The sequence below is a fragment of the Sturnus vulgaris genome, chromosome W, assembly GCF_052056855.1.
Source record: "Sturnus vulgaris isolate bStuVul1 chromosome W, bStuVul1.hap1, whole genome shotgun sequence".
NCBI classification, from domain to species: Eukaryota; Metazoa; Chordata; class Aves; order Passeriformes; family Sturnidae; genus Sturnus; species Sturnus vulgaris.
The window spans coordinates 41,526,362-41,814,719 of NC_142282.1; the positions used below are offsets into that span (position 1 = coordinate 41,526,362).

Genomic DNA, 288,358 nt, shown 5'->3' on the forward strand with positions numbered 1-288,358 from the left:
AAGCCCTTCAATCTAGACAAGCTCATCGATGTGTGCATTCATTGCCTTATTTTCTTGCAATTTTGGGGGGAAACAAACAGTTATATGGACTGATATTTCAGTGGGACGTTCTGAAAGGGGACCCTTTGTTGATAATAGAATGGGTCTTTTTATCTTCTAGGTCTCCCAAGACAATTTTTACCACAATGGAAATGTTGGCTCAGATTGTAATTAGAGCCAGGGAAATGTTAATGGCCATTGCAGGTCGGGATTTTACCATAATCTACTTGCCTTTGAGGAGAGAGTATTCTGATTGGGCATTGCAAAAGTCAGAGGATTTGCAGATTGTGTTGTTAAATTTTTCGGGTATTTGTTCTATACATTTCCCAAGTCACAAGTTATTGCAAGCAAAATTAAATTTTAGGGAAAAGCCCATTTTAAGTCAAGTGCCTCTGGAAGATATTAGTGTTTACTGATGGTTCAGGGAGAACCCATAAGTCAGTTATTACGTGGCAAAACGAAAAAACTAAAGAACGGGAGTCAGATATTCAGTCAGTGGAAGGTTCACATCAAGTTGTGGAGTTAGCAGCTGTAGTTAGAACGTTTCACCTTTTTCCAGAGCCTTTTAATTTGATCACAGATTCTGCATATGTAGCAAATATAGTAAACAGAATAGAGGGATCAATTCTAAAAGATGTCAATAATGATGATTTATATCGATACCTTGCATGTCTTTATACTCTCTTGCAAAATAGAACTAATCCATATTTTGTTTCCCATATTAGGGCTCATTCTTCACTTCCAGGATTTCTGGCAGAAGGGAATGCTAGGGCTGATGAGCTGACAGTGGCTGTTGTTAATACTTTGCCCAACATTTTTGAGCAAGCAAAATTGAGTCATGCCTTCTTTCACCAAAATGCTCAAGCACTTGTGCGGACCTTTCACCTTTCTAAAGATCAGGCGAAGGCAATTATAAGTGCCTGTCCTGACTGTCAATTGGTGCAACCTCCTGTCTCCACAGGAGCAGTCAATCCACGAGGGTTACACAGCCTTGAATTGTGGCAAACAGATATTACTAAGTACCCATCATTTGAGAAGTTTAAAAACATCCATGTGTCAGTGGACACTTTTTCAGGTGCAGTTTATGCCTCCCTTCATACAGGGGAGACAGCTAACCAGGTGTGTCAACATTTTTTGCAAGCTTTTGCTTCATTGGGTGTGCCTCAGGAGATAAAAACTGACAATGGCCCAGCATATAAGGCCAAAAGATTGTCTGATTTTTTGATGGATTGGGGTGTTCGACATGTTTTTGGTATCGCTCATTCTTCCACAGGTCAAGCAATTGTTGAAAGAACGCATCGCTCTTTAAAACGTATCTTAGATCAGCAGAAAGGAGGATTGGCACAAGCCACACCACAAATGAGATTGAGTAAAGCTTTGTATGTTTATAATTTTTTGAATAGCTCTCCTACAGAGCCTGACCCACTGATTTTTAGGCATTTCTATAACAATACACTGGCAAAATTGAAAGAAAATACTCCAGTTTTCATCAAAAATTTAGAAACGGAAAATTGAAGGCCCATTTCCTTTAATAACTTGGGGCAAGTGTTTTGCTTGTATTTCCACAGATTCAGGACCCAAGTGGATTCCAGCTAAGAACGTGAAACCTTTCCAAGAGCAAGAAAGCACTACCCACTCCTCCAGTGAAGAAGCGGGCACACAAACGTGAACTGTTAAAGATCTTTACGTACACCTGATATCTCATGCTTCATCTAAAGAAGACGGAGGGCTCTGTTCTTTTTTCTTTTTTTTTTAAAGAGGGGGAATCAGTAGTATTGTAGAATTTTGTTTTGTATTAGTTTAGGGAAATATGGGTTTTCATTTTATGCTGTGCTTTTATTGCTTTGCTTTGTTTACTATTAGTAGTACAGATTTGCCAATTAGCCAGACTAAGACGAATGTTTGGGTGACATTAGCTAATGTGACCGGTCTGGATACTATATGTCTGTCCAACACAACCCCGGAGAAGCCATTTTCAACTTGTTTAGTTGGTGTGATTGTGGATGTTTGGCCAATTCCCATAGAAGTTGATAGAGCTATACGAGGACCTTTGGCAGGAACGCCAAAATGGGACCTTCAAACCCCTGTTAGTACGTGGGAGTGGTGGGTTCCCCATCTTCCTGAAACAATTTCAGAACCACAAGAATTGGACATTTTTGGTTCTGTGAAAATGAACTTTTGTGCTGTGTTTAACTACACAGAAGAAAATCGAGCTTTAGTTAAAGATGTTTCTCCCCATCATGTTATTTATAAAAATCAAACATTTTGGTGTAATCAGACTTTTTTGGTCCAATTGACGTTTAATAATGTTACTTATCAGTTGCCACGAGGGATGTTTTTTATTTGTGGGGACAGAGTTTGGCCTGCCATCCCGGCGCACATCAAAGGTGGACCATGTAGTATTGGAAAACTTACTTTGCTAGCACCCAAAATGAAGAAGTCTATGAAGTATAGAGTGAGGAGATTTACCCATCTTTACAAACCAGACTGCAAGGATGATTTTACACCTTGGGGTCTTGGGAAGAGACTTCCATCGTCTCTTCTTTTGCCACAACTTAGTTCGGCAGTGGCATTGAAGCAATTAGATCAATTGGAGTGCTGGTTGAGTAAAGAGACCAATGCTACTTCCCTTGCAATGAGTGATATGTTAACGGATGTTAGCAGTAATAGACGTGCAACTTTGCAAAATAGAGCTGCAATTGATTTCCTTTTGTTAGCACATGGCCATGGATGTGAAGATTTTGACGGAATGTGTTGCATGAATTTATGTGATCATTTGGAATCCATTCATAAAAGTATACAACGGCTTAGGGAAGGTGTGGCAAAGATCAAAATTGATGATGGAACTTGGTTAGATGATTTGTTTAATGGATTAGACCTGATGTCGTGGGCAAAGAAGCTTTTAAAAATGGGTTTATATGTTTTAGTTATTATAATAGTGGTACTAAACATGGTGCCCCGTTTTTTCTGATGTATTCGATGGATAATTGAAAGATCTGTTGAGGGGATCTTTATGGTCCAAAGAGGAGGGGGAGATGTTGGAGTCAGTAAGTCAGGCGTTTCTCTGAATCCTTCAGGGAGAGATCAGAATGCAGGTATTGAGTTGAAACCTTTGGATGGATTGAAGTATTTTAGGACTCTTACTAATAAGGCAGAGGTGTAGGCTTAAGCTATAACATAAGAGAAAGAAAATAAGTAAGTAAATGGAATAAGTTTTAAGTGCTTTTAGTGAGCAAAAGGTCTTAGATGCCTAAGAAGTAGTACATGTTCTAGTGAAGGTTGAAAAACATGCTAGCGTTTTCTTAGAGGCTCCAAGAACTTAGCTTTAGACATAATAGAGTTAGAGTTAAGAATATTGCTGACATTTTTTAGTTAGAACAAGATAGGCCAGGAACGTAACTTATACGTAGCTTGGCGTGTTAAGAAATTAGAATTCTAATAGGTTAAGAAGTAGTGGTCCGAGTCTGGTCCGATTCTAGGTCTTAGTTTGCTCGTAAGTTTCTATAAAAGTAGAGGCTTGGAAAGAGACATTGCTTTCAGCCATTGCTTTTATGCCACAGCTTTTGCTCTGCTTTTGTTTTCGCCGCTGAAATCAAGACCCGAGAAGAAGATAGCTGCCCGGCTCCTCCGGCCCTGCTGGGACCACGGGGAGCTTCTGCTTCTGTTTGGGACTTTGAGCTAGAACCTGGAATGGACTTTGTTAGCTTTGACTCTGCATTTGAGACTGATGTGCTTCTGCAATAAATAACTTTACAGCTACTATTAGGTGCTTTGCTTTTTACATAAAAGAAGAAGTAGCCTGAGAGTGTGGGTGCACAAGAGGCACCCGGAGGTCCCCAGAAACCTCACACACCATGTTACAGGCTACTAGGAGAGGAAGGTGGCTGCCTCTCGCTTGCCTTCCCAAGTGCCCTTAGCAGTCGGAAGGAGCAAGCTGAAGCACTGCTGCTTGTGCTGCTCCTTGGTTCCCTTGCAGCCCTCTGTGGAAACATTGGCGGTCACTTCTAGGCTCCGAGTTGCAGAGAGCACCACGGTAAATGCCGTGGGTAAGGGAAATACAGAGTGCAGCGAGGAGCTGGACGTGGCTTACATGCAATAAGTAGAAGGTGAACCTAGGCACTGCCTCTTCAATCTGACCCCCTCTGCTCTTGTAGCAACTTTTGAAAGTCGGCAAAGGGAGCTGCAAGTATGCAGAATGGAGGGCAGCAAGACGCCGTGTGTTATGCGCCCTTTCAGGGCTGCTGACAGAGGGCTACTTTAAGAACGCCTTCTTCTTCCTCGCGTCCTTCTCACATCTCTCTAGCTGTGTGGAGAACGCCACAACGAAGATGTGAGGAAGGGCACTGGCCCAGCTTTTGGCCTGGCCTGCCTCTGCTGCGCCTTTAGCTGCACACCAGAACAATGGCATTTCTTACCCAAAAGGTAAAATAAGTGTTAGTAGCCTCAGTATTGGCAAGTGCCTAGGCATTAACTTGAGAGACCACGTATGAGGGAGTCTTTAGAGATTTCCTCCCCCATGGCGCAGGTGTATTCTCATTCTCGTGCTGAACTGAAAAGTTCGGGCATGGCAATTCTGGCCTGCTTTGTGCAGAGACGAATACAAATGTGGGGCTATGATCCTCTGTTCCAGACCTCTGGTTCCGGGTGTGTGGTCCGCCATGAGCCTGCAGCAGCCGCAGAGGACACTGTGGATTTTGGATGAGGCTGAGCTGGCACAGCGCCCCCCGTTGGTCTGACAGCGGCATGAATGGCGTCTGAGCAGCATAGCCTGAGGGCCCCATGGGGGGCGGAGAGAGAGCCGGGAGTGACCCCGAGCGACACCGGAAGCGATATCCGTAGGGCCCGGAAGACCTGCGGTGGCTTCGAGTTTCACGGGTAGGAGGCTGCTAAGCTGCTTTGAAAGCTGGAGCTCCTCTGCTCTAGGACAAACTGGGAGAGCTGAGGGTGTCCAATGTGGAGAACAGAAGGCTCCAGGGAGACATTCGAGCCCCTTGCAGTGCCTGCTGGGGCTCCAAGATAGCTGGGGAGGGACTTTGGAAAAGGGTCTGGACTCGCAGGACAAGGGGGAATAGCTTCAAACTGCCAGAGGGCTGGGGTAGATGGGATATTGGAAAGGAATTCTTCCATGTGTGGGTGCTGAGGCCTGGCACATGTTGCTCAAAGAGGCTGTGTGGGAGCCCCATGGCAGGAAGTGTCCAGGGCCAGGCTGGAGCGGACATGGAGCAACCTGGACTAGTGGAAAAGTGTCCCTGCCCATGTCAGGATGTGGGGAGAAGATAATCTATCATCTCTAAGGTCGCTTCCAGTCCAAACCATTCTGGGATTCTAGGATTCATGGAAGGCCCTTTTCCAAGTGAAGTGTTGTATCTCTTGGCTCCCAGCTTGTAGTTGCCTGTTCTTCTGGAAGCAGGCCTTGCCAAGCAGCTGTGATGAGCCATGGCTTCTCAATAGGACGAGTGTGATATATTTGCAGAGAGGAAGGCTGCAGACAGATCTTCAAGGCCCAGGTAAAACAAGCAAAGGATTGAATAAAAGCCAAAGGTTGGTTGTGTTAGTCAGTTTGCTGGCTGTTGAAATGGCCCCAGGTCATTTTCAGCATTTCTAATTTGGATTTGTTTGAGTAAAAAATGAATGTGTTACCTCCAACGTGGGTTCTCCAATGCATGTCCATGTGCTCCCATCTCTTTGTTGTATATCAGGTTCTATTAACTGAAGACAGAATCATAACACAGTAGTAAAACATTTAGAGGTGTAGTTAGCCAGCTTCAGGAGTTTTCAACTCTGCTGTTGACTTTTCTGATAACTGTAAGCAAGGCAACACAATCCAGTTACTCCACTTTTCCTCTCTGAGGAAAAGATGATATTTTGTTTTTCTCTCATTTTGAAAATAGCCTTGAATGAAGAGAGTCATGCATGTGGCATGTAGGATTCATTATTTTACCTTTCTCTTCTGCTGTCTTTCGCCTACTAGTTTTTTTAATTTTTTTTTGTCGCTGTTCTCCATTAAGTAGGTTTGAAACAATTCTAATTGTTGAGATGATGGTTCTTTGAAGGCTCACTTAGCCCACCTTTTGGGTGAAGGAAAGAAGAAGACAAGGTCCTCTAAGAAGAGTAAAAAGCATACTTTAAAGAGACATTCAGAGATGTCTGCTGATGCCATGCAATTACAGTGTAATCAGCAGAAATGTGTTGGAAAAACACCCATCAGTGACTTCACAAGAAAGCCGCACTCAAGGCAGGTAAAGAACAGAAGCATAAAACCCCAAACGTATGAAATGGACAGATTTTCATTGGGAATGAGCAACTCCTGAATTCTTGGTTCTAGAACTAGGGCCTTGTAATAAATAGACTGTCTCCTCGCCAAACGTAAATTTGGTGCAATGAACTGCTCACTGCCAGTTGAAGTGCAGGGCTAGTAGACTAATATTTGCCATGGCAGGCATATTGTATGGCTTTCCTGTTAAAAAGAAATTGGTTTTGCTCATAGCAATCTAGATATGTACCCAGTCTGACACCTATTTTTTAGGCTATATTTCCAAGCAAATGGCTTCCGTGATGATGCAGAAAGTTTATGTCATGAACAGGAATGAAGTGATTGCATGCATCCTTTTTTACCCTAAGCCAGCTGCTGAATAATGAGACAGAGACACTCACTGACGCCAAGGAGTGCCCAAGCTTTTGGGAAAAGCCCTGGGCAGATAAAGCCTATTTCCACATTTCTTGCTAGCATCTACTTCAAAGTTCATGGGTTTGTTCATCTTTTAGAGCTGTTCTAGATGTCTTTGTAGTTTACATGTACTAAATGTAGCAGGTATTGCTTTCATCCCGTCCTAATACATTTGAAGTTGGGATCTACTCAGGCTTCAATGTCTCAGAAGAAGCAACGTTGATTCTTTGAATTCTATTCTTGAACGTGAGAATGATACTGATGTAGTTAATGAATTAATTAAATCGAATTCACTTGAATGGAAAAATTGTCTTGTTCATGTAGATTCTAACTTGGGAAATTGATATTTGAGTTCTACTTTTCATTGTTGTTGCTTTTCTGTATTCTTTGATTGCACAGATAGCAGATGTACTGACCAAGTATTCTGTGAAACTGGAGGAAATGTCCTTCCTCTTGGCAGCTGACGTTCACAAGCTCATTAACGCTAAGGCCATGGTAAATGTTTTACCTGGGGAAAGATAGCAGTCTGAATATTCCTAGAATGTCTTCCTTTCCCCAAATGAAATTCATTTTTTTATGCCTATCAATCACTGAAATATAGAAGAAATTTCTACTTGGCAGGGTATTGGTTATCATTTGTGTTCTTTTCTCCCCTCATTTTCTGTAGAAGAAACAATTTTTGTTTGCTTTTGCATGTCGTATGCTGCTTCTACTTCTGGTTTTCTTTTTTAATACACAGAATATAAAGAGAGCACTGCTGGATAATGAGAGGGCAACTGCCAAGCTACTCTTGAATCGAATGAAATCAGAGCTTGAGAAAGAAAAATGGCATCAACTGAAATGGCAAGGGAGAGTCAAGGACTGGAAGCTCATGCAAAAGAAGTGTGTAGTTCAGAGTTTCAGGTCAGAAATGTGGCAGTCTTCTTTTGGACAATGAGCAACACAAAGTGGCTAGTGTTCACTTTTGGTTTCTGTCAAAGTAATACTTGATCATTTTTTTCTTTCTACGTGATATCACGTATGATATCACATATATCATGTGATTCCATTCTACATATCTACTTTCCATCCTGCAGAGAATTTATGGCAAGTGAAGAAATACAGAAACCCCCAACTGTGAATATTGAAATGGAAAAGTTGGTAAAGGAGCAGATGGTACTCAGTGAACAGAGACTGAAGGTTTTGCAATATATCGGGTATGGCAAAAGAGGGTATAGCATAAAGGAAAACAATTGTTGCTGGAGTTAATGAAAGACTTGGCTACAAAACGCACTTTGCTTCCTGTCAGTGTGTGATTGCTAAATGCAACAGTAAGGCAGGGTCTACATCTATTTCTGTACAGCTCTTTTGAATGGAGAAAATGTATTCTTGATTTTCAGTGCCCTAGCTACACGTAATAGGTGGCGATCAGGCTCTAAAAATGGAGGAATGCAGAAGTAAATCTTGAAACATAGTAGAAATGGGCAAAGATGGGTGGAGAGCTAAAAGTTGGTGCTTTTGTCAAGGCAAATTTTCTCCATGGGGTGGGATTTTATTTGCGTAATAAATTAAGAGAGGAGTCTGGATAGAAATCGAACGTTGCTACGTTTGAATATCCATCCTAAACACAAGACACATTGGTGTGGGTGCAATGTATTACGATATTTACAGGGAGGTTTTTTATGGTGGATGTAGGAACAAGGTAGATGACAGTTCGTTCCTTATCGAGCAGTAAACAGTTGGCCTTGAACAACAACAATCTCAGGTTTATTTTCATTGCCAAGATGGTTGTAAATAAAAGAAAGCCCAGTAGTATGGATATTCGGATTCATAATTTTATCTTTGAAGGACTGAGTGGTTTGTATTTTAGGATACCTGACTCTCGTTTCTTACTTTGATAGCACCTTGTTGCCCCCAACACATGCCAAATCTGATGGAAACGAATGGTGCAGAACATGGAGAACTGAAACAATAATCTCGGTAGGTCGGGAAATACTAAGAACAGTCTGGAATTCAAGCACTATTTTCTTTTCTCCCGGGCAACCATGAGGCAGACAGTTGTGTTGAGAGTGCATATTTGCTCTATTCTTTGTTCCGTGTGTTCCCACATACCTTCTCAGTTGCTTGGAGGTGGCAGTAAGAGCCAAAGAAGGTGCCTGTGGCATGGCTTTCCTTTGGCCAGTACAAACACCTGTGCATGGTGAGATCTAGCAGGAACTGGCTTGGTTAGAATGAATCTGGGGGAAAGCAAAAGGTAATTTTGACATGAATCCCTTCTCAATCATACAAAAATACTCCTTTGTAACTCTTGCAGAAGAAGAGGAGAAGTATGAGAAGAAGAGGGGAAGTATTGGAGATACTTCCTTTCTCTGTGTCCTTGCAGCATGCCTTCCCTCTCTGTGTCTGCCTTCTCTTGCTCCAGAGCACATCCTGTTGTGATATGTGTAGCCGGTATGGCAGCAAAGAAGTTGGTAGCGATTGTAAGTACCTTGCTACTTTGAAGCATAATGATAAAGAGCTGTGTATGAAAATGTCTTGATTTCTTTGGCTGGTAGTGTCTGGTGTCTGTAGGCAAAGGTCTGTAGGCACTGCTGGCATCTGTTCCGTGTGCTGAGATTCAGCACATGGCCTCTGTCATGTTTCCATGTTGCACAGCACTATGAAAGTTGGGAATTTTGACTGTGGTCTGTTCCACAGCATTCAGACAGCCCTAATGCGGAGTGAGTGGAGAAAATGAGCATCCAGTATGAGCTGGTCGAGGGCAAATGTCAGGAGAAAGGGCAGATGTGCAAGTTGAGTGCCACAGCTTTTGGCTGTGATAGCCATGGTCCAATGTGTCATTAGAGTAAAATGCATCTGAAGATGCACCAAACATTGAGATAACAAGTGGAATTCCTTTTTAACCTCTGCCTTACTCTGTTCAAAAAGCAAGCCATCCGTTTGGTTTCACAGTAGTAGTTGGTATTTGTACTTGAAATGTGGAAAAGCCGTAACAAATTCCGGTAATGAAGGGAGTGCTGTCCAACGTGAATGTGGAAGATGCAAGGAGCCTCAGCCCTTGTGCTACATCTGTCTTATCTTGGGAAAGAAATTCCTCCTCTGCCTCAATTTCTCCCTTTGTGTCCAACCAGATGGTATTGTTTACTGATCTAATATGGCATGTAGGAGGCTGAATCTATCTCTGTCCATCACAAGGAAAGAAACACTACGTTTAGCCAGGCTCTCTGAAAGCCACACAGTATTTCTTCTGTGCATGTCAATAATTTGTTCTTCTTTTCCTTCAGATGACCCTGTTGGATATGAACATTTGCACAGCAGAATATGCTGAAGTTGTGCACTCCAACATGCTTCAGATGACTGAGAAACTATAATGTAGGTTTGAAGAAGAAGTGGAGCACGTGGAAGTACATTTCTTTTATTTGATGACATATATTTTCATCACTCCATGGGATTAGTCTGTCCTTCCTGTGCTCCCACCTGCAATGCCTTCTGCGTGGTAGGATATTGATGTCACCTTAGAAAAAGGTCCATAGTGTGACAAAACACTCCAAAGAAACAGTTTGGTGTGGAAGAGTTTCACGTGGAAGTGTCCATAATTCTTGTGTTTATTATTTGTAATATAAATAGATTGTATTTTTATGATCATTTCTATCTGAAATACATATGATAGCGATGAATGACGTATGGCCCAGACTTATTAAGATCAGACTTTAGGAATAGCTGGAAATGATCTCCCAAATGTCTTCCAATCTTTTCTGTACATAAAAAAAGCCGGGCAGTTGTTTCTAAAGGGATAAATTATAGAATGTGATTTGGTGCTTTATGGTGCCAGAATAAACAGAAGTTTTGATAATCCGCATTCTTAGCACTTTACTTGGAGACTGATTTTTTTTACTCTCCAGATAGAAGATACCAGTCCAGGCAGCCTTTTATCATGTTACATATCCTCTTACTCATTCATTTCACCTTCCAGCAGTTTAGAAAGGACTTGTTCACGTGAATGTTTTTCTTTGGAGTGATTTTAAGGAGACGGCTAAATGGCCATTATACAGGTAGAAACATAAAATCAAGGGTGTCCTATAAAGACAGGACTTCTTAATGCAAAGAGCCCTCTGAAATTCAAAATACCTGCTATGAAATTAAAAATGAAATCTTTGACTTTTAGATGGGAATTTGTACTCTTCAGTTTCATTCTGTCAGGTGCATTTTTGTTAACTGCTTGATTCACGCTGAATGGACAGTCCTGTCTTATTCTTGGTATGGCAACAGTGATAGAGATCACTGCTGCTTTCTGTCAAAAGTGGCTGTAAGTTGCTATTACGAGGTCTTGTGCAGGTCTAGAGTCTGATTGGATGTGAGGTTCTCATTGTTACAACAAGCAACTTGGGGTGGCAGTGTCAGAGGTGTTCATTATCTAGGAAGATTTTCCTAGGCCATGAGTTTTGCTGAGGTAGCTTTCTCTTCTGGGTGTAGAATATATGTGCATAATTAACTTCCTTGAATCCTAAATACTGGGGGAGATTTTAGTATCCATGAAACCATTTTTACTAGCTTTTTTATGTGGCCTTAGATGATGAAAGTGATCTGGATACAATTTTAGAAAAAAGGGAAACGGTGATCTGTGAGGAAGAGCTGAAGGAGTATTTGGAGAAGACCCTTTCTTCTTGAGATCAAATTAGAACAAGGTATGAATTTTGTATCGTCAACTTAAAAGGTAGAGCATCTTTGAACATTGGTTGTACTACTTAGGCCTTGTTTTAATGCTGTTGTGTGAAGGTATGGAAAAAGAGTGCTTTCCACTTCAAGTAACAATATAGAATAATGTCTGTACTGATCAAGGTTAAGGCAAATAATGCCCAAGGTTTAGGAATAGGACAAAGGAACACTGCTATCATTCAAAAACCATAGCACATCAGTATTACTGTGCATACCATCACATCCATGCCTTATTCAGAAGGTAAAAGTAGTAGTGCAGATTCTTGGATCACCGGAATCAGAAGTTGGTCTGCACCATCATCTCTTCACTCATAGATTTGATCTCATTCAAAGTTCTAGGAACTCAGAAGTTTAAGGTAGCCAAGCACTTGCAACTTTAAAAACCATCTAAAAATTGGTGCAATACCTGTTGTTTAGATTTTAGAACTTTCAAGGCACAATCGACTTCATAGTTCAAGATCCAAATAAGACCACGATATTCCAAACAGGTGTTTCTTTTTGGTTGTTTTTCAATCTGTATATCTTTGGATTGTAACCAGTAGAACTGTGCTTGAACTGAAAAGAAGTAGTAGAGGTTTCAGAAGTGGAACATACGGTGGAACAGTAAGCTGAGAGCATTGTGCAAGGAGAGGAAAGAGGGGGAAATGGTAAGAGTTTCCTGAGTCGGAAGGGACCCCTAGGGATGGTCAAAGTCCAACTCCTGGCCCTGCACAGACACTCCAACAGTCCCACCCTCTGCATCCCTGAGAGCATTGGCCAAACACTCCTGGATCTCTGGCAGCCTTGGGGCTGTGCCCATTGCCTGGAGATCCTATTCAGTGCCTGAACAGCCTCTGAGGAAAAAAACCTTTCCCTGATAGACAGCCTAATCACCCCCTGACACATCTCCTGGCATTCCCTTGGCTCCTGTCCCTGGTCGCAGAGGGCAGAGAGCAAAGCTGTCCCTGTGCTGCCCTTGAGATGAGCTGAGAGGTCCCAAGTGAGGTGTGAGCTCAGTGTCCTCTCTGCAGCTGAACCAAATGCCCTCAGCCACTCTTTGTATGGCTTCCCCTCCAGCCTCTTCACTATCTCTGTGTCCCTCCTTTGGACATTTCTCCAATAGCCTGAGGTCTTTCTGACATTGTGGCATCCAAAATTGCCCCCATGGCTTGAAGAGAGCGCAGTCCCAGCCCAGAGCAGAGCAGGACAATCACCTCTCTCGAGCGAGCGGTGCCACAAGATAGGGACAGTTGTCAAAAATCAGCTGGAGAAAGAACTCTAACAGAGAAACAGGTGATCTAGGCACAGGAAATGGAAGAAGCAGGGGAAGAAGAAGATGAGGAGAGGATTCCTTGCAAAAGTGAAGAAAATGAGCATGCAGAACAGCATCTAAGCATTATGCAGGCAAGTGAGCAAGAGAATAAGTTTGAAAGTGAAGGCAGTTTTGTCCAAAAGAAGGAGGAATAGGAAATCTTTTTGCTGAGAATGAATAGAAAGTTTTTTTCTATTTAGTTTGTATATGAAGCACCCAGGGCTCTGAATTATGGTTTTAATAAGTTAAGGTTTTTGCTAAGAATAGAAGTAGTTTCCATGGCCAAGATGGAACTTAAGTTGGTAAAAGGTAGGTTAATAATTACTAGATGCTTAGGCTAGAGCTAATTGGTATCATTATCTGCTATTATATATTTACGTACAGAAGAACGCAAAATAAGTAAACTGCTAAGCATGAAGCACGGAGCCTTGGATAGTGCCAGAGGGTCACTGAGACCTGATGAAGACTCTCCTGACTTCATCCTTCGAGTCCACTGACCCATTTCGAGAACACAGACCCAATTCAAGAGAAGAGCTGGTAACGCGTGAAGGACTAATGGGCTCGTTTTAATATGGGATGGGGATGGGATGTGCTGGGGTTATGCATATGTATTGTATGTAAGATCTTGGGGAATAAATAGATGGCAAAGAACCTTGTCCAGGGCCGTCACGCCTTTCAAAGGTGACTCCTGTGCCGCCCGCCGGTGAATAAACATACCACTTTCTAATTTTAATTAGTTATAGGATCTTTGTCCGTGATTATACCGGGTTTTTTAATGATTCAACTCTAGATCCTTTTGTGGGAAAATGGAGTGTGTGAAGTTGCCAATCATTTTGGAGCGAATTTGTAGGGTTTTGGGGTCCCAGGTGAATTTTGGGTTGAATTCTGGGGATTTGGGGGTTCCCAGGTGAATTGGGGGGCGGGGGGATTTGGGGAGATCCACGTGAGTTTTGAGGGGTCCCAGGTTGATTTTGGGGGAGAATTTGTGGAATTTTGGGGGATCCCGGGTAGCGAGGTTTGGGGTTGTGGTGGTTTGAAAGTAAAACCAGTGCGAGACTCCAAATCAGTCATACAATTTAATAGGAGAAAAGAGAAAAAATAAAATACATGCAATAATATAAAAGAAAAACCACCAACAAAGTCAGAAATACAACCTGACACCCTGTCAGTCAGGGTGTTGGTAGTAGTCCGTATAAATGGTGGCTGCAGTCCTCCTGGATGACAGATGTGGTTCAGTTGAAGCAGTGCTCCTGTAGAAGGTGCAGTTATTCTCTGAAGATCCAGCGATGATGTGGAAAAAGGTCGGACTTTCCTCTGGGATCCAGTGGAAAGGACTGCCTTGGTGTACCAAATCTCAATTTTTATCTAGGTAGGAAATGTTTGGCTCCTCCCCCAGGCTGGAGCATCTCCCAATGGGATGATGTAATCAGTCACACAATAGGACTTAATGGCCCATTAACAGAATATATCTTCTGGAGGAAGGATGGGTTGTGAAAAGATAACGATGACCATCCCCCTGATCTTATCAGATGGCACATCAGCAGAGGATATCTCCCACAGAGATAAGGATCACCACCCCTCTCACATTTTAACAGATGGTGATAGAATACACATTTTTGCATTGTACTCCAGGACATAATCCACCCCTTATTCTTTTACCATCTACATCAGACCCAAACCAATACCCTGTTATAGATATATAATACAAAATGAAACCTTAGATACAGTTCTCACTAAAAATTAGGTCTCCTTGCCGTACACAACGGGTTTCCCCATCTTTCTGCATTACCCACCAAGTGCAACCAGGTCCTTGAGCAAAAACAATCCCACAGATTGGTTTGCCTTTGCCTGTGGTGGGATTAATCCAAACAGTCTTTCCTAAAATACCTTTCATGTGTGCCACAGGGACCTTGTCCCCATCCACTGTGTGCAGGGGTTCAGAGTGGGCAGGACCGGTTCGATTGATGGACCCTCAGGTGTTAACCATCCAGGTGGCTTTGGCCAAGTTCATTTCCCAATTTCTCAAGGTTCCACCACCTAGTGCTTTCAAAGTAGTCTGAAGGAGTCCATTAGACCTTTCAACTTTCCCAGCAGCTGGCGCGTGGTAAGGGATATGATATATCCATTCAATACCATGTTCTTTGGCCCAAGTGTTGACAAGGCCATTCTTGAAATGGGTTCCCTTGTCTGATTCAATTCTCTCAGGGGTACCATACCTCCAAAGGACTTGTTTTTCTAGGCCCAAGATGGTGTTCTGGGCAGTGGCATGAGTCACAGGGTAGGTTTCTAACCATCCTGTAATTGCTTCCACCATGGTCAGTACGTAGCGCTTGCCCTGGTGGGTTTGGGGAAGGGTGATGTAGTCAATTTTCCAGGCTTCCCCATACCTGTACTTTGACCATTGTCCACCGTACCACAGAGGCTTCACCCGCTTGGCCTGTTTAATTGCGGCACAGGTCTCGCAGTCGTGGATGATTTGTGAGATGCTGTCCATGGTAAGGTCCACCCCTCGGTCACGGGCCCATCGATATGTTGCATCTCTCCCCTGATGACCAGAGGCATCATGGGCGCAACGAGCTAGGAATGATTCTCCCTTGTGCTGCCAGTCTAGATCTACCTGTGATACTTTCACTTTGGCAGCTCGGTCCACCTGCTCGTTGTTGTGATGTTCTTCATTAGCCCGGCTTTTGGGTTCATGTGCATTCACGTGTCAAACCTTTATGGTCAATTTCTCTACTCGGGCAGCAATGTCCTGCCAAATCTCAGCTGCCCAGATGGGTTTCCCTCTGCGCTGCCACTTGGCCTTTTTCCAGCAATCCAGCCATCCCCACAGAGCATTAGCTACCATCCATGAGTCAGTGTAGAGATAAAGCCTCGGCCACTTCTCTCATTCAGCAATATCCAAAGCCAACTGGACGGCTTTTAGCTCTGCGACCTGACTCGATCCACCTTGTCCCTCTGTAGCTTGTGCAACTTGTCGTGTGGGGCTCCATACTGCAGCTTTCCATTTCCGGTTAGTGCCTACAATTTGGCAGGAACCATCAGTGAAGAGGGCATATCGTCTTTCAGTCTCCGGTAGCTCATTATATGGTGGGGCTTCCTCAGCACGTGCCACTTGCTCCTCTTCTTCTTCAGAAGACAATCCAAAACTCTCACCTTCAGGCCAGTTTGTAATTATTTCCAGAATCCCAGGGCGATTTGGATTCCCAGTACATCTGCAGAGGATATCTCCCACAGAGATAAGGATCACCACCCCTCCCACATTTTAGCAGATTGTGATAGAATTCACATTTTTGCTTTGTACCCGAAGACTCAGGTGAATTTATAGAATGTGGGGAGTCACAGTTGAATTTTAGGGGGAATTTGTGGAATTCTAGGGATCTCAGGGGAATTTTGGGGGGAATTTGGTGAATTTTAGGGCATACATGTGAATTTGAGGGTTCTCAGGTGAGTTCGGGGATGCAAGGTAGATTTTGGGGTGAATTCTGTCGATTTTGGGGTATCCAAGTGAGCATTTGGGAGTCATGGGAGAATTTTGGGATGAATTTGGGGGTATGCAGGTGGATTTTCCAGGGAATTTTGGTGATTTTTGGGAGTACCAGATGTGTCTTGGAGTGAATTTGATGGATTTGAGGTATCTGGGTGGGTTCTGAGGGGGATTGGAGAGATTTTGGGGTGAATTTGGGAGGTGTTGGGGGGACTGGGTCTTTGGGGTGATTTGAGGGATTTTTGGGGTTGCAGGTGGGATTTTGGGGTGAAGCCCTGGGATTTGGGGGCACCCCGTGAATTTTGGGCTTAATTTGTGGAATTCTGGGAGTTGCCAGGTGAGTGCTGGGCATCCCAGGGAGGACTTCGGGGTGAATTTGGGGGATTTTGGGTTTCCCAGGTGAATTTCTGAGGTGAAAATGTTCAAAAGGTTTTTTTTTGAAAACAAGTTAAAGCCAGAAGGTTATTGAAAATTAATAGATGTGATGCAAGTAGGTAATATGCAGACAATACACAGGGAGACAAATCATGGGGAAAATACAGTGGTAACACATGAGTGTGTGAGGACGGGATCACTATAGTTAAGGCTCAGTTGAAGCTGAAGTTGGAAAAGCATGCCAAATATAAGAATAATAAAGGCACCTACGGGTATTTCAGTGGGAAAAGGAAGATGAAAAGAAACCTATCACAACTCCCCTATTCCCCCCCACCCCCATAAGCCAGACAGGACTAGTGACAACAGACAAGGAGAAGGCTGAGGTACTCAACAAGTGTTGGTCTCAATTTTTACTGCCAGTCACTATTTCCACATCTGTCAGGTTATTGGACTGGTGGACTTGATTCTAAGCCATAGTAGCAGGTCAGCTTTCAGACCACTTGATGAACCGGAGTATGCAAGACCATGGGACCCACCCAGAGGCATGTCAGGGCCCTGAGAGAACTGGCAGCTGTAGTTGCTAAGGTGCTTCCTCCATCATATTTGAGAAATCAAGGCAACCAGCTGAATTCTCCAGACACTGTGTTGTATTGACTCCAATACTCTTGGTCTTTTTTCTAAATCTTAGAGCTCTGAGTCAATTTCTGCAGAGGATTCCCAATGCAGTTTCAAAAATGGAATCTTTGTTATTGGTCCTCATGTTGATCTTGGATATTTCCATTTTCTGCACTCCTATATTATTGAAACATTTGTTATGACTGAAAAGAAAGCTGAGACGAGGCATTATGCTCTTTCCAGTGATATAAATGGACCAGTATTCTTTTCAGACAAATATATTTTTGCTGTATCTAAGCACATGTGCATACCTGTGTTTGATTTATGTGTCCAGGTTTTGGCAATGGGGCAGCCACAAGGCCGTCCTGTGACAATGGCCCAGGTGCTGCCCTGTCCTGCTTTCTTCCAACGGGCTCCACTTCAGGATGTCCTCCCTGCTGAGAGAAGAGGCTGGGAGAGCACCTTTAGAAATGTGACTTTCTGGGTTTGTTTTTTTTGTTTCGTTTTGTTATTTTTAAAGTTACTAAACACCTTCACCTTGATTTTTTCATGTGTTGGGTTTGGGGTTTTTTTCCAGTATGGGTGGTTTTTTGTGGGCTTTTTTGGTGTCCTTTTTTGTCTCTTTGGGGATTATTGGTTGGGGTTTTTTGTGTGTTTGTTTGGTCTGCTTTGTTTGTTTGTTTGTTTGTTTGTTACGGTTTTGTAGATTTTTTTAAGCAAATTGATTGGAAAACTGAATAGTCATCCACTATAGTCTCCTGGATTCACCTGAGACTCTTCCTAGGCATCTCCCTGATCCTTTTTGCAATGAGTCTCTCATCATTCTTCTGAGGAAACTGTCTCCTTATGGTTTTGGATGGGTGGGTGTTGCGTTCCCTAGATACATTGTAAATGGTACATTCCGTGACCCCTGCTGTACCCTGTATCTTGGTCCCTCTCCCCTCCTGGCCACACAGAGCTGGCTGGGATCCAATTTCTCCCCGCCCCCCCTTTCCAGACCCTAGAAAAGGTCAGGACCCGCTGACGTCGCTCTCTTTTCCCGCACTCTTTTTCCCCCCACTCTTTTCCCGCATCTCTTTTCCCCCAGATCTCTTATCCTGCTCTTTCTTTTTTCCCCCCCTTTTTCTCTTCCCCCGTTCTCTTCCCCCCCCCCACGCTTTTACCCTGTTCTTCCCCCTCTTTTCTCTCTCTTCCCCCGCTCTTTTCCCTTCCCTTTTCACTCACTACCCACGAGAAATAAACCTGTAACTTTATCAGGGGAAAGAGCCTCTTGTGATATCTTATCTACGTCTCTGTGGCTAAGGCCCAGAGGAATATCACCCTAACACCTGAGCTAGACCGGAGGAGGGTGAAAGACTCTGTATTTGGCCGAGAAAAAGCTGTTACAGTTGGCGCCCCACGTGCGTGATTTCTATAAAGCACCCACGTTTCGCTGTGATTCCTATTTTCGGGATTCGACCAGCATAGGAGCTGATCAACTAGCTCAAATTTCTTTAAGCTGCATTTTGTGCAGTTCGAAGACTTTTCAGCACGAACCGGCAGCCTGTCAGTCCCAGACAGGTCGGTTCACGACGTGGATCCACTACCGTGTACACAGACGTGTCTGCCTGCAAGAGAAAAGGTGAGTTAAGTGTCCCTTTCCGGCGGGTAGTTCCCGGAGCTCCGCGGGGGGTCTCACCGGTGGCATTTTGCCGGCCCGGCGCTGTTCTCGGGAGCAGAGGCGGCACGGGCGTTTGCAGCGTGCGCGCAGCTTTGAAGCCCTCAGCCACGTGGTGCGGCGTGGGGGCTGGGGGGGGCTGGACGCGGCCACCCCAGGAGCGGCGCGGCAGGCAGGCAGCTTTGATCGGTTTCAAAGCTGCAGCACAGGGGTTTTTTTTTGTGTTTTTACGGTTTTTACGGGTGTTTGCAGCGCGGGGGCGGTCCCTACAGCGGCGCGGGCGCCACACATAGGGTTTGCTGACAAAAAAACGGCGAAATTAACATCGGTTCCGCATCTAGTAAAGCCTGAAAACCGTGGTGTACGTCTTAACAACTAACTCCTTTCCTGTGTTTTAACTGTAGTGGGGTAGACATAGTGCAAATTGCTAACACTATGGGGATACAGCAATCTGCTTTACAAAAGAGTATAACAAAACAACTCAAAGAAATACTAAGTTCAGGAAATGTTTTAATATCTAATAAAAAACTAGCTCGTTTTGCCAGCTGGCTGTCTGTTGAAATATCGGACCTTGAATTGCAAAATGTAAATTCGATTTCATTTAAGGATGAAATAGGGAATTTATTAACTTTAAAAGTAGAAAATGGAGATAAAACTGCCTCTGTATTCCTTCCGATATTCTTACAAATTCGGAAAGTTTTAATTCAGACAGAAAACAACAGACAGCAGCAGCAAAATGATTCAAGCTCACCTTCCCTTTCCAAAAATCCCTATAACCATAACCTGGAAAGCACCCCAGGGTCTCCCTTGGGAATGCAGCATGCTCAGCACGGCTGTAACTGTGCTGAAACCCCAAATCCTCCCCAGTATCCCGGTTCTGACGATTTTTCCAAAATTATCAGCTCTCCTTCCTTGTTCCCTTCCCCTCCGGGCCACGAACACGTGGCCGTATCTGGACAGGTTGGGGTCCCAGATAGCACTGGACATGCGGTTCAGGGAGTGGGGGAGGGCCGATATGGTGACAGCCACGTGTCTCCTCCTTCATTCCGCAACCCCCTTTACCCTCTGGTCCCAGCCCCTAAGCCTGTCCCCTCCCATAACTCCTCCCTGCCCTCGGCTCCACCGCCCCCTCCCCCCTCCAAGACCCTGTCCTGCCTGGTACCTGTCGACCCCGCCCACAGGTGTTGCAATCCTGAATTCCACCACCCCTCCCCCTCTCCGGTTTCACATTCCTTCCCTCCAAGCTGCTGCAGGGTGGGGGAGGTCAATGTAGCCCCTGCTGGGTTCAGTGCCGGAGGGGGTGGGGGTGGGGAGGGATCAGCTCACAGCCCCTGGGGGATGGATGGTGCTCCCGTGGTGGGGGGGGGGTGGGGAGCCTCCCGGGCCCGGTGGGGGGGGGATGCCCAAACCTGAAAGTCAGCACCAGGAGAAAGAGTATGTACCATCAGTTGCTCCTGTAGTTTATCTTGGTAAGAGAAACGGAAAAAGAAGTTATCAACCTTTGTCCTACCAAGATAAAAAAGAAATTTGTAAAGTGCAAAGAGAATTTGGTAGGAATAGTGAAATCTTTAAAGGCATAATGAGAGCCACTTTTAATTCAAACGAAATGGTTCCATATGATATCAAAGAGCTTTTCCGGTGTCTGTTAACTCCTTCCGAATATGATCTATGGGAAAGCCTATGGAAAAGATCTTTAAAAGTGCTTTTACAAGAGCTTTTAAAAAGCTCAGATAATGCAAAGGATGCTGATAATAATGATATCACATATGAACACCTATGTGGGGAGAAAGATTGGCATTGCCCTGAAAACCAAACTAGACTACTATCTAAGTCTGTCTTAGATAAGATATGCAATGTTGCAGAAAAAGCCTTTAATCAATTACCAACAGTAGATACTAAAGGCAGTTATATTAACATTAAACAGTTTACTTCTGAGAGTTTCTTACAGTTTGTGGACCGCCTTCCTATGCAAGTAGAAAGACAAGTGTCTGATCCAGTATTACAAGCTGAATTAATTAAAGAAATGGCTCAGAGGAATGCTAATGAAACCTGCCGTAGGGTTATCCTTGGCCTTCCCCTGGAGCCAGCACCTAGCTTAGCACAGATGATTGAAGCTTGTGCCAGAAAAGCAGAACTGCTCAGTGGACACGAAAGAAATCCAGGACTGGCACACCCAAGGACCATGGCAGCTGTAACACCAGAAGCCAAGAAGCAACCAGCGTCACCAGAGCAACTGCAGCACATCATCTGCTTCCAGTGCAGGCAGCCAGGACACTTCGCCAGGGACTGTCCACACAACCAGAAACAGAAGAAAACCAACAAACAAAAAAACTAACTTTACAGCGCGTACCCGCCATTAACACCATAGTGCGCTCGGCTATAAATACTGCGGGCTCCACACTCGCAAAAGACTCTCTCTTCATAAACAAAAAGGGGGAAGATGGGATAGAGGGTGTGGGGATGTATGTCAATGAAAATATCAAATGTTCAGTTAACAAGGTTTGGAAGCCACTAGGCCGTTTTAGGCTTGTGACTACCAGAGGTTTTCATTTCAGGTCACCTGATTGGACAGTCATAACAGTGGACTTACCTAACAGTACACAGGACGTGACGTTAAACCACATGAAACTGGACAGTGAGTACTTTGTTGTCGGTGACACAGCACACACACCCCTAGAGACTGAGGTGGTTCCCATGACCATCAAGGGAAGCATAACTAGCCTCATTCTCTTGGCACGATGTCCTCTACCACCATATTACCTGGCTGAGGGACAAATCCTTGCCCAGGCCATTCCTGTTCCACAGGAGGTCCCAGTAGATGGAAAATCACCTGAAGTCTACTGGGCAGAAGTGGTGGGTGAGGACAAGCCCTCTCTGGCATGCAACCTAACCCGTGGATCAGATCACCTCCATGTGGAGGGGGTACTGGACACGGGTGCTGATGTGACTATCATACCCGAAAGGATGTGGCCGTCACATTGGGAACTTCAGCCTGTGGCAGGCAGAATCCAGGGTGTAGGAGGAGTAAAATTGGCAAAAATATCAAAAAGCATCGTACAAATTGAGGGGCCGGATGGAAAATTGGCTAGCATCCGTCCATTTGTTACAGATTATAAATGCCCTCTATGGGGGAGAGACACCATGTCACAGTGGGGGGTAAAATTAATTATCCCTAAAACTCCTCGGTATTTTTAGAAGCGGCCACTGTGGGGCGCCCTACCCAAAAGTTAAAATGGCTAGATGATACCCCAAAGTGGGTAGCACAGTGGCCCATGAGTAAGGAAAAGCTCAGGGCGCTTGAGGAGCTTATGGGGGAGCAATTGGCTAAAGGCCACATAGAAGACACCACAAGTGCGTGGAATTTCCCGATTTTTGTGGTAAAGAAACCAGGGAAAGACAAGTGGAGGCTGCTCCACGACCTCCGGGAAATAAACAAAGTAATTGAAGACACGGGGTCTCTCCAACCTGGAACGCCTTCTCCAACAATGCTTCCCAGAGATTGGCAATTGGCTGTTCTAGACATCAAGGATTGTTTCTTCCATATTCCCTTACACCCAGAGGATGCCCCACGGTTTGCCTTCTCGGTTCCTACCATCAATCGAGAGGCCCCAATGAAGCACTACCACTGGAGAGTTCTTCCACAGGGAATGAAATGTAGTCCCTCCATCTGCCAGTGGTATGTGGCTTCATTGCTGTCCCAGGTGCGTGCCCAGAGAGGGGAGGCCATCATCCTTCATTACATGGATGATGTGCTAGTGTGTGCACCCGATAACTCTCTACTCCAGGACACACTTGACCTAGTGGTTAAAGTTTTAACCTCTGCTGGATTTGAATTGCAGGAGGACAAAGTCCAAAGGATGCCACCTTGGAAGTACCTGGGCCTGGAAATCACTGCACAGACCATTGTTCCGCAGAAATTGGAAATTAATTGTAATCCAAAAACCTTAGCAGATCTCCATTCCCTGTGTGGGTCATTGAATTGGGTTAGGCCCTGGCTAGGCCTCACTAATGAGGACCTAGAACCTCTCTTCAATTTATTGAAAGGGGAGAGAGAGTTGCTTTCTCCCAGGGAACTGACCCCAGAGGCAAAGACAGCAATCGAAAAGGTACAAAAGACCTTAGGAGAGAGGCAAGCTCACCGTTACCAACCCGAGCTGCCCTTCAAATTCATTATCCTAGGAAAACTGCCACACTTACACGGGTTAATATTCCAATGGATCAAGGAGCAGAAAGAGTCACTCTTAATCATAGAGTGGGTCTTCCTCTCCCACCAGAGATCCAAAACTATCACTAAGCCACAAGAGTTAATAGCACAACTGATTCGGAAAGCAAGGATCAGACTGCATGAATTAGCTGGCTGTGACTTCACATGTATTCACCTCCCTGTTAAACTGTCTGAGGAGGGAAAGAACTCTCCTGAAAAATTGACTAAAGAGATGTTTGAGCATTTGCTCCAGAGCAATGCCAGTCTCCAATTAGCCCTGGACAGCTACAGAGGACAAATATCAGTCCATGCCCCGTCTCACAAGCTGTTTAATGAGGAATTCCACCTCATTCCTCGTGAGAAGAGGAGTCGGAGACCACTCAAAGCTCTCACAGTGTTCACGGATGCATCTGGGGCATCCCACAAGTCGGTGATGACTTGGAGAGATCCTCAGACTCAGCATTGGGAAGCTGATGTTGAGTTTGTGGAAGAGTCACCCCAGGTAGCTGAACTGGCAGCAGTCGTGAGAGCCTTTGAAAAGTTCTCAGAGCCAATAAACTTGGTGACAGACTCAGCCTATGTAGCGGGGATAGTGTCCAGGGCGGAGCAGGCAGTGCTCAGAGACATAGAAAATGAGCAGCTATTCAGGTTGCTTTCCAAACTAATTTATTTGATTTCTCATAGAGAACATCCGTTCTATGTGATGCATGTGAGATCACACACAGATTTGCCAGGCGAAATTGCAGAAGGGAACCGTCAGGCAGACTCCCTTGCAACCCCAGCAGAACAAGCAACCCCAGCAGAACAAGCACGCCTTCCTGACATCTTCCAACAGGCAAAGCTGAGCCACCAGCAGTATCACCAGAATACACCAGGTCTAATGCGCCAGTTCCAGCTAACACGGAGTCAGGCTCGAGCCATTGTGGCCACCTGTCCCAACTGTCAGCTGCACACCATGCCCTCAATAGGCATGGGGGTTAACCCCCGAGGTCTTGGCAGTTGTGAGGTATGGCAAACAGACATCACACACATTCCTAGTTTCGGTCGCCTCAAATATGTTCATGTAAGCATTGACACATATTCAGGCGCAGTCTATGCCTCTGCCCATGCAGGAGAAAGGGCTATGCATGCTAAACAACACCTAGTGCAAGCCTTTTCAGTGTTGGGGATCCCTAAGGAAATCAAAACTGATCAGGGGCCAGCGTATAAGTCCAAGGAGTTCCTGGAATTCGTCCAGCAGTGGGGAGTGGAACATAAAACTGGCACCTCCCACTCCCCCACAGGCCAAGGTATAGTGGAGCGAGCCAATCAGACACTCAAACAGGTTTTGGCTAAACAGAGCAGTTCAACTGTGTGGATGTCTCCACAGCAGAAGCTCTGCAAAGCCATGTTTACTATCAATTTCCTGAATTGTTCATTTGAAAATATGAGTCCACCTGTGGTACGTCACTTTAACAGTAGCAAACAATTCAAGTTATCCCAACATCCTCCAGTTTTGATTAGGGACCCAGAAACCTGGGAAATCAAATGTCCCTATGAGCTTGTTACCTGGGGGCGTGGCTATGCGTGTGTATCCACTCCCTCAGGCCCTCGGTGGATTCCCCAAAAGTGGGTGAAACCGTTTGTTCCCAAACATCCTGCTCCAACTGAGGAGAACGAGGAGCAGGTAGCAGTGGCTTCAAAAAGAAGACGCTGCAGAAAAAAGGGAAAAGAAATCCTCATAGAAGGTGGCATTCCGGCAAATAGAGACTTTTAATAGGTTTTATAATGTTTGTTTTTCCTTCTAGAGAAAACCTTCTCTTCTCTCAGTCCCGTGATGAACCCCATCCAAGCTGTCTTCCTGCTAACACTGAACAGTCTAGCAGCTGCATGGATCATCCCTCAGCCACGTCAGAACGTCTGGGTGACCCTGGCACAGACGCTCCAACAAGAAAATAGATTTTCTCTTGCTACTACATGGACATGAGTGCCAGGAATTTGAAGGACTTTGCTGTATGGACCTGACCTCGAGAGCTCCTAACATCCATGCTGCCCTCCAAAACATGAACAACTTAATCGGACAAGTAAAGCAAGAATCTGAAGATTGGTTCAATGGACTGTTCAAAGGCTGGGGACTCACAGGGTGGTGGACATCTATAGTCAAAACAATTATGTTAATTTTTGTTATTCTTTTCCTTGTAATAATGGCATTCGGGATCCTACGTCACTTGGTTTTCAAGGCTATTCATAGTCTCATTCCCTCTACCTCAGTAGTCAATCACATAGAAATGAAAGACTTGAAACAATCTAACCCTCCCACCAGCTACAAGTGGTGGGCAAAATCGTAATTTGAATGATACCAATATCCTTCTTTCAACTTTGTTAAACAAAAAACGGGGAGATGTTGCGTTTCCTAGATACATTGTAAATGGTACATTCCGTGACCCCTGCTGTACCCTGTATCTTGGTCCCTCCCCCCTCCTGGCCACACAGAGCTGGCTGGGATCCAATTTCTCCCCGCCCCCCCTTTCCAGACCCTAGAAAAGGTCAGGACCCGCTGACCTCGCTCTCTTTTCCCGCACTCTTTTTCCCCCCACTCTTTTCCCGCATCTCTTTTCCCCCAGATCTCTTATCCTGCTCTTTCTTTTTTCCCCCCCTTTTTCTCTTCCCCCGTTCTCTTTTCCCCCCCCACGCTTTTACCCTGTTCTTCCCCCTCTTTTCTCTCTCTTCCCCCGCTCTTTTCCCTTCCCTTTTCACTCACTACCCACGAGAAATAAACCTGTAACTTTATCAGGGGAAAGAGCCTCTTTTGATATCTTATCTATGTCTCTGTGGCTAAGGCCCAGAGGAATATCACCCTAACACCTGAGCTAGACTGGAGGAGGGTGAAAGACTCTGTATTTGGCCGAGAAAAAGCCGTTACAGGTGGGCTGTTTGCTGGGTGGTAAACTGGGTGATGGCCAGGCCCACAGAGTGGTGGGAAATAGAGTTCATCCAGCTGGTCCCCAAGGCTCAGTCTTGGGCCCAGTCCTGTTTAATATCTTTATCAGTGGTCCGGACAAGGGGATAGAGCACAAGCCCAGGAAGTTCACAGATGATGCAAAGTTGGTTGGTAGTGTTTTTTTCTTCTGGAGGACAGCAGGCTCTGCTTCTTCTTCCTCCTGTTCAGAGGTCGCTGCTCCCTCTTCATCCCTCATTAAGTGTGCTGATTTTGTCGCTTGGATGAGAAAACAAACAATTTTAGCAACAATACTAGTGGCAGGGTACAAGAAAGGATGAGTTCACATGAATCCTCCCCCCCCCAAAAAAATAGACAATACCTGATGGCTCCTCTGCCCAGCTTACTGACTACACTGGAACCCACTGTCCCCCAAAGATACTCCCTTCTCCCTGCCCCCAGCCATGATGTGAGATGGAATAGCATAACTAAGATTAAGATTCTCCCTATGTAACTCCATCATACTTCGATTCTGGGAAAAAAATTTCTTGAAATTCTATCATTTCAGATCATTTGAATTTGAATTTGCATACTAAAAAGTCTAGCCAGAAACTCATGCCAATATTAATAGCCCATTCTAGAATGTCGGAGATGATATACACTTCTTTCAAGAGAATGTGATACCTCATGTGACTTCTCCAGAATTTAAATGAACAGCGGGAGTAGTCTACAAGATTCTTGCTGCCATCTGGGTTTCCTGGTATTTGGCTGGTCTATGTAAGCCAACCAGCTATTCAGCAGAGGGAATATTAGTGTGATACTTGATGGTATGTGAGATGGAACACAGTAATTTATGGCTTTTTGCATAGTGATGAAGCTGTAAAGAAAGCTCCATAATGCTCAGACAAGGAGGCTGCTGGACTTCAGGCAGCAAAGGCCCAAAACGAACCAGTGAAAGGTGTCATTGAAAAAAAAAAGCCAGGTGGGGAGCAAAGTGATACTTAAGGGCAGTTTACGGAAAGTGGAAATCTAGTGAAAAAAAAGTCCAAGAGTGAAGGAATAACAGGGAAAATGAAACTAAGGAAGGAAATCAATCTCAGCTCATCAATTCAGAAGCTAACAAGTTGTCCTTGCAATGATGCATAAAGTGAGAAATAATAAATATGTCTGCACCAAAATCTGAAATATGAACTTTATTGCATTCTGTCTTTCATGGAATCATACAACAGTCTGTGATTAAAGATCATGTAGTCCAACTTCCTTGCCAGGTAGATCTTACATTCGATCAAATTGCTCAAGACTAGCCAAACTGATAAAGAGCACTCTCAATGATGGGGCATCCACAGCTTCTCTGGAACACCCGTTTGAGTGTCTCACCAGCTTCATTGTAGAAAAGTTTTTCTTTTAGCCAATCTAAACCTAGTGTCAGTTTGAAAGCATGGCCCCTTGTCCCGTCTCTGCAAACCTTCCTAAAAAGTCTTTCTCCATTTGTCTTATACCCTCTTTACATATTCAAAGGCCACAATACTGTCTCTCCAGAAACCTCTCTTCTCCAGGCTAAAAGATCCTACTTTTCACAAGAACCAGGTCATAAACTGAGATGGAAGACATCTCAGGAGATCAGATCATCCAACAGCTCAGCGTAAGAATAGCTCTGAAGTCAGATCAACTAGCTTAGGGCTGTGTCTGTTTGAATTTTGAAAATTACCAGGAATTGAAATGCTTCAAGGAAGAGAACTCTGGGTGGCTCCAGAAACAGCCTGAGAAACTCAAGCAAACTCGAAACCTCAGAAACTACCACTGCTTTCTCTCCCTCAGCCCAAGCAGTCACAAAGAAAAAGTGTTCCCAGCAGGCTGGGATAGCACATATATACACTACATATACATGACAGGCATCGCCAGCAGCCACATCCTGCTCCTTTCTGTGGCTGGCAGGAGTGAGACTGTATGTTTACATGTGGGCTAACTGGGTCCCTCCAGCAGCTCAGACACTCAGCCTGCCCAGTGACCCCACTGAATTCCAGTATTCGCAGTGTCCCAAGGCCACAGCACTATTCCGCTTGCTGGTACAGACCATCACACGCCTCCTAAATCAGTCAGGACTCCCCTGGTTCCACAGCCAGCACCCCACTTGCTCTCCCCCAGGCCACTGCCATTGTTCACCAACTTCTCCACTTTGATCTTTGCTGGTGCTCTCAACACTGGCACACCCAGATGTTCTGCAGCTGTTGTCTCCTGGTGGAAAGGACTTGTAAAGCCATGTTTCCTAACAGGACTTCCACAACCTTTCAAAGCAACCTTTTCTGGGGTATGAACAATCTCATTCAAATGTCAACATTTCTTTTCCCATATGTGAAACCAGAATTTCCTTCTTCCAGGCGTGCCCAAAACAAGGCACAATCCAGATTGTGCCTTCTGTTTCACATGTTGACTTGGTGGAAAAAAATGCTAGGAGAATAACTGTTTTGATCCAAGCTAATCTCTGGCCTTTATAGCGCTTTCTGTAGTTAGTTTTGCTTTCCTATTTACTTGATGTCGCATTGAATTGTTGAATCATAAACAGACTATTTGTCTGTATAGCAGCATAGCAGTGATGAATAAATGCAAGTACCATCTGCTCCTTTACCAACTTTTCCATTTCCATATTCACAGTTGGGGGATTCTGTATTTCTTTACTTGCCATAAATTCTCTGCAGGTTGGAAAGTAGATATGCAGAATGGATTCACATGATATATGTGATATCATACGTGATATCACGTAGAAATAAAAAATTATCAAGTATTACTTTGATAGAAACCAAAAGTGAACACTAGCCACTTTGTGTTGCTCATTGTCCAAAAGAAGACTGCCACATTTCTGACCTGAAACTCTGAACTACACACTTCTTTTGCATGAGCTTCCAGTCCTTGACTCTCCCTTGCCATTTCAGTTGATGCCATTTTTCTTTCTCAAGCTCTGATTTCATTCGATTCAAGAGTAGCTTGGCAGTTGCCCTCTCATTATCCTGCAGTGCTCTCTTTACATTCTGTGTAGTAAAAAATAAAACCAGAAGTAGAAGCAGCATACAACATGCAAAAAGAAACAAAAAATTGTCTCTTCTACAAAAAATGAGGGGAGAAAAGAACACAAATGATAACCAATACCCTGCCAAGTAGAAATTTCTTCTATATTTCAGTGATTGATAGGCAGAAAAAATGAATTTCATTTGGGGAAAGAAAGACATTATAGGAATATTCAGACTGCTATCTTGCCCCAGGTAAAACATTTACCATGGTCTTAGCGTTAATGAGCTTGTGAACATCAGCTGCCAAGAGGAAGGACATTTCCTCCAGTTTCACAGAATACTTGGTCAGTACATCTGCTATCTGTGCAATCAAAGAATACAGAAAAGCAACAACAATGAAAAGTAGAACTCAAATATCAATTTCGCAAGTTAAAATCTACATGAACAGAACAATTTTTCCATTCAAGTGAATTCAATTTAATTAATTCAATTACTACATAAGTAACATTCTCACGTTCAATAATAGAATTCAAAGAACCAACGTTGCTTCTTCTGAGACATTGAAGCCTGAGTAGATGCCAACTTCAAATCTATTAGGACGGCATGAAAGCAATACCTGCTACATTTAGTACATGTAAACAACAAAGACATCTAGAACAGCTCTAAAAGATGAACAAACCCATGAACTTTGAAGTAGATGCTAGCAAGAAATGTGGAAATAGGCTTTATCTGCCCAGGGCTTTTCCCAAAAGCTTGGGCACTCCTTGGCATCAGTGAGAGTCTCTGTCTCATTATTCAGCAGCTGGCTTAGGGTAAAAAAGGATGCATGCAATGACTTCATTCCTGTTCATGACATAAACTTACTGCATCATCATGGAAACGATTTACTTGGAAATATAGCCTAAAAAATAGGTGTCAGACTGGGTACATATCTAGATTGCTATGAGCAAAACCAATTTCTTTTTAACAGGAAAGCCATACAATATGCCTGCCATGGCAAATATTAGTCTACTAGCCCTGCACTTCAACGGGCAGTGAGCAATTCATTACACCAAATCTAGGTTTGGCAAGGAGTCAGTCTATTTATTACAAGCCCCTAGTTCTAGAACCAAGAATTCAGGAGTTGCTCATTCCCAATGAAAATCTGTCCATTCCAGACCTTTGGAGTTTTATGCTTCTGTTCTTTACCTGTCTTGAGTGTGGCTTTCTTGTGAAGTCACTGATGGGTGTCTTTAGAACACATTTCTGCTGATTACACTGTAATTGCATGGCATCAGCAGACATCTCTGAATGTCTCTTTAAAGTATGCTTTTTACTCTTCTTAGAGGACCTTGTCTTCTTGTTCCTTCACCCAAAAGGTGGGCTAAGTGAGCCTTCAAATAACCATTATCTCAACAATTAGAATTTTTTCAAACCTACTGAATGGAGAACAGCCACAAAAAAAAAATTTTAAAAAACCCTAGTACGCGAAAGACAGCAGAAGAGAAAGGTGAAATAATGAATCCTCTACATGCCACATGCATAACTCTCTTCATTCGAGGCTATTTTCAAAATGAGAAAAAATAAAAGATCATCTTTTCCTCAGAGAGGAGAAGTGGAGTAACTGGATTGTGTTGCCTTGCTTACAGTTACCAGAAAAGTCAACAGCAGAGTTGAAAACTCCTGAAGCTGGCTAACTACACCTCTAAATGTTTTACAACTGTGTTATGATTCTGTCTTCAGTTAATAGAACCTGATATACAACAAAGAGATGGGAGCACATGGAGATGCATTGGAGAGCCCACGCTGGAGGTAACACATTCATTTTTTACTCAAACAAATCCAAATTAGAAATCTTGAAAATGACCTGGGGCCATTTCAACAGCCAGCAAACTGACTAACACAACCAGTCTTTGGCTTTTATTCAATCCTTTGCTTGTTTTACCTGGGCCTTGAAGATCTGTCTGCAGCCTTCCTCTCTGCAAATATATCACAGTCGTCCTATTGAGAAGCCATGGCTCATCACAGCTGCTTGGCCAGGCCTGCTTCCAGAAGAACTGGCAACTACAAGCTGGGAGCCAAGAGATACAACACTTCACTTGGAAAAGGGCCTTCCATGAATCCTAGAATCCCAGAATGGTTTGGACTGGAAGCGACCTTAGAGATAGATTATCTTCTTCCCACATCCTGACATGGGCAGGGACACTTTTCCACTAGTCCAGGTTGCTCCATGTCCGCTCCAGCCTGGCCCTGGACACTTCCTGCCATGGGGCTCCCACACAGCCTCTTTGAGCAACATGTGCCAGGCCTCAGCACCCACACAAGGAAGAAGTCCTTTCCAATATCCCATCTACCCCAGCCCTCTGGCGGTTTGGAGCTATTCCCCCGTGTCCTCCGAGTCCAGACCCTTTCCAAAGTCCCTCCCCAGCTATCTTGGAGCCCCAGCAGGCACTGCAAGGGGTTCGAAGGTGTCCCTGGAGCCTTCTGTTCTCCAGATTGGACACCCACTGCTCTCCCAGTCTGTCCTAGAGCAGAGGAGCTCCAGCTTTTAAAGCAGCTTAGCAGCCTCCTACCCGTGAAACTCGACGACGCCGCTGCCCTTTTGGGCACTACGGATATTACTTCCAGTGTCGCCCAGGGTCACTCCCGGCTCTCTCCGCCCCCCCCCCCCCCCCCCGCATCGGGCCCTCAGGAAATGCCGCTCGGAGGCCACTTCTGCCGCTGTCATTCCAACGAGGCGCGGGGGGCCAGCCCAGCCTCATCCACAATCCACAGTGTCCTCGGCGGCTGCTGCGGGCTCATGGTGGCCCACACACCCGGAAGCAGATGTGACAATTGATAAAAGATTCATGTTAATCACAAAAGCATTGGGGTTTGCATAAACCAGAATACTAAGCTCTGAAGTGAAGCATGGACACTTGATAAAGGAAATTATATGATTGAATAATTCTGTTTAAAATCACCTTGTTATGTCATATTATGTTGTATTATGTTACATTACATTATGTTATATGATGTTATGTTTATCAAGTAAGTTGTATCGTCTACCAGCTTGCAAAATCGGACCACCCAAAAAGCCCTTCCTGTCTTTGTCTGATCAATACTGCTTATCTCAAGGACCAGACTTCCAGAACTTCTCTGGTGGTTATCTACAAGGACCAGATGGCTATCTGTGACTGATTATCGCCCGGAGGCTTTGTAAATTTGTGTAAGGATGTTTATTCGTCCACCACTGCTTACCTGGCAAAATTATGACAGCAAAAAAACCCCAAAAATTATTGATTACAACGAGGAACCACAGTATAAGAAGAGGCTGCAAACCAAGGTTCGGTGGAGCTTGGAGTGGGTGGTGACCCCTCGTGTTCCCCAGCGCGCTGCTTGCTCTTTCTATATCAAATAAAGCAATCCAAAATTTTGCTGAATATCGAGACTTTTGTCTCTCATTTATAACAGTTTGGTACCGAAACCCGGGACGTCCTTGGAGCCCTGAGAGGCACTGCGATTTCGGGGAGGCGCCCCACTGCTCTGGCCCTGGTTCGTCAGTGATTCTTGGTACCCATCGAGGTACCGCACCATATAGACTGAGCAAGGAAAATCTCCCCGGAAGACCGCGGCAAAATCAACTGTAATGCTTGTGCACGAAGACCCAGACAGGAGCATCAGACTGTGAGTATCTGTCTGGTTTGGTGGGGATGACTGTGTGTTTGTCTGAATGAGACGTGGCCTTTGCTGCGAAGCGAGAGTGGAGTCCTTCTCTCTGCGTTTCCAGCATCCCGCGAGGGACCTGGCCGGTGACCGGACGAAGTGAGTGAGCACAAAGGGAGAGACAGATTTTCTTGTCCTAGCCCAGGTAGAGGCTAAGTCCTTCCCATCCTCGTCCAGGTAGAGGCTAGGTCCTTCCCATCCTAGTCCAGGCTAAGGCAGGACCCGGGAAGGGGGGGGGGGGCGGGGGGGGGAGGGGGAGGAAAAGAAAAGCAGATTGCAACACACCAGTCACGGAGGGAGAAGGGAAAAGCTGCTTTTCCCATCCCATCCCACGTAGAGGTGGGTTCCAGTCCATCCTGACCCAAGGAGAGGCAGGGGTTCGGGCGGAACACATCGGGGAGTACAAACACCTCAAGACAGTCCCTTGAGGTAAAAATGGGAAAAAGAGGGAGTAATATTCTGAGTCCCAGGGACCCACGAAGAGGTTCAAGTTCATTTGGTCCACAAGGAGACTGGGAAAATAAAGACAAGACAAGTAGGTTGCCAGAAATACCACCAGGCAGCCCTTTGGGAGTAATATTAAAATGTTGGGACACAGGGGTGGTATACAGAGGAAAAAGTAAAGAAAAATTGATTCAATATTGCATGGTGGAGTGGACCAGAGAAATGATCCGTAAAGATAACCTATACTGGCCCATGTTCGGATCATTTGAGGGTTGGATTTGTCGGGCATTAAACACATATGTGGCTCATAAAGAACCATTTAACAGAGAGGAATGTGAATATGCTGCCCTGTGGGAAAAACAGTCCAAGCCAGCCTTGATATATACTTTAAAAGAAAAAGAGAATGAAGATAAAAAAAAGGTTACCTGGGAACACCTCGATAATCTCCCACCTCCGTATAATACAGAAAATACATGAGACCCCCCCCCCCCCACTCACCCACTTCTCCTCCTGGTACTCCCATAGCTCTAAGAACTCGCTCCAGTCAAAGGAATACCAGGAGAGATAGTATCACCAGAGAGGAGGGAGATAACAATACAAAGGCTAGCCTTTACCCCCTGAGGGAAGTTCCATTAGCAGGACAACAGGCTGGCTTAATTGGATTTGTAAATGTTCCCTTGAACACAGGGGAAGTGAGCAACTTTAAAAAAGAAATGGGAAAACTATTAAAAGATCCTATAGGGGTATCAGAGAGGCTAGATCAATTCCTCGGACCAAGTATGTATACTTGGATGGAATTACAATCTATATTAAGTATCCTATTCACCACGGAAGAACGGGAAATGATCAGACAGGCTGGAATGAGGGTATGGGACCGGAAGCATCAGATTGGACCTAGGGGAGACCAGAAAGGGCCATTAAATAATCCTAACTGGGATAATCAGAATGATGTCCATTGCCAGAATATGATGGACTTAAGATGGATACTCGTTAAAGGTATCCGAGAATCAGTTCCTAAAGGACAAAATATTAATAAAGCCTTCAGTGAACAACAAAAAAAGGATGAATCCCCGACTGACTGGTTGGAGCGGCTGAGGAAAGATCTCCAAATGTACTCCGGGATAGACCCTGATACACAAGTGGGTCAGGCACTCCTCAAAACCCAATTTGTTGCTCCATCATGGGGAGATATTAGAAAGAAATTAGACAAGTTAGATGATTGGCAAGATCGGGGGTTACAAGAATTGCTAAGAGAAGCACAAAAAGTTTATGTAAGGAGGGATGAAGAGAAGCAGAAAGCAAAAGCAAAAATCTTTATAGCTGCAGTTCGTGAAAGACAGAAAGAAACCCAGCAGAAAGGGGGAGGGAAACCACGAAAACCCCCACCAAAACAAGGAAATGAAGCAGGAAATAATTCACCAAGGCGAACCTGCTTTTACTGTAACAAGAAAGGTCATATAAAGAAAAATTGTAAAGAACGGATACGGGATGAAAAAATGTTCCAGGAAGATGAATAGGGGTGTCAGGGGCTGTATGTATTAGGGACCATACCATCCAAAGAGCCCCTGACAAATTTAAAGATTGGTCCCCAGGGGGAGGAGGTGGAATTTTTAGTAGATACAGGAGCTGAAAAATCCACAATTAAACACCTACCAAAAGGGTGTAAACCTAGTAGAGAAACAGCACTCGTGGTTGGAGCAAAAGGTGTACCTTTTCGGGTCCCTATTATTAAAAATGTGCAAATTGAGACCCAAACCAAAAGTGAATTAAAAGATCTGCTGTTACTGCCAGAGGCAGAAAACAATTTATTGGGGAGGGATTTAATAATAGCATTGGATTTGAAAATTGAAGTATCCTAAGGTCAGCTTAAAATTTTTGCTTTAACTCAAAAGGACGAGGAGCAAATATGTCCTGAGGTGTGGTACACCCCTGGAGAAATAGGGAAGTTAAAAATGAAACCTATCAAAGTGAAAATCACTGATCCCAATTTGCCTATCCGAGTTCGTCAATATCCAATATCTCTGGAAGGGAGATGGGGCCTTAAGCCTCTCATAGAAAACCTTTTGCAACAGGGGGCTTTGGAACCATGTATGTCCCCACATAATACTCCTATTCTGCCTGTCAAAAAGACAGACGGGAATTACAGATTGGTACAGGATTTGAGAGCTATAAATCAGCAAACTGTTACCAAATTTCCCATAGTAGCAAACCCTTACACACTCTTAAGCCAGTTGTCCCCTGACTACACTTGGTATAGTGTAATAGATCTAAAAGATGCCTTCTGGGCATGCCCATTAGAAGAAAGTAGTAGAGATTACTTTGCCTTTGAATGGGAAGATCCTGATAAGGGCAGGAAACAACAACTGCTTTGGACAGTATTGCCTCAGGGCTTTACAGAATCCCCTAATCTCTTTGGACAAGCCCTAGAAGAATTCATGCAGTCTTTTGAGTCACCAGATGGGGTGAAATTGTTACATTATGTAGATCATCTATTAATAGCAGGAAAGGACGAGAAATCTACTAGAAATGGGACTATAAAACTTTTAAACTTTTTGGGACAACAGGGATTGAAGGTATCCAAAGCCAAATTACAGTTCACAGAACCAGAAGTAAAATATTTGGGACATTGGCTAAGTAAAGGGAAAAAGAAATTGGATCCTAATAGATTCTCTGGAATATTAAGTCTGGGACCTCCAAAAACCAAAAAAGAAGTGAGGAAAATTTTGGGATTGCTGGGATCTTGTCGCCAATGGATAGAGGGATTTAGTGAGAAAGTAAAATTTCTATATGAAAAACTTACCACTAATCGCCTAAAATGGACAGAAGAGGATGATAAAAGTTTTGAAAAGGTCAAACATGCTTTAATTCAAGCCCCTGTACTCAGTCTCCCAGACTTGGAGAGGCCATTTCAGTTATTTGTAAATACCTTTGATCAAACAGCATATGGGGTACTCATCCAGGAATGGGCAGGCAGTCGAAAGCCAGTGGGATATTATTCTAAACTGCTCGACCCTGTCAGTCGGGGTTGGCCCACATGCCTCCAGGCCCTAGTGGTCACAGCACTTTTAATTGAAGAAGCCCGAAAAATTACCTTTGGGGCACCCCTAGTGGTCCACACCCCTCATAACGTAAGGGGAATTCTGAATCAAAAAGCTGAGAAATGCTTAACCGATGCCCCAGTATTAAAATATGAAGCTATTCTAATCACTTCCCCAGATTTGGAGCTAAAAACAACTGCTCAAAGTCCTGCACAATTCCTATATGGGGAACCGGGAGAAAATTTAGAACATGATTGTGTGGATGTTATAGAATTACAAACAAAAATTAGACCTGACTTGGGAGAAGTTGAATTTAAGGATGGAGTAAAATTGTTTATAGATGGATCTTCTCGAGTGGTGGAAGGAAAACGAAAATGGGGATATGCCATAGTAGGAGGAGAAGAATTGAAATTAGTAGAATCCGGACCCTTAAACGCAGCATGGTCCGCTCAGGCTTGTGAACTATTTGCTCTTTATAGGGCATTATCTTATTTAGAAGGTAAAAAAGGGATGATATATACGGATTCTAAGTATGCCTATGGCATAGTCCACACATTTGGTAAAATTTGGGAAGAAAGGGGGTTAATTAACACTCAAGGATGGGGGTTGATATATCAAGAATTAATTGTTAGAATACTAGAGGCTCTTAGGGGCCCCACTGAAATTGCTGTGGTCCATATAAGAGGGCACCAAAAAGGAACAAGCTACCATACAAGGGGGAATAATCTGGCTGACAAAGAAGCAAAAAAAGCAGCATTGGAGCAAAAACCGGTTTCTGTATTAAGTACTACAGTTAAAGATCTCAGCCCCAACCAGGAATTACAGAAGCTATTTACTCCTCAGGAAAAAGAAGCGATAAAAAAATTACAGGCAGAACAGCATGAGAACAAATGGGTTTTACCAGATGGCAGGGAAATTTTACCTAAGACCCAGGCCAGACAAATTATTGAACAATTACACCAACAAACACATTGGGGAACCAGAGCGCTAGCAGACCAATTTTTAAAATTTTTTGCATGCATCGGCATTTTTGATATTGCAAAGCAGAGCGTACAGGGTTGTTTAACTTGTCAGAAAATTAATAAAAAAGGTATGCGACAAGGTCCGTCAGGAGGACGGAAAACTGCTTACAGGCCCTTTGAAAGAATACAAGTAGATTTTACAGAATTACCAAAAATAGGAAGGTGGAAATACTTACTAGTGAGAGTAGACCAATTAACCCACTGGGTAGAGGCATACCCTGCAGCTAGGGCCACATCACAAGTGGTAGCCAAAATATTGTTGGAACACATAATCCCAAGGTATGGCCTGGTTCGAGCAATAGACTCAGACCAGGGGACGCACTTTACATCAAAGGTGCTTAAGTTACTGACCTCGGCGCTGGGCATCAGCTGGGAGTATCATACACCTTGGCACCCTCAGAGTTCTGGGAGGGTTGAAAGGATGAATCAAACATTAAAACAACAGCTGTCAAAATTAATGATTGAGACTAAAATGCCATGGACAAAGCACCTCCCACTAGCCCTGTCTACTATACCAACAATGCCAAATTCAAAAACAGGGATTTCACCATATGAAATGCTGTATGGTATGCCTTACCCTAAAGGAGTACACCTTGATCCGACCTTAGTTCAGGACCCTTCTCTTCAGAATTACATAATAACAATCAGCAAAAACTTGGAAGAATTAAGAGAGAAGGGGATTTTAGCTCAAACTGTCCCTCTAGGATTTACCATACATAAAATTAAGCCAGGACAACATGTGTTAATGAAAGTATGGAAAGAAGAAAATCTAGCTCCAAAATGGGAAGGACCGTATTTAGTTCTGTTAACGACTGAAACAGCTGTGAGGACAGCTGAAAAGGGATGGACACATGTGAGTAGAGGCAAGGGTCCTGTAACCCCTCCTACTGCAGGTTGGACAGTGACATCTGAGCCTGGAGATCTCAAAGTGTGAATTCGGAAGACTTGATGTCAATACCGGATCAATTCGTCTCAAAGGTCTCCTAATCAGGACTGAAAGTCACCTGCCCCAAACCCGGGTGTAGCCTGTTCATCAAGAAAAGGTGTCCATATTGTACTGAGTTGTTGTGGTGTTATTCCTATGGTGGGTATCCCCCATTCGCATTATGTGTCCAGTGTAGAAGAAATGAATGTAAGGAAACTATTAAAGTATTAATACCCTATCAGCACAAGGAGAAATCGAAATTGATGATCATAACTGGTGGGAGGAATAAGGAAAAAAAAGAGAGCCAGAGCAGAGGTATTGACAAGAAAGTGTCAGAAGGGTTGTGTATACTGTGCTGTTACTGCTGTACCTTGTACTGGAATGTTAAAGCTAAAAGCTGGGACAAAATTAAGAAACACTACCAAAAGAGAAAGACAATGTGGGAGACCCCAGGACATATTCCCTGCTGCCGAGAAGATTAAACAAACCTCAGCTACTGGCAGCAACCCCGTAGGCCTTGAGGGAGGCAGAGGGATGAAAATGGTCATGGGAGTCATCCTATTGCTAATGAGGATAAAAGGAAATAGTGCTGATGCTTGTTCCAAGTGTTACCAGACAATTAAGTATGGCAGACACACGGTATCCACCCTTGCCTTCCATACACATATCAATTCGGCCTGCTATAATAAACACAACTTAGAAACTTGCACTATTATGGGAAGAAGTTACTGGGTAACCACCAATTTGGGAAAAGGAGGGTGGGCTCCATCAGCATACCAAAGTTGTCCAGTAGGAGAGACACACCTTTGCTTCACAAAAGAAGGTATGTGGGGATATTCAGATCAGGGAGGAGTGCAAGATCACTACAAGGAAGAATTGATAAAAAATATAACTAAGGTGTTCAAAGGAACAAAGACAAACCATGGGGGAAATTTTAACTTGTATGAGAAAACAAAACAACAGCTCAGCGAACGGGACTTACCCACCCTGGGGAAAAATTTATTTGTAGAATTAATGAAAGAAATCACTACTGAACTGAACTGAACTCACTGTTGGATCTGTGGAGGAATGCAAATGACTGAACAATGGCCATGGAGGGGGGAGGGATTGGGCCCAGAGCAGTTGTTAGAGTGGAATCAAACGGAAATATCGAGGGGAGTCAATAGACCTGAAGGGTGGGTTCTAAGTCATGAGGTAATAGGAGAGGTATGTATAACATGTCAGGGAACTAACTTTACCCAATATGTGGGGCACACCCTCTGTAAGACTATCCTGATTACAAATGCAAGCAAACAGTCTTGGTGGCCCAAAGCTCCAGAAGGATATTGGGGAAAGTTAAGTAAAGGTAATTGTATAAAGAACAATTTTACAGGACTATGCTGGTATAATAAAAATAGAGCCAACCCATATGAAGAAGTAAAAAGTGTAAGGACCTATTGGCAACAACCTGAATCAGTTAAACTAAGCTGGAAAGCCCCAGATAGAATATTTTGGATCTGTGGGAAAAAAGCTTATAATACCCTACCAAAAAGATAGAGAGGGACATGTACTCTAGGGATTATCCAGCCTGCGTTTTTTACATTACCAAAGGAAAAGGGTAATAGAGTGTTAAGAGTTCCCTTGTATGAAACTTTGTATCGAAATAAAAGGAGCACAGACATAGGGGGAACACAAATCTGGAAGGATGATGAATGGCCCCCAGAACGAATTATTGAATATTATGGACCAGCTACCTGGGCTCAGGATGGGAGCTGGGGCTATCGCACTCCAATTTATATGCTAAACAGAATTATCAGGCTACAAGCCGTGGTAGAAATTACTTCAAACCGGACAGCCCGAGCAATGGAATTGATAGCTAAACAACTTACCCAAACTAGAGCAGCAGTATATCAAAACCGACTGGCTCTAGACTATCTGTTAGCTGAAGAAGGGGGAGTGTGTGGAAAGTTTAATAATTCTGAATGCTGCTTAGAAATTTATGATAATGGTGAAGTAATTACTAAAACTGCAGAAGAAATAAAACGAATAGCCCATGTACCTGTACAAACCGGGAACTCTATGCTTAATGATAATTGACGGAATAACCTGTTGGGGGAAACTTGGTGGAAGAAGTTAGGATTTATGTTAACATGTGCATTATTAGGACTACTGTTCATCCCTTGTCTTGTTCCATGCTTCATTCGACTAATCCAGTCGGTGGTTCAAGGAATGCAAGTTGCTACAATACCAATAGACCCTGAGAAGGCAACAAAATTAATGTCAGTACAAGAGGTACTGACAAAATTTGAAACCAGAACACGAATCAATGGGATAAAAAAAGAGAAGTGGGGAAATTGTGACAATTGATAAAAGATTCGTGTTATTCACAAAAGCATTGGGGTTTGCATAAACCAGAATACTAAGCTCTGAAGTGAAGCATGGACACTAGATAAAGGAAATTATATGATTAAATAATTCTGTTTAAAATCACCTTGTTATGTTATATTATGTTGTATTATTGTCTTGGTTTGAAAGACAGGTATATGCTAAGGAAAGGCAAGAGCCCCTTTCCTGAGATGCGGAATGCAACCCCCTCCCTTTTAATTATTTTAGGTCCAAATCAGAAGCCTTCAGGCAGGAGATGTGGGGATAAGGGTAACAGTTCTTTACTGATATCTAACAAGGCAGAAAAAACAACAACAGCTATAAAAACTGAAAACATAACAGAACAGTATAGCTCAGCTCCAGTCCCTTTTGGCGGCAGGCCGTCTCCCTGCACTCAGTTACCGGTGCTGTTGTGGCAGGGCAGGTCCCATACAGTTGAAGAGGGCTGGAGTGATGGCGGCGGCATCCCAGGGGTGAGAGAGGCTGGGAAAGTGACTCCCCCTCACGGTGTCGTTCGTTATGCTCAGCAGGGTGTCTGGAAATAGTAGGGGGAGATGGGAGAGCAGCAGAGCGATGTCCAATGGCAAGGAGCGTGGATCTCAGTGCAGGGATGGCAGGGGAGATGCCAGACCGGAGCCCCGGGCTGTACTCCCACTCCACGAGCCAAGCGAGAGAGAGCCGCCTGCTCCAGCCCCCCTTCCACCTTTCCTTTTCCGGTTTCCCCCCTCCCTCCCCCTCCACCCACCCCCCTAAGAGAGAACATTATCTGTCGTTTTAAGGTGTAGCCGCAATTACTTAGCATAACAATGGGAGAAAATTGCACAGAAAGAAAACGGAAGCATTCAACCCCCAACACCATCCTTCCTCCAGAAGATATATTCTGTTAATGGGCCATTAAGTCCTATTGTGTGACTGATAAGATTACATCATCCCATTGGGAGATGCTCCAGCCAGGGGGAGGAGCCAAATATTTCCTACCAAGATAAAAACTGAGATTTGGAACACCAATGCAGTCCTTTCCACTGGATCCCAGAGGAAAGTCGGACTTTTTTCCACATCATCGCTGGATCTTCGGAGGAAAACTACACCTTCTACAGGAGCAATGCTTCAACTCAACCACATCTGTCATCCAGGAGGACTGCAGCCACCATTTATACGGACTGCTACCAACACCCTGACTGACAGGGTGTCAGGTTGTATTTCTGACTTTGTTGGTGGTTTTTTCTTTTATATTATTGCATGTATTTTATTTTTTCTCTTTTCCCCTATGAAATTGTATTACTGACTTGGAGTCTGGCACTGGTTTTTCATTCAGACCAACACAACCCCAAACCTCGCTACCCGAGATCTCCCAAAATTCCACAAATTCTCCCCCAAAATCAACCTGGGACCCCTCAAACTCACCAGGATCTCCCCAAATCACCCCTCCCCCCCCGCCCCCCAATTCACCTGGGAACCCCCAAATCCCCAGAATTCAACCCATTATTCACCTGGGACCCCAAAAACCTCCAAATTCGCTCCAAAATGATTACCAACTTGTCCTGGTTTAGGGCAAATTTGGGAGGAAACCTCTGAATGAGGTCCCTCGGGAAAAAGGAAAAAAAAATTGGAGAGAAGTGGAAAAAAAAGAACTGTTTACTCAACAGGCAACACACCTCCCAGCACAACAATGAACAATATCAAACAGCAAAACCTCTATCTGTTCCGAAGAGACGGCAGATTTAGAAGAGTTCTTTCCGTGGCTGCCCGGCTCACTCAGTCTGCTCTCAGTCCCTCCTGTGCTGGGGATGCCGCGGCCCAGGCCAGGCCCGGTGGGCCACAGGTGTGAGCTCCCGGTGCTCTTCTGGGTTTTCAGTCCAAAGCAGGTTCAAACAGTTCCAGGAAAATAGAAGGAAAAAAAAAAAATGAAAAAAAAACCCAAAAAAACAAAAAAAAATAATCCAGAGGGCTTCTCTGCCTCAGCTAGCCAAAAAACTAACCAAGAGCAAAGGAGAGCTCTCTCTCTCGCTGTCCACCGCAGACAACACAGTCTGAGAGCAGGAATGCGGGGGAGCCAGTGCAGTCTCTGATAACAAACTCTGCAGTTCTTCTTCTTCCCCCCTCTGCCCTTTCACTCCTGGAACCAGTCTTAAAGTTGCAGAATTTAATATTCAACACCAACAGAACAGACGATTTGGGGATATAGGCATCATAGAGTCACCCCAAGACACAACTTTACACACTCCACCTTTCCGCAAAAGGATCTAGAGCCCTGTGCGCTTCGTATACAAACTAAACGGAAAAAAACTTTCTATTCATTCTCAGCAAAAAGACTTCCTATTCCTCCTTCTTTTGGACAAAACTGCCTTCACTTTCAAACTTATTCTCTTGCTCACTTACCTGCATAATGCTTAGTCCCTGTTCTGCATGCTCATTTTCTTCACTTTTACAAGGAATACTCTCCTCATCTTCTTCTTCCCCTGGTTCTTCCATTTCCTGTGCCTAGATCACCTGTTTCTCTGTTAGATTTGTTTCTCCAGCTGATTTTTGACAACTGTCCCTATCTTGTGGCACCGCTCGCTCGAGAGAGATGATTGTCCTGCTCTGCTCTGGGCTGGGACTGCGCTCTCTTCAAGCCCTGGGGGCAATTTTGGATGCCACAACGTCAGAAAGACCTCAGGCTATTGGAGAAATGTCCAAAGGAGGGACATAGTGACCATGAAGGCGCTGGAGGGGAAGCCATACAAAGAGTGGCTGAGGGCATTAGGTTCAGCTGCAGAGAGGACACTGAGCTCACACCTCACTTGGGACCTCTCAGCTCCTCTCAAGGGCAGCACAGGGACAGCTTTGCTCTCTGCTCTCTGCGACCAGGGACAGGAGCCAAGGGAATGCCAGGAGATGTGTCAGGGGACGATTAGGCTGGCTATCAGGGAAAGGTTTTTTTCCTCAGAGGCTGCTCAGGCATTGAATAGGTTCTCCAGGCAATGGGCACAGCCCCAAGGCTGCCAGAGATCCAGGAGCGTTTGGCCAATGCTCTCAGGGATGCAGAGGGTGGGACTGTTGGAGTGTCTGTGCAGGGCCAGGAGTTGGACTTTGACGATCCCTAGGGGTCCCTTCCGACTGAGGAAACTCTTACCATTTTCCCCTCTTTCCTTGCACAATGCTCTCAGCTTACTGTTCCACCGTATGTTCCACTTCTGAAACCTCCGCTACTTCTTTCCAGTTCAAGCACAGTTCTACTGGTTACAATCCAAAGATATACAGATTGAAAAACAACCAAAAAGAAACACCGGCTTGGAATGTCGTGGTCTTATTTGGATCTTCAACATTGAAGTCGATTGTGCCTTGCAAGTTCTAAAAGCAAAACAACAACAACAAACACCCACCACACCGTTTTAACATAGGGATTTGCTTTCTTCTAAGAAATCCATAGCCCTTCTCAAAATGGATCTATTTCAGTGAGAGATCATCTTGAATAGATCACTTACTATCTAAAGAACCTGGAACACTCAAATCCCTAATGATAAGCCTGTTACCTTGTCGTTTTCTGTTCCAAAGGCAAATGAATTTGCTCAAGTGCCGTTTGTAACAAGGACAGAGTTGAAAGTGTGGCTCTGAGAAATATTTTGATTTTCCTCTCCTATCTCTATCAAAAGCCCTTTCTTCAATGGCTGAAACAATACTTGATATAGTCTGAATTTTAAAGGTCATGAAAATTTTCTCAAAAGTGAAAAATTAATGTAGCAGTCAGGTTTTAAACCAACGGGAATTTTTGTTTTACCTGTTTGAAGATTTCCTTCACACTAAAATGCTGACTGATGGATACCTAGAAGAAATCAATTCACACAAAATCCTTCCGGGTACACCATTACGTCATCCATTACAATTTGCTTCAGTGTCCCGTTCCTGTCCAATTGAAGGTCCCTGTTTAAGAGACTCAAGTACGGAGAGAAATAAAATTAAATATGACTACAGTGCCTTTAAATCTAAATCGAACTTCCTGATCAATCTCATAACACCTTTAGGCTAAATGTTGACATTGATCTGTTTCTTTTGAACACAATCACGTCCTGGCTTGTTACAGATTAGTTCATTACAAAGAAAGAAATGCACAGAAGTTAAAATATTTCCAAAGAAGCATTTGACATCCTTCCTTTTGGATGGGGAACCATTCCAACACTGTTGGCGGCCTAGTAGGAGCTCTGGCTCTGCAGTCTGTCTATAGAAAACTACCTTAGTTATGTTAAAGGCCTGTTCAAGTTTACCGTGTCCTTGGCGTGACTATAGGAGAAAAACAAAATCATAAATTTTAACGTTGAGATAAGCAAGAACAAAGGAAAAGACATCTGGGGAAGCAAGATCCTGTTTAGTTGACATACCATGTCCACTTCAAAGACTATCTTACTCAATAACTAGACTGTAGAAAGATAGATCTTAGATGAACCAATAGAATTACTATTAACATATATACGTCTTTTGTGTAACCAGTCGTACTCTTTGTAACAAACTCTAAGTAACCACTGAAAACGTATAAAAATCATCTCTTTGTTAAAAATAAAGACTCTGCTCTTTGCATTCATATTGAGTGCGTGTTATTGATTCCTGTTCTCCAGCATGAAAACCCCAGCATCTTGGTGACCCCGACGTGATGATCCGAAGGGGCCAGATTGCTTAATAGACAGACTTTTATGTGGAGGGTGTCTGTGCGTGCCCCCTAGGAGAACGTTCACTTCCCGCAGCGGTTGCGTCTGGGCGTCCGAGAGAGGCGCGAGTGGCCACTGTTGACCGGTGAGTCGGAGCCTTAGACGGCTGTAAAAAATTTGCGGGATGGGAAACACGGTATCACCTATCGAGAAGGCTACTGTTGATGCCTTAATGAAACTTGCCCAAAAGTAAGGAGAGACTGTTGATCGGTCTTCGCTCGTGAATTTACTGTATTGGGCTAGACGTCGTGTTTTTTTAAAAGACTCTACCGATGTTTTTAAAGAGACTACTTGGCAAGAAGTCGGGGCAGATTTGTGGGAAGCTATACAAACTGGGTATAAGGAGGTAAAATCCTTAGCTCCTACGTACCGGCAGCTGCGCATGTTAATTGAACAACTGGGTGCTGAAATTGAGCTGGAACTCGCAGCACAGACCATGGTCACTTCCATAGCTGGTAAACTCACCCAAGAGTCTGCTACTGTCCCACCCGCGTACGTGTCAGCCCCTGCGGCCCGTGGCCCCTATGATGATTTAATACCACCCTGGGACCCTACTGATGTTCATAATGTGCCTTCCTTTGCACCCCCGGAACCTACGGCACCCTCTGCGCCCTCGGTACTGTCTTGGTTTAATTTTGACTTTCCCGGCCAACACACCAAATTAATGTCTTGAGTTTGAGTTGCCAATTTGAATAAACTTATTTTTCTTGTTGTGAGACAGAACCAGGAGCGAAAGAGCAAGGCAGGCCTAAAACTTGAGAGAGTATAAAAGAAAATTTATTAACTACACAAACAAAAAGAAAGAAAAAAAAATAAATTTCAGAATAAGATTTTTTTAGATCACTCCTTCCCTCCCTCTCCCAATCTTCATAACAACAAAACAAACATATAACAAATACTTCGGTCAGTGCCCAATTTAGTCTTTCTCAGTTCACTCTTGGAGAGAGAAGCTTCTTCTTGTTGAAGTTGTCGGGATTTTTCCCACAAGAAGGAAAAAAACAGTTCTCTTGTGGTTTTATCTTTCACGATTTGCATCCGCCCGGGAACCTGCATCCGTGACGCTCCTCCCAACTCTACAGACGTCCCAAAGCTGTAGATGTGGGCCATGTCTGCTCCACGGGGTATTACTTTTAAGAATGAAATGTTCAACCGCAAAGATTCTTTCTGTCTCCTTTTTTCTGCTCAGGCTTCATCTTCAGAAAACCAAAATCCCCTTTTTTTCTCAGGACAGAAATTTTCAACACAGGTGCTCTTTAGTCAAATCATCTATTAAATGGAACATTTCCATCCCCCCATGTCTCTTTCCATGGTTTATAGGAATATTCAGTACATCAGTTCATTCCTACAATTTCACAAAAAGATTTTCAGCCATTTCAGCATCTTCTCATTCTCCTTCCAGCTTAAAAACTTAGCTCTTACATCACTGACTTCAGAAATCTTCTTATTCCCTTTCATATTCAAAGGAAAGGCTGGAGGCTTTGCAAATCTTATCTGAGCACTAAAGAGTTAAAGTTTAACACAACTACAGGAGTTGGGCCAGGCTCAGGCCGAGCTGGGAGGCAGCCGAGGTGTTAATCAGCCTTTCTGGGGCCGGGCTGCAGCCCCACACTGCTCATGGCCACCCGGGCAGGCCCGGCCCGTCCGGCAGCAGCAAGAATCGGCCTCCCCCCACGCCAGAGCCGCAGGCCCGTGGAGGAAGAAGCCGTGAAGGTCTTATCACACAACTTTTTCTCCCCCCGGCCATCTGGTCCCCCTTGTTGGCAAACGGGGCCCAAGCGGCCTCCCGAGCCTCCCCCCCCACATGAGGGAGGGGGAAGCTCGGGTTGATGTTACCTGCTCAGCCGCCGGAAGACAAAGAGGGTCAGTTCCGGATTACCTTCCTCAAAATGTGTGTTCACGGAGCGAACTAACTTTCTCTAATTGGCTGTTGCAGGTATCCCAACCCCCACAGAGGAAATTCCCTTAGGAAGAATCTCTTCTGAGTTTCTTCTTCCTAAGTCAACCTATCACAGGTACCTACGGCACCCCCAGTAAGAATGAGCGTAGCGCTCGCTAATCCCACTAATACTGACCCCGTGTTACATCTGCCCTCACCTCCCACTTTCGACCCAGCGACTGTGCCTCTTCCCGAAGAAACAGGAATGGACACGGACGATTTACAGTCCACACTGCAAAAGCAGACAGAAACCATGCTTGAACTGTTAGGTGAAATGAAGCGGCTTGATAAGGGTTCCAAAAGTAAAACGATTTGGGAAGCATATAAAAAGGCCCATAACGCCATTCTCTCCAGCCTCAAAACTTTAGAGGAAAATTCTTTTTCTGCACCGAATACTTCTACATCTCAACGCCCACAGAACATTATCAGTTTGGTTAAGGCGGGGGAGTGGGATATGCCTACTGCAAATCAATTTCTAACATCTAAAGGTTTACCCCCAATAATGCTTTCCGAAATTGAAAACACAAATGTTTCTCATTCTACAGAAAAGGAAGGGACGGGATTGTTAACTACCTTTAATGACTCTTTTCAGCGTTGGTGGAACAAAGGAGGCTCGGGAGGCTTGGGAGGCTCGGGAGGCTCAGGAGGCTCAGGGAAAGGTCCTGACAAAACTTCCATCCCCAAAGACCCTTCTTTTGACATGAATAAGAGGTGGAAAGGAGTGGTAACAAATGCTGAGTTGACGGGAGATTTTCAGTTTGTCTCAGCTCCGGTGGTGCGAGGAACTGGTGGTAATAATGCTTGGCAGCCCTTAGACTGGCAAATGATAGCAAGGGTTCAAAAATCTGTAATGGACTACGGTGTTGATAATCACTTGGTAAGGCGGCAAGTAGAAGCATTGCTAAAATATCAAGAACTCGTCCCTGCCGACCTTAAGGCTATGTTTGAGCTTATACTAGGACCTACTAGTTATACGTTATTTTTAGCAAAGTGGCAACAAAGATTGGAGCTTAAACAATTAGATAATGTCAATTTGCCGCAAGGTGATCCTCTACGCTTTGCCACGCTAGATATGCTTATGGGAAATGGTCAATTCATCGATCCACAAAGACAGGCAATGTTAGGGGCTCGCATTTTAGCTCAAAGCAAGTCTGCTGCTTTAGAAGCTTTTAACAACTTGCCCCAAGTAGGTAAGCCTCGACAACCTTATTTACATATTCAGCAAAAGGAAGATGAATCCTTTTTGTCTTTTTGTGGACAGGATTAAAGAAGGAGTAGAGGTAGCACCAGATGTCCCTCCTGATATGAAAGATACTTTAGTAAAAGAAATAGCTATGCAAAATGCAAATGCCACCTGCAAGCGATTATTAGCAGCATTACCAGCTCGTATGACAATAATACAAATGATTGAACAATGTTCACGAGCCCCTTTAGAAATTGAAAAGGACAAAGCTCGAATTCATGCTGCTGCTTTAGCTGCAGCCATTACTCAAGCACACAAGCAAGGGAACGGGGACAAAGGCCCTCCCAATACATGCTATAATTGCAGTCATACCGTACATATTAGAAAGCATTTTCCTTCACGTTTGGCAAAACAACAACAAAATAACAGTACGAACCTCACATCTACATCATTTGTCGGCACTTGCCGCCGATGCAAAAAGTTTGGCCACAAGGCAAATGAATGCCGATCCAAATTTAAAAAGGATGGGACACCGTTGGCGGGAAACGAGATGAGCCGCAAGGGGGGGCGGCGAACAAAAAGAACCCCTCAGTAGCCATGGCTGTCTCTACAACATGCTCCCCGCCACAAAAAGGAGCGCTAGAGTCTATTTGGTAACTAGAGACTCCGTGACTATTTTTGATGATTCTGTTACCGTCATCGATAGTACTACCAAAGGTCCACTAGGTGGCGGTATGGCCGCATTATTGCTAGGGAGATCGTCGGCCACTTTAGACAGCATTTTCGTTTTACCTGGTGTAATTGATGCTGATTATAGTGGTATTATCAGAATAGTAGTGAAAGTCTTTTCCCCACCAATGTTCATTCCACAAGGTAGTGTAATTGCTCAACTTGTTCCTTTTCTTCCCCAGGTTCCAACAGCTACTAATTCACAAAGATCTGGTGGTTTTGGTAGTACCGGACCCTTAATTGCCTTTGCTCAAGTCATGACTAGTGATAGACCGACCCGGCAAGTAACCGTAAAATTGTATTCTGATAATATCGATGATTCCAAAATGCTTGAACATTCAATGATGCTAGACACTGGGTCAGACGTCACCATAATACCACTAATTGCTTGGCCTCAGCAGTGGCCCACTACACTCTTAAATGAGCAAATCTTAAGAGTTGCTGGAACCACCCGTACTTTACAAAGTTAGGAATTCGTAGAAATTACTGATAAAGAGGGAAACAAGGCTGTAGTAAAACCTTATGTACTAGACACTCCTCTTTGGATCCTTGGTAGAGACATGCTTAGTCAATGGAATGTCATTTTAACCAACCAACATTTTCAGGGGCGGCCACTGAGCCGATAGGTGCTCGACCCACTATACAACTAACATGGAAATCTGACCAACCAGTATGAGTGGCTCAGTGGCCCATCACTAAAGATAAATTAGAGCATCTCCATTCATTAGTACAAGAACAATTAGCCTTTGGTCATTTACAACCTTCTATGAGTCCCTGGAATACCCCCGTTTTTGTTATACAAAAAAAGTCGGGAAAATGGAGATTTTTACATGACTTAAGGGCAGTCAATAATCAAATGCACTCTTTAGGAATTCTGCAACCAGGTTTGCCATCGCCAGCTGGTTTACCAAAAAACTATCACCTGTTTATTATTGATATCAAAGATTGCTTTTTTAGCATTCTGTTGCACCCTGAAGATACCAAACGATTTGCATTTAGTGTGCCCTCCATTAATCACAGTGCACCTATGAAAAGATATGAGTGGGTGGTACTCCCTCAAGGTATGAAAAATAGTCCTACAATTTGTCAATGGTTTGTAGACCAAGCCTTACATCAATGGAGACTTAATAATCCAAATTTTCTAACATATCATTATATGGATGACATTTTAGTCGCAAGTGAATTTCCATTACCCCACTTAAAACAAAAGGAATTATTGCTAGAATTAGAAAAGTGGGGATTGAAAGTGGCAGAAAAAAAGGTGCAATTCTCCGACCCTTGGTCTTACTTGGGCTTTAAAATAACACAAGCTCGCTTTGTGCCTCAAAAGGTAACTTTACATGCAAATATTGAAACAGTCAATGATGTGCAAAAGCTTCTAGGAGACATTCAAAGCATACGTGCATGGGCAGGTATTTCAAATCAAGACTTAGATCCTTTAAGAAAATTGTTACAAGGTTCAAAGGACATTAATGATAAAAGGTGACGTTTCTTCCACCCGCTGCCCACCTCACCTGGGCTACCGGCTAGCTCCGGGAAGCCTACATCGGTGAGTGGCCCCTCCCCGGCACCACTCTGGGAGCCGCAGAAGGGGTGTAGCAACAGCTACGCCTGGGCGAGTCGTCAGGGAGGGATAAAGAGTCGCAGGAGAGACTTTTTACGGTTCTGGGGGAAGGGATTTATTGAAGGAAAAGGTAACAATTCCGAAGGTTAGGAGGGGGAACCGCAAAAGGCAGTTAGAATGGGTTCTACACAGGCCTAAGTACAGGGGAGGAGCAAGGGGAAGGCACAAAACTCTGGCCAATAACGGTTAACGGGGGGAGGTACAGAAGGTGGGGAAAGAGGTACATTGAGCCAATAAGGGAAACCGAGGGTGGGGATACATACAATATAACCAATCATGAATACAAGAGGGAATGCTTGACATAGAAACTTCTAGAACAAAGGGAGCGGCTACAAAGGAATGACATCCCGTGGGGCAGGGTTTAGGGTGAGGGACAGGGAAGGTTCCAGATAAAGGGGAGGGGTTTAGGATGACTGACTAGGACAAGGGCGGGAAAGGGAAAAACCATTATGCACTTAACTTAGGGAAAAGAAACTGGGATGAACCATCAACACAGAAGGAAAATTAACATTAAACAACATAACACATCAAAAAGGGAATTAACCCAAGAAGGGAAACAAGCACTGCAAATAATTGCTAAAAAGTTGCATTGTACAACTGCTTTTAGGTTTGATCCTACCATACCAATAAACCTTTATATCATTAACTACCCTGCTGAACAAATTGCTCTAATTGGGCAGGAATCATTCAAGACTTTCTTCTTATTGGAATGGGTGTTTTTAGCATGTAGCCCCACTTCCTCTGTTACAAGACGTATTGATCATTTAGGATCCTTAATTCTGAAAGCACGCCAATGAGTGCGTACTGTTTTTGGAGTTGATGCATCTTCTCTTTATGTGCCCATAAATAATTTGTCTCTTTGCACTGAATGGCAATCACTATCGTATACATTCGCTAAAGCCACTATTGGCTTAGAACTTGACAATCATTATCCGTCACATGCCTTGTTTTCCACTAACCTCCCACTAAAAGGTCAAACATTGCGAAACTCTAAGCCAATTCCCAATGTGATCACTGTTTTTACTGATGCCAGTGGAAGGACCAAAAGGTTCGGATATGCAATATGGAAAAATGGCAACTGGGATGTCGTAGTTTACCAACATCCGGAAGGATCAGTACAATTACTTGAACTCAAGGCTGTAACCTTAGCTTTTCAACACTTTGACTTTCAAGAAATTAATCTCGTTAGCGATTCCTTGTATGTTGCCTCTATCTTGGAAAGAATTGAGGACGCATTAATAGGTCGAATTTCAAACTCTTTAATTTATCATGAACTCGTTCTTCTAGTAAATGTAATTAATATCAGGCACCATGCCTTTTTCTCAACACATATCCGCAGCCATCTCAATCTACCAGGGTTTTTATCAGAAGGAAATGCCAAAATTGACCAAATCGTATCCTCACCAGCCATTGGACTCAGTAATTTTGACCTTGCCGTTGCCTCTCATGCCTTTTTTCACCAGTCAGCATTAAGCCTACAGAAGGAATTCCATCTAACAAAACGAGAGGCACGAGGTATCATAGCATGTTGTCCTCATTGTGCAAAACTACCCCCAATCCAGTTACAAGGAGTGAACCCTCGTGGTCTCCACCCTAGAACATTGTTTCAATCAGATGTCACAATCGTGCCATCATTTGGACGCTTTAAACATGTACATGTCACTGTTGATACCTGTAGCAGACTAGTATGGGCAACGCCTATGATAAATGCCAAAAGTAAGGCAACCTGCAGACACTGGTTAGAAGCTTTTGCAGTGCTTGGTGTCCCACAACAAATAAAAACAGATAACGGTCCTAATTATGTTAGTTCTACTTCACGTGAGTTCCTACGTAGATGGAACATTACCCATGTCACAGGAGTACCTCACAATAGTACTGGGCAAGCTATTGTAGAACGCAAACATCAAGACCTTAAACGCCTTTTCTCTGCTTTACAAAGGGAGGGGAATATCACCCTCTCTCCACAAGAAATCGTAGCAAAAACATTGTATGTCCACAATTGGAAAATGTGGATGGAACGCCCTGAGCTAAAAACCCAAAGGTTGCCCATTACACTGCATTTTTGCAAGGATGAATCTTTGACTGTTCATAAGATACAAGTATCTGTATGGGAACCCCAATCACAACAATGGACTGGTCCCCACCAATTATTGACATGGGGACAGGGTTATGCTTGTGTATTAACAGGTGCTAAACCTAATTGGATCCCAGCCAAGTGGGTCAAGCCTTGGATATCAAAGATTGAGGAAACTGGAGAAGACACGGAGCCAAATTCAACGGTGGACAAATAGAGTGCAAGATCTCATCCTGATCCTAATCATTATTCTCAAGGAACCAATAAGAACACACCCTAATATCCCAGACTTTCCAGATGTGACTGATTTGCGTAGACTAGTACAGAAATATCTTAGGTCTAGAATACAAGAAGTATTATTTCCTCGTTGCGGTTGTGTAGTATGGAAATTAGGAACTTTCTTATGTGGAAATTGTAAAAGGGAGTATAACTCCAGTGATATTTATACTTGCTTTTTGGGATGTAATGAATGTCAGGAACGCCAATCAGTAAGACCTTTAGAATCACTTAGAAAGTGGTTAAAACTGCCTGACTTAACTGTTAGTGAAGCTATAAGCCTATTTGAATCAATAGAAGAAAGGAATTTAGCATTGTATGCGTGGTATATTTTAAATTATACAAAGCTAGTTGAGACTGCTTGGTGTACTATTATTATATCTAGCCAATATACTGTTGCCTGCAAAATCCATAGCAATAATGATGCTAATTAAGCTACTAACACTATGTTTGACTCTTACCCAGTGCTTTTCGCAATCAATCAACCTCCCTCAAGAGAACTTCTGGATCGCTTGGGCCAGCAAAACTGGTAACACAAATTTTTGTTTACATCTTAGTGCAGCCACTGACCCATTTAAAACTTGCCTCATTGGGTCACTGGTACAACCACAAGAAATCACTATAGCCCCCCCTATCAATTGCTCAGAAGTAAAAACAACAGTCACTGCCTGGAAAAAATATTCAAATCTCTAAATACAACCCTGCCATGGGATCCTCAAGAGTTAAATTTACTAGACAGCCAAAAAGCAAATCACTCCGGATGTGTGTATTTTGGGCAGACTAGTTGGAACATTAACGAATCTAAAAAACAAGTCTGGCTAACCCCTCGTAAGTTTTACAATAGTAGTGAACATTGTGGATCATCCCCCTATGGGTGGGGTTCAGGTCATATTCACTTAGACATTTCTAAGCCCCTTTCCCTACCTCAAGGTCTATATTTAATCTGTGGAGATAGAGCCTGGCAAGGAATACCTAGCGTGCTGGACAGCTAAACAGGCCAATGTCACTACACAAGTTCTGTCCCAAATGGCTCAAGATATGAGTAGTCTCTGACAAGCTATTCTTCAAAACAGAGCAGCTATTGATTACCTTTTGTTGGCCCAAAGTAAAGGCTGTGAAGATTTTGAAGGAATGTGTTGTTTTAACTTGTCCGATCATAGTGATTCAATCCATCAGCAGCTAGAATGGCTCCAAGATCACGCTAAGAAGATTACTGTCAATCACAACCCCCTTGATGACGGGTTAATGTCTTGTTTCTGCATGGGTAAGAGATATCCTTAAGATAGGAATTATTATTGTACTAATTGTAGTAATTGTGTTATGTATGGGACCTTGCATCATCCAGTGTTTTTCCTTTCAAATTCGACATATGGCCAATGCTGTTCTTGAAAAGAAAGGGGGAGATGTTGGCGGCCTAGTAGGAGCTCTGGCTCTGCAGCCTGTCTATAGAAAACTACCTTAGTTATGTTAAAGGCCTGTTCAAGGTTACCGTGTCCTTGGCGTGACTATAGGAGAAAAACAAAATCATAAATTTTCTCGTTGAGATAAGCAAGAACAAAGGAAAAGACATCTGGGGAAGTAAGATCCTGTTTAGTTGACATACCATGTCCACTTCAAAGAGTATCTTACGCAATAACTAGACTGTAGAAAGATAGATCTTAGATGAACCAATAGAATTACTATTAACATATATACGTCTTTTGTGTAACCAATCGTACTCTTTGTAACAAACTCTAAGTAACCACTGAAAACGTATAAAAATAATCTCTTTGTTAAAAATAAAGACTCTGCTCTTTGCATTCATATTGAGTGCATGTCATTGATTCCTGTTCTCCAGCATGAAGACCCCAGCAAACACTGCTTACATAAGAGGTCAAATTACTGTCTTCCATGTTAGTTCTGCACTGTGCTCAGCTGAGCCTTTTTGGTTAACTGGCCTTTGACTTGGGTATAAAGCAGAGTCTTGATTCAAGAAAAATCAATATTCACACTTGTTTCATTTACACGGACATTGGCTTGGTCTCCTAAACAAAGAGAATGATGGGGAATTTAGGTAGGTGTTCAGATAGGTAACATTCTCTTTCCACAACCTGGCCTTATATTTTCACTTGGTCTGTTACCTCTGGCTTTGTTTTAACGACTCATATTATCAGGAAGAATATCAAACCTCCAGCTCTAGCCACAGTCCCACTGCAAAGTCTGTGAAGGTATGTGCATCTGCCCCTCAGGTCCATACTGCTCTTCTAATGTGCCTCTGGTGGAGCAGGTAGGAAAGACTGTTGCATTTCCTAGATGCATTGTAAATGGTACATTCCGTGACCCCTGCTATGCCCTGTAGCTTCGTCCCTCTCCCCTCCTGGCCATACAGGGCTGGCTGGGATCCACTTTCTCCCTGCCACCCTTTTCAGACCCTAGAAAAGATCTGTGCCCCCTGACCTCTGTCTCTTTTTCCCTCTTTTTCTCTTGCTCCCTCTTTTCCTAGCTACCCATGAGAAATAAACCCTGTAACTTCATCAGGGAAAAGATCCCCTTTTGTTATCTTATTTACGTCCTTGAGGCCAGGGCCCCGGGAGCCATCACCCTTACAGCTGCGCTCGACCGGAGGAAGGGCGAAGAACCTCATTTTAGGGCTGAGAAAAAGCCTCAGTTGGCGCCCAACTTGAATGGTCTCTACAGAGCACACCACGTCCGGCTGTGACTCCTATTTTCGGGATTCAAGAAGCCTTGGAGCTGATCAACTAGCTTAAATTTATTTAAGCTGCATTTTGTGCAGTTCGATGACCTTTAAGCACGAACTGGGAGCCTGTCAGAAGCCCAGGCAGGTCGGTTCTGGACGTAGACCCACTACAGTTACTCAGATGCCTCTGCCTGCAAGAAAAAAAAAGGTGAGTGGAAGCCTCCTTTCACGGCGGGTGGGTTCCTGGAGTTCCACCGGGGGTTCTCACCAGTGGCATTTGGCCAGCGCAGCACAGATCTCGAGGAGAGAGACGGCGCGGGCGTGTGCGCGGCATGCGCGCGGCTCAGTGTGCCTGCGGCCACGTGGTGTGGCACACGGACTGGGGGGGGGGGCTGGACGCAGTCACCCAGGCGCAGCAGCAGGCAGGCAGCTTTGATCGGTTTCAAAGCGGTGGCACGGAGGTTTTTTTGGGTTTTTTTGCGGTTTTTGCGGTCCCTACAGCGCTGCGGGCGCCACGTGGGTTTTACCGACAGAAACGGCGAAATTAACATCGCCTCCGCATCCAGTAAAGCCTGAAAACCGTAGTGTACCTGGCACGTTTTAACAACTAACTCTCTTCCTGTGTTTTTAACTGTAGTAGGGTAGATATAGTGGAAAATTGTTAAACATCATGGGCTTACAGCAATCTGCCTTACAAAAGAGCATAAGAAACCAACTCAGGGAAATATTAAGTTCAGGAAATGTTTTAATATCTAAGAAAAAATTAGCCCGTTTTACCAGCTGGCTGTCTGTTGAAAAATCTGACCTTGAATTGCAAAATATAAATTCGATTTCATTTTGGGATGAAATAGGGGATTTATTAACTTTAAAAGTGGAAAATGGAGATAAAACAGCTTCTGTATTCCTCCCGATTTTCTTACAAATTCGGAAACTTAATTCAGACAGAAAACAACAGACAGCAGCAGCAAAACGGTTCAGACTCACCTTCCCTTTCCCAAAAACCCTATAACCCGGACCTGGAGGGGACCCACGGGTCTCCCTGGGGGGTGCAGGGCTCCCAGCACTGCTGTGGCTGCTCTGAGTCCCTGGGTCCTCCCCGGTAACCCGGTTCTGACAATTTTTCGAAAATTGTCAGCACTCCTTCCTTGTTCCCTTCCCCTCTGGGCAACGGCCACGTGGCTACACCAGAAGGTGTCGGGGTCCCAGATAGCTCTGGCCATGCGATACAGCCCGTAGGGGGGGTCCCATATGGTGGCAGCCACGTGTCTCCTCCTTCATCCCGCAACCCCCTTCACCCTCCGGTCCCTGCCCCTAAGCCTGTCCCCTCCCATAACCCATCCCCGCCCTCGGCTCCACTGTCCCCTCCCCCCTCCAAGACCCCTCCATGCACGGCACCCAGCGACCCCGCCCACAGGTGTTGCAACCCTGGATCCCAGCACCCCTCCCCCGCTCCGGTTTCACATTCCTTCCCTCCAAGCTGCTGTGGGGTGGGGGAGGGCAGTGGAGCCCCTGCTGAGTTCAGTGCCGGTGGGGGTGGGGGTGGGGAGGGATCAGCTCACAGCCCCTGAGGAACGGATGGTGTCCCCGTGGTGGAAGGGGGTGGGCAGCCCCCCGGTCCGGGTGGGGGGGGATGCCCAGCCCTGATAGTCAACACCAGGAAAAAGAGTATATACCATCAGTTGCTCCTGTAGTTTATCTTGGTAAGAGGAATGGTAGAAGAAGTTATCAACCTTTGTCCTAACCAGATAAAAAAGGGAATTTGTAAAGTACAGAGAGAATTTGGTAGAAATAGTGAAATCTTTAAAGGCATGATGAGAGCCACCTTTAACTCAAACGAACTGGTTCCATATGATATCAAAGAGCTTTTCCGATGTCTGTTAACTCCTTCAGAATATGATCTATGGGAAAGCCTGTGGAAAAGATCTTTGAAAGTGCTTTTACTAGAGCTTTTAAAAAGCTCAGATGATGCAAAAGATGCTGATAATAATGACATAACATATGAACGCCTATGTGGGGAAAAGGATTGGCATTGCCCCGACAGCCAAACCAGAGTACTATCCAAGTCTGTCCTGGATAAAATTTGCAATGTTGCAGAAAAGGCTTTTAATCAATTACCAACAGTAGATACTAAAGGCAGTTATGTTAACATTAAACAGTTTGCTTCTGAGAGTATCTTACAGTTTGTGGACCGCCTTCGTATGCAAGTAGAAAGACAGGTGTCTGATCCAGTGGTACAAGCTGAATTAATTAAAGAGATGGCTCAGAGGAATGCTAATGAAACCTGCTGTAGGGTTATTCTTGGCCTTCCCCTAGAGCCAGCACCTAGCTTAGCACAGATGATAGAAGCCTACACCAGGAAAGCAGAAATGCTCAGTGGACACGAGAGAAATCCAGGACTGGCACGCCCAAAAACCACGGCAGCTGTAACACCAGAAGCCAAGTAGCAACCAATGTCACCAGAGCAGCTGCAGCACATCATCTGCTTCCAGTGCAAGCAGCCAGGACACTTCACCAGAGACTGTCCACACAACCAGAAACACAAGAAGACCAACAAACAAAAAAACTCGCTTTACAGCCCGTACCCACCATTAACACAATAGCGCGCTCGGTTATAAATACTGCGGGCTCCACACTCGCCAAAGACTCTCTCTTAATAAACAAAAAGGGGGAGGATGGGGTAGAGGGTGTGGGGACGCATGGCAATGAAAATATTAAATGTTCAATTAACAAGGTTTGGAAGCCACTAGGCCGTTTTAGGCTTGTGACTACCAAAGGTTTTCATTTCAAATCACCTGTTTGGACAGTCATTACAGTGGACTTACCTAACAGTACACAGGACGTGACGTTAAACCACATGAAACTGGACAGTGAGTACTTTGCTGTTGGGGACACAGCACACACACCCCCAGAGATTGAGGTGGTTCCCATGACCATCAAGGGAAGCAGAACTGGCCTCATTCTCCTGGCACGATGTCCTCTACCACCATATTACCTGGTTGAGGGACAAATCCTTGCCCAGGCCATTCCTGTTCCACAGGAGGTCCCAGTAGATGGAAAATCACCTGAAGTCTACTGGGCAGAAGTGGTGGGTGAGGACAAGCCCTCTCTGGCATGCAACCTAACCCGTGGATCAGATCACCTCCATGTGGAGGGGGTACTGGACACAGGTGCTGATGTGACTATCATACCCGAAAGGATGTGGCCGTCACATTGGGAACTTCAGCCTGTGGCAGGCAGAATCCAAGGTGTAGGAGGAGTAAAATTGGCAAAAATATCAAAAAGCATCGTACAAATTGAGGGGCCGGATGGAAAATTGGCTAGCATCCGTCCATTTGTTACAGACTATAAATGCCCTCTATGGGGAAGAGACACCATGTCCCAGTGGGGGGTAAAATTGATTATTCCTAAGACTCCTCGGGATTTTTAGAGGCAGCCACTGTAGAGCGCCCTACCCAAAAGTTGAAATGGCTAGATGATACCCCAAAGTGGGTAGCACAGTGGCCAATGAATAAGGAGAAGCTCAAGGCGCTTGAAGAGCTTGTGGAGGAGTAATTGGCTGAAGGCCACATGGAGGAGACCACAAGTGCGTGGAATTTCCCGGTTTTTGTGATAAAGAAACCAGGGAAAGACAAGTGGAGGCTGCTCCACGACCTCCGGGAAATAAACAAAGTAATTGAGGACATGGATGGGGTCTCTCCAACCTGGAATGCCTTCTCCAACAATGCTTCCCAGAGATTGGCAATTGGCTGTTCTAGACATCAAGGACTGTTTCTTCCATATTCCCCTAGACCCAGAGGATGCCCCACGTATTGCCTTCTCGGTTCCTACCATCAATCGAGAAGCCCCAATGAAGCGCTACCACTGGAAGGTTTTGCCCCAGGGATTAAAATGTAGTCCCTCCATCTGCCAGTGGCATGTGTCCTCATTGCTGTCCCAGGTGTGTGCCCAGAGAGGGGAGGCCATCATCCTTCATTACATGGATGATGTGCTTGTGTGTGCCCCCGATAACTCTCTACTCCAAGACACACTTGACCTAGTGGTTAAAGTTTTAACCTCTGCTGGATGTGAATTGCAGGAGGACAAAGTCCAAAGGATGCCACCTTGGAAGCACCTGGGCTTGGAAATTACTGCACGGACCATTGTTCCGCAGAAATTGGAAATTAATTGTAATCCAAAAACCTTAGCAGATCTCCATTCCCTGTGTGGGTCATTGAATTGGGTTAGGCCCTGACTAGGCATCACTAATGGGGACCTAGAACCTCTCTTCAATTTATTGAAGGGGGAGAGAGAGCTGCTTTCTCCCAGGGAACTGACCCCAGAGGCAAAGACAGCAATCGAAAAGGTACAAAAGACCTTAGGAGAGAGGCAAGCTCACCGTTACCAGCCCGAGCTGCCCTTCAAATTCATTGTCCTCGGAAAACTGCCACACTTACACGGGTAAATATTACAATGGATCTAGGGGCAGAGAGAGTCACTCGTAATCATAGAGTGGGTCTTCCTCTCCCACCACAGATCCAAAACTATCATTAAGCCACAAGAAATTATAGCTCAGCTGATTCGGAAAGCAAGGATGACACTGTATGAACTAGCTGGTTGTGACTTCACATGTATTCACCTCCCTGTTAAACTGTCTGAGGAGGGAAGGAACTCTCCTGAAAGATTGACTAAAGAGATGTTTGAGCACTTGCTCCAGAGCAATGCCAGTCTCCAATTAGCCCTGGGCACCTACAGAGGACAAATATCAGTCCATGCCCAGTCTAACAAGCTGTTCAATGAGGAATCCCACCTCATTCCTCGTGAGAAGAGGAGTCGGAGACCACTCAAAGCTCTCACAGTGTTCACGGATGCATCTGGGGCGTCCCTCAATTTGGTGATGACTTGGAGAAATCCTCAGACTCAGCATTGGGAAGTTGATGTTGAGTTTGTGGAAGGATCACCCCAGGTAGCTGAACTGGCAGCAGTCGTGAGAGCCTTTGAGAAGTTCTCAGAGCCAATCAACTTGGTAAGAGACTCAGCCTATGTAGTAGGGTTAGTGTCCAGGGCGGAGTAGGCAGTGCTCAGAGACATCGAGAATGAGCAGCTTTTCAGGTTGCTTTCCAAACTAATTTATTTGATTTCTCATAGAGAACACCCATTCTATGTGATGCATGTGAGGTCACACACAGATTTGCCAGGTGAAATTGCAGAAGGGAACCGTCAGGCAGACTCCCTTCGAACCCCAGCAGAACAAGCACGCCTTCCTGACATCTTCCAACAGGCAAAGCTGAGCCACCAGCAGTATCACCAGAATACACCAGGTCTAATGCGCCAGTTCCAGCTAACACGGAGTCAGGCTCGAGCCATTGTGGCCACCTGTCCCAACTGTCAGCTGCACACCATGCCCTCAATAGGCATGGGGGTAAACCCCCGAGGTCTTGGCAGTTGTGAGGTATGGCAGACAGACATCACACACATTCCTAGTTTTGGTCACCTCAAATATGTGCATGTTAGCATTGACACATATTCAGGTGCAATCTATGCCTCTGCTCACGTAGGAGAAAGGGCAATGCACACCAAACAACACCTAGTGCACGCCTTTTCACTATTGGGGATCCCTAGGGAAATGAAAACCGATCCGGGCACAGCGTATAAGTCCAAGGAGTTCCTGGAATTCATCCAGCAGTGGGGAGTGGAACATAAAACTGGCACCTCTCACTCCCCCACAGGCCAAGTTGTAGTTCAGAGAGCCAATCAGACGCTCAAGCAGGTTTTGGCTAAACAGAGCATTACAACTGTGTGGATGTCTCCACAGCAGAAGCTCTGCAAAGCCATGTTTACTCTCAATTACCTGAATTGTTCATTTGAGAACATGAGTCCACCTGTGGTACGTCACTTTAACAGTGGTAAACAGTTCAAGTTATCCCAACATTTTCCAGTTTTGATTAGGGACCCAGAAACCTGGAAAATCAAAGGTCCCTATGAGCTCGTTACCTGGGGGCGTGGCTATGCCCTGTAACTTCATCAGGGAAAAGAGCCTCTTTTGTTATCTTATTTAAGTCCATGAGGCAAGGGCCCTGGGAGCCATCACCCTAACACCTGAGCTAGACCGGAGGAAGGGTGAAGAACCTCATTTTAGGGACGAGAAAAAGCCTCAAAAGACCTCCTGGGTGTGTGAACAGTGCTGCTTCCTCTATGGCTTCAGAGCTGCTGCTAAGATCTTCAGGAAGGACAGCGGTATTGTACCAATTTTTAGATGGTTTTTAAAGTTGCAAGTGCTTGGCTATCTTAAACGTCTGAGTTCCTAGAACTTTGAATGAGATCAAATCTATGAGTGAAGAGATGATGGTGCAGACCAACTTCTGTTTCCAGTGATCCAAGAATCTGCACTACTACTTTGACCTTCTGAATAAGGCATGGATGTGATGGTATGCACCATAATAGTGATGTGCTATGGTTTTTGAATGATAGCAGTCTTCCTTTGTCCTATTCCTAAACCGTGGGCATTATTTGCCTTAACCTTGTTCAGTAGGGACATTATTCTATATTCTTACATGAAGTGAAAAGCTCTCTTTTTCCATACCTTCACACAACAGCATTAAAACAAGGCCTATGTAGTACAACCAATGTTCAAAAATGCTCTACCTTTTAAGTTGACGATACAAAATTCATACCTTGTTCTAATTTGATCTCAAGAAGAAAGGGTCTTCTCCAAATACTCCTTCAGCTCTTCCTCACAGCTCACCGTTTTCCTTTTTTCTAAAATTGTATCCAGATCACTTTCATCATCTAAGGCCACATAAAAAAGCTAGTAAAAATGGTTTCGTAGATTCTAAAATCTCCCCAACTATTTAGGATTCAAGGAAGTTAATTATGCACATATATTCTACACCCAGAAGAGAAAGCTACCTCAGCAAAACTCATGGCTTATGAAAATGTTCCTAGATAAGGAACACCTCTGACACTGCCACCCCAAGTAGGTTGTTGAAACAATGAGACCCTCACATCCAATCAGACTCTAGACCTGCACAAGATCTCGTAATAGCAACTTGCAGCCACTTTCTACAGAAAGCAGCAGTGATCTCTATCACTGTTGCCATACCAAGAATAAGACAGGACTGTCTGTTCAGCGTGAATCAAGCAGTTAGCAAAAATGCACCTGACAGAATGAAACTGAAGAGTAGAAATTCCCATCTAAAAGTCAAAGATTACGTTTTTAATTTTATAGCAGGTATTTTGAATTTCAGAGGGTTGTTTGCATTAAGAAGTCCTGTCTTTATAGCACACCGTTGTTTTTATGTTTCTACCTGTATTATGGCCACAGCATCTTCTGCTGTGCAAATGTTCATATCCAGCACGGTCATCTGAAGGAAAAGAAGAACAAATGATTGACATGCACAGAAGAAATACTGATTTCATGTAGGACAGCACTCCCTTCATTACCGGCATTTGTCACAACTTTTCCACATTTCAAGTACTAATAACAACTACTACTGTGAAACCAAACAGATGGCTTACTTTTTGAACAGAGTAAGGCAGAGGTTAAAAAGGAATTCCACTTGTTATCTCAATGTTTGGTGCATTCTCAGACGCATTTCACTCTAATGACGCATTGGACCACGGCCATCACAGCCAAAAGCTGTGGCACTCAACTTGCACATCTGCCCTTTCCCCTGACATTTGCCCTCGACCAGCTCATACTGGATGCTCATTTTCTCCACGCACACCACATTAGGGCTGTCTGAATGCTATGGAACTGACCACAGTCAAAATTCTCACCTTTCATAATGCAGTGTGACATGGAAACATGACAGAGGCCACGTGCTGAATCCCAGCACACGGAACAGATCCCAGCAGTGCCTACAGACCTTTGCCTACAGACACCAGACACTACCAGCCAAAGAAATCAAGACATTTTCATACACAGCTTGTTATCATTATGCTTCAAAGCAGCAAGGTACTTACAATCGCTACCAACTTCTTTTCTACCATACAGGCTCCAAACATCCCAACAGGATGCGCTCTGGAGCAAGAGAAGGCAAACAGAGAGAGGGAAGGCATGCTGCAAGGACACAGAGAAAGGAAGTATCTCCAATACTTCCCCTCTTCTTCTGCAAGAGTTAAAAAGGAGTATTTTTGTATGATTGAGAAGGGATCCATGTCAAAATTAACTTTTGATTTCCCCCAGATTCATTCTAACCAAGCCAGTTCCTGCTAGATCTCACCATGCACAGGTGTTTGTACTGGCCAAAGGAAAGCCATGCCACAGGCAGCTTCTTTGTCTCTTGCTGCCACCTCCAAGCAACTGAGAAGGTATGTGGGAACACACGGAACAAAGAATAGAGCAAACATGCACTCTCAAAGCAACTGTCTGCCTCATCGTTGCCCGGGAGAAAAGAGCATATTGCTTGAATTCCAGACTGTTCTTAGGATTTCCCGACCTACCTAGACTTTTGTTTCAATTCTCCAGAGTTCTGCACCATTCGCTTCCATCAGATTTGGCACGTGTTGGAGGCAACAAGGTGCTATCAAAGTAGGAAACAAGAGTCAGGTATCCAAAAATACAAACCAGTCAGTACTTCACATATAAAATTATGAATCCGAATATCCATACTACTGGGCTTTCTTTTATTTACAGACATCTTGGCAATGAAAATAAACCTGAGATTGTTGTTGTTCAAGGCCAATTGTTTACTGCCTGATAAGGAACTAACTGTCATCTACGTTGTTCCTACATCCACCGTAAAAAACCTCCCTGTAAAGATCGTAATGCATTGCACCCACACCAATGCATGTTGTGTTCAGGATGGATATTCAAACGTAGCAACGTTAGATTTCTATCCAGACTCCTCTCTTAATTTATTACGCAAATAAAATCCCACGCCATGGAGAAAAAATGCCTTGACAAAAGCACCAGCTTCTAGATCTCCACCCATCTTTGCCCATTTCTACTATGTTTCAAGATTTACTTCTGCATTCCTCCATTTTTAGAGCCTGATCGCCACCTATTAAGTGTAGCTGGGGCACTGAAAATCAAGAATGCATTTTCTCCATTCAAAAGAGCTGTACAGAAATAGATGTAGACCGTACCTTACTGCTGCATTTAGCAATCACACAGTGACAGGAAGCAAAGTGCATTTTGTAGCCAAGTCCTTCATTAACTCCAGCAACAATTGTTTTCCTTTATGCTTTACCCTCTTTTGCCATACCGGATATATTGCAAAACCTTCAGTCTCTTTTCACTGAGTACCAGCTGCTCCTTTATCACCTTTTCCATTTCCATATTCACAGTTGGGGGATTCTGTATTTCTTCACTTGCCATAAATTCTCTGCAGGATGGAAAATAGATATGTAGAATGGAATCACATGATATATGTGATATCATACGTGTTATCACATAGAAAGAAAAAATGATCCAGTATTACTTTGATAGAAACCAAAAGTGAACCCTAGCCACTTTGTGTTGCTCATTGTCCAAAAGAAGACTGCCACATTTCTGACCTGAAACTATGAACTACACACTTCTTTTGCATGAGCTTCCAGTCCTTGACTCTCCCTTGCCATTTCAGTTGATGCCATTTTTCTTTCTCAAGCTCTGATTTCATTCGATTCAAGAGTAGCTTGGCAGTTGCCCTCTCATTATCCAGCAGTGCTCTCTTTACATTCTGTGTATTAAAAAATAAAACCAGAAGTAGAAGCAGCATACAACATGCAAAAAGAAACAAAAAATTGTCTCTTCTACAGAAAATGAGGGGAGAAAAGAACACAAATGATAACCAGTACCCTGCCAAGTAGAAATTTCTTCTATATTTCAGTGATAGATAGGCAGAAATAATGAATTTCATTTGGGGAAAGGAAGACATTCTAGGAATATTCAGACTGCTATCTTGCCCCAGGTAAAACATTTACCATGGCCTTAGAGTTAATGAGTTTGTGAACATCAGCTGCCAAGAGGAAGGAAATTTCCTCCAGTTTCACAGAATTCTTGGTCAGTACATCTGCTATCTGTGCAATCAAAGAATACAGAAAAGCAACAACAATGAAAAGTAGAACTCAAATATCAATTTCCCAAGTTAAAATCTACATGAACAAGACAATTTTTCCATTCAAGTGAATTCGATTTAATTAATTCATTAACTACATAAGTATCATTCTCACATTCAAGAATAGAATTCAAAGAATCGACGTTGCTTCTTCTGAGACATTGAAGCCTGAGTAGATGCCAACTTCAAATCTATTAGGACGGCATGAAAGCAATACCTGCTACATTTAGTACATGTAAACTACAAAGACATGTAGAACAGCTCTAAAAGATGAACAAACCCATGAACTTTGAAGTAGATGCTAGCAAGAAATGTGGAAATAGGCCTTGTCTGCCCAGTGCTTTTCCCAAAAGCTTGGGCACTCCTTGGCGTCAGTGAGAGTCTCTGTCTCATTATTCAGCAGCTGGCTTAGGGTAAAAAAGGATGCATGCAATCACTTCATTCCTGTTCATGACATAAATTTACTGCATCATCATGGAAGCCATTTACTTGGAAATATAGCCTAAAAAATAGGTGTCAGACTGGGTACTTATCTAGATTGCTATGAGCAAAACCAATTTCTTTTTAACCGGAAAGCCATACAATATGCCTGCCATGGCAAATACTAGTCTAAAAGCCCTGCGCTTCAACGGTCAGTGAGCAGTTCATTACACCAAATCTAGGTTTGGCAAGGAGTCAGTCTATTTATTACAAGCCCCTAGTTCTAGAACCAAGAATTCAGGAGTTGCTCATTCCCAATGAAAATCTGTCCATTTAGTACCTTTGGGGTTTTATGCTTCTGTTCTTTACTTGTCTTGAGTGTGGCTTTCTTGTGAAGTCACTGATGGGTATTTTTCCAACACATTTCTGCTGATTACACGGTAATTGCATGGCATCAGCAGACATCTCTGAATGTCTCTTTAAAGTATGCTTTTTACTCTTCTTAGAGGACCTTGTCTTCTTCTTTCCTTCACCCAAAAGGTGGGCTAAGTGAGCCTTCAAAGAACCATCATCTCAACAATTAGAATCCTTTCAAACCTACTGAATGGAGAACAGAGAAAAAAAAATTTAAAAAAACTAGCACGCGAAAGACAGCAGAAGAGAAAGGTAAAATAATGAATCCTACATGCCACATGCATAACTCTCTTCAATCGAGGCTATTTTCAAAATGAGAAAAAAAAAAAAAAAAAGATCATCTTTTCCTCAGAGAGGAAAAGTGGAATAACTGGATTGTGTTGCCTTGCTTACAGTTACCAGAAAAGTCAACAGCAGAGTTGAAAACTCCTGAAGCTGGCTAACTACACCTCTAAATGTTTTACTACTGTGTTATGATTCTGTCTTCAGTTAATAGAACCTGATATACAACAAAGAGATGGGAGCACATGGAGATGCATTGGAGAGCCTACGCTGGAGGTAACACATTCATTTTTACTCAAAGAGATCCTAATTAGAAATGTTGAAAATGACCTGGGGCCATTTCAACAGCCAGCAAACAGACTAACACAACCAACCTTTGGCTTTTATTCAATCCTTTGCTTGTTTTACCTGGGCCTTGAAGATCTGTCTGCAGCCTTCCTCTCTGCATATATATCACACTCGTCCTATTGAGAACCCATGGCTCATCACAGCTGCTTGGCCAGGCCTGCTTCCAGAAGAACTGGCAACTACAAGCTGGGAGCCAAGAAATGCAACACTTCACTTGGAAAAGGGCCTTCCATGAATCCTAGAATCCCAGAATGGTTTGGACTGGAAGCGACCTTAGAGATAGATTATCTTCTTCCCATATCCTGACATGGGCAGGGACACTTTTCCACTAGTCCAGGTTGCTCCATGTCCGCTCCAGCCTGGCCCTGGACACTTCCTGCCATGGGGCTCCCACACAGCCTCTTTGAGCAACATGTGCCAGGCCTCAGCACCCACACAAGGTAGAATTCCTTTGCAATATCCCATCTACCCCAGCTCTCTGGCAGTTTGGAGCTATTCCCCCTTGTCCTGAGAGTCCAGACCCTTCTGCAAAGTCCCTCCCCAGCTATCTTGGAGCCCTAGCAGGTACTGCAAGGGGCTCGAAGGTCTCCCTGGAGCCTTCTGTTCTCCACATTGGACACCCTCAGCTCTCCCAGTCTGTCCTAGAGCAGAGGAGCTCCAGCTTTCAAAGCAGCTTAGCAGCCTCCTACCCGTGAAACTCGACGCCACCGCTGGCCTTTTAGGCCCTACGGATATCACTTCCGGTGTCACTCAGGGGCACTCCCGGCTCTCTCCCCGCACCCCATGGGGCCCTCAGGTGATGCCGCTCGGAGGCCACTCCTGCAGCTGTCATACCAACGCCGAAGGCGTGCACCTTTGTTCTCAGAGCTCCGTGCAACATTCTGCCTTTCTCACAGTTCGAATGGAAAACGAAAGCTATTTGCCTACGCCCTTGACAGAGATCTGTTGCCAGGACGAGGTCTTTTGTTCGGAGCTCGCCCCCACCGCGAGGAAGCTGCTATTAGCACCGCATTGCAGGGGCGCTTCTCGCTCCTTTAATACGTGCTCAGTGCTCTCCAAATTCGCTGCTAGCTCCACGGTCCTTCTCAGCTGCAAGTAGCAGCGTTCACAGTACATAGAGCTTCTCATGAACTGAGGACCTGGAGGGACATATCCCACAGGAAAATGTGTTAGGAGAGTGACGTGTACTACATCATCCCTAATCGTCATCCCGTTTGTGCTTCTGCTGCTTCTGCTCTTAGAAATCGCTCCTTGAAAGACGAGCAAGAGCATCTTTCTGGGTGCATTGCACTGAGTGACAGCTCGCTAGGGACTTTGAACTCGGAGCCAAGGGAACAGGGCGTGCTTGCCCGCAGAACTGAGGACAAGCTGTTGGGCAGAGCTGAAACTGACCGCTGGAGTACAGCTCTGTCCTCACGACAGAAGGCGAGGAACGAAGCCGCTTGCGAGCGCATTGCAGCGAAGAGCACACGAGCAGCCAAAGAGCTCCTTCACAATCGCTTTCCCTTCTCAGTGCTCTTGCTGCTTGGAAAAGTAGCACACAGCCGTTGCACGCCAGGGCAAAAGCTGGGGCAGTGCCCTTCCACACACCTTCGCTGTGGTGTACTCCATGCAGCTAGAGCGAAGCAAGAAGGATGCGAGGAAGAAGAAAGCGTTCTTATAGTAGCCCCCTGTCACCAGCGCTGAAAGGGCGCATAACACACGCCTAAACAATAGATAATGTTCTCTCATACAGGGGTGGGTGGAGGAGGAGGGGGGGAACCGGTAAAGGAAAGGTGGGACGGGGGGTCAGGAGCGGGCAGGCACTCTCGTTGGCTCGTGGAGTCGGAGGACAGCCCGGGCTCTGATCTGGCATCTCCCCTGCCACCCCAATACTAAGACCCACACTCCCTGCCTTTGGACATCCCTCTGCTGCTCTCCCATCTCACCCTACTACCTCCGGACACTCTGCCGAGCACCACGACCGACACCATGAGGGGGGAGTCACTTTCCCCATCCCTCTCCCCCCTGGGCCGCTGTCGTCGTCACTCCAGCCCTCTTCAACTGCGCGGGACCTGCCCTGCCCCCACAGCACCGGTAACTGAGCACAGGAAGACGGCCTGCGGCCAAAAGGGACTGGAACTGAGTCATACTGTTCTGTTCTGTTGTCAATTTTTATAGCTGTTGTTGTTTTCTGCCTTGTTAGATATCAGTCGAGAACTGTTATTCTTATCCCCACACCTCCTGCCTCAAGGCCTCTGATTTGGACCTAAAATAATTAAAAGGGAGGGGGGTTGCACTCTGCATCGCAGGAAAGGGGCTCTTGCCTTTCCTTAGACCATACCTGTCTTTCAAACCAAGACAGATTTTGGCGCCCGGAACGTGAGGCATTGCCTGAGGGCATGGCGAGAGGGGTAGAAAAGGGGATAACAGTTCTTGAATTACCCAAGCTTGTGGTAGGTGACACCATGTTGTCCAGCTTACCCTGGATTGGTGTCCACGTGGTCACTGCTATATCTCTCCCATTTGCAAGGCCTTTTTTAAACATGAGTCTCATAACCAAGGTTACTGTGGCTATTATACGGTTCATTTTGTGGGTTGATCAGTTGAGGAATTTCTGGATTTTTAATTTTCTCTGGAAGATGGCCACATGGATTCAGAACTATCGCACTCTAAGTGTGTGTATCTGGGGCTACTTCAATAATGGTACTTACTGTGAGGAAGTGGCAGCAGGTGAAATCTTGTCCCAACCCATCACAGGGTTTTTGAAGTTCACCCCACCAGTCTTCAAGGGGTTCAGATCCCCATAAATGTTAATGAAGGCAAAGAAGGAAGTCACAGGGCACCGGGCTTGCGAGTGCAGTGCAGCGAAGAGCACACAAGCAGCCAAAGAGCTCCTTCACAATCGCTTTCACTTCTCAGTGCTCTTGCTGCTTGGAAAAATCGCACACAGCCATTGCACGCCAGGGGAAAAGCTGGGGCAGTGCCCTTCCTCACACCTTCACTGTGGTGTACTTCATGCAGCTAGAGGGAAGCAAAAAGGGCGCGAGGAATAAGAAGGCGTTCTTAAAGTAGCCCTCTGTCAAGCAGCCTTGAACGAGCACATAACACACGGCGTCTCGCTGTCCTCCATTCTACATACTCGCAGCTCCCTTTTCCGACTTGCAAAAGTTGCAACCATAACTGAGGGGGCCAGATTGAAGAGGCAGTGCCTAGGTTCACCTTCTACTTATTGCATGTAAGCCACGTCCAGCTCCTTGCTACACTCTGTATTTCCCTTACCCGCGGCATTTACTGTGGTGCTGTGTGCAACTCGGAGCCTAGAAGAGACGGCCAATGTTTACTCAGGGGGCTGCAAGTGGAACCGCGGACCAGCACAAGCAGCAGTGCTTCAGCTTGCTCCTTCTCACTGCTAAGGGCACTTGGGAAGGCAAGCGAAAGGCAGCCACCTTCCTCTCCTAGTAGCCTATAACGTGGTGCGCACAAGCACAGTACTTGTGCGTCTTCGTTCACCGCCGTCGACCACGCCTGGTGCCGCTTTCACTCCCCGGCGGCCAGAAGCCACTGAAGAGGAGCCACACAGCCAGCAGTATGCCCACAGCCAAGTGCCCGAGAACGCTGCTTCTGCCCAAGCCCGCCTAGGGCGTGCACCTTTGTTCTCAGAGCTCCGTGCAACAGTCTGCCTCTCTCGCAGTTCAAATGGAAAACAAAAGCTTTTCGCCTACGCCCTTCACAGAGATCTGTTGCCAGGATGAGAAGGTCGTGTGGCCGAAGCTCACGCCCGACGCGAGGAATCTGCTATTAGCACCGCATTGCAGGGGCACTTCTCGCTCCTTGACTACCTGCTCAGCGCTCTCCGAATTCGCTGCTAGCTCCATGGTCCTTCTCAGCTGCAAGTAGCAGCGCTCACATTACATAGAGATTAACAGGGACCGAAGACCTGGAGCGACATGTCGCGCATGAAAATGTGCCAGGACAGAGACGTTCTACACTTCGTAGAGACAGAGAAAGTCAGAGAGTTCTACACTGCCCCTTCTCGTCGGCCATCTTGTGCTCCTGCTGCCTCTGCTGTGACAAATCGTTCCTTGAATGATGAGCAAGAGGGCCTCTCCAGGCACATTGCACTGAGTGAGAGCTCACTAGGGACTTTTGGATGTAAAACTTTTTCCACCTCCAAAAAAACTTGGCTACGTCCTAAAAGTTTTGGTTTTTTTAAGAATTATTAAGTCCAAATATTGGTGTTCTAAACACACTTGGTTTCAGTCTGAAATTAACTGCTTGTTTCTGTCTTTTTGCCTAGTGGCAATCTAATCCTATGGTAACTAGATATGCTGGAAATCTATAAATTGCATCCCTAGGTTAGGTGGGATAATTGGCTAGGAAAAAATGGAATTCAGAATTTGGAAAGAAACCGAAGTGAGCTGATGTCACAATCCGAGATTCCCTTGGGTTCCAAATCCTTTCATTAGTGTTTTTGTGGGCTATTTTGAAGGCGGTGTACAGTTGAAGCCATGATTTAGCTGCGGTGAGACCTCCTCCGCTGTAAAAGCATTATTTTCTCAGTGAGCATGGACAACAGTTACAGTGTTGTCTTTTAAGATTCCCTGCACTCCACTTATGGTGGCAAAAGCAGTGCCTTGACTGTAATCATAAAAGTCATTACAGTTTGATTGCTTTGACATCATGTAGGATGCTTCCTCCATCTGCTGTGGTCAGCATTAAGTAACAGATTTTTCAGTTTCTAGGAAGAGTCTAGCAAACAATCACCTTGCTCCTTCTCTTGCATTTATTCATCACTGCTATGCTGCTATACAGACAGATAGTCTGTTTATGATTCAACAATTCAATGGGACATCAAGTAAATAGCAAAGCAAAACTAACTAGAGAAAGCACTATAAGGGCCAGAGATTAGCTTGCATCAAAACAGGTATTCTCCTAGCATTGTTTACAAACAAGTCAGCATGTGAAACACAAGGCACAATGTAGTTTGTGCCTTGTTTTGGGCATGCCCGGAAGAAGGAAATTCTGATTTCACATATGGGAAATGAAATGTTGACATTTGAATGAGATTGTTCATACCCCAGAAAAGGTTGCTTTGAAAGGTTGTGGAAGTCCGGTTAGGAAACATGGCTTTACAAGTCCTTTCCACCAGGAGACAACAGCTGCAGAACATCTGGGTGTGCCAGTGTTGAGAGCACCAGAAAAGGTCAAAGTGGAGAAGTTGGTGAACAATGGCAGTGGCCTGGGGGAGAGCAAGTGGGGTGCTGGCTGTGGGACCAGGGGAGTCCTGACTGATTTAGGAGGCGTGTGATGGTCTGTGCCAGCAAGCGGAGTAGTACTGTGGCCTTGGGACACTGCCAATACTGGAATTCAGTGGGGTCACTGGGCAGGCTGAGTGTCTGAGCTGCTGGAGGGACCCAGTTTGCCCACATGTAAACATCCAGTCTCACTCTTGCCAGCCACAGAAAGGAGCAGGATGTGGCTGCTGGCGATGCCTGTCATGTATATGTAGTGTATATGTGTGCTATCCCAGCCTGCTGGGAACACTTCTTCTTTGTGACTGCTTGGGCTGAGGGAGAGAAAGCAGTGGTAGTTTCTGAGGTTTCGAGTTTGCTCGAGTTTCTCAGGCTGTTTCTGGAGCCACCCAGAGTTCTCTTCCTTGAAGCATTTCAATTCCTGGTAATTTTCAAAATTCAAACAGACACAGCCCTAAGCTAGTTGATCTGACTTCAGAGCTATTCTTACGCTGAGCTGTTGGATGATCTGATCTCCTGAGATGTCTTCCATCTCAGTTTATGACCTGGTTCTTGTGAAATGAAGGATCTTTTAGCCTGGAGAAGAGAGGTTGCTGGAGAGACAGTATTGTGGCCTTTGAATATGTAAAGAGGGTATAAGACAAATGGAGAAAGACTTTTTAGGAAGGTTTGCAGAGACAGGGCAAGGGGCCATGCTGTCAAACTGAGACTAGGTTTAGATTGGCTAAAAGGAAAAACTTTTCTACAATGAAGCTGGTGAGACACTCAAACGGGTGTTCCAGAGAAGTTGTGGATGCCCCATCATTGAGAGTGCTCCTTATCAGTTTGGCTAGTCTTGAGCAATTTGATCTCCTGTAAGATCTACCTGGCAAGGAAATTGGACTAGATGATCTTTAATCACAGACGGTTGTATGATTCCGTGAAAGACAGAATGCAATAAAGTTCATATTTCAGGTTTTGGTGCAGACATATTTATTATTTCTCACTTTATGCATCATTGCAATGACAACTTGTTAGCTTCTGAATTGATGAGGTGAGATTGATTTCCTTCCTTAGTTTCATTTTCCCTGTTATTCCTTCACTCTTGGACTTTTCTTCACTAGATTTCCTCTTTCAGTAAACTGCCCTTAAGTATCACTTTGCTCCCCACCTGGCTTTTTTTTTTTTTCAATGACACCTTTTGACTGGTTCGTTTTGCGCCTTTGCTGCTTGAAGTCCAGCAGCCTCCTTGTCTGAGCATTATGGAGCTTTCTTTACAGCTTCATCACTATGCAAAAAGCCATATATTACTGTGTTCCATCTCACATACCATCAAGTATTACACTAATATTCCCTCTGCTGAATAGCTGGTTGGCTTACATAGACCAGCCAAATACCAGGAAATCCAGATGGCAGCAAGAATCTCGTAGACTACGCCCACTGTTTATTGAAATACTGGAGAAGTCACGTGAGGCATCACATTCTCTTGAAAGAAGTGTATATCATCTCAGACATTCTAGAATGGGCTATTAATCTTGTAATGAGTTTCTGGTTAGACTTTTTAGTATGCAAATTCAAATTCAAATGATCTGAAATGACAGAACTTCAAGAATTTTTTTTTCCCAGAATCGAAGTATGATGGAGTTACATAGGGAGAATCCTAATCTTAGTTATTCTATTCCATCTCACATCGTGGCTGGGGGCAGGGAGAAGGGAGTATCTTTGGGGGACAGTGGGTTCCGGTGTAGTGAGTAAGCTGGGCAGAGGAGCCATCAGGTATTGTCTGTTGTTGGCGGGGGATTCATGTGAACTCATCCTTTCTTGTACCCTGCCACTAGTATTGTTGCTAAAATTGTTTGTTTTCTCATCCAAGTGACAAAATCAGCACACTTAATGAGGGATGAAGAGGGAGCAGCGACCTCTGAACAGGAGGAAGAAGAAGCAGAGCCTGCTGTCCTCCAGAAGAAAAAAACACTACCAGCCAACTTTGCATCATCTGTGAACTTCCTGGGCTTGTGCTCTATCCCCTTGTCCGGACCACTGATAAAGATATTAAACAGGACTGGGCCCAAGACTGAGCCTTGGGGACCAGCTGGATGAACTCTATTTCCCACCACTCTGTGGGCCTGGCCATCACCCAGTTTACCACCCAGCAAACAGCCCACCCATCCAAACCATAAGCAGACAGTTTCCTCAGAAGAATGATGTGAGACTTATTGCAAAAAGGATCAGGGAGATGCCTAGGAAGAGTCTCAGGTGAATGCAGGAGACTATAGTTGAGGACTAATCAGTATTCCAATGAATTTGCTTAAAAAACTCTACAAAACCGTAACAAACAAACAAACAAACTAACTAACAAACAAACAAACAAGGAGATCAAACAAACACACAAAAAATCCCAACCAATAATCCCCAAAGAGACAAAAAAGCCCACTAAAAACCACCCAAAACTGGAAAAAACCCCAAACCCAACACATCAAAAAATCAGGGTGAAGTTTTTTAGTAACTTTAGAAATAACAAAACAAAACAAAAAAAACCCAGAAATTCACATTTCTAAAGGTGCTGACCCAGCCTCTTCTCTCAGCAGGGAGGACATCCTGAAGTGGAGCCAGTTGGAAGAAAGCGGGACAGGGCAGCACCCGGGCCATTGTCACAGGAGGACCCTGTGGCTGCCCCATTGCCAAAACCTGGACACATAAATCAAACACAGGTATGCACATGTGCTTAGACACAGCAAAAATATATTTGTCTGAAAAGAATACTGGTCCATTTATATCACTGGAAAGAGCATAATGCCTCGTCTCAACTTTCTTTTCAGTCATTACAAATGTTTCGAAAATATAGGAGTGAAGAAAATGGAAATATCCAAGATCAACATGAGGACCAATAACAAAGATTCCATTTTTGAAACTGCATTGGGAATCCTCTGCAGAAATTGACTCAGAGCTCTAAGATTTACAAAAAAGACCAAGAGTATTGGAGTCAATACAACACAGTGTCTGGAGACTTCAGCTGGTTGCCTTGATTTCTCAAATATGATGGAGGAAGCACCTTAGCAACTACAGCTGCCAGTTCTCTCAGGGCCCTGACATGCCCCTGGGTGGGTCCCATGGTCTTGCATGCTCAGGTTCCTCAAGTGGTCTGAAAGCTGACCTGCTACTATGGCTTAGAATCAAGTCCACCAGTCCAATAACCTGACAGATGTGGAAATGGTGACTGGCAGTAAAAATTGAGACCAACACGTGTTGAGTAACTCAGCCTTCTCCTTGTCTGTTGTCGCTAGTCCTGTCTGGCTTTAAGGGGTGGGGGGGAATAGGGGAGGTGTGATAGGTTTCTTTTCATCTTCCTTTTCCCACTGAAATACCCGTAGGTACCTTTATTATTCTTATTTTTGGCATGCTTTTCCAAATTCAGCACCAACTGAGACTTAGCTATACTGATCCCATCCTCACACACTCATGTGTTACCACTGTATTTTTCCCACGATTTGTCTCGCTGTGTATTGTCTGCATATTAGCTACTTGCATCACATCTATTAATTTTCAATAACCTTCTGCCTTTTACTTGCTTTCAAAAAAAAACTTTTTGAAACTTTTCACCACAGAAAATCACCTGGGAAACACAAAATCCCCAAAATTCACCCCTAAGTCCCCCCTGGGATGCCCAGCACTCACCTGGCAACTCCCAGAATTCCACAAATTCACTCCAAAATTCACGGGGGACCCCCAAATACCAGGGCTTCACCCCAAAATCCAACCTGCAACCCCCAAAATCCCTCAAATCTTCCCCAAGATCCAGTCCCCCAACACCTCCCAAATTCACCCCAAAATCTCTCCAATCCCCCTCAAAACCCACCCAGATACAACCAAAACCACCAAATTCACTCCAAGACCCATCTGGGACTCCCAAAAACCACAAAAATTCGCCGGAATATCCACCTGCATGCCCCCAAATTCATCCCAAAATTCTCCCATGACTCCCAAATGCTCACCTGGATGCCCCAAAATCAACAGAATTCACGCCAAAATAGGCCTGGCATCCCCAAAACTCACCTGAGAACCCAAAACTCACATGCATACCCTAAAATTCACCAAATTCCCCCAAAATTCCCCTGAGATACCTAGAATTCCACAAATTCCCCCTAAATTCAGCTGGGACTCCCCTCATTCTACAAATTCACGCCTGTCCAGGGGTACAATGCAAAAATGTGTATTCTATCACCAGCTGTTAAAATGTGGGAGGGGTGGTGATCCTTATCTCTGTGGGAGATATCCCCTGCTGATGTGCCATCTGATAAGATCAGGGGGATGATCATCGTTATCTTTTCACAACCCATCCATCCTCCAGAAGATATATTCTGTTAATGGGCCATTAAGTCCTATTGTGTGACTGACAAGATTACATCATCCCATTGGGAGATGCTCCAGCCAGGGGGAGGAGCCAAAAATCTCCTACCTAGATCAAAACTGAGATATGGAACACCAAAGCACTCCTTTCCACGGGATCCCAGAGGAAAGTCGGACCTTTTTCCACATCATCGCTGGATCTTCGGAGGAAAACTGCACCTGCTACAGGAGCACTGCTTCTACTGAACCACATCTGTCATCCAGGAGGACTGCAGCCACAATTTATACGGACTGCCACCAACATCCTGACTGACAGGGTGTCAGGTTGTATTTCTGACTTTGTTGGTGGTTTTTTCTTTTATATTATTGCATGTATTTTATTTTTTCTCTTTTCTCCTATTAAATTGTATTACTGACTTGGAGTCTCACATTGCTTTTACTTTCAAACCACCACAACCCCAAACCTCGTTACCCGGGATCCCCCTACAATTCCACAAATTGTCCCCCAAAATTAACCTGGGACCCCTCAAAACTCATCTGGATCTCCCCAAATCCCCCCCCCCTCCAATTCACCTGGGAACCCCAAATCCCCAGAATTCAACCCAAAATTCAACTGTGACCCCAAAAACCTCCAAATTCGCTCCAAAATGATTGGCAACTTTACACACTCCATTTTCCCACAAAAGGATCTACACCCCTTGGCGCTTCGTATACAAACTGAACGGAAAAAAACTTGCTATTCATTCTCAGCAAAAAGACTTCCTATTCCTCCTTCTTTTGGACAAAACTGCCTTCACTTTCAAACTTATTCTCTTGCTCACTTAGCTGCATAATGCTTAGTCCCTGTTCTACATGCTCATTTTCTTCACTTTTACAAGGAATACTCTCCTCATCTTCTTCTTCCTCTGCTTCTTCCATTTCCTGTGTCTAGATCACCTGTTTCTCTGTGAGATTTGTTTCTCCATCTGATTTTTGACAACTGTCCCTATCTTGTGGCACCGCTCGCTCGAGAGAGGTAATTGTCCTGCTCTGCTCTGGGCTGGGACTGCCCTCTCTTCAAGCCCTGGAGGCAATTTTGGATGCCACAACGTCAGAAAGACCTCAGGCTATTGGAGAAATGTCCAAAGGAGGGACATAGTGACCATGAAGGCGCTGGAGGGGAAGCCATACAAAGAGTGGCTGAGGGCATTTGGTTCAGCTGCAGAGAGGACACTGAGCTCACACCTCACTTGGGACCTCTCAGCTCCTCTCAAGGGCAGCACAGGGACAGCTTTGCTCTCTGCTCTCTGCTCTCTGCGACCAGGGACAGGAGCCATGGGAATGCCAGGAGCTGTGTCAGGGGACGATTAGGCTGGCTATCAGGGAAAGGTTTTTTTCCTCAGAGGCTGGTCAGGCACTAAATAGGTTCTCCAGGCAATGGGCACAGCTCCAAGGCTGCCAGAGATCCAGGAGCGTTTGGCCAATGCTCTCAGGGATGCAGAGGGTGGGACTGTTGGAGTGTCTGTGCAGGGCCAGGAGTTGGACTTTGACGATCCCTAGGGGTCCCTTCCGACTCAGGAAACTCTTACCATTTTCCCCTCTTTCCTCTCCTTGCACAATGCTCTCAGCTTACTGTTCCACCGTATGTTCCACTTCTGAAACCTCCGCTACTTCTTTCCAGTTCAAGGACAGTTCTACTGGTTACAATCCAAAGATATACAGATTGAAAAACAACCAAAAAGAAACACCTGTTTGGAATGTTGTGGTCTTATTTGGATCTCGAACTATGAAGTCGATTGTGCCTTGCAAGTTCTAAAAGCAAAACAACAACAAAAAACACCCACCACACCGTTTTAACATAGGGATTTGCTTTCTTCTAAGAAATCCATAGCCCTTCTCAAAATGGATCTATTTCAGTAAGAGATCATCTTGAATAGATCACTTACTATCCAAGGAACCTGGAACACTCAAATCTGTAATGATAAACCTGTTACCTTATCGTTTTCTGTTCTAATGGCAAATGAATTTGCTCAAGTGCCGTTTGTAACAAGGACAGAGTTCAACGTGCGGCTCTGAGAAATGTTTTGGTTTCCCTCTCCTATCTCTATCAAAAGCACTTTCTTCAATGGCTGAAACAATACTTGATATAGTCTGAATTTTAAAGGTCATGAAAATTTTCTCAAAAGTGAAAAATTAATATAGCAGTCAGGTTTTAAACCAACGGGAATTTTTGTTTTACCTGTTTGAAGATTTCCTTCACACTAAAATGCTGGCTGATGGATACCTAGAAGAAATCAATTCCCACAAAATGCTTCCGGGTAAGCCATTACGTCATCCATTACAATTTGCTTCAGTGTCCCGTTCCTGTCCAATTGAAGGTCCCTGTTTAAGAGACTCAAGTATGGAGAGAAATAAAATTAAATATGACTACAGTGCCTTTAAATCTAAATCGAACTTCCTGATCAATCTCATAAAACCTTTAGGCTAAATGTTGCCATTGATCTGTTTCTACTGAACATAATCACTTCCTGGCTTGTTAGAGATTAGTTCATTACAAAGAAAGAAATGCACAGAAGTTAAAATATTTCCAAAGAAGCATTTGACATCCTTCCTTTTGGATGGGGAACCATTCCAACACTGCTTACATAAGAGGTCAAATTACTGTCTTCCATGTTTGTTCTGCGATGTGCTTAGCGGAGTTTATTGGCCTTTGACTTGGACATAAAGCTGAGTCTTGATTCAAGAAAAATCAATATTCACACTTGTTTTCATTTACACGGACATTGGCTTGGTCTCCTAAACAAAGAGAATGATGGGGAATTTATGTCGTTGTTCAGATAGGTAACATTCTCTTTCCTCCTGGGTGTGTGAACAGTGCTGCTTCCTCTATGGCTTCAGAGCTGCTGCTAAGATCTTCAGGAAGGACAGCGGTATTGTACCAATTTTTAGATGGTTTTTAAAGTTGCAAGTGCTTGGCTATCTTAAACATCTGAGTTCCTAGAACTTTGAATGAGATCAAATCTATGAGTGAAGAGATGATGGTGCAGACCAACTTCTGATTCCGGTGATCCAAGAATCTGCGCTGCTAATTTAACCTTCTGAATAAGGCATGGATGTGATGGTATGCACCATAATAGTGATGTGCTATGGTTTTTGAATGATAGCAGTCTTCCTTTGTCCCATTCCTAAACCGTGGGCATTATTTGCCTTAACCTTGTTCAGTAGGGACATTATTCTATATTCTTACATGAAGTGAAAAGCACTCTTTTTCCATACCTTCACACAACAGCATTAAAACAAGGCCTAAGTAGTACAACCAATGTTCAAAGATGCTCTACCTTTTAAGTTGACGATACAAAATTCATACCTTGTTCTAATTTGATCTCAAGAAGAAAGGGTCTTCTCCAAATACTCCTTCAGCTCTTCCTCACAGCTCACCGTTTTCCTTTTTTCTAAAATTGTATCCAGATCACTTTCATCATCTAAGGCCACATAGAAACGCTAGTAAAAATGGTTTCGTAGCTACTAAAATATCCCCCACTATTTAGGATTCAAGGAAGTTAATTATGCACATATATTCTACACCCAGAAGAGAAAGCTACCTCAGCAAAACTCATCGCCTATGAAAATCTTCCTAGATAATGAACACCTCTGACACTGCCACCCCAAGTTGCTTGTTGAAACAACACATCCAATCAGACTCTAGACCTGCACAAGATCTCCTAATAGCAACTTGCAGCCCCTTTCGAAAGAAAGCAGCAGTGATCTCTATCACTGTTGCCATACCAAGAATAAGACAGGACTGTCCGTTCAGCGTGAATCAAGCAGTTAGCAAAAATGCACCTGACAGAATGAAACTGAAGAGTAGAAATTCCCATCTAAAAGTCAAAGATTACATTTTTATTTTTATAGCAGGTATTTTGAATTTCAGAGGGCTCTTTGCATTAAGAAGTCCTGTCTTTATAGCATACCCTTGTTTTTATGTTTCTACCTGTATTATGGCCATTTAGCCGTCTCCTTAAAATCACTCCAAAAATACCATTCAAGTGAACAAGTTCTTTCTAAACTGCTGGAAGGTGAAATGAATGAGTAAGAGGATATGTAACATGGTAAAAGGCTGCCTGGAATTTTATGACTGGTATCCAACATGGCGTCTTCTATCTGGAGAGTAAAAAAAAATCAACTCCAAGTAAACTGCTAAGAATGTGGATTATCAAAACTTCTGTTTATTCTGGCACCATAAAGCACTAAATCACATTCTATAATTTATCCCTTTAGAAACAACTGCCCGACATTTTTTATGTATAGAAAAGATTGGAAGACATTTGGGAGATCATTTCCAGCTATTCCTCAAGTCTGATCTTAAGCAGACTGGGCCATCCGTCATTCATCGCTATCATATGTATTTCAGATAGAAATGATCATAAACATACAATCTATTTATATTACAAATAATAAACACAAGAATTATGAACACTTCCACTTGAAACTCTTCCACACCAAACTGTTTCTTTGGAGTGTTTTGTCACACTATGGACCCCTTTCTAAGGTGACATCAATAGCCTACCACGCAGAAGGCATTGCAGGTGGGAGCACAGGAAGAACAGACTAATCCCAAGGAGTGATGAAAATATATGTCACCAGTTAAAGTAACATACATCTGTTGTGTTGCATTGTTTAATGTTAATATTCCTTCTGTATTGATTGTTGGTCCCAGTTTTGTTCCCCTAAGTTAAGTACATAATGGGTTCTCCCTTTCCCACCTTTTCCCTAGTCAGTCATCCTAAACCCCTCCCCTTTATCTGGAACCTTCCCTGTCCCTCATCCTAAACCCTGCCCCATCGGATGTCAATCCTTTGTAGCCCCTCCCTTTGTTCTAGAAGTTTCTGTGTCAAGCATTCCCTTTTGTATTCATGATTGGTTATATTGTATGTATCTCCACCCTCGGTTTGCCTTATTGGCTCAATGTACCTCTTTCCCCGCCTACTGTACCTCCCCCCGTTAATCGTTATTGGCCCTCCCCTAGCTCCTCCCCCGTTCTTAAGCCTGTGTTGAACCCCTCAAACTGCCTTTTTCGGTTCCCTCTCCCAACCTCCTGACCTGTTACCTCTTCCTTCAATAAATCCCTTCCCCCAGAACCATAAAAGGTCTCTCCTGCACCTCTTTGTCCCTCCCTGACGACTCGCCCATGCGTAGCTGTTGCTACACCCCTTCTGCGGCTCCCAGAGTGGTGCTGGGGAGGGGCCACTCACTGACGCAAGCTTCCCGGAGCTAGACGGTAGCCCAGGTGAGGTGGGCAGTGGGTGGAAGAAACGTCAGTTTGGCGCTCACCGCGGGGCCACTTCGCTGGTGACCCCACGAAGAGCCTCTTAGATCTGAGGATCAGAGGCATTGGGCGTGGACTACTCTGGTCGGAGCAGGCCAGGTCGGCAGCGCTCCCGGGGAGAAGGTGGCAAACCTTTGCGCCCTGAGGACCACTTTCAAGGGAGGGACCTCCTGTTGCAGCTCCTGTTCCAGAGGCCGATGGAGCCGGTAAGTATCCCCCAACGGGGTGCAGGGAGGCTTACCATTAGGCGGGGCGGGGTGTCCAGCCCTAGGTGTGGGGGCCCGTAAAAACACCCCTTTCTTTAGTCCCTGAGGGTGGGGGACTCACTGGCCCTGGGACCCTTATTCTCAGTTGTTTCAGTTTTCCTTTGCTGCAGTGATAGAGTGAGTTCTGCTGTGTGGGTAGGCACACCATAATGGGTGCAAAGCTGTCCACACAGCAGCGGGAGATGTTTTTCTAAGTTGTGGGTACCCTGGAGGGAGGGAAAAAAAAGTTTTCACGGGGTTCGTTAAAGAAGTTCATAAAATGGCTTGCTTCCCAATTCCCCGGGGTGTCACCCCAGCAAATGGAGTCGGTCCAATTTTGGGAACTAGTAGGACAAAGGCTCATGGCGTTGAGCAATCAGGACGACACCTCCGTGGATCGGCTTTTCAGTTTATACATTCAAATTCCTACAGCTGTAAAAGAAAAGGCGGGGAGCGCGCGCCCGGCCCCACCCCGCCAGGAGAGGGCGGGGGAGGGAAGCAAGCCATCCCAGGTTCCTCCAGTTGTTCCCCCCTCTCCTAACCCTCATTCCAATCCCTCTTCCCCTGCATCGGGGGATCCGAGACGGGCAGCTCGGAAACGATTGCACACCTGCCGGGCCAGGGAGACCAGCCGCTGCTCTCCTGGCCCCTCTCAGTCCTCCCAATACCGTAGCCGGGGCGGCAAGGCGCCAGCCGTCAGGGAGCCTTCCCCTAATCCCTCTTCCAGCAGTTCCGTCTCTCCCAGTTGCACCCCGTGTTCTACCCTGAAAACTGTTTTAAAGAGTTGTAAAGTTTGTAAATGTACCACGAAAACCCTCCCCCGCTCCTCCCCCAGGCTCTACCCCAAAAACCCCAAAGTCAGTCAGGTTCCAGTCATCCCCCCCGGAGCCACAAAATAGCCTCCTGGACTCCGGCACACAAGATTGCCCCGGCCACGTGGTGTGGTTGGTCCCTTGTGCTCTGGCTCCTTTTACTTCCCAGAATCCCTTCCTCATTTTCCGTACCCTCCTCCGACTGTTGCTCTGCCCCCTACACCGTGTCCCAACCCCTTTCTGTTCCCGCCTCCTTCCCCAAGTCCTGCCCCTGTCTCCTCCCACGGGAGAGGTGTTCCTCCTCCCCAGGCTCCTCCTCCTCCTCCTCCTACTAAAACTCCTCCTCTTACTCCACCCGCAGAGAGGCGGTCCCCGAGCTCAACAGGTCCCACCCATCACCATGAATGTTGCCAGTGTTCTGGCTCCTCCTCGGTAAGCGGTCCTGCCCCTCCGCTTCCGACTTCCGATTCCCACGCCCCTCCTTCCGGTTCCCACGCTCCGGAAACCGGAAGTGACAGGCCAGGGGATGGGAACCCGGAACCGGAGACCACACTCATTGCCTCTCCGGTTTTTTATTCTTGGCAAAGGGGTATTCCAAATTGGCGGCCATTTGAATACTCCCATAAAAAGGAGCTCTGTAGGACACAGAAGGAGTTCGGGAGAAAGAGCGAATATTTTAAAGGCTTATTGGAAGCTACTTTCTCCTCCAATATCGTGGTCCCTAGCGACTTGAAAGGATTGTTTAAATGTCTCCTCCTATCAATTGAGTACAGATTGTGGGAGGACACATGGAAAAGGATGCTAGGGGAACTCCTGCCTGAGCTCTTATAGACCCCCGAGTGTGCCATTGACGCAGACAAAAAACCGATCACGATGGATCATTTGTGAGGCGAAGGGCAGTGGTCCCAGGCAGAAGCACAGGCAGAAAAAAATCCCAAAGCCTGTGATCTTAAAAATTCAAGCTGCTGCCGAGAAGGCATTCATGGTGATGCCGACCACCGAGCCCCGTGTCCACTTATGCCTCCATCAAACAGGGGCCGGCGGAACCTATCATTGAGTTCGTGGAGAGGCTAAAGATAGAAATTAAAAAGCAAGTGAAAAACCAGGACACCCTAGAAGAACTAATAATGGAAATGATAAAGTTAAACGCTAACGATGCATGTAAACAGGTTATAACATCTCTACCTCTCTACCCTGAGCCGTCTCTCCAGCTTATAGTGGAGGCCTGTGTCAAGCGCGCAGTTGTGCTAGCGCCACCTATTCCCACCAGAGGAGGAGTGAAGATGGCGGCAATGACTGCAGCTGCAAAGACTTTCCCTGTGCACTGCTTCCTCTGCAACCAGCTTGGTCACATCGCACTCGTGTGCCCTCTTAAAAATAAAATCGATAACGGGCAGGGGCAGGGGGAGGTGGGAGGAAACACACAAGCAAAAAAAAACTAACTGGGGAGTGCGACCCTGCCGCGCGTGAAAACAAAAATGAGGCGGGCCGCGAGGGGGACCTTGGTGGGGGGGGCCATACTAATACCGGATGTGACATTCCCACTGGATCCGACATTTACCGAACACGACGAATAGCGCCAGGGTGGACTCCTCGTCCTCCCCTGAGCTTGGTCCTGACAGATAACACTTACTTTGAAACACAGGACTGGCGGTTGGTGTCGGTGAAGCCCACATCACCGGGTTTGTTCGCCGGACTCGACTGCACGTATGTCGTGCTTGGGGATACAATGGGTACCCCTCCGGAGATTGAAATCGTGCCGCAGACGCAGCTTTTGTGTCCGGACCGTTTCTCTCTCCTGGCATGGTACATCCAGCCACCATACTTCCTGCCAAAGGAACAACTAGTAGCGCAGGCGATTCCAGTGCCCAACACCATCGTGGCGAAACCGGCTAATCCCTGCGTCTATTGGGCGGAAGTCATTGGTGAGGATAAACCAATCATTGGATGCGGACTCCGTCGGGGTGAAGACTACTTTTACCTCAACGGACTCTTCGATACAGGAGCAGATGTGACAATTATACCAACCGAGAATTGGCCGTCACATTGGGAGTTGCAACCCGTGGCTGGCAGAATACAAGGAGTCAGGGGGGCCCAATTGGCTTGGCAGTCAAAAAGTGTAATTAAAATTGAGGGACCTGAAGGGCAGGTGGCTAATGTCCGCCCTTTTGTTATGGAGTATAAAGCTCCCCTGTGGGGCAGAGATGCCATGTCGCAATGGGGTGTTCGTATTGAGATCCCGAAAACCCCGTGGGAATTTTCTTAGCTGCCACTGTGGAGCGCCCTGTCCAGAAACTGAATTGGCTATCTGATGAACCAGTATGGATAGATCAGTGGTCGCTTAACAAACAGAAATTGCAGGCGCTCAACGAAATCGTGGAGGAGCAGTTAGCCAAAGGTAACATCGAGCCAACCTGGAGCCCTTGGAATTCTCCAGTCTTCGTCATCAAAAAGCCGGGGAAGGACAAGTGGCTGCTCCTTCACGACCTTCGTGAAATAAATAAAAAGATAGAAGACATGGGGTCTCTGCAACCAGGTATGCCCTCACCCTCAATGCTGCCGCAAAATTGGAATCTGGCAGTCCTAGATATCAAGGATTGTTTTTTCCAAATTCCCCTCGACCCCGAGGACGCACCCCGGTTTGCCTTCTCGGTTCCATCCATCAACCGGGAAGCCCCAATGAGGCGCTTCCATTGGAGGGTACTGCCTCAGGGCATGAAGAACAGCCCCAGTATCTGTCAATAGTACGTAGCCTCATTGCTTTCTCCTGTCCGTGCCAAGGCAGAGGAGGCCGTCATCCTGCACTATATGGATGACGTGCTAATTTGTGCCCCCACGGACAACATACTGCAGTATGTCCTTGACCTTGTCATCGAGGTTTTGATCTCTGCAGGGTTTGAGCTCCAGAAGGAGAAAGTTCAGAGGATGCCCCCGTGGAAGTATCTCAGGCTCCAAATTAACAGCAGGACTATTGTCCCACATAAACTGGCAATTAACACCAAGCCAAAAACCCTTGCGGATTTCCACCAGCTGTGTGGGTCATTGAATTGGGTCAGACCCTGGCTAGGATTGACCACCGAGGACCTAGCTCCCCTTTTCAATTTATTGAAACGGGGAGATGAGTTACTTTCTCCTAGGGTGCTGACCCCAGATGCGAGGGCAGATCTGGAAAAGGTAGAGAAGGCGATGGGGATGAGACAAGCCCATCGCTACCTGCCGAACCTGCAATTTGAGTTTATTATCCTGGGATGGCTGCTGCACCTCCACGGCCTCATTTACCAGTGGGACCAGGACCAGAGGGACCCCATCTTGATTATAGAGTGGGTGTTCCTCAGTCATTAAGAGGTCCAAAACTATCACCAGGCCACAGGAGCTGATGGCGCAGCTGATCAGGAAGGCCAGGGCCTGTTTGGGAGAGCTGGCGGGTTGCAATTTTGCGTTCATCCGAGTACCACTTGCCTTATCATCAGGCAAGCTGACTAAGGAGGTTTTGGAGCATTTGCTCCAGGAGAATGAGACTCTTCTCTTTGCCCTTGATAGCTACACAGGACAAACATCTTTCCACCACCAAAGTCATAAATTATTTAATTCAAACTTCAATCTGGTCCCGAAAGAAAAATTGAGCCGGGTGCCGCTCAAAGCTCTAACTGTTTTTACAGACGCATCTGGGGCTTCGCACAAGTCAGTAATGACTTGGAAGAACCCCCAGACTCAGCAGTGGGAGGCAGATGTTAAGGTTGTTGAGGGTTCCCCTCAAATTGCTGAGTTAGATGCAGTCGTCAGAGCTTTCGAGAGGTTCTCAGAGCCACTTAATTTGGTTACAGATTCGGCCTATGTGGCGGGTGTGGTGTCAAGGGCAGAGAACGCTGTTTTGAAAGAAGTCTCCAATCCGAACCTCCACGGTCTGCTCTCAAAGCTGATATATGCTGTCTCCCACCGAGAGCATCCGTACTTCGTGATGCACGTAAGATCGCACACAGACCTGCCAGGCTTTATCGCCGAGGGTAACCAGAGAGCGGACACCCTGGCCGCACCAGCTGATGTGGCCGGGATTCCTGATATTTACCAACAGGCAAGGCTGAGCCATCAGAAATTCCATCAGAATGCGCCTGGCTTGGTATGGCAATTCCAACTAAGCCGTGACCAGGCCAAGGACATTGTGGCCACATGTCCCCAGTGCCAGAAGCTTGGGGTGCCAACCCTGAGCTCTGGCATCAATCCTAGAGGCCTGGAGAGCTGTGAGTTATGGCAGAATGATGTCACCCACGTTCCGCAGTTCGGCAGGTTGAAATATGTACATGTGAGTGTGGACACCTTTTCCGGGGCAGTCTTCGCTTCTGCCCACACAGGGGAGAAGGCCAAGGACGTACAGGAACACCTTGTACAGGCCTTCTCTGTGTTGGGGATCCCAAGGGAATTGAAATCAGACAATGGCCCAGCGTATGCTTCCACGGCCTTCCGGGAGTTCCTGCAGAGGTGGGGAATCAAACATAAGACTGGCATCCCATTATTCCCCCGCAGATCAGGGCATGGTTGAGCGCGCCCACCAAACGCTCAAACGGGTCCTGGAGCAGCAACTCAATTCGATACACCTCACACTAAATTGCATAAAGCCCTTTTTACCATCAACTTTCTTAACTGCTCCTTCGAAGTGCTGAGTCCTCCCATTGTGAGGCACTTCACGAACTCTTCATCATTACGGTTGAGAAAACACCCTCCCGTGATGGTGAAGAACCCGGAGACCGGTAATATGGAGGGCCCACATGAGTTAGTCACCTGGGGTCCTGGGTACGCTTGCGTATCCACGCCCTTTGGATTGAGGTGGGTCCCTCAAAGGTGGGTCCGGCCCTATACTGCCAGTCAGGGACAACGGTCAGGGTCAACCTCCGGAGATGTCAAACATGCAGTGCTTTGTCTTCGCCGGTGCCCCTCCCTGGAACACCAAGGGTCCCCCAGAGGGCGGGACAGCCCATTCTCCAAGTTGTTTCCTCCCCGTGAAGTTCAGGACCTATTTAAGTAACCCATTCCCTTTTCCTGTTCTGTTTTAGTCAGCCACCCGGAGCCCCAGGATGTGGTACACCCTTTTCATCTGGGCGTGCCTCTGCCAGTCTTCGGTGGACCAGCTCATACTGGATGCTCATTTTCTCCACGCACTCCACATTAGGGCTGTCTGAATGCTATGGAACAGACCACAGTCGAAATTCCCATCTTTCATAGTGCAGTGTGACATGGAAACATGACAGAGGCCATGTGCTGAATCTCAGCACACGGAACAGATGCCAGCAGTGCCTACAGACCTTTGCCTACAGACACCAGACACTACCAGCCAAAGAAATCAAGACATTTTCATACACAGCTCTTTATCATTATGCTTCAAAGTAGCAAGGTACTTACAATCACTACCAACTTCTTTGCCGCTATATAGGCTACAAACATCCCAACAGGATGTGCTCTGGAGCAAGAGAAGGCAGACACAGAGAGGGAAGGCATGCTGCAAGGACACAGAGAAAGGAAGTATCTCCAACACTTCCCCTCTTCTACTCATACTTCCCCTCTTCTTCTGCAAGAGTTAAAAAGGAGTATTTTTGTATGATTGAGAAGGGAACCATGTCAAAATTAACTTTTGATTTCCCCCATATTCATTTTAACCAAGCCGTTCCTGCTAGATCTCACCATGCACAGTTGTTTGTACTGGCCAAAGGAAAGCCATACCACAGGCAGCTTCTTTGGCTCTTACTGCCACCTCCAAGCAACTGAGAAGGTATGTGGGAACACACGGAACAAAGAATAGAGCAAACATGCACTCTCAAAGCAACTGTCTGCCTCATTGTTGCCCGGGAGAAAAGAACATATTGCTTGAATTCCAGACTGTTCTTAGGATTTCCCGACCTACCTAGACTTTTGTTTCAATTCTCCAGAGTTCTGCACCGTTCGTTTCCATCAGATTTGGCACGTGTTGGAGGCAACAAGGTGCTATCAAAGTAGGAAACAAGAGTCAGGTATCCTAAAATACAAACCACTCAGTACTTCACATATAAAATTATGAATCCGAATATCCATACTACCGGGCTTTCTTTTATTTACAGCCATCTTGGCAATGAAAATAAACCTGAGATTGTTGTTGTTCAAGGCCAACTGTTTACTGCCCGATTAGGAACTAACTGTCATCTACCTTGTTCCTACATCCACCATAAAAAACCTCCCTGTAAAGATCGTAATGCATTGCACCCACACCAATGTGTCTTGTGTTCAGGATGGATATTCAAACGTAGCAACGTTAGATTTCTATCCAGACTCCTCTCTTAATTTATTACGCAAATAAAATCCCACGCCATGGAGAAAAAAATGCCTTGACAAAAGCACCAGCTTCTAGCTCTCCACCCATATTTGCCCATTTCTACTATGTTTCAAGATTTACTTCTGCATTCCTCCATTTTTAGAGTTTGATCGCCACCTATTAAGTGTAGCTGGGGCACTGAAAATCAAGAATGCATTTTCTCCATTCAAAAGTGCTGTACAGAAATAGATGTAGACCCTGCCTTACCGCTGCATATAGCAATCACACATTGACAGGAAGCAAAGTGCATTTTATAGCCAAGTCCTTCATTAACTCCAGCAACAATTGTTTTCCTTTATGCTATACCCTCTTTTGCCATACCCGATATATTGCAAAACCTTCAGTCTCTGTTCACTGAGTACCATCTGCTCCTTGATCAACTTTTCCATTTCCATATTCACAGTTGGGGGATTCTGTATTTCTTCACTTGCCATATATTCTCTGCAGGATGGAAAGTAGATATGTAGAATGGAATCACATGATATATGCGATGTCATACGTGTTATCACGTAGAAAGAAAAAATGATCCAGTATTACTTTGATAGAAACCAAAAGTGAACACTAGCCACTTTGTGTTGCTCATTGTCCAAAAGAAGACTGCCACATTTCTGACCTGAAACTCTGAACTACACACTTCTTTTGCATGAGCCTCCAGCCCTTTACTCTCCCTTGCCATTTCAGTTGATGCCATTTTTCTTTCTCAAGCTCTGATTTCATTCGATTCAAGAGTAGCTTGGCAGTTGCCCTCTCATTATCCAGCTGTGCTCTGTTTATATGCTGTGTATTAAAAAATAAAAGCAGAAGTACAAGCAGTATACAACATGCAAAAACAAACAAAAAATTGTCTCTTCTACAGAAAATGAGGGGAGAAAAGAACACAAATGATAACCAATACCCTGCCAAGTAGAAATTTCTTCTCTATTTCAGTGATTGATGGGCAGAAAAAATGAATTTCATATGGGGAAAGGAAGACATTCTAGGAATATTCAGACTGCTATCTTGCCCCAGGTAAAACATTTACCATGGCCTTATCGTTAATGAGCTTGTGAACATCAGCTGCCAAGAGGAAGGACATTTCCTCCAGTTTCACAGAATACTTGGTCAGTACATCTGCTATCTGTGCAATCAAAGAATACAGAAAAGCAACAACAATGAAAAGTAGAACTCAAATATCAATTTCCCAAGTTAAAATCTACATGAACAAGACAATTTTTCCATTCAAGTGAATTCGTTTTAATTAATTCATTAACTACATCAGTATCATTCTCACGTTCAAGAATAGAATTCAAAGAATCAACGTTGCTTCTTCTGAGACATTGAAGACTGAGTATATCCCAACTACAAATCTATTAGGACGGCATGAAAGCAATACCTGCTACATTTAGTACATGTAAACTACAAAGACATCTAGAACAGCTCTAAAAGATGAACAAACCCATGAACTTGGAAGGAGACGCCAGCAAGAAATGTGGAAATAGGCTTTATCTGGCAGTGCTTTTCCCAAAAGCTTGGGCACTCCTTGGCGTCAGTGAGAGTCTCTGTCTCATTATTCAGCAACTGGCTTAGGGTAAAAAAGGATGCATGCAATCGCTTCATTCCTGTTCATGATATAAACTCACTACATCATCACGGAAGCCATTTACTAGGAAATATAGCCTAAAAAATAGGTGTCAGACTGGGTACATATCTAGGTTGCTATGAGTAAAACCAATTTCTTTTTAACAGGAAAGCCATACAATATGCCTGCCATGGCAAATACTAGTCTACTAGCCCTGCGCTTCAAGGGGCAGTGATCAGTTCATTACACCAAATTTACGTTTGGCAAGAAGACAGTCTGTTTATTACAAGCCACTAGTTCTAGAAACAAGAATTCAGGAGTTGCTCATTCCCAATGGAAATCTGTCCATTTCATACCTGTGGGGTTTTATGCTTCTCTTCTTTACCTGCCTTGAGTGTGGCTTTCTTGTGAAGTCACTGATGGGTGTTTTTCCAACACATTTCTGCTGATTACACGGTATTTGCATGGCATCAGCAGACATCTCTGAATGTCTCTTTAAAGTATGCTTTTTACTCTTCTTAGAGAACCTTGTCTTCTTCTTTCCTTCACCCAAAAGGTGGGCTAAGTGAGCCTTCAAAGAACCATCATCTCAACAATTAGAATTCTTTCAAACCTACTGAATGGAGAACAGCGGCAAAAAAAATTTAAGAAAACCTACTACGCGAAAGACAGCAGAAGAGAAAGGTAAAATAATGAATCCTACATGCCACATGCATAACTCTCTTCATTCGAGGCTATTTTCACAATGAGAAAAAAAAAAAAAAAGATCATCTTTTCCTCAGAGAGGAAAAGTGGAGTAACTGGATTGTGTTGCCTTGCTTACAGTTACCAGAAAAGTCAACAGTGGAGTTGAAAACTCCTGAAGCTGGCTAACTACACCTCTAAATGTTTTACTACTGTGTTATGATTCTGTCTTCAGTTAATAGAACCTGATATACAACAAAGAGATGGGAGCACATGGAGATGCATTGGAGAGCCTACGCTGGAGGTAACACATTCATTTTTTACTCAAACAAATCCAAATTAGAAATGTTGAAAATGACTTGGGGCCATTTCAACAGCCAGAAAACTGACTAACACAACCAACCTTTGGCTTTTATTCAATCCTTTGCTTGTTTTACCTGGGCCTTGAAGATCTGTCTGCAGCCTTCCTCTCTGCAAATATATCACAGTTGTCCTATTGAGAACCCATGGCTCATCACAGCTGCTTGGCGAGGCCTGCTTCCAGAAGAACTGGCAACTACAAGCTGGGAGCCAAGGAATACAACACTTCACTTGGAAAAGGGCCTTCCATGAATCCTAGAATCCCAGAATGGTTTGGACTGGAAGCGACCTTAGAGATGATAGATTATCTTCTTCCCACATCCTGACATGGGCAGGGACACTTTTCCACTAGTCCAGGTTGCTCCATGTCTGCTCCAGCCTGGCCCTGGACACTTCCTGCCATGGGGCTCCCACACAGCCTCTTTGAGCAACATGTGCCAGGCCTCAGCACCCACACAAGGAAGAATTCCTTTCCAATATCCCATCTACCCCAGCCCTCTGGCAGTTTGAAGCTATTCCCCCTTGTCCTGCGAGTCCAGACCCTTTTGCAAAGTCCCTCCCCAGATATCTTGGAGCCCCAGCAGGCACTGCAAGGGGCTCAAAGGTCTCCCTGGAGCCTTCTGTTCTCCACATTGGACACCCTCAGCTCTCCCAGTCTGTCCTAGAGCAGAGGAGCTCCAGCTTTCAAAGCAGCTTAGCAGCCTCCTACCCGTGAAACTCGATGCCACCGCTGGCCTTCGGGGCCCTACGGATATCGCTTTCGGTGTCGCTCAGGGTCACTCCCGGCTCTCTCCCTGCCCCCCATGGGGCCCTCAGGCGATGCCGCTCGGACACCACTCCTGCCGCTGTCAGTCCAACGGGGCCGGGGGGCCAGCCCAGCCTCATCCACAATCCACAGTGTCCTCGGCGGCTGCTGCTGGCTCATGGTGGCACATACACCTGGAAGCAGATGTGACAATTGATAAAAGATTCATGTTAATCACAAAAGCATTGGGGTTTGCATAAACCAGAATACTAAGCTCTGAAGTGAAGCATGGAGGCTTAATAAAGGAAATTATATGTTTGAATAATTCTGTTTAAAATCACCTTATTATGTTATATTATGTTGTATTATGTTACATTTCATTATGTTATATTATGCTATGTTTTTCAGATAAGTTGTATCGGCTACCAGCTTGCGAAGTCGGACTTCCCAAAAAGCCCTTCCTGCCTTTGTCTGGTCAATACTGCTTATCTCAAGGACCAGACTTCCAGAACTTCTCTGGTGGTTATCTACAAGGACCAGAGGGCTATCTGTGACTGATGATCGCCCGGAGGCTTTGTGAATTTGTGTAAGGATGTTTATTCGATCACCACTGCTTACCTTGCAAAATTATGACAGCAAAAAACCCCCAAAATTATTAATTACAACGAGGAACCACAGTATAAGAAGAGGCTACAAACCAAGGCTCGGTGGAGCTTGGAGTGGGTGGTGACCCCTCGTGTTCCCCAGCGCGCTGCTTGCTCTTTCTATATCAAATAAAGCAATCCAAAATTTTGAGGAATATCGAGACTTTTGTCTCTCATTTATAACAATTTGGTGCCGAACCCCGGGACGTCCTTGGAGCCCTGAGAGGCACTGTGATTTCGGGGAGGCGCCCCACTGCTCTGGCCCCGGTTCATCAGTGATTCTCAGGACCCATGGACGTACCACACCATATATACTGAGCAAGGAACATCTCCCCGGAAGACCGCGGCAAAATCACCTGTAATTCTTGTGCACGAAGACCCAGACAGGAGCATCGGACTGTGAGTATCTGTCTGGTTTGGTGGGGATGACTGTGTGTTTGTCTGAATGAGTCGTGGCCTTTGCTGCGAAGCGAGAGTGGAGTCCTTCTCTCTGCGTTTCCAGCATCCCGCGAGGGACCTGGCCGGTGACCGGACGAAGTGAGTGAGCACAAAGGGAAAGACTGATTTTCTTGTCCTAGCCCAGGTAGAGACTAAGTCATTCCCATCCTAGTCCAGGTAGAGGCGAGGTCCTTCCCATCCTAGTCCAGGCAAAGGCAGGACCCGGGAAGGGGAGGGGTGGGGGGGTGGGAAGGGGGAGGAAAAGAAACGCAGATTGCAACACACCAGTCACGGAGGGAGAAGGGAAAAGCTGCTTTTCCCATCCCAGCCCAGGTAGAGGCGGGTTCCAGTCCATCCGGACCCAAGGAGCGGCAGGGGTTCGGGCGGAACACATCGGGGAGTACAAACACCTCAAGACAGTCCCTTGAGGTAAAAATGGGAAAAAGAGGGAGTAATATTCTGAGTCCCAGGGACCCACGAAGAGGTTCAATTTCATACAGAAAATACCGGAGACCCCCCCCCCCCCACGCACCCACTTCTCCTCCTGGTACTCCCATAGCTCTAAGAACTCGCTCCAGTCAAAGGAATACCAGGAGAGATAGTATCACCAGAGAGGAGGGAGATAACAATACAAAGGCTCGCCTTTACCCCCTGTGGGAAGTTCCATTAGCAGGACAACAGGCTGGCTTAATTGGATTTGTAAATGTTCCCTTGAACACAGGGGAAGTGAGCAACTTTAAAAAAGAAATGGGAAAACTATTAAAAGATCCTATAGGGGTATCAGAGAGACTAGATCAATTCCTCGGACCAAGTATGTATACTTGGATGGAATTACAATCTATATTAAGTATCCTATTCACCACGGAAGAACGGGAAATGATCAGACAGGCTGGAATGAGGGTATGGGACCGGAAGCATCAGATTGGACCTAGGGGAGACCAGAAAGGGCCATTAAATAATCCTAACTGGGATAATCAGAATGATGTCCATTGCCAGAATATGATGGACTTAAGATGGATACTCGTTAAAGGTATCCGAGAATCAGTTCCTAAAGGACAAAATATTAATAAAGCCTTCAGTGAACAACAAAAAAAGGATGAATCCCCGACTGACTGGTTGGAGCGGCTGAGGAAAGATCTCCAAATGTACTCCGGGATAGACCCTGATACACAAGTGGGTCAGGCACTCCTCAAAACCCAATTTGTTGCTCCATCATGGGGAGATATTAGAAAGAAATTAGACAAGTTAGATGATTGGCAAGATCGGGGGTTACAAGAATTGCTAAGAGAAGCACAAAAAGTTTATGTAAGGAGGGATGAAGAGAAGCAGAAAGCAAAAGCAAAAATCTTTATAGCTGCAGTTCGTGAATAACAGAAAGAAACCCAGCAGAAAGGGGGAGGGAAACCACAAAAACCCCCACCAAAACAAGGAAATGAAGCAGGAAATAATTCACCAAGGCGAACATGCTTTTACTGTAACAAGAAAGGTCATATAAAGAAAAATCGTAAAGAACGGATACGGGATGAAAAAATGTTCCAGGAAGATGAATAGGGGTGTCAGGGGCTGTATGTATTAGGGACCATACCATCCAAAGAGCCCCTGACAAATTTAAAGATTGGTCCCCAGGGGGAGGAGGTGGAATTTTTAGTAGATACAGGAGCTGAAAAATCCACAATTAAACACCTACCAAAAGGGTGTAAACCTAGTAGAGAAACAGCACTCGTGGTTGGAGCAAAAGGTGAACCATTTCGGGTCCCTATTATTAAAAATGTGCAAATTGAGACCCAAACCAAAAGTGAATTAAAAGATCTGCTGTTACTGCCAGAGGCAGAAAACAATTTATTGGGGAGGGATTTAATAATAGCATTGGATTTGAAAATTGAAGTATCCTAAGGTCAGCTTAAAATTTTTGCTTTAACTCAAAAGGACGAGGAGCAAATATGTCCTGAGGTGTGGTACACCCCTGGAGAAATAGGGAAGTTAAAAATGAAACCTATCAAAGTGAAAATCACTGATCCCGATTTGCCTATCCGAGTTCGTCAATATCCAATATCACTGGAAGGGAGATGGGGCCTTAAGCCTCTCATAGAAAACCTTTTGCAACAGGGGGCTTTGGAACCATGTATGTCCCCACATAATACTCCTATTCTGCCTGTCAAAAAGACAGACGGGAATTACAGATTGGTACAGGATTTGAGAGCTATAAATCAGCAAACTGTTACCAAATTTCCCATAGTAGCAAACCCTTACACACTCTTAAGCCAGTTGTCCCCTGACTACACTTGGTATAGTGTAATAGATCTAAAAGATGCCTTCTGGGCATGCCCATTAGAAGAAAGTAGTAGAGATTACTTTGCCTTTGAATGGGAAGATCCTGATAAGGGCAGGAAACAACAACTGCTTTGGACAGTATTGCCTCAGGGCTTTACAGAATCCCCTAATCTCTTTGGACAAGCCCTAGAAGAATTCATGCAGTCTTTTGAGTCACCAGATGGGGTGAAATTGTTACAATATGTAGATGATCTATTAATAGCAGGAAAGGATGAGAAATCTACTAGAAATGGGACTATAAAACTTTTAAACTTTTTGGGACAACAGGGATTGAAGGTATCCAAAGCCAAATTACTGTTCACAGAACCAGAAGTAAAATATTTGGGACATTGGCTAAGTAAAGGGAAAAAGAAATTGGATCCTAATAGAATCTCTGGAATATTAAGTCTGGGACCTCCAAAAACCAAAAAAGAAGTGAGGAAAATTTTGGGATTGCTGGGATATTGTCGCCAATGGATAGAGGGATTTAGTGAGAAAGTAAAATTTCTATATGAAAAACTTACCACTAATCGCCTAAAATGGACAGAAGAGGATGATAAAAGTTTTGAAAAGGTCAAACATGCTTTAATTCAAGCCCCTGTACTCAGTCTCCCAGACTTGGAGAGGCCATTTCAGTTATTTGTAAATACCTCTGATCAAACAGCATATGGGGTACTCATCCAGGAATGGGCAGGCAGTCGAAAGCCAGTGGGATATTATTCTAAACTGCTCGACCCTGTCAGTCGGGGTTGGCCCACATGCCTCCAGGCCCTAGTGGTCACAGCACTTTTAATTGAAGAAGCCCGAAAAATTACCTTTGGGGCACCCCTAGTGGTCCACACCCCTCATAACGTAAGGGGAATTCTGAATCAAAAAGCTGAGAAATGCTTAACCGATGCCCCAATATTAAAATATGAAGCTATTCTAATCACTTCCCCAGATTTGGAGCTAAGAACAACAACTGCTCAAAGTCCTGCACAATTCCTATATGGGGAACCAGGAGAAAATTTAGAACATGATTGTGTGGATGTTATAGAATTACAAACAAAAATTAGACCTGACTTGGGAGAAGTTGAATTTAAGGATGGAGTAAAATTGTTTATAGATGGATCTTCTCGAGTGGTGGAAGGAAAACGAAAATCGGGATATGCCATAGTAGGAGGAGAAGAATTGAAATTAGTAGAATCCGGACCCTTAAACGCAGCATGGTCCGCTCAGGCTTGTGAACTATTTGCTCTTTATAGGGCATTATCTTATTTAGAAGGTAAAAAAGGGATGATATATACGGATTCTAAGTATGCCTATGGCATAGTCCACACATTTGGTAAAATTTGGGAAGAAAGGGGGTTAATTAACACTCAAGGATGGGGGTTGATATATCAAGAATTAATTGTTAGAATACTAGAGGCTCTTAGGGGCCCCACTGAAATTGCTGTGGTCCATATAAGAGGGCACCAAAAAGGAACAAGCTACCATACAAGGGGGAATAATCTGGCTGACAAAGAAGCAAAAAAAGCAGCATTGGAGCAAAAACCGGTTTCTGTATTAAGTACTACAGTTAAAGATCTCAGCCCCAACCAGGAATTACAGAAGCTATTTACTCCTCAGGAAAAAGAAGCGATAAAAAAATTACAGGCAGAACAGCATGAGAACAAATGGGTTTTACCAGATGGCAGGGAAATTTTACCTAAGACCCAGGCCAGACAAATTATTGAACAATTACACCAACAAACACATTGGGGAACCAGAGCGCTAGCAGACCAATTTTTAAAATTTTTTGCATGCATCGGCATTTTTGATATTGCAAAGCAGAGCGTACAGGGTTGTTTAACTTGTCAGAAAATTAATAAAAAAGGTATGCGACAAGGTCCGTCAGGAGGACGGAAAACTGCTTACAGGCCCTTTGAAAGAATACAAGTAGATTTTACAGAATTACCAAAAATAGGAAGGTGGAAATACTTACTAGTGAGAGTAGACCAATTAACCCACTGGGTAGAGGCATACCCTGCAGCTAGGGCCACATCACAAGTGGTAGCCAAAATATTGTTGGAACACATAATCCCAAGGTATGGCCTGGTTCGAGCAATAGACTCAGACCAGGGGACGCACTTTACATCAAAGGTGCTTAAGTTACTGACCTCGGCGCTGGGCATCATCTGGGAGTATCATACACCTTGGCACCCTCAGAGTTCTGGGAGGGTTGAAAGGATGAATCAAACATTAAAACAACAGCTGTCAAAATTAATGATTGAGACTAAAGTGCTATGGACAAAGCGCCTCCCACTAGCCCTGTCTAATATACGAACAATGCCAAATTCAAAAACAGGGATTTCACCATATGAAATGCTGTATGGTATGCCTTACCCTAAAGGAGTACACCTTGATCCGACCTTAGTTCAGGACCCTTCTCTTCAGAATTACATAATAACAATCAGCAAAAACTTGGAAGAATTAAGAGAGAAGGGGATTTTAGCTCAAACTGTCCCTCTAGGATTTACCATACATAAAATTAAGCCAGGACAACATGTGTTAATGAAAGTATGGAAAGAAGAAAATCTAGCTCCAAAATGGGAAGGACCGTATTTAGTTCTGTTAACGACTGAAACAGCTGTGAGGACAGCTGAAAAGGGATGGACACATGTGAGTAGAGGCAAGGGTCCTGTAACCCCTCCTACTGCAGGTTGGACAGTGACATCTGAGCCTGGAGACCTCAAAGTGTGAATTCGGAAGACTTGATGTCAATACCGGATCAATTCGTCTCAAAGGTCTCCTAATCAGGACTGAAAGTCACCTGCCCCAAACCCGGGTGTAGCCTGTTCATCAAGAAAAGGTGTCCATATTGTACTGAGTTGTTGTGGTGTTATTCCTATGGTGGGTATCCCCCATTCGCATTATGTGTCCAGTGTAGAAGAAATGAATGTAAGGAAACTATTAAAGTATTAATACCCTATCAGCACAAGGAGAAATCGAAATTGATGATCATAACTGGTGGGAGGAATAAGGAAAAAAAAGAGAGCCAGAGCAGAGGTATTGACAAGAAAGTGTCAGAAGGGTTGTGTATACTGTGCTGTTACTGCTGTACCTTGTACTGGAATGTTAAAGCTAAAAGCTGGGACAAAATTAAGAAACACTACCAAAAGAGAAAGACAATGTGGGAGACCCCAGGACATATTCCCTGCTGCCGAGAAGATTAAACAAACCTCAGCTACTGGCAGCAACCCCGTAGGCCTTGAGGGAGGCAGAGGGATGAAAATGGTCATGGGAGTCATCCTATTGCTAATGATGATAAAAGGAAATAGTGCTGATGCTTGTTCCAAGTGTTACCAGACAATTAAGTATGGCAGACGCACGGTATCCACCCTTGCCTTCCATACACATATCAATTCGGCCTGCTATAATAAACACAAGTTAGAAACTTGCACTATTATGGGAAGAAGTTACTGGGTAACCACCAATTTGGGAAAAGGAGGGTGGGCTCCATCAGCATACCAAAGTTGTCCAGTAGGAGAGACACACCTCTGCTTCACAAAAGAAGGTATGTGGGGATATTCAGATCAGGGAGGAGTGCAAGATCACTACAAGGAAGAATTGATAAAAATATAACTAAGGTGTTCAAAGGAACAAAGACAAACCATGGGGGAAATTTTAACTTGTATGAGAAAATAAAACAACAACTCAGCGAACAGGATTTACCCACCTTGGGAAAAAATGTATTTGTAGAATTAATGAAAGAAATCACTACTGAACTGAACTTAACTCACTGTTGGATCTGTGGAGGAATGCAAATGACTGAACAATGACCATGGAGGGGGGAGGGATTGGGCCCAGAGCAGTTGTTACAGTGGAATCAAACGGAAATATCGAGGGGAGTCAATAGACCTGAAGGGTGGGTTCTAAGTCATGAGGTAATAGGAGAGGTATGTATAACATGTCAGGGAACTAACTTTACCCAATATGTGGGGCACACCCCCTGTAAGACTATCCTGATTACAAATGCAAGCAAACAGTCTTGGTGGCCCAAAGCTCCAGAAGGATATTGGGGAAAGTTAAGTAAAGGTAATTGTATAAAGAACAATTTTACAGGACTATGCTGGTATAATAAAAATAGAGCCAACCCATATGAAGAAGTAAAAAGTGTAAGGACCTATTGGCAACAACCTGAATCAGTTAAACTAAGCTGGAAAGCCCCAGATGGAATATTTTGGATCTGTGGGAAAAAAGCTTATAATACCCTACCAAAAAGGTGGAGAGGGACATGTACTCTAGGGATTATCCAGCCTGCGTTTTTTACATTACCAAAGGAAAAGGGTAATAGAGTGTCAGGAGTTCCCTTATATGAAACTTTGTATCGAAATAAAAGGAGCAGAGGCATAGGGGGAACACAAATCTGGAAGGATGATGAATGGCCCCCAGAACGAATTATTGAATATTATGGACCAGCTACCTGGGCTCAGGATGGGAGCTGGGGCTATCGCACTCCAATTTATATGCTAAACAGAATTATCAGGCTACAAGCCGTGGTAGAAATTACTTCAAACCGGACAGCCCGAGCAATGGAATTGATAGCTAAACAACTTTCCCAAACTAGAGCAGCAGTATATCAAAACCGACTGGCTCTAGACTATCTGTTAGCTGAAGAAGGGGGAGTGTGTGGAAAGTTTAATAATTCTGAATGCTGCTTAGAAATTGATGATAATGGTGAAGTAATTACTAAAATTGCAGAAGAAATAAAACGAATAGCCCATGTACCTGTACAAACCGGGAACTCTATGCTTAATGATAATTGGTGAAATAACCTGTTGGGGGAAACTTGGTGGAAGAAATTAGGATTTATGTTAACATGTGCATTATTAGGACTACTGTTCATCCCTTGTCTTGTTCCATGCTTCATTCGACTAATCCAGTCGGTGGTTCAAGGAATGCAAGTTGCTACAATACCAATAGACCCTGAGAAGGCAACAAAATTAATGTCAGTACAAGAGGTACTGACAAAATTTGAAACCAGAACACTAATCAATGGGATAAAAAAAGAGAAGTGGGGAAATTGTGACAATTGATAAAAGATTCGTGTTAATCACAAAAGCATTGGGGTTTGCATAAACCAGAATACTAAGCTCTGAAGTGAAGCATGGACACTAGATAAAGGAAATTATATGATTAAATAATTATGTTTAAAATCACCTTGTTATGTTATATTATGTTGTATTATGTTACATTACATTAAGTTATATTATGTTATGTTTATCAAATAAGTTGTATCGGCTACCAGCTTGCGAAATCGGACCACCCAAAAAGCCCTTCCTGCCTTTGTCTGATGAATACTGCTTATCTCAAGGACCAGACATCCAGAACTTCTCTGGTGGTTATCTACAAGGACCAGATGGCTATCTGTGACTGATGATCGCCCGGAGGCTTTGTGAATTTGTGTAAGGATGTTTATTCGATCACTACTGCTTACCTGGCAAAATTATGACAGCAAAAAACCCCAAAAATTATTGATTACAACGAGGAACCACAGTATAAGAAGAGGCTGCAAACCAAGGCTCGGTGGAGCTTGGAGTGAGGGGTGACCCCTCGTGCTCCCCAGCGCGCTGCTTGCTCTTTCTATATCAAATAAAGCAATCCAAAATTTTGAGGAATATGGATACTTTTGTCTCTCATTTATAACACAGAGGTCCGGAACAGAGGATAATAGCCACACATTTGTGTTCATCTCTGCACAAGGCAGGCCAGAATTGCCATGCCAGGACTTTTCAGTTAAGCAAGAGAATGTGAATACACCTGCGCCATGGGGGAGGAAACCGCTAAAGACTCCCACATACGTGGTCTCTCAACTTAATGTCTAGGCACTTGCCAATCCTGAGGCTACACTAACACCTTTTATACCTTGCGGGTAAGAAATGCCATTGTTCTGGTGTGCAGCTAAAGGCGCAGCACAGGCAGGTGAGTCCAAAAGCTGGGGCAGTGCCCTTCCTCACACCTTCGCTGTGGTGTACTCCATGCAGCTAGGGCGAAGCAAGAAGGACACAAGGAAGAAGAAGGCGTTCTTAAAGTAGCCCTCTGTCAGCAGCCCTGAAAGGGCGCATAACACACGGCGTCTCACTGCCCTCCATTCTACATACTCGCAGCTCCCTTTGCCGACTTGCAAAAGTTGCTACCAGAGTAGAGAGGGCCAGATTGAAGAGGCAGTGCCTAGGTTCACCTTCTACTCATTGCACGTAAGCCACGTCCAGCTCCTCACTGCACTCTGTATTTCCCTTCTCCACGGCATTTACCGTGGTGCTGTGTGCAACTCGGCGCCTAGAAGTGACCGCCAATGTTTCCACAGCAGGCTGCAAGGGAACCAAGGAGCATCACAAGCAGCAGTGCTTCAGCTTGCTCCTTCCGACTGCTAAGGGCACTTGGGAAGGCAAGCGAGAGGCAGCCACCTTCTTCTCGTAGTAGCCTGTATCGTAGTGCACACAAGCACGCTACTTGTGCGGCTTTGTTCACGGCCCTGGCCCACTCCTGGCTCCGCTTTCACTCCCTGGTGGCCAGAAGCCGCTGAAGCAGCGCCACACAGCCAGCAGTGTGCCGGCAGCCAAGCGGTCGAGAACGCTGCTTCTGCCCAAGCCCACCTAGGGCGTGCACCTTTGTTCTCAGAGCTCCGTGCAACAGTCTGCTTCTCTCGCAGTTCGAATGGAAAATGAAAGCTTTTCGCCTACGCCCTTCACAGAGATCTGTTGCCAGGACGAGAAGGTCTTGTGGCCGGAGCTTGCACCCACTGCGAGGAAGCAGCTATTAGCACCGCATTGCAGGGGCACTTCTCGCTCCTTGACCACCTGCTCAGAGCTCTCCAAATTCGCTGCTAGCTCCACGGTCCTTCTCAGCTGAAAGTAGCAGTGATTACAGTACATAGAGCTTCGCAAGGACCGAAGACCTGGAGAGATATGTCGTACACGAAAATGTGCCAGGACAGAGACGTTCTACACTGAGTAGTGACTGAGAAAGTCAGAGAGTTCTACACTGCCCCTTCTCGTCGGGCATCTTGTGCTCCTGCTGCCTCTGCTGTGACAAATCGTTCCTTGAAAGACGAGCTAGAGCGCCTCTCCAGGCACATTGCACTGAGTGAGAGCTCCCTAGGGACTTTTGGATGTAAAACTTTTTCCACCTCCAAAAATACTTGGCTACGTCCTAAAAGTTTTGGTTTTTTTAAGAATAGTTACATCCAAGTATTGCTGTTCTAAACACCCTTGGTTTCAGTCTAAAATTAACTGCTTCTGTCTTTTTGCCTAGTGGCAATCTAATTCTAAGGTAACTAGACGTGTTGGAAATCCATAAATTACATCTCAGGTTAGGTGGGATAATTGGCTAGGAAGAAAATGAAATTGAGAATTTGAAAAGAATCCAAAGTGAACTGATGACACAATCCGAGATTCCCTTGGGTTCCAAATCCTTTCATTTGTCTATTTGTGGGCTTTTTTGAAGGCGGTGTACAGTTGAAGCCATGATTTAGCTGCGGTGAGACCTGCTCTGCTGTAAAAGCATTATTTTCTCAGTGAGCATGGACAACAGTTACAGTGTCGTCTTTTAAGATTCCCTGCACTCCACTTATGGTGGCAAAAGCAGTGCCTTGACTGTAATCATAAAAGTCATTACAGTTTGATTGCTTTGACATCATGTAGGATGCTTCCTCCATCTGCTGTGGTCAGCATTAAGTAACAGATTTCTCAGTTTCTAGGAAGAGTCTAGCAAACAATCACCTTGCTCCTTCTCTTGCATTTATTCATCACTGCTATGCTGCTATACAGACAGATAGTCTGTTTATGATTCAACAATTCAATGGGACATCAAGTAAATAGCAAAGCAAAACTAACTAGAGAAAGCACTATAAGGGCCAGAGATTAGCTTGGATCAAAACAGGTATTCTCCCAGCATTGTTTACAAACAAGTCAGCATGTGAAACACAAGGCACAATGTAGTTTGTGCCTTGTTTTGGGCATGCCCGGAAGAAGGAAATTCTGATTTCACATATGGGAAAAGAAATGTTGACATTTGAATGAGATTGTTCATACGCTCGGAAAGGTTGCTTTGAAAGGTTGTGGAAGTCCTGTTTGTTAACATGGCTTTACAAGTCCTTTCCACCAGGAGACAACAGCTGCAGAACATCTGGGTGTGCCAGTGTTGAGAGCACCAGCAAAGATCAAAGTGGAGAAGTTGGTGAACAATGGCAGTGGCCTGGGGGTGAGCAAGTGGGGTGCTGGCTGTGGGACCAGGTGAGTCCTGACTGATTTAGGAGGCGTGTGATGGTCTGTGCCAGCAAGCGGAGTAGTGCTGTGGCCTTGGGACACTGCGAATACTGGAATTCAGTGGGGTCACTGGGCAGGCTGAGTGTCTGAGCTGCTGGAGGGACCCAGTTTGCCCACATGTAAACATCCAGTCTCACTCTTGCCAGCCACACAAAGGAGCAGGATGTGGCTGCTGGCGATGCCTGTCATGTATATGTAGTGTATATGTGTGCTATCCCAGCCTGCTGGGAACACTTCTTCTTTGTGACTGCTTGGGCTGAGGGAGAGAAAGCAGTGGTAGTTTCTGAGGTTTCGAGTTTGCTCGAGTTTCTCAGGCTGTTTCTGGAGCCACCCAGAGTTCTCTTCCTTGAAGCATTTCAATTCCTGGTAATTTTCAAAATTCAAACAGACACAGCCCTAAGCTAGTTGATCTGACTTCAGAGCTATTCTTAGGCTGAGCTGTTGGATGATCTGATCTCCTGAGATGTCTTCCATCTCAGTTTATGACCTGGTTCTTGTGAAAAGTAGGATCTTTCAGCCTGGAGAAGAGAGGTTTCTGGAGAGACAGTATTGTGGCCTTTGAATATGTAAAGAGGGTATAAGACAAATGGAGAAAGACTTTTTAGGAAGGTTTGCAGAGACAGGACAAGGGGCCATGCTTTCAAACTGAAACTAGGTTTAGACTGGCTAAAAGGAAAAACTTTTCTACAATGAAGCTGGTGAGACACTCAAACGGGTGTTCCAGAGAAGTTGTGGATGCCTATCTTGGTTTAATTTTGACTTTCCCGGCCAACGCACCAAATTAATGTCTTCGGTTTGAGTTGCCAATTTAAATAAACTTATTTTTTCTGTTGTGAGTCAGAACCAGGAGCAAAAGAGCAAGGTAGGCCTAAAACTTGAGAGAGTATAAAAGAAAATTTATTAACTACACAAACAAAAAGAGAGGAAAAAAAATTCAAAATAAGATTTTTCAGATCACTCCTTCCCTCCCTCTCCCAATCTTCATAACAACAAAACAAACATATAACAAATACTTCGGTCAGTCCCCAATTTAGTCTTTCTCTGTTCACTTCTGGAGAGAGAAGCCTCTTCTTGTTGAAGTTGTAGGGATTTTTCCTTCCAGAAGGAAGACAGTTCTCTTGTGGTTTTATCCTTCACGATTTGCATCTGCCCAGGAACCTGCAACCGTGACACTCCTCCCAACTCTACAGCCGTCCCAAAGTTTTAGATGTGGGCCATGTCTGTCTCATGGGGTATTACTTTTAAGAATGAATGTTCGCCAGCAAAGATTCTCTCTGTCTCCTTTCTCTCTGCTCAGGCTTCATCTACAGAAAACTGAAATCCCCTTCTTTTCTCAGGGCAGAAATTCTCAACACAGGTGCTTTTTAGTCAAATCATCTATTAAATGGAACATTTCCATCCCCCCATGTCTCTTTCCATGGTTTATAGAATATTCAGTACATCAGTTCATTCCTACAATTTCACAAAAAGATTTTCAGCCATTTCAGCATCTTCTCATTCTCCTTCCATCTTAAAAACTTAGCTCTTACATCACTGACTTCAGAAATCTTCTTATTCCCTTTCATATTCAAAGGAAAGGCTGGAGGCTTTGCAAATCTTATCTGAACACTAAAGAGTTAAATTTTAACACAACTACTAAAGTTGGGCCAGGCTCAGGCCGCGCTGGGGGGGGGCGGCTGAGCTGTTAATCAGACTTTCTGGGGCTGGGCTGCAGCCCCACACTGCTCATGGCCACCCAGGCAGGCCCGGCCCGTCGGCAGCAGCAAGAATCGGCCTCCCCTCCCACGCCAGAGCCGCAGGCCCGTGGAGGAGGAAGCTGTGAAGATCTTATCAGACGACTTTTTCTCCCCCCGGCCATCGGGTCCCCTTGTTGGCAAACAGGGCCCAAGCGGCCTACCGAGCCTCCCCCCCCCCGCAGGGGGGAGGGGGAAGCTCGGGTTCATGTTACCTGCTCAGCCGCCGGAAATACAAGGAGGCTAAGTTCCGGATTACCTCCTTCAAAATGTGTGTTCACGGAGCGAACTAACTTTCTCTAATTGGCTGTTGCAGGTATCCCAACCCCCACAGAGGACATTCCCTTAGGAAAAACCTCTTCTGAGTTTCTTCTTCCTAAGTCAACCTATCACAATGCCCCATCATTGAGAGTGCTCCTTATCAGTTTGGCTAGTCTTGAGCAATTTGATCGACTGTAAGATCTACCTGGCAAGGAAGTTGGACTAGATGATCTTTAATCACAGACTGTTGTATGATTCCGTGAAAGACAGAATGCAATAAAGTTCATATTTCAGATTTTGGCGCAGACATATTTATTATTTCTCACTTTATGCATCATTGCAATGACAACTTGTTAGCTTCTGAAATGATGAGCTGAGATTGATTTCCTTCCTTAGTTTCATTTTCCCTGTTATTCCTTCACTCTTGGACTTTTTTTTTCACTAGATTTCCTCTTTCAGTAAACTGCCCTTAAGTATCACTTTGCTCCCCACCTGGCTTTTTTTTCTATTTCAATGACACCTTTTCACTGGTTCGTTTTGGGCCTTTGCTGCTTGAAGTCCAGCAGCCTCTTTGTCTGAGCATTATGGAGCTTTCTTTACAGCTTCATCACTATGCAAAAAGCCATAAATTACTGTGTTCCATCTCACATACCATCAAGTATCACACTAATATTCCCTCTGCTGAATAGCTGATTGGCTTACATAGACCAGCCAAATACCAGGAAACCCAGATGGCAGCAATAATCTTGTAGACTACTCAAGCTGTTCATTGAAATTCTGGAGAAGTCACGTGAGGTATCACATGCTCTTGAAAGAAGTGTATATCATCTCGGACATTCTAGAATGGGCTATTAATATTGTCATGAGTTTCTGGCTAGACTTTTTAGTATGCAAATTCAAATTCAAATGATCTGAAATGATAGAACTTCAAGAAATTTTTTTTCCCAGAATCGAAGTATGATGGAGTTACATAGGGAGAATCTTAATCTTAGTTATTCTATTCCATCTCACATCATGGCTGGGGGCAGGGAGAAGGGAGTATCTTTGGGGGTGTTCTGGTTTTGGGCAAATTTGGGGGAAAACTTCCAGAAGGAGCCCCCAGACAGCAAACCCCACGACTCCTCCCCCCCCCACCACCGGGTTCGGGAAGAATTTTTTTAGAGAAGAGTGGGAGAAAAAACTTGTTTATTTAACAAGCAAGACACTCCCCAGCACAGGGAAAAAAAACAACACCAGCTGACAAAAAAACTCTTTCACCGTTCTGAAGGGATGACAAACTTAGTTTTATTGTCGAGTGGTTGCTCAGTTATCAGTCTCGGGCGCTGGGGAATGACTGCTGCAGGTGACAGAATGCAGACTCCCGGTGTTTCTTGGGGTTTCCCAGGTCCCCGTCCAGAACAGGTTCAGATGGTATCCAGGAGAGGGAGGGGACGGGGTGGAAAAGAAAACAGTCCAGGGAAAAAGTTGGACTGCCTAGCTGAACTAACTAATAAGCAAAAAGCAAGGGCAAAGCGAAGGAAAGAAAGAAAAAGAGGCAGAAGCGAGCAAGCAGGCAAGCAAGCAAGCAAGCAAGCCGAGCTAAAACCCTCCTAAACATAGACAATGGGGGAGGTGAGCCGGCAGATAACAAGACAAAACAAAGCTTCACTTTCAGAAACAGTCCTGGAAGCACAGGAAATAATACCAAACATAATAGGAACACACGATTGGAGATACAAACACCATAACATCACCCTAGGACACGGGGACAATAGGTTCCGGTGTAGTCAGCAAGCGGGGAAGAAGAGCCTTCAGGTATTGTCTGTTGTTGGGGGGGCGATTCATGTGAACTCTTCCTTTCTTGTACCCTGACACTAGTATTGTTGCTAAAATTGTTTGTTTTCTCATCCAAGTGACAAAATCAGCACACTTAATGAGGGATGAAGAGGGAGCAGCGACCTCAGAACAGGAGGAAGAAGAAGCAGAGCCTGCTGTCCTCCAGAAGAAAAAAACACTACCAGCCAACTTTGCATCATCTGTGAACTTCCTGGGCGTGTACTCTATCCCCTTGTCCAGATCACTGATAAATATATTAAACAGGACTGGGCCCAAGACTGAGCCTTCGGGACCAGCTGGATGAACTCTATTTCCCACCACTCTGTGGGCCTGGCCATCACCCAGTTTGTCACCCAGCAAACAGCCCACCCATCCAAACCATAAGCAGACAGTTTCCTCAGGAGAATGATGTGAGACTCATTGCAAAAAGGATCAGGGAGATGCCTAGGAAGAGTCTCAGGTGAATCCAGGAGACTAGAGTGGAAAACTATTCAGTTTTCCAATAAATTTGCTTAAAAAAGTCGACAAAACCGCAATAAAAAAACAAACAAACAAACAAACAAAAAAAGCAGACCAAACAAACACACAAAAAACCCCAACCAATAATTCCCAAAGAGACAAAAAAGGCCACAAAAAAAGCCTACAAAAAAACACCCATACTGGAAAAAAACACCAAACCCAACACATCAAAAAATCAGGGTGAAGGTTTTTAGTAACTATAAAAATAACAAAACAAAACAAAAAACCCCAGAAAGTCACATTTTTAAAGGTGCTGTCCCAGCCTCTTCTCTCAGCAGGGAGGACATCCTGAAGTGGAGCTAGTTGGAAGAATGCGGGACAGGGCAGCACCTGGGCCATTGTCACAGGACGGCCCTGTGGCTGCCCCATTGCCAAAACCTGGACACATAAATCAAACACAGGTATGCACATGTGCTTAGACACAGCAAAAATATATTTGTCTGAAAAGAATACTGGTCCATTTATATCACTGGAAAGAGCATAATGCCTCGTCTCAGCTTTCTTTTCAGTCATTACAAATGTTTCGAAAATATAGGAGTGAAGAAAATGGAAATATCCAAGATCAACATGAGGACCAATAACAAAGATTCCATTTCTGAAACTGCATTGGGAATCCTCTGCAGAAATTGACTCAGAGCTCTAAGATTTACAAAAAAGACCAAGAGTATTGGAGTCAATACAACACAGTGTCTGGAGACTTCAGCTGGTTGCCTTGATTTCTCAAATATGATGGAGGAAGCACCTTAGCAACTACAGCTGCCAGTTCTCTCAGGGCCCTGACATGCCTCTGGGTGGGTCCCATGGTCTTGCATGCTCAGGTTCCTCAAGTGGTCTGAAAGCTGACCTGCTACAATGGCTTAGAATCAAGTCCACCAGTCCAATAACATGACAGATGTGGAAATAGTGACTGGCAGTAAAAATTGAGACCAACACTTGTTGAGTACCTCAGCCTTCTCCTTGTCTGTTGTCACTAGTCCTGTCTGGCTTATGGGGGTGGGGGGGGGGGAAATAGGGGAGGTGTGATAGGTTTCTTTTCATCTTCCTTTTCCCACTGAAATACCCGTAGGTGCCTTTATTATTCTTATATTTGGCATGCTTTTCCAACTTCAGCTTCAACTGAGCCTTAGCTATACTGATCCCATCCTCACACACTCATGTGTTACCACTGTATTTTTCCCATGATTTGTCTCGCTGTGTATTGTCTGCATATTACCTTCTTGCATCACATCTATTAATTTTCAATAACCTTCTGGCTTTACCTTGTTTCCAAAAAAACCTTTTTCAACCTTTTCACCTCAGAAATTCACCTGGGAAACACAAAATCCCCAAAATTCAACCCGAAGTCCCCCCTGGGATGCCCAGCACTCACCTGGAAACTTCCAAAATTGCACAAATTCACCCCAAAATTCATGGGGGACCCCCAAATCCCAGGGCGTCACCCCAAAATTCCACCTGCAACCCCCAAAATCCCTCAAATCACCCCCAAGACCCAGTTCCCCCAACACCTCCCAAATTCACCCCAAAATGTCTCCAATACCCCTCAAAACCCACCCATATACCACCAAATACACCAAATTAACTCCAAGACCCATCCGAGACTCCCAAAAATCACCAAAATTCCCCGGAAAATCCACCTGCATCCCCCAAATTCATCCCAAAATTCTCCCATGACTCCCAAATGCTCACCTGGATACCCCAAAATCGACAGAATTCACCCCAAAATCTTCCTGGCATCCCCAAAACTCACCTGAGAACCCTAAAATTCGCATGTATACCCTAAAATTCACCAAATTTACCCCAAAATTCCCCTGAGATCCCTAGAATTCCACAAATTCTTCCTGAAATTCAACTGGGACTCCCCACATTCCACAAATTCACCCCTGTCCTGGGGTACCATGCAAAAATGTGTATTCTATCACCATCTGTTAAAATGTGGGACAGGTGGTGATCCTTATCTCTGTGGGAGATATCCTCTGTTGATGTACCATCTGATAAGATCAGGGGGATGATCATCGTTATCTTTTCACAACCCATCCTTCCTCCAGAAGATATATTCTGTTAATGGGCCATTAAGTCCTATTGTGTGACTGATAAGATTACATCATCCCATTGGGAGATGCTCCAGCCAGGGGGAGGAGCCAAACATTTCCTACCTAGATAAAAACTGAGATTTGGAATACCAAGGCTGTCCTTTCCACTGGATCCCAGAGGAAAGTCGGACCTTTTTCCACATCATCGCTGGATCTTCGGAGGAAAACTGCACCTTCTACAGGAGCACTGCTTCAACTGAACCACATCTGCCATCCAGGAAGACTGCAGCTACCATTTATATGGACTGCTACCAACACCCTGACTGACAGGGTGTCAGGTTGTATTTCTGACTTTGTTGGTGGTTTTTTCTTTTGTATTATTGCATGTATTTTATTTTTTCTCTTTTCTCCTATTAAATTGTATTACTGACTTGGAGTCTCGCATTGCTTTTACTTTCAAACCAACACAACCCCAAACCTCGCTGCCGGGGATCCCCCAAAATTCCACAAATTCTCCCCCAAAATCGACCTGGGACGCCTCAAAACTCACCTGGATCTCCCCAAATCCCCCCCCGCCCCCGCCCCCCAATTCACCTGGGAACCCCCAAATCCCCAGAATTCAACCCATTATTCACCTGGGACCCCAAAAAACCTCCAAATTCGCTCCAAAATGATTGGCAAATTCACACACTCCATTTTCCCACAAAAGGATCTAGAGCCCTGTGCGCTTCGTATACAAACTAAACAGAAAAAACCTTTCTATTCATTCTCAGCAAAAAGACTTCCTATTCCTCCTTCTTTTGGACAAAACTGCCTTCACTTTCAAAATTATTCTCTTGCTCACTTACCTGCATAATGCTTAGTCCCTGTTCTGCATGCTCATTTTCTTCACTTTTACAAGGAATCCTCTCCTCATCTTTTTCTTCCTCTGCTTCTTCCATTTCCTGTGCCTAGATCACCTGTTTCTCTGTTAGATTTGTTTCTCCAGCTGATTTTTGACAACTGTCCCTATCTTGTGGCTCTGCTCGCTCGAGAGAGGTGATTGTCCTGCTCTGCTCTGGGCTGGGACTGTGCTCTCTTCAAGCCCTGGGGGCAATTTTGGATGCCACAACGTCAGAAAGACCTCAGGCTATTGGAGAAATGTCCAAAGGAGGGACATAGTGACCATGAAGGCGCTGGAGGGGAAGCCATACAAAGAGTGGCTGAGGGCATTTGGTTCAGCTGCAGAGAGGACACTGAGCTCACACCTCACTTGGGACCTCTCAGCTCCTCTCAAGGGCAGCACAGGGACAGCTTTGCTCTCTGCTCTCTGCGACCAGGGACAGGAGCCAAGGGAATGCCAGGAGCTGTGTCAGGGGACGATTAGGCTGGCTATCAGGGAAAGCTTTTTGCCTCAGAGGCTGCTCAGGCACTGAATAGGTTCTCCAGGCAATGGGCACAGCACCAAGGCTGCCAGAGATCCAGGAGCGTTTGGCCAATGCTCTCAGGGATGCAGAGGGTGGGACTGTTGGAGTGTCTGTGCAGGGCCAGGAGTTGGACTTTGACGATCCCTAGGGATCCCTTCCGACTCAGGAAACTCTTGCCATTTTCCTCTCTTTCCTCTCCTTGCACAATGCACTCAGCTTACTGTTCTACCGTATGTTCCACTTCTGAAACATCAGCTACTTCTTTCCAGTTCAAGCACAGTTCTACTGGTTACAATCCAAAGATATACAGATTGAAAAACAACCAAAAAGAAACACCTGTTTGGAATGTCGTGGTCTTATTTGGATCTCGATCTATGAAGTTGATTGTGCCTTGCAAGTTCTAAAAGCAAAACTACAACAAAAAACATCCACCACAACGTTTTAAAATAGGGATTTGCTTTCGTCTAAGAAATCCATATCCCTTCTCAAAATGGATCTATTTCAGTAAGAGATCATCTTGAATAGATCACTTACTATCTAAAGAACCTGGAACACTCAAATCTGTAATGATAAGCCTGTTACCTTGTCATTTTCTGTTCCAAAGGCCAATTTGCTCAAGTGCCATTTGTAACAAGGACAGAGTTCAAAGTGTGTCTCTGAGAAATGTTTTGGTTTCCCTGTCCTATCTCTATCAAAAGCACTTTCTTCAATGGCTGAAACAATACTTGATATAGTCTGAATTTTAAAGGTCATGAAAATTTTCTCAAAAGTGAAAAATTAATATAGCAGTCAGGTTTTAAACCAACGGGAATTTTTGTTTTACCTGTTTGAAGATTTCCTTCACACCAAAATGCTGGCTGATGGATACCTAGAAGAAATCAATTCCCACAAAATGCTCCCGGGTAAGCCACTACGTCATCCATTACAATTTGCTTCAGTGTCCCGTTCCTGTCCAATTGAAGGTCCCTGTTTAAGAGACTCAAGTACGGAGAGAAATAAAATTAAATATGACTACAGTGCCTTTAAATCTAAATCGAACTTCCTGATCAAGCTCATAAAACCTTTAGGCTAAATGTTGCCATTGATCTGTTTCTACTGAACACAATCACGTCCTGGCTTGTTAGAGATTAGTTCATTACAAAGAAAGAAATGCACAGAAGTTAAAATATTTCCAAAGAAGCATTTGACATCCTTCCCTTTAGATGGGGAACCATTCCAACACTGCTTACAGAAGAGGTCAAATTACTGTCTTCCATGTTAGTTGTGCACTGTGCTCAGTGGAGCCTATCTGGTTTATTGGCCTTTGACTTGGACATAAAGCTGAGTCTTGATTCAAGAAAAATCAATATTCACACTTGTTTTCATTTACACGGACATTGGCTTGATGGGGAATTTAGGTAGGTGTTCAGATAGGTAACATTCTCTTTCTGCAACCTGGCATTGTATTTTCACTTGGTCTGTTATCTCTGGCTTTGTTTTAACGGCTCAAATTATTAGGAAGAGTATCAAACCTCCAGCTCTAACCACAGTCCCACTGCGAGGTGTGTGAAGGTATGCGCATCTGCCCCTCAGGTCCATACTGCTCTTCTAATGTGCCTCTGATCGAGCACGTAGGAAAGACTGTTGCGTTTCCTAGATGCATTGTAAATGGTACATTCCGTGACCCCTGCTATGCCCTGTAGCTTGGTCACTCTCCCCTTCTGGCCATACAGGGCTGGCTGGGATCCAATTTCTTCCAGCCCCCCTTTTCAGACCCTAGAAAAGAACTGTGCCCCCTGACCTCTGTCTCTTTTTCTCTTGCTCCCTTTTTTCCTCGCTACCCACGAGAAATAAACCCTGTAACTTCATCGGGAGAAAGAGCCTCTTTTGTTATCTTATTTACATCCATGAGGCAAGGGCCCCGGAAGCCATCACCCTAACACCTGAGCTAGAACAGAGGAAGGGTGAAGAACCCCATTTTAGGGCTGAGAAAAAGCCTCAGTTGGCCCCCAACGTGAATGGTCTCTACAGAGCACCCCACTTTCGGCTGTGACTCCTATTTTCGGGATACAAGAAGCCTTGGAGCTGATAAACTAGCTTAAATTTCTTTTAGCTGCATTTTTTGGAGTTCGAAGACTTTTAAGCGCGAACCGGGAGCCTGTCAAAAGCCCCGGCAGGTCGGTTCTGGACGTAGACCCACTACAGTTACTCAGACGCCTCTGCCTGCAAGAAAAAAAAAGGTGAGTGGAAGCCTCCTTTCGCGGCGGGTGGGTTCCTGGAGGTCTGCGGGGGGTTCTCACCGGTTGCATTTGGCCGGCGCGGCGCAGCTCTCGAGGAGAGAGACGGCGCGGGTTTGTGTGCGTCATGAGCACGGCTCAGTGTTCCCGCGGCCACGTGGTGTGGCGCGCGGACTGGGGGGGGCTAGACACAGTCACCCAGGCGCAGCGGCAGGCAGGCAGCTTTGATCGGTTTCAAAGCGGTGGCACGGAGGGGTTTTTTGCGGTTTTTTGCTGTTTTTGCCCGTTTTTGCCGCGGGGTCGGTCCCTAGAGCGCTGCGGGCGCGACGTGGGTTTTACCAACAGAAACGGCGAAATTAACATCGCCTCCGCATCCAGTAAAGCCTGAAAACCGTAGTGTACCTGGCACGTTTTAACAACTAACTCTCTTCCTGTGTTTTTAACTGTAGTGGGGTAGATATAGCGACAAATTGATAAACATCATGGGATTACAGCAATCTGCCTTACAAAAGAGTATAAGAAACCAACTAAGGGAAATATTAAGTTCAGGAAATGTTTTAATCTCTAAGAAAAAATTAGCCCGTTTTGCCAGCTGGCTGTCTGTTGAAAAATCTGACCTTGAATTGCAAAATATAAATTCGATTTCATTTTGGGATGAAATAGGGGATTTATTAACTTTAAAAGTGGAAAATGGAGATAAAACAACTTCTGTATTCCTCCCGATTTTCTTACAAATTTGGAAACTTTTAATTCAGACAGAAAACAACAGACAGCAGCAGCAAAACGGTTCAGACTCACCTTCCCTTCCCCGAAAACCCTATAACCCGGACCTGGAGGGGACCCACGGGTCTCCCTGGGGGGTGCAGGGCGCCCAGCACTGCTGTGGCTGCTCTGAGTCCCTGGGTCCTCCCTGGTATCCCGATTCTGATAATTTTTCAAAAATTGTCAGCGCTCCTTCCTTGTTCCCTTCCCACCTGGGCCACGGCCACGTGGCTACGCCTGAAGGTGTCGGGGTCCCAGATAGCTCTGGCCATGCGATACAGCCCGTAGGGGGGGGTCCCATATGGTGGCAGCCACGAGTTTTCTCCTTCATCCCCCAACCCCCTTCACCCTCTTGTCCCTGCCCCTAAGCCTGTCCCCTCCCATAACCCATCCCTGCCCTCGGCTCCACTGCCCTTTCCCCCCTGCAAGAACTCGCCCTTCACGGCACCCAGCGACCCTGCCCACAGGTGTTGCAACCGTGAATCCCACCACCCCTCCCCCGCTCCGGTTTCACATTCCTTCCCTCCAAGCTGCTGCGGGGTGGGGGAGGGCAGTGGAGCCCCTGCTGAGTTCAGTGCCGGTGGGGGTGGGGGTGGGGGTGGGGAGGGATCAGCTCACAGCCCCTGCGGGACGGATGGTGTTCCCGTGGTGGAAGGGGGTGGGCAGCCTCCCGGGCCGGGTGAGGGGGGGATGCCCAGCCCTGAAAGTCAAGACCAGGAAAAAGAGTATATACCATCAGTTGCTCCTGTAGTTTATCTTGGTAAGAGGAATGGTAGAAGAAGTTATCAACCTTTGTCCTATCAAGATAAAAAAGGAAATTTGTAAAGTACAGAGAGAATTTCGTAGAAATAGTGAAATCTTTAAAGGCATGATGAGAGCCAACTTAAACTCAAACGAACTGGTTCCATATGATATCAAAGAGCTTTTCCGATGTCTGTTAACTCCTTCAGAATATGATCTATGGGAAAGCCTGTGGAAAAGATCTTTAAAAGTGCTTTTACAAGAGCTTTTAAAAAGCTCAGATAATGCAAAGGATGCTGATAATAATGATATGACATATGAACACCTATGTGGGGAAAAAGATTGGCATTGCCCTGAAAGCCAAACCAGAGTACTATCCAAGTCTGTCCTAGATAAAATATGCAGTGTTGCAGAAAAGGCTTTTAATCAATTACCAACAGTAAATACTAAAGGCAGTTATGTTAACATTAAACAGTTTGCTTCTGAGAATTTCTTACAGTTTGTGGACCGCCTTCGTACGCAAGTAGAAAGTCAGGTGTCTGACCCAGTGGTACAAGCTGAATTAATTAAAGAGATGGCTCAGAGGAATACTAATGAAACCTGCCTTAGGGTTATTCTTGGCCTTCCCCTCGAGCCAGCACCTAGCTTAGCACGGATGATAGAAGCCTGCGCCAGGAAAACAGTACTGCTCAGTGGACACGAGAGAAATCCAGGACTGGCACACCCAAAGACCATGGCAGCTGTAACACCAGAAGCCAAGAAGCAACCAATGTCACCAGAGCAGCTGCAGTACATCCTCTGCTTCCAGTGCAAGCAGCCAGGACACTTCGCCAGAGACTGTCCACACAACCAGAAACAGAAGAAGACCAACAAACAAAAAAACTAGCTTTACAGCCCGTACCCGCCATTAACACAATAGCGAGCTCGGCTATAAATGCGGCGGGCTCCACACTCGCAAAGGACTCTCTCTTAATAAACAAAAAGGGAGAGGATGGGATAGAGGGTGTGGGGATGCATGGCAATGAAAATATTAAATGTTCAGTTAACAAGGTTTGGAAGCCACTAGGCCATTTTAGGCTTGTGACTACCAAAGGTTTTCATTTCAGGTCACCTGATTGGACAGTCATTACAGTGGACTTACCTAACAGTACACAGGACGTGACGTTAAACCACATGAAACTGGACAGTGAGTGCTTTGTTGTCGGGGACACAGCACACACACACCCAGAGATTGAGGTAGCTCCCATGACCATCAAGGGAAGCAGAACTGGCCTCATTCTCCTGGCACGATGTCCTCTACCACCACATTACCTGGTTGAGGGACAAATCCTTGCCCAGGCCATTCCTGTTCCACAGGAGGTCCCAGTAGATGGAAAATCACCTGAAGTCTACTGGGCAGAAGTGGTGGGTGAGGACAAACCTTCTCTGGCATGCAACCTTACCCGGGGATCAGATCAGCTCCATGTGGAGGGGGTACTGGACACAGGTGCTGATGTGACTATCATACCCGAAAGGATGTGGCCGTAACATTGGGAACTTCAGCCTGTGGCAGGCAGAATCCAAGGTGTAGGAGGAGTAAAATTGGCAAAAATATCAAAAAGCATCTTACAAATTGAGGGGCCGGATGGAAAATTGGCTAGCATCCGTCCATTTGTTACAGACTATAAATGCCCTCTATGGGGGAGAGACACCATGTCCCAGTGGGGGGTGAATTTGATTATTCCTAAGACGCCTCGGGATTTTTAGAGGTGGCCACTGTACAGAGCCCTACCCAAAAGTTGAAATGGCTAGATGATACCCCAAAGTGAGTAGCACAGTGGCCGATGAGTAAGGAGAAGCTCAGGGCGCTTGAGGAGCTTATGGGGGAGCAATTGGCTAAAGGCCACATAGAGGAGACCACAAGTGCGTGGAATTTCCCGGTTTTTGTGATAAAGATACTGGGGAAGGACAAGTGGAGGCTGCTCCACGACCTCCGGGAAATAAACAAAGTAATTGAGGACATGGATGGGGTCTCTCCAACCTGGAATGCCTTCTCCAACAATGCTTCCCAGAGATTGGCAATTGGCTGTTCTAGACATCAAGGACTGTTTCTTCCACATTCCCCTACACCCAGAGGATGCCCCTCGGTTCGCCTTCTCAGTTCCTACCATCAATCGAGAAGCCCCAATGAAGCGCTACCACTGGAAGGTTTTGCCCGAGGGATTAAAATGTAGTCCCTCCATCTGCCAGTGGCATGTGGCCTCATTGCTGTCCCAGGTGTGTGCCCAGAGAGGGGAGGCCATCATCCTTCATTACATGGATGATGTGCTTATGTGTTCCCCCGATAACTCTCTACTCCAAGACACACTTGACCTAGTGGTTAAAGTTTATCCTCTGCTGGATTTGAATTGCAGGAGGACAAAGTCCAAAGGATGCCATCTTGGAAGTACCTGGGCTTGGAAATTACTGCACGGACCATTGTTCCGCAGAAATTGGAAATTAATTGTAATCCAAAAACCTTAGCAGATCTCCATTCCCTGTGTGGGTCATTGAATTGGGTTAGGCCCTGGCTAGGCCTCACTAATGGGGACCTAGAACCTCTCTTCAATTTACTGAAGGGGGAGAGAGAGCTGCTTTCTCCCAGGGAACTGACCCCAGAGGCAAAGACGGAAATCGAAAAGGTTCAAAAGGCTTTAGCAGAGAGGCAAGTTCACGGTTACCAGCCCGAGCTGCCCTTCAAATTCATTGTCCTAGGAAAACTGCCACACTTACACGGGTTAATATTCCAATGGATCAAGGAGCAGAGAGAGTCACTCTTAATCATAGAGTGGGTCTTCCTCTCCCACCAAAGATCCAAAACTATCACTAAGCCACAAGGGTTAATAGCTCAGCTGATTCAGAAAGCAAGGATGAGACTGTATGAACTAGCTGGTTGTGACTTCACATGTATTCACCTCCATGTTAAACTGTCTGAGGAGAGAAGGAACTCTCCTGAAAGATTGACTAAAGAGATATTTGAGCACTTGCTCCAGAGCAATGCCAGTCTCCAATTAGCCATGGACACCTACAGAGGACAAATATCAGTCCATGCCCCGTCTCACAAGCTGTTCAATGAGGAATTCCACCTCATTCCTCGTGAGGAGTCGGAGACCACTCAAAGCTCTCACAGTGTTCACGGATGCATCTGGGGCGTCCCTCATGTTGGTGATGACTTGGAGAAATCCTCAGACTCAGCATTGGGAAAATGATGTTGAGTTTGCGGAGGGGTCACCCCAGATAGCTGAACTGGCAGCAGTCGTGAGAGCCTTTGAGAAGTTCTCAGAGCCAATCAACTTGGTAACAGACTCAGCCTATGTAGCAGGGGTAGTGTCCAGGGCGGAGCAGGCAGTGCTCAGAGACATCGAGAAAGAGCAGCTTTTCAGGTTGCTTTCCAAACTAATTTATTTGATTTCTCATAGAGAACACCCATTCTATGTGATGCATGTGAGATCACACCCAGATTTGCCAGGCGAAATTGCAGAAGGGAACAGTCAGGCAGACTCCCTTGCAACCCCACCAGAACAAGCAACCCCAGCTGAACAAGCACACTTTCCTGACATCCTCCAACAGGCAAAGCTGAGCCACCAGCAGTATCACCAGAATACACCAGGTCTAATGAGTCAGTTCCAGCTAACACAGAGTCAGGCTAGAGACATTGTGCCCACCTGTCCCAAGTGCCAGCTCCAGACCATGCCCTCAATGGGCATGGGGGTAAACCCCCGAGGTCTTGGCAGTTGTGAGGTATGGCAGACAGACATCACACACATTCCTAGTTTCGGTCGCCTCAAATATGTGCATGTTAGCATTGACATATATTCAGGCGCAGTCTATGCCTCTGCCCATGCAGGAGAAAGGGCAATGCACGCCAAACAACACCTAGTGCAAGCATTTTCAGTATTGGGGATCCCTAGGGAAATGAAAACCGATCCGGGCACAGCGTATAAGTCCAAGGAGTTCCTGGAATTCATCCAGCAGTGGGGAGTGGAACATAAAACTGGCACCTCTCACTCCCCCACAGGCCAACGTGTTGTTGAGCGAGCCAATCAGACGCTCAAGCAGGTTTTGGCTAAACAGAGCAGTTCAACTGCGTGGATGTCTCCACAGCAGAAGCTCTGCAAAGCCATGTTTACTATCAATTTCCTGAATTGTTCATTTGAGAAGATGAGTCCACCTGTGGTACGTCACTTTAACAGTGGTAAACAGTTCAAGTTATCCCAACATCCTCCAGTTTTGATTAGGGACCCAGAAACCTGGGAAATCAAAGGTCCCTATGAGCTCGTTACCTGGGGACGTGGCTATGTGTGCGTATCCACTCCCTCAGGCCCTCGGTGGATTCCCCAAAAGTGGGTGAAACCGTATGTCCCCAAACATCCTGCTCCAGCTGAGGGGAACGAGGAGCAGGTGGTTGTGGCTTCAAAAAGAAGACGCCACCGGAAAAAAGAAAAAGAAATCCTCCTAAAGGATGGCATTCTGGCAGATAGAGACTTTTAAGAGGTTTTATAATGTTTGTCTTTCCTTTTAGAGAAAAGCTTCTCTTCTCTCAGTCCCGTGATGAACCCCATCCAAGCTGTCTTCCTGTTAACACTGAACAGTCTGGCAGCTGCATGGATCGTCCCTCAACCACATCAGAACATTTGGGTGACCCTGGCACAGACGCTCCAACAAGAAAACATATGTCTGTCCACAGCAGCAACAGCAAACCCTATGTCCACCTGCCTGGTAGGAATCCCATTGAAGGCTGGAGAATATTCAGCCAGTTTTGAAACACAAATGTCCAATGAAATTCCTGAGTCACACACCATTTCATCACACAAAAATCATAGGCAGCAATCTGGAGTAAGTAAAAACCCCATAGAGGAGTTGCTGCCAAGTTTGCCCAAAGCAGCTCAGGAATCCCAAGAATTAGAGCTGTTAGGTTCCTACCCAGCACAATATTGCATTCACTTTAGGATCTGCCCAAAACCTTCTAGCATAAAAGAATTCCACAACATAATGCAATATCGTGGGGAATTCACTGCCAAAAGGTGGTCCAATACTATAAGCCATATTGCAGCTGATACCCCAACTTATTCAAGCCCCAAAAGCCTCCCAAAGGGATTGTTCTTAATTTGTGGAGACCGGGTGAAGAACCCCATTTTAGGGCCGAGAAAAAGCCTCAAAAGACCTCCTGGGTGTGTGAACAGTGCTGCTTCCTCTATGGCTTCAGAGCTGCTGCTAAGATCTTCAGGAAGGAGAGCGGTATTGTACCAATTTTTAGATGGTTTTTAAAGTTGCAAGTGCTTGGATATCTTAAACATCTGAGTTCCTACAACTTTGAATGAGATCAAATCTAGGAGTGAAGAGATGATGGTGCAGACCAACTTCTGATTCCGGTGATCCAAGAATCTGCACTACTACTTTTACCTTCTGAATAAGGCATGGATGTGATGGTATGCACAGTAATACTGATGTGCTATGGTTTTTGAATGATAGCAGTCTTCCTTTGTCCCATTCCTAAACCGTGGGCATTATTTGCCTTAACCTTGTTCAGTAGGGACATTATTCTATATTCTTACATGAAGTGAAAAGCACACTTTTCCCATACCTTCACACAACAGCATTAAAACAAGGCCTAAGTAGTACAACCAATGTTCAAAGATGCTCTACCTTTTAAGTTGACTATACAAAATTCATACCTTGTTCTAATTTGATCTCAAGAAGAAAGGGTGTTCTCCAAATGCTCCTTCAGATATTCCTCAGAGCTCACCGTTTTCCTTTTTTTTTAAATTGTATCCAGATCACTTTCATCATCTATGGCCACATAAAAAAGCTAGTAAAAATGGTTTCGTAAATGCTAAAATCTCCCCCACTATTTAGGATTCAAGGAAGTTAATTATGCACATATATTCTACACCCAGAAGAGAAAGCTACCTCAGCAAATCTCATCGCCTATGAAAATTTTCCTAGATAATGAACACCTCTGACACTGCCACCCCAAGTTGGTTGTTGTAACAATGAGAACCTCACATCCAATCAGACTCTAGACCTGCACAAGATCTCCTAATAGCAACTTGCAGCCACTTTCTACAGAAAGCAGCAGTGATCTCTATCACTGTTGCCATACCAAGAATAAGACAGGACTGTCTGTTCAGCGTGAACCAAGCAGTTAGCAGAAATGCACCTGACAGAATGAAACTGAAGAGCAGAAATTCCCATCTAAAAGTCAAAGATTACATTTTTAATTTTATAGCAGGTATTTTGAATTTCAGAGGGCTCTTTGCATTAAGAAGTCCTGTCTTTATAGCACACCCTTGTTTTTATGTTTCTGCCTGAATTATGGCCATTTAGCCGTCTCCTAAAAATCACTCCAAAGAAAAACATTCTAGTGAACAAACTCTTCCACACCAAACTGTTTCTTGGGAGTGTTTTGTCACACTATGGACCTCTTTCTAAGGTTACATCAATAGCCTACCACGCAGAAGGCATTGCAGGTGGGAGCACAGGAAGAACAGACTAATCCCAAGGAGTGATGAAAATATATGTAATCAAATAAAAGAAACGTACATCCATGTGCTCCACTTCTTCAAACCGACATTTAGTTTCTCAGTCATCTGAAGCATGTTGGAGTGCACAACTTCACCATCTTCTGCTGCGCAAATGTTCATATCCAACAGGGTCATCTGAAGGAAAAGAAGAACAAATTATTGACATGCACAGAAGAAATACTGATTTCATGTAGGACAGCACTCCCTTCATAACCAGCATTTGTTACGGCTTTTCCACATTTCAAGTACAAATACCAACTACTACTGTGAAACCAAACGGATGGCTCACTTTTTGAACAGAGTAAGGCAGAGCTTAAAAAGGAATTCCACTTGTTATCTCAATGTTTGGTGCATCCTCAGACGCATTTTACTCGAATGACACATTGGACCACGGCTATCACAGCCAAAAGCTGTGGCACTCAACTTGCACATCTGCCCTTTTTCCTGACATTTGCCCTCGACCAGCTCGTACTGGATGCTCATTTTCTCCACACACTCCACATTAGGGCTGTTTGAATGCTATGGAACTGACCACAGTCAAAATTCCCACCGTTCATAGTGCAGTGTGACATGGAAACATGACAGAGGCCATGTGCTGAATCCCAGCACATGGAACAGATCCCAGCAGTGCCTACAGACCTTTGCCTACAGACACCAGACACTACCAGCCAAAGAAATCAAGACATTTTCATACACAGCTCTTTATCATTATGCTTCAAAGTAGCAAGGTACTTAAAATCGCTACCAATTTCTTGGCTACCATACAGGCTACAAACATCCCAACAGGATGTGCTCTGGAGCAAGAGAAGTCAGACACAGAGAGGGAAGGCATGCTGCAAGGACACAGAGAAAGGAAGTATCTCCAATACTTCCCCTCTTCTTCTGCAAGAGTTAAAAAGGAGTATTTTTGTATGATTGAGAAGGGATCCATGTCAAAATTAACTTTTGATTTCCTCCAGATTCATTCTAACCAAGCCAGTTCCTGCTAGATCTCACCATGCACAGGTGTTTGTACTGGCCAAACGAAAGCCATGCCACAGGCGGCTTCTTTGGCTCTTACTGCCACCTCCAAGCAACTGAGAAGGTATGTGGGAGCACATGGAACAAAGAATAGAGCAAACATGCACTCTCAAAGCAACTGTCTGCCTCATCGTTGCCCGGGAGAAAAGAAAATATTGCTTGAATTCCAGACTGTTCTCAGGATTTCCCGACCTACCTAGACTTTTGTTTCAATTCTCCAGAGTTCTGCACCGTTCGTTTCCATCAGATTTGGCACGTGTTGGAGGCAACAAGGTGCTATCAAAGTAGGAAACAAGAGTCAGGTATCCTAAAATACAAACCACTCAGTACTTCAAATATAAAATTATGAATCCGAATATCCATACTACTGGGCTTTCTTTTATTTACAGCCATCTTGGCAATGAAAATAAACCTGAGATTGTTGTTGTTCAAGGCCAACAGTTTAGTGCCTGATAAGGAACTAACTGTCATCTACCATGTTCCTACATCCACGGTAAAAAACCTCCCTGTAAAGATCGTAATGCATTGCACCCACACCAATGTGTCTTGTATTCAGGATGGATATTCAAACGTAGCAACGTTAGATTTCTATCCAGACTCCTCTCTTAATTTATTACGCAAATAAAATCCCACGCCATGGAGAACAAATGCCTTGACACAAGCACCAACTTCTAGCTCTCCACCCATCTTTGCCCATTTCTACTATGTTTCAAGATTTACTTCTGCATTCCTCCATTTTTAGAGCCTTATCGCCACCTATTAAGTGTAGCTGGGGGACTGAAAATCAAGAATGCATTTTCTCCATTCTAAAGAGCTGTGCAGAAATAGATGTAGACGCTGCCTTATTGCTGCATTTAGCAATCACACATTGACAGGAAGCAAAGTGCATTTTGTAGCCAAGTCCTTCATTAACGCCAGCAACAATTTTTTTCCTTTATGCTATTCCCTCTTTTGCCACACCCGATATATTGCAAAACCTTCAGTCTCTGTTCACTGAGTACCATCTGCTCCTTTACCAACTTTTCCATTTCCATATTCACAGTTGGGGGATTCTGTATTTCTTCACTTGCCATAAATTCTCTGCAGGATGGAAAGTAGATATGTAGAATGGAATCACATGATATATGCGATGTCATACGTGATATCACGTCAAAAGAAAAAATGATCCAGTATTACTTTGATAGAAACCAAAAGTGAACACTAGCCACTTTGTGTTGCCCATTGTCCAAAAGAAGACTGCCAAATTTCTGACCTAAAACTCTGAACTACACACTTCTTTTGCATGAGCTTCCAGTCCTTGACTCTCCCTTGCCATTACAGTTGATGCCATTTTTCTTTCTCAAGCTCTGATTTCATTCAATTCAAGAGTAGCTTGGCAGTTGCCCTCTCATTATCCAGCAGTGCTCTGTTTAGTAGAAGCAGCATACAACATGCAAAAACAAACCAAAAATTGTGTCTTATACAGAAAATGTGGGGAGAAAAGAACACAAATGATAACCAATACCATGCCAAGTAGAAATTTCTTCTATATTTCAGTGATTGATAGGCAGAAAAAATGAATTTCATTTGGGGAAAGAAAGACATTCTAGGAATATTCAGACTGCTATCTTGCCCCAGGTAAAACATTTACCATGGCCTTAGAGTTAACGAGTTTGTGAACATCAGCTGCCAAGAGGAAGGAAATTTCCTCCAGTTTCACAGAATACTTGGTCAGTACATCTGCTATCTGTGCAATCAAAGAATACAGAAAAGACACAACAATGAAAAGTAGAACTCAAATATCAATTTCCCAAGTTAAAATCTACATGAACAAGACAATTTTTCCATTCAAGTTGTCCTAGGGTGATGTTATGGTGTTTGTATCTCCAATCGTGTGTCCTGATTATGTTTGGTATTATGTCCTGTGCTTTCAGGACTGACTCTGAGAGTGAAGCTTTGTTTTGTCTTGTTATCAGCCAGCTCACCTCCGCCATGGTCTATGTTTAGGAGAGGTTTTAGCTCAGCTTGCTTGCTTGCTTGCTTGCCTGCTTGCTCGCTTCTGCCTCTTTTTCTTTCTTTCCTTCGCTTTGCTCTTGCTTTTTGCTTATTAGTTAGTTCAGCTAGGCAGTCCAACTTTTTCCCTGGACTGTTTTCTCTTCCACCCCGTTCCCTCCCTCTCCTGGATACCATCTGAACCTGTTCCGGACGGGGACCTGGGAAACGCCAAGAAACACCGGGAGTCTACACTTTGTCACCTGCAGCAGTCATCCCCAGCGCCAGAGACTGATAACTGAGCGACCACTCGCCAGAGAGACTGAACTTGTCATCCCTTCAGAACGGTGCAAGAGTTTTTTTGTCAGCTGGTGTTGTCTTTTTCCCTGTGCTGGGGAGTGTCTTGCTTGTTAAATAAACAGGTTTTTTCTCCCACTCTTCTCTGAGGAAATTCTTCCCGAACCCGGTGGTGGGGGGGGAGGAGTCGTGGGGTTTGCTGTCTGGGAGCTCCTTCTGGAGGTTTTCCCCCAAATTTGCCCAAAACCAGGACAAAGTGAATTAGATTTAATTAATTCATTAACTGCATGAGTATCACTCTCACGTTCAAGAACAGAATTCAAAGAATCAACGTTGCTTCTTCTTAGACATTGAAGCCTCAATAGATCCCAACTTCAAATCTATTAGGATGGCATGAAAGCAATAACTTCTACATTTAGTACATGTAAACTACAAAGACATCTAGAACAGCTCTAAAAGATGAACAAACCCATGAACTTTGAAGGAGACGCTAGCAAGAAATGTGGAAATAGGCTTTATCTGCCCAGTGCTTTTCCCAAAAGCTTGGGCACTCCTTGGCGTCAGTGAGAGTCTCTGTCTCATTATTCAGCAGCTGGCTTAGGGTAAAAAAGGATGCATGCAATCACTTCATTCCTGTTCATGACATAAACTTACTGCATCATCACGGAAGCCATTTACTTGGAAATATAGCCTAAAAAATAGGTGTCAGACTGGGTACATATCTAGATTGCTATGAGCAAAACCAATTTCTTTTTAACAGGAAAGCCATACAATATGCCTGCCATGGAAAATATTATTCTACTAGCCCTGCACTTCAACGGGCAGTGAGCAGTTCATTACACCAAATTTATGTTTGGCAAGGAGACAGTCTATTTATTAGAAGCCCCTAGTTCTAGAACCAAGAATTCACGAGTTGCTCATTCCCAATGAAAATCTGTCCATTTCATACCTTTGGGGTTTTATGCTTCTGTTCTTTGCCTGTCCTGAGTGCGGCTTTCTTGTGAAGTCACTGATGGGTGTTTTTCCAACACATTTCTGCTGATTACATGGTAATTGCATGGCATCAGCAGACACATCTGAATGTCTCTTTAAAGTATGCTTTTTACTCTTCTTAGAGGACCTTGTCTTCTTCTTTCCTTCACCCAAAAGGTGGGCTAAGTGAGCCTTCAAAGAACCATCATCTCAACAATTAGAATCCTTTCAAACCTACTGAATGGAGAACAGCCACAAAAAACAATTTAAAATAAAACCTAGTACGCGAAAGACAGCAGAAGAGAAAGGTAAAATAATGAATCCTATATGCCACATGCATAACTCTCTTCATTCGAGGCTATTTTCAAAATGACAAGAACAAAAAAAAAAGATCATCTTTTCCTCAGAGAGGAAAAGTGGAGTAACTGGATTGTGTTGCCTTGCTTACAGTTACCAGGAAAGTCAACAGCAGAGTTGAAAACGCCTGAAGCTGGCTAACTACACCTCTCAATGTTTTACTACTGTGTTATGATTCTGTCTTCAGTTAATAGAACCTGATATACAACAAAGAGATGGGAGCACATGGAGATGCATTGGAGAGCCTACGCTGGAGGTAACACATTCATTTTTTACTCAATCAAATCCAAATTAGAAATGTTGAAAATGACCTGGGGCCATTTCAACAGCCAGCAAACTGACTAACACAACCAACCTTTGGCTTTTATTCAATCCTTTGCTTGTTTTACTGGGGCCATGAAGATCTGTCTGGAGCCTTCCTCTGCAAATATATCACAGTCGTCCTATTGAGAAGCCATGTCTCATCACAGCTGCTTGGCCAGGCCTGCTTCCAGAAGAACTGGCAACTACAACCTGGGAGCCAAGAGACAGAACACTTCACTTGGAAAAGGGCCTTCCATGAATCCTAGAATCCCAGAATGGTTTGGACTGGAAGCGACCTTAGAGATAGATTATCTTCTTCCCACATCCTGACATGGGCAGGGACACTTTTCCACTAGTCCAGGTACTCCATATCCGCTCCAGCCTGGCCCTGGACACTTCCTGCCATGGGGCTCCCACACAGCCTCTTTGAGCAACATGTGCCAGGCCTCAGCACCCACACAAGGAAGAATTCCTTTCCAATATCCCATCTACCCCAGCCCTCTGGCAGTTTGGAGTTATTCCCCCTTTTCCTGCGAGTCCAGACCCTTTTCCAAAGTCCCTCCCCAGCTATCTTGGAGCCCCAGCAGGCACTGCAAGGGGCTCGAAGGTCTCCCTGGAGCCTTCTGTTCTCCAGATTGGACACCCTCAGCTCTCCCAGTCTGTCCTGGAGCAGAGGAGCTCCAGCTTTCAAAGCAGCTTAGCAGCCTCCTACCCATGAAACTCGAAGCCTCCACACGTCTTCCGGGCCCTACGGATATCACTTCCGGTGTCGCTCAGGGGCACTCCCAGCTCTCTCCCCGCCCCCATGGGGCCCTCAGGCAATGCCGCTCGGACGCCATTCCTGCCGCTGTCAGACCAACGAGGGGCAGGGAGCCAGCCGAGCTTCAGCCGCAATCCACAGAGTCCTCGGCGGCTGCTGTGGGCTCACGGCGGCCCGCACACGCAGAAGCAGAGGTCCGGAACAGAGGATCATAGCCCCACATTTGTGTTCGCCTCTGCACAAGGCAGGCCACAATTGCCATGCCTGGACTTATCAGTTTAGCACGAGAATGAGAGTACACCTGCGCCATGGGGGAGGAAACCTCAAAAGACTCCCTCATACGTGGTCGCTCCACTTAATGCCTAGCACTTGCCAATACTGAGGCTACTAACAGCTTTTTTACCTTGAGGGTAAGAAATGCCATTGTTCTGGTGTGCAGCTAAAGGCGCAGCAGAGGCAGGCCAGGCCAAAAGCTGGGGCAGTGCCCTTCCTCACTCCTTCACTGTGGTGTACTCCATGCAGCTAGAGCAAAGCGAGAAGGAGTCGAGGAAGAAGAAGGCGTTCTTAAAGTAGCCCTCTGTCAGCAGCCCTGAAAGGGCGCATAACACATGGCATCTCGCTGCCCTCCATTCGAAATACTCGCAGCTCCCTTTGACGACTTGCAAAAGTTGCTACCAGCGCTAGGGGGGCCAGATTGAAGAGGCAGTGCCTAGGTTCACCTTCTACTTATTGCACGTAAGCCACGTCCAGCTCCTCGCTGCACTCTGTATTTCCCTTCTCCGCGGCATTTACCGTGGTGCTCTCTGCAACTCGGCGCCTAGAAGTTACCGCCCCCGCCGCGAGGAAGCTACTATTAGCACCGCATTGCAGGGGCACTTCTCGCAACTTGACTACGTGCTCAGCGCTCTCCGAATTCGCTGCTAGCTCCACGGTCCTTCTCAGCTGCAAGTAGCAGCGCTCACAGTACATAGAGCTTCGCATGGACCGAGGACCTGGAGGGACATATCGCACACAAAAATGTGCCAGGACAGAGACGTGTTCTACATTGTCCCTTCTCGTCATCCAGTTTGTGCTTCTGCTGTTTCTGCTGTTAGGAATCCCTCCTTGAAAGGCAAGAGAGAGCGTCTTTCTGGGTGCATTGCACTGAGTGAGAGCTCGCTAGGGACTTTGCACTCGGAGCCAAGGCAACAGGGTGTGCTTGCCCGCAGAACTGAGGACAAGCTGTTGGGCAGAGCTGAAAGTGACCGCTGGAGTTCAGCTCTGTCCGGAAGTCTCAAGGCGAAGAACGAATCCGCAGGGCACCGGGCTTGCGAGCGCAGTGCAGCAAAGACCACACGAGCAGCCAGAGAGCTCCTTGACAATCGCTTTCACTTCTCAGTGCTCTTGCTGCTTGGAAAAGTAGCACATAGCCGTTGCACGCCACTGGAAAAGCTGGGGCAGTGGCCTTCCTCACACCTTCGCTGTGGTGTACTCCATTGTTGGGGGCTGAATGCTTCCCTTTTCTTTCTGTGGAATTTCTCCCATTGTTATGCTGATTGGCTTCACCTTAATATAATGTTCTCTCACAGGGAGGTGGGTGGAGGGTGGGGGGGGGGTGAAACGGGAAAAAGGAAAGGTGGGACAGGGGTCGGGAGGGGGGTCGGGAGGGGGCTGGAAAACTCTCTCGTTGGCTCTTGGAGTGAGAAGACACCTCCTGCTCCTATCTGGCATCTCTCCTGCCACCCCAGCACTGAGATCCACGCTCTCTGCCATTGGACATCGCTCTGCTGCTCTCCCACCTCACCCTACTACCTCCAGACACTCTGCCGAGAACCACGACTGACACCGTGAGGGGGGAGTCACTTTCCCCATCCCTCTCACCCCTGGGCCGCTGCCGCCGTCACTCCAGCCCTCTTCAACTTCACGGGACCTGCCCTGCTGCCACAGCACAGGTAACTGAGCACAGGGAGACGGCCTGCGGCCAAAAGGGACTGGAACTGTTACACTGTTCTGTTCTGTTGTCAGTTTTTATAGCTGTTGTTGTTTTCTGCCTTGTTAGATATCAGCAAAGAACTGTTATTCCTATCCCCACATCTCCTGCCTTAAGGCCTCTGATTTGGACCTAAAATAATTAAAAGGGAGGGGGGTTGCACTCGGCATCGCAGGAATGGGGCTCTTGCCTTTCCTTAGACCATACCTGTCTTTCAAACCAAGACAGATTTTGGTGCCCGGAACATGAGGCATTGCCTGAGGGCATTGAGAGAGGGGTAGAAAAGGGAATAACAGTTCTTGAATTACCCAAGCCCGTGGTAGGTGACACCATGCTGTCCAGCTTACCCTGGATTGGCCTCCATGTGGTCACTGCTATATCTCTCCCATTTGCAAGGCCTTTTTTAAACATGAGTCTCATAACCAAGGTTACTGTTGCTATTATCCGGTTCATTTTGTGGGTTGATCAGTTGAGGAATTCATGGATTTTTAATTTTCTCTGGAAGATGGCCACATGGATTCAGAGCTATCGCACTCTAAGTGTGTGTTTCTGGGGCTACTTCAATAATGGTACTTACTGTGAGGAAGTGGCAGCATGTAAAATTTCTCCCAACCCATCACACGGTTTTTGCAGTTCACCCCACCAGTCTTCAAGGGGTTCAAATCTGCTTTAAATGTTAATGACATTTTACTGTGGCTTGTGTTGCTTATATCCCTGTTAAACCTGTTCTATCTAACATTCAGAGATAAGGGGTGATTGACTTGGATAAAGACCCTGATACCTACTGCAGGGACTAGGGATGTTACCGCTAGGACTAGGGATGTTACCCCACAGCCTGACCGTGTTCCAGAGACTACAGATATTTACCCAGCGTTTCCCCCTGCCCCACAGCCCACGTTGGAAATGAACCACCCATAATGGGTGGGGGTGGTATTGAAGGAGATACATGAGATGGGCCAGATGCTGAAGGAGTACCTCTCCCCAGCTCGTGAGAAACCCTCCCCCTACCTTAAAGAGGGAGACTCTGATGGTGCAGCAGTGGGACCCACAGACGTTACATCTGTCCAGGTTCCAGCTGAACTGAAAGGGCACTCAGCAGCAGCAATTGCCCCTGTGGAAACTAGGAAGTCTAAGATGAAAACAAGGCACCCAGATAATAAGGGTCAGGAAGGGGGCCCCTCACAACCAGCAGGGGAGCCCGAAGTTGAGATCATCACTGAGTCCCTGTCATACGAGAGTCTCCGTAACCTGCGAACAGACATTGTATGATGGGGCCGTTAGCCTTTTACAACCTGGTTACTGTGGGTCTGGGGCCTTATGGGCACAGGTGTGCAACTGGATGGTACTGAGGCAAGGAATTTGGGAGCCTTGACCCAGGACTCAGGTGTGGACCAAGTATTTGTAAGGGAGACAGGTCTCCTTTCCCTCTGGGAGCGACTTTTAATGAGTGTGAGAGAGAGATTTGTCCACAGGGAAAGAATGCAGGAGCACCACCAGAGAACGCGTTGGAATACCCTTGAGGAAGGGATCCAACAGCTGAGAGAAGTGGCAGTACTGGAGGTGCTCTTTGGGAGGGATGGACAGCATGACAATGACCCTGACAAGGTCAGGTGCACAGGGCAGCGTTTGTGGAATCTGGCAAACCTGGGCCCATCTCAATATACCCCCTTTATTGCAATGATTAATGCTGATACCAACCAAGTGACAGTGGGTTCTGTTGCCAACAGGCTCAGGAATTATCAGAGTATGATGGCTGGCCCAATGCAGGCTCATGTCTCTGCTGTGGTTAAGGCCCTCAGAGAGGAGTTTAAGGAGGAGATGAAGGAGATAAGGGAAGAGGTGAGGAAGATCAATGCAGCACCAGTGCGAGTCATGGACCCCAAAAGTAGAGCCCAACGCCCCCAACTAGGGAGAGAGGGTACACCCCACGTGCTGACCTGTGTTTTTTTCTACGTGACCACGGGGAAGACATGAGAAGGTGGTATGGGAAACCCACTTCTGTCCTGGCAGCACGGGTGCGCCCACTCAGGGAGGGGAACACTAACAGAGGGAACTCCACTAAAGTGAAGGTAGCCTCAGCGTCCCATGACCAAGGTGCAGGGTATTACAGAAGGGAAGATGATCTGTCAGATACCCTTGAAGGAACCTCCACTATGTATGCCCAGGAGAGAAATAATAACCAGGGCTAGAGGGGCCCTGCCTCTAGCCAGGGAGAGGCACGGGAAAACCGGATCTTTTGGATGGTGTGGATCCCATGGCCTGGCACATCAGAGCCACAGGAACACAGTGCATTGGTTGACACTGGTTCACAGTGTACATTAATACCATCGGGACATGTTGGGGAGGAACCTGTTTCAATTGCTGGGGTTACGGGGGGATCTCAGGAATTGACTTTGCTGGAGGCTGAGGTGAGCCTGACTGGGAAAGAGTGGCAGAAACATCCAATTGTGACTGGCCCAGAGGCACCATGTCTCCTAGGCCTAGACTTCCTCAGGAGCGGCTATTACAAAGACCCAAAGGGACTCAGGTGGCTTTTGGAATAGCTGCTGTGGCGGCAGAGGGCATTAAGCAGTTGAACACCCTGCCTGGGCTATCAGAAAACCCATCTGCAGTGGGAGTCCTCAGGGTGAAAGAGCAACAGGTGCCAATTGCTACCTCAACAGTGCACCGCTGGCAGTACCGGACGAATCGAGATGCCGTGATCCCCATCCACAAGATGATCTGTGAGCTGGAGAGCCAAGGGGTGGTCAGTAAAACCCACTCACCCTTCAACAGCCCCATCTGGCCTGTGCATAAATCTGAAGGAGAATGGAGATTAACCGTGGACTATCGTCCATTGAATGAAATGACTCCTGTCACGATCCGCTATTAATGCAGAGCGGGGGTCGTGATTGTTCTTTTCATCTTAAGGGTTCAAACAGGCAAAGTGTAGGGGACAAAATCAATTTATTCAACAGCAGAAAATCAGTTTATTCAACAACAGCAATGCATTTCATCAAATGCCAACAGTTCAATTACGGTAGTGGGGAGAGGTATAGGAAACAAAGTATTGGGAAAGGGGAAGGAAAGGAAGGGATGGGAAAATAGCTACCAACAGACGAGACGGGTGTCGTCACGGGTCATCCGATAGACGAGTCTTCGTCCGTGGGGAGATTTCAGGGGTCTTCTATAGGGGGTAGATTGGTCTTCATCAGTGGAGAGATCTCGAAAGGCCTTTTCCAGTGGGTCGCTCTTTATAGTCCTTCTCCAAAGCGAGTGGCCTCTGGCCAAGAGGTGGGAAGATTTATGGACCATTGTGTGGTGCTGCAGGAGACAGGTACGGTCAAGCAGTCCTCAACTGGTACAACACAACCTCTGGTTGGTGCCATGACAGCGCAGTCCAGTGAGCACAATACACTAGCACACAGTCATGAGCATCCATCTTGGCCAGGCCAGGAAACCATTGTTCAGAGTCAGCCTGGGTGGGGGTCCTCGAGGTCTCCTTGCGACGGTGGGGAGGTAAAATCGAGGGGAACTTCGGACCGACCTTTACACCACCCCATGACTCACGATCGTCGTCAAGAGCGCCCCTTTGTAGAGTTGTAGTGAAGTCTTCACTTTTGGTGTCTTCAGGACTCGTCCAATTTGGTAGCACATCCTGGAAAACAGAGACAGGAAAGTAGGAAAACGATTGTGGACAGGATAAGGAAAAGGAGAAAAGGGAAAACAAAACAGATTAATTATATTCAATTTTTTGATTCCTAACAATTTCAAACAATTTGTTCAATTCTTTAATTTTTTCAATTTTGATTAGAAATAAATAAAAAAAATTTTTAAGCAAGTTTTTGATTAAACAATTTTAATTGCAATTTGAAGATAATCAATTCTAGTTAAAAATCATATTTTATCCTATTTAAAACCTTGTGTCAATAACCCTAGGGATGTCAACAGTAACCGATCTGGATACATCTGTCATAGATGCCAATTGTGCTAACCGTTTCATTATTCTCCAAGTCATAATGTATAGAATTGCTGATAAAACAAAACCAATTAAAACCAAAATCAAGAGAACAATGGTGGGATGACACAATTTGTTCAGGACACCTGTAGCAGTAGGTGACCACCCAAATAGAGTATCCCACCACCTGTGTTCAGCATCTGTCTTTATCCTTTCCAAAACACGATGTATTTTTTCCACATTGTGATTTACAGCTATTAGAGTTTTCTGTCCGTTTTTCTTGATCTTCTCCAAAATTTCGATCAAATCTTGGTGGAGCAACAATTGCTTCACCAGAGAGAGGTTCATTCCAATTGGAGTGGGCAATAGATGGTGGATCAGTGTGTAATTTGACTGCAAAAGATGGTGAGAAGTAACTGGGGCTACATAGGAAAAATCACATCCTGAAATCCTAGTAAAGTTACAGACACAAAAGTTTGAATGATTCTTAGTATTCACTACCAAATTTTCTATGAAAACACTATCACAAGCAGTTCTAAAGCATGCACATCCATTGCCTACATATACCAGTACTGTTTCAGGAATCTCGTTTGGATGAATTTCAAAATTGCAAACGTTCTGTTCTGTGTCCAAGCAGATATCTTGAGCTCTGATTGCATTACTTTCACAAATCAACCCTTGTCGTTCCTGGACAATGCAAGTTTCCAAATTGACAGTTTGCCACCTCCCACCAATTTGACGGGCCCATTCCCTATGCTCGAAAGGATAGAGAATAGCTCCGTCATGGTTCAACCCTAATGCAATGATGGGGAATATTGAATGCACTGAAGCATTACGTATAGTCAGTACAAAGGCTGTGGCTGTGTTTGTGCTGGGATCATAGGTAAAATTTACTAAGTTCCACCAGGACTGGAATTCTTTTTCAAAATCAGTGGCACTGTCCCAGACTATCTTTCGAATTTCAGTGGGAAAAGTGCCTTCCTCACCTTCTCTTATAATTAAAGCAGCAACCGACTGCATCCACAACTGGGCCTGGATACAACTGAGAGCCAAAAAGATGTTATTTTGTGTAGCACCAAGTGCATCGGTTATCAATTTGTGGTCATTTACATTTACCTTTTCCCAACTTGGTAATATGTTTGGTAACAACCACTGTTGGGTCCCCAAAGCTGTTAAGGCTGTTTGCAGGGGCCGTTGTAATTTGGTTACATCTCCAGCTGTGGTAGCCAATTTATTCATTAGTACTTCTGAATCGATGCTATTCAAAATTCCCAATCCTGTTCCCACAACACCGGTTATGTCTCTTGCCATTCGTTTTTTGGAAGGATTCCATTTCCGCAACCAGGTTGTCCATCCCTCAAAAGAAGTCTGTAGAAAGGGTGAACAAGCTGGCTGAACTTCTGAGACATTATTTTGCATCAGCAATTTGATTTGTTTGAGAGACCATGCCGGATTAAACAATATTTGTTGTTGGCCAGTGTTTTTAATTACATATGGTCCAAATTGAAAAATCGTAGGGCTCAACACAACCGGTGGTTGGGTAGTAGGTGTTACAACATTAACATCAAGTTCCCCCCAGTATTTTGTATCATTTTTTCCACACATGATTTTATAGGAAAATTGTATAGCAGTTAGATTTAGCCAACAGTCTTGATTTTGGGTTCTACAATATAAAGTCCGGCCATGAGGTCCTATGCCATAACTGTATGCAGGTTCGGTGAGGCATCCAGCCACTAATTTACAAGTCATTGCGACATCATCACCTTGTGTCACCATGAAAGGAGGGAAAACCTTGTTTTTGTCATCCACCACTAAGGGGGGTGCTTCTTCATGTCCCTCGGTGTTCTTCGGTGAAAAGTAAACACAGAGTCTGCCTCCAGGAGGCAGGAGATTAAAATGATGGAACTATCCAGTGTGTAGCGTGGACTGGAATTCTGTTAACTTACCAATCATTTTGCTGCTGAAAAGGGGCCACTCTGTACCTCCTTTAAACACAGCATAGGAGTCAGTGTAGATGTAAACAAGAGAGATATTCTGTACCTCAAGTTGGAAAACACTCCAAACAACTGTCAGCTCACCAGTCTGAGAGCTGCCTTCTCCCTCAGTAATAATTTGTTCACCAGCAGAAGTGGGGAGGGCTACTGCCCTGTATCTCCCCATCTTTCCCTCTCGTTTGGCAGAAGCATCAGTGAACCAAGAATTCACTGATTGTTCAGGGGAGAAAGGAGTGGCTACTTTACTTACCAAGGCAGGTTTGTCATGGCTATTTGCCAAGCTCTCAGTTTCCTGTATTGCCAGATTTTTTACAGCTCTTTCTATCACTGAGAAGATGTTACAGTAATGTTTGATCTGGGCATACCACTTCCCAACTGAGGATCTCTGGGCCACCCCGTCAGGGGGAGGGGTCTCAATAGTGACTGTGATGCGTTTTCTCCAGAACACTAATAATTCTAGAGCCTGTTGGATCTCTTTCCTGGATTCAGGCAATTTAATTTGATCCAGGGAGGTTAGAGTATCAGGTGGAATACATGTCATACTTCCTTTCCACCAAATTCCCAAAAACTTCACCTCCTGAGAAGGTTTTTGAATTTTCTCTGAGGAAATTTGCAAATCAGGGTTTTCCAAACGAGAGATTATTTTTTCTTGGGTATCCCCCACTACTTTTATTTCATCCCCTCCCACCAGAATATCATCAATGTATTGATAGACAGCTGTATTGTCAGGTTTGGGAATCTTTTCTAATTCCTGGGCTAAAGTGTGGTGGGTTGAAGTGGGGGAATGTTCAGACCCTTGGGAAAGGCCAGTGCAGGTGTACTGCTTTGGTTCAACTCCCAGAGCCTGTGGAGGAGATTGATTTGGTACGTTGTTCAGAACTTGTAGAGAAGTTTGCTCTGGTACACTGCCCAGAACCTGTGGAGAAGGTTGCTCAGGGGGTGCATCACTGATATAATCATATTCTATTTTAATCACAGGTTTCAAGTTGGGGCAGCAGTGTTGCCCACAATTTTTCATCAAAATTAGGTCTTTTTGAGAGTGTATTGGATTAATGTGAATAGCTTCCTTCTCCTGTGTTTCTTTTGGTGTTACACCCTGCGTTGAATTTTTCTCCCATTCTTCTCTTAAGGCAGCTTTTAACAAATTATTTTCATCTAGCAACAAATGGTTCTCATTGCTTTCTTGATCTAATAGTTTTTGCAAAATTTGAACAAGATTTTGTAGAGAGTCTATAATTGTTCTTTCCTCATTTCTGCACTCAGAGCGAGTTTCTATAGCTGCCGTAAGACAAGCTCCTAAAACTGAGCAGAGCATGGTTTTATTTTTGCCCAGTTTGAACTTTGACTCATGTTGCAAAGAATATATTCGATCAATCACATTCTCCAGATTAAACCAATTATTGTTCGCCCATTCCTCCCCACCTTGGGACGGTCTGGCGCTATACTTAGCTAATAGAGCATAAAATGCAGTTTTATCTGTTACAGTGGAATTCTCAGTCATTTTGTGAAGGGATAAGTAAAAACCACAACAGGGAGGTCTATTGCTTAAGTTACCACACACAACGAAACAGCTTCAGCTGTGTGCCCCCCTTCGCTTCCCTGTGCGGGTGAGGAGACTAAACTACTTGGGAGGCACTCCTTAGTTACAAAACACCAGGTTGTCTCTTCACTACACCAAGTAGTCAAACATCATAAAACAACAACAACAACAACAACAACAGTGTCCCGCCTTTTGCACCAGTAGATCTTTTGTGAAATTCTGACGACAGAGCCCTCAAGCGAGTCTGGGGATGCTCCACACCAAGGTGTCTGCAGTCTGCGGGAAATCAGAAAAACCCCCCTTGCTTTCTAGACAGGCTCACGCATTCAAGGTGGCCAGCTAGGTGCGGCTGGAGTAAGACTTGCTTCCCCTGATTCAGACTACAGACAACCCTGCATCCCTTCTGTCTGCCAGAAAATCCTGTCCGTGACGCCAATTTAATGTCACGATCCGCTATTAATGCAGAGCGGGGGTCGTGATGGTTCTTTTCAACTTAAAGGTGCAAACAGGCAAAGTGCAGGGGACAGAATCAGTTTATTCAACAGCAGAAAATCAGTTTATTCAACAACAGCAATGCATTTCATCAAATGCCAGCAATTCAATTACGGTAGTGGGGAGAGGTATAGGAAACAAAGTATAGGGAAAGGGGAAGGAAAGGAAGGGATGGGAAAATAGCTACCAACAGACGAGACGGGTGTCGTCACGGGTCATCCGATAGACGAGTCTTCGTCCGTGGGGAGATTTCAGGGGTCTTCTAGAAGGGGTAGATGGGTCTTCATCAGTGGAGAGATCTCGAAAGGTCTTTTCCAGAGGGTCGCTCTTTATAGTCCTTCTCCAAAGCGAGTGGCCTCTCGCCAAGAGGTGGGAAGATTTATGGACCATTGTGTGGTGCTGCAGGAGACAGGTACGGTCAAGCAGTCCTCAATTGGTACAACACAACCTCTGGTTGTTGCCATGACAGCGCAGTCCAGTGGGCACAATACACTAGCACACAGTCATGAGCATCCATCTTGGCCAGGCCAGGAAACCATTGTTCGGAGTCAGCCTCGGTGGGGGGTCCTCGAGGTCTCCTTGCGGTGGTCAGGAGGCAAAATCCAGGGGAACTTTGGACCGACCCTTACAACTCCACCACTGAGTGCTGCTGTGCCGGACATGCTGGAACTCCAGTACGAGCTGTAGTCCAAGGCAGCAAAGTGGTACGCCACCATTGACATCACCAATGCATTTTTCTCCATTCCTCTGGCAGTAGAGTGCAGGCCTCAGTTTGCTTTCACCTGGAGGGGTGTGCAATACATGTGGAACCGACTGCCCCAGGGGTGGAAACACAGCCCCACCATATGTCATGGATTGATCCAGGCTACACTGGAGAGGGGTGGATCTCCAGAAGATCTGCATTACGTTTATGACATCATTGTGTGGGGGGACAGGGCAATGGAGGTATTTCAGAAAGGAGAAAATATCATTGAGATTCTGCTGGGAGCCGGCTTCGCCATTCAAAAGAGCAAAGTCAAAGGGCCTGCCCAAGAGATCCAGTTCCTGGGAGTAAAGTGGCAAGATGGACGGCACCAGATTCCCACTGAGGTCATCAATAAGATCACTGCAATGTCTCCACCAACCAGCAAGAAGGAAACACAAGCCTTTGTAGGTGCCATAGGCTTTTGGAGAATGCACATTCCTGAGTACAGCCAGATTGTGAGCCCTCTTTACCTGGTCACCCACAAGAAGAACAATTTCCACTGGGGCCCTGAGCAGCAGCAAGCCTTTGCCCAGATCAAGCAGGAGATTGCTCATGCAGTAGCCCTTGGCTCAGTCAGGAAGGGACCAGAGGTGAAGGACGTGCTCTACTCTGCAGCCGGGAACCATGGTCTGTCCTGGAGCCTGTGGCAGAAGGTGCCTGGTGAGACGCAAGGCCGACCACTGGGGTTCTGGAGTCGAAGCTACAGAGGGTCCGAGGCCAACTATACTCCAAAGGAGAGGGAGATCTTGGCCGCCTATGAAGGGGTTCAAGCTGCCTCAGAGGTGGTTGGCACCGAAACACAACTCCTCCTGGCACCCCGACTGCCAGTGCTGGGGTGGATGTTTAAAGGAAAAGTTCCCTCAACCCACCATGCCACTGACTCCACATGGAGCAAATGGATTGCCCTCATCACGCAACGTGCCCGTATTTGAAACCCGAATCGCCCTGGGATTTTGGAGATAATTACCAACTGGCCGGAAGGGGAAGACTTTGGTCTTGCCGACGAAGAGGAACAGGAACAAGTGACCTGGGCTGAAGAAGCCGCACCGTATAACCAACTGCCAGCAGATGAAACATGCTCTGCTCTTTTCACTGATGGTTCCTGCCGCATTGTGGGGATGAACCGGAAGTGGAAAGCAGCCGTATGGAGCCCCACAGGACAGGTTGCACAAGCTACCGAAAGGAGAAGGTGGATTGAGTCAACTTGCTGAACTCAAAGCTGTTCAGCTGGCCCTGGACATTGCTGAAAGAGAGAAGTGGCCAAAACTCTACTTTTACACTGATTCATGGATGGTAGCCAATGCTCTGTGGGGTTGGCTGGAAAGGTGGAAGAAGGCTAACTGGCAACGTAGGGGAAAGCCAATCTGGGCTGCCGATGAATGGAAAGATATTGCCACCCGGGTAGAGAAGCTGCCTGTGAAAGTCCGTCACATAGATGCCCATGTCCCCAAGAGTCGGGCTAATGAGGAACACCAACACAATGAGCAGGTAGATCAGGCTGCACAGGTAGAGGTGTCGAAGATAGATTTAGATTGGCAGCACAAGGGAGAGTTGTTCCTGGCTCGATGGGCCCATGATGCCTCAGGTCATCAGGGCAGAGATGCCACCTATAAGTGGGCACGAGACCGAGGGGTGGATCTAACCATGGACAGTATTTCTCAAGTTATCCATGACTGTGAGACGTGTGCTGCCATCAAGCAGGCCAAGCGGATGAAGCCCCTCTGGTATGGGGGGCGATGGTCCAAATATAAGTATGGAGAGGCCTGGCAGATTGACTACATCACACTGCCTCAAACCCGCCAGGGCAAGCGCTATGTACTGACCATGGTGGAAGCCACCACTGGATGGTTAGAGACCTACCCTGTGCCTCATGCCACTGCTCAGAACACCATCTTGGGCCTGGAAAAACAAGTTCTTGGGTGGCATGGTACCCCTGAGAGAACTGAGTCAGACAATGGGACTCATTTCAAGAACAGCCTTATACACACCTGGGCTAGAGAACACGGCATTGAGTGGGTGTACCATATCCCCTACCATGCACCAGCTGCAGGGAAAGTTGAAAGGTTCAATGGCCTGCTTAAAACCACCTTGAAGGCACTGGGTAGGGGAACTTTGAAGAACTGGGAGATTAATCTACCAAAGGCCACATGGTTAGTGAACACCCAAGGTTCCACTAACCGAGCAGGCCCTGCCCAATCTGAGCCCTTGGGAATATCAGATGGAGATAAGGTTCCAGTGGTACACATGAGAGGTATGCTAGGAAAAAGTGTTTGGGTGAATCCTGCCTCCAGCAAAGACAATCCCATCTGTGGAGTTGTATTCGCTCAGGGACCAAGTTGCACCTGGAGGGTGATGCAAAAGAGTGGAGAGACCCAATGCATACCCCAAGGAGACCTTGTTTTAGGGTGAAATACCTATAGTACTGTGCGTATGTCTCTAACTGCATGTATGTATATATAATGTAACGGTTTAATTTGATATAGCATATTAGTATGGGAGAAACAAAGGGGTGGATAATGTTGGGGGTTGAATGCTTCCCTTTTCTTTCTGTGGAATTTCTCCCATTGTTATGCTAAGTGGCTACACCTTAAGGTAATGATCTCTCGAAGGGAGGTGGGTGGAGGGAGGGGGAGGGGGGAAACCGGAAAAAGGAAAGGTGGGACGGGGGTCGGGAGTGGGCTGGAAAACTCTCTCGTTTGGCTCATGGAGGGAGAGGACACCTCCTGCTCCTATCTGGCATCTCCCCTGCCACCCCAGCACTGAGATCCACGCTCCCTGCCTTTGGACATCCCTCTGCTCCTCTCCCACCTCACCCTGCTACCTCCGGACACTCTGCCGAGCACCACGACTGACACCGTGAGGGGGGAGTCACTTTCCACATCCCTCTCACCCCTGGACCGCTGCTGCCGTCACTCCAGCCCTCTTCAACTGCGCAGGACCTGCCCTGCCGCCACAGCACCGGTAACTGAGCACAGGAAGACAGCCTGTGGCCAAAAGGGACTGGAACTGAGTTACACTGTTCTGTTCTGTTGCCAATTTTTATAGCTGTTGTTGTTTTCTGCCTTGTTAGATATCAGTGGAGAACTGTTATTCTTATCCCCACATCTCCTGCCTGAAGGCCTCTGATTTGGACCTAAAATAATTAAAAGGGAGGGGGGTTGCACTCTGCATCGCAGGAAAGGGGCTCTTGCCTTTCCTTAGACCATACCTGTCTTTCAAACCCAGACAGATTTTGGTGCCCGGAACATGAGGCATTGCCTGAGGGCATTGAGAGAGGGGTAGAAAAGGGAATAACAGTTCTTGAATTACCCAAGCTTGTGATAGGTGACACCATGCTGTCCAGCTTACCCTGGATTGGCCTCCATGTGGTCACTGCTATATCTCTCCCATTTGCAAGGCCTTTTTTAAACATGAGTCTCATAACCAAGGTTACCGTGGCTATTATCCGGTTCATTTTGTGGGTTGATCAGTTGAGGAATTCATGGATTTTTAATTTTCTCTGGAAGATGGCCACATGGATTCAGAGCTATCACACTCTCAGTGTGTGTTTCTGGGGCTACTTCAATAATGGTACTTATTGCGAGGAAGTGGCAGCAGGTGAAATCTTCTCCCAAACCATCACAAGGTTTTTGAAGCTCACCCCACCAGTCTACAAGGTGTTCAAATCCGCTTGAAATGCTAATGAAGGCGAAGAACGAAGCCACAGGGCACCGGCCTTGCGAGCACAGTGCAGCGAAGAGAACATGAGCAGTCAAAGAGCTTCTTCACAATCGCTTTAACTTCTCAGTGCTCTTGCTGCTTGGAAAAGTAGCACACAGCCATTGCACGCCACTGGAAAAGCTGGCACAGTGCCCTTCCTCACACCTTCACTGTGGTGTACTCCATGCAGCTAGAGCGAAGCGAGAAGGACGCGAGGAAGAAGAAGGCATTCCTAAAGTAGCCCTCTGCCAGCAGCCCTGAAAGGGCGCATAACACATGGCGTCTCGCTGCCCTCCATTCTACATACTCGCAGCTCCCTTTGACAACTTGCAAAAGTTGCAACCATAACTGAGGGGGCCAGATTTGTCGGAGAAGGGAGACGCGGACACCATATGGTCATCAGCAAAGTCTCGTTTATTGATACGCAGAGTGGCGATTAAATACAGTGCTTAATTAGCTCATGCATAGTGCAAAATCTGAGCTCATCATTGGTTTAGATGTGCGACTTAGCTAAGCACTTCGGCATTCATGTTTTTCTCAATTCTGCGTGCCTTCCTTATCTCAAGGACACTGTATCCGTGAGACTGAGGCCCACTTTGCTAGCTTCACTAAGTTGATCTGACTATGGCCTTTTTCTTCCAGCTATTTCTGCACCAGGCTCTCTACACTTCCCCCGTTTTCTTTTTGAGCTAGAAGAGTGGCATGCCAAGCTTTGCTGACAGTCTTTTGAATAAAATTTTGTAAGCAAGTTATCAAGCAAGGTAGCAATAAAGCTAAGCACAAGAATATACCCAACACCATAATAGCATACTTAATAACGGTTCGAATCCATCCTCCAAGACCTAGGCTTTTTAACCACTCGTCAATGCCCCAACCATCTTCTTCTTTTAGGTTGTGTAATTTCTGCTGCATGTTTTGTATCTTTTTGTGGATGGACTCAGAGTGGTTAGATAAATTCATGCAGCACATTCCCTTGAACTTCTTGTAACCATACTGGCAACCTTACTAGGCAGGTTTTAAAAAGGATTTTGTACTCTCTCTAGACTTAAGCAGATTGATTCTTGCTTTGTTATGTTAGCGAATGTTACCTATACGTTCTCCCGAGGCGCATGCTGCATTGGAAAAGATTTTGTGCGAGCAAAGTTAGCAAGCATAAGCAGTGTAATGATCATCATTTTGATTTCTTTGGCGGCCTATTCTTTTTACGCCCTGTATTGCTCCCTGTTATCTGCAGTTGTTTTACCTCTTCTATACTTTGAGTTAATACCTCCTCTGGGTCTGTACCGGGCTTAATTGGTCCTACCCGAGGCCAAGGCAGGTGTGGGACTTTATGTCTGCATCTTGCAGCGATAATGTGCGAATTTGCATAGATGTGCTGCCTCTTAATCCAGTTGGTAAGTTCCCACCGGGCCCAAGCTAACAGGAGCTGTTCTGGTGTCTCGTATAGGTTTCGTACCTGGGCATATGGCACTCCTGCTTCTTTTTCTAGGGCCCGACCCCAATTTGAATTTCTTAGGTCGTCACTTTGACACCTCCAGCACCACAAATTAAACACTGTTCTCTGTTCCACCCACGAGCAGTCCCCACAGCCCCCGCACTTTAGGGCTACCCAGGCTTCACACCATGACCCCCCACACGCACAACAAGGACGGCTGTTGAGAGGCTGTTCTTCCTGGTGGACGTGGCTCTCAATCCAATCAGCCCAATTCGGTGGTGGCTGCCTTAGCGCCTCACGGGCAGCGTTGTTAAACTGTGCTAGCCTCCGCAAATAGGGCTGTGAGGTCACCGTCAACTTCTGCTGAATCCGCTCCTGGTCGGCTGGAGCCAGCCGTCTCCTCAGGAATCTTTCCACCAGTTCGGTCATTTAGAACGGGCTTCACCCACCTAGCAGGGACCCAAACTGTTCCTGTGGGGGTAGAAACACAAACATAGCCTCTCCCCCAATATACCACTTCCGCTGGGCCATTCCATATTCCTGTCTTTGGATCCCGGTACTTTACCCATGCCTTCATGCGTTCTCCTTTGTTACCTTCCCTTTTCCCTCTATGCCTGATTGCAGGCGGCTCTAACTCTTCCCCAAACACACACAAATGATTCATGACATAAAGAACCTTGGCTAGTCTTTCTTGTGGATCATCTACGGATTTGTGTTTGAATAAATACTGTTTGAGTGTCCCATTGGCTCTTTCTACTATGGCCTGTCCCGTGGGCGAGTGTGGTACTCCTGTAATATGTTTAATTCCCCAGAGTCTCATAAACTGACTTACTTTTCCACTGACATATGCAGGTCCGTTGTCGGTTTTTACCTCTCTAGGTGTTCCCATAACTGCAAAGCAACTTGTCAGGTGTCTAATTACATGGATTGCTTTTTCCCCTGTTTGTGCTGTGGCCCAGATATACTTACTATAAGTGTCTATGGTAACGTGCACATACTTGAGTCTACCAAACTCTGCCACATGTGTGATGTCCATTTGCCAAATTTCATTACTTTCCAGACCCCGAGGATTTACCCCACACCCAAGACCTACCCCACTATTGTGATGACTGCAGGTGGGGCAGGCTCTCACTATTGCCTTAGCCTCTTGTATGCCTATTTTGAACTCACGCACCAATCCTTTAGCATTTTGGTGAAATCGTGTGTGTGACTCCCTTGCTTCAATCCCCCTGTCATCAGTTACATTCATAACCAGTCTATCCGCCCTGGCGTTGCCTTCTCCCAAGCCTACGTCCCACTTATGACTCCTGATGTGTATTATACAATAAGGCTTGAACCTTGCTCCTACTGCTCGCTTTAGCTGCAGCAAGAGTTCATAGAGTCTCTTGTTTTGCACCTCTTTCACAGAGGCGTCCTCAATTCTCTGTGCTACTCCTGCAACATAAAATGAGTCAGTGACCACATTCAAAGGCCCTTGCAGTTCACTTAGTGCCCACACAACGGCAAGCAATTCCAATGTTTGTAAGCTGTCCTCTGGGGCTGCATCTATTGTTTTATTCCTCCACCGAGGGCCTTCTTTCCAGGTGATCGCTGCTCTTCTCGTCTTTTTCCCGGCATCCGTGAAGGCTGTGGTAGCGCCCGCTATTGGCTGCTCCGATCGTAGTGGCTTTGCTATCCAGTCCCAATTTCCTAGCCACTGAAGGTGACGTGGTGTCAGCGGTCCTGTGCTTACTGCTGCTCCAGCTTCCAGCAAGGCCGTTTGTAGGTCCTCAGAATTGAGGAGGTACCAATCTAAGTCCTCCTTTTTCATGGGCAGATAAATTGTTGTTGGGCTCGTTCCGGTGATTTCCATGATCCTTACGCGACCCTTCCGAATCAGGGTAGCTACCTGTTCAATTTTTGTGCTAATTGTCCTTTTTGCTTGTAAAGGTGGGGTTATCCATTCTAGTACCCGTGTCTCCCGCGTTTTCTTTTGTAGCTGTGTGAGTGCACCGAGTAGGTGGTTGGCAGTACTCCAGATGGTAAGATCGATGGGCGAGGAGATATCTCGGCGAGAGACAAACCCCTCATCGATGCAGCGTATAATACCCTTGAGGGCTTCATGTTGTTGTGGGGTCACAGTTACGGGTGCGGTTGGGTCAGTTCCTTTAAGTAGTGGACTGAGGGAGTCTAGCAAGGAGTTGGGTATCCCAACAATCGGCTTGAGCCATTGCAGATCTCCTAGCAGTCGCTGTGCCTCATTTAGAGTGGTGATCTTTGTTGCAAGCTGGAGCTTCTGTGGCCGTACGATTTGGCCTGTGATAGACCACCCCAAGTACTTCCATGGTGTGGATCGCTGTATTTTTTCTTGAGCTATTATGAGGGATGCCTTTGCTAGGGTACTTTGAATCTTCTGCATCTGAGTGTCTGTAAATGCTGATTCTTGAGCAAAGAGGATATCATCCATATAATGATAAATAATTGTGTTGGGCCACTGTATCCTCAATGGTTGTAATGCGGCACCAACATACAGTTGGCACAGGGTAGGCGAGTTTTTCATTCCTTGTGGAAGAACAGTCCATTCATACCGTTTATCAGGTTCTTCTCTGTTTATTGCCGGTAGGGTGAACGCAAATCTTTTAGTATCTTGAGGGTGTAAGGCTATAGTGAAGAAGCAGTCTTTTAGATCAATGATTAGAAGAGGCCAATGCTGTGGGAGCATTGCTGGGTTGGGGAGGCCTGGCTGTAATGCCCCCATTGCCTCCATTTGATTATTTACTGCTCTTAAATCGTGTAGAAGACGATATTTTCCTGACTTCTTTTTGATCACAAAAATTGGCGTGTTCCATGGGCTTGTCGAGAGTTTCAAATGTCCTTTTTGGAATTGTTCTTTTACGAGTTGATGTGCTTGTATTAGACTTTCCCTTTTTAGAGGCCATTGCTTAACCATTACCGGTTCATTGGTAGTCCAGGTGATTGGGATTGGGAAAGTCCAAGCAATGGCAATTACCCCAAAGGGTGCTCGTTGGATAAAACGACCCCCATCTGAGCCAAGATGTCCCTTCCAATTAGGCAATGTACCGATGGTGGTAATGCAACTACCGACAGCACAGTCACTAAATCTTGCCCATCTATAGTGACCTTTACTGGAGGAGTTTTTCTGGCAAGGGTGAACCCTCCGACGCCTGTCACGGTATCCGTAGTTTGCAGTGATGGCCAGTTGTGGGGCCATTTTTCTGGTGAGACAATGCTGGTATCTGCCCCAGTGTCTAGGAGTCCCATCATTTCTACTGTCTGTCCTGCATAGGTTAGTTTCACCTTCTTTTTGGGTCTGGTATGGAGATCCATTGTGAGCATAGCAATACCTGATGATCCGAATCCTTGGTCTCCACGTGGGGTTTGTCTTTGTGGTTGAACACTCCGGCTCAACTGTGGAAGTGGAATAAATTGAGCAATACGCTGACCTGCCTCAATTGTCAGAGGAGGAAAAGGAGTATAAACCATTATTTGTATTTCTCCCGTGTAGTCTGCATCGATGACACCTGGTAGCACAAACAGTCCTACAATGGAGCTCGACGAGCGTCCCACTATTAGTCCTCCATAAGCTTGTCCTTTGATATTTATCGGGCCATAAACTCCAGTTGGGACTTTGACGGGGCGAGCTGTTATCAAAGATGTTTTTACTGCGGCTGCCAGGTCGAGTCCCAGGCTCCCTGTTGTGGCTGGTTGTAGACAGGAGATGGCGCTGATGTCACGGCGGCTACTTGTGTCCGGGCGCGGCTGCCGGGCGCGCTTCGCTGGGAGTTTTCCGACTTGCGGCGACAAGCTGACGTGTTATGCGTGTTGTTCTGGCAGTTTTGGCACCATACTCCTGGGGCACGGCACTCACGTCGGAAGTGGCCTCCTCCTCCGCATCTGTAGCAGCGCGCTGAGGGAGGTCGGTGATCACCCGACGTGGCTGGGGCCGCTGTAGAAGCACGGAGCGGAGCAAGAGCGGCTAGCACCTGTGACTGTGTGGACTCGGCTTGTTTTTGCAGCCCTAAGCCTATTTCTTTTAGTGCATTAACTAAGAAAACCTGCGCCCCTGTCGGCTGTAAAGCCATCCTCTCCAATGCCTCTTCTATCGTCCAATTGGCTCTTAAAGTTGATAATACCCTTTTTGTTGCTTCATTGCTATTCTGCAACGCACATTGCTTTAGTAGCGCCCCTCTCATATACTCTGGGACTCCTGCCTTTTCAATAGCAGCAGCAGCTTTATCTACAAAGTCCCCAAAGGATTCATTTCTTCCCTGTTTTATCCCCATATACATGGGTATGCCTGAGCTATCTTTGACCTGAACGATGGCACTCCTTACTAGACGCATGGCTTCCCTAACCTTGTCGGGTCCCAAAATCATTTGAGCTTCTGTCCTGTGGTATTGACCCAATCCCATTAGTTCGTCTATGGTAATTCCAGCTAACGGATCTCCCGGGCCCCTCTGTGTTGCAACTGACTCCTGAACAAGAGCTTGCCAGTGGGCGTTAAATAGCAACTGCTGATGTTGCGTGAAAATCAATTTCACTATACTTCTCATATCATTTGGCAACAACAGGTATGTATCGAACAAGAAATCTAGCATCTGCTTAGCTGGCTCACTCCGGAAACCAAACTGACTCACTGTCTGTCTCAGCTGGGCTAGCAGCTTCCAGTCGGGAGGCGAATATGCTCCCACTTGGACGGCTTGTCCTTGTTGGTTTATTCCCTGTGTATACGTGACGGGGAAAACCCAGGCTTTCGCTGCGTCAACAGCGCTCTCGTCCCCAGTCTCCAAGCCGTGTCTGGCTAGCATACTCCACGCCTCCCCCCGCCGTCTTGCCATCTCCTCCCACAGGTCGCTTTCCGCCCTAGGGACCGGAGCTGGCTCCACGGCGGGCTTAGGGACGCTGGGCTCAGACCGGCAAGGGGATTTTTCGCCGCCGGTCTGGGGCCCTTCGCCCTCGGAAGGCGGGGTTACTCCGCCTTCTGCAATTGTCTCCGCCGCCGCGGCGGAATCCTCCTCAAGCTCTTCTAAGGGGGGTGCCGAGGGCCAAGCGCAGCTAGCCATGTCTGTCATTCCTGCTGTCTCCCCAGAGATAGGTATTTCTACTCTGGTCGTGCTGGGTGCTCGGGGCTCATTATCGCCATACTGAGCATTTCTTTTATATGCCTCTACTGCCTCCCGAGCCGCCCTTCTCTCCGCCTGCTGCTTCAGTAGTGCGTTATGAACTACCCGCCAGATCTTTCCCAGCTTTTTTGCTGTTTTATCATCCTCTAATACCACCTCCCACAGTGCATCGCCTAACTTACGCCACTCATTTAAATCATGCACGGTGTGAGGATTAGAGAATAAACCTTTAGCATAACCCCAGACTAACAACCCCGGTATGTCCTTCCTGGGATTAATCTCTTTTAACCCTAACTTATCTATATGTACTATAAATAAATCATATGCTGCTTGCCTGTCCATTTTTTGTCGTCAGCGCTGTTGCAACTCTCCGGCTTCGGCAGCACGTATGGCCCAGGACCACCTTTATGGCTCCTGGGGGTGTCTTCCCTACGTCGTTTGACACCGACCCGGTTGCAGCAGGCCCCAACTCTACTTCACCGACCGTGGCGCGTTCTCCCCCGTTTTCTTTTTCAGCGACGGAGGCACGTCGGGGTTCACCATTTGTCGGAGAAGGGAGACGCGGACACCATATGGTCATCAGCAAAGTCTCGTTTATTGATACGCAGAGTGGCGATTAAATACAGTGCTTAATTAGCTCATGCATAGTGCAAAATCTGAGCTCATCATTGGTTTAGATGTGCGACTTAGCTAAGCACTTCGGCATTCATGTTTTTCTCAATTCTGCGTGCCTTCCTTATCTCAAGGACACTGTATCCGTGAGACTGAGGCCCACTTTGCTAGCTTCACTAAGTTGATCTGACTATGGCCTTTTTCTTCCAGCTATTTCTGCACCAGGCTCTCTACACAGATTGAAGAGGCAGTGCCTAGGTTCACCTTCTACTTTTTGCATGTAAGCCACGCGCAGCTCCTCGCTGCACTCTGTATTTCCCTTCTCCGCGGCATTTACAGTGGTGCTCTCTGCAACTCGGAGCCTAGAAGTGACCGCCAATGTTTCCACAGTGGGCTGCAAGTGGAACCAAGGAGCAGTACAAGCAGCAGTGCTTCAGCTTGCTCCTTTGGACTGATAAGGGCACTTGGGAACGCAAGCGAGAGGCAGCCACCTTCCTCTCCTAGTAGCCTGTAACGTGGTGCACACAAGCACAGTACTTGTGCAGCTTCGTTCACCGCACTCACCCACGCCTGGCGCTGTTTTCACTCCCCGGCGCCCAGAAGCCGCAGAAGCGGCGCCACGCAGCCAGCAGTGTGCCCGCAGCCAAGCGCTTGAGAACACTGCTTCTGCCCAAGCCCGCCTAGGGCGTGCACCTTTGTTCTCAGAGCTCCGTGCAACAGTCTGCCTCTCTCGCAGTTCGAATGGAAAATGAAAGCTTTTAGCCTACGCCCTTCACAGAGATCTGTTGCCAGGACGTGAATGTCTTGTGGCCGGAGCTCGCCCCCACTGCGAGGACGCTGCTATTCAAACCGCATTGCAGGGGCACTTCTCACTCCTTGACTACGCGCTCAGCGCTCTCCAAATTCGCTGCTAGCTCCACGGTCCTTCTCAGCTGCTCACTCAGCAGCGCTCAAAATACATAGAGCTTCGAATGGTCCGAACACATGGAGGGACATATCGCCCATGAAAATGTGTCATGACAGGGACGTGTTCTACATTGTACCTTCTCGTCATCCAGCTTGTGCTCCTGCTGCCTGTGCTGCGACGAATTGTTCCTTGAAAGAGGAGCAAGAGCTCCTTTCCAGACACATTGCACTGAGTGAGAGCTCCCTAGGGATTTTTGGAAGTAAAACTTTTTCCTACTCCAAAAATTACATGGGTAAGTCCTAAAAGTTTTGGTTTTATTAAGAATAGTTTCGTCCAAGTATTTCTGTTCTAAACACCCTAGGTTTCAGTCTGAAATTAACTGCTTGTTTCTGTCTTTTTGCCTAGTTACAATCTAATTCTAAGGTATGTGTTAGAAATCCATAAATTACATCTCAGGTTAGGTGGGATAACTGGAATTGAGAATGAGGAAAGAATCCAAAGTGAGCTGATGTCACCATCTGAGATTCCCTTGGGTTCCAAATCCTTTCATTTGTGTTTTTGTGGGCTTTTTTGAAGGTGGTGTACAGTTGAAGCCATGATTTAGCTGCGGTTAGACCTGCTGCGCTGTAAAAGCATTATTTTCTCAGTGAGCACGGACAACAGTTACAGTGTCGTCTTTTAAGATTCCCTGCACTCCACTTATGGTGGCAAAAGCAGTGCCTTGACTGTAATCATAAAAGTGATTACAGTTTGATTGCTTTGACATCATGTAAGATGCTTCCTCCATCTGCTGTGGTCAGCATTAAGTAACAGATTTCTCAGTTTCTAGGAAGAGTCTAGCAAACAATCACCTTGCTCCTTCTCTTGCATTTATTCATCACTGCTATGCTGCTATACAGACAGTTAGTCTGTTTATGATTCAACAATTCAATGGGACATCAAGTAAATAGCAAAGCAAAACTAACTACCGAAAGCACTATAAGGGCCAGAGATTAGCTTGGATCAAAACAGGTATTCTCCTAGCATTGTTTACAAACAAGTCAGCATGTGAAACAGAAGGCACAATGTAGTTTGTGCCTTGTTTTGGGCATGCCCGGAAGAAGGAAATTCTGATTTCACATATGGGAAAAGAAATGTTGACATTTGAATGAGATTGTTCATACCCCAGGAAAGGTTGCTTTCAAAGGTTGTGGAAGTCCTCTTAGGAAACATGGCCTTACAAGTCCTTTCCACCAGGAGACAACAGCTGCAGAACATCTGGGTGTGCCAGTGTTGAGAGCACCAGCAAAGATCAAAGTGGAGAAGTTGGTGAACAATGGCAGTGGCCTGGGGGTGAGCAAGTGGGGTGCTGGCTGTGGGACCAGGTGAGTCCTGACTGATTTAGGAGGCGTGTGATGGTCTGTGCCAGCAAGCGGAGTAGTGCTGTGGCCTTGGGACACTGCCAATACTGGAATTCAGTGGGGTCACTGGGCAGGCTGAGTGTCTGAGCTGCTGGAGGGACCCAGTTTGCCCACATGTAAACATCCAGTCTCACTCTTGCCAGCAACAGAAAGGAGCAGGATGTGGCTGCTGGCGATGCCTGTCATGTATATGTAGTGTATATGTGTGCTATCCAAGCCTGCAGGGAACACTTCTTCTTTGTGACTGCTTGGGCTGAGGGAGAGAAAGCAGTGGTAGTTTCTGAGGTTTCGAGTTTGCTCGAGTTTCTCAGGCTGTTTCTGGAGCCACCCAGAGTTCTCTTCCTTGAAGCATTTGAATTCCTGGTAATTTTCAAAATTCAAACAGACACAGCCCTAAGCTAGTTGATCTGACTTCAGAGCTATTCTTAGGCTGAGCTGTTGGATGATCTGATCTCCTGAGATGTCTTCCATCTCAGTTTATGACCTGGTTCTTGTGAAAAGTAGGATCTTTTAGCCTGGAGAAGAGAGGTTTCTGGAGAGACAATATTGTGGCCTTTGAATATGTAAAGAGGGTATAAGACAAATGGAGAAAGACTTTTTAGGAAGGTTTGCAGACACAGGACAAGGGGCCATGCTTTCAAACTGAGACTAGGTTTAGATTGGCTAAAAGGAAAACCTTTTCTCCAATGAAGCTGGTGCGACACTCAAATGGGTGTTCCAGAGAAGTTGTGGATGCCCCATCATTGAGAGTGCTCCTTATCAGTTTGGCTAGTCCTGTGCAATTTGATCGACTGTAAGATCTACCTGGCAAGGAATTTGGACTAGATGACCTTTAATCACAGACTGTTGTATGATTCCGTGAAAGACAGAATGCAATAAAGTTCATATTTTAGATTTTGGCGCAGACATATTTATTATTTCTCACTTTATGCATCATTGCAATGACAACTTGTTAGCTTCTGAAATGATTAGCTGAGATGGATTTCCTTCCTTAGTTTCATTTTCCCTGTTATTCCTTCACTCTTGGACTTTTTTTTTCACTAGATTTCCTCTTTCAGTAAACTGCCCTTAAGTATCACTTTGCTCCCCACCTGGCTTTTCTTTTTCAATAACACCTTTTCACTGGTTCGTTTTGGGCCTTTGCTGCTTGAAGTCCAGCTACCTCCTTGTCTGAGCATTATGGAGCTTTCTTTACAGCTTCATCACTATGCAAAAAGGCATAAATTACTGTGTTCCATCTCACATACCATCAAGTATCACTCTAATATTCCCTCTGCTGAATAGCTGGTTGGCTTACATAGACCAGCCGAATACCAGGAAATCCAGATGGCAGCAAGAATCTTCTAGACTACTCCCGCTGTTCATTTAAATTCTGGAGAAGTCACGTGAGGTATCACATTCTCTTGAAAGAAGTGTATATCATCTCAGACATTCTAGAATGGGCTATTAATATTGTCATGGGTTTCTGGCTAGACTTTTTAGTATGCAAATTCAAATTCAAATGATCTGAAATGATAGAACTTCAAGAAATTTTTTTCCCAGAATCGAAGTATGATGGAGTTACATAGGGAGAATCTTAATCTTAGTTATTCTATTCCATCTCACATCATAGCTGGGGGCAGGGAGAAGGGAGTATCTTTGGGAGAGTGGGTTCCGGTGTAGTCAGCAAGCGGGGAAGAAGAGCCTTCAGGTATTGTCTGTTGTTGGGGGGGCGATTCATGTGAACTCTTCCTTTCTTGTACCCTGCCACTAGTATTGTTGCTAAAATTGTTGGTTTTCTCATCCAAGTGACAAAATCAGCACACTTAATGAGGGATGAAGAGGGAGCAGCGACCTGAGAACAGGAGGAAGAAGAAGCAGAGCCTGCTGTCCTCCAGAAGAAAAAAACACTACCAGCCAACTTTGCATCATCTGTGAACTTCCTGGGCGTGTACTCTATCCCCTTGTCCAGATCTCTGATAAATATATTAAACAGGACTGGGCCCAAGACTGAGCCTTGGGGACCAGCTGGATGAACTCTATTTCCCACCACTCTGTGGGCCTGGCCATCACCCAGTTTGCCACCCAGCAAACAGCCCACCCGTCCAAACCATAAGCAGACAGTTTCTTCAGGAAAATGATGTGAGACTCATTGCACAAAGGATCCGGGAGATGCCTAGGAAGAGTCTCAGGTGAATCCAGGAGACTATAGTGGAGGACTATTCACTTTTCCAATCAATTTGCTTTAAAAACTCTACAAAACCGTAACAAAAAAACAAACAAACAAACAAAAAAAAGCAGACCAAACAAACACACATAAAACCCCAACCAATAATCCACAAAGAGACAAAAAAGCCCCCAAAAAAGCCCCCCAAAAAATCCACCCAAAACTGAAAAAAAACCCCAAACCTAACACATCAAAAAACAGGGTGAAGGTTTTTAGTAACTTTAAAAATAACAAAACAAAACTAAAAAATTAAAAAAACAGAAAGTCACATTTCTAAAGGTGCTGTCCCAGCCTCTTCTCTCAGCAGGGAGGACATCCTGAAGTGGAGCTAGTTTGAAGAAAGCGGGACGGGGCAGCACCTGGGCCATTGTCACAGGACGGCCTTGTGGCTGCCCCATTGCCAAAACCTGGACACATAAATCAAGCACACGTATGCAAAAGTGCTTAGACACAGCAAAAATATATTTGTCTGAAAAGAATACTGGTCCATTTATATCACTGGAAAGAGCATAATGCCTCGTCTCAGCTTTCTTTTCAGTCATTACAAATGCTTCAAAAATATAGGAGTGCAGAAAATGGAAATATCCAAGATCAACATGAGGACCAATAACAAAGATTCCATTTTTGAAACTGCATTGGGAATCCTCTGCAGAAATTGACTCAGAGCTCTAAGATTTACAAAAAAAGACCAAGACTATTAGAGTCAATACAACACAGTGTCTGGAGACTTCAGATGGTTGCCTTGATTTCTAAAATATGATGGAGGAACACTTTAGCAACTACAGCTGCCAGTTCTCTCAGGGCCCTGACATGCCTCTGGGTGGGTCCCATGGTCTTGCATGCTCAGGTTCCTCAAGTGGTCTGAAAGCTGACCTGCTACTATGGCTTAGGATCAAGTCCACCAGTCCAATAACCTGACAGATGCGGAAATAGTGACTGGCAGTAAAAACTGACTGAGACCAACTCTTGTTGAGTACCTCAGCCTTGTCCTTGTCCGTTGTCACTAGTCTTGTCTGGCTTATGGGGGTGGGGGGGAATAGGGGAGGTGTGATAGTGCTGCCCGAAACCCCAAGTAAAACACAAACTAACAGAGTGTCAGTTTATGCGGTGCTTTATTCAGGGCCCGGGGACCTGCGGACTCGCGTCCCAAGTCAGGATCCCGCTGGTTCCCTTTTTAGAGGGTTTTTTATACCCTTTTTACAAATGGTTTATGTGCAGAAGTACACATTCTTCTGTAGATACATTCACCTTGAAGATAGCATTTTGGCGTCATAAATCCTACATGGTTGCTTATCTTAGGACTATAGTGTTCTCCCCCTCAATCTCTCTCTTATGCCACTGCCCACCACCAGTACTTTATTTATGTTTAGACTTTAACCTTATCACTAACGGTTCTGCATGCTCTCAGCACAGCACACTCTTAAGTTAGTTTCCCAGGGCCTACTCTGAGGACTGCAGTCTTCAAGCCTTAGCATTACTACTACTATTATGGTTTATACACTTTATATTCTAATATTCAGGATTTCTAGTCCATACGGTAACAACTCCCCCCTTTTGAGCATTTTTCAGAGCCTTCTGCAAGGATGCTCAATTCTTCCAAGTGATAGTTTCCAGATATGATGGTGGAGGGTTGTTTCAGGAAGTTGGTTGAATCACTTCTTTTCGAGTCAGGGCCTTCATGATTTGCCGTGTATGTGTTCCTTCTTTAGCAATTATTCCTAAAAGACACCTATACATAATCACAATTACTACAATGATTATTACAATCATTATTCCATTTTGAATAATTGAGGATAACCAACCAGAGACCTGGATTCCTAAAGAACTGAATAAAGCTCCAACCCAATTATGTTCTGCATTCTTTTGTACTTCATGTATGTTTAGTTCAATTCGCTCCAATTGACCTATATCCTTTTCTACTTCCTTCGTGACATTTGGGATATGTACACAACAGTGATCATCCCCTCCTTGTAAATATCCACAAACTCCGTGTTCCTTTAATAAGAGCAGATCTAATGCCATTCTATTCTGGATTGTCATCCTGGTTGTGGCTTGTAATTGTATATTAAGATCTCTAAATCCCTTCTTTGTTACTGCTGCCAATCTTTCTGTCTGCTCTAGTAATTTATATAACATTTCCCGGTTTCTATATGTAGATACAGGTGCAAATAAGGATTCAAGCATCCAACCGAATTTTACACTTTCCCCCGGTTCGTGCCATTCATTCTCTAGATTTTCTGCTTCGACTATCTCAGGGCTTAATCCCCTTTTCGTCCTTTTCTCTTGGTCCTCCTTGGTTAATTTGGACTGTTTCCAAAATGGACATAAGGTTGGTATTCCTAACGTTATTTGAGTAATCGGACCACCTATCGGTAAATGTGTAGTCCATTGGCCATGTCCCATTACCCAGACTGAATTTCCGGGGCTTCGTACTGTGGTTGATTGACAATCTTTCCGAGCTCCTTTTAATTCTCCCGTTATTGTATGGTTGTATCTCTGACATTCACATCCCCATTTCAACAACACCCGAACGGGTACCAATCCAATTTGGGATTCTGGGGTATCACAGGTTATGACTTTACTACAGTTCCAACCTGATATTTGGGCTAGTCTGCTGTGGTGCACTGTTTCAACTTCGAGGGCCCCTGGATGTTCCTGTTTTCTTGACCACTCGATACACCAGTGTATTGATCCGATATAACTATAGGGTTCGAGTAGGCTAGGACCCCAAATTGCTTTCCATTGCTCCCACTCTTCTTTCCCTTCCTGACACACTATCTCATGATAATAATCTACTACAGGTTTTCTTCTTTTCTGATTTACTTCAAATGTGCACCACCCAACATTGTTGTATTGACCTATTTCAGTGAATACAGAATTTGGTAATTTTAAACATTCCGATCTTTGCCCTGGGGTTGACCACCGTCTTCCATAGGTATAAACCTCTTCTACTATTCTAGTGCGATTTCGTAGCTCTCTGTGGCATTTCCTCGTTCCATTTACTATTTTTGGGGGCATTTCTCCTAATGGGATGATTCCCCACGGTATAGGGTCACTTGCTGCCTTTGGCAAGGGCAAACACGCTGTTATCGCTGTTACATTTTGCATTTTCCCAAAATCCCTAATTAATCCCACTACCAAATTCTCTTGCCCCAATTCCTGTTTCTCATTTTCCATTTCTTTTGCTTGTTGGACCATTCTAGTTTTTCTCATCCTGCAAAGATTCCCTAATTTAAGAGTACAATTGATTCTCAATGAAGGACCATCCCACATGTCAATTCTCATACTTGTGGGTGTTACTTGTATTGGATAAGAATGCCCTTCTGTCTTAAAACCCTCCACCAAAATTTTTACATCTAAGTTCCCATAATCGAAACTTTCCCTAATCCATACCATGCATGAAAATTGACCAACCTGGGCTTTTTGCAAGTGTGAGATCATTAGGGTAGTATTACCTTTCTGCTGTTTCATATCCCAAATTGTCACAATTTCTTCTGAAAATACCTTATTTGTAGTGATCAATTTCCATTCCGTCTTTACTTCATCGAATCCAGCTCCCTGGTTATCAGAAAACAAACAGGTTAGATTTACATTTGCCCCTTGTGGTACAATCACTGTTGGTTTAGGAACAGTAACTTTAACAAAGGCATCTCCGATATGAGCAATGCTCAACATTAACATCGCAATCAAGGCCTTGCCCTGAACACCAGTTTTGTGTCGGTTAAAGGTTGGACTTCCCATCGTGACGGGACTTTCTTGATTCGGGTGTAGTGTATCCAATTGTCGATCCCCTGGACCTTTACGGCTGTGTATGTAGTCATAATCACTTGTCGGGGACCGTCCCATGTTTCTTTTAGTGGTTCCACATTCCAGTTTTTTATGTAGACTTGGTCTCCAGGCTGTATATCGTGGACGGGATTCTCCAGAGGCAAAGGTCGATTCCACTGCAACGCCCCCCGTAGTGCTGTAAGAGTCTTATTGAGAGACAAAATGTAATTTAACAGTACCTGATCTCCCACCACATTAGGGTCCCCTTTGTAAGTTGCAGCATGATAGGGTTTGCCGTATAAAATTTTATACGGACTTACTCCTACCTTGTCTCTAGGTTTGATTCTGACCCTTAACAGAGCTAAAGGTAATGCTTGAGGCCATTGTATCTTTGCTTCTTGGCAGATTTTCTTAATTTGGCCTTTTAGTGTCTGATTCATTTTTTCTACTTGTCCACTAGACTGAGGTCTCCAAGGTGTATGGAGATTCCATGTTATCCCAAGTACCTTAGCCACTTCTTGCACTATTCCTGCCACAAAATGAGGTCCCCTATCAGAGGACATCCCTAGTGGGATTCCAAACCTAGGGATGATTTCTCGAAGTAAAGTTTTAATCACTTCTTTTGCTTGGTTTGTTCTACATGGGAATGCCTCTGGCCAGCCTGAGAAGGTACATACATAGACTAAAACATACTTATACCCCTGTGCTTTTGGTAATTCTGAAAAATCTATCTGCCAATAATCTCCTGGCTGTGGGCCTATTTGCAATTTTCCCATTTGCACTTGCCTACGTGTCATTGGGTTGTTCTTAATACAAACTGGACACATTGCATTGATCCTTTTGGCCATTGTTAACATCTGATTGGAGATTATTTCCTGTTTTAGAAATTGCACTAAAGCTTCTGCTCCCCAATGGCATTTGTTATGTTCAATTTCTAATATCATTCTCATTATTTTTGTTGGCAATATCACTTGTCCTACGGCAGTTACATACCATCCAGCCGCATTCTTCTTAGCTTGTACTAGCCGTGCTAATTTTTCGTCTTCTGGTAGGTATACTGGTACTTCGTCCATGAAAGCTTCCGCAGGGTTGGTACGTGCTGGTAGCAACGCCATTTGGGTCCATACCTCGCGAGCAGCCTGTCTGGCTGCTCTGTCAGCCAGACGATTTCCCTGGAATGCTCTTTCTTCTCCCTGCTGGTGTCCTTTTACATGCATTACTGCTACCGCCTGGGGCTTATGTACTGCTTCCAGTAGTTGCACAATTTGTTCTCGGTGTTTGATTGACGAACCCTGTGAATTTAATAGTCCTCTCTCCTTCCATAATGCCCCATGTACATGTATTACCCCAAATGCATATTTAGAATCAGTCCAAATATTTACTCTTTTCCCTTGACTCAATTCCAAGGCTCGGATGAGGGCTTGGATTTCAGCTTGTTGTGCTGATGTTCCGGGAGCCAAGGCTCTAGCTTCTATAACCTGTCTTAGAGTTACCACTGCATACCCGGCGTACCTGGTTCCATTCTCCACGAAACTAGATCCATCGGTATACAGCTCCCATTCAGGTTCGTCTAAGGGCTCATCCTTTAGATCCTTGCGGGTAGCGTATACCTGTTCGATGGTCTCCACACAGTCGTGTACCAGGTTGCCTTCTTCTTGGGTGGCTCTAAGAAATTCGGCTGGATTGAGATGGTTAGTTACCTTCATTTCAACATCATCATGTTCCCTAAGGATTGCCTGGTATTGCAGCATACGGCTGGAGGAGAGCCAATGCCCCCCCTTTTGTTCCAACACTGCTATTACCATATGTGGGACAAACACTTCCATTTTCTGCCCCATAGTTAGTTTTCTAGCTTCTTGTATCAGAAGCACTGTTGCAGCAACAGCTCTAAGGCAGCCAGGCCATCCAGCGCTTACTGGATCCAGTTGTTTTGAGAAGTATCCCACCGGGCGCTTCCATGTTCCCAATTTTTGTGTCAACACCCCAATCCCCAGTCTTTGCCTCTCATTTACATATAGCTGAAAGGGTTTTGTGAGATCTGGCAACCCTAATGCAGGTGCCTCTTTTAGGGCTTGCTTCAAGTTCTGAAATGCCTTTTCTTGTATTTTATTCCATTTAAATTCAGGATTCTTGACTGCCTCATACAGAGGTTTTGCTTTTAGTCCAAATTCTGGAATCCACAACCGACACCACCCTGCCATTCCTAAAAAGGACCTTAACTCTTGTGAATTTCGAGGTGTTGGTATAGCACATATGGCCTGGATCCGGTTCACCCCTAATTTCCGAACTCCTTGTGATATCTCGCATCCCAAATAAATGACTTGTGTTCTTACCAGCTGGGCCTTTTCTTTTGACACTCGGTATCCAGCTTGTCCGAGCATGTTGAGGAGTTCAATGCTGAGTCTGCGACAGATGTCTTCTTCTGTTGAGGCTAGAAAAATATCATCTACGTACTGTAAAAGAATAAATGAGGAAGGTGACTCCTTTACCTGGGTTAGTCTCCATTCTTCTAGTTCCCGGGCTAATTGGTTTCCGAAGATGGTTGGAGAATTCTTGAATCCTTGTGGTAAGCGTGTCCAGGTGAGCTGTCTTTTCCGTCCTGTAGCAGGGTTTTCCCATTCGAAAGCAAAAATTTTCCTACTTTCAAATGCCAAAGGGATACAGAAGAATGCATCTTTCAAGTCAATTACTGTGAACCATTTAAATATCTCCGAGACAGCTGTTAGCAATGTATATGGATTTGCTACTACTGGATGAATATCCTTTGTTATGTTATTAATTGCCCTCAGATCTTGAACTAACCTGTACTTACCATTGGACTTCTTTACCGGAAATATGGGGGTATTGAATTCTGATTCACATTCCTGTAATATCCCTAAACTGACAAACTGATCTATTAAGGGTGCTACTCCTTTCCGAGCCTCTAGTTTCAGAGGGTACTGCCTTATCCGTACGGGTTGTGCTCCTTCCTTCAATTCCACAACTACCGGTTGTGCTGCTTTTGATTTTCCAGGAATCCCTATTTCCCATACCCATGGTACCACAGCCTGTTCTATTTCTGTGGGGATTTCTGTTGCCTCTACTTCTTTCACTGTAAATAATTTGGCTATATTATCTTCTGGAATTTCTAATTTTACTCTTCCTTTTTCAAAGATTATTTTTGCCTCTAACATTGATAACAAATCCCTCCCTATTAATGATTCTGGGCTATTTGGCATATATAAAAATTGATGATCAAATTCTTTCCCCCCAAACTTTATATCCAACGGACGCAAAAATGCCCTTTCTTCCACCTGTCCTGTAACCCCTACCACCCGAATGGTAGAATCACTTAGAGGTCCTAATTTGGTGTTAATAGCAGAATATGTAGCCCCCGTATCTACTCTAAATTCCAATGGTTCCCCGTCTACTTCTAAGACTACCTTCAGATCCCGATCTAGTCAGCTTTGATTCTGGTAGCTTCCCATCATAAAGGCTTGGGCGACACCTTGTGGCCCTCCACGAACTGCACGTGAATTATTTATCAACCCCTCCCCGCTATTCAGCCCGATTCCCATACCTTGATTAAGTGGACATTCGTTTTTCCAGTGTCCTCTGTTCTTGCACAAGGCACACTGATCCAATCCCAATCTCATTCTTCCTTGTCCCATTTGTAATTGGTTTGGGAATCCCCTTCCACCCATCGAAATTCCTCCCCTAGCCATTCCTCGCCCCCGTCCGCGCCCCCGGCCACCTCCCCACATACCATTCCCCGTTATCTGCTGTAGTACTGCCAACATACTAGCTTGTTGCTTCTTAGCAGTCTCTTTTTCCCTATTATTATATACCTTCCACGCAACTTCTAAAAGTTTATCCAAATTCCGTGTATCTTCCCCTTCTAATTTCTGCAACTTTTTCCGAATATCCTCTTGGGATTGTCCCATAAAAATTAAAGCTAGCTGCAATTTCCCTGATTCCCCTTCAATTTCCAAACTGGTATATTTTCGAGCAGTTTCCTTAAGCCTTTCTAAGAAAGCTGACGGGGACTCATTTTTCTCCTGCTTTACTGAATACAGCTTGGACCAGTTTAACGTCTTAGGTATCCCGCTCCGTATTCCTTCTATCAACAATTCTTGATAAGCCTTAAGTCTATGGTAACCCCCTGTTGAATTAACATTCCACTCTGGATCCTCCCGCGGCACCAAATCGTTTAATGTACCATCCGCTATTTGCAACCTAATCATTTCTCGTGCCTTTTCCCTCATAGCTCTAAACACCATCTCTTTCTCAGTAGAGTCCATTATTGTATCCAGTAAGACCTGTAAATCATTCCAGTCTGGATTCTGTGTTTTAATCACCATTTTCACTACCCTTGCCGCCCGTTCAGGATCCTCCCGATAAGCCCCCACAGACTGCTTCCAAATTAACAAATCATTAGGAGAAAAAGGAACTTTCACCATTACTCGTTCCCCGTGGGGTCCGACCGCTTCCCGCAAGGGAGCCATCAATTGTGCATCCCTTTTTCCCTTCTTCTCCCGCCCGCTACGGGTCCTTTCACATAGAGGAGTACGCGGCTTATCAACGACTTTTCCTCTCTCTAAATCCCCCCCCTTTTCTTCCTCATTCACCTCTTCGTCCGACTCACTCGATTCACTCTCTTCCGGGGGGGGTGCACTAGGTGCTACCAACAGAGAAACATCCTCCTCAGGGTCTGACAACTTAACAGAATACCCCTTCCCTTTCTGCCACCCTTTGCAGCCCGCACAACCATCTGTTGCTGTTTTTAAGACCATGATGCCACACTCCTTCTGCCACTCTGGCTTATTTTTCAAATAATAAAACAAATCAAGATACGGGATTTCTTCCCATTTCTCATTATTTTGTAAGAAATGCATAAGAGGAGTTATAATATCAGGATTTAGAGTACCATTTCGGGGCCATTGCATACCCTCAGGTTCGTATTGGGGCCACACATGATTACAAAAATCAATCAATTTCTTTTTACTCAGTTCTTGACCAAATTTCCCCACCTTCCAATGTTGCAACAAACAGCCCAAGGGTGAATCATTCGGAATTTCCATCCCCGAACTAGCCAGAACTTTAAAGGTTTTAAAAGGCATCATAACACTCACACTCACACACTTTACTATTATTTCCACACTCACACACCCTTTACCACAATTCTTGCCTTTCTCGTCGCCGCGAGTGGCAAGTGCTGGATCTGCGCAATCACTGTTGCGTCTGACGACCAGCGCCTAGGCTTCCTTTTCCACAACCTTTAAGACGTCCTTTGCCCCCGGTGCGGGATCACCGTCCCGTCTTAATCGGCGGGCTTTCCCTTTCAATAAAGAATAAAGCACCTTGCGGGCTTACCTCACAGTCGTCCGTCAGGCGCGGGGTCGGGCACGGGTTGATGTCTCCCCAGAAATCACCTGGTGCCGGCGTGGAGTAGATCAGCTCGCGAACCGCCCCTGCCGCCTCCGGAGTCCTGCCGCGGTCGCCAAAACTGCTGCCCGAAACCCCAAGTAAAACACAAACTAACAGAGTGTCAGTTTATGCGGTGCTTTATTCAGGGCCCGGGGACCTGCGGACTCGCGTCCCAAGTCAGGATCCCGCTGGTTCCCTTTTTAGAGGGTTTTTTATACCCTTTTTACAAATGGTTTATGTGCAGAAGTACACATTCTTCTGTAGATACATTCACCTTGAAGATAGCATTTTGGCGTCATAAATCCTACATGGTTGCTTATCTTAGGACTATAGTGTTCTCCTCCTCAATCTCTCTCTGGCGCCACTGCCTCAGGACTATAGTGTTCTCCCCCTCAATCTCTCTCTTATGCCACTGCCCACCACCAGTACTTTATTTATGTTTAGACTTTAACCTTATCACTAACGGTTCTGCATGCTCTCAGCACAGCACACTCTTAAGTTAGTTTCCCAGGGCCTACTCTGAGGACTGCAGTCTTCAAGCCTTAGCATTACTACTACTATTATGGTTTATACACTTTATATTCTAATATTCAGGATTTCTAGTCCATACGGTAACAATAGGTTTCTTTTCATCTTCCTTTTCCCACTGAAATACCCGTAGGTGACTTTATTATTCTTATTTTTGGCATGCTTTTCCAAATTCAGCTTCAAGTGAGCCTTAGCTATACTGATCCCATCCTCACACACTCATGTGTTACCACTGTATTTTTCCCATGATTTGTCTCACTGTGTATTGTCTGCATATTACCTTCTTGCATCGCATCTATTAATTTTCAATAAACTTCTGGCTTTAACTTGTTTTCAAAAAAAACCCGTTTTGAACCTTTTTACCTCAGAAATTCACCTGGGAAACCCAAAATCCCCAAAATTCACCCCGAGGTCCGCACTGGGATGCCCAGCACTCACCTGGCAACTCCCGGAATTCCACAATTTCACCCCAAAATTCACGGGGTCCCCCAAATCCCAGGGCTTCACCCCAAAATCCCACCTGCAACCCCCAAAATCCCTCAAATCACCCCCAAGACCCAGTCCCCCCCACACTTCCCAAATTCACCCCAAAATGTCTCCAATCCCCCTCAAAACACACACAGATACCACCAAATCCACCAAATTCACTCCAAGACCCAGCTGGGACTCCCAAACATCGCCAAAATTCCCCGGAAAATCCACCTGCATCCCCCCAAATTCATCTCAAAATTCTCCCACGACTCCCTAATGCTCACCTGGATACCCCAAAATCGACAGAATTCACCCCAAAATCCGCCTGGCATCCCCAAAACTCACCTGAGAACCCTAAAATTCACATGTATACCCTAAAATTCACCAAATTCCCCCAAAATTTCCCCTGAGATCCCTAGAATTCCACAAATTCCCCCTAAAATTCTACTGGGGCTCCCCACATTCTGCAAATTCACCCCTGTCCTGGGGTACAATGCAAAAATGTGTATTCTATCACCATCTGTTAAAATGTGGGAGGGGTGGTGATCCTTATCTCTGTGGGAGATATCCTCTGCTGATGTGCCATCTGATAAGATCAGGGGGATCATCATCGTTATCTTTTCACAACCCATCCTTCCTCCAGAAGATATATTCTGTTAATGGGCCATTAAGTCCTATTGTGTGACTGATAAGATTATATCATCCCATTGGGAGATGCTCCAGCCAGGGGTAGGAGCCAAACATTTCCTACCTAGATAAAAACTGAGATTTGGAACACCAAGGCAGTCCTTTCCACTGGATCCCAGAGGAAAGTCGGACCTTTTTCCACATCATCGCTGCATCTTCGGAGGAAAACTGCACCTTCTACAGGAGCACAGCTTCAACTGAACCACATCTGTCATCCAGGAGGACTGCAGCTACCATTTATATGGACTGCTACCAACACCCTGACTGACAGGGTGTCAGGTTGGATTTCTGACTTTGTTGGCGTTTTTTCTTTTATATTATTGCATCTATTTTATTTTTTCTCTTTTCTCCTATTAAATCGTATTACTGACTTGGAGTCTCACTGTGGTTTTACTTTCAAACCACCACAACCCCAAACCTCGTTACCCGTGATCCCCCAAAATTCCACAAATTCTCCCCCAAAATGAACCTGGGACGCCTCAAAACTCACCTGGATCTCCCAAATATCCCCTCCCTCCCCCGCCCCAATTCACCGGGGAACCCCCAAATCCCCAGAATTCAACCCAAAATTCACCTGGGACTCCAAAAACCTCCAAATTCGCTCCAAAATGATTGGCAACTTTACATACTCCATTTTCCCACAAAAGGATCTAGAGCCCTGTGCGCTTCATATATCAACTAAACGGAAAAAACCTTTCTATTCATTCTCAGCAAAAAGACTTCCTATTCCTCCTTCTTTTGCACAAAACTGCCTTCACTTTTAAACTTATTCTCTTGCTCACTTACCTGCATAATTCTTAGAACCTATTCTGTATGTTCCTTTTCTTCACTTTTACAAGGAATCCTCTCCTCATCTTATTCCTCTGCTTCTTCCATTTCCTGTGCCAAGATCACCTGTTTCTCTGTTAGATTTGTTTCTCCAACTGATTTTTGACAACTGTCCCTATCTTGTGGCACGGCTCACTCGAGAGAGGTGATTGTCCAGCTCTGGGCTGGGACTGCGCTCTCTTCAAGCCCTGGGGGCAATTTTGGATGCCCCAACGTCAGAAAGACCTCAGGCTATTGGAGAAATGTCCAAAGGAGGGACACAGAGATAGTGAAGAGGCTGGAGGGGAAGCCATACAAAGAGTGGCTGAGGGCATTTGGTTCAGCTGCAGAGAGGACACTGAGCTCACACCTCACTTGGCACTTCTCAGCTCCTCTCAAGGGCAGCACAGGGACAGCTTTGCTCTCTGCTCTCTGCGACCAGGGACAGGAGCCAAGGGAATGCCAGGAGCTGTGTCAGGGGACGATTAGGCTGGCTATCAGGGAAAGGCTTTTTTCCTCAGAGGCTGCTCAGGCACTAAATAGGTTCTCCAGGCAATGGGCACAGCCCCAAGGCTGCCAGAGATCCAGGAGCGTTTGGCCAATGCTCTCAGGGATGCAGAGGGTGGGACTGTTGGAGTGTCTGTGCAGGGCCAGGAGTTGGACTTTGACGATCCCTAGGGGTCCCTTCCGACTCAGGAAACTCTTACCATTTTCCCCTCTTTCCTTGCACAATGCTCTCAGCTTACTGTTCCAACGTATGTACCACTTCTGAAACCTTCGCTACTTTCCAGTTCAAGCACAGTTCTACTGGTTACAATCCAAAGATATACAGATTGAAAAACAACCAAAAAGAAACACCTGTTTGGAATGTCGTGGTCTTATTTGGATCTCGAACTATGAAGTTGATTGTGCCTTGCAAGTTCTAAAAGCTAAACAACAACAAAAAACACCCACCACACCGTTTTAACATAGGGATTTGCTTTCTTCTAAGAAATCCATATCCCTTCTCAAAATGGATCTATTTCAGTGAGAGGTCATCTTGAATAGATCACTTAGTATCTAAAGAACCTGGAACACTCAAATCCGTAATGATAAGCCTGTTACCTTGTCGTTTTCTGTTCCAAAGGCAAATGAATTTGCTCAAGTGCCGTTTGTAACAAGGACAGAGTTGAAAGTGTGGCTCTGAGAAATGTTTTGGTTTCCCTCTCCTATCTCTATCAAAAGCATTCTTCAATGGCTGAAACAATACTTGATATAGTCTGAATTTTAAAGGTCATGAAAATTTTCTCAAAAGTGAAAAATTAATATAGCAGTCAGGTTTTAAACCAACGGGAATTTTTGTTTTACCTGTTTGAAGATTTCATTCACACTGAAATGCTGGCTGATGGATACCTAGAAGAAATCAATTCCCACAGAATGCTTCCGGGTAAGCCATTACGTCATCCATTACAATTTGCTTCAGTGTCCCGTTCCTGTCCAATTGAAGGTCCCTGTTTAAGAGACTCAAGTACGGAGAGAAATAAAATTAAATATGACTTCAGTGCCTTTAAACCTAAATCGAACTTCCTGATCAATCTCATAAAACCTTTAGGCTAAATGTTGCCACTGATCTGTTTCTTCTGAACACAATCACGTCCTGGCTTGTTAGAGATTAGTTCATTACAAAGAAAGAAATGCACAGAAGTTAAAATATTTCCAAAGAAGCATTTGACATCCTTCCTTTTGGATGGGGAACCATTCCAACACTGCTTACAGAAGAGGTCAAATTACTGTCTTCCATGTTAGTTCTGCACTGTGCTCAGCGAAGCCTTTCTGGTTTATTGGCCTTTGACTTGGACATAAAGCTGAGTCTTGATTCAAGAAAAATCAATATGCACACTTGTTTTCATTTACAAGGACATTGGCTTGGTCTCCTAAACAAAGAGAATGATGGGGAATTTATGTAGGTGTTCAGATAGGTAACATTCTCCTTGTGCAACATGGCATTGCATTTTCACTTGGTCTGTTATCTCGGGCTTTGTTTTAACAGCTCAAATTATTAGGAAGAGTATCAAACCTCCAGCTCTAACCACAGTCCCACTGCGAGGTGTGTGAAGGTATGTGCATCTGCCCCTCAGGTCCATACTGCTCTTCTAATGTGCCTCTGATCGAGCAGGTAGGAAAGACCTCCTGGGTGTGTGAACAGTGCTGCTTCCTCTATGGCTTCAGAGCTGCTGCTAAGATCTTCAGGAAGGAGAGCGGTAGTGTACCAATTTTTAGATGGTTTTTAAAGTTGCAAGTGCTTGGCTATCTTAAACTTCTGTGTTCCTAGAACTTTGAATGAGATCAAATCTAGGAGTGTAGAGATGATGGTGCAGACCAACTTCTGAATCCGGTGATCCAAGAATCTGCGCTGCTAATTTAACCTTCTGAATAAGGAATGGATGTGATGGTATGCACAGTAATACTGATGTGCTATGGTTTTTGAATGATAGCAGTCTTCCTTTGTCCCATTCCTAAACCGTGGGCTATATTTGCCTTAACCTTGTTCAGTAGGGACATTATTCTATATTCTTACGTGAAGTGAAAAGCACTCTTTTTCCATACCTTCACACAACAGCATTAAATCAAGGCCTAAGTAGTGCACCCAATGTTCAAAGATGCTCTACCTTTTAAGTTGACGATACAAAATTCATACCTTGTTCTAATTTGATCTCAAGAAGAAAGGGTGTTCTCCAAATACTCCTTCAGCTCTTCCTCACAGCTCACCATTTTCCTTTTATCTAAAATTGTATCCAGATCACTTTCATCATCTAAGGCCACCTAAAAAAGCTAGTAAAAATGGCTGCGTAGATGCTAAAATGTCCCCAATTATTTAGGATTCAAGGAAGTTAATTATGCACATATATTCTACACCCAGAAGAGAAAGCTACCTCAGCAAAACTCATCGCCTATGAAAATCTTCCTAGATAATGAACACCTCTGACACTGCCACCCCAAGGTGCTTGTTGAAACAATGAGAACCTCACATCCAATCAGTCTCTAGACCTGCACAAGATCTCGTAATAGCAACTTGCAGCCACTTTCTACAGAAAGCAGCAGTGATCTCTATCACTGTTGCCATACCAAGAATAAGACAGGACTGTCCATTCAGCGTGAATCAAGCAGTTAGCAAAAATGCACCTGACAGAATGAAACTGCAGAGTAGAAATTCCCATCTAAAAGTCAAAGATCACATTTTTAATTTTATAGCAGGTATTTTGAATTTCAGAGGGCTCTTTGCATTAAGAAGTCCTGTCTTTATAGCACACCCTTGTTTTTATGTTTCTACCTGAATTATGGCCATTTAGCCGTCTCCTAAAAATCACTCCAAAGAAAAACATTCTAGTGAACAAGTTCTTTCTAAACTGCTGGAAGGTGAAATGAATGTGTAAGAGGATATGTAGCATGATAAAAGGCTGCCTGGCATTTTACAACTGGTATCCAACATGGCATCTTCTATCTGGAGAGTAAAAAAAAACAGTCTCCAAGTAAACTGCTAAGAATGCGGATTATCAAAACTTCTGTTTATTCTGGCACCATAAAGCACAAAATCACATTCTATAATTTATCCCTTTAGAAACAACTGCCCGACATTTTTTATGTATAGAAAAGATTGGAAGACATTTGGGAGATCATTTCCAGCTATTCCTAATGTCTGATCTTAAGGAGGCTGGGCCATATGTCATTCATCGCTATCATATGTATTTCAGATAAAAATGATCATAAAAATACAATCTATTTATATTACAAATAATAAACACAAGAATTATGAACACTTCCACATGAATCTCTTCCACACCAAACTGTTTCTTTGGAGTATTTTGTCACAGTATTGACCTCTTTCTAAGGTGACATCAATAGCCTACCACACAGAAGGCATTGCAGGTGGGAGCACAGGAAGAAGAGACTAATCCCAAGGAGTGATGAAAACACATGTCATCAAATAAAAGAAATGTACATCCACGTGCTCCACTTCTTCTTCAAACCTACATTATAGTTTCTCAGTCATCTGAAGCATGTTGGAGTACACAACTTCAGAATCTTCTGCTGTGCAAATGTTCATATCCAACAGGGTCATCTGAAGGAAAAGAAGAACAAATTATTGACATGCACAGAAGAAATACTGATTTCATGTAGGTCAGCACTCCCTTCATTACCGGTATGTGTTACAACTTTTCCACATTTCAAGTACAAATACCAACTACTACTGTGAAACCAAAGGATGGCTTACTTTTTGAACAGAGTAAGGCAGAGGTTAAAAAGGAATTCCACTCGTTATCTCAATGTTAGGTGCATCCTCAGACGCATTTTACTCGAATGACACATTGGACCACGGCTATCACAGCCAAAAGCTGTGGCACTCAACTTGCACATCTGCCCTTTCTCCTGACATTTGCCCTCGACCAGCTCATACTGGATGCTCATTTTCTCCACACACTCCACATTAGGGCTGTCTGAATGCTATGGAGCAGACCACAGTCAAAATTCCCATCTTTCATAGTGCAGTGTGACATGGAAACATGACAGAGGCCACGTGCTGAATCTCAGCACACGGAACAGATCCCAGCAGTGCCTAGAGACCTTTGCCTACAGACACCAGACACTACCAGCCAAAGAAATCGAGACATTTTCTTACACAGCTCTTTAACGTTATGCTTCAAAGTAGCAAGGTACTTACAATCGCAACCAACTTCTTTGCTACCATACAGGCTACAAACATCCCAACAGGATGTGCTCTGGAGCAAGAGAAGGCAGACACAGAGAGGGAAGGCATGCTGCAAGGACACAGAGAAAGGAAGTATCTCCAACACTTCCCCTCTTCTTCTCATACTTCCCCTCTCCTTCGGCAAGCGTTAAAAAGGAGTATTTTTGTATGATTGAGAAGGGATCCATGTCAAAATTAACTTTTGATTTCAGTGATTGATAGGCAGAAAAAATGAATTTCATTTGGGGAAAGAAAGACATTCTAGGAATATTCAGACTGCTATCTTGCCCCAGGTAAAACATTTACCATGGCCTTAGTGTTAATGAGCTTGTGAACATCAGCTGCCAAGAGGAAGGACATTTCCTCCAGTTTCACAGAATACTTGGTCAGTACATCTGCTATCTGTGCAATCAAAGAATACAGAACTCAACAACAATGAAAAGTAGAACTCAAAGATCAATTTCCCAAGCTAAAATCTACATGAACAAGACAATTTTTCCATTCAAGTGAATTCGATTTAATTAATTCATTAACTAAATAAGTATTCTCACGTTCAAGAATAGAATTCAAAGAATCAACGTTGCTTCTTCTGAGACATTGAAGCCTCAGTAGATCCCAACTTCAAATCTATTAGGACGGCATGAAAGCAATACCCGCTACGTTTAGTACATGTAAACTACAAAGACATCTAGAACAGCTCTAAAAGATGAACAAACCCATGAACTTTGAAGTAGACGCTAGCAAGAAATGTGGAAATAGGCTTTATCTGCCCAGGGCTTTTCCCAAAAGCTTGGGCACTCCTTGGCGTCAGTGAGAGTCTCTGTCTCATTATTCAGCAGCTGGCTTAGGGTAAAGAAGGATGCATGCAATCACTTCATTCCTGTTCATGACATAAACTTACTGCATCATCACAGAAGCCATTTACTTGGAAATATAGCCTAAAAAATAGGTGTCAGACTGGGTACATATCTAGATTGCTATGAGCAAAACCAATTTCTTTTTAACAGGAAAGCCATACAATATGCCTGCCATGGCAAATATTAGTCTACTAGCCCTGCAATTCAACAGGCAGTGAGCAGTTCATTACACCAAATTTACGTTTGGCAAGGAGACAGTCTATTTATTACAAGCCCCTAGTTCTAGAACCAAGAATTCAGGAGTTGCTCATTCCCAATGAAAATCTGTCCATTTCATACCTTTGGGGTTTTATGCTTCTGTTCTTTGCCTGTCTTGAGTGTGGCTTTCTTGTGAAGTCACTGCTGTGTGATTTTCCAACACATTTCTGCTGATTACACGGTAATTGCATGGCATCAGCAGACATCTCTGAATGTCTCTTTAAAGTATGCTTTTTACTCTTCTTAGAGGACCTTGTCTTCTTCTTTCCTTCACCCAAAAGGTGGGCTAAGTGAGCCTTCAAAGAACCATCATCTCAACAATTAGAATTCTTTCATACCTACTGAATGGAGAAGAGCGGCAAAAAAAAATTTAAAAAACTAGTACGCGAAAGACAGCAGAAGAGAAAGGTAAAATAATGAATCCTACATGCCACATGCATAACTCTCTTCATTCGAGGCTATTTTTAAAATGAGAAAAAAAAATATCATCTTTTTCTCAGAGAGGAAAAGTGGAGTAACTGGATTGTGTTGCCTTGCTTACAGTTACCAGGAAAGTCAACAGCAGAGTTGAAAACGCCTGAAGCTGGCTAACTACACCTCTAAATGTTTTACTACTGTGTTATGATTCTGTCTTCAGTTAATAGAACCTGATATACAACAAAGAGATGGGAGCACATGGAGATGCATTGGAGAGCCCACGCTGGAGGTAACACATTCATTTTTTACTCAAACAAATCCAAATTAGAAATGTTGAAAATGACCTGGGGCCATTTCAACAGCCAGCAAACTGACTAACACAACCAACCTTTGGCTTTTATTCAATCCTTGGCTTGTTTTACCTGGGCCTTGAAGATCTGTCTGCAGCCTTCCTCTCTGCAAATATATCACAGTCGTCCTATTGAGAACCCATGGCTCATCACAGCTGCTTGGCCAGGCCTGCTTCCAGAAGAACAGGCAACTACAAGCTGGGAGCCAAGAGATACAACACTTCACTTGGAAAAGGGCCTTCCATGAATCCTAGAATCCCAGAAAGGTTTGGACTGGAAGTGACCTTAGAGATGATAGATTATCTTCTTCCCACATCCTGACATGGGCAGGGACACTTTTCCACTAGTCCAGGTTGCTCCATGTCCGCTCCAGCCTGGCCCTGGACACTTCCTGCCATGGGGCTCCCAAACAGCTTCTTTGAGCAACATGTGCCAGGCCTCAGCACCCACACAAGGAAGAATTCCTTTCAAATATCCCATCTACCCCAGCCCTCTGGCAGTTTGAAGCTATTCCCCCTTGTCCTGCGAGTCCAGACCCTTTTCCAAAGTCCCTCCACAGCTATCTTGGAGCCCCAGCAGGCACTGCAAGGGGCTCGAAGGTCTCCCTGGAGCCTTCTGTTCACCAGATTGGACACCCACAGCTCTCCCAGTCTGTCCTAGAGCAGAGGAGCTACAGCTTTCAAAGCAGCTTAGCAGCCTCCTACCCCTGAAACTCGACACCACCGCAGGTCTTCCGGGCCCTACGGATATCGTTTCCTGTGTCGCTCGTGGTCACTCCCAGCTCTCGCCCCGCCCCCCATGGGGACCTCAGGTGATGCCGCTCGGACGCCATTCCTGCCGTTGTCAGACCAACGGGGGCGGGAGCCCAGCCCAGCCTCATCCACAATCCACAGTGTCCTCGGAGGCTGCTGCGGCCTCATGGCGGCCTGCACACCCGGAAGCATACGTCTGGAACAGAGGATCATAGCCCCACATTTGTGTTCGTCTCTGCAGAAGGCAGGCCAGAATTGCCATGCCCAGACTTTTCAGTTCAGCACGAGAATGAGAATACACAAGCGCCATGGGGGAGGAAACCTCTAAAGACTCCCTCATATGTGGTCTCTCCACTTAATGCCTAGGCACTTGCCAATACTGAGGCTACACTAACACCTTTTTTACCTAGTGGGTAAGAAATGCCATTGTTCTGGTGTGCAGCTAAAGGCGCAGCAGAGGCAGGCCAGGCCAAAAACGGGAGCAGTGCCCTTCCTCACACATTCACTGTGGTGTTCTCCATGCCGCTAGAGAGAAGTGAGAAGGGCCCGAGGAAGAAGAAGGCGTTCTTAAAGTAGCCCGCTGTCAGCAGCCCTGAAAGGGTGCATAACACACGGCATCTCGCTGCCCTCCATTCTACATACTCGCAGCTCCCTTTGACGACTTGCAAAAGTTGCTACCAGAGTAGAGAAGGCCAGATTGAAGAGGAAGTGCCTAGGTTCACCTTCTACTCATTGCACGTAAGCCCCCTCCAGCTCCTCGCTGCACTCTGTATTTCCCTTCTCCGCGGCATTTACAGTGGTGCTGTCTGCAACTCGGCGCCTACAAGTGACCGCCAATGTTTCCACAGAGGGCTGCAAGGGAACCAATGAGCAGCACAAGCAGCAGTGCTTCAGCTTGCTCCTTCTGACTGCTAAGGGCACTTGGGAAGGCAAGCGAGAGGCAGCCACAGTCCTCTCCTAGTAGCCTGTAACGTGGTGTGTGAGGATTCTGGGGTCCTCCGGGTGCCTCTTGTGCACCCACACTCTCAGGCTGCTTCTTCTTTTATGTAAAAAGCAAAGCAGCTAATAGTAGCTGTAAAGTTATTTAATGCAGAAGCACATCAGTCTCAAATGCAGAGTCAAAGCTAACAAAGTCCATTCCAGGTTCTAGCTCAAAGTCCCAAACAGAAGCAGAAGCTCCCCGTGGTCCCAGCAGGGCCGGAGGAGCCGGGCAGCTCCTATTTTCTTCTCGGGTCTTGATTTCAGTGGCGAAAACAAAAGCAGAGCAAAAGCTGTGGAATAAAAGCAATGGCTAAAAGCAATGTCTCTTTCCAAGCCTCTATTTTTTTAGAAACTTACGAGCAAACTAAGACGTAGAATCGGACCAGACTAGGACCACTACTTCTTAAACTATTAGAATTCTAATTTCTTAACACGCCAAGCTACGTATAAATTACTTTCATGGCCTATCTTGTTCTAACTGAAAAATGTAAGCAATTTTCTTAACTCTAACTCTATTATGTCTAAAGCTAAATTCTTGGAGCCTCTAAGAAAACACTAGCATGTTTTTCAACCTTCACTAGAACATGTTCTACTTCTTAGGCATCTAAGACCTTTTGCTCACTAAAAGCACTTAAAACTTATTCCATTTACTTACTTATTTTCTTTATCTTATGTTATAGCTGAAGTCTACACCTCTGCCTTACAAGTAAGAGGCCTAATATACTTCAATCCATCCAAAGGTTTCAACTCAATCCCTGCATTCTGATGTCTCCCTGAAAGATTCAGAGAAATTCCTGACTTACACAGCGAGACAAATCATGGGAAAAATACAGTGTTAACACATGAGTGTGTGAGGATGGGATCAGCATAGCTAAGGCTCAGTTGAAGTTGAATTTGGAAAAGCATGCCAAAAATAAGAATAATAAAGGCACCTACTGGTATTTCAGTGGGAAAAGGAAGATGAAAAGAAACCTATCACACCTCCCCTATTCCCCCCCACCCCCATAAGCCAGACAGGACTAGTGACAACAGACCATGAGAAGGCTGAGGTACTCAACAAGTGTTGGTCTCAGTCAGTTTTTACTGCCAGTCACTATTTCCACATCTGTCAGGTTATTGGACTGGTGGACTTGATCCTAAGCCATAGTAGCAGGTCAGCTTTCAGACCACTTGAGGAACCTGAGCATGCAAGACCATGGGACCCACCCAGAGGCATGTCAGGGCCCTGAGAGAACTGGCAGCTGTAGTTGCTAAAGTGTTCCTCCATCATATTTGAGAAATCAAGGCAACCATCTGAAGTCTCCAGACACTGTGTTGTATTGACTCCAATAGTCTTGGTCTTTTTTTGTAAATCTTAGAGCTCTGAGTCAATTTCTGCAGAGGATTCCCAATGCAGTTTCAAAAATGGAATCTTTGTTATTGATCTTGGATATTTCCATTTTCTGCACTCCTATATTTTCGAAGCATTTGTAATGACTGAAAAGAAAGCTGAGACGAGGCATTATGCTCTTTCCAGTGATATAAATGGACCAGTATTCTTTTCAGACAAATATATTTTTGCTCTGTCTAAGCACTTGTGCATACGTGTGCTTGATTTATGTGTCCAGGTTTTGGCAATGGGGCAGCCACAAGGCCGTCCTGTGACAATGGCCCAGGTGCTGCCCCGTCCCGCTTTCTTCAAACAAGCTCCACTTCAGGATGTCCTCCCTGCTGAGAGAAGAGGCTGGGACAGCACCTTTAGAAATGTGACTTTCTGTTTTTTTTAGTTTTGTTTTGTTATTTTTAAAGTTACTAAAAACCTTCACACTGATTTTTTGATGTGTTGGGTTTGGAGTTTTTTTTCAGTTTATGGAGGGGTTTTTTGTGGGCTTTTTTGTCTCTTTGGGGATTTTTGGTTGGGGTTTTTTGTGGGTTTGATCGGTCTGCTTTTTTTGTTTGTTTGTTTGTTTTTTTATTACAGTTTTGTAGAGTTTTTAAAGCAAATCTATAGGAAAACTGAATAGCCTTCCACTATAGCCTCCTGGATTCACCTGAGACTCTTCCTAGGCATCTCCCTGATCCTTTGTGCAATGAGTCTCACATCATTTCCTGAAGAAACTGTCTGCTTATGATTTGGACGGGTGGGCTGTTTGCTGGGTGGCAAACTGGGTGATGGCCAGGCCCACAGAGTGGTGGGAAATAGAGTTCATCCAGCTGGTCCCGAAGGCTCAGTCTTGGGCCCAGTCCTGTTTAATATATTTATCAGTGATCTGGACAAGGGGATAGAGTACACGCCCAGGAAGTTCACAGATGATGCAAAGTTGGCTGGTAGTGTTTTTTTCTTCTGGAGGACAGCAGGCTCTGCTTTTTCTTCCTCCTGTTCTCAGGTCGCTGCTCCCTCTTCATCCCTCATTAAGTGTGCTGATTTTGTCACTTGGATGAGAAAACAAACAATTTTAGCAACAATACTAGTGTCAGGGTACAAGAAAGGATGAGTTCACATGAATCCTCCCCCCCCCAAAAAAAATAAACAATACCTGATGGCTCCTCTGCCCAGCTTACTGAGTACACCGGAACCCACTGTCCCCCAAAGATACTCCCTTCTCCCTGCCCCCAGCCATGATGTGAGATGGAATAGAATACCTAAGATTAAGATTCTCCCTATGTAACTCCATCATACTTCGATTCTGGGAAAATAATTTCTTGAAGTTCTATCATTTCAGATCATTTGAATTTGAATTTGCATACTAAAAAGTCTAGCCAGAAACTCATGACAATATTAATAGCCCATTCTAGAATGTCTGAGATAATATACACTTCTTTCAAGAGAATGTGATACCTCACGTGACTTCTCCAGAATTTCAACGAACAGCGGGAGTAGTCTAGAAGATTCTTGCTGCCATCTGGATTTCCTGGTATTCGGCTGGTCTATGTAAGCCAACCAGCTATTCAGCAGAGGGAATATTAGAGTGATACTTGATGGTATGTGAGATGGAACACAGTAATTTATGCCTTTTTGCATAGTGATGAAGCTGTAAAGAAAGCTCCATAATGCTCAGACAAGGAGGCTGCTGGGCTTCAAGCAGCAAAGGCCCAAAACGAACCAGTGAAAAGGTGGCATTTAAACCCAAAAAAAATGCCAGGTGGGGAGCAAAGTGATACTTAAGGGCAGTTTACTGAAAGAGGAAATCTAGTGAAAAGTCCAAGAGTGAAGGAATAAGAGGGAAAATGAAACTAAGGAAGGAAATCAATCTCAGCTCATCATTTCAGAAGCTAACAAGTTGTCAATGCAATGATGCATAAAGTGAGAAATAATAAATATGTCTGCGCCAAAATCTAAAATATGAACTTTATTGCATTCTGTCTTTCACGGAATCATACAACAGTCTGTCATTAAAGATCATCTAGTCCAACTTCCTTGCCAGGTAGATCTTACAGTCGATCGAATTGCTCAAGACTAGCCAAACTGATAAGGAGCACTCTCAATGATGGGGCATCCACAACTTCTCTGGAACACCCGTTTGAGTGTCTCACCAGCTTCATTGTAGAAAAGTTTTTCCTTTTAGCCAATCTATACCTAGTCTCAGTTTGAAAGCATGGCCCCTTGTCCTGTCTCTGCAAACCTTCCTAAAAAGTCTTTCTCCATTTGTCTTATACCCTCTTTACATATCCAAAGGCCACAATACTCTCTCCAGAAACCTCTCTTCTCCAGGCTAAAAGATCCTTCATTTCACAAGATCCAGGTCATAAACTGAGATGGAAGACATCTCAGGAGATCAGATCATCCAACAGCTCAGCGTAAGCATAGCTCTGAAATCAGATCCACTAGCTTAGGGCTGTGTCTGTTTGAATTTTGAAAATTACCAGGAATTGAAATGCTTCAAGGAAGAGAACTCTGGGTGGCTCCAGAAACAGCCTGAGAAACTCGAGCAAACTCGAAATCTCAGAAACTACAACTGCTTTCTCTCCCTAAGCCCAAGCAGTCACAAAGAAGAAGTGTTCCCAGCAGGCTGGGATAGCACACGTATACACTACATATACATGACAGGCATCGCCAGTAGCCACATCCTGCTCCTTTCTGTGGCTGGCAAGAGTGAGACTGGATGTTTACATGTGGGCAAACTGGGTCCCTCCAGCAGCTCAGACACTCAGCCTGCCCAGTGACCCCACTGAATTCCAGTATTCGCAGTGTCCCAAGGCCACAGCACTACTCCGCTTGCTGGCACAGACCATCACACGCCTCCTAAATCAGTCAGGACTTCCCTGGTCCCACAGCCAGCACCCCACTTGCTCTCCCCCAGGCCACTGCCATTGTTCACCAACTTCTCCACTTTGATCTTTGCTGGTGCTCTCAACACTGGCACACCCAGATGTTCTGCAGCTGTTGTCTCCTGGTGGAAAGGACTTGTAAAGCCATGTTTCCTAACAGGACTTCCACAACCTTTGAAAGCAACCTTTTCTGGGGTATGAACAATCTCATTCAAATGTCAACATTTCTTTTCCCATATGTGAAATCAGAATTTCCTTCTTCCGGGCATGCCCAAAACAAGGCACAAACTACATTGCGCCTTCTGTTTCACATGCTGACTCGTTTGTAAACAATGCTAGGAGAATACCTGTTTTGATCCAAGCTAATCTCTGGCCCTTATAGTGCTTTCGGTAATTAGTTTTGCTTTGCTATTTACTTGATGTCCCATTGAATTCTTGAATCATAAACAGACTATCTGTCTGTATAGCAGCATAGCAGCGATGAATAAATGCAAGAGAAGGGGCAAGGTGATTGTTTGCTAGACTCTTCCTTGAAACTGAGAAATCTGTTACTTAATGCTGACCACAGCAGATGGAGGAAGCATCCTACATGATGTCAAAGCAATCAAACTGTAATCACTTTTATGATTACAGTCAAGGCACTGCTTTTGCCACCATAAGTGGAGTGCAGGGAATCTTAAAAGACGACACTGTAACTGTTGTCCGTGCTCACTGAGAAAATAAGGCTTTTACAGCAGAGCAGGTCTCACCGCAGCTAAATCATGGCTTCAACTGTACACCGCCTTCAAAAAATCCCACAAAAACACAAATGAAAGGATTTGGAACCCAAGGGAATCTCTGATGGTGACATCAGTTCACTTATGATTCTTTCCAAATTCTCAATTCCATTTTCTTCCTAGCCATTTATCCCACCTAACCTGAGATGTAATTTATGGATTTCCAACACATCTAGGTACTTTAGAATTAGATTGCCACTAGGCAAAAAGACAGGAACAAGCAGTTAATTTCAGACTGAAACCAAGGGTGTTTAGAAGAGCAATACTTGGACGTAACTATTTTTAAGAAAACCAAAACTTTTAGGACTTACCCATGAAATTTTTGCAGTAGGAAAAAGTTTTACATCCAGAAGTCCCTTGGGAGTTCTCACGCAGTGCAATGTGCCTGGAGAGGTGCTCTCGCTCGTCATTAAAAAAACGATTCGTCACAGCAGAGGCAGCAGGAGCACAAGATGGCCGACGAGAAGGGGCAGTGTAGAACTCTCTGTCTGTCTTTGTCTCTACTCAGTGTAGAACGTCTCTGCCCTGGCACATTTTCGCGTGCGCTATGTCCCTCCAAGTCCTTGGTCCTTGCGAAGCTCTATGTACTGTGAGCGCTGCTACTTGAAGGTGAACCTAGGCACCGCCTCTCCAATCTGGCCCCCTCTGCTCTGGTAGCAACTTTTGCAAGTCGAAAAAGGGAGCTGCAAGTATGTAGAATGGAGGGCAGAGAGACGCCGTGAGTCATGCGCCCTTTCAGCACTGCTGACAGAGGGCTGCTTTAAGAACGCCTTCTTCTTCCTCGCGTCTTTCTCGCATCGCTCAAGCTGCATGGAGTACACCACAGTGAAGGTGTGAGGAAGGGCACTGTGCCAGCTTTTCCCCTGGCGTGCAATGGCTGTGTGCTACTTTTCCAAGCAGCAAGATCACTGAGAAGCGAAAGCGATTCTGAAGGAGCTCTTTGTCTGCTTGTGTGCTCTTCGCTGTGATGCGCTCGCTATCCCGGTGCCCTGTGGCTTCATTATTCGCCTTCATTAGCATTTAAAGCGGATTTGAACACCTTGTAGACTGGTGGGGTGAAGTGCAAAATCACGTGATGGGTTGGGAGAAGATTTCACCTGCTGCCTCTTCCTCGCAATAAGTACCATTATTGAAGTAGCCCCAGAAACACACACTGAGAGTGCGATAGCTCTGAATCCATGTGGCCATCTTCCAGAGAAAATTAAAAATCCATGAATTCCTCAACTGATCAACCCACAAAATGAACCCAATAATAGCCACAGTAACCTTGGTTATGAGACTCATGGTTAAAAAATGGCTTGCAAATGGGAGAGATATTGCAGTGATCACATGGAGGCCAATCCAGGGTAAGCTGGACAGCATGGTGTCACCTACCACAAGCTTGGGTAATTCAAGAACTGTTATCCCCTTTTCTACCCCTCTCTCAATGCCCTCAGGCAATGCCTCACGTTCTGGGAGCCAAAATCTGGCTTGGTTTGAAAGACAGGTATGGTCTAAGGAAAGGTAAGAGCACGTTTCCTGCGATGCAGAATGCAACCCACCTCCCTTTTAATTACTTTAGGTACAAATGAGAGGACTTCATGCAGGAGATGTGGGGATATAAATAACAGTTCTTTACTCATATCTAACAAGGCAGAAAACAACAGCTATAAAAATTGACAACAGAACAGACCAGTATCACTCATTTCCAGTCCCTTTTGGCCTCAGGCCGCCTGCCTGTGCTCAGTTACAGCTGCTGTGGAGGCAGGTCTGGTCTCGCGCAGTTGAAGAGGGCTGGAGTGACAGAGGCAGAGGCTCAGTGGTGAGAGGGATGGGGAAAGTGACTCCCCCCTCACGGTGTCGGTCGTGGTGCTCAGCAGAGTGTCCGGAGGTAGTATGGTGAGGTGGGAGAGCAGCAGAGGGACGTCCAAAGGCAGGGAACGTGGATCTCAGGGCTGGGTTGGCAGGGAAGATGCCAGATTGAAGCCCGGGCTGTCCTCCCACTCCACGATCCAAGCGAGAGAGCCCGCCCGCTCCAGACCCCCAGTCCCACCTTTCCTTTTCCGGTTCACCCCCTCCCCCTCCACCCCCCCCCCTATGTGAGAACATTATCTATTGTTTATGCCTGTGTTATGCCCCCTTTCAGGGCTGGTGACAGGGGGCTACTCTAAGAACGCCTTCTTCTCCCTCGTATCCTTCTCGCTTCGCTCTAGCTGCATGCAGTACACCACAGAGAAGGTGTGAGGAAGGGCAGTGCCCCAGCTTTTGCCCTGTCCTGCAATGGCTGGGTGCTACTTTTCCAAGCAGCAAGAGCACTGAGATGTGAAAGTGATTGTGAAGGAGATCTTTGGCAGCTCGTGATGTCTTTGCTGCACTGCGCTCGCAAGCGGCTTCGTTCTTCGCCTTCTGCCTTCCGGACAGATCTGAACTCCAGTGGTCAGTTTCAGCTCTGCCCAACAGCTTGTTCTCAGTTCTGTGGGCATGCCCGCCCTGTTGCCTTGGCTCCGAGTGCAAAGTCCCTAGCTAGCTCTCACTCAGTGCAATGCGCCCAGAAAGACGCTCTCGCTCGTCTTTCAAGGAGCGATTCCTAACAGCAGAAGCAGCAGAAGCACAAACTGGATGACGAGAAGGGACAATGTAGAACACGTCTTTGTCCTGACACATTTTTGTGTGTGATATGTCCCGCCAGGTCCTTGGTCCATGCAAAGCTCTATGTACTGTGAGCACTGCTACTTGCAGCTGAGAAGGACCGTGGAGCTAGCAGCGAATTCGGAGAGCACTGAGCATGTAGTCAAGGAGCGAGAAGTGCCCCTGCAATGTGGTGTTAATACCAGCTTCCTCGCGTTGGGGGCGAGCTCTGGCCACAAGACCTTCTCGTCCTGGCGACAGATCTCTGTGAAGGGCGTAGGCGAAAAGCTTTCGTTTTCCATTCGAACTGCGAGAGAGGCAGATTGTTGCACAGAGCTCAGAGAACAAACGTTCACGCCCTAGGCGGGCTTGGCCAGAAGCAGCGTTCTCGAGCGCTTGGCTGCCGGCACACTACTGGCTGTGTGGTGCCGCTTCAGCGGTTTCTGGCCGCCGGGGAGTGAAAGCGGCGCCAGGCCATGGTGCGGGTGGTGAACGAAGCCGCACGAGTACCGTGCTTGTGTGCAGCACTGTTGGAGTCAGTAAGTCAGGAGATTCTCTGAATCCTTCAGGGAGAGATCAGAATGCAGGTATTGAGTTGAATCCTTTGAATGGATTGAAGTATATTAGGCCTCTTATAAGGCAGAGGTGTAGACTTAAGCTATAACATAAGAGAAGGAAAATAAGTAAGTAAATGGAATAAGTTTTAAGTGCTTTTAGTGAGCAAAAGGTCTTAAATGCCTAAGAAGTAGTACATGTTCTAGTGAAGGTTGAAAAACATACTAGTGTTTTCTTAGAGGCTCCAAGAATTTAGCTTTAGACATAATAGAGTTAGAGTTAAGAAAATTGCTGACATTTTTCAGTTAGAACAAGATAGGCCATGAACGCAATTTATACGTAGCTTGGCGTGTTAAGAAATTAGAATTCTAATAGTTTAAGAAGTAGTGGTCCGAGTCTGGTCCGATTCTAGGTCTTAGTTTGCTCGTTAGTTTCTATAAAAGAAGAGGCTTGGAAAGAGACATTGCTCCCTCCAAAGAACTTGTTTTTCCAGGCCCAAGATGGTGTTCCAAGCAGTGGCATGAGCCACAGGGTAGGTCTCTAACCATCCAGTGGTGGCTTCCACCATGGTCAGTACATAGCACTTGTCCTGGCGGGTTTGAGGCAGTGTGATGTAGTCAATCTGCCAGGCCTCTCCATACTTATATTTGCCCCATCGCCCCCCATACCAGAGGGGCTTCACCCGCTTGGCCTGCTTGATGGCAGCACGCGTCTCACAGTCATGGATAACTTCAGAAATACTGTCCATGGTTAGATCCACCCCTTGGTCTCGTGCCCACTTATAGGTGGCATCTCTGCCCTGATGACCTGAGGCATCATGGGCCCACCGAGCCAGGAACAACTCTCCCTTGTGCTGTCAATCTAAATCTATCTTCGACACCTCTATCTGTGCAGCCTGATCTACCTGCTCATTGTGTCGGTGTTCCTCATTAGCCCGACTCTTGGGGACATGTGACGTTTCTTCCACCCACTGCCCACCTCACCTGGGCTATCGGCTAGCTCCGGGAAGCCTATGTCGGTGAGTGGCCCCTCCCCGGCACCACTCCAGGAGCCGCAGCAGGGGTGTAGCAACAGCTACGCCTGGGCGAGTCGTCAGGGAGGGATAAAGAGTCGCAGGAGAGACCTTTTACGGTTCTGGGGGAAGGGATTTATTGAAGGAAAAGGTAACAAGTCCGGAGGTTGGGAGGGGGAACTGCAAAAGGCAGTTAGACGGGGTTCTACACAGGCTTAAGTACGGGGGAGGAGCAAGGGGATGGCACAAAACTCTGGCCAATAACGGTTAACGGGGAGAGATACAGAAGGCGGGGAAAGGCGTACATTGAGCCAATAAGGGAAACCGAGGGTGGGGATACATACAATATAACCAATCATGAATACAAGAGGGAATGCTTGACACAGAAACTTCTAGAAAAAAGGGATGGGCTACAAAGGATTGACATCCCGTGGGGCAGGGTTTAGGGTGAGGGACAGGGAAGGTTCCAGATAAAGGGGAGGGGTTTAGGATGACTGACTAGGACAAGGGCCGGTAAAGGGAAAAACCATTATGTACTTAACTTAGGGGAAAGAAACTGCGATGAACCATCAACACAGAAGGAAAATTAAAATTAAACAACATAACACAACAGACATGGGCATCTACTTGACAGACTTTCAGAGGCAGCTTCTCTACCCGGGTGTCAATGTCTTTCCATTCATTGGCAGTCCAGATTGGTTTTCCCCTACGTTGCCAGTTAGCCTTTTTCCACCTTTCCAGCCAACCCCACAGAGCATTGGCTACCATCCATGAATCAGTGTAAAAGTAGAGTTTTGGCCACTTCTCTCTTTCAGCAATGTCCAGGGCCGGCTGAAGAGCTTTGAGTTCAGCAAGTTGACTCAATCCACCTTCTCCTTTCGGTAGCTTGTGCAACCTGTCCTGTGGGGCTCCATACGGCTGCTTTCCACTTCCGGTTCATCCCCACGATGCGGCAGGAACCATCAGTGAAAAGAGCATAGCATGTTTCATCTGCTGGCAGTTGGTTATATGGTGGGGCTTCTTCAGCCCAGGTCACTTGTTCCTGTTCCTCTTCGTCGGCAAGACCAAAGTCTTCCCCTTTCGGACAGTTGGCAATTATCTCTAAAATCCCAGGGCGATTCGGGTTTCCAATACGGGCGCGTTGCATGATGAGGGCAATCCATTTGCTCCATGTGGCGTCAGTGGCATGGTGGGTTGAGGGAACCTTTCCTTTAAACATCCACCCCAGCACTGGCAGTCGGGGTGCCAGGGGGAGTTGTGTTTCCGTGCCAACCACCTCTGAGGCAGCTTGAACCCCTTCATAGGCGGCCAAGATCTCCCTCTCCTTTGGAGTATAGTTGGCCTCGGACCCTCTGTAGCTTCGACTCCAGAACCCCAGTGGTCGGCCTTGCGTCTCACCAGGCACCTTCTGCCACAGGCTCCAGGACAGACCATGGCTCCCGGCTGCAGAGTAGAGCACGTCCTTCACCTCTGGTCCCTTCCTGACTGGGCCAAGGGCTACTGCATGAGCAATCTCCTGCTTGATCTGGGCAAAGGCTTGCTGCTGCTCAGGGCCCCTGTGGAAATTGTTCTTCTTGTGGGTGACCAGGTAAAGAGGGCTCACAATCTGGCTGTACTCAGGAATGTGCATTCTCCAAAAGCCTATGGCACCTACAAAGGCTTGTGTTTCCTTCTTGCTGGTTGGTGGAGACATTGCAGTGATCTTATTGATGACCTCACTGGGAATCTGGTGCCGTCCATCTTGCCACTTTACTCCCAGGAACTGGATCTCTTGGGCAGGCCCTTTGACTTTGCTCTTTTGAATGGCGAAGCCGGCTCCCAGCAGAATCTCAATGATCTTTTCTCCTTTCTGAAATACCTCCATTGCCCTGTCCCCCCACACAATGATGTCATCAATGTACTGCAGATGTTCTGGAGATCCACCCCTCTCCAGTGTAGCCTGGATCAATCCATGACAGATGGTGGGGCTGTGTTTCCACCCCTGGGGCAGTAGATTCCACGTGTATTGCACACCCCTCCAGGTGAAAGCAAAATGAGGCCTGCACTCTACTGCCAGAGGAATGGAGAAAAATGCATTGGCGATGTCAGTGGTGGAGTACCACTTTGCTCCCTTGGACTCCAGCTCGTATTGCAGTTCCAGCATGTCCGGCACAGCAGCTCTCAGTGGTGGAGTAATTTCATTCAATGCACGATAGTCCACGGTTAATCTCCATTCTCCTTCAGATTTACGCACAGGCCAGATGGGGCTGTTGAAGGGTGAGTGGGTTTTACTGACCACCCCTTGGCTCTCCAGCTCACGGATCATCTTGTGGATGGGGATCATGGCATCTCGATTCGTCCCGTACTGCCCGTCGTGCACTGTTGAGGTAGCAATTGGCACCTGTTGCTCTTTCACCCTGAGGAGTCCCACTGCAGATGGGTTTTCTGATAGCCCAGGCAGGGTGTTCAATTGCTTAATGCCCTCTGCCGCCACAGCAGCTATTCCAAAAGCCCACCTGAGTCCCTTTGGGTCTTTGTAATAGCCATTCCTGAGGAAGTCTAGGCCTAGGATACATGGTGCCTCTGGGCCAGTCACAATTGGATGTTTCTGCCACTCTTTCCCAGTCAGGCTCACCTCAGCCTCCAGCAAAGTCAATTCCTGACATCCCCCCATAACCCCAGCAATTGAAACAGGTTCCTCCCCGACATATCTCAATGATATTAATGTACACTGTGAACCAGTGTCAAACAATGCACTGTGTTCCTGTGGCTCTGATGTGCCAGGCCATGGGATCCACACCGTCCAAAAGATCCGGTTTTCCCGTGCCTCTCCCTGGCTAGAGGCAGGGCCCCTCTAGCCCTGGTTATTATTTCTCTCCTGGGCATACATAGTGGAGGTTCCTTCAAGGGGATCTGACAGATCATCTTCCCTTCTGTAATACCCTGCACCTTGGTCATGGGACGCTGAGGCTACCTTCACTTTAGTGGAGTTCCCTCTGTTAGTGTTCCCCCCACCGAGTGGGCGCACCCGTGCTGCCAGGACAGAAGTCGGTTTCCAATCCCTCCTTCTCATGTCTTCCCCGTGGTCACGTAGAAAAAAACACAGGTCAGCACGTGGGGTGTACCCTCTCTCCCTAGCTGGGGGGCCTTGGGCTCTGCTTTTGGGGTCCATGACTCGCACTGGTGCTGCACTGATCTTCCTCACCTCTTCCCTTATCTCTTTCATCTCCTCCTTAAACTCCTCTCTGAGGTCCTTAAACACAGCAGAGACACGAGCCTGCACTGGGCCAGCCATCATACTCTGATAATTCCTGAGCCTTTTGGCAACAGAACCCACTGTCACTTGGTTGGTATCAGCATCAATCATTGCAATAAAGGGGGTATATTGAGATGGGCCCAGGTTTGCCAGATTCCACAACCTCTGCCCTGTGCACCTGACCTTGTCAGGGTCATTGTCATGCTGTTCATCCCTCCCAAAGAGCACCTCCAGTACTGCCACTTCTCTCAGCTGTTGGATCCCTTCCTCAAGGGTATTCCAAGGTGTTCTCTGGTGGTGCTCCTGCATTCTTTCCCTGTGGACAAATCTCTCTCTCACACTCATTAAAAGTTGCTCCCAGAGGGAAAGGAGACCTGTCTCCCTTACAAATACTTGGTCCACACCTGAGTCCTGGGTCAAGGCTCCCAAATTCCTTGCCTCAGTACCATCCAGTTGCACACCTGTGCCCATAAGGCCCCAGACCCACAGTAACCAGGTTGTAAAAGGCTAACGGCCCCGTCATACAATGTCTGTTCGCAGGTTACGGAGACTCTCGTATGACAGGGACTCAGTGATGATCTCAACTTCGGGCTCCCCTGCTGGTTGTGAGGGGCCCCCTTCCTGACCCTTATTATCTGGGTGCCTTGTTTTCATCTTAGACTTCCTAGTTTCCACAGGGGCAATTGCTGCTGCTGAGTGCCCTTTCAGTTCAGCTGGAACCTGGACAGATGTAACGTCTGTGGGTCCCACTGCTGCACCATCAGAGTCTCCCTCTTTAAGGTAGGGGGAGGGTTTCTCACCAGCTGGGGAGAGGTACTCCTTCAGCATCTGGCCCATCTCATGTATCTCCTTCGATAGCACCCCCACCCATTATGGGAGGTTCCTTTCCAAAGTGGGCTGTGGGGCAGGGTCAAATGCTGGGTTAATATCTGTAGTCTCTGGAACAGGATCAGGCTCTGGGGTAACATCCCTAGCCTCTTGGATAGGATCAGGCTCTGGGGTAACATCCCTAGTCCCTGTGGTAGGTATCAGGATCGTTATCCAAGTCAATCTCCCCTTATCTCTGAATGTTAGATAGAACAGGTTTAACAGGGATATAAGCAACACTAGCCACAGTATAATGTCATTAGCATTTAAAGCGGATTGGAACCCCTGGAAGACTGGTGGGTTGAACTTCAAAAACCGTGTGATGGGTTGGGAGTAGATTTCACCTGCTGCCACTTCCTCACTGTAAGTACCATTATTGAAGTAGCCCCAGAAACACACACTTAGAGTGCGATAGCTCTGAATCCATGTGGCCATCTTCCAGAGAAAATTAAAAATCCATGAATTCCTCAACTGATCAACCCACAAAATGAACCGGATAATAGCCACGGTAACCTTGGTTATGAGACTCATGTTTAAAAAAGGCCTTGCAAATGGGAGAGATATAGCAGTGACCACATGGAGGCCAATCCAGGGTAAGCTGGACAGCATGGTGTCACCTACGACAAGGTTGGGTAATCCAAGAACTGTTATCCCCTTTTCTACCCCTCTCTCAATGCCCTCAGGCAATGCCTCACGTTCCGGGTGCCAAAATCTGTCTGGGTTTGAAAGACAGGTATGGTCTAAGGAAAGGCAAGACCCCCTTTCCTGTGATGCAGAGTGCAACCCCCCTCCCTTTTAATTATTTTAGGTCCAAATCAGAGGCCTTCAGGCAGGAGATGTGGGGATAAGAATAACAGTTCTTTACTGATACCTAACAAGGCAGAAAACAACAACAGCTATAAAAATTGACAACAGAACAGAAGAGTGTAACTCACTTCCAGTCCCATTTGGCCGCAGGCCATCTCCCTGTGCTCAGTTACCGGTGCTGTGGGGCAGGGCTGGTCCCGCGCAGTTGAAGAGGCCTGCAGCCCAGGGGTGAGAGGGATGTGGAAAGTGACTCCCTCCTCACGGTGTCGGTCATGGTGCTTGGAAGAGTGTCCGGAGGTAGTAGGGTCAGATGGGAGAGCAGCAGAGCGATGTCCAAAGGCAGGGAAAGTGGATCTCAGAGCTGGGGTGGCAGGGGAGATGCCAGATAGGAGCACGAGGAGTCGTCTCCCTCCACGGGCCAAACAAGAGAGTTTTCCAGCCCGCGTTTCCTTTTTCCCGTTTCATCCCCCCTCCCTCCACACACCTCCCTGGGAGAGAACATTACCTAAAGATGTAGCCAATTAGCATAAAAATGGGATAAATTCCACAGAAAGAAAAGGGAAGCATTCAACCTCCAGCAATGGAGTACACCACAGCGAAGGTGTGAGGAAGGGCGCTGCCCCAGCTTTTGCCCTGCTGTGCAACGGCTGTGAGCTACTTTTCCAAGCAGCAAGGGCACTGAGAAGTGAAAGGGATTGTGAAGGAGCCATTTGACTGCACGTGTGCTCTTCGCTGCACTGCGCTCGCAAACGGCTTCGTTTTCACCTTCTGCCGTCCGGACAGAGCTCAACTCCTGGGGTCAGTTTCAGCTCTGCCCAACAGCCTGTCCTCAGTTCTGGGGGCAAGCAAGCCCTGTTGCCTTGGCTCCTAGTGCAAAGCCCCTAGCGAGCTCTCACTCAGTGCAATGCACCCAGAAAGACGCTCTCGCTCGTCTTTCAAGGAGCCATTCTTAACAGCAGAAGCAGCAGAAGCACAAACTGGATGACGAGAAGGGACAATGTAGATCACGTCACTGTCCTGGCACATTTTCGTGTGCGATATGTCCCTCCAGGTCTTTGGTCCTTGCGAATCTCTATGTTCTGTGAGCGCTGCTACTTGCAGCTGAGAAGGACCGTGGAGCTCGCAGCGAATTCGGAGAGGGCTGAGCATGTAGTCAAGGAGCGAGAAGTGCCCCTGCAATGCGGTGTTAATACCAGCTTCCTCGCGTTGGGGGCGAGCTCTGGCCACAAGACCTTCTCGTCCTGGCAAGAGATCTCTATGAAAGGCGTAGGCGAAAAGCTTTCGTTTTCCATTCTAACTGCGAGAGAGGCAGACTGTTGCACGGAGCTCTGAAAACAAAGGTGCACGCTCGAGGTGGGCTTGGGCAGAAGCACTTGGCTGCTGGCACACTGCTGGCTGTGTGGCGCTGCCTAAGCGGCTTCTGGCAGCCGGGGACTGAAAGCGGCGCCAGGCGTGGGGAAAGGCGGTGAACGAAGCTGCACAAGTACCGTGCTTATGTGCACCACGTTACAGGCTACTAGGAGAGGAAGGTGGCTGCCTCTCGCTTGCCTTCCCAAGTGCCCTTAGCAGTCGAAAGGAGCAAGCTGAAGCACTGCTGCTTGTGCTGCTCCTTGGTTCCCTTGCAGCCCGCTGTGGAAACATTGGCGGTCACTTCTAGGCGCCGAGTTGCAGAGAGCACCACGGTAAATGCCGCGGAGAAGGGAAATACAGAGTGCAGCGAGGAGCTGGACGGGGCTTACGTGCAATAAGTAGAAGGTGAACCTAGGCACTGCCTCTTCAACCTGGCCCCCTCTGCTCTGGTAGCAACTTTTGCAAGTAAGGAAAAGGGGTTGCGAGTGTGTAGAATGCAGGGCAGCAAGACGCCGTGTGTTATGCGCCCTTTCAGGGCTGCTTGACAGAGGGCTACTTTAAGAATGCCTTCTTCTTCCTCGCGTCCTTCACTTCTCGCTCTAGCTGCGTGGAGTACACCACAGCAAAGGTGTGAGGAAGGGCACTGCCCCAGCTTTTGCCTAGGCCTGCCTGTGCTGCACCTTTAGCTGCACACCAAAACAATGGCATTTCTTACCCTCAAGTTAAAAAAGGCGTTACTGTAGCCTCAGGAATGGCAAGTGCCTCGCCATAACATAGAGAGACCACGCATGAGGGAGTCTTTAGAGGATTCCTCCCCCATGGTGCTGGTGTATTCTCATTCTCGTGCTGAACTGAAAAGGCCGGGCATGGTAAGTCCAGCCTGCCTTGTGCAAAGACGAGCACAAATGTGGGGCTACGATCCTCTGTTCCAGAGCTCTGCTTCCGGGTGTGTGGGCCGCCATGAGCCTGCACCAGCCGCCGAGGACACTGTGGATTGTGGATATGGCTGGTTCAGCTGCCCGACCCCCGTTGGTCTGACAGCTGCAGGAGTGGCGACTGAACAGCATCATCTGAAGGCCCCATGGGGGGCGGGGAGAGAACCAGGAGTGACCCTGAGCAACTCCAGAAGCTATATCCGTAGGGCCCGAAAGACCAGCGTTGGATTCGAGTTTCACGGGTAGGAGGCTGCTAAGCTGCTTGGAAAGCTGGAGCTCCTCTGCTCTAGGACAGTCTGGGAGAGCTGTGGGTGTCCAATGTGGAGAACAGAAGGCTCCAGGGAGACCTTCGAGCCCCTTGCAGTGCCTGCTGGGACTCCAAGATAGCTGGGGAGGGACTTTGGAAAAGGGTCTGGACTCGCAGGACAAGGGGGAATAGCTTCAAAATGCCAGAGGGCGGGGGTAAATGGGATATAGGATAGGAATTCTTCCTTGTGTGGGTGCTGAGGCCTGGCTCATGTTGCTCAAAGAGGCTGTGTGGGAGCCCCATGGCAGGAAGTGTCCAGGGCCAGGCTGGAGCGGACATGGAGCAACCTGGACTAGTGGAAAAGTGTCCCTGCCCACGTCAGGATGTGGGAAGTAGAGAATCTATCATCTCTAAGGTTGCTTCCAGTCCAAACCTTTCTGGGATTCTAGGATTCATGGAAGGCCCTTTTCCAAGTGAAGTGTTGTATCTCTTGGCTCCCAGCTTGTAGTTGCCAGTTCTTCTGTAAGCAGGCCTTGCCAAGCAGCTGTGATGAGCCATGGGTTCTCAATAGGACGACTGTGATATATTTGCAGAGAGGAAGGCTGCAGACAGATCTTCAAGGCCCAGGTAAAACAAGCAAAGGATTGAATAAAAGCCAAAGACTGGTTGTGTTAGTCAGTTTTCTGGCTGTTGAAATGGCCCCAGGTCATTTTCAACATTTCTAATTTGGATTTGTTTGAGTAAAAAATGAATGTGTTACCTCCAGCATAGGCTCTCCAATGCATCTCCATGTGCTCCCATCTCTTTGTTGTATATCAGGTTCTATTAACTGAAGACCAAATCATAACACAGTAGTAAAACATTTAGAGGTGTAGTTAGCCAGCTTCAGGAGTTTTCAACTCCACTATTGACTTTTCTGGTAACTGTAAGCAAGGCAACACAATCCAGTTACTCCACTTTTCCTCTCTGAGGAAAAGATGATCTTTTTTTTTCTCATTTTGAAAATAGCCTCGAATGAAGAGAGTTATGCATGTGGCATGTAGGATTCATTATATTACCTTTCTCTTCTGCTGTCTTTCGCGTACTAGGTTTTATTTTAAATTTTTTTTTGTGGCTGTTCTCCATTCAGTAGGTTTGAAAGAATTCTAATTGTTGAGATGATGGTTCTTTGAAGGCTCACTTAGCCCACCTTTTGGGTGAAGGAAAGAAGAAGACAAGGTCCTCTAAGAAGAGTAAAAAGCATACTTTAAAGAGACATTCAGAGATGTCTGCTGATGCCATGCAATTACCATGTAATCAGCAGAAATATGTTGGAAAAACACCTGTCAGTGACTTCACAAGAAAGCCACACTCAAGACAGGTAAAGAACAGAAGCATAAAACCCCAAAGGTATGAAATGGACAGATTTTCATTGGGAATGAGCAACTCCTGAATTCTTGGTTCTAGAACTAGGGGCTTGTAATAAATAGACTGTCTCCTTGCCAAACGTAAATTTGGTGTAATGAACTGCTCACTGCCTGTTGAATTGCAGGGCTAGTAGACTAATATTTGCCATGGCAGGCATATTGTATGGCTTTCCTGTTAAAAAGAAATTGGTTTTGCTCATAGCAATCTAGATATGTACCCAGTCTGACACCTATTTTTTAGGCTATATTTCCAAGTAAATGGCTTCCGTGATGATGCAGTAAGTTTATGTCATGAACAGGAATGAAGTGATTGCATGCATCCTTTTTTACCCTAAGCCAGCTGCTGAATAATGAGACAGAGACTCTCACTGACGCCAAGGAGAGCCCAAGCTTTTGGGAAAAGCCCTGGGCAGATAAACCCTATTTCCACATTTCTTGCGAGCGTCTCCTTCAAAATTCATGGGTTTGATCATCTTTTAGAACTGTTCTAGATGTCTTTGTAGTTTACATGTACTAAATGTAGCAGGTATTGCTTTCATGCCGTCCTAATAGATTTGAAGTTGGGATCTACTCAGGCTTCAATGTCTCAGAAGAAGCAACGTTGATTCTTTGAATTCTATTCTTGAGCATGAGAATGATACCGATGTAGTTAATGAATTAATTAAATTGAATTCACTTGAATGGGAAAATTGTCTTGTTCATGTTGCGTTTCCTAGATACATTGTAAATGGTACATCCCGTGACCCCTGCTGTGCCCTGTATCTTGGTCCCTTTCCCCTCCTGGGCACACAGAGCTGGCTGGGATCCAATTTCTCCCCGCCCCCCCTTTCCAGACCCTAGAAAAGGTCAGTACCCCCTGGCCTCGCTCTCTTCCCCCGCGCTCTTCTCCCGTTCTCTTCCCCCGTTCTCTTCCCCCTCTTTTCTCTCTCTTACCCCGCTCTTTTTCCCCCCACGCTCTTACCCGCGCTCTTCCCCCTCTCTTTTACCCCCACTTTTCCCTCTTCCCCCGCTCTTTTCTCCCTCTTTTCTCCCTTTTTCCTTTCCCTTTCTTCACTCACTACCCACGAGAAATAAACCTGTAACTTTATTAGGGGAAAGAGCCTCTTTTGATATCTTAACTACGTCCCTGAGGCTAGGGCCCAGGGGAATTTCACCCTAACACCCGAGCTAGACCAGAGGAAGGGTGAAAAACCCTATTTTGGGCCCGAGAAAAAGCTTTCAGTTCATGTAGATTTTAACTTGGGAAATTGATATTTGAGTTCTACTTTTCATTGTTGTTGCTTTTCTGTATTCTTTGATTGCACAGATAGCAGATGTACTGACCAAGTATTCTGTGAAACTGGAGGAAATGTCCTTCCTCTTGGCAGCTGATGTTCACAAGCTCATTAACGCTGAGGCCATGGTAAATGTTTTACCTGGGGCAAGATAGCAGTCTGAATATTCCTAGAATGTCTTTCTTTCCCCAAATGAAATTCATTTTTTCTGCCTATCAATCATTGAAATATAGAAGAAATTTCTACTTGGCAGGGTATTGGTTATCATTTGTGTTCTTTTCTCCCCTCATTTTCTGTAGAATAGACAATTTTTCGTTTCTTTTTGCATGTCGTATGCTGCTTCTACTTCTGGTTTTCTTTTTTAATACACAGAATGTAAAGAGAGCACTGCTGGATAATGAGAGGGCAACTGCCAAGCTACTCTTGAATCGAATGAAATCAGAGCTTGAGAAAGAAAAATGGCATCAACTGAAATGGCAAGGGAGAGTCAAGGACTGGAAGCTCATGCAAAAGAAGTGTGTAGTTCAGAGTTTCAGGTCAGAAATGTGGCAGTCTTCTTTTGGACAATGGGCAACACAAAGTGGCTAGTGTTCACTTTTGGTTTCTATCAAAGTAATACTTGATCATTTTTTCTTTCTACGTGATATCACGTATGATATCACATATATAATGTGATTCCATTCTACATATCTACATTCCATCTTGCAGAGAATTTATGGCAAGTGAAGAAATACAGTATCCCCCAACTGTGAATATGGAAATGGAAAAGTTGGTAAAGGAGCAGATGGTACTTGCATTTATTCATCACTGCTATGCTGCTATACTGTCAGATAGTCTGTTTATGATTCAACAATTCAATGGGACATCAAGTAAATAGCAAAGCAAAACTAACTACCGAATGCACTATACGGGCCAGAGATTAGCTTGGATCAAAACAGGTATTCTCCTAGCATTGTTTACAAACAAGTCAGCATGTGAAACAGAACGCACAATGTAGTTTGTGCCTTGTTTTGAGCATGCCTGGAAGAAGGAAATTCTGATTTCACATATGGGAAAAGAAATGTTGACATTTGAATGAGATTGTTCATACCCCAGAAAAGGTTGCTTTCAAAGGTTGTGGAAGTCCTGTTAGGAAACATGGCTTTACAAGTCCTTTCCACCAGGAGACAACAGCTGCAGAACATCTGGGTGTGCCAGTGTTGAGAGCACCAGCAAAGATCAAAGTGGAGAAGTTGGTGAACAATGGCAGTGGCCTGGGGGAGAGCAAGTGGGGTGCTGGCTGTGGGACCACGGGAGTCCTGACTGATTTAGGAGGCGTGTGATGGTCTGTGCCAGCAAGAGGAGTAGTGCTGTGGCCTTGGGACAGTGCAAATACTGGAATTCAGTGGGGTCACTGGGCAGGCTGAGTGTCTGAGCTGCTGGAGGGACCCAGTTTGCTCACATGTAAACATCCAGTCTCACTCCTGCCAGCCACAGAAAGGAGCAGGATGTGGCTGCTGGTGATGCCTGTCATGTATATGTAGTGTATATGTGTGCTATCCCAGCCTGCTGGGAACACTTCTTCTTTGTGACTGCTTGGGCTGAGGGAGAGAAAGCAGTGGTAGTTTCTGAGGTTTCGAGTTTGCTTGAGTTTCTCAGGCTGTTTCTGGAGCCACCCAGAGTTCTCTTCCTTGAAGCATTTCAATTCCTGGTAATTTTCAAAATTCAAACAGACACAGCCCTAAGCTAGTTGATCTGACTTCAGAGCTATGCTTACGCTGAGCTGTAGGATGATCTGATCTCCTGAGATGTCTTCCATCTCAGTTTATGACATGGTTCTTGTGAAAAGTAGGATCTTTTAGCCTGGAGAAGAGAGATTTCTGGAGAGTGTCTTGGTTTAATTTTGACTTTCCCGGCCAACGCACCAAATTAATGTCTTGAGTTTGAATTGCCAATTTGAATAAACTTATTTTTCTTGTTGTGAGACAGAACCAGGAGCAAAAGAGCAAGGCAGGCCTAAAACTTGAGAGTATAAAAGAAAATTTATTAACTACACAAACAAAAAGAGAGGAAAAAAAAATTTCAGAATAAGATTTTTTAGATCACTCCTTCCCTCCCTCTCCCAATCTTCATAACAACAAAACAAACATATAACAAATACTTCGGTCAATGCCCAATTTAGTCTTTCTCAGTTCACTTCTGGAGAGAGAAGCTTCTTCTTGTTGAAGTTGTAGGGATTTTTCCCACAAGAAGGAAAAAACCAGTTTTCTTGTGGTTTTATCTTTCACAATTTGCATCCGCCCGGGAACCTGCAACCGTGACGCTCCTCCCAACTCTACAACCGTCCCAAAGTTGTAGATGTGGGCCATGTCTGTCTCATGGGGTATTACTTTTAAGAATGAAATGTTCAACCGCAAAGATTCTCTCTGTCTCCTTTTTCTCTGCTCAGGCTTCATCTTCAGAAAACCAAAATCTCCTTCTTTTCTCAGGACAGAAATTCTCAACACAGGTGATCTTTAGTTAAATCATCTATTAAATGGAACATTTCCATCCCTCCATGTCTCTTTCCATGGTTTATAGGAATATTCAGTACATCAGTTCATTCCTACAATTTCACAAAAAGATTTTCAGCCATTTCAGCATCTTCTCATTCTCTTTCCATCTTAAAAACTTAGCTCTTTCATCACTGACTTCAGAAATATTCTTATTCCCTTTCATATTCAAAGGAAAGGCTGGAGGCTTTGCAAATCTTATCTGAGCACTAAAGAGTTAAAGTTTAACACAACTACAGGAGTTGGGCCAGGCTCAGGCTGTGCTGGGGGGGGCAGCCGAGGTGTTAATCAGCCTTTCTGGGGCTGGGCTGCAGCCCCACACTGCTCATGGCCACCTGGGCAGGCCCGGCCCTGCCGGCAGCAGCAAGAGTCGGCCTCCCCCACGCCAGAGCCGCAGGCCCGTGGAGGAGGAAGCCGTGAAGGTCTTATCACACAACTTTTTCTCCCCCCTGCCATCGGGTCCCCCTCGTTGGCAAACGGGGCCCAAGCGGCCTCCCGAGCCTCCCCCCCCCGCATGGGGGAGAGGGAAGCTCGGGTTGGTGCTACCTGCTCAGCCGCCGGAAGACAAAGAGGGTCAGTTCCGGATTACCTTCCTCAAAATGTGTGTTCACGGAGCGAACTAACTTTCTCTAATTGGCTGTTGCAGGTATCCCAACCCCCACAGAGGAAATTCCCTTAGGAAGAATTTATTCTGAGTTTCTTCTTCCTAAGCCAACCTATCACAAGAGACAGTATGGTGGCCTTTGAATATGTAAAGAGGGTATAAGACAAATGGAGAAAGACTTTTTCGGAAGGTTTGCAGAGGCAGGACAAGGGGCCATGCTTTCAAACTGAGACTAGGTTTAGATTGGCTAAAAAGAAAAGCTTTTCTACAATGAAGCTGGTGAGACACTCAAACGGGTGTTCCAGAGAAGTTGTGGATGCCCCATCATTGAGAGTGCTCCTTATCAGTTTGGCTAGTATTGAGCAATTTGATCTACTGCAAGATCTACCGGGCAAGGAAGTTGGACTAGATGATCTTTAATCACAGACTGTTGTATGATTCCATGAAAGACAGAATGCAATAAAGTTCATATTTCAGATTTTGGCGCAGACATATTTATTATTTCTCACTTTATGCATCATTGCAAGGAGAACTTGTTAGCTTCTGAAATGATGAGCTGAGATTGATTTCCTTCCTTAGTTTCATTTTCCCTGTTATTCCTTTACTCTTGGACTTTTTTTTCCACTTGATTTCCTCTTTTAGTAAACTGCCCTATAGCATCACTTTGCTCCCCACCTGGCTTTTTTTTTCAATGCCACCTTTTCACTAGTTCGTTTTGGGCCTTTGCTGCTTGAAGTCCAGCTACCTCCTTGTCTGAGCATTATGGAGCTTTCTTTACAGCTTCATCACTATGCAAAAAGGCATAAATTACTGTGTTCCATCTCACATACCATCAAGTATCACACTAATATTCCCTCTGCTGAATAGCTGGTTGGCTTACATAGACCAGCCAAATACCAGGAAATCCAGATGGCAGCAAGAATCTTGTAGACTACTCCCGCTGTTCGTTGAAATTCTGGAGAAGTCACGTGAGGTATCACATTCTCTTGAAAGAAGTGTATATCATCTCAGACATTCTAGAATGGGCTATTCATATTGTCATGAGTTTCTGGCTAGACTTTTTAGTATGCAAATTCAAATTCAAATGATCTGAAATGATAGAACTTCAAGAAATTTTTTTTCCCAGAATCGAAGTATGATGGAGTTACATAGGGAGAATCTTAATCTTAGTTATTCTATTCCATCTCACATCATGGCTGGGGGCAGGGAGAAGGGAGTATCTTTGGGGGACAGTGGGTTCCGGTGTACTCAGTAAGCGAGGCAGAGGAGCCATCAGGTATTGTTTATTTTTTTGGGGGGGAGGAGGATTCATGTGAACTCATCCTTTCTTGTACCCTGACACTAGTATTGTTGCTAAAATTGTTTGTTTTCTCATCCAAGTGACAAAATCAGCACACTTAATGAGGGATGAAGAGGGAGCAGCGACCTCAGAACAGGAGGAAGAAGAAGCAGAGCCTGCTGTCCTCCAGAAGAAAAAAACACTACCAGCCAACTTTGCATCATCTGTGAACTTCCTGGGCGTGTACTCTATCCCCTTGTCCAGATCACTGATAAAGATATTAAACAGGACTGGGCCCAAGACTGAGCCTTGGGGACCAGCTGGATGAACTCTATTTCCCACCACTCTGTGGGCCTGGCCATCACCCAGTTTGTCACCCAGCAAACAGCCCACCCATCCAAACCATAAGCAGACAGTTTCCTCGGGAGAATGATGTGAGACTCATCGCAAAAAGGATCAGGGAGATGCCTAGGAACAGTCTCAGGTGAACCCAGGAGACTATAGTGGAGGACTATTCAGTTTTCCAACCAATTTGCTTAAAAAAATCTACAAAACCGTAATAAAAAAACAAACAAACAAACAAACAAAAAAGTAGACCGAACAAACACACAAAAAAACCCAAACAATAATCCACAAAGAGACAAAAAAAACCTGAAAAAAGCACTCAAAAAAACCCACCCAAAACTGAGAAAAAACCCCAAACCCAACACATCAAAAATCAGGGTGAAGGTTTCTAGTAACTTTAGAAATAAGAAAACAAAACAAAACAAAAAAAAACAGAAAGTCACATTTCCAAAGGTGCTGTCCCAACCTCTTCTCTCAGCAGGGAGGACATCCTGAAGTGGAGCCAGATGGAAGAAAGTGGGACAGGGCAGCACCTCGGCCATTGTCACAGGACTGCCCTGTGGCTGCCCCATTGCCAAAACCTGGACACATAAATCAAACACAGGTATGCACATGTGCTTAGACAGAGCAAAAATATATTTGTCTGAAAAGAATACTGGTCCATTTATATCACTGGAAAGAGCATAATGCCTCGTCTCAGCTTTCTTTTCAGTCATTACAAATGTTTCGAAAATATAGGTGTGCAGAAAATGGAAATATCCAAGATCAACATGAGGACCAATAACAAAGATTCCATTTTTGAAACTGCATTGGGAATCCTCTGCAGAAATTGACTCAGAGCTCTAAGATTTATAAAAAAGACCAAGAGTATTGGAGTCAATACAACACAGTGTCTGGAGGCTTCAGCTGGTTGCCTTGATTTCTCAAATATGATGGAGGAAGCACCTTAGCAACTACAGCTGCCAGTTCTCTCAGGGCCCTGACATGCCTCTGGGTGGGTCCCATGGACTTGCATGTTCAGGTTCCTCAAGTGGTCTGAAAGCTGACCTGCTACAGTGGCTTAGAATCAAGTCCACCAGTCCAATAACCTGACAGATGTGGAAATAGTGACTGGCAGTAAAAATTGAGACCAACACTTGTTGAGTGCCTCAGCCTTCTCCTTGTCTGTTGTCACTAGTCCTGTCTGGCTTATAGGGGTGGGGGGGAATAAGGGAGGTGTGATAGGTTTCTTTTCATCTTCCTTTTCCCACTGAAATACCCGTAGGTGCCTTTATTATTCTTATTTTTGGCATGCTTTTCCAAATTCAACTTCAACTGAGCCTTAGCTCTATTGATCCCATCCTCACACACTCATGTCTTACCACTGTATTTTTCCCATGATTTGTCTCACTGTGTATTGTCTGCATATTACCTTCTTGCATCACATCTATTAATTTTCAATAACCTTCTGGCTTTAACTTGTTTTCAAAAAAAAACCTTTTGAACCTTTTCACCTCAGAAATTCACCTGGGAAACCCAAAATCCCCCAAATTCACCCCGAAGTCCTCTTTGGGAAGCCCAGCACTCACCTGGCAACTCCCAGAATTCCACAAATTCACCCCAAAATTCATGGGGGACCCCCAAATTCCAGGGCTTCGCCTCAAAATCCCACCTGCAACCCCCAAAATCCCTCAAATCACCCCCAAGACTCAGTCCCAACACCTCCCAAATTCACCCCAAAATCTCTCCAATCCCCCTCCAAACCCATCCAGATACCCCAAATCCATCAAATTCACTCCAAGACCCAGCTGGGACTCCCAAAAATTTCCAAAATTCCCTGGAAAATCCACCTGCATCCCCCCAAATTCATCCCAAAATTCTCCCATGACTCCCAAATGCTCACCTGGATACCCCAAAATTGACAGAATTCAGCCCAAAATCCACCTGGCATCCCCAAAAATCACCTGAGAACGCTAAAATTCACATGTATACCCTAAAATTCACCAAATTCCCCCCAAAATTCCCCTGAGATCCCTAGAATTCCACAAATTCCCCCTAAAATTCAACTGGGACTCCCCTCATTCTACAAATTCACCACAGTCCTCGGGTACAATGCAAAAATGTGTATTCTATCACAATCTGTTAAAATGTGGGAGGGGTGGTGTTCCTTATCTCTGTGGGTGATATCCTCTGTTGATGTATTGGGAATCCAAATCGCCCTGGGATTCTGGAAATAATTACAAACTGGCCTGAAGGTGAGAGTTTTGGATTGTCTTCTGAAGAAGAAGAGGAGCAAGTGGCACGTGCTGAGGAAGCCCCACCATATAATGAGCTACCGGAGACTGAAAGACGATATGCCCTCTTCACTGATGGTTCCTGCCGAATTGTAGGCACTAACCGGAAATGGAAAGCTGCAGTATGGCGCCCCACACGACAAGTTGCACAAGCTACCGAGGGACAAGGTGGATCGAGTCAGGTCGCAGAGCTAAAAGCTGTCCAGTTGGCTTTGGATATTGCTGAACGAGAGAAGTGGCCAAGGCTTTATCTCTACATTGACTCATGGATGGTAGCTAATGCTCTGTGGGGATGGCTGGAAAGCTGGAAAAAGGCCAAGTGGCAGCGCAGAGGGAAACCCATCTGGGCAGCTGAGATTTGGCAGGACATTGCTGCCCGAGTAGAGAAATTGACCATAAAGGTTCAACACGTGGATGCACATGTACCCAAAAGCCGGGCTAATGAAGAACATCACAACAAAGAGCAGGTGGACCGAGCTGCCAAAGTGAAAGTATCACAGGTAGATCTAGACTGGCAGCACAAGGGAGAATCATTCCTAGCTCGTTGCGCCCATGATGCCTCTGGTCATCAGGGGAGAGATGCAATATACCGATGGGCCCGTGACCGAGGGGTGGACCTTACCATGGACAGCATCTCACAGGTCATCCACGACTGCGAGACCTGTATTGCAATCAAACAGGCCAAGCGGGTGAAGCCTCTGTGGTACGGTGGACGATGGTCAAAGTACAGGTATGGGGAAGCCTGGCAAACTGACTACATCACCCTTTCCCAAACCCACCAGGGCAAGCACTACGTACTGAGCATGGTGGAAGCAACTACAGGATGGTTAGAAACCTACCCTGTGCATCATGTCACGACCAGGAACACCATCTTGGGCCTAGAAAAACAAGTCCTTTGGAGGCATGGTACCCCCGAGGGAATTGAATCAGACAAGGGAACCCATTTCAGAAAGGCCTTATCAACACCTGGGCCAAAGAACATGGTATTGAATGGATATATCATATCCCTTACCACGCGCCAGCTGCCGGGAAAGTTGAATGGTCTAATGGACTCCTTAAGACTACTTTGAAAGCACTAAGTGGTGGAACCTTCAGAATTTGGGAAATGAACTTGGCCAAAGCCACCTGGATGGTTAACACCCAAGGGTCCATCAATCGAGCCGGTCCTGCCCACTCTGAACCCCTGCACACAGTGGATGGGGACAAGGTCCCTGTGGCACACATGAAAGGTATTTTAGGAAAGGCTGTTTGGATTAATCCCACCACAGGCAAAGGCAAACCAATCCGTGGGATTGTTTTTGCTCAAGGACCTGGTTGCACTTGGTGGGTAATGCAGAAAGATGGGGAAACCCTTTGTGTACAGCAAGGAGACCTAATTTTTAGAGAGAACTGTATGTAAGGTTTCATTTTGTATCATATATCTGTAACAGGGTATTGGTTTGGGTATGATGTAGATGGTAATAGAATAAGGGGTGGATTATGTCCTGGGGTACAATGCAAAAATGTGTATTCTATCACCATCTGTTAAAATGTGGGAGGGGTCGTGATCCTTATCTCTGTGGGAGATATCCCCTGCTGATGTGCCATCTGATAAGATCAGGGGGATGGTCATCGTTATCTTTTCACAACCCATCCTTCCTCCAGAAGATATATTCTGTTAATGGGCCATTAAGTCCTATTGTGTGACTGATAAGATTACATCATCCCACTGGGAGATGCTCCAGCCAGGGGGAGGAGCCAAACATTTCCTACCTAGATAAAAACTGAGATTTGGAACACCAAGGCAGTCCTTTCCACTGGATCCCAGAGGAAAGTCGGACCTTTTTCCACATCATCGCTGCATCTTCGGAGGAAAACTGCACCTTCTACAGGAGCACAGCTTCAACTGAACCACATCTGTCATCCAGGAGGACTGCAGCCACCATTTATACGGACTGCTACCAACACCCTGACTGACAGGGTTTCAGGTTGTATTTCTGACTTTGTTGCTGGTTTTTCTTCTATATTATTGCACGTATTTTATTTTTTCTCTTTTCTCCGATAAAATTGTATTACTGACTTGGAGTGTTGCACTGGTTTTACTTTCAAACCAACACAACCCCAAACCTCGTTACCCGTGATCCCCCAAAATTCCACAAATTCTCCCCCAAAATCAATCTGGGACCCCTCAAAACTCACCTGGATCTCCCTAAATCCCCCCCCCCCCCGCCCCCCAATTCACCTGGGAACCCCCAAATCCCCAGAATTCAACCCAAAATTCACCTGGGACCCCAAAAACCTCCAAATTCGCTCCAAAATGATTGGCAACGTTACACACTCCATTTTCCCACAAAAGGATCTAGAGCCCTGTGCGCTTCGTATACAAACTAAACGGAAAATACCTTTCTATTCATTCTCAGCAAAAAGACTTCCTATTCCTCCTTCTTTTGGACAAAACTGCCTTCACTTTCAAAATTATTCTCTTGCTCACTTACATGCATAATGCTTAGTCCCTGTTCTGCATACTCATTTTCTTCACTTTTACAAGGAATCCTCTCCTCATCTTCTTCTTCCTCTGCTTCTTCCTTTTCCTGTGCCTAGATCACGTTTCTCTGTTAGATTTGTTTCTCCAACTGATTTTTGACAAATGTCCCTATCTTGTGGCACAGCTCACTCGAGAGAGGTGATTGTCCTGCTCTGTTCTGGGCTGGGACTGCGCTCTCTTCAAGCCCTGGGGGCAATTTTGGATGCCACAACGTCAGAAAGACCTCAGGCTATTGGAGAAATGTCCAAAGGAGGGACACAGAGATAGCGAAGAGGCTGGAGGGGAAGCCATACAAAGAGTGGCTGAGGGCATTTGGTTCAGCTGCAGAGAGGAAACTGAGCTCACACCTCACTTGGCACCTCTCAGCTTCTCTCAAGGGCAGCACTGGGACAGCTTTGCTCTCTGCCCTCTGCGACCAGGGACAGGAGCCAAGGGAATGCCAGGAGCTGTGTCAGGGGACGATTAGGCTGGCTATCAGGGAAAGGTTTTTTTCCTCAGAGGCTGGTCAGGCACAGAATAGGTTCTCCAGGCAATGGGCACAGCCCCAAGGCTGCCAGAGATCCAGGAGTGTTTGGCCAATGCTCTCAAGGATGCAGAGGGTGGGACTGTTGGAGTGTCTGTGCAGGGCCAGGAGTTGGACTTTGATGATCCCTAGGGGTCCCTTCCGACTCAGGAAACTCTTACCATTTTCCCCTCTTTCCTCTCCTTGCACAATGCTCTCAGCTTACTGTTCCACCGTATGTTCCACTTCCGAAACCTCCGCTACTTCTTTCCAGTTCAAGCACAGTTCTACTGGTTACAATCCAAAGATATACAGATTGAAAAACAACCAAAAATAAAGACCTGTTTGGAATGTCGTGGTCTTATTTGGATCTCGGACTATGAAGTCCATTGTGCCTTGCAAGTTCTAAAAGCAAAACAACAACAAAAACCACCCACCACACCATTTTAACATAGGGATTTGCTTTCTTCTAAGAAATCCATATCCCTTGTCAGAATGGATCTATTTCAGTAAGAGATCATCTTGAATAGATCACTTACTATCTAAAGAACCTGGAACACTCAAATCCATAATGATAAGCCTGTTACCTTGTCGTTTTCTGTTCCAAAGGCAAATGAATTTGCTCAAGTGCCGTTTGTAAAAAGGAGAGTTCAAAGTGTGGCTCTGAGAAATGCTTTGGTTTCCCTCTCCTATCTGTATCAAAAGCACTTTCTTCAATGGCTGAAACAATACTTGATATAGTCTAAATTTTAAAGGTCATGAAAATTTTCTCAAAAGTGGAATATTAATATAGCCGTCAGGTTTTAAACCAACAGGAATTTTTGTTTTACCTTTTTGAAGATTTCCTTCACACTAAAATGCTGGCTGACGGATACCTAGAAGAATTCAATTCCCACAAAATGCTTCCGGGTAAGCCATTACGTCATCCATTACAATTTGCTTCAGTGTCCCGTTCCTGTCCAATTGAAGGTCCCTGTTTAAGAGACTCAAGTAAGGAGAGGAATAAAATTAAATATGACTACAGTGCCTTTAAATCTAAATCGAACTTCCTGATCAATCTCATAAAACCTTTAGGCTAAATGTTTCCATTGATCTGTTTCTACTGAACACAATCACATCCTGGCTTGTTACATGTTATTTCATTACAAAGAACGAAATTCACAGAAGTTAAAATATTTCCAAAGAAGCATTTGACATCCTTCCTTTTGGATGGGGAACCATTCCAACACTGTTGGCGGCCTAGTAGGAGCTCTGGCTCTGCAGTCTGTCTATAGAAAACTACCTTAGTTATGTTAAAGGTCTGTTCAAGGTTACCGTGTCTTTGGTGTGACTATAGGAGAAAAACAAAATCATAAATTTTCTCGTTGAGATAAGCAAGAACAAAGGAAAAGACATCTGGGGAAGCAAGATCCTGTTTAGTTGACATACCATGTCCACTTCAAAGAGTATCTTACGCAATAACTAGACTGTAGAAAGATAGATCTTAGATGAACCAATAGAATTACTATTAACATATATACGTCTTTTGTGTAACCAATCGTACTCTTTGTAACAAACTCTAAGTAACCACTGAAAACGTATAAAAATCATCTCTTTGTTAAAAATAAAGACTCTGATCTCTGCATTCATATTGAGTGCGTGTTATTGATTCCTGTTCTCCAGCATGAAAACCCCAGCATCTTGGTGACCCCCACGTGATGATCCGAAGGGGCCAGATTGCTTAACAGTCGGACTTTTATGTGGAGGGTCTCTGTGCGTGCCACCTATGGGAACGTTGACTTCCCGCAGCGGTTGTGACCGGGCTTCCGAGAGAGGCGCGAGTGGCCACTGTCGACTAGTGAGTTGGAGCCTTAGACGGCTGTAAAGAATTTGCGGGATCGGAAACACAGTATCAGCTATCGAGAAGGCTACTGTTGATGCCTTAATGAAACTTGCCCAAAAGTAAGGAGAGACTGTTGATCGGTCTTCACTCGTGAATTTTCTGTATTGGGCTAAACATCGTGTTTTTTTAAAAGACTCTACCGATGTTTTTAAAGAGACTACTTGGCAAGAAGTCGGGGCAGATTTGTGGGAAGCTATACAAGCTGGGAATAAGGAGGTAAAATCCTTAGCTCCTACACACTGGCAGCTGCCCATGTTAATTGAACAAATGGGTGCTGAAATTGAGCTGGAACTCACAGCACAGACCATGGTCACTGCCGTAGCTGGTAAACTCACCCAAGAGTCTGCTACTGTCCCACCCGCGTACGTGTCAGCCCCTGCGGCCCATGGCCCCTATGATGATTTAATACCACCCTGGGACCCTACCGATGATCATAATGTGCCTTCCTTTGCACCCCCGGAACCTACGGCACCCTCTGCACCCTCGGTACCTACGGCACCCCCAGTAACAATGAGCGTAGCGCCCGCTAATCCCACTAATACTGACCCCGTGTTACATCTGCCCTCACCTCCCACTTTCGACCCAGCGACTGTGCCTCTTCCCGAAGAAACAGGAATGGACACGGACGATTTACAGTCCACACTGCAAAAGCAGACAGAAACCATGCTTGAACTGTTAGGTGAAATGAAGCGGCTTGATAAGGGTTCCAAAAGTAAAACGATTCGGGAAGCATATAAAAAGGCCCATAACGCCATTCTCTCCAGCCTCAAAACTTTAGAGGAAAATTCTTTTTCTGCACCGAATACTTCTACATCTCAACGCCGACAGAACATTATCAATTTGGTTAAGGCGGGGGAGTGGGATATGCCTACTGCAAATCAATTTCTAACATCTAAAGGTTTACCCCCAATAATGCTTTCCGAAATTGAAAACACAAATGTTTCTCATTCTACAGAAAAGGAAGGGACGGGATTGTTAACTACCTTTAATGACTCTTTTCAGCGTTGGTGGAACAAAGGAGGCTCGGGAGGCTCGGGAGGCTCGGGGAGTTCGGGAGGCTCAGGGAAAGGTCCTGACAAAACTTCCATCCCCAAAGACCCTTCTTTTGACCTGAATAAGAGGTGGAAAGGAGTGGTAACAAATGCTGAGTTGACGGGAGATTTTCAGTTTGTCTCAGCTCCGGTGGTGCGAGGAACTGGTGGTAATAATGCTTGGCAGCCCTTAGACTGGCAAATGATAGCAAGGGTTCAAAAATCTGTAATGGACTATGGTGTTGATAATCGCTTGGTAAGGCGGCAAGTAGAAGCATTGCTAAAATATCAAGAACTCGTCCCTGCCGACCTTAAGGCTATGTTTGAGCTTATACTAGGACCTACTAGTTATATGTTATTTTTAGCAAAGTGGCAACAAAGATTGGAGCTTAAACAATTAGATAATGTCAATTTGCCGCAAGGTGATCCTCTACGCTTTGCCACGCTAGATATGCTTATGGGAAATGGTCAATTCATCGATCCACAAAGACAGGCAATGTTAGGGGCTCGCATTTTAGCTCAAAGCAAGTCTGCTGCTTTAGAAGCTTTTAACAACTTGCCCCAAGTAGGTAAGCCTGGACAACCTTATTTACATATTCAGCAAAAGGAAGATGAATCCTTTTTGTCTTTTGTGGACAGGATTACAGAAGGAGTAGAGGTAGCACCAGATGTCCCTCCTGATATGAAAGATACTTTAGTAAAAGAAATAGCTATGCAAAATGCAAATGCCACCTGCAAGCGATTATTAGCAGCATTACCAGCTCGTATGACAATAATACAAATGATTGAACAATGTTCACGAGCCCCTTTAGAAATTGAAAAGGACAAAGCTCGAATTCATGCTGCTGCTTTAGCTGCAGCCATTACTCAAGCACACAAGCAAGGGAACGGGGACAAAGGCCCTCCCAATACATGCTATAATTGCGGTCATACCGGACATATTAGAAAGCATTGTCCTTCAAGTTTGGCAAAACAACAACAAAATAACAATACGAACCTCACATCTACATCATTTGTCGGCACTTGCCACCGATGTGAAAAGTTTGGCCACAAGGCAAATGAATGCCGATCCAAATTTAAAAAGGATGGGACACCGTTGGCGGGAAACGAGATGAGCCGCAAGGGGGGGGCGGCGAACAAAAAGAACCCCTCAGTAGCCATGGCTGTCTCTACAACATGCTCCCCGCCACAAAAAGGAGCGCTAGAGTCTATTTGGTAACTAGAGACTCCGTGACTATTTTTGATGATTCTGTTACCGTCATCGATAGTACTACCAAAGGTCCACTAGGTGGCGGTATGGCCGCATTATTGCTAGGGAGATCGTCGGCCACTTTAGACAGCATTTTCGTTTTACCTGGTGTAATTGATGCTGATTATAGTGGTATTATCAGAATAGTAGTGAAAGTCTTTTCCCCACCAATGTTCATTCCACAAGGTAGTGTAATTGCTCAACTTGTTCCTTTTCTTCCCCAGGTTCCAACAGCTACTAATTCACAAAGATCTGGTGGTTTTGGTAGTACCGGACCCTTAATTGCCTTTGCTCAAGTCATGACTAGTGATAGACCGACCCAGCAAGTAACCGTAAAATTGTATTCTGATAATATCGATGATTCCAAAATGCTTGAACATTCAATGATGCTAGACACTGGGTCAGACGTCACCATAATACCACTAATTGCTTGGCCTCAGCAGTGGCCCACTACACTCTTAAATGAGCAAATCTTAGGAGTTGCTGGAACCACCCGTACTTTACAAAGTTAGGAATTCGTAGAAATTACTGATAAAGAGGGAAACAAGGCTGTAGTAAAACCTTATGTACTAGACACTCCTCTTTGGATCCTTGGTAGAGACACGCTTAGTCAATGGAATGTCATTTTAACCAACCAACATTTTCAGGGGCGGCCACTGAGCCGATAGGTGCTCGACCCACTATACAACTAACATGGAAATCTGACCAACCAGTATGGGTGGCTCAGTGGCCCATCACTAAAGATAAATTAGAGCATCTCCATTCATTAGTACAAGAACAATTAGCCTTTGGTCATTTACAACTTTCTATGAGTCCCTGGAATACCCCCGTTTTTGTTATACAAAAAAAGTCGGGAAAATGGAGATTTTTACATGACTTAAGGGCAGTCAATAATCAAATGCACTCTTTAGGAATTCTGCAACCAGGTTTGCCATCGCCAGCTGGTTTACCAAAAAACTATCACCTGTTTATTATTGATATCAAAGATTGCTTTTTTAGCATTCTGTTGCACCCTGAAGATACCAAACGATTTGCATTTAGTGTGCCCTCCATTAATCACAGTGCACCTATGAAAAGATATGAGTGGGTGGTACTCCCTCAAGGTATGAAAAATAGTCCTACAATTTGTCAATGGTTTGTAGACCAAGCCTTACATCAATGGAGACTTAATAATCCAAATTTTCTAACATATCATTATATGGATGACATTTTAGTCGCAAGTGAATTTCCATTACCCCACTTAAAACAAAAGGAATTATTGCTAGAATTAGAAAAGTGGGGATTGAAAGTGGCAGAAAAAAAGGTGCAATTCTCCGACCCTTGGTCTTACTTGGGCTTTAAAATAACACAAGCTCGCTTTGTGCCTCAAAAGGTAACTTTACATGCAAATATTGAAACAGTCAATGATGTGCAAAAGCTTCTAGGAGACATTCAAAGCATATGTGCATGGGCAGGTATTTCAAATCAAGACTTAGATCCTTTAAGAAAATTGTTACAAGGTTCAAAGGACATTAATGATAAAAGGTGACGTTTCTTCCACCCGCTGCCCACCTCACCTGGGCTACCGGCTAGCTCCGGGAAGCCTACGTCAGTGAGTGGCCCCTCCCCGGCACCACTCTGGGAGCCGCAGAAGGGGTGTAGCAACAGCTACGCCTGGGCGAGTCGTCAGGGAGGGATAAAGAGTCGCAGGAGAGACCTTTTACGGTTCTGGGGGAAGGGATTTATTGAAGTAAAAGGTAACAAGTCCGGAGGTTAGGAGGGGGAACCGCAAAAGGCAGTTAGAATGGGTTCAACACAGGCCTAAGTACAGGGGAGGAGCAAGGGGAAGGCACAAAACTCTGGCCAATAACGGTTAACGGGGGGAGGTACAGAGGGTGGGGAAAGGGGTACATTGAGCCAATAAGGCAAACCGAGGGTGGGGATACATACAATATAACCAATCATGAATACAAGAGGGAATGCTTGACACAGAAACTTCTAGAACAAAGGGAGGGGCTACAAAGGATTGACATCCCGTGGGGCAGGGTTTAGGGTGAAGGACAGGGAAGGTTCCAGATAAAGGGGAGGGGTTTAGGATGACTGACTAGGACAAGGGCGGGAAAGGGAAAAACCATTATGCACTTAACTTAGGGGAAAGAAACTTGGATGAACCATCAACACAGAAGGAAAATTAACATTAAAAAACATAACACATCAAAAAGGGAATTAACCCAAGAAGGGAAACAGGCACTACAAATAATTGCTAAAAAGTTGCATTGTACAACTGCTTTTAGGTTTGATCCTACCATACCAATAAACCTTTATATCATTAACTACCCTGCTGAACAAATTGCTATAATTCGGCAGGAATCATTCAAGACTTTCTTCTTATTGGAATGGGTGTTTTTAGCATGTAGCCCCACTTCCTCTGTTACAAGACATATTGATCATTTAGGATCCTTAATTCTGAAAGCACGCCAATGAGTGCGTACTGTTTTTGGAGTTGATGCATCTTCTCTTTATGTGCCCATAAATAATTTGTCTCTTTGCACTGAATGGCAATCACTATTGTATACATTCGCTACAGCCACTATTGGCTTAGAACTTGACAATCATTATCCGTCACATGCCTTGTTTTCCACTAACCTCCCACTAAAAGGTCAAACATTGCGAAACTCTAAGCCAGTTCCCAATGCGATCACTGTTTTTACTGATGCCAGTGGAAGGACCAAAAGGTTCGGATATGCAATATGGAAAAATGGCAACTGGGATGTCGTAGTTTACCAACATCCGGAAGGATCAGTACAATTACTTGAACTCAAGGCTGTAACCTTAGCTTTTCAACACTTTGACTTTCAAGAAATTAATCTCGTTAGCGATTTCTTGTATGTTGCCTCTATCTTGGAAAGAATTGAGGACGCATTAATAGGTCGAATCTCAAACTCCTTAATTTATCATGAACTCGTTCTTCTAGTAAATGTAATTAATATCAGGCACCATGCCTTTTTCTCAACACATATCCGCAGCCATCTCAATCTACCAGGGTTTTTATCAGAAGGAAACGCCAAAATTGACCAAATCGTATCCTCACCAGCCATTGGACTCAGTAATTTTGACCTTGCCGTTGCCTCTCATGCCTTTTTTCACCAGTCAGCATTAAGCCTACAGAAGGAATTCCATCTAACAAAACGAGAGGCACGAGGTATCATAGCATGTTGTCCTCATTGTGCAAAACTACCCCCAATCCAGTTACAAGGAGTGAACCCTCGTGGTCTCCACCCTAGAACATTGTTTCAATCAGATGTCACAATCGTGCCATCATTTGGACGCTTTAAACATGTACATGTCACTGTTGATACCTGTAGCAGACTAGTATGGGCAACGCCTACGATAAACGCCAAAAGTAAGGCAACCTGCAGACACTGGTTAGAAGTTTTTGCAGTGCTTGGTGTCCCACAACAAATAAAAACAGATAACGGTCCTAATTATGTTAGTTCTACTTCACGTGAGTTCCTACGTAGATGGAACATTACCCATGTCACAGGAGTACCTCACAATAGTACTGGGCAAGCTATTGTAGAACGCAAACATCAAGACCTTAAACGCCTTTTCTCTGCTTTACAAAGGGAGGGGAATATCACCCTCTCTCCACAAGAAATCGTAGCAAAAACATTGTATGTCCACAATTGGAAAATGTGGATGGAACGCCCTGAGCTAAAAACCCAAAGGTTGCCCATTACACTGCATTTTTGCAAGGATGAATCTTTGACTGTTCATAAGATACAAGTATCTGTATGGGAACCCCAATCACAACAATGGACTGGTCCCCACCAATTATTGACATGGGGACGGGGTTATGCTTGTGTATTAACAGGTGCTAAACCTAATTGGATCCCAGCCAAATGGGTCAAGCCTTGGATATCAAAGATTGAGGAAACTGGAGAAGACACGGAGCCAAATTCAACGGTGGACGAATAGAGTGCAAGATCTCATCCCGATCCTAATCATTACTCTCAAGGAACCAATAAGAACACACCCTAATATCCCAGACTTTCCAGATGTGATTGATTTGCGTAGACTAGTATAGAAATATCTTAGGTCTAGAATACAAGAAGTATTATTTCCTCGTTGCGGTTGTGTAGTATGGAAATTAGGAACTTTCTTATGTGGAAATTGTAAAAGGGAGTATAACTCCAGTGATATTTATACTTGCTTTTTGGGATGTAATGAATGTCAGGAACGCCAATCAGTAAGACCTTTAGAATCACTTAGAAAGTGGTTAAAACTGCCTGACTTAACTGTTAGTGAAGCTATAAGCCTATTTGAATCAATAGAAGAAAGGAATTTAGCATTGTATGCGTGGTATATTTTAAATTATACAAAGCTAGTTGAGACTGCTTGGTGTACTATTATTATATCTAGCCAATATACTGTTGCCTGCAAAATCCATAGCAATAATGATGCTAATTAAGCTACTAACACTATGTTTGACTCTTACCCAGTGCTTTTCGCAATCAATCAACCTCCCTCAAGAGAACTTCTGGATCGCTTGGGCCAGCAAAACTGGTAACACAAATTTTTGTTTACATCTTAGTGCAGCCACTGACCCATTTAAAACTTGCCTCATTGGGTCACCGGTACAACCACAAGAAATCACTATAGCCCCCCCTATCAATTGCTCAGAAGTAAAAACAACAGTCACTGCCTGGAAAAAATATTCAAATCTCTAAATACAACCCTGCCATGGGATCCTCAAGAGTTAAATTTACTAGACAGCCAAAAAGCAAATCACTCCGGATGTGTGTATTTTGGGCAGACTAGTTGGAACATTAACGAATCTAAAAAACAAGTCTGGCTAACCCCTCGTAAGTTTTACAATAGTAGTGAACATTGTGGATCATCCCCCTATGGGTGGGGTTCAGGTCATATTCACTTAGACATTTCTAAGCCCCTTTCCCTACCTCAAGGTCTATATTTAATCTGTGGAGATAGAGCCTGGCAAGGAATACCTAGCGTGCTGGACAGCTAAACAGGCCAATGTCACTACACAAGTTCTGTCCCAAATGGCTCAAGATATGAGTAGTCTCTGACAAGCTATTCTTCAAAACAGAGCAGCTATTGATTACCTTTTGTTGGCCCAAAGTAAAGGCTGTGAAGATTTTGAAGGAATGTGTTGTTTTAACTTGTCCGATCATAGTGATTCAATCCATCAGCAGCTAGAATGGCTTCAAGATCACGCTAAGAAGATTACTGTCAATCACAACCCCCTTGATGACGGGTTAATGTCTTTTGAGATTTCTGCATGGGTAAAAGATATCCTTAAGATAGGAATTATTATTGTACTAATTGTAGTAACTGTGTTATGTATGGGACCTTGCATCATCCAGTGTTTTTCCTTTCAAATTCGACGTATGGCCAATGCTATTTTTGAAAAGAAAGGGGGAGATGTTGGCGGCCTAGTAGGAGCTCTGGCTCTGCAGCCGGTCTATAGAAAACTACCTTAGTTATGTTAAAGGTCTGTTCAAGGTTACCGTGTCCTTGGCGTGACTATAGGAGAAAAACAAAATCATAAATTTTAACGTTGAGATAAGCAAGAACAAAGGAAAAGACATCTGGGGAAGCAAGATCCTGTTTAGTTGACATACCATGTACACTTCAAAGAGTATCTTACACAATAACTAGACTGTAGAAAGATAGATCTTAGATGAACCAATAGAATTACTATTAACATATATACGTCTTTTGTGTAACCAATGGTACTCTTTGTAACGAACTCTAAGTAACCACTGAAAAGGTATAAAAATCATCTCTTTGTAAAAAATAAAGACTCTGCTCTTTGCATTCATATTGAGTGCGTGTTATTGATTCCTGTTCTCCAGCATGAAGACCCCAGCAAACACTGCTTACATAAGAGGTCAAATTACTGTCTTCCATGTTAGTTGTGCACTGTGCTCAGCGGAGCCTTTCTGGTTTATTGGCCTTTGACTTGGACATAAAGCTGAGTCTTGATTCAAGAAAAATCAATATTCACACTTGTTTTCATTTACACGGACATTGGCTTGGTCTCCGAAACAAAGAGAATGATGGGGAATTTATGCAGGTGTTCAGATAGGTAACATTCTCTTTCCGCAACCTGGCATTGTATTTTCACTTGGCCTGTTACCTCTGGCTTTGTTTTAACGGCTCAAATTATTAGGAAGAGTATCAAACCTCCAGCTCTAACCACAGTCCCACTGCGAGGTGTGTGAAGGTATGTGCATCTGCCCCTCAGGTCCATACTGCTCTTGTAATGTGCCTCAGATCGAGCAGGCATGAAAGACCTCCTGGGTGTGTGAACAATGCTGCTTCCTCTATGGCTTCAGAGCTGCTGCTAAGATCTTCAGGAAGGAGAGCGGTATTGTACCAATTTTTAGATGGTTTTTAAAGTTGCAAGTGCTTGCCTATCTTAAACGTCTGAGTTCCTAGAACTTTGAATGAGATCAAATCTAGGAGTGAAGAGATGATGGTGCAGACCAACTTCTGATTCCGGTGATCCAAGAATCTGCACTACTCCTTTTACCTTCTGAATAAGGCATGGATGTGATGGTATGCACAGTAATACTGATGTGCTATGGTTTTTGAATGATAGCAGTCTTCCTTTGTCCCATTCCTAAACCGTGGGCTATATTTGCCTTAACCTTGTTCCGTAGGGACATTATTCTATATTCTTACATGAAGTGAAAAGCACTCTTTTTCCATACCTTCACACAAGAGCACTAAAACAAGGCCTAAGTAGTACAATCAATGTTCAAAGATGCTCTAACTTTTAAGTTGTTGATACAAAATTCATACCTTGTTCTAATTTGATCTCAAGAAGAAAGGGTGTTCTCCAAATACTCCTTCAGCTCATCCTCACTGCTCACCTTTTTCCTTTTATCTAAAATTGTATCCAGATCACTTTCATCATCTAAGGCCACATTAAAAAGCTAGTAAAAATGGTTTCGTAGCTACTAAAATATCCCCCACTATTTAGGATTCAAGGAAGTTAATTATGCACATATATTCTACACCCAGAAGAGAAAGCTACCTCAGCAAAACTCATCGCCTATGAAAATCTTCCTAGATAATGAACACCTCTGACACTGCCACCCCAAGTTGCTTGTTGAAACAATGAGAACCTCACATCCAATCAGACTCTAGACCTGCACAAGATCTCCTAATAGCAACTTGCAGCCACTTTCTACAGAAAGCAGCAGTGATCTCTATCACTGTTGCCATACCAAGAATAAGAGAGGACTGTCCGTTCAGCATGAATCAAGCAGTTAGCAAAAATGCACCTGACAGAATGAAACTGCAGAGTAGAAATTCCCATCTAAAAGTCAAAGATTACATTTTTAATTTTATAGCAGGTAATTTGAATTTCAGAGGGCTCTTTGCATTAAGAAGTCCTGTCTTTATAGCACACCCTTGTTTTTATGTTTCTACCTGCAATATGGCCATTTAGCTGTCTCCTTAAAATCACTCCAAAGAAAAACATTCAAGTGAACAAGTTCTTTCTAAACTGCTGGAAGGTGAAATGAATGAGTAAGAGAATATGTAACATGGTAAAAGGCTGCCTGGAATTATATGACTGGTATCCAACATGGCGTCTTCGATCTGGAGAGTAATAATAATCAGTCTCCAAGTAAACTGCTAAGAATGCGGATTACCAAAACTTCTGTTTATTCTGGCACCATAAAGCACCAAATCACATTCTATAATTTATCCCTTTAGAAACAACTGCCCGACTTTTTTTTATGTATAGAAAAGATTGGAAGACATTTGGGAGATCATTTCCAGCTATTCCTAAAGTCTGATCTTAAGCAGGCTGGGCCATACGTCATTCATCGCTATCATATGTATTTCAGATAGAAATGTTCATAAAAATTCAATCTATTTATATTTCAAATAATAAACACAAGAATTATGAACACTTCCACATGAAAGTCCTCCACTCCAAACTGTTTCTTTGGAGTGTTTTGTCACACTATGGACCTCTTTCTAAGGTGACATCAATAGCCTACCACGCAGAAGGCATTGCAGGTGGGAGCACAGGAAGAACCGACTAATCCCAAGGAGTGATGGAAACATATGTCATCAAATAAAAGAAATGTACATCCATGTGCTCCATTTCTTCTTCAAACCTACTTTTTAGTTTCTCAGTAATCTGAAGCATGTTGGAGTGCACAACTTCAGCATTTTCTGCTGTGCAAATGTTCATATCCAACAGGGTCATCTGAAGGAAAAGAAGAATAAATTATTGACATGCACAGAAGAAATACTGTGTGGCTTTCAGGGAGCCTGGCTAAACGTAGTGTTTCTTTTCTTGTGATGGACAGATATAGATTCAGCCTCCTACATGCCATATTAGATTAGTAAACAATACCATCTGGTTGGACACAAAGGGAGAAAGTGAGGCAGAGGTGGAATTTCTTTCCCAAGATAAGACAGATTTAGCACAAGGGCTGAGGCTCCTTGCATCTTCCACATTCACGTAGGACAGCACTCCATTACCGGCATTTGTTAAGGCTTTTCCACATTTCAAGTACAAATAGCAACTACTACTGTGAAACCAAAGGGATGGCTTACTTTTTGAACAGAGTAAGGTGGAGTTTAAAAAGGAATTCCACTTGCATCCTCAGATGCATTTTACTCGAATGACACATTGGACCACGATTATCACAGCCAAAAGCTGTGGCACTCAACTTGCACGTCTGCCCTTCCTCCTGACTTTTGCCCTCGACCAGCTCATACTGGACGCTCATTTTCTCCACGCACTCCACATTAGGGCTGTCTGAATGCTATGGAACAGACCACAGTCAAAATTCCCATCTTTCATAGTGCAGTGTGACATGGAAACCTGACAGAGGCCACATGCTGAATCTCAGCACACGGAACAGATCCCAGCAGTGCCTACAGACCTTTGCCTACAGACACCAGACACTACCAGCCAAAGAAATCAAGACATTTTCATACACAGCTCTTTATCATTATGCTTCAAAGTAGCAAGGTACTTACAATCGCTACCAACTTCTTTGCTACCATACGGGCTCCAAACATCCCAACAGGATGTGCTCTGGAGCAAGAGAAGGCAGACACACAGAGGGAAGGCATGCTGCAAGGACACAGAGAAAGGAAGTATCTCCAATACTTCCCCTCTTCTTCTCATACTTCCCCTCTTCTTCTCCAAGAGTTAAAAAGGAGTATTTTTGTATGATTGAGAAGGGATTCATGTCAAAATTACCTTTTGCTTTCCCCCAGATTCATTCTAACCAAGCCAGTTCCTGCTAGATCTCACCATGCACAGGTGTTTGTACTGGCCAAAGGAAAGCCATGCCACAGGCAGCTTCTTTGGCTCTTACTGCCACCTCCAAGCAACTGAGAAGGTATGTGGGAACACACGGAACAAAGAATAGAGCAAACATGCACTCTCAAAGCAACTGTCTGCCTCATTGTTGCCCGGGAGAAAAGAAAATATTGCTTGAATTCCAGACTGTTCTTAGGATTTCCCGACCTACCTAGACTTTTGTTTCAATTCTCCAGAGTTCTGCACCATTCGTTTCCATCAGATTTGGCACGTGTTGGAGGCAACAAGGTGCTATCAAAGTAGGAAACAAGAGTCAGGTATCCTAAAATACAAACCAGTCAGTACTTCAAATATAAAATTATGAATCCGAATATCCATACTACTGGGCTTTCTTTTATTTACAGCCATCTTGGCAATGATAATAAACCTGAGATTGTTGTTGTTCAAGGCCAACTGTTTACTGCCCGATAAGGAACTAACTGTCATCTACCTTGTTCCTACATCCACCGTAAAAAACCACCCTGTAAAGATCATAATGCATTGCACCCACACCAATGTGTCTTGTGTTCAGGATGGATATTCAAACGTAGCAACGTTAGATTTCTATCCAGACTCCTCTCTTAATTTATTACGCAAATAAAATCCCACGCCATGGAGAACAAATGCCTTGACACAAGCACCAACTTCTAGCTCTCCACCCATCTTTGCCCAATTCTACTATGTTTCAAGATTTACTTCTGCATTCCTCCATTTTTAGAGCCTGATCGCCACCTATTAAGTGTAGCTGGGGCACTGAAAATCAAGAATGCATTTTCTCCATTCAAAAGAGCTGTACAGAAATAGATGTAGTCCCTGCCTTATTGCTGCATTTAGCAATCACACAATGACAGGAAGCAAAGTGCATTTTGTAGCCAAGTCCTTCATTAACTCCAGCAACAATTGTTTTCCTTTATGCTATACCCTCTTTTGCCATACCCGATATATTGCAAAACCTTCAGTCTCTGTTCACTGAGTAACATCTGCCCCTTTATCAGCTTTTCCATTTCCATATTCACAGTTGGGGGATTCTGTATTTCTTCACTTGCCATAAATTCTCTGCAGGATGGAAAGTAGATATGTAGAATGGAATCACATGATATATGTGATATCATACGTGTTATCACGTTGAAAGAAAAAATGATCAAGTATTACTTTGATAGAAACCAAAAGTGAACACTAGCCACTTTATGTTGCTCATTGTGCAAAAGAAGACTGCCAAATTTTTGACCTGAAACTCTGAACTACTCGCTTCTTTTGCATGAGCTTCCAGTCCTTGACTCTCCCATGCCATTTCAGTTGATGACATTTTTCTTTCTCAAGCTCTGATTTCATTCGATTCAAGAGTAGCTTGGCAGTTGCCCTCTCATTATCCAGCAATGCTCTCTTTACATTCTGTGTATTAAAAAATAAAACCAGAAGTAGAAGCAGCATACGACATACAAAAGCAAACAAAACATTGTCTCTTCTACAGAAAATGAGGGGAGAAAAGAACACAAATGATAACCAATACCCTGCCAAGTAGAAATTTCTTCTCTATTTCAGTGATTGATAGGCAGAAAAAATGAATTTCATTTGAGGAAAGAAAGACATTCTAGGAATATTCAGACTGATATCTTGCCCCAGGTAAAACATTTACCATGGCCTTATCGTTAATGAGCTTGTGAACATCAGCTGCCAAGAGGAAGGACATTTCCTCCAGTTTCACAGAATACTTGGTCAGTACATCTGCTATCTGTGCAATCAAAGAATACAGAAAAGCAACAACAATGAAAAGTAGAACTCAAATATCAATTTCCCAAGTTAAAATCTACATGAACAAGACAATTTTTCCATTCAAGTGAATTCAATTTAATTAATTCATTAACTACATAAGTATCATTCTCACATTCAAGAATAGAATTCAAAGAATCGACGTTGCTTCTTCTGAGACATTGAAGCCTCAGTAGATGGCAACTTCAAATCTATTAGGACGGCATGAAAGCAATACCTACTACATTTAGTACATGTAAACTACAAAGACATCTAGAACAGCTCTAAAAGATGAAGAAACCCATGAACTTTGAAGGAGACGCTAGCAAGAAATGTGGAAATAGGCTTTATCTGCCCAGTGCTTTTCCCAAAAGCTTGGGCACTCCTTGGCGTCAGTGAGAGTCTCTGTCTCATTATTCAGCAGCTGGCTTAGGGTAAAAAAGGATGCATGCAATCACTTCATTCCTGTTCATGACATAAACTTACTGCATCATCACGGAAGCCATTTACTTGGAAATGTAGGCTAAAAAATAGGTGTCAGACTGGGTACATATCTAGATTGCTATGAGCAAAACCAATTTCTTTTTAACAGGAAAGCCATACAATATGCCTGCCATGGTAAATATTAGTCTACTAGCCCTGCGCTTCAATGGGCAGTGAGCAGTTCATTACACCAAATTTACGTTTGGCAAGGAGACAGTCTATTTATTACAAGCCCCTAGTTCTAGAACCAAGAATTCAGGAGTTGCTCATTCCCAATGAAAATCTGTCCATTTCATACCTTTGGGGTTTTATGCTTCTCTTCTTTACCTGTCTTGAGTGCGGCTTTCTTGTGAAGTCACTGATGGGTGTTTTTCCAACACATTTCTGCTGATTACACGGTAATTGCATGGCATCAGCAGACATCTCTGAATGTCTCTTTAAAGTATGCTTTTTACTCTTCTTAGAGGACCTTGTCTTCTTCTTTCCTTCACCCAAAAGGTGGGCTAAGTGAGCCTTCAAAGAACCATCATCTCAACAATTAGAATTCTTTCAAACCTACTGAATGGAGAACAGCAACAAAAAAAAATTTAAAATAAAACATAGTACGCCAAAGACAGCAGAAGAGAAAGGTAAAATAATGAATCCTACATGCCTCATGCATAACTCTCTTCATTCGAGGCTATTTTCAAAATGAGAAAACAAAAAAAAATCATCTTTTCCTCAGAGAGGAAAAGTGGAGTAACTGGATTGTGTTGCCTTGCTTACAGTTACCAGAAAAGTCAACAGCAGAGTTGAAAACTCCTGAAGCTGGCTAACTACACCTCTAAATGTTTTACTACTGTGTTATGATTCTGTCTTCAGTTAATAGAACCTGATATACAACAAAGAGATGGGATCACATGGAGATGCATTGGAGAGCCTACGCTGGAGGTAACACATTCAATTTCTACTCAAACAAATCCAAATTAGAAATGTTGAAAATGTCCTGGGGCCATTTCAACAGCCAGCAAACTGACTAACACAACCAACCTTTGGCTTTTATTCAATCCTTTTGCTTGTTTTACCTGGGCCTTGAAGATCTGTCTGCAGCCTTCCTCTCTGCAAATATATCACACTCCTCCTATTGAGAACCCATGGCTCATCACAGCAGATTGGCAAGGCCTGCTTCCAGAAGAACTGGCAACTACAAGCTGGGAGCCAAGAGATACAACACTTCACTTGGAAAAGGGCCTTCCATAAATCCTCGAATCCCAGAATGGTTTGGACTGGAAGCGACCTTAGAGATAGATTATCTTCTTCCCACATCCTGACATGGGCAGGGACACTTTTCCACTAGTCCAGGTTGCTCCATGTCCGCTCCAGCCTGGCCCTGGACACTTCCTGCCATGGGGCTCCCACACAGCCTCTTTGAGCAACATGTGCCAGGCCTCAGCACCCACACAAGGAAGAATTCTTTTGCAATATCCCATCTACCCCAGCCCTCTGGCAGTTTGGAGGTATTCCCCCTTGTCCTGAGAGTCCAGATCCTTTTGCAAAGTCCCTCCCCAGCTATCTTGGAGCCCCAGCAGGCACTGCAAGGGGCTCGAATGTCTCCCTGGAGCCTTCTGTTCTCCACATTGGACACCCTCAGCTGTCCCAGTCTGTCCTAGAGCAGAGGAGCTCCAGCTTTCAAAGCAGCTTAGCAGTCTCCTACCCGCGAAAGTCGACGCCACTGCTGGTCTTCCGGGCCCTACGGATATCGCTTCCGGTGTCGCTTGGGGTCACTCCCGGCTCTCTCCCTGCCCCCCATGGGGCCCTCAGGTGATGCAGCTCGGACGCCACTCCTGCCGCTGTCATACCAACGCCTAGGACGTGCACCTTTGTTCTCAGAGCTCCGTGCAACATTCTGCCTTTCTCACAGTTCCAATGGAAAACGAAAGCTATTTGCCTATGCCCTTCACAGAGATCTGTTGCCAGGACGAGGTCTTTTGTTCGGAGCTCGCCCCCACCGCGAGGAAGCTGCTATTAGCACCGCATTGCAGGGGCGCTTCTCGCTCCTTTAATACATGCTCAGTGCTCTCCAAATTCGCTGCTAGCTCCACGGTTCTTCTCAGCTGCAAGTAGCAGCGTTCACAGTACATAGAGCTTCTCATGAACTGAGGACCTGGAGGGACATATCGCACAGGAAAATGTGCTAGGAGAGTGACGTGTACTACATCATCCCTAATCGTCATCCCGTTTGTGCTTCTGCTGCTTCTGCTCTTAGAAATCGCTCCTTGAAAGACGAGCAAGAGCATCTTTCTGGGTGCATTGCACTGAGTGACAGCTCGCTAGGGACTTTGCACTCGGAGCCAAGGCAACAGGGCGTGCTTTCCAGCAGAACTGAGGACAAGCTCTTGGGCAGAACTGAAACTGACCGCTGGAGTTCAGACCTTTCTGGAAGGCAGAGGCGAAGAAAGAAGCCACAGAGCACCGGGCTTGTCAGCGCCGTGCAGCGAAGAGGACACGAACACTCAAAGAGCTCCTTCACAGCCGCTTTCATTTCCCAGTGCTCTTGCTGCTTGGAAAAGTAGCACACAGCCTTTACACACCATGGCAAAAGCTGGGAAAGTGCCCTTCCTCACACCTTTGCTGTGGTGTACTCCATGCAGCTAGAGTGAAGTGAGAAGGATGCGAGGAAGAAGAAGGCGTTCTTAAAGTAGCCCTCTGTCAAGCAGCCCTGAAAGGGCGCATAACACATGGCGTCTCGCTTCCCTCCATTCTACATACTCGCAGCTCCCTTTGCAACCTTGCAAAAGTTGCTTCCAGAGCAGTGGGGGCCAGATTGAAGAGGCAGTGCCTAGGTTCACCTTCTACTTATTGCACGTAAGCCACGTCCAGCTCCTCACTGCAATCTGTATTTCCCTTCTCCACGGCATTTCCCGTTGTGCTCTCTGCAACTTGGCGCCTCGAAGTGACCGCCAATGTTTCCACAGCGGGCTAAAAGGGAACCAAGGAGCAACACAAGCAGCAGTGCTTCAGCTTGCTCCTTCCAACTGCTAAGGGCACTTGGGAAGGCAAGCGAGAGGCAGCCACCTTCCTCTCCTAGTAGCCTGTAACGTGGTGCACACAAGCACGGTACTTATGCGGCTTCGTTCATGGCCCTCTCCCACGCCTGGCGCCGCTTTCTCGATCCACTCTTAATACAGAGCAGGGGTCATGATGGTTCTTTTGATCTTAAAGGTGCAAACAGGTAAAGTGCAGGGGACAAAATCAGTTTATTCAACAGCAGAAAATCAGTTTATTCAACAACAGCAATGCATTTCATCAAATGCCAACAACTCAGTTACGGTAAGGGGGAGAGGTATAGGAAACAAAGCATAGGGAGAGGGGAAGGTAAGAAAGGGATGGGAAAATAGCTTCCAACAGACGAGACGGGCGTCCTCACGGGTTATCCGATAGACGAGTCTTCATCCGTGGCTAGATCTCAAAGGGTCTTTCTCAGAGAGTCACTCTTTTATAGTCCTTCTCCAAAGCGAGTGGCCTCTGGCCAAGAGGTGGGAAGATTTATGGACCATTGTGTGGTGCTGCAGGAGACAGGTGCGGTCAAGCACTCCTCAGTTGGTGGTACAACAGAAACTCTGGTTGGTGCCATGACAGCACAGTCCAGTGAACACAATACAACAGCACACAGTCACGGGCATCCACCTTGGCCGGGCCAGGAAACCATTGTTCAGAGTCAGCCTGGGTGGGGGTCCTCGAGGTCTCCTTGCGACGGTCGGGAGGCAAAATCGAGGGGAACTTCGGACCGACCCTTACACAACCCCGTGACTCACGATCGTCGTCAAGAGCACCCCTTTGTACAGTCGTGGTGGAGTCTTCAGTTGTGGTGTCTTCAGGACTCGTCCAAGTTGGTAGCATATCCTGGAAAACAGAGACAGGAAAGTAGGAAAAAGATAAGGGACAGGATAAGGAAAAGGAGAAAAAAGGAAAACAAAACAGATCAATTATATTCAATTTTTGATTACTAACAATCTTAAGCAATTTGTTCAATTCTTTAATTTTTCAATTTTTGATTAGAAATAAATCAAATTTTTAAAGCAAAATTTTGATTAAACAATTTTAATTGCAATTTGAAGATAATCAATTCTAGTTAAAAATCATATTTTATCCTATTTAAAATCTTGTGTCAATAACCCTAGGGATGCCAACAGTAACCGATCTGGATATATTTGTCACAGATGCCAATTGTGCTAACCGTTTCATTATTCTCCAACTCATAATGTATAGGATTGCTGATAAAACAAAACCAATTAAAACCAAAATCAAGAGAACAATGGTGGGATGACACAATTTGTTCAGGACACCTGTAGCAGTAGGTGACCACCCAAATAGAGTATCCCACCACCTGTGTTCAGCATCTGTCTTTACCCTTTCCAAAACACGATGTATCTTTTCCACATTGTGATGAACAGCTATTAGAGTTTTCTGTCCGTTTTTCTTGATCTTCTCCAAAATTTCGATCAAATCTTGGTGGAGCAACAATTGCTTCACCAGAGACAGGTTCATTCCAATTGGAGTGGGCAATAGATGGTGGATCAGTGTGTAATTTGACTGCAAAAGATGGTGAGAAGTAACTGGGGCTACATAGGAAAAATCACATCCTGAAATCCTAGTAAAGTTACAGACACAAAAGTTTGAATGATTCTTAGTATTCCCTACCAAATTTTCTATGAAAACACTATCACAAGCAGTTCTAAAGCATGCACATCCATTGCCTACACATACCAGTACTGTTTCAGGAATCTCGTTTAGGTGAATTTCAAAATTGCAAACGTTCTGTTCTGTGTCCAAGCAGATATCTTGAGCTCTGATTGCATTACTTTCACAGATAAACCCTTGTTGTTCCCGGACAATGCAAGTTTCCAAATTGACAGTTTGCCACCTCCCACCAATTTGACGGGCCCATTCCCTATGCTCGAAAGGATAGAGAATAGCTCCGTCATGGTTCAACCCTAATGCAATGATGGGGAATATTGAATGCACTGAAGCATTACGTATAGTCAGTACAAAGGCTGTGGCTGTGTTTGTGCTGGGATCATAGGTAAAATTTACTAAGTTCCACCAGGACTGGAATTCTTTTTCAAAATCAGTGGCACTGTCCCAGACTATCTTTCGAATTTCAGTGGGAAAAGTGCCTTCCTCACCTTCTCTTATAATTAAAGCAGCAACTGACTGCATCCATAACTGGGCCTGGATACAACTGAGAGCCAAAGAGATGTTATTTTGTGTAGCACCAAGTGCATCGATTATCAATTTGTGGTCATTTACATTTACCTTTTCCCAACTTGGTAATATGTTTGATAACAACCACTGTTGAGTCCCCAAAGCTGTTAAGGTTGTTTGCAGGGGCCGTTGTAATTTGGTTACATCTCCAGCTGTGGTAGCCAATTTATTCATTAGTACTTCTGAATCGATGCTATTCAAAATTCCCAATCCTGTTCCCACAACACCGGTTATGTCTCTTGCCATTCGTTTTTTGGAAGGATTCCGTTTCCGCAACCAGGTTGTCCATCCCTCAAAAGAAGTCTGTAGAAAGGGTGAACAAGCTGGCTGAACTTCTGAGACATTATTTTGCATCAGCAATTTGATTTGTTTGAGAGACCATGCCGGATTAAACAATATTTGTTGTTGGCCAGTTTTTCTAATTACGTATGGCCCAAATTGAAAAATCGTAGGGCTCAACACAACCGGTGGTAGGTGTTACAACATTAACATCAAGTTCCCCCCAGTATTTTGTATTGTTTTTTCCACACATGACTTTATAGGAAAATTGTATAGCAGTTAAATTTAGCCAACAGTCTTGATTTTGGGTTCTACATTATAAAGTCCGGCCATGGGGTCCTATGCCATAACTGTATGCAGGTTCGGTGAGGGATCCAGCCACTAATTTACAAGTTACTGCGACGTCATCACCTTGCGTCACCACAAAAGGAGGGAAAACCTTGTTTTTGTCATCCAACACTAAGGGGGTGCTTACACCATGGTATGCAACTACTGCGGTCAGTGTGGGTTTTTCTATGGCATTTATTTTGAACCTATAGGTCAGACCTTTCAAGCTGGACTCATCTGTTGTGTTATTCTGCCAGGAGCATGTTACATAGGTTGGTCTGGTTAAAGTTATGCCAACAGTCAGTAAGTTCATCCACACAAAGCTTTGTAACTTCGACGTTGTTGGCGTCAGGGTCCAAGGTATAGTTACCAACCTTCCTTTGGCCACAGCACAGTATTAGGGGGACTTGCTTTTTACATGTCCATACTGTCATGGGGCAGAGACTCGCCATGATGTTAGGGTGCAAGCTACTAGTTATATCTGATTTTAAGTAATTCCCGGCGATTGCAATGGTAGTGGCTTTCTCATGAAGGGATTTCTCCACTTTTCTGCATCCTACCTTGATTTCTTCACCAATTGTTCCTATTAGTACCCTAGCCCAGTCCTTTTTGTCCCAACCCCAGTCACTTAAAGGGTATACCTCAGAATCGTGCAGTACTACGGTCGCAAGGCTTGGGTGACGATCTCTGGGGTAGGGTCCAAAAGCACTGGTATATCTGATGGAAGCTTCAGACCACGGCCACTCGGCCGAGTTTTGGCCATGGTGTTGTGGTAGGATACAGAGAAGTATCAAAAAGGTGATCATGGTTTGTCCGGTTCCCATGTCCCTGGGCGTTCTTCTGTTAAAAGTAAACACAACAGAGTCTGCCACCAAGAGGCAGGAGGTCAAAATGATGGAACAATCCAACGGGTACTTATCCAATGCTCCTTTCCCAGAGCATTGGTGGCTACCCATGCATATTTATTCAGAGGAATTTTTAGTACCAGTGGTACTTCTCTTACAGTAGGGAGGTTTACTAAAACAGGTTGCCCAGGGTAATGGGCTGGATTTTTATGATCATTAGGTCCCTGTAGTGCAGGAATGATGCTTGGGGCTTTTGGACAAAAAGCAGTTATTTTGGGACACCCGTTTACCCCCCATCTATCATTTATACCTTTTACAGCTTGCCATAATCGAAGATCCCAACTTCCCTCATGTGGTTTTAGGAGTCGCTTCAGAAGACCATTTGTCCTTTCTACAATCCCGTTGGCTTGAGGGTAATAGGGGGTGTGAAAAGTCCACTTTATTCCTTCCTCCCTTGCCCATTCCTGTACTACTTTAGCAGTAAAGTGAGACCCATTATCAGATTGAATCTCCTGTGGCTTTGGAAAAGTTCCAAACCATTCTTGTAATGCCTTAACAGTGTTTTCTCCCGTAGCTCTGTTAAAGGCTTCAGCTTGAGCTAACCCTGATATTATTTCCACTCCTACCAGCACGAAATGTTTACCACCAGACTTCTTAAAGGGACCGATATAATCTACCTGCCACACGTCCCATAAGCCTTTACCTTTCCTTAAGTGCAAAGGGTCATCTTCCAAAGGATGCCTTTCTAGTCGTCTGCGGCATTGTTCACAAGCTGATATGCATGTTTTACACATTTCCCTGGTGACAGGCCAGCCACGAGCAAGGGCTTCTTTGTACAAATCTTTCGCACCTGTATGTTGTCTTTTTATATGCAGCCATTCTAGCAGGTGCTCCCAATCCTCTGTAATTTGTTCCTTTTTCAGGGGACTTAGTCTTGCTAACTCATCAGCAGCATTATTCCACTCACCAGCTAAATTTCCATCTGTCTGATGAGAAGCCACCCACCCCACAGCAAAGTTTCCTTGATTGGCTATATCTAGAATTTCTTGCCATTTTTCCTTATGCCATACTGGGATCCTGTTAACTTCCCAATCATTTTGCTGCCAGAAAGGAAGCCACTCTGTACATCCTTTAAACACAGCATAGGAGTCAGTGTAAATACAAACAAGAGAGGTATTATGTACCTCATGCTTGAAAACACTCCATACAGCAATCAGCTCACCAACGTGAGCACTGCCTTCTCCCTCAGTAATAATTCGTTCACCAGATGAAATATGGAGAGCTACTGCCCTGTATTTCCACACCTTTCCTTCTCGTTTAGCAGAAGCATCAGTAAACCAAGAATTCACTGATTGTTCAGGGGAGAAAGGAGGGGCCACTTTAATTACTGAGGAAGGTTTATTGTGGCTTCTAGCCAAGTTGTCAGTTTCTTGTATAGCCAGATTTTTTACAGCTCCTTCTGTTACAGAGAAGATGTTACAGTAATGTTCTATCTGGGCATACCACTTCCTAACTGAGGATCTCTGGGCCACCCCGTCAGGGGGAGGGGTCCCGCTGGTGACTGTTTTAATAACTTTAAAAGGGCCTCTTAATACAATTGGTTGCTGACGTGTAATTTTCTCCACTTCTATGAGAGCTATGCTGACAACAAAAAGCCCCTTTTCCCAGGTAGTGTATCTTTTTTCAGCATCTTTAAAACCACGAGAAAAAAAACCAACAGGCCTTGTAGGGCCTTCTGGGCCTCGTTGCCATATGTGCACTGACAACCCCGAGGTGGCAAATCCCCATTCTACCTGGAAAGGATCTGTGGGATGAATAGGGCCTAGAGCTTGATGTGCAGTTCCTTCAAAAATCAGCAGTTGTAATGCTTCCTCCTGAGAAGGAGTCCAATCCCATTTTACCTTTTTCCTCAGCAAGTCATAAAGAGGTCTAGCAATAATTGAAAAATCAGGGATGTGTTTTCTTCAAAACACTAATAATCCCAGAGCTTGCTGAAGCTCTTTCCTGGATCCAGGCATTTTAATTTGATCTAGGGAGGTTAGGGTATCAGGTGGAATGCATGTCATACCTCCTTTCCACCAAATCCCCAAAAACTTCACCTCCTGAGAAGGTTTCTGAATTTTCTCTGGGGGAATTTGTAAGTCAAGGTTTTCCAGATGAGAGATTATTTTCCGTTGGCTATCCCCCACTACTTCTATTTCATCTCCCCCCACCAGAATATCATCAATGTATTGATAGACAGCTACATTGTCAGGTTTGGGTATCTTTTCTAATTCCTGTGCTAAAGCATGGTGGGCTAGAGTAGGGGAGTGTTTGTGCCCTTGAGGAAGCCTAGTGAAGGTGTATTGCTGTCCTTCCCACGTGAAGGCAAAACAGTCCATGTCCTCTGGCTGTATAGGTATCATAAAGAACATGTCTTTGACATCTATAGTTGCCATGATTGTATGAGTCTTCTCCTGAATTGAAGTTATAAGTTCAGCTAAATTTGGGACAGCTGCTGTGAGAGGATCTGTGTTTGCATTTAGTCTGCAAAAATCTACTGTCAGCCTCCACTTTCCGTTAGGTTTACGGACTGGCCACACTGGAGAGTTAAAGGGAGAATGAGTGTCAATTATCACTCCCTGATCTCTCAGGTCCTGAATAACTGGCTTGATTCCTTCTTTGGCACCAGTGGGAAGTGGGTATTGTTTCACATTAGTAATTTTACTGAAAGGTAAGGAAGGTGCGGATTGAAGCAGATTAATATTAAAACGTGGTGTGCCAAAGGACCAGAGACAACCCTCCTCATCTTCCCACTGTCTTCCAGCAAGGACATCCATTCCCAATAAATCATTTGGAATATCTCCAATTACAATTTTGATAAGTAGCAAATTCTCCTCTCCAGGTAGTAAGATTTTTATCAGAGCTATATCCATAGCTTCTGTGGTCCCCAAGGCATTGAGAACAAAGCATTGTCTCCTTGTTGGAACAACTCCACATTTCTGCGCAGCTTTTCTTGTTAGTGCAGAAATTTGGGCTCCAGTGTCAACCACAAAGGTAACAGGTGACCTTTTAGGGCCAACCATTGCTGTTATCAGGAGGTCCCCAGTATTAGGATTTCTGGTGAGCGTTCTAATGAATAACCAGTTCCCCCCCCATGCCTCTGCCCACCCACGAGAGACGGGGTTTCTAGTTTCCCTGCTTCTGAAGCCGTTTCAGTTCCATTCCCAAAAACTGAGAAGGAGGAAACTCTGACTCAGCTCTCAGAACCTGTGGAGGAGATTGATTTGGCTCACTGCCCAGAATCTGTGGAGGGGTTAAGTTTGACTCACTGACCACAACCGGTGGAGGAGGAGGTGCACTAGGCTGGACAGTAGGAGAGTTTGATGTAAGGATCTTAGGGCAATGCCAATTCACAACAATTTTTATCAACTTGTCAAGTGGTAAGCCATCCATAACATCTTTAGGAATTTGTTTCTTTAATCCCAACGACAACCAGTACTGATGGGGAGTATTCAATTTCCCCTTTTCTGGCTTATCACTAGGAGAAACAATGTGTCTAACACCTTTAGTTTTCTCCACTTTATCCTCTGGGACTTTTAGGGGTCCATATTTCCTGCTGTAATTCAACAATTCCTCTGCAACTTCGCTCCATGTCCAAACTTTACGGTTATTGTCAGGAGATTCTGGAGTCCGTCTAGAGGGGGATTCATAGGGAGGGAAAGAGTCCACGGAACCAGATCGCTCACGTGAGTTTCCAAGAAATCGATCTAATCTTTCTACAGGTGTCATGGATGCGATAGTTTTTTGAAGGAGAATTGCGGTAGATTTGAGTGTTTCTGGGAGACCACGAATTAAAGGGGTCATGATTTCAGGCATTACAGGCAATTGCATAGGTGATTCATAGGTGGTAGTCAGTTTTCTCTCATGTATCATTTGCAGGCAAGCAGCTTTGTGAATGTTTTCCAAAAGTTGGTCGGGAGTACCAACTAAAGCTATAGGGTCTCCCCTTTCCAGGGGGTTAAGCCCCCCGGCCCAAAAAGCTGCACGTTGGGTCAAGGACCATGGGTAGCTCTTATCTCCGGTTGTTAAGAAGACCCCATGTCCCCAATACCCACTAGCTTCACTTTCTGATAATTTAATCTCATCTCCCCCAGTAAGAGACACTCGAAATACATATTCAGTCTCTGTTTCATGAGGGAGTCGCCCATATTCCTTTGTCAGTTTTGCTAATTCAGTGGCAGATTATGGGATTTCTTTTGTAGAAATATTTGGTTCAAAATCATCAGGACCAAGATAAGTATATTGTGTTTTAATCATAGGTCTCAACTTCGGACAGCAGTGTTCCCCAAGATTTTTCATTATAGTTAACTCCTTTTGGAGATAAATTTGATTAATGTGAATAATCTCCTTCTCTTCTGTTTTTGCGTGTGTTTCATTCTGTCTTACTTTTTTGGTACTTTCTTCTCTTAGGGCAGCCTGTAGCAAATGATTTTCATCTCGCAACAAACAGTTCTCATTCCTTTCTTGATCTAATTGTTTTTGCAGAATTTGAACAAGATTTTGCAAAGAATCTATAATTGTACTTTCTTCACTAACTCGCTTAGAGCGAGTTTCTATGGCTGCTGTAAGACAAGCTCCCAAAACTGAGCAGAGTATGGTTTTATTTTTGCCCAGTTTGAACTTTGATTCATGTTGCAAAGAATATATTCTATCAGTCACATTCTCCAGATTAAACCAATTACTGATGGCCCATTCCTCCCCACCTTGGGACGGTCTGGCGCTACACTTAGCTAATAGAGCATAAAATGCAGCTTTATCTGTTACGGTAGAATTCTCAGTCATTTTGTGAAGGGATAAGTAAAAACCACAACAGGGAGGTCTATTGCTTAAGTTACCACACACAGCGAAACAGCTTTCGCTGTGTGCCCCCCTTCGCTTCCCTGTGTGGGTGAAGAGACCAAACTACTTGGGAGGCACTCCTTAATTACAAAACACCAGGTTGTCTCTTCACTACACCAAGTATCAAAAACATCATAAAAAACAACAACGTGTTCTACATTGTCCCTTCTCGTCATCCAGTTTGTGCTTCTGCTGCTTCTGCTGTTAGGAATCGCTCCTTGAAAGACAAGAGAGAGCGTCTTTCTGGGTGCATTGCACTGAGTGAGAGCTCGCTAGGGACTTTGCACTCGGAGCCAAGGCAACAGGGCGTGCTTGCCCGCAGAACTGAGGACAAGATGTTGGGCAGAGCTGAAACTGAGCGCTGGAGTTCAGCTCTGTCCGGACGGCAGAAGGCAAAGGACGAAGCCGCTTCCCAGTGCCGTGCAGCAAAGAGCACATGAGCAGTCAAAGAGCCCCTTCACAATCGCTTTCACTTCTCAGTGCTCTTGCTGCTTGGAAAAGTAGCACACAGCCGTTGCACGCCAGTGCCCTTCCTCACACCTTCGCTGTGGTGCACTCCATTGTTGGGGGTTGAATGCTTCCCTTTTCTTTCTGTGGAATTTCTCCCCTTGTTATGCTAAGTGGCTGCACCTTAAGGTAATGTTCTCTTGCAGGGAGGTGGGTGGAGGGAGCGGGGGGGGAAACCGGAAAAAGGAAAGGTGGGACGGGGGTCGGGAGCGGGCTGGAAAACTCTCTCTTGTTTGGCTCTTGGAGGGAGGGGACGCCCCGTGCTCCGATCTGGCATCTCCCCTGCCACCCCAGCGCTGAGATCCACGCTCTCTGCCTTTGGACATCGCTCTGCTGCTCTCCCACCTCACCCTACTACCTCCAGACACTCTGCCGAGCACCACGACCGACACTGTGACCGGGGAGTCACTTTCCCCATCCCTCTCACCCCTGGGCTGCAGCCCTCTTCAACGGCGCGGGACCTGCCCTGCTCCCACAGCACCAGTAACTGATCACAGGGAGACGGCCTGCGGCCAAAAGGGATTGGAACTGAGTCATACTATTCGGTTCTGTTGTCAATTTTTATAGCTGTTGTTGTTTTCTGCCTTGTTAGATATCAGTAAAGAACTGTTACACTTATCCCCACATCTCCTGCCTGAAGGCGTCTGATTTGGACCTGAAATAATTAAAAGGGAGGGGGGTTGCACTCTGCATCGCAGGAAAGGGGCTCTTCCCTTTCCTTAGACCATACCTGTCTTTCAAACCAAGACAGATTTTGGCGCCCGGAACGTGAGGCATTGCCTGAGGGCATTGAGAGAGGGTTAGAAAAGGGGATAACAGTTCTTGAATTACCCAAGCTTGTGGTAGGTGACACCATGCTGTCCAGCTTACCCTGGATTGGCCTCCATGTGGTCACTGCTATATCTCTCCCATTTGCAAGCCCTTTTTTAAACATGAGTCTCATAACCAAGGTTACTGTGGCTATTATCCGTTTGATTTTGTGGGTTGATCACTTGAGGAATTTCTGGATTTTTAATTTTCTCTGGAAGATGGCCACATGGATTCAGAGCTATCGCACTCTAAGTGTGTGTTTCTGGGGCTACTTCAATAATGGTACTTACTGTCAGGAAGTGGCAGCAGGTGAAATCTTCTCCAAACCCATCACACGGTTTTTGAAGTTCACCCCACCAGTCTTCAAGGGCTTCAAATCCGCTTTAAATGCTAATGAAGGCAAAGAAGGAAGCCACAGGGCACCGGGCTTGCAAGGACAGTGCAGCGAAGAGAACATGAGCAGCCAAAGAGCTCCTTCATAATCGCTTTCACTTCTCAGTGCTCCTGCTGCTTGGAAAAGTAGTACACAGCCTTTGTAAGCCAAGGGAAAAGCTGGCGCAGTGGCGTTCCTCACTCCTTCTCTGTGGTGTACTCCATGCAGCTAGAGCGAAGCGAGAAGGACGCGAGGAAGAAGAAGGCATTCTTAAAGTAGCCCCCTGTCAGCAGCCCTGAAAGGGCGCATAACACATGGCGTCTCACTGCCCTCCATTCTACATACTCGCAGCTCCCTTTGCCGACTTGCAAAAGTGGCTGCCAGAACTGAGGGGGCCAGATTGAAGAGGCAGTGCCTAGGTTCACCTTCTACTTATTGCACGTAAGCCATGTGCAGCTCCTCCTTGCAGTCTGTATTTCCCTACTCGGCGACATCTACCATGGTGCTGTCTGCGACTCGGAGCCTAGAAGTGACCGCCAATGTGTTCACAGCCTGCTGCAAGTGGAACCAAGGAGCAGCACAAGCAGCAGTGCTTCAGCTTGCTCCTTCCGACTGCTAAGGGCACTTGGGAAGGCAAGCGAGAGGCAGCCACCTTCCTCTCCTAGTAGCCTGTAACGTGGTGCACATAAGCACGGTACTTGTGCTGCTTCGTTCACCGCCCTCACCCAGGCCTGGCGCAGCTTTCACTCCCCGGCGGCCAGAAGCCTCTGAAGCGGCTCCACGCAGCCAGCAGTGTGCCGGCAGCCTAGCGCTAGAGAACGCTGCTTCTGCCCAAGCCTGCTTATTGCGTGCACCTTTGTTCTCAGAGCTCCTTGCAACAGTCTGCCTCTCTCGCAGTTGGAATGGAAAACGAAAGCTTTTCGCCTACGCCCTTCACAGAGATCTGTTGCCAGGACGAGAAGGTCTTGTGGCAGGAACTCGCCCCCGCCGCGGGGAAGCTGTTACTAGCACGGCATTGCAGGGGCACTTCTCGCTCCTTGACTACGTGCTCAGCGCTCTCCGAATTCGCTGCTAGCCCCACGGTCCTTCTCAGCTGCAAGTAGCAGGGCTCACAGTACATAAAGCTTCGCAAGGACTAAAGACCTGGAGGGACATATCGCACACGAAAATGTGCCAGGGCAGAGACGTTCTACACTGAGTAGAGGCAGAGACAGACAGAGAGTTCTACACTGCCCCTTTTTGTCAACCGTTTTGTGCTCTGGGTGCCTCTACTGTGACAAAGCGTTCCTTGAATTACGGGCAAGAGCGCCTCTCCAGGCATATTGCACTGAGTGAGAGCTCCGTAGGGACTTTTGGGTGTAAAACTTTTTCCACCTCCAAAAATACATGGGTAAGTCCTAAAAGTTTTGGTTTTATTAAGAATAGTTACGTCCAAATATTGCTGTTCCAATCACCCTTGGTTTCAGTCTGAAATTAACTGCTTCTTTCTGTCTTTTTGCCTAGTAGCAATCTAATTCTAAGGTAACTAGATGTGTTGTAAATCCATAAATTACATCTCAGGTTAGGTGGGATAATTGGCTCGGAAGAAAATGGAATTGAGAATTTGGAAAGAATCCAAAGTGAGCTGATGTCACCATCTGAGATTCCCTTGGGTTCCAAATCCTTTCATTTGTGTTTTTGTGGGATTTTTTGAAGGCGGTGTACAGTTGAAGCCATGATTTAGCTGCGGTGAGACCTGCTCTGCTATAAAAGCATTATTTTCTCAGTGAGCATGGACAACAGTTACAGTGTTGTCTTTTATGATTCCCTGCACTCCACTTATGGTGGCAAAAGCAGTGCCTTGACTGTAATCATAAATGTGATTATACTTTCATTGCTTTGACATCATGTAGGATGCTTCCTCCATCTGCTGTGGTCAGCATTAAGTAACAGACTTCTCAGTTTCTAGGAAGAGTCTAGCAAACAATCACCTTGCTCCTTCTCTTGCATTTATTCATCACTGCTATGCTGCTATACAGACAGATAGTCTGTTTATGATTCAACAATTCAATGGGACATCAAGTAAATAGCAAAGCAAAACTAACTAGAGAAAGCACTATAAGGGCCAGAGATTAGCTTGGATCAAAACAGGTATTCTCCTAGCATTGTTTACAAACAAGTCAGCATGTGAAACAGAAGGCACAATGTAGTTTGTGCCTTGTTTTGGGCATGCCCGGAAGAAGGAAATTCTGATTTCACATATGGGAAAAGAAATGTTGACATTTGAATGAGATTGTTCATACCCCAGAAAAGGTTGCTTTGAAAGGTTGTGGAAGTCCTGTTAGGAAACATGGCTTTACAAGTCCTTTCCACCAGGAGACAACAGCTGCAGAACATCTGGGTGTGCCAGTGTTGAGAGCACCAGCAAAGATCAAAGTGGAGAAGTTGGTGAACAATGGCAGTGGCCTGGGGGAGAGCAAGTGGGGTGCTGGCTGTGGGACCAGGTGAGTCCTGACTGATTTAGGAGGCGTGTGATGGTCTGTGCCAGCAAGCGGAGTAGTGCTGTGGCCTTGGGACACTGCGAATACTGGAATTCAGTGGGGTCACTGGGCAGGCTGAGTGTCTGAGCTGCTGGAGGGACCCAGTTTGCTCACATGTAAACATCCAGTCTCACTCTTGCCAGCCACACAAAGGAGCAGGATGTGGCTGCTGGCGATGCCTGTCATGTATATGTAGTGTGCATGTGTGCTATCCCAGCCTGCTGGGAACACTTCTTCTTTGTGACTGCTTGGGCTTAGGGAGAGAAAGCAGTGGTAGTTTCTGAGGTTTCGAGTTTGCTTGAGTTTCTCAGGCTGTTTCTGGAGCCACCCAGAGTTCTCTTCCTTGAAGCATTTCAATTCCTGGTAATTTTCAAAATTCAAACAGACACAGCCCTAAGCTAGTTGATCTGACTTCAGAGCTATTCTTACGCTTAGGTGTTGAATGATCTGATCTCCTGAGATGTCTTCCATCTCAGTTTATGACCTGGTTCTTGTGAAAAGTAGGATCTTTCAGCCTGGAGAAGAGAGGTTTCTGGAGAGACAGTATGGTGGCCTTTGAATATGTAAAGAGGGTATAAGACAAATGGAGAAAGACTTTTTAGGAAGGTTTGCAGAGACAGGACAAGGGGCCATGCTTTCAAACTGAGACTAGGTTTAGATTGGCTGAAAGGAAAAACTTTTCTACAATGAAGCTGGTGAGACACTCAAACGGGTGTTCCAGAGAAGTTGTGGATGCCCCATCATTGAGGGTGCTCCTTATCAGTTTGGCTAGTCTAGAGCAATTTGATCGAATGTAAGATCTACTTGGCAAGGAAGTTGGACTAGATGATCTTTAATCACAGACTGTTGTATGATTCCATGAAAGACAGAATGCAATAAAGTTCATAATTCAGATTTTGGTGCAGACATATTTATTATTTCTCACTTATTATCAGCGTCTTTTGCATCATCTGAGCTTTTTAAAAGCTCTAGTAAAAGCACTTTCAAAGATCTTTTCCACAGGTTTTCCCATAGATCATATTCTGAAGGAGTTAACAGACATCGGAAAAGCTCTTTGATATCATATGGAACCACTTCTTTTGTGGTATATGCTCTTTTTCCTGGTGTTCACTTTCAGGGCTGGGCATCCCCCCCCACCCGGACCGGGAGGCTGCCCACCCCCCCCCCCCCCCACCACGGGGACACCATCTATCCCGCAGGGGCTGTGAGCTGATCCCTCCCCACCCCCACCGGCACTGAACTCAGCAGGGGCTCCACTGCCCTCCCCCACCCCGCAGCAGCTTGGAGGGAAGGAATGTGAAACCGGAGCGGGGGAGGGGTGCTGGGATTCAGGGTTGTGACACCTGTGGGTGAGGTCGCTGGGTGCCGTGCAGGGCGGGGTCTTGGAGGGGGGAGGGGCAGTGGAGCCGAGGGCAGGGATGGGTTATGGGAGGGGACAGGCTTAGGGGCAGGGACCTGAGGGTGAAGGGGGTTGTGGGATGAAGGAGGAGAGACGTGGCTGCCACCATATGGGACCCCCCGCTACGGGCTGTATCGCATGGCCAGAGCTATCTGGGACCCCGACACCTTCTGGTGTAACCACGTGGACGTTGCCCACAGGGGAAGGGAACAAGGAAGGAGTGCTGACAATTTTCGAAAAATTATCAGAACTGGGATACCGGGGAGGACCCAGGGACTCAGAGCAGCCACAGCAGTGCTGGGAGCCCTGCACCCCCCAGGGAGACCCGTAGGTCCCCTCCAGGTCCGGGTTATAGGGTTTTCGGGAAAGGGAAGGTGAGTCTGAACCGTTTTGCTGCTGCTGTTTGTTGTTGTCTGTCTGAATTAAAAGTTTCAGATTTTGTAAAAAATTCGGGAGGAATACAGAAGCTGTTTTATCTCCATTTTCCACTTTTAAAGTTAATAAATCCGCTATTTCATCCCAAAATGAAATCGAATTTATATTTTGCAATTCAAGGTCAGATTTTTCAACAGACAGCCAGCTGACAAAACGGGCTAAATTTTCTTAGATATTAAAACCTTTCCTGAACTTAATATCTCCCTGAGTTGGCTTCTTATACTCTTTTGTAAGGCAGATTGCTGTAAGCCCATGATGTTTAGCAATTTGCCGCTATATCTACCCCACTACTGTTCAAAACACAGGTAGAGAGTTTGTTGTTAAACCGTGCCAGGTACACTATCGTTTTCAGGCTTTACTGGATGCCGACCCGATGTTGATTTCGTTAATTTAGCCTGCGCCACTATAGGGACCGACCCCGCAGCAAAAACCCACAAGAACCGCAAAAAAACTCAAAAAAACCTCCGTGCCACCGCTTTGAAACCGATCAAAGCTTCCTGCCTGCTGCCGCGCCTAGGTGACTGCGTCCAGCCCCCACCAGTCCGCACGCCACACCACGTGGTCGCGGGTTCACCGAGCCGTCGCGCAGTCCACGCACACGCCCGCGCCGTGTCTCTCCTTGAGAGCGGCGCCACGGCAGCCAAATGCCAGCGGTGAGACCCCCACGCGGAGCTCCAGGAACTCACCTGCCGCGAAAGGAGGCTTCCACTCACCTTTTTTTTGCTTGCAGGCAGAGGCATCTGAGTAACTGTAGTGGGTCTACGTCCAGAACCGACCTGCCTGGGCTTCTGACAGGCTCCCGGTTCATGCTTAAAAGTCTTCGAACTGCACAAAATGCAGCTAAAAGAAATTTAAGCTAGTTGATCAGCTCCAAGGCTTCTTGAATCCTGAAAATAGGAGTCACAGACGAACATGGGCTGCTCTGTAGAGACCATTCACTTAGGGAGCCAACTGAGGCTTTTTCTCGGCCCTAAAATGGGGTTGTTCGCCTTTCCTCCGGTCTAGCTCAGGTGTTAGGGTGATGGCTCCCGGGGCCCTTGCCTCATGGACGTAAATGAGATAACAAAAGAGGCTCTTTTCCCTGATAAAGTTACAGGGTTTATTTCTCGTGAGTAGCGAGGAAAAGAGGGAGCAAGAGAAAAAGAGGGAAAAAGAGACAGAGGTCAGGGGGCACAGAACTTTTCTAGGGTCTGCAAAGGGTGGCGGGGAGAAACTGGATCCAAGCCAGCCCTGTATGGCCAGGAGGGGAGAGGGACCAAGCTACAGGGCATAGCAGGGGTCATGGAATGTACCATTTACAATGCATCTAGGAAATGCAACAGTCTTTCCTACCTGCTCGATCAGGGGCACATTAGAAGAGCAGTATGGACCTGAGGGGCAGATGCACATACCTTCACACACCTCGCAGTGGGACTGCAGCTAGAGCTGGAGGGTTGATATTCTTCCTGATAATTTGAGCCGTTAAAACAAAGCCAGAGGTAACAGACCAAGTGAAAATACAATGCCAGGTTGCGGAAAGAGAATGTTACCTATCTAAACACCTACATAAATTCCCCATCATTCTCTTTGTTTAGGAGACCAAGCCAATGTCCGTGTAAATGAAAACAAGTGTGAATATTGATTTTTCTTGAATCAAGACTGAGATTTATGTCCAAGTCAAAGGCCAATAAACCAGAAAGGCTCCGCTGAGCACATTGCAGAACTAACATGGAAGACAGTAATTTGACCTCTTATGTAAGCAGTGTTGGAATGGTTCCCCATCCAAAAGGAAGGATATCAAATGCTTCTTTGGAAATATTTTAACTTCTGTGCATTTCTTTCTTTGTAATGAAATAACCTGTAACAAGCCAGGACGTGATTGTGTTCAGTAGAAACAGATCAATGGCAACATTTAGCCTAAAGGTATTATGAGCTTGATCAGCAAGTTCGATTTAGATTTAAAGGCACTGTAGTCATATTTAATTTTATTTCCCTCCGTACTTGAGTCTCTTAAACAGGGACCTTCAATTGGACAGGAACGGGACACTGAAGCAAATTGTAATGGATGACGTAATGGCTTACCCGGAAGCATTTTGTGGGAATTGATTTCTTCTAGGTATCCATCAGCCAGCATTTTAGTGTGAAGGAAATCTTCAAAAAGGTAAAACAAAAATTCCTGTTGGTTTAAAACCTGACGGCTACATTAATTTTTCACTTTTGAGAAAATTTTCATGACCTTTAAAATTTAGACTATATCAAGTATTGTTTCAGCCATTGAAGAAAGTGCTTTTGATACAGATAGGAGAGGGAAACCAAAGCATTTCTCAGAGCCACACTTTGAACTCTCCTTTTTACAAACGGCACTTGAGCAAATTCATTTGCCTTTGGAACAGAAAACGACAAGGTAACAGGCTTATCATTATGGATTTGAGTGTTCCAGGTTCTTTAGATAGTAAGTGATCTATTCAAGATGATCTCTTACTGAAATAGATCCATTTTGACAAGGGATATGGATTTCTTAGAAGAAAGCAAATCCCTATGTTAAAATGGTGTGGTGGGTGGTTTTTGTTGTTGTTTTGCTTTTAGAACTTGCAAGGCACAATGGACTTCATAGTCCGAGATCCAAATAAGACCACGACATTCCAAACAGGTCTTTATTTTTGGTTGTTTTTCAATCTGTATATCTTTGGATTGTAACCAGTAGAACTGTGCTTGAACTGGAAAGAAGTAGCGGAGGTTTCAGAAGTGGAACATATGGTGGAACGGTAAGCTGAGAGCATTGTGCAAGGAGAGGAAAGAGGGGAAAATGGTAAGAGTTTCCTGAGTCGGAAGGGACCCCTAGGGATCATCAAAGTCCAACTCCTGGCCCTGCACAGACACTCCAACAGTCCCACCCTCTGCATCCTTGAGAGCATTGGCCAAACACTCCTGGATCTCTGGCAGCCTTGGGGCTGTGCCCATTGCCTGGAGAACCTATTCTGTGCCTGACCAGCCTCTGAGGAAAAAAACCTTTCCCTGATAGCCAGCCTAATCGTCCCCTGACACAGCTCCTGGCATTCCCTTGGCTCCTGTCCCTGGTCGCAGAGGGCAGAGAGCAAAGCTGTCCCAGTGCTGCCCTTGAGAGAAGCTGAGAGGTGCCAAGTGAGGTGTGAGCTCAGTTTCCTCTCTGCAGCTGAACCAAATGCCCTCAGCCACTCTTTGTATGGCTTCCCCTCCAGCCTCTTCGCTATCTCTGTGTCCCTCCTTTGGACATTTCTCCAATAGCCTGAGGTCTTTCTGACGTTGTGGCATCCAAAATTGCCCCCAGGGCTTGAAGAGAGCGCAGTCCCAGCCCAGAACAGAGCAGGACAATCACCTCTCTCGAGTGAGCTGTGCCACAAGATAGGGACATTTGTCAAAAATCAGTTGGAGAAACAAATCTAACAGAGAAACGTGATCTAGGCACAGGAAAAGGAAGAAGCAGAGGAAGAAGAAGATGAGGAGAGGATTCCTTGTAAAAGTGAAGAAAATGAGTATGCAGAACAGGGACTAAGCATTATGCATGTAAGTGAGCAAGAGAATAATTTTGAAAGTGAAGGCAGTTTTGTCCAAAAGAAGGAGGAATAGGAAGTCTTTTTGCTGAGAATGAATAGAAAGGTATTTTCCGTTTAGTTTGTATACGAAGCGCACAGGGCTCTAGATCCTTTTGTGGGAAAATGGAGTGTGTAACGTTGCCAATCATTTTGGAGCGAATTTGGAGGTTTTTGGGGTCCCAGGTGAATTTTGGGTTGAATTCTGGGGATTTGGGGGTTCCCAGGTGAATTGGGGGGCGGGGGGGGGGGGGGGGGGGGATTTAGGGAGATCCAGGTGAGTTTTGAGGGGTCCCAGATTGATTTTGGGGGAGAATTTGTGGAATTTTGGGGGATCACGGGTAACGAGGTTTGGGGTTGTGTTGGTTTGAAAGTAAAACCAGTGCAACACTCCAAGTCAGTAATACAATTTTATCGGAGAAAAGAGAAAAAATAAAATACGTGCAATAATATAGAAGAAAAACCAGCAACAAAGTCAGAAATACAACCTGAAACCCTGTCAGTCAGTGTTGTTAGCACTTAGTATAAATGGTGGCTGCAGTCCTCCTGGATGACAGATGTGGTTCAGTTGAAGCAGTGCTCCTGTAGAAGGCGCAGTTTTCCTCCGAAGATTCAGATTCATTTGGGATGAATTTGGGGGCCTGCAGGTGGATATTCCGGGGAATTTTGGTGATTTTTGGGAGTCCCAGATGGGTCTTGGAGCGAATTTGGTGGATTTGGAGGTATCTGGGTGTGTTTTGAGGGGGATTGGAGAGATTTTCGGGTGAATTTTGGAGGTGTTGGAAGGACTGGGTCTTGGGGGTGATTTGAGGGATTTTGGGGGTTGCAGGTGGGTTTCTGGGGTGAAGCCCAGGGATTTAGTCGTCCCCCGTGAATTTTGGGGTGAATTTGTGGAATTCTGGGAGTTGCCAGGTGAGTGCTGGGCATCCCAGGGGGGGCTTCCGGGTGAATTTTGGGGATTTTGGGTTTCCCAGGTGATTTGCTGGGGTGAAAACGTTCGAAAAGGTTTCATTTTGAAAACAAGTTAAAGCCAGAAGGTTATTGAAAATTAATAGATGTGATACGGCCAGGTAATATGCAGACAATACACAGGGAGACAAATCATGGGAAAAATACAGTGTTAATACATGAGTGTGTGAGGATGGGATCAGTATAGCTAAGGCTCAGCTGAAGCTGAATTTGGAAAAGCATGCTAAGAATAAGAATAATAAAAGTACCTACGGGTATTTTAGTGGGAAAAGGAAGATGAAAAGAAACCTATCACACCTCCCCTATTAACCCCCACCCCCATAAGCCAGACAGGACTAGTGACAACAGACAAGGAGAAGGCAGAAGTTCTCAACAAGTGTTGGTCTCAATTTTTACTGCCAGTCACCATTTCCACATCTCTCAGGTTATTGGACTGGTGGACTTGATTCTAAGCCCTAGTAGCAGGTCAGCTTTCAGACCACTTGAGGAACCTGAGCATGCAAGACCATGGGACCCACCCAGAGGCATGTCAGGGCCCTGAGAGAACTGGCAGCTGTAGTTGCTAAGGTGCTTCCTCCATCATATTTGAGAAATCAAGGCAACCAGCTGAAGCCTCCAGACACTGTGTTGTATTGACTCCAATACTCTTGGTCTTTTTTGTAAATCTTAGAGCTCTGAGTCAATTTCTGCAGAGGATTCCCAATGCAGTTTCAAAAATGGAATCTTTGTTATTGGTCCTCATGTTGCTCTTGGATATTTCCATTTTCTGCACACCTATATTTTCGAAACATTTGTAATGACTGAAAAGAAAGCTGAGACGAGGCATTATGCTCTTTCCAGTGATATAAATGGACCAGTATTCTTTTCAGACAAATATATTTTTGCTGTGTCTAAGCACATGTGCATACCTGTGTTTGATTTATGTGTCCAGGTTTTGGCAATGGGGCAGCCACAGGGCCATCCTGTGACAATGGCCCGGGTGCTGCCCTGTGCCGCTTTCTTCCAACTGGCTCCACTTCAGGATGTCCTCCCTGCTGAGAGAAGAGGCTGGGACAGCATCTTTAGAAATGTGACTTTCTGTGTTTGTTTTTTTTTGTTTTGTTATTTTTAAAGTTACTAAAAACCTTCACCTTTATTTTATGATGTGTTGGGTTTGGGGTTTTTTTCCAGTATGGGTGTTTTTTTGTGGGCTTTTTTGGTGTCCTTTTTTGTTTCTTTGGGGATCATTGGTTGGGTTTTTTTATGAGTGTTTGTTTGGTCTGCTTTTTTTGTTTGTTTGTTTGTTTGTTTGTTTGTTTGCTTATTACGGTTTTGTAGATTTTTTTAAGCAAATTGATTGGAAAACTGAATAGTCCTCCACTATAGTCTCCTGGATTCACCTAAGACTCTTCCTAGGCATCTCTCTGATCCTTTCTGCAATGAGTCTCACATCATTCTCCTGAGGAAACTGTCTGCTTATGGTTTGGATGGGTGGGCTGTTTGCTGGGTGGCAAACTGGGTGATGGCCAGGCCCACAGAGTGGTGGGAAATAGAGTTCATCCAGCTGGTCCCGAAGGCTCAGTCTTGGGCCCAGTCCTGTTTAATATCTTTATCAGTGATCTGGACAAGGGGATAGAGTACACGCCCAGGAAGTTCACAGATGATGCAAAGTTGGCTGGTAGTGTTTTTTTCTTCTGGAGGACAGCAGGCTCTGCTTCTTATTCCACCTGTTCTGAGGTCGCTGCTCCCTCTTCATCCCTCATTAAGTGTGCTGATTTTGTCACTTGGATGAGAAAGCAAACAATTTTAGCAACAATGCTAGTGGCAGGGTACAAGAAAGGAAAAGTTCACATGAATCGCCCCCCCAACAACAGACAATACCTGAAGGCTCCTCTGAGCCAGCTTAATGACTACACCAGAACCCATTGTCCCCCAAAGATACTCCCTTCTCTCTGCCCCCAGCCATGATGTGAGATGGAATAGAATAACTAAGATTAAGATTCTCCCTATGTAACTCCATCATACTTTGATTCCGGGAAAAAAAATTTTTTGAAGTTCTATCATTTCAGACCATTTGAATTTGAATTTGCATACTAAAAAGTCTAGCCAGAAACTCATGAGAATATTAATAGCCCATTCTAGAATGTCCGAGATGATATACACTTCTTTCAAGACAATGTGATACCTCATGTGACGTCTCCAGAATTTAAATGAACAGCAGGAGTAGTCTACAAGATTCTTGCTGCCATCTGGGTTTTCTGGTATTTGGCTGGTCTATGTAAGCCAATCAGCTATTCAACAGAGGGAATATTAGTGTGATACTTGATGGTATGTGATATGGAACACAGTAATTTATGCCTTTTTGTATAGTGATGAAGCTGTAAAGAAAGCTCCATAATGCTCAGACAAGGAGGCTGCTGGACTTCAAGCAGCAAAGGCCCAAAACGAACCAGTGAAAAGGTGGCATTGAAAAAAAAAAAAAAAAGCCAGATGGGGAGCAAAGAGATACTTAAGGGCAGTTTACTAAAAGAGGAAATCTAGTGAAAAAACATGTCCAAGAGTGAAGGAACAACAGGGAAAATGAAACTAAGGAAGAAAATCAATCTCAGCTCATCATTTCAGAAGCTAACAAGTTGTCATTGCAATGATGCATAAAGTGAGAAATAATAAATATGTCTGCACCAAAATCTGAATTATGAACTTTATTGCATTCTGTCTTTCATGGAATCATACAACAGTCTGTGATTAAAGATCATCTAGTCCAACTTCCTTGCCAAGTAGATCTTACATTCGATCAAATTGCTCTAGACTAGCCAAACTGATAAGGAGCACCCTCAATGATGGGGCATCCACAACTTCTCTGGAACACCCGTTTGAGTGTCTCACCAGCTTCATTGTAGAAAAGTTTTTCCTTTCAGCCAATCTAAACCTAGTCTCAGTTTGAAAGCATGGCCCCTTGTCCTGTCTCTGCAAACCTTCCTAAAAAGTCTTTCTCCATTTGTCTTATACCCTCTTTACATATTCAAGGGCCACAATACTGTCTCTCCAGCAACCTCTCTTCTCCAGGCTAAAAGATCCTACTTTTCACAAGAACCAGGTCATAAACTGAGATGGAAGACATCTCAGGAGATCAGATCATTCAACACCTAAGCGTAAGAATAGCTCTGAAGTCAGATCAACTAGCTTAGGGCTGTGTCTGTTTGAATTTTAAAAATTACCAGGAATTGAAATGCTTCAAGGAAGAGAACTCTGGGTGGCTCCAGAAACAGCCTGAGAAACTCAAGCAAACTCGAAACCTCAGAAACTACCACTGCTTTCTCTCCCTCAGCCCAAGCAGTCACAAAGAAGAAGTGTTCCCAGCAGGCTGGGATAGCACACATATACACTACATATACATGACAGGCATCGCCAGCAGCCACATCCTGCTCCTTTCTGTGGCTGGGAAGAGTGAGACTGGATGTTTACATGTGAGCAAACTGGGTCCCTCCAGCAGCTCCGACACTCAGCCTGCCCAGTGACCCCACTGAATTCCAGTATTCGCAGTGTCCCAAGGCCACAGCACTACTCCGCTTGCTGGCACAGACCATCACACGCCTCCTAAATCAGTCAGGACTCCCCTGGTCCCACAGCCAGCACCCCACTTGCTCACCCCCAGACCACTGCCATTGTTCACCAACTTCTCCACTTTGATCTTTGCTGGTGCTCTCAACACTGGCACACCCAGATGTTCTGCAGCTGTTGTCTCCTGGTGGAAAGGACTTGTAAAGCCATGTTTCCTAACCGGACTTCCACAACCTTTCAAAGCAACCTTTTCTGGGGTATTGTCCTGGTTTTGGGCAAATTTGGGGGAAAACCTCCAGAAGGAGCCCCCAGACAGCAAACCCCACGACTCCTCCCACCCCACCGGGTTCGGGAAGAATTTCCTCGGAGAAGAGTGGGAGAAAAAACCTGTTTATTTAACAAGCAAGACACTCCCCAGCACAGGGAAAAAAGACAACACCAGCTGACAAAAAAACCTCTTTCACCGTTCTGAAGGGATGACAAACTCAGTCTCTCTGGCGAGTGGTCGCTCAGTTATCAGTCTCTGGCGCTGGGGATGACTGCTGCAGGTGACAAAGTGTAGCCTCCCGGTGTTTCTTGGGGTTCCCAGGTCCCCGTCCGTTCAGATGGTATCCAGGAGAGGGAGGGGACGGGGTGGAAGAGAAAACAGTCCAGGGAAAAAGTTGGACTGCCTAGCTGAACTAACTAATAAGCAGAAAGCAAGGGCAAAGCGAAGGAAAGAAAAAGGCAGAAGCGAGCAAGCAGACAAGCAAGCAGGCAAGCAAGCAAGCAAGCAAGCAAGCAAGCAAGCAGGCAAGCAAGCAAGCCGAGCTAAAACCTCTCCGAAACATAGACCATGGGGGAGGTGAGCCGGCTGATAATAAGACAAAACAAAGCTTCACTCTCAGACTCAGTCCTGGAAGCACAGGACATAATACCAAACATAATCAGGACACACGATTGGAGATAGAAACACCATAACATCACCCTAGGACATTCCACCCCTTATCTCCATATCGTGAACATACTAAACAGCATGTAAAAACTTCAGCAAGTAGAAATTTCCATCTTTCACTTATTCGGACTCATTTTCTTCCATCTCACTTGCTCAGACCTTTGACACTTACATATTTCCTTCTGTCTCATGCTGCCTCACCCCACAATCAGATCTCCCTGAGGCACACATCGTGTTGTTCCATCTCTCTGCATTACCCACCATGTACAACCTGGTCCTTGAGCAAAGACAATCCCACGAATGGGTTTGTCTGTACTCGGGGCAGAATTGATCCAAACTGCCTTCCCCAACAAACCTCTGATATGTGCCACTGGGACTTTGTCTCCATCTACTATATTCAGGGACTTAGACTGGGCAGGGCCCGCTCGGTTGGTGGAACCCCGGGTGTTAACTAACCAAGTGGCCTTTGCTAAATGCTGCTCCCAGTTTTTGAATGATCCCCCACCCAATGCTCTCAAGGTGGTTTTTAACAGTCCATTGTACCTTTCCACCTTCCCTGCAGCTGGTGCATGGTAGGGGATATGGTACACCCACTCAATGCCATGTTCCCTAGCCCAAGTGTTGATAAGGCTATTCTTGAAATGAGTCCCATTGTCTGACTCAATCCTCTCAGGGGTGCCATGCCTCCAAAGGACCTGCTTTTCCAGGCCCAGGATGGTGTTACGGGCTGTAGCGTGAGACACAGGGTAGGTCTCCAACCATCCAGTGGTGGCTTCCACCATGGTCAGTACATAGCGCTTGCCCTGGCGGGTTTGAGGCAGTGTGATGTAGTCAATCTGCCAGGCCTCTCCATACTTGTACTTGGACCACCGCCCCCCATACCAGAGGGGCTTCACCCGCTTGGCCTGCTTGATGGCAGCGCACGTCTCACAGTCATGGATAACTTGAGAAATACTGTCCATGGTTAGATCGACCCCTCGGTCTCGTGCCCACTTATAGGTGGCATCTCTGCCCTGATGACCTGAGGCATCATGGGCCCATCGAGCCAGGAACAACTCTCCCTTGTGTTCCCAATCAAGGTCTATCTTCGACACCCCTATCTTTGCAGCCTGATCTACCTGCTGATTGTTTTTCTGCTCTTCATTAGCCCTACTTCTGGGAACATGGGCATCTACATGGCGAACCTTCACAGGTAATTTCTCTAACCGGGTAGCGATATCTTTCCACTCTTCGGCAGCCCAAATTGGTTTTCCTCTACGCTGCCAGTTAGCCTCTTTCCATCTCTCCAACCATCCCCACAGAGCATTGGCTACCATCCATGAATCGGTATAAAGGTAAAGCTTTGGCCACTTCTCTCTTTCAGCAATGTCTAAGGCCAGTTGAACCGCTTTGAGTTCAGCAAGTTGACTGGATCCACCCTCTCCTTCAGTGGCCTCTGCTACCCGTCGCGTGGGGCTCCATACGGCTGCTTTCCACCTCCGATTCATCCCCACAATGCGACAGGAACCGTCGGTGAATAGAGCATAGCGTGTTTCCTCTGCTGGCAGTTGGTTATATGGTGGAGCTTCTTCAGCCCGTGTCACTGGTTCTTGTTCCTCATCTGTGACACCAAAACTTTCACCTTCAGGCCAATTTGTAATTACTTCCAAAATCCCAGGGCGATTCAGTTTTCCGATCCGGGCGCGCTGTGTAATGAGGGCAATCCACTTGCTCCATGTAGCACTGGTGGCATGGTGGGTTGAGGGAACCTTTCCTCTGAACATCCACCCCAGCACTGGCAGTCGGGGTGCCAGGAGGAGTTGTGCTTCTGTGCCAACCACCTCTGAGGCTGCTTGGACCCCTTCGTAGGCGGCCAAGATCTCCTTCTCTGTTGGGGTGTAGTTAGCTTCAGACCCTCTGTAGCTCCGACTCCAAAATCCTAATGGTCGGCCTCGAGTCTCACCAGGCACCTTCTGCCACAGGCTCCAGGACAGACCATGGTTCCCGGCTGCAGAGTAGAGCACGTTCTTCACATCTGGTCCCGTCCTGACTGGGCCAAGGGCTACTGCATGAGCAATTTCCTGCTTTATCTGGGCAAAAGCTTGTTGCTGCTCAGGGCCCCAATGGAAATCGTTCTTCTTGCGGGTGACCAGGTAAAGAGGGCTCACAATCTGACTGTACTCAGGAATGTGCATCCTCCAAAAACCTATGGCGCCTAAGAAAGCTTGTGTCTCCTTCTTGTTGGTTGGTGGGGACATAGCTGTGATTTTGTTGATGACATCAGTAGGAATCTGACGCCGTCCATCTTGCCACTTCACTCCCAGGAACTGGATCTCTCGAGCAGGTCCCTTAACTTTACTCTTCTTGATGGCGAAGCCGGCTTCCAGGAGGATTTGGATGATTCTCTCTCCTTTCTTGAACACTTCTGCTGCTGTGTTCCCCCACACAATGATATCATCAATATATTGTAAATGTTCTGGAGCCTCACCTTTTTCTAGTGTAGTCTGGATCAGTCCATGGCAGATAGTAGGACTGTGCTTCCACCCCTGGGGCAGTCGATTCCAGGTGTACTGCACTCCCCTCCATGTGAAAGCAAACTGAGGCCTGCACTCTGCTGCCAGAGGAATGGAGAAAAATGCATTGGTGATATCGATAGTGGCGTACCACTTTGCTGCCTTGGACTCCAGCTCGTACTGCAGTTCCAGCATGTCCGGCACGGCAGCGCTCAGTGGTGGAGTCACCTCATTCAATGCACGATAGTCTACGGTCAGTCTCCATTCTCCTTCAGATTTACGTACAGGCCAGATGGGGCTGTTGAAGGGTGAGTGGGTTTTGCTGACCACCCCTTGGCTCTCCAGCTCACGGATCATTTTATGGATGGGAACCACAGCATCTCGAGTTGTTCTGTATTGTCGGCGATGCACTATGGAAGTGGCAATTGGTACCTTTTGCTCTTCTCCTTTCAGAAGTCCTACAGTACTTGGATTCTCAGACAGTCCAGACAAGGTGTTCAATTGCTGGATGCCCTCTGTCACCACAGCTGCTATCCCAAATGCCCACCTGAATCCTTTTGGATCTTTAAAATACCCCCTTCGGAGGTAATCTATGCCCAAAATGCATGGGGCCTCTGGGCCAGTCACAATAGGATGTTTTTTCCATTCATGTCCAGTCAAGCTCACATCAGCTTCCACCAAGGTAAAGTCCTGTGATCCACCTGTCACACCAGCAATAGAAACAGATTCTGCCCCCACATATCTTGATGGGACTAATGTGCATTGGGCACCAGTATCAACCAAAGCTTTATACTTTTGTGGTTCCGATGTGCCAGGCCAACGAATCCACACAGTCCAGAAGACACGATTTTCCCTCGCCTCTCCCTGGCTAGAGGCAGGGCCCCTCTAAGCCTGTTTATCCTTCTTTCCTTGGGCATATGTCTTAGAGGTTCCTTCAAGGGGATCAGATATATCATCATCATCATACTTGGCAGCTTGGCTACGGGCAACTGGAGCTGCTCTCCTTTTGGTGGAACTTCCTCTTTGGGTCTTGCCTTCCTTCAATTCACGCACCCGTTGTGCCAGAGCAGCAGTAGATTTTCCATCCCATCTCCTCATGTTTTCTCCGCAATCACGTAGGAAGAACCACAGCTCAGCTCGTGGGGTGTACCTCCTCTCCCCATCAGGGGAACGTCTGCGTTGGATACCAGGGCCTCTAATTTGTACTGCTGAGATTTGGAGAAGGTCCTCTTTAATCTCCTCCCTGAGTCTTTTATGATTCTCCTCTATCTTGTCTTCTAATTTCTGCAGACGTGTTTCCACAGCTGCAATTCTGGCATGTGTTGGGCCATGCACAGCATCTGCATATGCTCGGAGCTTCTTTGCCATATCAAGCACGGTCTCATCCCTCTCGTCCCGCTTCATTATTGCTAAAGCAGAAGCGTATTCATGGGGCCCAAGTCGTACAAGTTTTCGCCACATCACAGATGTACATGGTACCAAGTCCGGATTCCTAGTTGTTATGTCATCTGAGAAGATAATCTCTGCCACTGCCATTTCTCTCAGGCGTTGGATCCCTTGTTCTATCGTCTTCCAGTGGGTCTGCTGCATATAAAGATCATCTGCACACAGGTATCTTTGTGCTACACTGTCCAGGACCCGTGCCCAGAGGCTGTGAGGGTTAGGCCCTCTCATCATTCCTTGGTCGATGACAGGATCATGTGACAGGGATCCCAAATGCCTGGCTTCAGTGCCATCCAGAATTGTAGCCTCTCCTGCAGCATCCCAAAGACGGACCAACCAACTAATTATAGACTCATCAGGTCGTCGGGTGTAATCCTTTCTTAGGCCACGGAGGTCCTTTAGGGAAAAAGACTCAATATTGGCCTCTGATCTTTTACCAGTTGCTTTGACTCCTGGTTTTATGTCAGGAGGCGTCGAGGGTCCTTCTCCTGCATCATCATCATCATCATCCACTGGTCGATCAGTCTTGTCTGTGCACTTTCCACTTCTCGTGCTGGTAGCAACAGCCATTGGTTGAGGCTTACTGACAGGTTTAGCTGCTGGCTTAGGCTCACTGTCTGGTGTAGTTGTTGGCCTCGAGCCTGGGGTGTTGGCTGCAGCCTGAGTGACTGGGATAGTGGCTGATTTATCTGCCTGTCCCCCTTCCTCTGTCTGCTGCCCTACAGTATCTAGCAGGGTACGGTAAGCATATGCCAGGGCCCAGCTCACTGCAATGATCTTCTTCTCCTTAGAATTACCATGGCACTTCTCTTTCAGGTACTTTGCTACCTCAGCTGGGTTCTGAATTTGTTCACATGGAAAATCCCAGGATGTAGGGTCAGAAAATTCCTTTAAGATTTGGCCCATATCCTCCCATTTCCCACACCATTCAGGATTCCTCACGCCTGGCTCTACTCTGGGGTCAAGGGTCTCAGCCCCTCTAGAAATCTCAGCTCTCATTCTAGAGAAACTGCAGACTGTATAGAGAAAGCTTACTATATTAAACACCAGAAAGATGGTCTCTTTAACACTCAGGGGGAACTGAACATTCTCTAATAAGGATGTAACAAATTCAGAGGAGAAGAAGGAGAACAAAGGCTGCAAAGCCTCATCCCCTGCTTCTCCTCTAACAAACTGAGTGCACAACCACAACCAAGAACCATACATTCCTGGAACAGATTCCAGCACCTTTATAAATCTCCTGCAGGCCATTAAAACCAAGCCCAGCCCGATGGATATTTTGGTCAATGCCCCTCTGCTACAGAAACTACGCATTAGGGACAATACCGGAGCTATTTCTGGATAAGCAAATAAACCCAGGGACCACAAAGGTATTAAGACTTCAAAAAACCCTAGGGACCAAAATCCCATGCAGGCCTCCACCCCAAAAGACATGAATTCCAACAACATAGCCAATAACTGCTCTATACCAACACAAAAGAATTTGAACCAAATTATTATTATTAGAACAGGGTTTTTTCCCACTTTCTCGAGCCCCACGTTGGGCGCCAATTTATTTGTCCTGGTTTTGGGCAAATTTGGGGGAAAACCTCCAGAAGGAGCCCCCAGACAGCAAACCCCACGACTCCTCCCCCCCCACCCCACCGGGTTCGGGAAGAATTTCCTCGGAGAAGAGTGGGAGAAAAAACCTGTTTATTTAACAAGCAAGACACTCCCCAGCACAGGGAAAAAAGACAACACCAGCTGACAAAAAAACCTCTTTCACCGTTCTGAAGGGATGACAAACTCAGTCTCTCTGGCGAGTGGTCGCTCAGTTATCAGTCTCTGGCGCTGGGGATGACTGCTGCAGGTGACAAAGTGTAGCCTCCCGGTGTTTCTTGGGGTTCCCAGGTCCCCGTCCGTTCAGATGGTATCCAGGAGAGGGAGGGGACGGGGTGGAAGAGAAAACAGTCCAGGGAAAAAGTTGGACTGCCTAGCTGAACTAACTAATAAGCAGAAAGCAAGGGCAAAGCGAAGGAAAGAAAAAGGCAGAAGCGAGCAAGCAGACAAGCAAGCAGGCAAGCAAGCAAGCAAGCAAGCAAGCAAGCAAGCAGGCAAGCAAGCAAGCCGAGCTAAAACCTCTCCGAAACATAGACCATGGGGGAGGTGAGCCGGCTGATAATAAGACAAAACAAAGCTTCACTCTCAGACTCAGTCCTGGAAGCACAGGACATAATACCAAACATAATCAGGACACACGATTGGAGATAGAAACACCATAACATCAACCTAGGACAGGTATGAACAATCTCGTTCAAATGTCAACATTTCTTTTCCCATATGTGAAATCAGAATTTCCTTCTTCCGGGCATGCCCAAAACAAGGCACAAACTACATTGTGCCTTCTGTTTCACATGCTGACTTGTTTGTAAACAATGCTAGGAGAATACCTGTTTTGATCCAAGCTAATCTCTGGCCCTTATAGTGCTTTCTCTAGTTAGTTTTGCTTTGCTATTTACTTGATGTCCCATTGAATTGTTGAATCATAAACAGACTATCTGTCTGTATATCAGCATAGCAGCGATGAATAAATGCAAGAGAAGGAGCAAGGTGATTGTTTGCTAGACTCTTCCTAGAAACTGAGAAGTCTGTTACTTAATGCTGACCACAGCAGATGGAAGAAGCATCCTACATGATGTCAAAGCAATGAAAGTATAATCACTTTTATGATTACAGTCAAGGCACTGCTTTTGCCACCATAAGTGGAGTGCAGGGAAACTTAAAAGACGACACTGTAACTGTTGTCCATGCTCACTGAGAAAATAACGCTTTTTCAGCAGAGCAGGTCCCACCGCAGCTAAATCATGGCTTCAGCTGTACACCGTCTTCAAAAAAGCCCAAAAAAACACAAATGAAAGGATTTGGAATCCAAGGGAATCTCAGATGGTGACATCAGCTCACTTTGGATTCTTTCCAAATTCTCAATTCCATTTTCTTCCGAGCCAATTATCCCACCTAACCTGAGATATAATTTATGGATTTCTAACACATCTAGTTACCTTAGAATTAAATTGGCACTCGGCAAAAAGACAGAAAGAAGCTGTTAATTTTAGACTGAAACCAAGGGTGTTTAGAACAGCAATACTTGGACGAAAATATTCTTAATAAAACCAAAACTTTTTGGACTTAGGCATGTTTTTTTGTAGGTGGAAAAAGTTTTACATCCAGAAGTCCTTAGGGAGCTCTCCTCAGTGCAATGTGCCAGGAGAGGCACTCTTGCTCTTCATTCAAGGAACGATTTGTCACAGCAGAGGCAGCAGGAGCACAATATGGCTGACGAAAAGGGGCAGTGTAGAACTCTGTCTTTCTCTGTCTCTACTCAGTGTAGAAGGTCTCTGTCGTGTCATATTTCCGTGTGGAATACGTCCCTCCAGGTCCTCGGTCCATGCCAAGCTCTATGTACTGTGAGCGCTGCTACTTGCGGCTGAGAAGGACCGTGGAGCTAGCAGCGAATACGGAGAGCGCTGAGCACGTAGTCAAGGAGCGAGAAGTGCCCCTGCAATGCGGTGCTAATAGCAGCTTCCTCGCTGAGGGGGCGGGCTCCGGCCACAAGACATTCACGTCCCGGAAACAGATCTCTGTGAAGGGCGTAGGCTAAAAGCTTTCATTTTCCATTCGAACTGCTAGAGAGGCAGACTGTTGCACGGAGCTCTGAGAACAAAGGTGCACGCCCTAGGTGGGCTTGGGCTGAAGCAGCGTTCTCGAGCGCTCGGCTGCCGGCACACTGCTGGCTGTGTGGCGCCGCTTCAGCGGCTTCTGCCCACTGGGGAGTGAAAGCGGCGCCAGGCGTGGTCGAGGGCGGTGAACGAAGCCGCACAAGTACCGTGCTTGTGTGCACCAAGTTACAGGCTACTAGGAGAGGAAGGTGGCTGCCTCTCGCTTGCATTCCCAAGTGCCCTTAGCAGTCGAAAGGAGCAAGCTGAAGCACTGCTGCTTGTGCTGCTCCTTGGTTCCCTTGCAGCCCGCTTTTGAAACATTGGCGGTCGCTTCTAGGTGCCGAGTTGCAGAGAGCACCACGGTAAATGCCGCGGAGAAGGGAAATACAGAATGCCGCGAGGAGCTGGACTTGGCTCACGTGCAATAAGTAGAAGGTGAACCTAGGCACTGCCTCTTCAATCTGGCCCTCTCAGTTATGGTTGCAACTTTTGCAAGTCGGCAAAGGGAGCTGAGAGTATGTAGAATGGAGGGCAGCGAGACGCGTTGTGTTATGCGCCCTTTCAGGGCTGCTGACAGGGGGCTACTTTAAGAATGCCTTCTTCTTCCTCGCGTCCTTCTCACTTCGCTCTAGCAGCTTGGAGTACACTACAGCGAAGGTGTGAGGAAGGGCACTGCGCCAGCTTTTCCCCTGGCGTGCAATGGCTGTGTGCTAGTTTTCCAAGCAGCAAGAGCACTGAGAAGTGAAAGCGATTGTGAAGGAGCTCTTTGGTTGCTCATGTTCTTTTCGTTGCATTGTGCTCGCAAGCCCGGTGCCCTGTGGCTTCTTTCTTCGCCTTCATTAGCATTTAAAGTGGATTTGAACCCCTTGAAGACTGGTGGGTTGAACTTCAAAAACCGTGTGATGGGTTGGGAGTAGATTTCACCTGCTGCCACTTCCTCACTGTAAGTACCATTATTGAAATAGCCCCAGAAACACACACTTAGAGTGCGATAGCTCTGAATCCATGTGGCCATCTTCCAGAGAAACTTAAAAATCCATGAATTCCTCAACTGATCCATCCACAAAATGAACCGGATAATAGCCACAGTAACCTTGGTTATGAGACTTATGTTTAAAAAAGGCCTTACAAATGGGAGAGATATAGCAGTGACCACATGGAGGCCAATCCAGGGTAAGCTGGACAACATGGTGTCACCTACCACAAGCTTGGGTAATTCAAGAACTGTTATTCCCTTTTCTACCCCTCTCTCCATGTCCTCAGGTAATGCCTCACGTTCCGGGCGCCAAAATCTGTCTTGGTTTGAAAGACAGGTATGGTCTAAGGAAAGGCAAGAGCCCACTTCCTGAGATGCAGAATGCAACCCCTTCCCTTTTAATTATTTTAGTTCCAAATCAGAGGCCTTCAAGCAGGAAATGTGGGGATAAGAATAACAGTTCTCTACTGATATCTAACAAGGCAGAAAACAACAACAGCTATAAAAATTGACAACAGAACAGTATAACTCAGTTGCAGTCCCATTTGCCCACAGGCCATCTCCCTGTGCTCAGTTACCGGTGCTGTGTGGGCAGGGCAGGTCCCGCGCAGTTGAAGAGGGCTGGAGTGACGGCGGCAGCGGCCCAGGGGTCAGAGGGATGGGGAAAGTGTCTCCCCCCTCACGGTGTCGGTCGTGGTGCTCGGCAGAGTGTCCGGAGGTAGTAGGGTGAGGTGGGAGAGCAGCAGAGCGATGTCCAAATGCAGGGAGCGTGGATCTCAGCGCTGGGGTGGCAGGGGAGATGCCAGATCCAAGCACGGGGCGTCCTCTCCCTCCACGAGCCAAACGAGAGAGTTTTCCAGCCCGCTCCCGAAACCTGTCCCACCTTTCCTTTTTCCAGTTTCCTGCCCGCCCTCTCTCCACCCAACTCCCTGCAAGAGAACATTACCTTAAGGTGTAGCCACTTAGCATAACAATGTGAGAAATTCCACAGAAAGAAAAGGGAAGCATTCAACCCCCAACAATGGAGTTCACCACAACGAAGGTGGGAGGAAGGGCACTGCCGCAGATTTTGCCCTGCCGTGCAACGGCTGTGTGCTACTTTTCCAAGCAGCAAGATCACTGAGAAGTGAAAGCGATTGTGAAGGAGCTATTTGACTGCTCGTGTGCTCTTTGCTGCACTGCGCCCGGAAGCCTGGTGCCCTGCGGCTTCGTTCTTCGCCTTCTGCTATCCAGACTGGTCTGAACTCCAGTGGTCAGTTTCAGTTCTGCCCAACAGCTTGTCCTCAGTTCTGCGGGCAAGCACGCCCTGTTGCCTTGGCTCCCAGTGCAAAGTCCCTAGCGAGCTCTCACTCAGTGCAATGCACCCAGAAAGATGCTCTCGCTTGTCTTTCAAGGAGCAATTTCTAAGAGCAGAAGCAGCAGAAGCACAAACGGGATGACGATTAGGGATGATGTAGTACACGACTCTCTCCTGGCACATTTTCGTGTGCGATATGTCCCTCCAGGACCTCCGTCCATGCGAAGCTCTATGTACTGTGATCACTGCTACTTGCAGCTGAGAAGGACCATGGAGCTAGCAGCGAATTCGGAGAGGGCTGAGCACGTAGTCAGGGAGCTGGAAGTGCCCCTGCAATGCGGTGCTAATAGCAGCTTCCTCGCGTCGGTGGCTGTTAAGGCTTTTTCCCGGCCCAAAACAGAGTCTTTCACCCTCCTCCGGTCTAGCTCAGGTGTTAGGGTGATATTCCCCTGGGCCCTAGCCACAGAGACGTAGTCAAGATATCAAAAGAGGCTCTTTCCCCTGATAAAGTTACAGGTTTATTTCTCGTGGGTAGTGAGTGAAAAGGGAAGGGAAAAGAGCGGGGGAAGAGAGAGAAAAGAGGGGGAAGGACAGGGTAAAAGTGTGGAGGGGGAAAAGAGAACGGGGGAAGAGAAAAAGCGCGGTAGAAGAGAGTGGGGGGGAAAAAGAGAAGTGAGGGAAAAAGGAGAGTGGGGGGAAAAAAGAAAGGGCACGGGGGAAGAGCGCTTGGGGGGAAAAAAAGAGAGCGAGGTCAGCGGGTCCTGACCTTTTCTAGGGTCTGGAAAGGGGGGGGGCGGGGAGAAATTGGATCCCAGCCAGCTCTGTGTGGCCAGGAGGGGAGAGGGACCAAGATACAGGGCACAGCAGGGGTCACGGGATGTACCATTTACAATGTATCTAGTAAACGCAACATCTCCCCGTTTTTTGTTTAACAAAGTTGAAAGAAGGATATTGGTATCATTCAAATTACTATTTTGCCCACCACTTGTAGCTGGCGGGAGGGTTAGATTGCTTCAAGTCTTTCATTTCTATGTGATTGACTACTGAGGTAGAGGGAATGAGACTATGAATAGCCTTGAAAACCATGTGACGTAGGATCCCGAATGCCATTATTACAAGGAAAAGAATAACAAAAATTAACATAATTGTTTTGACTATAGATGTCCATCATCCTGTGAGTCCCCAGCCTTGGAACAGTCCATTGAACCAATCTTCAGATTCTTGCTTCACTTGTCCGATTAAGTTTTTCATGTTTCGGAGGGCAGCATGGATGTTAGGAGCTTTCGAGGTCAGGTCCATACAGCAAAGTCCTTCAAATTCCTGGCACTCATGTCCGTGTAGTAGCAAGAGAAAATCTATTTTCTTGTTGGAGCGTCTGTGCCAGGGTCACCCAGATGTTCTGACGTGGCTGAGGGACGATCCATGCAGCTGCTAGACTGTTCAGTGTTAGCAGGAAGACAGCTTGGATGGGGTTCATCACGGGACTGAGAGAAGAGAAGGTTTTCTCTAGAAGAAAAGACAAACATTATAAAACCTATTAAAAGTCTCTATTTGCTGGAATGCTACCTTCTATGAGGATTTCTTTTCCTTATTTCCGTCGGCGTCTTCTTTTTGAAGCCACAGCTACCTGCTCCTCGTTCTCCTCAGTTGGAGCAGGATGTTTGGGAACAAACGGTTTCGCCCACTTTTGGGGAATCCACCGAGGGCCTGAGGGAGTGGATACACACGCATAGCCACGCCCCCAGGTAACAAGCTCATAGGGACCTTTGATTTCCCAGGTTTCTGGGTCCCTAATCAAAACTGGAGGATGTTGGGATAACTTGAACTGTTTACCACTATTAAAGTGAGGTACCACAGGTGGACTCATGTTCTCAAATGAACAATTCAGGAAATTGATAGTAAACATGGCTTTGCAGAGCTTCTGCTGTGGAGACATCCACACAGTTGAAATGCTCTGTTTAGCCAAAACCTGCTTGAGCGTCTGATTGGCTCGCTCCACTATACCTTGGCCTGTGGGGGAGTGGGAGGTGCCAGTTTTATGTTCCACTCCCCACTGCTGGACGAATTCCAGGAACTCCTTGGACTTATACGCTGGCCCCTGATCAGTTTTGATTTCCTTAGGGATCCCCAACACTGAAAAGGCTTGCACTAGGTGTTGTTTAGCATGCATAGCCCTTTCTCCTGCATGGGCAGAGGCATAGACTGCGCCTGAATATGTGTCTATGCTAGCATGCACATATTTGAGGCGACCGAAACTAGGAATGTGTGTGATGTCTGTTTGCCATACCTCACAACTGCCAAGACCTCGGGGGGTAACCCCCATGCCTATTGAGGGCATGGTGTGCAGCTGACAGTTGGGACAGGTGGCCACAATGGCTTGAGCCTGACACCGTGTTAGCTGGAACTGACGCATTAGACCTGGTGTATTCTGGTGATACTGCTGGTGGCTCAGCTTTGCCTGTTGGAAGATGTCAGGAAGGCGTGCTTGTTCTGCTGGAGTTGCAAGGGAGTCTGCCTGACAGTTCCCTTCTGCAATTTCGCCTGGCAAATCTGTGTGTGATCTCACATGCATCACATAGAACGGGTGTTCTCTATGAGAAATCAAATAAATTAGTTTGGAAAGCAACCTGAATAGCTGCTCATTTTCGATGTCTCTGAGCACTGCCTGCTCTGCCCTGGACACTATCCCCGTTACATAGGCTGAGTCTGTCACCAAGTTTATTGGCTCTGAGAACTTTTCAAAGGCTCTCACGACTGCTGCCAGTTCAGCTACCTGGGGTGACCCTTCCACAAACTCAACATCAGCTTCCCAATGCTGAGTCTGGGGATTTTTCCAAGTCATCACCGACTTGTGGGACTCCCCAGATACATCCGTTAACACTGTGAGAGCTTTGAGTGGTCTCCGACTCCTCTTCTCACGAGGAATGAGGTGGAATTCCTCATTAAACAGCTTGTGAGACGGGGCATGGACTGATATTTGTCCTCTGTAGCTGTCCAGGGCTAATTTGAGACTGGCATTGCTCTGGAGTAAATGCTCAAACATCTCTTTAGTCAATTTTTCAGGAGAGTTCTTCCCTCCTCAGACAGTTTAACAGGGAGGTGAATACATGTGAAGTCACAACCAGCTAGTTTATACAGTCTGATCCTTGCTTTCCGAATCAGTTGTGCTATTAACTCTTGTGGCTTAGTGATAGTTTTGGATCTTTGGTGGGAGAGGAAGACCCACTCTATGATTAAGAGTGACTCTCTCTGCTCCTTGATCCATTGGAATATTAACCCGTGTAAGTGTGGCAGTTTTCCTAGGACAATGAATTTGAAGGGCAGCTCGGGCTGGTAACGGTGAGCTTGCCTCTCTCCTAAAGTCTTTTGTACCTTTTCGATTGCAGCCTTTGCCTCTGGGGGCAGTTCCCCGGGAGAAAGCAGCTCTCTCTCCCCCTTCAATAAATTGAAGAGAGGTTCTAGGTCCTCATTAGTGAGGCCTAGTCAGGGCCTAACCCAATTCAATGACCCACACAGGGAATGGAGATCTGCTAAGGTTTTTGGATTACAATTAATTTCCAATTTCTGCGGAACAATGGTCCGTGCAGTAATTTCCAGGCCCAGGTACTTCCAAGGTGGCATCCTTTGGACTTTGTCCTCCTGCAATTCAAATCCAGCAGAGGTTAAAATTTTAACCACTAGGTCAAGTGTGTCTTGGAGTAGAGAGTTATCGGGTGCACACACTAGCACATCATCCATGTAATGAAGGATGATGGCCTCCCCTCTCTGGGCACGCACCTGGGACAGCAATGAGGCCACATACCACTGGCAGATGGAGGGACTACATTTTAATCCCTGAGGCAAAACTCTCCAGTGGTAGCGCTTCATTGGGGCCTCCCGATTGATGGTAGGAACCGAGAAGGCGAACTTTGGGGCATCCTCTGGGTGTAGGGGAATGTGGAAGAAACAGTCCTTGATGTCTAGAACAGCCAATTGCCAATCTCTGGGAAGCATTGTTGGAGAAGCCATTCCTGGTTGGAGAGACCCCATGTCCTCAATTACTTTCTTTATTTCCCGGAGGTCGTGGAGCAGCCTCCACTTGTCTTTCCCTGGTTTCTTTACCACAAAAATCGGGAAATTCCATGCACTTGTGGTCTCTTCTATGTGGCCTTTAGCCAATTGTTCCTCCACAAGCTCCTCAAGCGCCCTGAGCTACTCCTTACTCATCGGCCACTGTGCTACCCACTTTGGGGTATCATCTAGCCATTTGAACTTTTGGGTAGGGTGCTGTACAGTGGCTGCTTCTAAAAATCCCGAGGAGTTTTGGGAATAATCAAATTCACCCCCCACTGGGACATGGTGTCTCTCCCCCATAGAGGGCATTTATAATCTGTAACAAATGGACGGATGCTAGCCAATTTTCCATCCGGCCCCTCAATTTGTACGATGCTTTTTGATATTTTTGCCAATTTGACTCCTCCTACACCTTGGATTCTGCCTGCCACAGGCTGAAGTTCCCAATGTGACGGCCACATCCTTTCGGGTATGATAGTCACATCAGCACCTGTGTCCAGTACCCCCTCCACATGGAGGTGATCTGATCCACGGGTTAGGTTGCATGCTAGAGAGGGCTTGTCCTCACCCACCTCTTCTGCCCAGTAGACTTCCAGAGATTTTCCATCTACTGGGACCTCCTGTGGAACAGGAATGGCCTGGGCGAGGATTTGTCCCTCAACCACGTAATATGGTGGTAGAGGACATCGTGCCAGGAGAATGAGGCCAGTTATGCTTCCCTTGATGGTCATGGGAACCACCTCAATCTCTAGGGGTGTGTGTGCTGTGTCACCGACAACAAAGTACTCACTGTCCAGTTTCATGTGGTTTAACGTCACGTCCTGTGTACTGTTAGGTAAGTCCACTGTAATGACTGTCCAATCAGGTGACCTGAAATGAAAACCTCTGGTAGTCACAAGCCTAAAACGGCCTAGTGGCTTCCAAACCTTGTTAATTGAACATTTGATATTTTCATTGCCATACATCCCCACACCCTCTATCCCATCCTCCCCCTTTTTGTTTATTAAGAGAGAGTCTTTTGCGAGTGTGGAGCCCGCCGCATTTATAGCCGAGCGCGCAAAGGTGTTAATGGCGGATACGCGCTGTAAAGTTAGTTTTTTTGTTTGTTGGTCTTCTTCTGTTTTTGGTTGTGTGGACAGTCTCTGGCGAAGTGTCCTGGCTGCTTGCACTGGAAGCAGATGATGTGCTGCAGTTGCTCTGGTGACATTGGTTGCTTCTTGGCTTCTGGTGTTACAGCTGCCATGGTTCTTGGGTGTTCCAGTCCTGGATTTCTTTCGTGCCCACTGAACAGTTCTGCTTTTCTGGCACAGGCTTCTATCATCTGTGCTAAGCTAGGTGCTGGCTCGAGGGGAAGGCCAAGGATAACCCTACGGCAGGTTTCATTAGCATTCCTCTGAGCCATTTCTTTAATTAATTCAGCTTGTAATACTGGATCAGACACTTGTCTTTCTACTTGCGTACGAAGGCGGTCCACAAACTGTAAGAAATTCTCAGAAGTAAACTGTTTAATGTTAATATAACTGCCTTTAGTATCTACTGTTGGTAATTGATTAAAGGCTTTTTCTGCAGCATTGCATATTTTATCTAGGACAGACTTGGATAGTACTCTGGTTTGGCTTTCAGGGCAATGCCAATCTTTTTCCCCACATAGGTGTTCATATGTCATATCATTATTATCAGCATCCTTTGCATTATCTGAGCTTTTTAAAAGCTCTTGTAAAAGCACTTTTAAAGATCTTTTCCACAGGCTTTCCCATAGATCATATTCTGAAGGAGTTAACAGACATCGGAAAAGCTCTTTGATATCATATGGAACCAGTTCGTTTGAGTTAAAGGTGGCTCTCATCATGCCTTTAAAGATTTCACTATTTCTACGAAATTCTCTCTGTACTTTACAAATTTCCTTTTTTATCTTGATAGGACAAATGTTGATAAACACGCCCGCGCCGTCTCTCATCCCGAGAACGGAGCCGGGCCGCAAAATGCCACTGGTGAGACCCCCCCCCGCGGAGCTACGGGAACCACCCGCCGCGAAAGGACGCTTTCACTCACCTTTCCTCTTGCAGGCAGAGACGTCTGTGTAACTGTAGTGGATCTACGTCCAGAACCGACCTGTCTGGGCCTCTGAAAGGCTGCCAGTTCATGCTGAAAAGTCTTCGAACCGCACAAAATGCAGCTAAAAGAAATTTTAGCTAGTTGATCAGCTCCCAGGCGTGTTGAATCCTGAAAATTGGAGTCACAGAGGAACGTGCATGCCCTGTAGAGGCCACGCACGTGGAGCGCCAACTGAAAGCTTTTTCTCTGCCCCAAAATAGGGTTTTACACCCTTCCTCCGGTCTAGCTCGGGTGTTAGGGTGAAATTCCCCTGGGCCCTAGCCTCAGGGACGTAGTTAAGATATCAAAAGAGGCTCTTTCCCCTAATAAAGTTACAGGTTTATTTCTCGTGGGTAGTGAGTGAAAAAAGGGAAAGGAAAAAGGGAGAAAAGAGGGAGAAAAGAGCAGGGGAAGAGGGAAAAGTGCGGGGTAAAAGAGAGGGGGAAGAGCGCGGGTAAGAGCGTGGGGGGAAAAAGAGCGGGATAAGAGAGAGAAAAGAGGGGGAAGAGAACGGGGGAAGAGAACGGGAGAAGAGCGCGGGGGAAGAGAGCGAGGCCAGGGGGTACTGACCTTTTCTAGGGTCTGGAAAGGGGGGGCAGGGAGAAATTGGATCCCAGCCAGCTCTGTGTGCCCAGGAGGGGAAAGGGACCAAGATACAGGGCACAGCAGGGGACACGGGATGTACCATTTAAAATGTATCTAGGAAAAGCAACATGAACAAGACAATTTTTCCATTCAAGTGAATTCAATTTAATTAATTCATTAACTACATCGGTATCATTCTCATGTTCAAGAATAGAATTCAAAGAATCAACGTTGCTTCTTCTGAGACATTGAAGCCTGAGTAGATCCCAACTTCAAATCTATTAGGACGGCATGAAAGCAATACCTGCTACATTTAGTACATGTAAACTACAAAGACATCTAGAACAGCACTAAAAGATGAACAAACCCATGAACTTTGAAGGAGATGCTAGCAAGAAATGTGGAAATAGGCTTTATCTGCCCAGTGCTTTTCCCAAAAGCTTGGGCTCTCCTTGGCGTCAGTGAGAGTCTCTGTCTCATTATTCAGCAGCTGGCTTAGGGTAAAAAAGGATGCATGCAATCACTTCATTCCTGTTCATGACATAAACTTACTGCATCATCACGGAAGCCATTTACTTGGAAATATAGCCTAAAAAATAGGTGTCAGACTGGGTACATATCTAGATTGCTATGAGCAAAACCAATTTCTTTTTAACAGGAAAGCCATACAATATGCCTGCCATGGCAAATATTACTCTACTAGCCCTGCACTTCAACGGGCAGTGAGCAGTTCATTACACCAAATTTACGTTTGGCAAGGAGACAGTCTATTTATTACAAGCCCCTAGTTCTAGAACCAAGAATTCAGGAGTTGCTCATTCCCAATGAAAATCTGTCCATTTCATACCTTTGGGGTTTTATGCTTCTGTTCTTTACCTGTCTTGAGTGTGGCTTTCTTGTGAAGTCACTGCTGTGTGATTTTCCAACACATTTCTGCTGATTACATGGTAATTGCATGGCATCAGCAGACATCTCTGCATGTCTCTTTAAAGTATGCTTTTTACTCTTCTTAGAGGACCTTGTCTTCTTCTTTCCTTCACCCAAAAGGTGGGCTAAGTGAGCCTTCAAAGGACCATCATCTCAACAATTAGAATTCTTTCATACCTACTGAATGGAGAACAGCGGCAAAAAAAGTTTAAAAAAACTAGTACGCGAAAGACAGCAGAAGAGAAAGGTAAAATAATGAATCCTACATGCCACATGCATAACTCTCTTCATTCGAGGCTATTTTCAAAATGAGAAAAAAAAAAAAAAAAAAGATCATCTTTTCCTCAGAGAGGAAAAGTGGAGTAACCTGATTGTGTTGCCTTGCTTACAGTTACCACAAAAGTCAATAGTGGAGTTGAAAACTCCTGAAGCTGGCTAACTACACCTCTAAATGTTTTACTACTGTGTTATGATTCTGTCTTCAGGTAATAGAACCTGATATACAACAAAGAGATGGGAGCACATGGAGATGCATTGGAGAGTCCACGCTGGAGGTAACACATTCATTTTTTACTCAAACAGATCCAAATTAGAAATGTTGTAAATGACCTGGGGCCATTTCAACAGCCAGCAAACTGACTAACACAACCAAGCTTTGGCTTTTATTCAATCCTTGGCTTGTTTTACCTGGGCCTTGAAGATCTGTCTGCAGCCTTCCTCTCTGCAAATATATCACAGTCGTCCTATTGAGAAGCCATGGCTCATCACAGCTGCTTGGCCAGGCCTGCTTCCAGAAGAACAGGCAACTACAAGCTGGGAGCCAAGAGATACAACACTTCACTTGGAAAAGGGCCTTCCATGAATCCTAGAATCCCAGAATGGTTTGGACTGGAAGCGACCTTAGAGATGGTAGACTGTCTTCTTCCCACATCCTGACATGGGCAGGGACACTTTTCCACTAGTCCAGGTTGCTCCATGTCCGCTCCAGCCTGGCCCAGGACACTTCCTGCCATGGGGCTCCCACACAGCCTCTTTGAGCAACATGTGCCAGGCCTCAGCACCCACACAAGGAAGAATCCCTTTCCAATATCCCATTCACCCCCGCCCTCTGGCACTTTGAAGCTATGCCCCCTTGTCCTGAGAGTCCAGACCCATTTCCAAGGTCTCTCCCCCGCTATCTTGGAGTCCCAGCAGACACTGCAAGGGGCTTGAAGGCCACCCTGGAGCCTTCTGTTCGCCAGATTGGACGCCCACAGCTCTCCCAGTCTGTCCTAGAGCAGAGGAGCTCCAGCTTTCAAAGCAGCTTAGCAGCCTCCTACCCGTGAAACTTGACGCCAACGCTGGCCTTTTGGGCCCTACGGATATCGCTTCCGCTGTCGCTCTGGGTCACTCCCGGCTCTCTCCCTGCCCTCCATGGGGCTCTCAGGCGATGCCATTCGGCCGCCACCCCTGCAGTTGTCAGACCAACGGGGGTCTGGCAGCCAGACCAGCCACATCCACAATCCACAGTGTCCTCGGCGGCTGGTGCCGGCTCATGGCAGCCCACACACCCGGAAGCAGAGCTCTGGAACAGAGGATCATAGCCCCACATTTGTGCTCGTCTTTGCACAAGGCAGGCCGGACTTGCCATGCCCGGCCTTTTCAGCTCAGCACGAGAATGAGAATACACCAGCACCATGGGGGAGGAATCCTCTAAAGACTCCCTCATGCGTGGTCTCTCTATGTTATGCCGAGGCACTTGCCATTCCTGAGGCTACAGTAACGCCTTTTTTAACTTGAGGGTAAGAAATGCCATTGTTTTGGTGTGCAGCTAAAGGTGCAGCACAGGCAGGCCTAGGCAAAAGCTGGGGCAGTGCCCTTGCTCACACCTTTGCTGTGGTGTACTCCACGCAGCTAGAGCGAAGGGAGACGGACGCGAGGAAGAAGAAGGCATTCCTAAAGTAGCCCTCTGTCAAGCAGCCCTGAAAGGGCGCATAACACACGGCGTCTTGCTGCCCTACATTCTACACACTCGCAGCCCCTTTTCCTTACTTGCAAAATTTGCTACCAGAGCAGAGGGGGCCAGGTTGAAGAGGCAGTGCCTAGGTTCACCTTCTACTTATTGCACGTAAGCCCCGTCGAGCTCCTCGCTACACTGTGTATTTCCCTTCTCCGCGGCATTTACCGCGGTGCTCTCTGCAACTCTGCGCCTAGAAGTGACCGCCAATGTTTCCACAGCACGCTGCAAGGGAACCAAGGAGCAGCACAAGAAGCAGTGCTTCAGCTTGCTCCTTCCGACTGCTAAGGGCACTAGGGAAGGCAAGCGAGAGGCAGCCACCTTCCTCTCCTAGTAGCCTGTAACGTGGTGCACATAAGCACGGTACTTGTGCGGCTTCGTTCGCCGCCGTTGCCCACGCCTGGCGCCGCTTTCAGTCCCCGGCTGCCAGAAGCCGCTTAGGCAGCGCCACACAGCCAGCAGTGTGCCAGCAGCCAAGTGCTTCTGCCCAAGCCCACCTAGGGCGTGCACCTTTGTTCTCAGAGCTCCGTGCAACAGTCTGCCTCTCTCGCAGATCGAATGGAAAACGAAAGCTTTTCGCCTACGCCTTTCATAGAGATCTCTTGCCAGGACGAGAAGGTCTTGTGGCCAGAGCTCGCCCCCAACGCGAGGAAACTGGTATTAACACCGCATTGCAGGGGCACTTCTCGCTCCTTGACTACATGCTCAGCCCTCTCCGAATTCGCTGCTAGCTCCACGGTCCTTCTCAGCTGCAAGTAGCAGCGCTCACAGAACATAGAGATTCGCAAGGACCAAAGACCTGGAGGGACATATCGCACACGAAAATGTGCCAGGACAGTGACGTGATCTACATTGTCCCTTCTCGTCATCCAGTTTGTGCTTCTGCTGCTTCTGCTGTTAGGAATTGCTCCTTGAAAGACGAGCGAGAGCGTCTTTCTGGGTGCATTGCTCTGAGTGAGAGTTTGCTAGGGACTTTGCGCTAGGAGCCAAGACAACAGGGTATGCTTGCCCGCAGAACTGGGGACAGGCTGTTGGGCAGAGCTGAAACTGACCTCAGGAGTTGAGCTCTGTCCGGACTGCAGAAGGTGAAAACGAAGCCGTTTGCGAGCGCAGTGCAGTGAAGAGCACACGAGCAGTCAAATAGCTCCTTCACAATCCCTTTCACTTCTCAGTGCCCTTGCTGCTTGGAAAAGTATCTCACAGCGGTTGCACACCAGGGCAAAAGCTGGGGCAGTGCCCTTCCTCGCACCTTCGCTGTGGTGTACTCCATTGCTGGAGGATGAATGCTTCCCTTTTCTTTCTGTGGAATTTATCCCATTTTTATGCTAATTGGCTACATTTTAGGTAATGTTCTCTCCCAGGGAGGTGTGTGGAGGGAGGGGGGATGAAACGGGAAAAAGGAAACGCGGGCTGGAAAACTCTCTTGTTTGGCCCGTGGAGGGATACGACTCCTCGTGCTCCTATCTGGCATCTCCCCTGCCACCCCAGCGCTGAGATCCACTCTCCCTGCCTTTGGACATCGCTCGGCTGCTCTCCCATCTCACCCTACTACCTCCGGACACTCTGCCGAGCACCACGACTGACACCGTGAGGAGGGAGTCACTTTCCACATCCCTCTCACCCCTGGGCTGCAGGCCTCTTCAACTGCGCGGGACCTGCCCTGCCCCCACAGCACCGGTAACTGAGCACAGGGAGACGGCCTGCGGCCAAAAGGGACTGGAAGTGAGTTACACTGTTCTGTTCTGTTGTCAATTTTTATAGCTGTTGTTGTTTTCTGCCTTGTTAGATATCAGTAAAGAACTGTTATTCTTATCCCCACATCTCCTGCCTGAAGGCCTCTGATTTGGACCTAAAATAATTAAAAGGGAGGGGGGTTGCACTCTGCATCACAGGAAAGGGGGTCTTGCCTTTCCTTAGACCATACCTGTCTTTCAAACCCAGACAGATTTTGGCACCCGAAACGTGAGGCATTGCCTGAGGGCATTGAGAGAGGGGTAGAAAAGGGGATAACAGTTCTTGGATTACCCAACCTTGTCGTAGGTGACACCATGCTGTCCAGCTTACCCTGGATTGGCCTCCATGTGGTCACTGCTATATCTCTCCCATTTGCAAGGCCTTTTTTAAACATGAGTCTCATAACCAAGGTTACCGTGGCTATTATCCGGTTCATTTTGTGGGTTGATCAGTTGAGGAATTCATGGATTTTTAATTTTCTCTGGAAGATGGCCACATGGATTCAGAGCTATCGCACTCTAAGTGTGTGTTTCTGGGGCTACTTCAATAATGGTACTTACAGTGAGGAAGTGGCAGCATGTGAAATTTCTCCCAACCCATCACACGGTTTTTGAAGTTCAACCCACCAGTCTTCAAGGGGTTCCAATCCGCTTTAAATGCTAATGACATTATACTGTGGCTAGTGTTGCTTATATCCCTGTTAAACCTGTTCTATCTAACATTCAGAGATAAGGGGAGATTGACTTGGATAACGACCCTGATACCTACCACAGGGACTAGGGATGTTACCCCAGAGCCTGATCCTATCCAAGAGGCTAGGGATGTTACCCCAGAGCCTGATCCTGTTCCAGAGACTACAGATATTAACCCAGCATTTGACCCTGCCCCACAGCCCACTTTGGAAAGGAACCACCCATAATGGGTGGGGGTGCTATCGAAGGAGATACATGAGATGGGCCAGATGCTGAAGGAGTACCTCTCCCCAGCTGGTGAGAAACCCTCCCCCTGCCTTAAAGAGGGAGACTCTGATGGTGCAGCAGTGGGACCCACAGACGTTACATCTGTCCAGGTTCCAGCTGAACTGCAAGGGCACTCAGCAGCAGCAATTGCCCCTGTGGAAACTAGGAAGTCTAAGATGAAAACAAGGCACCCAGATAATAAGGGTCAGGAAGGGGGCCCCTCACAACCAGCAGGGGAGCCAGAAGTTGAGATCATCACTGAGTCCCTGTCATACGAGAGTCTCCGTAACCTGCGAAAAGACATTGTATGACGGGGCCGTGAGCCTTTTACAACCTGGTTACTGCGGGTCTGGGGCCTTATGGGCACAGGTGTGCAACTAGATGGTACTGAGGCAAGGAACTTGGGAGCCTTGACCCAGGACTCAGGTGTGGACCAAGTATTTGTAAGGGAGACAGGTCTCCTTTCCCTCTGGGAGCAACTTTTAATGAGTGTGAGAGAGAGATTTGTCCACAGGGAAAGAATGCAGGAGCACCACCAGAGAACACCTTGGAATACCCTTGAGGAAGGGATCCAACAGCTGAGAGAAGTGGCACTACTGGAGGTGCTCTTTGGGAGGGATGGACAGCATGACAATGACCCTGACAAGGTCAGGTGCACAGGGCAGAGGTTGTGGAATCTGGCAAACCTGGGCCCATCTCAATATACCCCGTTTATTGCAATGATTAATGCTGATACCAACCAAGTGACAGTGGGTTCTGTTGCCAACAGGCTCAGGAATTTTCAGAGTATGATGGCTGGCCCAGTGCAGGCTCATGTCTCTGCTATGTTTAAGGACCTCAGAGAGGAGTTTAAGGAGGAGATGAAAGAGATAAGGGAAGAGGTGAGGAAGATCAGGGCAGCACCAGTGCGAGTCATGGACCCCAAAAGCAGAGCCCAACGCCCCCCAGCTAGGGAGAGAGGGTACACCCCACGTGCTGACCTGAGTTTTTTTCTACGTGACCTCGGGGAAGACATGAGAAGGAGGGATTGGAAACCGACTTCTGTCCTGGCAGCACGGGTGCGCCCACTCAGGGAGGGGAACACTAACAGAGGGAACTCCACTAAAGTGAAGGTAGCCTCAGCGTCCCATGACCAAGGTGCAGGGTATTACAGAAGGGAAGATGATCTGTCAGATCCCCTTGAAGGAACCTCCACTATGTATGCCCAGGAGAGAAATAATAACCAGGGCTAGAGGGGCCCTGCCTCTAGCCAGGGAGATGCACGGGAAAACCGGATCTTTTGGACGGTGTGGATCCGATGGCCTGGCACATCAGAGCCACAGGAACACAGTGCATTGGTTGACACTGGTTCACAGTGTACATTAATACCATCGGGACATGTCGGGGAGGAACCTGTTTCAATTGCTGGGGTTATGGGGGGATGTCAGGAATTGACTTTGCTGGAGGCTGAGGTGAGCCTGACTGGGAAAGAGTGGCAGAAACATCCAATTGTGACTGGCCCAGAGGCACCATGTATCCTAGGCCTAGACTTCGTCAGGAGCGGCTATTACAAAGACCCAAAGGGACTCACGTGGGCTTTTGGAATAGCTGCTGTGGCAGCAGAGGGCATTAAGCAATTGAACACCCTGCCTGGGCTATCAGAAAACCCATCTGCAGTGGGAGTCCTCAGGGTGAAAGAGCAACAGGTGCCAATTGCTACCTCAACAGTGCACGACGGGCAGTACGGGATGAATCGAGATGCCATGATCCCCATCCACAAGATGATCCGTGAGCTACAGAGCCAAGGGGGGGTCAGTAAAACCCACTCACCCTTCAACAGCCCCATCTGGCCTGTGCGTAAATCTGAAGGAGAATGGAGATTAACCGTGGACTATCGTGCATTGAATGAAATGACTCCACCACTGAGAGCTGCTGTGCCGGACATGCTGGAACTCCAGTACAAGCTATAGTCCAAGGGAGCAAAGTGGTACTCCACCACTGACATCGCCAATGCATTTTTCTCCATTCCTCTGGCAGTAGAGTGCAGGCCTCAGTTTGCTTTCACCTGGAGGGGTGTGCAATACACGTGGAATCTACTGCCCCAGGGGTGGAAACACAGCCCCACCATCTGTCATGGACTGATCCAGGCTACACTGGAGAGGGATGGATCTCCAGAACATCTGCAGTACATTGATGACATCATTGTGTGGGGGGACAGGGCAATGGAGGTATTTCAGAAAGGAGAAAAGATCATTGAGATTCTGCTGGGAGCCGGCTTCGCCATTCAAAAGAGCAAAGTCAAAGGGCCTGCCCAAGAGATCCAGTTCCTGGGAGTAAAGTGGCAAGATGGACGGCACCAGATTCCCAGTGAGGTCATCAATAAGATCACTGCAATGTCTCCACCAACCAGCAAGAAGGAAACACAAGCCTTTGTAGGTGCCATAGGCTTTTGGAGAATGCACATTCCTGAGTACAGCCAGATTGTGAGCCCTCTTTACCTGGTCACCCACAAGAAGAACAATTTCCACAGGGGCCCTGAGCAGCAGCAAGCCTTTGCCCAGATCAAGCAGGAGATTGCTCATGCAGTAGCCCTTGGCCCAGTCAGGAAGGGACCAGAGGTGAAGGACGTGCTCTACTCTGCAGCCGGGAGCCATGGTCTGTCCTGGAGCCTGTGGCAGAAGGTGCCTGGTGAGACGCAAGGCCGACCACTGGGGTTCTGGAGTCGAAGCTACAGAGGGTCCGAGGCCAACTATACTCCAAAGGAGAGGGAGATCTTGGCCGCCTATGAAGGGGTTCAAGCTGCCTCAGAGGTGGTTGGCACGGAAACACAACTCCCCCTGGCACCCCGACTGCCAGTGCTGGGGTGGATGTTTAAAGGAAAGGTTCCCTCAACCCACCATGCCACTGACGCCACATGGAGCAAATGGATTGCCCTCATCACGCAACGCGCCCGTATTGGAAACCCGAATCGCCCTGGGATTTTGGAGATAATTGCCAACTGGCCGGAAGGGGAAGACTTTGGTCTTGCCGACGAAGAGGAACAGGAACAAGTGACCTGGGCTGAAGAAGCCCCACCATATAACCAACTGCCAGCAGATGAAACATGCTATGCTCTTTTCACTGATGGTTCCTGCCGCATCGTGGGGATGAACCGGAAGTGGAAAGCAGCCGTATGGAGCCCCACAGGACAGGTTGCACAAGCTACCGGAAGGAGAAGGTGGATCGAGTCAACTTGCTGAACTCAAAGCTCTTCAGCCGGCCCTGGACATTGCTGAAAGAGAGAAGTGGCCAAAACTCTACTTTTACACTGATTCATGGATGGTAGCCAATGCTCTGTGGGGTTGGCTGGAAAGGTGGAAAAAGGCTAACTGGCAACGTAGGGGAAAACCAATCTGGACTGCCAATGAATGGAAAGACATTGACACCCGGGTAGAGAAGCTGCCTCTGAAAGTCCGTCAAGTAGATGCCCATGTCTGTTGTGTTATGTTGTTTAATTTTAATTTTCCTTCTGTGTTGATGGTTCATCGCAGTTTCTTTCCCCTAAGTTAAGTACATAATGGTTTTTCCCTTTACCGGCCCTTGTCCTAGTCAGTCATCCTAAAACCCTCCCCTTTATCTGGAACCTTCCCTGTCCCTCACCCTAAACCCTGCCCCACGGGATGTCAATCCTTTGTAGCCCATCCCTTTTTTCTAGAAGTTTCTGTGTCAAGCATTCCCTCTTGTATTCATGATTGGTTATATTGTATGTATCCCCACCCTCGGTTTCCCTTATTGGCTCAATGTACGCCTTTCCCCGCCTTCTGTACCTCCCCCCGTTAACCGTTATTGGCCAGAGTTTTATGCCATCCCCTTGCTCCTCCCCCGTACTTAAGCCTGTGTAAAACCCCGTCTAACTGCATTTTGCGGTTCCCCCTCCCAACCTCCGGACTTGTTACCTTTTCCTTCAATAAATCCCTTCCCCCAGAACCGTAAAAGGTCTCTCCTGCGACTCTTTATCCCTCCCTGACGACTCGCCCAGGCGTAGCTGTTGCTACACCCCTGCTGCGGCTCCTGGAGTGGTGCCGGGGAGGGGCCACTCACCGACGTAGGCTTCCCGGAGCTAGCCGATAGCCCAGGTGAGGTGGGCAGTGGGTGGAAAAAACGTCACATGTCCCCAAGAGTCGGGCTAATGAGGAACACCGACACAATGAGCAGGTAGATGAGGCTGCACAGATAGAGGTGTCGAAGATAGATTTAGATTGACAGCACAAGGGAGAGTGTTCCTGGCTCGGTGGGCCCATGATGCCTCAGGTCATCAGGGCAGAGATGCCACCTATAAGTGGGCACGAGACCAAGGGGTGGATCTAACCATGGACAGTATGTCTCAAGTTATCCATGACTGTGAGACGTGTGCTGCCATCAAGCAGGCCAAGCGGATGAAGCCCCTCTGGTTAGGGGGGCGATGGGCCAAATATAAGTATGGAGAGGCCTGGCAGATTGACTACATCACACTGCCTCAAACCCGCCAGGACAAGTGCTATGTACTGACCATGGTGGAAGCCACCACTGGATGGTTAGAGACCTACCCTGTGGCTCATGCCACTGCTTGGAACAACATCTTGGGCCTGGAAAAACAGGTTATTTGGAGGGAGCAGTGTCTCTTTCCAAGCCTCTTTTTTTATAGAAACTTACGAGCAAACTAAGACCTAGAATCGGACCAGACTCGGACCACTACTTCTTAAACTATTAGAATTCTAATTTCTTAACACGCCAAGCTACGTATAAATTGCGTTCATGGCCTATCTTGTTCTAACTGAAAAATGTCAGCAATTTTCTTAACTCTAACTCTATTATGTCTAAAGCTAAATTCTTGGAGCCTCTAAGAAAACACTAGCATGTTTTTCAACCTTCACTAGAACATGTACTACTTCTTAGGCATCTAAGACCTTTTGCTCACTAAAAGCACTTAAAACTTATTCCATTTACTTACTTATTTTCCTTCTCTTATGTTATAGCTTAAGTCTACACCTCTGCCTTATAAGAGGCCTAATATACTTCAATCCATTCAAAGGATTCAACTCAATACCTGCATTCTGATCTCTCCCTGAAGGATTCAGAGAATCTCCTGACTTACTGACTCCAACAGTGCTGCACACAAGGAAGGTACTCGTGCGGCTTCGTTCACCACCCGCACCATGCCCTGGCGCCGCTTTCACTCCCCGGCGGCCAGAAACCGCTGAAGCGGCACCACACAGCCAGCAGTGTGCCGGCAGCCAAGCGCTCGAGAACGCTGCTTCTGCCCAAGCCCGCCTAGGGCGTGAACGTTTGTTCTCTGAGCTCCGTGCAACAATCTGCCTCTCTCGCAGTTCGAATGGAAAACGAAAGCTTTTAGCCTACGCCCTTCACAGAGATCTGTCGCCAGGACGAGAAGGTCTTGTGGCCAGAGCTCGCCCCCAACGCGAGGAAGCTGGTATTAACACCACATTGCAGGGGCACTTCTCGCTCCTTGACTACATGCTCAGTGCTCTCCGAATTCGCTGCTAGCTCCACGGTCCTTCTCAGCTGCAAGTAGCAGTGCTCACAGTACATAGAGCTTTGCATGGACCGAGGACCTGGCGGGACATATCACACACAAAAATGTGTCAGGACAAAGACGTGTTCTACATTGTCCCTTCTCGTCATCCAGTTTGTGCTTCTGCTGCTTCTGCTGTTAGGAATCGCTCCTTGAAAGACGAGCGAGAGCGTCTTTCTGGGCGCATTGCACTGAGTGAGAGCTCGCTAGGGACTTTGCACTCGGAACCAAGGCAACAGGGCAGGCTTGCCCGCAGAACTGAGAACAAGCTGTTGGGCAGAGCTGAAACTGACCACTGGAGTTCAGATCTGTCCGGAAGGCAGAAGGCGAAGAACGAAGCCGCTTGCGAGCGCAGTGCAGCAAAGACATCACGAGCTGCCAAAGATCTCCTTCACAATCACTTTCACATCTCAGTGCTCTTGCTGCTTGGAAAAGTAGCACCCAGCCATTGCAGGACAGGGCAAAAGCTGGGGCACTGCCCTTCCTCACACCTTCTCTGTGGTGTACTGCATGCAGCTAGAGCGAAGCGAGAAGGATACGAGGGAGAAGAAGGCGTTCTTAGAGTAGCCCCCTGTCACCAGCCCTGAAAGGGGGCATAACACAGCCATAAACAATAGATAATGTTCTCACATAGGGGGGGGGTGGAGGGGGAGGGGGTGAACCGGAAAAGGAAAGGTGGGACTGGGGGTCTGGAGCGGGCGGGCTGTCTCGCTTGGATCGTGGAGTGGGAGGACAGCCGGGCTTCGATCTGGCATCTTCCCTGCCAACCCAGCCCTGAGATGCACGTTCCCTGCCTTTGGACGTCGCTCTGCTGCTCTCCCACCTCACCATACTACCTCCGGACACTCTGCTGAGCACCACGACCTACACCGTGCGGAGGGAGTCACTTTCCCCATCCCTCTCACCACTGAGCCTCTGCCTCTGTCACTCCAGCCCTCTTCAACTTGTGCGAGACCTGACCTGCCTCCACAGCAGCTGTAACTGAGCACAGGGAGGCGGCCTGAGGCCAAAAGGGACTGGAACTGAGTGATACTGGTCTGTTCTGTTGTCAATTTTTATAGCTGTTGTTTTCTGCATTGTTAGATATCAGTAAAGAACTGTTATTTTTATCACCACATCTCCTGCATGAAGTCCTCTCATTTGTACCTAAAGTAATTAAAAGGGAGGGGGGTTGCATTCTGCATCGCAGGAAACGTGCTCTTACCTTTCCTTAGACCATACCTGTCTCAAACCAAGCCAGATTTTGGCGCCCGGAACGTGAGGCATTGCCTGAGGGCATTGAGAGAGGGGTAGAAAAGGGGATAACAGTTCTTGAATTACCCAAGCTTGTGGTAGGTGACACCATGCTGTCCAGCTTACCCTGGATTGGCCTCCATGTGATCACTGCAATATCTCTCCCATTTGCAAGCCATTTTTTAACCATGAGTCTCATAACCAAGGTTACTGTGGCTATTATCCGGTTCATTTTGTGGGTTGATCAATTGAGGAATTCATGGATTTTTAATTTTCTCTGGAAGATGGCCACATGGATTCAGAGCTATCACACTCTCAGTGTGTGTTTCTGGGGCTACTTCAATAATGGTACTTATTGCGAGGAAGAGGCAGCAGGTGAAATCTTCTCCCAACCCATCACGTGATTTTGCACTTCATCCCACCAGTCTACAAGGTGTTCAAATCCACTTTAAATGCTAATGAAGGCGAATAATGAAGCCACAGGGCACCGGGATAGCGAGCGCATCACAGCGAAGAGCACACAAGCAGACAAAGAGCTCCTTCAGAATCGCTTTCGCTTCTCAGTGATCTTGCTGCTTGGAAAAGTAGCACACAGCCATTGCACGCCAGGGGAAAAGCTGGCACAGTGCCCTTCCTCACACCTTCACTGTGGTGTACTCCATGCAGCTTGAGCGATGCGAGAAAGACGCGAGGAAGAAGAAGGCGTTCTTAAAGCAGCCCTCTGTCAGCAGTGCTGAAAGGGCGCATGATTCACGGTGTCTCTCTGCCCTCCATTCTACATACTTGCAGCTCCCTTTTCCGACTTGCAAACGTTGCTACCAGAACAGAGGGGGCCAGATTGAAGAGGCGGTGCCTAGGTTCACCTTCAAGTAGCAGCGCTCACAGTACATAGAGCTTCGCAAGGACCAAGGACTTGGAGGGACATAGCGCACGCGAAAATGTGCCAGGGCAGAGACGTTCTACACTGAGTAGAGACAAAGACAGACAGAGAGTTCTACACTGCCCCTTCTCATCGGCCATCTTGTGCTCCTGCTGCCTCTGCTGTGACGAATCGTTTTTTTAATGACGAGCGAGAGCACCTCTCCAGGCACATTGCACTGCGTGAGAACTCCCAAGGGACTTCTGGATGTAAAACTTTTTCCTACTCCAAAAATTTCATGGGTAAGTCCTAAAAGTTTTGGTTTTCTTAAAAATAGTTACGTCCAAGTATTGCTCTTCTAAACACCCTTGGTTTCAGTCTGAAATTAACTGCTTGTTCCTGTCTTTTTGCCTAGTGGCAATCTAATTCTAAAGTAACTAGATGTGTTGGAAATCCATAAATTACATCTCAGGTTAGGTGGGATAACTGGCTAGGAAGAAAATGGAATTGAGAATTTGGAAAGAATCATAAGTGAACTGATGTCACCATCGGAGATTCCTTGGGTTCCAAATCCTTTCCTTTGTGTTTTTGTGGGATTTTTTGAAGGCGGTGTACAGTTGAAGCCATGATTTAGCTGCGGTGAGACCTGCTCTGCTGTAAAAGCATTATTTTCTCAGTGAGCATGGACAACAGTTACAGTGTCGTCTTTTAAGATTCCCTGCACTCCACTTATGGTGGCAAAAGGAGTGCCTTGACTGTAATCATAAAAGTGATTACAGTTTGATTGCTTTGACATCATGTAGGATGCTTCCTCCATCTGCTGTGGTCAGCATTAAGTAACAGATTTCTCAGTTTCTAGGAAGAGTCTAGCAAACAATCACCTTGCCCCTTCTCTTGCATTTATTCATCGCTGCTATGCTGATATACAGACTGGTAGTCTGTTTATGATTCAAGAATTCAATGGGACATCAAGTAAATAGCAAAGCAAAACTAACTAGCGAAAGCACTATAAGGGCCAGAGATTAGCTTGGATCAAAACAGGTATTCTCCTAGCATTGTTTACAAACGAGTCAGCATGTGAAACAGAAGGCGCAATGTAGTTTGTGCCTTGTTTTGGGCATGCCCGGAAGAAGGAAATTCTGATTTCACATATGGGAAAAGAAATGTTGACATTTGAATGAGATTGTTCATACCCCAGAAAAGGTTGCTTTCAAAGGTTGTGGAAGTGCTCTTAGGAAACATGGCCTTACAAATCCTTTCCACCAGGAGACAACAGCTGCAGAACATCTGGGTGTGCCAGTGTTGAGAGCACCAGCAAAGATCAAAGTGGAGAAGTTGGTGAACAATGGCAGTGGCCTGGGGGAGAGCAAGTGGGGTGCTGGCTGTGGGACCAGGGGAGTCCTGACTGATTTAGGAGGCGTGTGATGGTCTGTGCCAGCAAGCGGAGTAGTGCTGTGGCCTTGGGACACTGCGAATACTGGAATTCAGTGGGGTCACTGGGCAGGCTGAGTGTCTGAGCTGCTGGAGGGACCCAGTTTGCCCACATGTAAACATCCAGTCTCACTCTTGCCAGCCACAGAAAGGAGCAGGATGTGGCTGCTGGCGATGCCTGTCATGTATATGTAGTGTATATGTGTGCTATCCCAGCCTGCTGGGAACACTTCTTCTTTGTGACTGCTTGGGCTCAGGGAGAGAAAGCAGTGGTAGTTTCTGAGGTTTCGAGTTTGCTCGAGTTTATCAGGCTGTTTCTGGAGCCACCCAGAGTTCTCTTCCTTGAAGCAATTCAATTCCTGATAATTTTCAAAATTCAAACAGACACAGCCCTAAGCTAGTTGATCTGATTTCAGAGCTATGCTTACGCTGAGCTGTTGGATGATCTGATCTCCTGAGATGTCTTCCATCTCAGTTTATGACCTGGTTCTTGTGAAAAGTAGGATCTTTTAGCCTGGAGAAGAGAGGTTTCTGGAGAGACAGTATTGTGGCCTTTGAATATGTAAAGAGGGTATAAGACAAATGGAGAAAGACTTTTTAGGAAGGTTTGCAGAGAACGGACAAGAGGCCATGCTTTCAAACTGAGACTAGGTATAGATTGGCTAAAAGGAAAAACTTTTCTACAATGAAGCTGGTGAGACACTCAAACGGGTGTTCCAGAGAAGTTGTGGATGCCCCATCATTGAGAGTGCTCCTTATCAGTTTGGCTAGTCTTGAGCAATTCGATTGACTGTAAGATCTACCTGGCAAGGAAGTTGGACTAGATGATCTTTAATCACAGACTGTTGTACCATTCCATAAAAGACAGAATGCAATAAAGTTCATATTTTAGATTTTGGAACAGACATATTTATTATTTCTCACTTTATGCATCATTGCAATGACAACTTGTTAGCTTCTGAAATGATGAGCTGAGATTGATTTCCTTCCTTAGCTTCATTTTCCCTCTTATTCCTTCACTCGGACTTTGTTTTTCACCAGATTTCCTCTTTCAGTCAACTGCCCTTAAGTATCACTTTGCTCCCCACCTGGCCTTTTTTTTGGGTTTAAATGACACCTTTTCACTGGTTTGTTTTGGGCCTTTGCTGCTTGAAGCCCAGCAGCCTCCTTGTCTGAGCATTATGGAGCTTTCTTTACAGCTTCATCACTATGCAAAAAGGCATAAATTACTGTGTTCCATCTCACATACCATCAAGTATCACATTAATATTCCCTCTGCTGAATAGCTCGCTGGTTTACATAGACCAGCCAAATACCAGGAAATCCAGATGTCAGCAAGAATCTTGTAGACTACTCCCGCTGTTCATTGAAATTCTGGAGAAGTCACGTGAGGTATCACATTCTCTTGAAAGAAGTGTATATCATCTCAGACATTCTAGAATGGGCTATTCATATTGTCATGAGTTTCTGGGTAGACTTTTTAGTATGCAAATTCAAATTCAAATGATCTGAAATGATAGAACTTCAAGAAATTTTTCCCCAGAATCGAAGTATGATGGAGTTACATAGGGCGAATCTTAATCTTAGTTATTCTATTCCATCTCACATCATGGCTGGGGGCAGGGAGAAGGGAGTATCTTTGGGAGAGTGGGTTCCGGTGTAGTCAGTAAGCTGGGCAGAGGAGCCATCAGGTATTGTCTGTTGTTCTGGGGGGATTCATGTGAACTCTTCCTTTCTTGTACCCTGCCACGAGTATTGTTGCTAAAATTGTTGATTTTCTCATCCAAGTGACAAAATCAGCACACTTAATGAGGGATGAAGAGGGAGCAGCGACCTCTGAACAGGAGGAAGAAGAAGCAGAGCCTGCTGTCCTCCAGAAGAAAAAAACACTACCAGCCAACTTTGCATCATCTGTGAACTTCCTGGGCGTGTACTCTATCCCCTTGTCCAGATCGCTGATAAAGATATTAAACAGGACTGGGCCCAAGACTGAGCCTTGGGGACCAGCTGGATGAACTCTATTTCCCACCACTCTGTGGGCCTGGCCATCACCCAGTTTGCCACCCAGCAAACAGCCCACCCGTCCAAACCATAAGCAGACAGTTTCTTCAGGAAAATGATTTGAGACTCATTGCACAAAGGATCAGGGAGATGCCTAGGAAGAGTCTCAGGTGAATCCAGGAGACTATAGTGGAGGACTATTCAGTTTTCCAATAGATTTGCTTTAAAAACTCTACAAAACCGTAATAAAAAACCAGACAAACAAACAAAAAAAGCAGACCTATCAAACCCACAAAAAACCCCAACCAAAAATCCCCAAAGAAACAAAAAAGCCCACAAAAAAACCCACCATAAACTGAAAAAAAACTCCAAACCCAACACATCAAAAAATCAGTGTGAAGGTTTTTAGTAACTTTAAAAATAACAAAACAAAACTAAAAAAACCAGAAAGTCACATTTCTAAAGGTGCTGTCCCAGCCTCTTCTCTCAGCAGGGACGACATCCTGAAGTGGAGCTAGTTGGAAGAAAGCGGCACAGGGCAGCACCTCGGCCATTGTCACAGGACGGCCTTGTGGCTGCCCCATTGCCAAAACCTGGACACATAAATCAAGCACACGTATGCACATGTGCTTAGACACAGCAAAAATATATTTGTCTGAAAAGAATACTGGTCCATTTATATCACTGGAAAGAGCATAATGCCTCGTCTCAGCTTTCTTTTCAGTCATTACAAATGCTTCGAAAATATAGGAGTGCAGAAAATGGAAATATCCAAGATCAATAACAAAGATTCCATTTTTGAAACTGCATTGGGAATCCTCTGCAGAAATTGACTCAGAGCTCTAAGATTTACAAAAAAAGACCAAGACTATTGGAGTCAATACAACACAGTGTCTGGAGACTTCAGATGGTTGCCTTGATTTCTCAAATATGATGGAGGAAGCACCTTAGCAACTACAGCTGCCAGTTCTCTCAGGGCCCTGACATGCCTCTGGCTTGGTCCCATGGTCTTGCATGCTCAGGTTCCTGAAGTGGTCTGGAAGCTGACCTGCTACTATGGCTTAGGATCAAGTCCACCAGTCCAATAACCTGAGAGATGTGGAAATAGTGACTGGCAGTAAAAACTGAGACCAACTCTTGTTGAGTACCTCAGCCTTGTCTTTGTCCGTTGTCACTAGTCTTGTCTGGCTTATGGGGGTGGGGGGGAATAGGGGAGGTGTGATAGGTTTCTTTTCATCTTCCTTTTCCCACTGAAATACCAGTAGGTGCCTTTATTATTCTTATTTTTGGCATGCTTTTCCAAATTCAACTTCAACTGAGCCTTAGCTTTACTGATCCCATCCTCACACACTCATGTGTTACCACTGTATTTTTCCCATGATTTATCTCGCTATGTAAGTCAGGAGTTTCTCTGAATCTTTCAGGGAGACATCAGAATGCAGGGATTGAGTTGAAACCTTTGGATCGATTGAAGTATGTTAGGCCTCTTATAAGGCAGAGGTGTAGACTTAAGCTATAACATAAGAGAAGGAAAATAAGTAAGTAAATGGAATAAGTTTTAAGTGCTTTTAGTGAGCAAAAGGTCTTAGATGACAAAGAAGTAGAACATGTTCTAGTGAAGGTTGAAAAACATGCTAGTGTTTTCTTAGAGGCTCCAAGAATTTAGCTTTAGACATAATAGAGTTAGAGTTAAGAAAATTGCTTACATTTTTCAGTTAGAACAAGATAGGCCATGAAAGTAATTTATACGTAGCTTGGCGTGTTAAGAAATTAGAATTCTAATAGATTAAGAAGTAGTGGTCCGAGTCTGGTCAGATTCTACGTCTTAGTTTGCTCGTAAGTTTCTATAAAAAAAGAGGCTTGGAAAGAGACATTGCTTTTAGCCATTGCTTTTATTCCACAGCTTTTGCTCTGCTTTTGTTTTCGCCGCTGAAATCAAGTCCCGAGAAGAAGATAGGAGCTGCCCGGCTCCTCCGGCCCACGGGGAGCTTCTGCTTCTGTTTGGGATTGAGCTAGAACCTGGAATGGACTTTGTTAGCTTTGACTCTGCATCTGAGACTGATGTGCTTCTGCAATAAATAACTTTACAGCTACTATTAGCTGCTTTGCTTCTTACATAAAAGAAGAAGTAGCCTGAGAGTGTGGGTGCACAAGAGGCACCCGGAGGTCCCCAGAATCCTCACACACCACGTTACAGGCTACTAGGAGAGGACTGTGGCTGCCTCTCGCTTGCCTTCCCAAGTGCCCTTAGCAGTCGGAAGGAGCAAGCTGAAGCACTGCTGCTTGTGCTGCTCCTTGGTTCCCTTGCAGCTTGCTGTGGAAACATTGGCGGTCACTTGTAGGAGCCGAGTTGCAGACAGCACCACTGTAAATGCCGCAGAGAAGGGAAATACAGAGTGCAGCGAGGAGCTGGAGGGGGCTTACGTGCAATGAGTAGAAGGTGAACCTAGGCACTTCCTCTTCAATCTGGCCTTCTCTACTCTGGTAGCAACTTTTGCAAGTCGTCAAAGGGAGCTGCGAGTATGTAGAATGGAGGGCAGCGAGATGCCGTGTGTTATGCACCCTTTCAGGGCTGCTGACAGCGGGCTACTTTAAGAACGCCTTCTTCTTCCTCGGGCCCTTCTCACTTCTCTCTAGCAGCATGGAGAACACCACAGTGAATGTGTGAGGAAGGGCACTGCCCCCGTTTTTGGCCTGGCCTGCCTCTGCTGCGCCTTTAGCTGCACACCAGAACAATGGCATTTCTTACCCACTAGGTAAAAAAGGTGTTAGTGTAGCCTCAGTATTGGCAAGTGCCTAGGCATTAAGTGGAGAGACCACATATGAGGGAGTCTTTAGAGGTTTCCTCCCCCATGGCGCTTCTGTATTCTCATTCTCGTGCTGAACTGAAAAGTCTGGGCATGGCAATTCTGGCCTGCCTTCTGCAGAGAGGAACACAAATGTGGGGCTATGATCCTCTGTTCCAGACGTATGCTTCCGGGTGTGCAGGCCGCCATGAGGCCGCAGCAGCCTCCGAGGACACTGTGGATTGTGGATGATGCTGGGCTGGGCCCCCGCCCCCGTTGGTCTGACAACGGCAGGAATGGCGTCCGAGCGGCATCACCTGAGGTCCCCATGGGGGGCGGGGCGAGAGCTGGGAGTGACCACGAACGACACGGGAAACGATATCCGTAGGGCCCGGAAGACCTGCGGCGGTGTCGAGTTTCAGGGGTAGGAGGCTGCTAAGCTGCTTTGAAAGCTGTAGCTCCTCTGCTCTAGGATAGACTGGGAGAGCTGTGGGTGTCCAGTCTGGAGAACAGAAGGCTCCAGGGAGACCTTCGAGCCCCTTGCAGTGCCTGCTGGGGCTCCAAGATAGCTGGGGAGGGACTTTGGAAAAGGGTCTGGACTCGCAGGACAAGGGGGAATACCTCCAAAATGCCAGAGGGCTGGGGTAGATGGGATATTGGAAAGGAATTCTTCCTTGTGTGGGTGCTGAGGCCTGGCACATGTTGCTCAAAGAAGCTGTGTGGGAGCCCCATGGCAGGAAGTGTCCAGGGCCAGGCTGGAGCGGACATGGAGCAACCTGGACTAGTGGAAAAGTGTCCCTGCCCATGTCAGGATGTGGGAAGAAGATACTCTATCATCTCTAAGGTTGCTTCCAGTCCAAACCATTCTGGGATTCTAGGATTCATGGAAGGCCCTTTTCCAAGTGAAGTGTTGTATCTCTTGGCTCCCAGCTTGTAGTTGCCTGTTCTTCTGGAAGCAGGCCTGGCCAAGCAGCTGTGATGAGCCATGGCTTCTCAATAGGACGACTGTGATATATTTGCAGAGAGGAAGGCTGCAGACAGATCTTCAAGGCCCAGGTAAAACAAGCCAAGGATTGAATAAAAGCCAAAGCTTGGTTGTGTTAGTCAGTTTGCTGGCTGTTGAAATGGCCCCAGGTCATTTTCAACATTTCTAATTTGGATTTGTTTGAGTAAAAAATGAATGTGTTACCTCCAGCGTAGGCTCTCCAATGCATCTCCATGTGCTCCCATCTCTTTGTTGTATATCAGGTTCTATTAACTGAAGACAGAATCATAACACAGTAGTAAAACATTTAGAGGTGTAGTTAGCCAGCTTCAGGAGTTTTCAACTCTGCTGTTGACTTTCCTGGTAACTGTAAGCAAGGCAACACAATCCAGTTACTCCACTTTTCCTCTCTGAGAAAAAGATGATTTTTTTTTCTCATTTTAAAAATAGCCTCGAATGAAGAGAGTTATGCATGTGACATGTAGGATTCATTATTTTACCTTTCTCTTCTGCTGTCTTTCGCGTACTAGTTTTTTAAATTTTTTTTTGCCGCTCTTCTCCATTCAGTAGGTATGAAAGAATTCTAATTGTTGAGATGATGGTTCTTTGAAGGCTCACTTAGCCCACCTTTTGGGTGAAGGAAAGAAGAAGACAAGGTCCTCTAAGAAGAGTAAAAAGCATACTTTAAAGAGACATTCAGAGATGTCTGCTGATGCCATGCAATTACCGTGTAATCAGCAGAAATGTGTTGGAAAATCACACAGCAGTGACTTCACAAGAAAGCCACACTCAAGACAGGCAAAGAACAGAAGCATAAAACCCCAAAGGTATGAAATGGACAGATTTTCATTGGGAATGAGCAACTCCTGAATTCTTGGTTCTAGAACTAGGGGCTTGTAATAAATAGACTGTCTCCTTGCCAAACGTAAATTTGGTGTAATGAACTGCTCACTGCCCGTTGAAGTGCAGGGCTAGTAGACTAATATTTGCCATGGCAGGCATATTGTATGGCTTTCCTGTTAAAAAGAAATTGGTTTTGCTTACAGCAATCTACATATGTACCCAGTCTGACACCTATTTTTTAGGCTATATTTCCAAGTAAATGGCTTCTGTGATGATGCAGTAAGTTTATGTCATGAACAGGAATGAAGTGATTGCATGCATCCTTTTTTACCCTAAGCCAGCTGCTGAATAATGAGACAGAGACTCTCACTGACGCCAAGGAGTGCCCAAGCTTTTGGGAAAAGCACTGGGCAGATAAAGCCTATTTCCACATTTCTTGCTAGCGTCTACTTCAAAGTTCATGGGTTTGTTCATCTTTTAGAGCTGTTCTAGATGTCTTTGTAGTTTACATGTACTAAACGTAGCAGGTATTGCTTTCATGCCGTCCTAATAGATTTGAAGTTGGGATCTACTGAGGCTTCAATGTCTCAGAAGAAGCAACGTTGATTCTTTGAATTCTATTCTTGAACGTGAGAATGATACTTATTTAGTTAATGAATTAATTAAATCGAATTCACTTGAATGGAAAAATTGTCTTGTTCATGTAGATTTTAGCTTGGGAAATTGATCTTTGAGTTCTACTTTTCATTGTTGTTGAGTTCTGTATTCTTTGATTGCACAGATAGCAGATGTACTGACCAAGTATTCTGTGAAACTGGAGGAAATGTCCTTCCTCTTGGCAGCTGATGTTCACAAGCTCATTAACACTAAGGCCATGGTAAATGTTTTACCTGGGGCAAGATAGCAGTCTGAATATTCCTAGAATGTCTTTCTTTCCCCAAATGAAATTCATTTTTTCTGCCTATCAATCACTGAAATCAAAAGTTAATTTTGACATGGATCCCTTCTCAATCATACAAAAATACTCCTTTTTAACGCTTGCCGAAGGAGAGGGGAAGTATGAGAAGAAGAGGGGAAGTGTTGGAGATACTTCCTTTCTCTGTGTCCTTGCAGCATGCCTTCCCTCTCTGTGTCTGCCTTCTCTTGCTCCAGAGCACATCCTGTTGGGATGTTTGTAGCCTGTATGGTAGCAAAGAAGTTGGTTGCGATTGTAAGTACCTTGCTACTTTGAAGCATAATGTTAAAGAGCTGTGTAAGAAAATGTCTCGATTTCTTTGGCTGGTAGTGTCTGGTGTCTGTAGGCAAAGGTCTCTAGGCACTGCTGGGATCTGTTCCGTGTGCTGAGATTCAGCACGTGGCCTCTGTCATGTTTCCATGTCACACTGCACTATGAAAGATGGGAATTTTGACTGTGGTCTGCTCCATAGCATTCAGACAGCCCTAATGTGGAGTGTGTGGAGAAAATGAGCATCCAGTATGAGCTGGTCGAGGGCAAATGTCAGGAGAAAGGGCAGATGTGCAAGTTGAGTGCCACAGCTTTTGGCTGTGATAGCCGTGGTCCAATGTGTCATTCGAGTAAAATGCGTCTGAGGATGCACCAAACATTGAGATAACGAGTGGAATTCCTTTTTAACCTCTGCCTTACTCTGTTCAAAAAGTAAGCCATCCGTTTGGTTTCACAGTAGTAGTTGGTATTTGTACTTGAAATGTGGAAAAGTTGTAACGCATACCGGTAATGAAGGGAGTGCTGTCCTACATGAAATCAGTATTTCTTCTGTGCATGTCAATAATTTGTTCTTCTTTTCCTTCACATGACCCTGTTGGATATGAACATTTGCACAGCAGAAGATGCGGAAGTTGTGCACTCCAACATGCTTCAGATGACTGAGAAACTAAATGTCGGTTTGAAGAAGTGGAGCACATGGATGTACGTTTCTTTTATTTGATTACATATATTTTCATCACTCCTTGGGATTAGTCTGTTCTTCCTGTGCTCCCACCTGCAATGCCTTCTGCGTGGTAGGCTATTGATGTCACCATAGAAAGAGGTCCATAGTGTGACAAAACACTCCAAAGAAACTGTTTGGTGTGGAAGAGTTTCATGTGGAAGTGTTCATAATTCTTGTGTTTTTTATTTGTAATATAAATAGATTTTATTTTTATGATCATTTCAATCTGAAATACATATGATAACCACGAATGACGTATGGCCCAGCCTGCTTAAGATTAGACTTTAGGAATAGCTGGATATGATCTCCCAAAGGTCTTCCAATCTTTTCTATACATAAAAAAAGTCGGGCAGTTGTTTCTAAAGGGATAAATTATAGAATGTGATTTGGTGCTTTATGGTGCCAGAATAAACAGAAGATTGAGAATCCGCATTCTTACCAGTTTACTTGGAGAATGATTTTTTTTTTACTCTCCAGATAGAAGACACCGTGTTGGATACCAGTCGTAAAATTCCAGGCAGCCTTTTATCATGTTGCATATCCTCTTACTCATTCATTTCACCTTCGAGCTGTTTAGAAAGAACTTGTTCACTTGAATGTTTTTCTTTGGAGTGATTTTAAGGAGACGGCTACATGGCCATAATACAGGTAGAAACATAAAAACAAGGGTGTGCTATTGTCTTGGTTTGAAAGACAGGTATGGTCTAAGGAAAGGCAAGAGCCGCTTTCCTGTGATGCAGAGTGCAACCCCCCTCCCTTTTAATTATTTTAGATCCAAATCAGACGCCTTCAGGCAGGAGATATGGGGATAAGAATAACAGTTCTTTACTGGTATCTAAGAAGGCAGAAAACAACATCAGGTATAAAAATTGGCAACAGAACAGTATAGCTCCACTCCAGTCCCTTTTGGCCGCAGGCCGTCTCCCTGCGCTCAGTTACCGGTGCTGTGGGCAGGGCAGGTCCCGCGCAGTTGAAGAGGGCTGGAGTGATGGCGGCGGAGGCGCAGGGGGTGAGAGGGGATGGGAAAGTGACTCCCCCTCACGGTGTCCGTCGTGGTGCTCAGCAGAGTGTCCGGAGATAGTAGGGTGAGATGGGAGAGCAGCAGAGCGATGTCCAAAGGCAGGGAGCGTGGATCTCAGTGCTGGGATGGCAGGGGGAGATGCCAGAGCGGAGCCCAGGTGGTCTTCCCACTCCACGAGCCAAACAAGAGCGAGAGCCCTGCTCCAGACCCCCCATCCCACCTTTCCTTTTCCGGTTCCCCCCCCACGTCGCCCTCTCCCCACACCTCTCCGAGAGAACATTATCTGTTGTTTCAAGGTGTAGCCACAATTACTTAGCATAACAATGGGAGGAATTCCACAGAAAGAAAAGGGGAACAATCCAACCCCCAACAGCTATAAGGACCGGACTTCTTAATGCAAAGAGCCCTCTGAAATTCAAAATACCTGCTATAAAATTAAAAATGTAATCTTTGACATTTAGATGGGAATTTCTACTCTTCAGTTTCATTCTGTCAGGTGCATTTCTGCTAACTGCTTGATTCACGCTGAATGGACAGTCCTGTCTTATTCTTGGTATGGCAACAGTGATAGAGATCACTGCTGCTTTCTGTAGAAAGTGGCTGCAAGTTGCTATTAGGAGATCTTGTGCAGGTCTAGAGTCTCATTGGATGTGAGGTTCTCATTGTTACAACAACCAACTTGGGGTGGCAGTGTCAGAGGTGTTCATTATCTAGGAAGATTTTCATAGGCGATGAGTTTTGCTGAGGTAGCTTTCTCTTCTGGGTGTAGAATATATGTGCATAATTAACTTCCTTGAATCCTAAATAGTGGGGGAGATTTTAGTATTTACGAAACCATTTTTACTAGCTTTTTAATGTGGCCTTAGATGATGAAAGTGATCTGGATACAATTTAAAAAAAAAGGAAAACTGTGAGCTCTGAGGAATAGCTGAAGGAGTATTTGGAGAACACCCTTTTTTCTTGAGATCAAATTAGAACAAGGTATGAATTTTGTATCGTCAACTTAAAAGGTAGAGCATCTTTGAACATCGGTTGTACTACTTAGGCCTTGTTTTAATGCTGTTGTGTGAAGGTATGGGAAAAGTGTGCTTTTCACTTCATGTAAGAATATAGAATAATGTCCCTACTGAACAAGGTTAAGGCAAATAATGCCCACGGTTTAGGAATGGGACAAAGGAAGACTGCTATCATTCAAAAACCATAGCACATCAGTATTATGGTGCATACCATCACATCCATGCCTTATTCAGAAGGTTAAAGTAGTAGTGCAGATTCTTGGATCACCGGAATCAGAAGTTGGTCTGCACCATCATCTCTTCACTCATAGATTTGATCTCATTCAAAGTTGTAGGAACTCAGATGTTTAAGATAGCCAAGCACTTGCAACTTTAAAAACCATCTAAAAATTGGTACAATACCGCTCTCCTTCCTGAAGATCTTAGCAGCAGCTCTGAAGCCATAGAGGAAGCAGCACTGTTCACACACCCAGGAGGTTTTTTGAGGCTTTTTCTCGGCCCTAAAATGGGGTTCTTCACCCGGTCTCCACAAATTAAGAACAATCCCTTTGGGAGGCTTTTGGGGCTTGAATAAGTTG

At 45.7% G+C, this 288,358-nt stretch overlaps 1 protein-coding gene across 1 annotated transcript; it reads left to right on the plus strand.

Moving 5' to 3' along the window:
• The first annotated feature begins 66,223 nt into the window (after positions 1-66,223).
• Positions 66,224-207,660, plus strand: LOC148220191 (endogenous retrovirus group K member 8 Gag polyprotein-like). Its single transcript, XM_088155795.1, has 2 exons — positions 66,224-66,260; positions 206,429-207,660. The coding sequence occupies exons 1-2, from the start codon at positions 66,224-66,226 to the stop codon at positions 207,658-207,660; spliced, it is 1,269 nt and encodes a 422-aa protein (XP_088011921.1).
• The last annotated feature ends 80,698 nt before the right edge of the window (positions 207,661-288,358 follow it).

Excerpts from the sequence above, each read along its gene's own strand:
- LOC148220191 (XM_088155795.1), top strand. The coding sequence starts at position 66,224 with ATGGCAAATACTAGTCTAAAAGCCCTGCGCTTCAACG. Across the intron at positions 66,261-206,428 it reads AAAAGCCCTGCGCTTCAACG|GAGGCTCGGGAGGCTCGGGA; the intron begins GTCAGTGAGCAG and ends GGTGGAACAAAG.